Source organism: Hemitrygon akajei, chromosome 21 (genome assembly GCF_048418815.1).
Source record: "Hemitrygon akajei chromosome 21, sHemAka1.3, whole genome shotgun sequence".
NCBI classification, from domain to species: domain Eukaryota; kingdom Metazoa; phylum Chordata; class Chondrichthyes; order Myliobatiformes; family Dasyatidae; genus Hemitrygon; species Hemitrygon akajei.
Genome location: NC_133144.1, coordinates 13,998,138 through 14,257,580, shown reverse-complemented (window position 1 = coordinate 14,257,580; position 259,443 = coordinate 13,998,138). Strand labels below are relative to the sequence as shown.

General features: G+C 44.2%; 1 protein-coding gene across 1 annotated transcript; it reads right to left on the bottom strand.

Annotated features, from left to right (window-relative positions):
* Positions 1-19,953: 19,953 nt before the first annotated feature.
* roraa (RAR-related orphan receptor A, paralog a) lies at positions 19,954-150,567 on the bottom strand. The gene is made up of 10 exons (XM_073024839.1): positions 150,416-150,567; positions 64,803-64,888; positions 47,303-47,444; positions 40,060-40,446; positions 33,012-33,133; positions 32,799-32,931; positions 32,132-32,239; positions 30,468-30,578; positions 28,504-28,616; positions 19,954-25,352 (listed from the first exon to the last, which is right to left on the bottom strand). The coding sequence occupies exons 1-10, from the start codon at positions 150,444-150,446 to the stop codon at positions 25,188-25,190; spliced, it is 1,398 nt and encodes a 465-aa protein (XP_072880940.1). The 5' UTR covers positions 150,447-150,567; the 3' UTR covers positions 19,954-25,187.
* Between the last annotated feature and the right edge of the window lie 108,876 nt (positions 150,568-259,443).

Sequence of the window (259,443 nt, the reverse complement as noted above, 5' to 3'; positions counted from 1 at the left end):
GCAAGTGTTGGTAAATGGCATTAGTAATAGATGGATACACAATGGCTAGCAGAACATACAGTAGAGGGCCAAAGGACCTGTTTCTGTGCTCCATCGGTCTGTTTGTAAAATGCGTAATGTTGGATTTACTGGTGGGTGTGTCCTTGGGACTTCCTGTTATGCCATGGTGCTGATGGAAATCAGCACAAGGGCATCGGGGTGGAATATGGATGGAGGACAAAAAGTTGCATATTTCCCACCTTCTGTGTGACTATCCCAGCACAAACTTACTGAATGAAGATGGCCTGGCTGCAGCCAAGTCTAAGAGATCCTGTGAAGGACTGGAGTGATGGAAATGCTGCAGGAAAACTCTCTTACGGCTAGGGCACATTCACTGGCAGAACATGCAGTTGTGTAGTTTGTTATATTTTGTAGCCCCAAAACATAAAAACTAATTGAAAGGAGCCGGGAAATGCGAGTCAGCTTCATTTTTAAGCGAGGCGTGTTGACATATGCTACTTACATATTTTACACATAACCTGCAATGCAGTATTTAAACAACAAATAAAGCTTAATCAAACAATATACGACAATATTATTAAAATATTAAATACACATATTTCAATAATATTATGGATTTTACCTCAGTATCACTTCCCTTCACTCACCCAGTATCTATTGACTCCCTTCACATCTTGAGTCATAGTGTTGAGGCCTTCTGTTGGTTGGGGTCGACCATGGATGTTGCATCCCAGCTGTCTGTGATACACAGACCATGGCAGAGAGCAAGCTGTTGCCCATGCTCTCCCTTTCCATGCAGCTGATGAATCTAAAGGAACAGTTTGGTACCAGCAGTGTTGCCACTCAGCATTGAACTTAACATAGGATTACCTCAGAGACTCCAGCTCCAGATTTTTCTTCAGGGTTTACTCCCAAGGTCTTCCCCATGGGTGAGTATAACCACAAAGCAACAGAGGTTAGAGATCAGAATTTTCCTTCTAGACGAGCTACCAACCACAACTGATGAGCCCCATCTGCCTGAAGCAATACCTATTAAATGCTCCCAATGGTGTGCACCTCAAATAGCCTCTGACAACCAAGTCCAGCTCCTGGCCTTCACGTGTGGCTTAGCTACTAAGCCCGGTGGAACCATTTCTACTGACAGGAGAAGGTGGGTTCCTGGCATCTTAAAACCAGTCACTTCAGGCAGATGGGGCTCATCAACTGTGGTTGACAGCTCATCTAAGAGAAGGAAGACTCTGATCTCAAACCTCCGCTGCCTTAGAGCTATACCCACTCATGGGGAAGGCTTCAGGAGCAAACCCTGAGGGAAAAATCCATCCAGAGCTGGAGTCCCTAAGGCAGTCCTACATTGAGTACAATGCTGACTAGCAACTCCTGCGATGCTTCTGGTACCGAATGGATCAGTCTCTGCCGTTCCTTTGAGTTTATCAGATGTGAGGAGAGGAGGAGCTTGCTACATGGCCAACAGCTTGCTCTCCATATTGCACTGCCCAGGCTTGTGTATCTAGACCGTAGGATGCAATATCCATGGTCAACTCTGACTGACATGAGGCCTCAGATAAGGTCGCTCCTCATTCTCCTATGCTCCATGGGATAAAGTTCTAGCTTGCCCAAACTTTTTTGATAACTCAGGCCCTCGAATCCAGGCAACATGCTCACACAAACTCTATCAAATGGAATAGCCAACAAACCAGCCAGGGGAAATCTCAGCTCCACAACCCCTTAATAAATTTTCAATAAGATCACCTTCCATTCTTCTAAACTCAGGAGAGTAAAGGCCCAGGCTGTTTCGACTCTCTTCATTGAACAATCCCTTATCCCCAAAACAATCCAGTCAATCCTGTACCACAATACATCCTGCCTCAGTAGTGTCCTACCTGTGCACAAAATCCAAACTGTGAATCTAACTGTAATTAGAACAAGTTATCTTTTTTATATTCAAATCCTGTTGCAATAAATGCTGAAACAGATTTGCTTTCCTACTGCCCCTTAATGTTAACGTTTCATATACAAGGACATCTCGGTCCCTCTGAAAGCCAACATCTTTCAATCCCTCACTATTTAAAAAATAATACTCTGGCATTCTACTTTCTCAATCAAAGTATATCCCCTCACATTTTCCACTTTATGTTCCACCTGGCCTATTTTAAACTTGATATATATCAATACCATCCCAAAGACTCTGCCTCCTCTCACAGGCCACACTGCCACCTAACTTGACTAACGTTCTTTCTCTCAGTTCTGATGAAGGGTCTTCACCCTGAAATATTGTTGTCTTTTTCAACATATGCATTGATTGAAGCATAAAAGATGGTGAAGAGTCTTGATTGCTAGATGCAGAGAGGATGATACTTCTAACAGAAGAATCTAGAATAGGAGGCAGTTGTGGATGGTAGTGTGAAGATAGAGGGAAAGCGAAATTCTGTTTTTTCTCTAAGAAGGTCAAAGAGTCTGTGGAACTCTTTTCCCCAAAGGGCAGTTGAAGCAGAGTCTGACTACTTGCAACACAATGGTAGATAAATTAATGATGAACAAGTGGGTGAAAGGTTATTGAGTATGATCTACCAGCCAATTCTAGTTTGCTGAAGCAAAATGACTAATGTTGTGAATAAAAGATCCCACAATACTTCACCTTTAGGAGGTGATGAACCTGATCACACAGAGAGGGAATGCCATGACCTTACTAGATGAAGGAGCAGGTTTAGGGGGCTCCAATAATATACTCCATAGATCTCTAATGTCTTGATTTATACTCTGTATACAGCATTACTTTCTGGAGGTCCACCCCTGCAGCCTCCTCCACTATTCATCATGATCATGACTGATCTTCCACCTCAGCACAATTGTCCTGCCTCATTTCCTGTTCTCACAACTCGTCTGTTCCTTAGTTGAAAAACTCACAAAGAAAACTCAGTTTGAACGGAGCTGAGTTCCTTCCCTTCCAATGTGTTCCATCAGCACTACCTCTCCTTGAAAAGCAACATATTCTGAGAGCACACACAAAATGCTGGAGGAGCTCAGCAAGTCAGAGAGCGTCTATGGAGGGGATTAAATATATTCTTTCATCAAGACTGGAAAGAGAGGAGGGGTGCAGCCAGAATAAGAAGGTGGAGGGAGGGGAGTTGGCAGGTGATAGGGAGGAGGGGGATAAAGTGAGAAACTGGAAGGTGGTCAGTGGAAGAGGTGAACTGAAGGAGGAGAAATTCGATAAGAGAGGAAAGTGGACCCTGGGAGAAAGGGAAGGAGAAGGGGCACCAGAGGGAGTAATAGGCAAGTGAGGAGAAGAGACAGGGCAAAAGGGGAGCCAGAATGAAGAATGGAAAGAGAACAAAGGGGGAGGGAGTAGAAACTAACAGAAATTGGAAAAATCAATGTTTATGCTATCAGGTTGGAGGCCATCCAGATGGAATATTACGTGTTGCCACTCCAACCTGAGAGTGGCCTCATCGTGGCAGTGAGGAGGGTATGGGCTGACATGGGAACGGGGAGTGGAATTAAAATGGTTGGCCACTGGGAGATTCTGCCTGTGTGGATGGAGCGAAGGGGCTCGGCAAAGCAATCCCCCAGTCTACCCCGGATTTCACTGAGGCCTCACCCGGAGCAGTAGACAACCCCGAAGGAGTCGCAGGTTGCCTCAACTGGAAGAACTGTTTGGGTGAGGGAGGAGGTGAATGGGCAGGTGTAGCACTTACTCTGATTGCAGGGATAAGTGCCGGGAGGGAGATTAGAGGGAGTGATCCCTCTGGAAAGCTGGGGTGTGGGGGAGGTAAAGATATGTTTAGTAGTAGGATCCTATTGGTGATGGCTTAGATTATGGAGAATCATGTGCTGGATGCAGAGGCAAGGACAAGAGAAACTCTATCCATGTTATGGCAGGGAAGGATGGAGTGAGGATAGATGTTCAGGAAATGGAGGAGGTATGAGTGAGTATCAATGGTAGGTGAAGGGAAACCCCATTCTTTGAAGGAGGACAACATCTCAGATGTTCTGGAATGGAAAGCCTCATCCCAGGAACAGATGCAGCAGAGACGGAGGATCTGAAAAATGGGAATGGCATTTTACAAGTGACAGAGTGGGGAGAAATATAGTCAAGATAGGTGTGAGAGTAAGTAGGTTTATAAAAGATATCAGTATGCAGATGGAGACAGCGAGGATCTTTATTTCACAAACAGTTACTTTGCATCCACGTCCTAGAATTGGTAGTTGGAACATATTCATTTATTTCTACTTGTTCCATGGAGTAGCAATTGTTAGCAATATTAGGTGCATTCAGACAAGAAACCTTCAGTGTGTGTTTGCATCACTTTTTCCTTATCTGAATTTCTGGAAATATAATCTCATATCTCTTTAGAGTCATAGAGGACTACAGCACAGAAACAGGCCCTTCAGCCCATCTAACTCTGGCCGAATCATTTAAACTGCCTCGTCCCATCGACCTGCACCCAGACCACAGCCCTTCCATCCATATGCACCTATCCAAACTTCTCGTAAACGGTGAAATTGAAATCAGAATCATCCACCACTTGTGCTGGCAGCTTCCACAACCTCACCACCCTCTGAGTGAAGAAGTTTCCCCTCATGTGCCCTTGAAATATTTCACCTTTCATCCATGACCTGTAGTTGGAGACTCACTCAACCTCAATGGATTTACCCTATTTATAACCCTTGCGATTTTGTGTAACTCCATCAAACCTCCCTTCGATCTTCTACGTTCTTATACTGTAGATATATATATATATGTAGATTGATTGTATGTTCATAAAATGATGCTCGGCATAGCTCTAGCACCTTATTCAATATACACACCTCCCTCTCCATGAAAAAAGTTACTTTTCATACCTCTTTCAAATTTTTCCCCTCTCACCCTAAACATGAGCCCCTAGTTCTGGACTCCTCTACCCTGTAGAAAAAACTGCTACTATTCACCTTGTATATATGCTCCTCATGATTTTATAAACTTTTATAAGGTTGACCCTCATTCTCCTATGTTCCAAAGTATATCTGGTTAACTCTCCCTATAACTCAGGTCTCTAGTCCTGGCAATATCTTCATAAATATTCTTTGCACTCTTTCTACATTAACACGTCTTTCCTATAACAGAGTGACTAAAACTGTATACAGTACTCTGAGTCCAGACTCACTAATGACTTATACAACTGCAAAATAATATCCTGACTCCTGTACTCAGTGGCTTGATGAATGATATCACGCTGAACACTTTTTTCACTACCCTGTCTGCCTGTGATAGTGCTTTCAGTGAACTATGCCCTAGTACTCCTAGATCCCCTTGTTCTACTACACTCCCTAAATGCCTTAACATTAATAGTATGTCTTTCTCTGACTTTTTAAAATGCATCAGCTCACATTTATCTGTATTGAAATTCATTTTCCACTCCTCAGCCCACTTCCTTAACTGATCAAGATCCCTGTAATCTACAATAACATTCTTCACTATCAATGACTTCTTTTAATTTCATGTCATCTGCAAACTTGCTGATCAAGCCTTGTGCATTCGCATCAAAATCATCTATAAATATCTAGGGTCCCAATACCACTCCTGCAGCACACCACTAATTACCAACATCCATTCCACGAATCAACCTTTAATATCTACCCTGTTCCTTCTATCTCCAAGCCAATTTTGAATCCACTTAACTACCTCTTTATGGATTCCATGGAACCTAACCTTCCAGACCAGTTGACCATGCGGGACTTTTTTGAAGGCTTTGCTAAAGTCCAAGTAGTCAATATCCACTGCCCTACCTTCATCTGTCTGTTTGGTTATCTCTTCAAACTCTAAAATGTTTGTCAAGCATAACTTTCCACACACAAAACTATGCTGACTCCTTCTAATTAGACTCTGTCTAACCAAATGCTGGTAGATCCGGTCCCTCAGTATTCTTCAGTAACTTCCCCACCATAAGGCTGACTGCTACCTTTCTTAAACAATAGAACAACATTAGGCACCTTCCATTCTTCAGGAATTTCACCAGTGGCTAACGATCACGCAGGTCTATCTACAAGGGCATTCACAATTTCTCCTCTTGCCTCCCACAAAGTCTAAGGATGTGCTCACAATGGATTCTGCAGATGCTGGGAACCTAGAGCAACATACATAAAATGCTGGATGAACTCAGTAAGTCAGGAATCATCTATGGAGGGGAATAAACTATTGCCGTTTTGGGCCAAAACCAGTGAGTCTTGATGAAGGGTCTCGGACCAGAACATCAACTGCTTATTCCCCTGACTTGCTGAATTCCTGATGCAATTTCTGTGTGTTGCCGAGGATGTACTCCTCTCACTCTCCATCGCTCCAAGGAGAGCCAAGTTCATTCAACCTATTCTAATAAGGTATGCCCTCCAATCCAGGCAACATCCTTGTAAACACAAAGTGCACTGCAGATGGTGGTGTCAAAGCAACACGTAAAACACGCTGGAGGAATTCAGCAGGTCGGGCAGCATCCGTGGAAATGAAGAAGGGTCTCGGCCCAAAACGTTGATTGTTCGTTTCCACAGATGCTGCCCGACCTGCTGAGTTCCTCCAGTGTGTTGTACGTGTTGCAACATCCTTGTAATCTCCTCTGCATTCTCTCTATACTATCCACACCCTTCCTGTAGTGAGGTGACCAGAACTGAACACAGTACTCCAAGTGGGGTCTAACCAAGGTTCATACGCCTTCTTAACAACACTGTCAACCTGTGCAGCAGCTTTGAATGTCCGAAAGACATGGACCTCAAGATCTCTCAGATCCTCCACACTGCCGAGCGTTTTACCATTAGTATTATATTCTGTCTTCAAATTTGACCTACCAAAATGAATCACTTCACACTTATCAGGGTTGAAGTTCATCTGCCACTTCTCAGCCCAGTTCTGCATCCTATTGATGTCCCGCTGTAACCTCTGACAACCTTCCAGATTATCCACAACATCCCCAACCCTTATGTCATTGGCAAACGTTGTAACCTACCCTTCTACTTCCTCATCCAGCTCATTTATAAAAATCAAAAAGAGGAGGGGTCACAGAACAGATCCCTGTGGAACACCACTTCTCACCGACCTCCATACAGAGTATGAAGCAGCTACAACCACCCTTTGCCTTCTGTGGGCAAGCCAATTCTGAATCCATAAAACAAGGTCTCCTTGGATCCCATGCCTCCTTACTTTCTGAAGGAGCCTTGCATGGGTTTTCTATAGAAAACAAACCCAACTGACACCACCTCTCCTCATATTTGAGACATTTCTCCCTCTTGAATCTCCTTGGCACCCTCTCCTGAATCATCGTCCTTTTGATACACAATATTCTAGCTATGACCTAATTAATTATAAAGTTGTACAAAGATCTCCCTATACTTATATTTTGTGGTCCAGCTAATGAAGTAAAACATCCCAAATTCCCCTTTTACTATCCTATCCATCTGTGCTGTCACCATAAATTACCTTTGGGCTTGTACACAAAGATGCCGCTGTTCTTCAGTACTCCCCTGCTATATGTTATACCCTTATTAAGACTTCCCAAAATGCACATCACACTTTTCGGGATTAAATTCTGCTCTAACTCTGCCCAATTTAACAGCTGATCATTATCATTCTGTAACATGAAACTGCCCTCTTCACTGTCAATACCACCACAAATTTAAGTACACATCTGCAAATTTATTAATCATATCTTCAACATGATAGCTAAATCATGAAAGTACATAATAAATAGTGTGTGTCTTGCGCCAATCCCTGCGGTAACATTGAAGGTCACAAAAAACCCCACCTCCTATAACAAACAAGTGAAAATCTGCAACACAAAATACTCTGCAGATGTTCGGGTCAAAGCAACATGTACAACACACTGAGGAACTCAGCAGGTCGGGCAGCATCCGTGGAAATGAACAGTCAACGTTTCGGGCCGAGACCCTTTGTCAGGACTAAAGAGGGAGGGGGCAGGGGCCCTATAAAGAAGGTGGGGGGAGGGTGAGAAGGAGAAGGCTGGTAGGTGCCAGGTGAAAAACCAGTAAGGGGAAAGATCAAAGGGTGGGGAAGGAGAAACAGGGAGGGGATAGGTAGAAAAGGTGAAGAAGGAATGTTAGGTGAAAGCACTGTGGGTAGTAGGAGGAGGCAGAACCATATGGCAGCTGGAGGAGGAGGCAGAGTGAAACTGGGATGGGGGAAGGGAGGGGGAGGGAATTACCGGAAGTTGGAGAATTCAATGTTCATGCCAAGGGGCTGGAGACTACTGTTAGGGTTAATGTTAGGGTTAATTCGAGACTGCCATTACAGGTCAGGAGTGGCTCACGTAATATTAGGAGACCGGAATGCGAGGGAGGGGGGGAAGCGAAACTGGGGATTCCGCTACACCGAAACTACTAGTGTCACGCGATTCAGTAAACAAAAGAAACAGGTAACTCGTGAGTGTATGGCATCGGGCCAATAAGATGGACACAAGTGCCCGATATTACCTAATATGTAGCGGGGGGTTGTGCTGGGGGGAAAAGGGATATAAATAAGAGCAGATTGTAAGGGGAAGTCAGAACGCGCCTTCTCCAGCGACTTCGTGGATTCGCTGTGCCAGTTACGAATTCTGCAATAAACCCAAGTTTTGTAATATTCCGGTGTTGGTTGTCTCTCTTCCTAAACGAACACAGGGCAGAATTTCAAGCCCAACACTACCCAGACGGTATATGAGGTGATGCTCCTCTAATCTGAGTTTGGCCTCAACATGGCAGTAGAGGAGGCCATGTATGGACATACCTGAATGGCAATGTGAAGCAGAGTTGAAGCGGGTGGCAAATGGGAGATCCTGTCTGTTGTGTTTTAGCATGTGGCAGGTGTACCTCAATTACACCTCTTCCCACCCTGCCACATGCAAAAATGCTATTCCCTATTCCCAGTTCCTGCGTCTTCAATGCATCTGCTCCCAGGATGAGGCTTTCTGTTCCAGGACATTTCAAATGCCCTCTGTCTTTAAGGATCATGGTTTCCTTTCTGTCGTCATCAATGATGCTCTCACCAGCATCTCCTCCATTTCCCACTCTTCAGCCCTCACCCCATCCTCCCGTCACCACAACAGGGACAGAGTTGCCCTTGTCCTCACCTACCACCCCACCAGCCTCCGGATCCAGCACATTATCCTCCACAACTTCCGCCACCTTCAACAGGACCCCACCACTAAGCACATCTTTCCCTCTCTACCCCTCTCCGCTTTCCACAGGGATCATTCCCTCCGTGATTCCCTGGTCCACATGTCCCTCCCCATGGATCTCCCACCTGGCACTTATCCATGCAAGTGTAAGTGCTACACCTGTCCCTACACCTCCTCTCTTTCCACCATTCAGGGCCCCAAACAGTCCTTCCAGGTGAGGCAACACTTCACTTGTGAGTCTGTTGGGGTCATCTATTGCATTCGGTGCTCCCAGTGCAGCCTCCTCTACATTGGCAAGATCCGACGCAGATTGGGGGACCGCTTTGTCGAGAACCTCTGCTCCATCCGCCACAACAGAATCTCCCGTTTGCCACCCACTTCAACTCTGCTTCACATTCCCATTTGGGTATATCCATACATGGCCTCCTCTACTGCCATGATGAGGCCAAACTCAGGTTGGAGCAACACCTCATATACCGTCTGGGTTGTCTCCAGCCCCTTGGCATGAACATTGAATTCTCCAACTTCCGGTAATTCCCTCCCTCTCCCTTCCCCCATCCCACTTTCACTCTGCCTCCTCCTCCAACTGCCTATCACCTCCCTCATGGTTCCACCTCCTCCTACTACCCATAGTGCTTTCCCCTTACGTTCCTTCTTCACCTTTCCTGCCTATCCCCTTCCTCACCCCTTGCTCTTTCCCCTTACTGGTTTTTCACCTGGCACCTACAAGCCTTCTCCTTCTCACCCTCCCCCCACCTTCTTTATAGGGCCCCAGCCCCCTCCCTCTTCAGTCCTGACAAAGGGTCTCAGCCCGAAACGTTGACTGTTCATTTCCATGGATGCTGCCCGACCTGCTGAGTTCCTCCAGCGTGTTGGTCGTGTTGAAGAGAAGATCTGCAGATGCTGGAAATCCAAGCAACACACACAAAATACTGGAGGAGCTGAAACGCCGACTATACTTTTTTCCAAGGAAGCTGCCTGGCCTGCCGAGTTCCTCCAGCATGTTGTGTGTGTTGCTCCCATCTCCTACAAGCAAGCCAATTTTAGATCCAATTTGCCAACTTTTTGATTCGTCCTTTTGAATCAATCTTTGATTTTGCTCTTACTATGCTTATAAAATGTTTTGGGATAATCCTTAATCTTACCTGCCAGTGGTTCTTCTTTGCTTCCCAGTTTCTTCTTTAAGTCCTTCAGACCCCATCCTCTCTATGTACCTCGATTTACAGTGCAGTTACCGCTCAGTGTTCTTGTCAAAGCTTCCCTTTATTTCATTATTAAATGCTCAATATCTCTTGACATCCAGAGTTTCCTGTTCTTGCCCTCTTTTTCACTTCACTCTTATGGGAACATGTTGTCCTTGAAGTGTCACCATTTAACTTTTAAATGCCTCCCATTTCTGGAATGTCAATTTACCTGCAAATAGCTGCTCCCAGTCTACATTAGCCAGGTCCTGCCTAATGATACTGAGATTATCATTCCGACATATCAAACTGTGAACTATCCTTCTATTTTCTGGAACTACTTTGAAATTTACCAATCTACTGTGACTCTCCCCAAAGTGCTCATCCACCTTCACATCATCCACTTGGCCATTTCAGTCACAAGAGAAACTTCAGATGCTGGAAATCCAAAGCAACACACACAGAATGCTGGAGGAGCTCAGCGGGCCAGGCAGCATCTACTGAAAAGAGTAACCAGTCGACATCTCATGCCGAGGTCCCTCATCAGGACTGGAAAGGAAGGGGTGGTCAGAGTAAGAAGGTGGAGGGAGGGATGGAAGAAGTATAAGGTGGCAGGTGATAGGTGAAACCGGGAGAGGGAGATGGGGTGAAGTTAAGAGTTGGGAAGTTGACTGGTGAAAGAGATAATGGGCTGGAGAAGAAGGAATCTAATAAGAGAGAACAGAAGACCATAGAAGAGAGGAAAGGGGGAGGAGCACCCAAGGGAGGTGATAAGTAGGAAAGGAAATAAGTTGAGAGAGGGTAACGAATGTGGAATGGTGAAGGGTGGGGAGGCATTACTGGAAGTTCAAGAAGTCGCTGTTCATGCTATCATGTTGGAGGCTTCCTACACAGACTAGAAGATGTTGCCCCTCCAAACTAAGTGCGGCCTCATTGTGGCAGCAGAAGAGGCCGTGGACTGACATGTCGATGGGAACGGGAAGTAGAATTGAAATGGGTGGCCACCGGGAGGTCTTTCTTTTGCTCTTCAGCTGCCAGTCTTTTGGGGTCATCTACTGTATCTGGTGTTCACAGTGTGGCCTCCTGTATATTGGTGTGACACGACATAGATTGGGAGACCACTTCGCCGAGCACCTTTGCTCCCTCTGCCATAAAAAGTGTGATCTCCCAGTGGCCACCCATATCAATTCTACTTCCCTTTCCTATTCCAACATGTCAGGCTCCCTCTACTGCCACGATGAAGCCACACTTGGGTTGGAGAGGCAACAACTTATATTCTCACTGGGTAGCCTCCAACCTGTTGGTATGAATAGCGATTTCTCGAACTTCCGGTATTAGCCACCCATCCACCCCCCCCCCCCCCCAAACTCACCTTAACCAATTCACATTCCTGTTTCCCTCTCTCACCTTATCTTCTTACCTACCCATCACCTTCCTCCGGTGTTCTTCCTCTTTCCTCTGTCACACGACAGTGAGAATAGGAATAGGATGAGGTGGAGGATAAATGCATGGCTGAGGGATTGGAGCAGGGGGCAGGGATTCGGATTTCTGGATCATTGGGACCTCTTTTGGGGCAGGTGTGACCTGTACAAAAAGGACGGTTTGCACTTGAATCCCAGGGGTTCCAATATCCTGGTGGGGAGGTTTGCTAAGGCCACTGGGGAGAGTTTAAAATAGAATTGTTGGGGGGTGGGAACCGAACTGAAGAGACTGGGGAAGAGGGGGTTAGCTCACAAATAGAGAAAGCTTGGAGACAGTGTGAGAGGGAGGTTAGGCAGGTGATAGAGAAGGGATGTGCTCAGACCGAAGGCCTGAGATGTGTCTATTTTAACACAAGGATTGTTGTGAACAAAGCAGATGAGCTTAGAGCGTGGATCAGTACTTGGAGATATGATGTGGTGGCCATTACAGAGACTTGGATGGCACAAGGACAGGAATGGTTACTTCAAGTGCTGGGTTTTAGATGTTTCAGAAAGGACAGGGAGGGAGGCAAAAGAGGTGGGTGTGTGGCACTGTTGATCAGAGATAGTGTCACAGCTGCAGAAAAGGTGGACACCATGGAGGGATTGTCTACGGAGTCTCTATGGGTGGAGGTTAGGAAAAGGAAGGGCTCAATAACTCTACTGGGTGTTTGTTATAGGCCGCCCAATAGTAACAGGGATATCGAGGAGCAGATAGGGAAACACATCCTGGAAAGGTGTAGTAATAACAGAGTTGTCGTGATGGGAGATTTTAATTTCCCAAATATCGATTGGCAGCTCCCTAGAGCAAGGGGTTTAGATGGGGTGGAGTTTGTTAGGTGTATTCAGGAAGGCTTCTTGACACAGTATGTAGATAAGCCTACAAGAGGAGAGGCTGTACTTGATCTGGTAGTAAGAAATGAACTTGGTCAGGTGTCAGATCTCTCAGTGGGAGAGCATTTTGGAGATAGTGATCATAATTCTATCTCCTTTACGATAGCATTGGAGAGAGATAGGAACAGACAAGTTAGAAAAGCATTTAATTAGAGTAAGGAGACATGAGGCTATCAGGCAGGAAATTGGAGGCTTAAATTGGAAACAAATGTTCTCAGGGAAAAGTACGGAAGAAATGTGGCAAACATTCAGGGAATATTTGTGTAGAGCTCTGTATAGGTACGTTCCAATGAGACAGGGAAGTTATGGTAGGGTACAGGAAACGTGGTGTACACAGGCAGTAATAAATCTAGTCAAGAAGAAAAGAAAAACTTACAAAACGTTCAGAGAGCTAGGTAATGTTAGAGATCTAGAAGATTATAAGGCTACTAGGAAGGAGCTTAAGAAGGAAATTAGGAGAGCCAGAAGGGGCCATGAGAAGGCCTTGGCGGGCAGAATTAAGGAAAACCCCAAGGCATTCTACAAGTATGTGAAGAGCAAGAGGATAAGACGTGAAAGAATAGGACCTATCAAATTTGACAGAGGGAAAGTGTGTATGGAGCCAGAGGAAATAGCAGAGGTACTTAATGAATACTTTACTTCAGTATTCACTATGGAAAAGGATCTTAGTGATTGTAGTGATGACTTGCAGCAAACTGAAAAGCTTGAGCATGTAGATGTTAAGAAAGAGGACGTGCTGGAGGTTTTGGAAAGCATCAAGTTGGATAAGTCACCAGGACCGAATGAGATGTATCCCAGACTGCTGTGGGAGGCGAGGGAGGAGACTGCTGAGCCTCTGGTGATGCATCATCAATGGGGATGGGAGAGGTTCCTGAGGATTGGAGATGTTGTTCCTATATTCAAGAAAGGGAGTAGAGATAGCCCAGGAAATTATAGACCAGTGAGTCCTACCTCAGTGGTTGGTAAGTTGATGGAGAAGATCCTGAAAGGCAGGATTTATGAACATTTGGAGAGGTATAATATGATTAGGAATAATCAGCATGGCTTTGTCAATGGCAGGTCGTGCCTTAGGAGCCTGTTTGAATTTTTGGAGGATGTGACTAAACACATTGATGAAGGAAGAGCAGTAGATGTAGTGTATATGGATTTCAGCAAGGCATTTGATAAGGTACACCATGCAAGGCTTATTGAGAAAGTAAAGAGGCATGGGATCCAAAGGGACATTGCTTTGTGGATCCAGAACTGGTTTGCCCACAGAAGGCAAAGAGTGATTGTAGATGGGTCACATTCTGCATGAAGGTCAGTCACCAGTGGAGTGTCTCAAGGATCTGTTCTGGGACCCTTACTCTTCGTGATTTTTATAAATGACCTGGATCAGGAAGTGGAGGGATGGGTTAGTAAGTTTGCTGATGACACAAAGGTTGGAGGTGTTGTGGATCATGTGGAGGGCTGTCAGAGGTTACAACGGGACATTGATTGGATGCAAAACTGGGCTGAGAAGTGGCAGATGGAGTTCAACCCAGATAAGTGTGAAGTGGTTCATTTTGGTAGGTCAAATATGATGGCAGAATATAGTATTAATGGTAAGACTCTTGGCAGTGTGGAGGATCAGAGGGATCTAGGAGTCCGAGTCCATAGGACGCTCAAAGCAGCTGCGCAGGTTGACTCTGTGGTTAAGAAAGCATACGATGCATTGTGAATTTCGCAGCCAAGAGGTAATGTTGCAGCTATATAGGACCCAAGTCAGACCCCACTTGGAGTACTGTGCTCAGTTCTGGTCACTTCACTACAGGAAGGATATGAAAGCCATAGAAAGGGCGCAGAGGAGATTTACAAGGATGTTGCCTGGATTGTGGAGCATGCCTTATGAGAATAAGTTGAGCGAACTCGGCCTTTTCTCCTTGGAGCGAAGAAGGATGAGAGGTGACCTGATAGAGGTGCAAAAGATGATGAGAGGCATTGATCATGTGGATAGTCAGAGGCTTTTTCCCAGGGCTGAAATGGTTGCCACAAGAAGACACAGGTTTAAGGTGCTAGGGAGTAAGTACAGAGGAGATGTCAGGGTTAAGTTTTTCACTCAAGAGAGTGGTGAGTGTGTGGAATGGGCTGCAGGCAACAGTGGTGGAGGTGAATACGAAAGGGTCTTTTAAGAGGCTTTTAGAAAGGTAGAGGGCTATAGGTAAGCCTAGTAATTTCTAAGGTAGAGACGTGTTTGGCACAACTTTGTGGGCTGAAGGGCCTGTATTGTGCTGTAGGTTTTCTATGTTTACTCTTTCTTCTATCGTCTTCTGTTTCTCCTATCAGATTCTCCCTTCTCCAGCACTCTATCTTTTCCACTAATCAACTTCCCAGCTCTTTATTTCATCCCCTCCCCCTCTCCCTGTGTCACCTATCACCTGCCACTTTGTACTTCTCCCTCCCCTCCCCCCACCTTCTTACTTCTCCCCTTCTTTTCTGGACCTGATGAAGGGTCTCAGCCCAAAACGTTGACTGTTTACTGTTTTCCATAGATATTGCCTATCCTGCTGAGTTCCTCCAGCACCTTGTGTGTGTGGCTATTTCAGACCCTAGGATTCAGTTTAGCACAGCCCCTTTCCTGGTAGATCTACACTCTATCACAAAGATCTCTCCTAAATGAACTTTAAAAGTTCTACCCAATGCAGTCTGCATGACTGTTTTACAGAACACCTCATTTATCTTCCGCTCTGCCCTTCTACCTTTGGTCTCCTGGACTATTAACAAAGCCCAATGTAAAGCTGGGCAACAGCTTCTCATGTTCTGTTCAAGTACAATATGGACCACTAGATTTAATGTTGAATACAATTTCAATAGCCAGCCTTTCCTATTTGTGTCAAATTGGGTACATTCTGATGTAAAACCCATAAGGTTACTGATTTTTCCTATCTCCAACAGATACTGCCTGCCCTGTTGAGAATTTCCAACATCCTCTTTTTATTAACACAAGAGATTCTGCAGATGCTGGAAATCCAGAGCAACATACACACAATGCTGGAGGAACTCAGCAAGTCAGGCAGCATCTCTGGAAATTAATAAACAGTAGATGTTTCAGGCCAAGACCCTGTCCTAGTGAAGGGTCTCAGCATAAAATGTCTACTGTTTATTAACTTCCATAGATGCTGCCTGATTGCTAAGTTCCTCCAGCATTTTGCGAGTGTTCCTCTTTTTTTTTGTAATTTTTTTTAATTGAAGTTCATTATCAAACTAACATTTCCATAAGATGTATTTCAGACATTGTACATATATATCACAAATCTCCACAAAGTATTTATCTGAGGTATACACTTATAAAAAAAGTGGAAAGAAAAAACAAGCAAAGGGAAAGAACTATGTACAAGTAGGGAGTGATCTTTTTTTTACAACAGATTCATTGATTTGTGAGAATAAAATCAGGCCTATGAGGCATTATGTAGTTAGACCATTTTTACCAGTATGAATCAAATTGTTAAAGCTTATGATTAACAGATGCTGTTATCTTCTCCATTTTGTAAATGTCCATTGTAATTTCCATCCATGTATTTAAAGTTGGGCTCTCTGTGATAACCATTTCCTAGTAAAAGTCTTTTTACCAGCCACCAACAGCATATTCATTAAATATTTATCTCTTTTCAACCATTCTTGAGGTATATATCCAAAATATATGGTCTGACATGTATTTTCATGTGTTTCTTGGATATAAAGAAGTGATGAGGTTATTCAAGTATTTCAGACAATAAATGAATTGAAGTAGAGATAACCTGTTGACTGGAGTGGGAGTACAGAACACCAGGTTGAACTGAACAATTAGAAACAGCACGTTCCTTTCTCCAGCACTGGCAGAAGTATGTCACAGAACAATTAGCTGAATGAAAACTGGCACTCCTTAACCTGGTGAGGGGCAGATCTAGAGTGTGAGAGAGATAATGTGAAACCGGAAAGCAAAATGGAAGGATGAACACAAGCAGGGAAGAGAGAGGAAGAGGACAAGTTAGATGACGGGAAAAAGGTGAGGAAAGAGTGAAACTGGAGAGGAAGGAGGAGGTAGGGAGGGCGGGAGAGTATGGGTAAGGCAAGATATGTGGAGGAGTAATGTAAGGTGCATGTGAAATGTGGACTGGGTTAAACAGAAGTGGCAAGATGGACTAAGTGATGAGGAAAATGGTGAGGGGAGAGGAGAAAGAGGTCGAGGAGAAGGGAGGAAGAGATTAAGGGAGAAGTGGATGAGAAATGGGCAATAGAGACAGAAAGAGGGTGAGGTAGTGTGGAAGTGAGATGGATAGCAGATGTGTTGGATCAGAGGGGTGATGCAGGAGGCTCATTGGTTAAGAGTAAGAGTGGGCTTTCAGAACGAAGTCCACTCCCCACTTCCATCTAGACCTAGTAAGATGGCAACATGTTGTGGGCCACTTACAAACTTCTAAATGCATCTCTTCTGAATTACTCTCACTGCGATCTGCAACCTATAATACCCCTATAATACGTACTTTTGAACCATCTTAATGAACTATTTCATGATCTTCTGAAGGACTCAGTGGACTTAACTCTCAAACATGCACCTTTAAGCGGACAAAGGTACATGCCATGGCTGGAAGAGGAGGAGGAGAGGACTCCAAGTCAGGTTGTAACACCAAGATATGAAAGTTCCTCTACTAGGCATCTTGTTCACAAAATAGAACCAGATTGAGGACCTAACGGCAAGATTACTGTATTGGAGGGAAATAAGGAATTGCTGTGTTCTGTGTTTCACACAGATATGGCTCACTTTGGATGTGCCAGTAAGACCTGAAGGCTTCTCAATACACAGGACGGACCAGACTGCTGATGCAGAGAAGACAAAAGATGGGGGTCTGTGTTTCATGATAAACTCCTTGTGGTGCCCGGATGCCACAGTCTTTTCACACTCTAATTCCCTTGACCTGGCACAGCTAACGATTGAGTGCTGCCTTTGTACTTACCAATAGAGTTCTCCTTCATGATCCATACCACAGTGTACGTACTGCCAAAAACTGGCATTAATCAAGCACTCCGGATATTTAATGCTGCCATCACCAAACAAGAAACAACCCACCCCAACACATTTCAAATCATAGACTGGGACTTCAATCAGACTTATTTGAAGAAATCTCTGCCCAATTATCACCTACATATAATCTGCAGCCCCAGGAGTCCCAACACACTCAACCACTGTTACACTATTATTAGGATTGCCTACCATTCCATGCCCAGAACATACTTCAGGAAACCTGATCACTTGGCTGTCCCTCTCCTTCCTGCATACAAGCAGAGGCTAAAGTACAAGGCTCTGGAGATGAGGGCAACAAAAAGGTAATCCTGGGATGCAGAGGAGCAGCCGTGGGATTGTCAAGTCGGTGGACTGGACCATGTTCGAGAACTCATCAGAGGATCTCAGTTAATACTCCATGGTTGTCACAAATTTCAATAAAAAACTGTTGTAGAAGAGTCTGTCCCCACAAAATCATTCAGTCTTCCCCAACCAGAATCCCTGGATGACGCATGATATCCACAATCTGTTGAGGTCACATCAGTGGCATTCAGGTCTGGTGACCAAGTAAGATTCAAGAGGTCCAGGTACAACCTTCAGAGAGCCATCTCATGTGCAAAGTGACAATTCCAGATGAAACTTGAATAACTGAAGAATGCTCAACAGTTGTGGCAGGGCTTGAGTGCTATTACCTCTTACAAAGTGAAACCCAACGACATAGGCGACAACAAGGCTTTGCTCCCAGATGAGCTCAATGCCTTCTATGTTCACCTTGACCATCAAAACATGGAGGAACCTTCACTAATTTCCACAGCTCTGATAACCCTGTGATTTCAGATTCTGCGGCTGAAGTGACAGCATCCTTTCAGAGGGTGAACCTGGGAAGCATCGGCCCAGATAGAGTACTTGGCCAAACACTGGAGACATGTGCTGATCAACTGGCTGGAGTGTTCAGCAGTCTGAGATACCCACCTGCTCAAGCAGGTTTCAATTATATTGGTGCCTAAGAAGAACAAGGTAACCTATTATCCAGTTGCACTTACACTTCGTTGGCTTTTCACTCAACTCGGAAAATCTGGACAGCAGAGACGCTAACATCATGATGCTCAGCATTCAATACTATCATTTCCTCAATATCCCGTGGTGCCAGTGGATCCTTGACTTCATCACTTGCAGACCTAATCAGTTCAGAGTGACAATATCTCCTCCACAAACTCCATCGACACGGGTGCACCACAAGGCTGTGTGCTTAACCCCCTGCTCTACTAGCTATATACTGATGACTCTGAGAATAAGCTCAGCGCCAATGCCATACTTAAATTTGCTGAAGACACCACTCCCATGGGCCAAAATTTGGTGATGAATCGGTATATAGGAGGGAGATTGAAAATCTGGCAGAGTGGTGCCACAACAGCAACAACCACCTCTTATTCAATGCCATCAAGATCAAAGAGCTGATTATTGACTTCATGAGGAGGAAACTGGAGGACCATGAGCCAGTCCTCACCAGGGATCAGAGGTGGAGAGGATCAGCAACTTTAGATTTTTCAGTGTTATGATTTCAGAGGATCTGTCCTAAGTACAGCAGTGCCTCTACTTCCTTAGACATCTAAAACTTTCACAAATATCTGAGTGGTGGATAGTATATTGACTTTTTGCATCATGGCCGGGTATGGAAACACCAATGCCCTTGAATGGAAAACCCTGTGGCTACAGCCGAGTTCATCACAGGTAAAGCTCTCCTCACCATCAAGCACATTTATGTGGAGTGCTGTCGCAGGAAAGCAGCATCCACTATCAAGGACTCCCCTACCATTCACAACATGCTCACTTCTCACTGCTGCCATCAGGAAGGAAGTACAGGATCCCCTGGACTCATACCATCAGATTTAGGAACAGTTATTACCCCCTGAACCTTCAGGCTCTTGAACCAGAGGAGATGACTTCATTCACCCATCACCCAACTGTTCCCATAACCTGTGAACTCACTTTCATCTCATGTTCTCGATATTTATTGTTTATACATTTATTATTTTGTTATTATTATTTCTCTTTTGCGTTTGCAGAGTTTGTTGTCTTTTGCAAATTGAGAGTTTGTCCCTCCTGTTTTCAACTATTCTATGGTGTTTCTTCGATTACATGCCCACAAGAAAATGAAGTCTGGGGTTGTCTATGGTGACGTACGTGTACTTTGACAATAAATTTACCTTGAAGTTTGATTCATAACAGTTTATCAATGAGGAAAGAAAGATAACACCAGGCAGAGCCAATAATAAGCAATAATTTTATTGTGAGGGTAACTGCACATGAACACATCTGAAATTGATGTGCCAACTGCAGTTTTCATACGGTATTATTAAAGGTAACTGTTTCTAAGTACAATATAACAACATTCATATTAGAATGAAAATCTGAATTTTTAAAAGACAACATTAAATCTCTCTTTTTACAGTTTTATTTACAAACAGATCAAAATACTTGTTTTATTTAGGAATCAGTGAAGGAACAAGACTATCTCGGATTGATAGACCATAGGCAAAGAGATTCAAAAAAGATGCATCTAAAGGAAGTAACACAGTCCTTTATCAAGAGGAATAAATTATCCCAGTCTTTGTATGTATCCCAAGTTTTGCCTTTTAATACGTGTATCTGTGGCTGACCTACTTAGTGAAATTAAGGTGACTGCACGGTGGTATTATTCAGGAACAATGATATTTCTTCTCAAAAGCAACTCATCTAGCACCACACAGCAGGAAACACAAAACAGTACACCTTAGTTTGTAACTATGGCTAAAATAGCATATACATAAAGATATTATACAGTTATAATGCTTTATTTAATAAACAGTTAAATATTTGCTCCGAGCAGCTTGATAATACCATTTTCTTCCTTACCTATATAGAAACAAATAATTTTAAAAAGGATAACTGTATACATGGTGAATCAACATTAAATATTATAAGATAAAAGAGAGGGTAGGGATTCTAAATGGGCCATTGCAAATTCTTCTGTACCAAACAGTCAGTAATTTACAGCGATGAAGGTAATACATAGCAGGCAGCATTTACAAGCCCAGGTCTAAGATTTACTATGCACAGATATTTATTTTTTTAATCTTTTATTGCTTGACATGATTTTATAGCTAGAGTTTTAGCTTTTATTGTTTGAACTTTGGAGACAAAAAATTGCTAAGATTTTATAAAAATGGATAAAATTCTATTTGAAACTTTCCCACCTGACATTAACAGTAAAAGCCTTGTCTGGGCTTGCCCCATTAACACTTTCTTTAGATTGGGGAAGTATAATATAGCTGCAAAGGTCAACATTGGCCCAACCCACAACACAAAACACCCCCCTTCAATGAGGACGAACACACACAAGGGACACAGTCCGCTTTAATCTGATACATTAATGTCCAAACACCAGGCCATTGTTTGGATGAGATTAATGCACACAGCAACTCAAACAAATATCTCGGTAAAAACTTCTTAAGAAAATTTTTTTCACCATATAAAATATCTTTTATTGCTTGTGATTGTAAAATTGTTTGCACATTAAAAACTGCTTTCAAATGTTCTAAAAATCCATACTCCCCTGTCAATGTAAAGGAGCCTGAACTAAATTGTGCAAATGAACTCTGAGAACACTTCCATGGATACTGCGCAGTGCAGAGAGCATGTGTTAGTGAGCAGGCAACACCAAGGAGGAATAAATCAATAGTGGTGAGGTACCTGCTGAGTGGGGTGCAAATACTGAGCAAAGTGGAAGATAGAGTCAGAAAGATGAAGCAGGGAAACTGGCCCTTCAGCCCATCAAGCCGCTGCTTACCAACAACTGAAGTGCAGGTGGCCATGTCTAAGTAGTTTCAATACATAATCATAGATGTAAGGTAGTAGAAAAATTTCACTTAAAACAGATGAGGTTTTATTCATAGTGAATAAGGAAAAGCTGTGCCCCATTGAATTATGCCAACAGTGTCTTACATTTGGCACCCACAGAACCGGCTGGTGACTCTCACAAGGGCTGCCAACCCCAAAATAGTATCTCACTTGAGCTACATTGGTAATGGACGTTGATGACCTTCTGAGCAATACTGGTGCTGATTGTGTACACGTTGAAATGAATTGTTTCACTAGCCAGGCACTGTTCCCGGGTCTGGGAAGCACGCAATATAACTCTGCATGGCACCAAGGTAAAAGAAACCAACTAAGATCTCTCGTAGTTTTTGGAAAGCTGTCTTTCTAAGAGAAACTGCTGATGGCGCAGAGGCCTCATCTGTACAGGTCTCACAGGGGAGAGCGGGGAACTGGAAGTTTAGTTTCTAAGTTTGTTGATCGTTGTGGACCAGCTCTGAGCAAAGTTTCAGCTCTATCACTAATCCACCCTTTTCCTTTGTTGGTCCAGACCACCCGTGATGGTCTTCCAGCATCTTGATTTTGTTGTACCTTGTTACCGAAGTGTTGACCCTTGATGGGGAGGAGCGGGCACAGTGGCAGAGAATCAGAACAGGGTGAGTGGAGGGTATTGTCTTTTACTCAAAGGTAAAAGCATCAAATGCTAGGAACAATCAACAGGTGAGGAAGCATCTGTGGAAGGTGAAACAGATCTTTTCAGAAGCAGGCTTTTGCATCAGTTCCAATGTGTCAACCGTTTCTCTACAGACACCGCCAAATCTGCTGAGTATTTTCAGCATTTTATCCTTTTATTTCAGAATTACAGCATCGACAGTTTTTCATTTATTTGAAGACCCTGCCTTATGGTGACAATAAAGATTGCATGTTCTTGAGGGAGCCAGTTGATCTTGTGCAGATGAAAACAGGCTACTGCAGGATCTGCTTGACAGTATTTACCCAGAGTTCTGAGGAGTTATACACTGTCCTTTGGCAGCCAGAACACTGATCTGGAGCAGGAACACATCTGGGGGAGAATGCAGGAATTAATTACCTTAAACACTACTGGAGTTGACAAATCATTGGGATTATCCCGAGGATTCCAAGAAATGAAGACTAATCACCTGGGACAATGAAAAAATAAACATTGAGGGAGCAAAAAGAACAGCTGTGTTTTTTCATATTTATTTTGAACTCTTGTTTATTAATTACTGAAATATTGTAGCTTGGACAAGAATCTGCTTGACAGTCATTCATTAGGATAATGCGACCAGAAAGAAAGTGAGGGGGAGCTGTGGATGGGTCACCCAACTATGAGAAAGGGTATCAAATACTTGTGGCAGTGGAGTCCTGTGTGAATGAGTAGATAGGAATTTGGTGTTTGCGATGGGCTCAGCAGAGTCCTGGAACGGATGCTCCTGAACACCACCACAGCAAAAAATCCTGGTGAGGGTGATCAGTGGATGGGCTGCTGGGGTGACTGCAGCCTACCCCTACTGCCTTGTCACCTCGAGAGGAAACAGAGTGTGGCAATGCCCTAGTACACAGTAGGCAGGGAAGGTGCCAAGGGTGGAGCTGATGCTTCAGCTGAAGGCTAATGGCTATTCTAAAGGGCTTTACTTTACTAGTGTATTCTCTAGGATCAAGTTGTCCTTTTCGTCAGACTAGATCAAGGGCTTTGTTCCCTGTCCCAGTTGGGGAATGTCCCTCTGACAGTGATTCTGCTTTCCCCCAGCAGGCTGAACGGGAGCAAGGTGCGGGCCGTATAAACTCTCAGAACATGCAATAGGACAGTTGGCAGCCGCTTAGGTAGAAACATTTGGGAAAACAGATCTGCCTGCTGAACAGTGTGATGATAAAGTTAGGCATCTATCAGTATTCCATAGAAGAGTCCACAAAAAAAAGCAGTCCCACAATAGAAACAAAGCCTAAACCATCTTTGTACAATGGCTGAGGTTTTGAAAGACATTGATTTGTAACTAAATAGTAACTGTATGTAATTTATTGTAAAGTCAGTTTGCAACCTCTTTGAGCCTGTATGTCCTTGCTGTTTTGCTGTTAACAGAAGTACCTGACCATTTTTCATACCCTCATTATAACCAAACAGGCTCCCTGAGCTAAAGTTTCAAATCCTCCATCTGACCACGAGGAATTTCTTCCTAAAAGTCTTCAGATGCAGTCAGAATCCTGGATTGTTTTCACAGTAACAGCAAATGCCAGCCAAATGATAACCCACCACACTCAAACAAACACTGGCCTAAACTGCAAGATTCAGATCACCCCCGGAGCCAGACAAACTCCGGGACTGCCTCACACACAGACACACAGATAACAGCCCTTAGCACAATAAGAGACTGCAGAAACACACGGTTTACTTCCCTGAGGGGTTAAATGTGCACCAGTGAGTGCTCTTTTACATATTGCACTACAGAGCAATGAGACGTGCAAAAAGCAACAGTGAAGCAGGCTCGCCACAAACATATGCACTGCCACATGCACACACTCACACACACCCACACATATACATACATTCCTTCACCCATATACCCACATTCAAACACAAACATAACCCATTACACCCATTTGCACACACTCACACCCCATGTACACCTAACATCTAAACCTCACAGCCACTCTCCCCACCAAAATCCAGACATGTGCTTTAGACATTTCTACATATTCACACATTTTTGGAATGTCGTTTCACAAGGAAACCTCCATTTTAAGGATATTTGCCAGAAAAACATAAACAGTGTGGCACATCAGATGAAATATCTCACTAGACAGAATCAGACATGGTCTCAGAAGAAAATAATACCAAGCTTTTAGAAAATAATATTTCTTTCTATTATTGTCTTGCCTTACAAAAAAGCATCTTACACAAATCACTTCTCTTTTATTGCCGGAATATTTAAGTGCTTCCTAATAGTCATACAAGGGTTATAAAAATAGAACTCTTTCTTAAGTGGTCCAGACAAGGCTTTGTATTTTATAAATCATTTGATCCCACCACCTTTCACCGTACTATTCTGGATCTGTTGCACATTATTCAGCCACACAGACAATGGAAACTGGAGTGCGATTGTAAACCAGACAAATCGTGTGGGCATTCCTATAACACAGAAATATCAATTTAAACAGCAGCATCTGAAACTCGCACCCCCTCCTGTACACTCAACAATTAAACTTGTATTTCTTGTGCATGTCCTTTAACAGATTTAATAAATACCAACATATCATGTACAAACTGGGAAAAGGTGCTTAAAATATAGATTTATATATCATCTCACAGCACATCAAAGTTAAAATGATATACTGATATTAAATGTTATAGTCACTGTATTTACTCAATATACCCTGTAAAAGATTTGCTCTAAAGAAGCTTCTCAGCATTATAATGTCACTGTACGCTGTGCTCTACACAAACTAAATGCATGAGAAAAACAGGTTCAACTCTCACTAGGAAACTAATGTTAATACCCCCGCCCCAAGCCTCTAAAGTCACCCAGGACCTTGCCGCCTCTTTGATCTCCTGGGCCGTGCACACGGCTGATGCACTGAGCAACAGAATCTCATTATGTGACCCGCGGCAGGACTTCCAAGTTGCGATGTCGACTGGTGCCAGTGATTATCCATCTGTTGGCATTATTTGCTCAAACTCAGAGCTGAACAGCTCCTTGTACAGTGGAGGGAAATGCACACGCACAATGTCTGGGTGTATTGCTTTAAATGAGGAGAGCTTCTCAGTGTGTCGATTGCACAGTGCTCGTAACATGGTCACTTTAGATAGGAGCTGGAAAGAGAAGGAGAAATAATTAGAGAACATTTCCTTTGTCACTCTGAATGGAAAGCCAGCAGAGGAGAAGTAATAGCAGGATGAACAGTTAAAGTCATGGCAATCATAACCACGGATGCCATAAATCTGCAATAAAGTAGGAAAATATTCAAGTGGTCAGGCAGCAACTGTGGAGAGAAACAGTTAACATTTCAGGCTGCAGATTCGGAACATTGACAATTTCTCTTTTCACATTTGGTGACTGTCCTGCCGGGGTTTCTGGGCAATTTCTATTTTTATTTAACGTCAAGGCTTCAGATAATCCTCAGAAGTTCAACAATGTGGACAGAGAAATGTAACATCAACCAAAGCTGAAGGGAGGGTGCTGGTGTTCAGTGGTAGAGCCCAGGCACAAGGCAGAGGAGAGCAGACACCGAAGCTGAAGAGAGCTCTTCAGCACAATCATACCACCACACACAAAGTGAAGACACATACACTGAAATGAATTGTTGCTGGAGAGATTGAAGAAACCCTTAAACGTCACATCACTGTGAAACAACAAGTGTGGACCGATGGCTTGTGCCAAGGTGATGAAAGGACAGACGATCGTACCACATTGGTGTAACAGGCACCTGTTGAGGACATGTCAAGAGAAACAGAAATGGCAGAGTTTCAAAGCAGCAGGAAATGAACTGGCTGTTAATACAGAAGCTCCCTGGTTACAGACGAATGACTTACAGAAATCCAGTTTTACTAAATCTGTTATACATTTTTCAAGTCTTTTTGAAGTAGGAGTAAAAATGTTAAAATATTTCATGCTATTAATAACTGGATACAATATATTTTCCATTAATCTAATTATGGGTAAAGCTAAGGTGATTATTTTATGAAACATTCATGTTACCAGGAAGGAGGTTTTTGCAGCCTAGCAGTGCATTAAGGTGGATAAATCTCCAGGCTCTTACTGAGTGCATCCTCAGACATCAAGGGAGGCTAGAAGAAAAACTGTGCAGGCTCTTATTTGCTTCATGATTGCCTCTGGAGAAGACGGGGGTGGGGGTGGCTAATGTTGTTCTGTTATTTAAAAATGTAGCAAAGAAAGTCAGGGAACAACAATCTGGTCATCAGCCTGACATCAGTGGAGAAAAGTTACTGGAAGAAATTGTGAGGAACAGGACCTACCAGCATTCCAATAAACAGAGCCTGATTTGGAGGGGTCAGCGCGGATTTGTGCATGGGAAGTCATGCTTGACAAATAATTTAGAGTTCTTTTGAAGAGATAACCAGCAAGGCCCTGCATGCTGGGCTGGGCTGGAAGGTGAGGTCCCATGGAATCCAGGAAGAGGTAGTTAGGTGGATTCGAGTTTGTCTCAGGGTAAGGAACCAAAGATTGGTGACTGAAAGTTGTTTCTCAGAATGGAGACCTAAGCTGATGCTGTGGTGCAGGGTTTATTTTTATAAATGATTTGGATGCACAAGATTTGATCAGTAGGCTTGCAGATGACAAAAAGTTAGAAGAGGTTGTTGATAAATGTTACTGTAGATTACAGGGGATCATTAAGAGTTAGAGAAGAGGGCCAAGGAATGGCAAATGGATTCCAGTGCTGTTAAGTGTGAGGTGAAGCTGTTTGGAAAGTCAAATCAGTGTAAGACTCCTACAATGAATGCTAGAGACCAGGCATGTAATGGAACAGAGGGGCTTAGTAGCACAAGTACATAGCTTGTTGAAAGCGGCATCATGGGTAGTGAGGGTGGTAAAGGAATGCATTTAACATGCTGGCCTTCCATCAGTCAAGACAAAGAATACAGGAGTTAGGACATTGTGTTGAAGTTATATAAGAAGTTGGTAAGGCCACACTTGGGAATATTGTGTAGTTTGGGGCACGCTGTTATAGGAAAGATGTGGTTACACTGGACAAAGTAATTTTTTTTTACAAGAACTAGAGAGCCTGACTTATAAAGAGGGGTTGGTCAGGCTGGGCGTCTTTACTCCTTGGAACATAAGAGAACCTTAGAGAAGTGTTTAAAATTACAAGAGGCTTAGATAAGGTGGATGTAGCAGTCTTTTCCCAGGGTAGGTGAGTCCAAAACTAATCTGCACAAGTTTAAAGTGAGAACGGGACAATTTAAAAGGGACCTGAGGGGGCAACTTTTTCACATAGAGGGTTGAGAGTATATGGAACAAGCTGCTAGAAGAAAAGGTTGAGGCAAATACAACTGCATCATTTAAGAAACATTTGCATAGAGAAAAAGAGCAGCTATAGTGGGATACGGGCTGAACACCGGGACTCGGTGAGCACCATGGTTAGCTTGGACTCATTCGGCCGTAGGGCCTGTATCCATGTCATTTTGCTCTGTGATTATTCCTGTATGGAAGTGTTACAGCATGTTTATGTATAATAATACACTGTAGGTCACTATAAAATGGACATTTCTGACTTAAAGGGAAATCAGCTCATGGCTGTTCACAGGAATGGAGCCCACAGGTAACCTGGGGAGCATCCATCCACCAGAATTAAAAGCGATCCTCACGTAGCTGAGCGGCAGACAGAGGCACTGTATCTCTACCTAGCCAATGAGATGGCACTGAGTAACAAACAGTGGGAACAGCAGCAAATGGGAGAGGTGGAATATTGGATCCTTTGGATGCTGTCAGGGTGCCTATGCTGGAGCCACAGCCCGTGACACCATGATGGTGCTATGGTGATCGGGGGACGATGGCTGTGCATCCCGTTAAACACACAATTTGTATTAATCTCTGCTCTTGATATTTCTGGATGTGAATTATTTAACTGTAACTCAGAGGGCTAAGGTGGGAGAGGTCAGAGTGCAAATCCCAGACCTCCTCTCCTGGGTATTGTAGCATGGAGGCTAATGTACCAGAAACTAAAGTTCAGATCGCTGAAGAAGAGACTGTGACAGCTGGTGATTTAAATCCATGATGTTAAATTGTTCTGGAATTTCAAGTAAACCAGAATCTGGAGAGCTAACCACTGAGTTCTCTCATTCCCTCAGGCCAGGAGCTCTCTGCCCTAACCTGGGCATACACACAAAATGAGGTTGACTCTTGGGGGGGGGGGGGGTGGGGGGAACAGAAAGAGGAGTGACAATAAATTCCTAAATTGTCCATGATGCCCACAACCCATAAGCGGACTGAGAAGCAGGGTACCTTGGTCAGAATGCCGTCCTCTCGGTGATGTTTCTGTAGAAGGTGCTGAAGGGCCAGCTGGATCCTCTGCTGCAACTTCTCAACTTTAATCTTCTCCTGAAGCCATAGACGATCTAGGGATTCCAGATGGCAGCACAGTTAACCTGGCAGTAAGTAGCTCAGGCTCTTCTGATTACGTTCACAGCATTAACCCAGACGCGAACGGGACCAAAGACTGTTCACCCACTCTGTGCACTACCCTCCTCTGCCCACCTGACACCAATGTACACACACCTATACCAGTGCCCTTACACACACCCTATGCCCCCATACACACACACACACTATAATCGTCTGATCAATGCTGCAGAACTGAAACAGAATGAAGGTGTACAAGACAGTGGGAACAAGAGTAGAGTGGGGATGTTACTGGAAGCCTACAGCAGACTGAGTATCTGTTACCATGCTTGCAGAAGTCCAGTCAATGAAGTTAATCAGCAGTTATGAAAATCAGAATGGTGATCACCTACTGTGCAGATCATTAGAGAAATACCTTTGGTTCCTGAACACCAGTACGTGGTCCAGTTCAAATCTTACATCCTGCAAACAGGGTAACCCAAATAGTGGAGCAAGTGGCAAATCCACATAGTGGTTTAACTGGCACCACAGCTGGTTCTCCAGGGAACATGCTCACACCATGGAACTTTCGACACACTGAGATCACACTGTGGAACTCGAAGCCCTCAATTGGCGAGGGACAATGCCAGTGCAGTTGTAACGGTTCCCATCTCTATTACTGAATCTCTTCAGAGCCTTGACTTGCTCTATCCAGTGAGACATACAACTCCCCATTTTCTGTGTGTCAGTCCAGCCATGGACACCTAGACACGCATTTTTCATTACTGACCAAGAGGTGAACCAATGGGGACCTATTTCTGGTGGGTGTTTCAGTTGTGAATACATACTTACAGAGTCAAGTCTATCATCCATAATGAAGTATCTATCTAACCTAATTCCACTTGGTCTGTAATCTTCCAATCCTTGGTGGTTTAACTATTCACCTTGATAGCTGAGTATTGCCAGGATGCCTGCTCCACTATGTACTCAAAGAAAAGGTTCTTCCTCGGATCCCATCTTACCACTTACCCGAGGCTTATGCTCTTTGCCAAGTCATTGGGCACATTTAAAGCAAAGGTTGATGGGCACTTGATTAGAAAGGACATTAAATGTAATGGGGAGAAGACAGGAGAATGGGGTTGAGAAGGAAAATAAATCAGCCATGATCAAATGATAAGAGCAGATTTGATGGGCCAAATAGCCTAATTCTGCTCCTATGACTTGGTCTTTCTAGATTATGAAATCTCTGCAACTGTATCCCAGCTAATTTTGTACCCCACCATCAGTCACCCCCACTGCAGGGAAAACAGACCCAGTCTCTCTGGCCTCGGCTCTTAACTGAAACATTCCATCCTAAGCAATTTCCTGGGGAACCTCTTTTGCACCCTCTCCAGTACAATCAAATTCTTGTTATGGTGTGCTGATCAGAGCTGCACACAGTACTCTAGCTGTGGCCTAACCAATGTTTTTTATGAAGTTGTACTGTGACTCAGTGACCTCACATTCTATGCCTCTGTTCCTGATGAGCACTCTGGAGGTGGGGAATCTCACTGGCCAAAGTGAATCGCCCTTCCTGCAGCAATGAAGTACACGTTCTCATCTATGGTTTCAAACACCGGCTGATCCAGGCTCTCTTAATTCTCTGACTGGCCCATCTATTTACCTTATACTGGGATAATAAATCAGCCACGATGGGATGGTAGAACAGACTTGACAGGCCAAAGGGCCTAATGCAGCTCCTATATTTAATGCTTCAGAAACACGGTTTATGAAGAGGGTGCAAGGGTAGCTAAAGTGCAAAAGGGAAACAGTGTGGGATAGTTACACTGTCACTAAAGCTGACCGTCCTTTCCTATTGAGCTACTCACCAGCTGAGATCAACACGTAAGCAGAAAACAAGGCGATCTCATCCTCCACCAAGTGCAGCGCACACAGACTTTTGCCAGTTTCAAAGACAGAGTTGATCAAGTCATCACAACCTGTAGGAGAGGGGATGAATAGAGAATGAGGCTGAACCCAGCAAGTGACCTTTTGTTCACAGTCGGCCCATGGGGCGCTGCCTTGCCAAACTGGTGTGACCGCTGGGACTCCAAAATAATCCAGATAAATCTCTCAGAATATAATTCATCAATCAATGCAAAACTGACCAATGGGAGGGGAGTGTACATGAAACTATGAATGCTTCTCTTGCACATTACACCAACGATGAGGCCAACAATGCTGTTACTGCGTTATTCAGCTGATGGATTCAGACCATTCAAAGATTCTCTGCAGTTTGCAAATCTCCACACATTGTACAAACATTTCCACCGTTTATACACTGCCCTGTTCTGGTTAAAAAAATTGTTGCATCTGCAAATTAATTCCCTTTTAAAATCTAAGCTTTGTTTCATCCCACAGAGTTTGCTGGTTGCTGGCCACACATCCCACTCCCTAGCTGCTCATTCATTCTATCTGCTCTCCTGCAAGATTGCACTCAAGCAGAGAGACATGGAAGTTTACACTATTCTGTGGCAAGTAGTGTGGAAGTTACTGGGGACATGGAATCAGTGACCTGTGGCAAACACTGAACCAGACAGAACTATAACCAGCTGCAGAGAGGACACAAGTCTTCCTGGCTTGTGGAACGTTGTTCCTGCCTTGGCTGGACATGGATCCTTCAGGAAGCCCTATACTTGTGCCTCCTAACTGCTTCCCATTTTTCCTTTGATACTGGTGGTGATGTGATGGTGTTGAAAAGACAGTGAGGGTGAGTGAGTCAGGGATGGGAGGAGAGATGGAGATGGTAGGAAGAGTGTTGGGTGAGAGGAGGGCTGTTAGTGGGCCTGAGAAGCACTGGCCCACTATCATCTCCATCAATGGCACATGTTGGCTGCACTGTGCACCATCTACAAATGTATTGCAGTTTCTCACCCAGCCACCCTCACAGCACCTCTCAAAAACAGAACCAAGGAGAACATCGGTAAAGGGTGCAGTGGGATCCCAGCATCTGTAGCTTCACCTCCAAATTGACCATGCTGACTTGGAAATATATCTACAGTTCTTCATTGCCCTTCAGTATAAACCTGGGAACTCCCTCCCTGGAAGCACATCACCAGAAGAGTTCAAGGTATGGGTTCAGTCTCAATCTCTCAGGAAATAACCTCTGCTGGGCTTCAACATCCACATCCTGAAACTAAATCAGTACATGCATCCATAGATGCAAGGTGCTGGAGAAGATTGGCAGGGAGAGGAAGGAATAGATGAAAGTGGGGTTGGAGATGAGGAGAGGTGATGGAAGCTGGAGGAGATGCAAGTAGAGAGATGGGCAAAGAAGAGTGGAGAGGGTGGAGGAGAGGTAAAAAAATGGAAGGAAGACGGAGCGGGAGAGGAGAGGGTGAAGGGTAATGGAGGTGGTGACAGAAGATTCTGAGGGGCTTGAAGGAATGGAGGGGTCTGGGGGATCATAGGGTCAGATAGTCAGGGGAGTAGAGGGCAGAATGGTGGTGGGGGGGGAACAAGCAGACAAACAATGTGCACTGTCTTTCTTTACCCAGCGACTTGAAGACATCAGGTCCAGCAAATTTCCCATCAAAATACACGGTGTTGTTCTGGGAGTCAAACGCTCGACACATTCGGACAAACACAACTTCTAAAGAACCTGAGGATATGGAGAGAAGGCCAAAAATGTAGCACTGACCTCAGCAACACACAGTCACACCTACGCAGGGGAGCTGCTCTCTGAGGAGAGTGGGTGGGGAGTGAGAGCGGGGGGGGGGGAGGGCGGGGGTCACGGAGAGACCGGTGGTCGGAGAGAGCAGGTGGTGGAGGAGGACAAAGTGGGGGTAGCAGAGCGGGGCGACAACCCATAGACTAGTGTACACTCAGCTACTAGTCTGCCTATTCTTTATTCCATGTTCTACATAACCTGATTGTTCTGAATTTAGCCATACTCCCCCTCTAGGCCACTTTATTCCATATTCTCAATGTATGAATTCTTCTGATTTACTAGATTAATTTGTGTTCGATATCATCTTTGGCTGTACTGCTACCCAAATGAATGCACCTGGAAATCCTTTCACTTTCTTAAAGTCCTTACTCTCATTCCCTATTCTAACTGCCATCCCCTTCTCTTCTCCCTCCCACCTACTATTCTTCCCTTCCTCCCTCAAAGAAAGCATGCCAGGTGTGAAAAGCTGGTTTTGGCAATGACAAGATACCTGCTTTCAGAAGTACGATCTGGTCATTTTGACACAGCTCCATGAATCCATCAATGCGCTTGGCAAACTCCACCACATACTGAATTGCTTCTGTGATTTTGATTGCACACAGCTGCCACATCACCTCCCTGGGCTGGGACAGAGGATCAGAATGTTATTATGTATGTGTGAGGATGCAAAGTTTGTTCCAGAGTCAGTCGCAGCTCATCTTACCTTGTTCAAATAAATTTCCAGCTCCTCCTGCATGTACGTTTTCCACATTAGTTGCTGCAGCTCCTCCTGGAGGTATTGGCAGGTCTCAATGTGCGATTTGGCAATGTTCTGTGCAAGGTGTTCTAGAAAGGGAAAAGGGAGCTACTGAAGGAGGAGTGGACAATCAGGCCAAAGGTCACAGAACTAAATGATCAACGATGCCAATCTAATAACTGACTTGGTAGGTTAATGTTTCTCTCTCCACAGCCGCTGCCTGACCTACTGAGCAATGCCTTAAAACAATGACATGGGACAGAGGAGAGTGGAACTGAGAACTCAGTCCCACTCAAGTACAGAGCGTCATCTAACCAAGGGGGCACAGTGGCACAATGAGTAGAGCCACTGCCTCATAGTGCCAGAGAGCCAGGTTCAATCCTGACCCTGGACACTGTCTGTGTGGAGTTGGCATGTTCCGTGACCCTAGGATACTCCAGTTTACCCCCTACACCTCAATGTGCAGGTAGGTCACTGTAAGGTGAGTGGTAAAGTCTGGGGAGAGCTGAACGGGATGTGGGGAGAATAAAAAATATAATTAATTCAGGATTAGCGTGAGTGACAGTCAGGGGGCAGTTGGTAAAAGCTGAAGTTTCTGTTTCTGTGCAGAGTTACCCATGACTCCACAATCCCTTGTTGGTGTTGATGGTCTCCACACTGAGCTAGGGAGTGCACCAGAGCGTAGAATGAAATCCTCTAGCCTACATCCCACTGCTGGTCCCTACAGCCCTATTCTCCCAGAAGCCATGCCTGAGGCCCTGACTATATTCATGTACTGATAGCCATGGCAAAGCTAAACCAGATCCATTAGTATGTGTCGATAATTAATCTGTAGCAGAGCTCATGGCCAAAGACTTTACTGGACGGGCACTCCATAGTTCCCTAGATATTCTGGGATGGACAAGGCCCAACCTTAGGAGGTCAGGAAGAGGGATGCCCAGTGCTCAGTGACCTGATCAGAGCCTCAGTGGGTACGGTGGGTCCTATATTTGAGCTATCCTGCTAGAACAAATCATCTACTTACAGTGCTGCAGTGGAACCCACTCCTACCTTCTGATCCTCCCAACTCTGTTCCCAACCAGACACTAGTCTCCAACCCAGTGCTGCAGGTTCCAACCTTCCAATACCACAGCCCCTACCATCTCCTCAACCTAGTCATCTTCCCAAGGTGTAACAGTGTCACCCACTGACCTCTGCTGATTCTAGACACCCACCCACACCCACCCGGTCTAACCCTAGGACAACTGGGTACATCCCAAGCAACACACACACCAGCATCTGCAGATTTCCTCTTGTTTGTGATTAGGTACGTGCCAATGAGATTACTTCTCATTCTTCTGAACTCAGTCAGCACAGGCCTGGTTTGCTTTATCTCCCTTCTACGCTACCATCCCAGGAATCGAGAACAACAACCGAACTGGTGGAGAAACTTGACAGGCCAAGCAGCATCATGTGCCTATTTAATACTTCCATCATATTTACCACCACAGTCTCCAACCTCCACCCACCCACCCCCCCCCCCCCCAATGCATTCCAGGCACCCACCATCCTCTGTAAAACCTGTCTTACACATCTCCTTTGAACTTTTTCTTGTCACTTGTCACACAAATTAACAATTTGCCCGATATGACTCCAAAATTGGAAGTCTGGTGGAACTGTAAGGGTAAAAAGACCTTGATGAGAGTTATATAAAGGCCGCCAAACATTAGCCAGGATTGGGCGCCAAATTACAACAGGAGATTAAAAAAGCATCTCAGAAGGGCAATGTTACGAAAGTCATGGGGGATTTCAGTATGCAGGTCGACTGGGCAAATCAGGTTGGCACTGGATCCCGAGAGAGGGAACTTGAAGAATGCCTACAAGATGGCTTTTTAGAACAGCTCATGGTTGACTCCTCTCAGGGAAAGGAAATTCTGGATGGGTGTTGTGTAATGAACTGGGTTTGATTAGGAAACTTAAGGTAAAAAAAAACCTTAAGAGACAGTGAACATAATATAATAGAATTCACCCTGGAGTTTGAGAGGGAGAAGATGAAGTCAGATGTATCAGTAGCATAGTGGAGTAAAGGGAATTACAGAGGCATGAGTGAGGAGCTGGTCAAAGCTGATTGGAAGAGGACACTAGTAGGAATGTCAGCAGGACAGCAATGGCTGAAGAGTCTGGGAGCAATTCAGAAGGCATAGGATAGCTACGTACCAGAGATAAAAAGGTATTCTAAAGGGAGGCTGAGGCAAACATGGCTGACAAGGGAAGTCAAAGAGAGCATAAAAGGAAAAGAGGGGGCATATAATATTGCAAAAATTAGTGCGAAGTTTGAGGATTGGGAAGCATTCAAAAACCAACAGAAGACAACTAAAAAAGCCACAAGGATAAAAAATGAAATATGAAGGTAAGCTAGCCAACAACATAAAAGAAGATAGCAGAAGTATTTTCAGATATACATACAGTAAAAGAGAAGAGAGAGTGGATATTGGAACACTGGAAAATGATGATGGAGAGGCAGTAACAAGGGACAAAGAACTGACGGAAGAACGTAATGAGTATTTTGCACGAGTCTTCACTGTGAAAGGTATTAGCAGCATGCAAGAAGTGTGAGGATGTCAGCAGACAAAGTGAGCGTAGTTGCTATTACTAAGAAAAAGGTGCTTGGGAAGCTGAAAGTTCTGGAGGTAGATACGTTACCTGAACCAGATGGACTACACCTGAAAGAGGTGTCTGAAAAGAATGTGGAGGCATTAGTAATGATCTTTCAAGATTCTAGTATAGTTCCAAGGACTGAGAAATTGCATATGTCACTCCACTCTTTAAGAAGGGATGGAGGCAGAAGAAAAGCAATTGTAAGCCAGTTAGTCTGAAGGCTAACTGGTTGCAAAGATGTTGTAGACGGTTTTTAAGGATGATGTTTCAGGGTACTTGGAGGCACAAGTCCCTCCAGGTAGGCGAAAGTCAGCATGGTTTTCTCATTGGGAAATCTTGCCTGTCAAACCTGTTGGAATTATTTGAAGAAATAATGGGCAGGAAAGAGAAAGGAGAGTCGGGGGATGTTGTTTACTTGTATTTTCAGCAGGTCTTTGATAAGGTGCCATGTAAGAAGCTGTTTAACACGATAAGAGCCCATGATATTACAGGAAAGATACTAGCACTGGCTGACTGGCAGATGGCAACAGGTGGGAATAAACAGGGCTTCTGGGGACTTATGGTATTCCACAAGGGCCGGTGATGGGACCCTTCTTTTCACGTTATATGTCAATGATCTGGATGATGGAATTGATGGCTTTGTGACCAACTTTGCAGATGACACAAAGATAGGTGGAGGGGCAGGTAGTGTTGAGGGAGCAGGGTGGCTGCAGAAGGACTTAGACAGATTGGAAAAATGGTCAAGGAAGTGGCACACGGAATACAATACAGGGAAATGTATGGCCATGCATTTTGGTACAAAGCAAAAAGGCATAGATTATTTTCTAAGGAGGGAGAAAATTCAAAAATCAGAGGTGCAAAAGGACTTGGCAGTCTATGTGCAGGATTCCCTAAAAGTTAGCTTGCAGATTAAGTCAGTGATGAGGAAGGCAAATGCAGTGTTAGCATTCATTTCCAGAGGACTAGGATGTGATGCTGATGCTCTACAAGATATTAGTCAGATCGCAGTTGAAGTATTGTGAGCAGTTTTGGTCCTCTTATTTAAGAAAAGATGGAGAGTATCCAGATGCAGATCACAAGAATGATTCTGGGAATGAAAGGGTTACCATATGAGGAGGATTTGATGGCTCTGGCCTTGTACTCACTGGAGTTTAGAATAAGGGGGATCTCAATGAAACCTATCGAATATTGAAAGACTTGGGTAGAGCAGATGTGGAAAGGATGTTTCCTCTGATGGGTGAGTCTAGCAGCCGAGGGCAGAGTCTCAGAACGGATGTCCGTTTCGAACAGAGATGACGAGGAATTTCTTTAGCCAGAGGGTAGTGAATCTGCCACCAATGGCTGTGGAGGCCAAGCCCTTGAGTCATTGAATATATTTAAATCTGAGGTTTATAGCTTCTTGATTAGTCAGGGCATCAAAGGTTACAGGGAGAAGGCATGAGAATGGAGTTGAGGGGGATAATAAATCAGCCATGACAGAACGGCAGAGCAGACTCGATGTGCTAAAATCACCTAATTCTGCTCCAATGTCTTATGGTCTGACTGGGAAAGTGGGCAAAGGAATGGCAGATGGAATTACCCAGAGAACTGGAGTTTTGCATTTCGAGAGGCCAGGACAGACAGTGAGTGGCTGGGCCTTGGGGAGTGTTGTAGAACAGAGACCAAAAGGTATAAATTGATAGCCCCTTGAAAGTGGTGGCACAGGTGTAGGCAGGGTGGTAAACAGACTTTGGATATCTTTGTGTTTGAGCAGCTGGTCTCAGAAACCGTGGGTGGTAGAGACAAGTCTGTGATTGTGGCATTGCCTGTAGTGATCTTGGATCATTCCTGTGAAGAATGTGTCACTGCTAAGGCCAACAGGTCGAGCTTGTCTGGACAATGCTGTACAGCTCAATAGTAAGGTCAGTATAATTGTCAGCCACGCGTAGGGAAGATGAGGATAAATTCTTCAGCTAGAGATTGAGGAATCTTTGGTGTCTCTACTCAGAAGTCTGCAGAGGGTCAGTCATTGTGTTCACACCAGGAACTGAAAGGATTTTGAATCGTCAGGGAATCAATAGGTCAGGGGTTACTGCAGATAAGTGGCACTGAGGTAAAAAATCAGCCATGATAACACAGAATGGTGGAGCAGGCTAGAAGAGCCTCGTTTTAGGTCTCTCTCTGACCTATTGTATTATGTTCAAGGCCAAGAGAGGTTTCTGGTCTCTCATGAGTAAAGTGGGCAACACACAGTGAAATGGAGACAAGACCCTGTTTCTAACAATCCCATGGGGTGCTTAAACATAGCTGATCATCCAGACAAGCTCGACCGTTGTCCTTAGCAGTTAAGCACATTCTTTACAGGAAGAAACTAAGATCAGAGCAGGCAATGCCACCATCACAGACTTGTCTCTACCACCCACGGCTTCTGAGACCAGCTGCTCAAACGCAAGGAATTGATGGCGTTATGGCCAAGTTTGAAGACGCTACAAAGATAGGCGCAGGAGTAGGCAGTGCTGAAGAAGCCGGGAGTCTGCAGAAGGACTTGGATAGATTAGAATAATGGGTAAAGAAGTGACATATGGAATACAGTGTAGGGAAGCGTCTGGTTACACATTTTGTAGAAGGAATAGAGGAGTAGACTATTTTATAAACTGGGAGCAAATCCAGAACTCAGAGCTGCAAAGGGATTTGGGAGTCCCAGTGCAGTATTCCCTAACGGTTAACTTGCAGGTTGAGTCAGTAGTAAGGAAGGCAAGTGCAACGTTAGCATTAATTTCAAGAAGACCAGAGTATAAAGGCAAGGGTGTACTGCTGAGGCTTTATAAGGCACTAGCGAGGCCTCACTTGGGAGTATAATCAGTAGTTCTGGGGCTCTGGCATTGGAGTGGATCCACAGGAAGTTCATGAGAATGATCCCAGAATGAAAGGTTAACATATGAGGAGCGTTTGATGGCTCTGAGCCTGTTCTCACTGGAGTTTAGAAGAATGAGGGGGATCTCACTGAAACCTATCGAATACTGAAAGGCCAAAATAGAGTGGATGTGGAGAAGATGTTTTCAATAGTGGCAGAATCTAGGACCAGAGGACACAGAATACAACGAAGCCCCTTTAGAACAGAGATGAAGAGGAATTTCTGGATGATAATGTGGTTAACTGGACCAGCAAATTTGTGGATGACTTCAGGATTAGGGGTGTAGTGGACACTGAGAAGATTATCAGAGCTTGCAGTGGGATCTGGACCAGCTGGAAAAATAGATTGAAAAATGGCAGATGGAATTTAATGCAGACAAGTGCGAAGTTTAGCACTTTGGTAGGACCAACAAGGGCATGTCTTATAGTGAATGCTAGGGCACTGAGAAGTGTGATAGAACAAAGGGATCTGAGAATACAGGTCCATAATTCATTGAAAGTGGCATCACAGGTAGATAGGGTCATAAAGAAAGCTTTTGGCACCTTGGCCTTCATAAATTAATGTACTGAGTACAGGAGATGGGACGTTATGGTGAAGTTGTGTGCAGTTTTGGTGACCTATCTACAGGAAAGGTGTAAACAAGGTTGAAAGAGTATGGAAAAAATTTACAAAGATTTGCTGGGTCTGGAAGACCTGAGCTAGAAGAAAAGATTAAATAGGTTCTGACTGTATTTTTTAGAATGCAGAAGACCGAGGGGTGATTTTATGGGGTATACAAAATTATGAGGAGCATAAATAGGGTAAATGCAAGTAGGATTTTTCCCATTAAGGTTGGGTAGGAATACAACCAGAAGTCATGGTTTCAGGGTGAAAGGTGACAAGTTTAATGGGAACATGAGGTAAAAATCCTTCACTCGGAGGGTCACGAGAGTGTGGAGTGAGCATAACACAAGTGGTGCATGTGAGCTAGATTCCAACATTTAAGAGAAGTTTTGATAAGTGCATGGATAGTAGGGATATGAAGGACTGTGGTCCCGTGCAGGTCAATGGGAGTAGACAGTTTGAATGGTTTTGGCATGGACTAGATGAGCCAAAAGACCTGTTTCTGTGCTGTACTTCAATATGATTCTAGCTAGAGGGTGGTGAATCTGTGAAATTCATCGACACAGATGGCTGTGGAGGCCAAGTCATTGGGTATGTTTAAAACAAGTTCTTGATTAGTAAGGGTGTCAAAGGCTATAGGGAGAAGGAAGATGAACAGGGTTGAGATGGAAAATAAATCAGCCATGATTGAATTGTGGAGCAGATTCGATGGGCTGAATAGCCTAATCCTGCTCCTGTGTCCTATGGAACTGGGCAGTTCAGGATCCCACATGCATGCGCTCCCCTGTAAAATTACTACCCACTGAATTAATGCACCATTCTCCAGATTTCCTATCAAAGTTCTTGCAGGCATTCGCTATGCCCTCTGGGTGTCAACCTTACCTAGCTCTGCCATTGAGGCAGTTGGAGACGTCTCACCATCTGTGAAGGAGCAGTAGGGAAAGAAGTCCGGGGCTGTTGCATATTCACAAATGGGCTCCTGTTTAATGCCGTTAATGTCTAAACCGGACTGGTCAGGAGACGGCTGGATGTCCAGGTAAAGGTTGTTCATCGCCGAGTCTGCCTTGCCCAATTCCGCTGCCTGCCCATCCATGTACAGGTTGCTGAGGTCGTTGTTCAGTTCTGCCAGGCTGCTATAAGGTGGGGTTAGGGGCTCAGCTTCACCAGGGGGCTGGGGGTGGTCCCTCTGTTGTTGCTGCAGGCGATGCTTCTGTACCTCAGCGTACAGACTATCCCTCTGCTTCTTGGACATCCGACCAAACTTGACAGCTGCAAGAAGGAACGCATACCTCGGTGTCAGTCACGGCGGATAGCGCGCGCCTCGGTGTCAGACGTGGCGGAGAATACGCCCCTAGGTATTAGACGCGGCAGGGAGTGCGCACACCTCGGTGTCAGACGTGGTGGAGAATACGCCCCTTGGTATTAGACGCGGCGGGGAGTGCGCACACCTCGGTGTCAGACGTGGTGGAGAATACGCCCCTTGGTATTAGACGCGGCAGGGAGTGCGCACACCTCGGTGTCAGACGTGGTGGAGAATACGCCCCTTGGTATTAGACGCGGCGGGGAGTGCGCACACCTCGGTGTCAAACCCGGTGGGGAGCGCGCGCCTCGGTGTCAGACGTGGCGGAGAATACGCCCCTTGGTATTAGACGCGGCGGGGAGCGCGCGCCTCGGTGTCAGACGCGGCGGGGAGCGCGCGCCTCGGTGTCAGACGCGGCGGGGAGTGCGCACCTCGGTGTCAGATGCGGCGGGGAGCGCGCACCTTGGTGTCAGACGCGGCGGGGAGCGCGCGCCTCGGTGTCAGACGCGGCGGGGAACATACAGCTCTCTATCAGACGTGGCAGGGAGCATACAGCTCTGTATCAGACATGCTCTCTGCTGTATTGCAAAGTCTATGAAAATCAAAAAGACTGCAGATGCTAGAAATCTGAAATGAAAACTGAAACTGCTGGAAACATTCAGCAGGTTAGGCAGCCTCTGTGGAGAGAGGAGCAGAGGTAATGCTTTGGATTTGAAAAATTAACTTGTTTTTTTCTTCCCACTGACCTGCATCTTCAGGCTTTATTACAATGCCTCTGCTTTAGGGCAATCTTTCAAAAGCCCAGGCTTTCCACAAAGTCCCTTTCCAGCACTTTTTCAGCTATAAATACATTCTCATTTGACATTTTACTCTGAGAGTTTTAAAGTTCTTCTGTTAAATAACAGATGGAGAGAACTTTGTTTAAGTTTTGCATGAATTCAAACTCTCCCATCTTGGCATTTTAATTCTAAACAAAATTAACATAATCTATAAAAAGGACTTGGGGAAAACCCACAATTCTGCACCTCATTCTGGGATATTTAAACACATATGTCCTGTGTAAAGCATAGAATCAGAATCAGAATCAGGATTATCACCACCGGCATGTGATGTGAAATTTGCCAACTTAGCAGCAGCAGTTCAATGCAATTCATAATCTAGCTGAGAAAAAAATAAAAATAATAATAATAAATAAACAAGTAAATCAATTACGTATATTGAAAAAATAACTAATGACCACACGTCACTAACGTGCAAAAACGTCAAAGACGTCACACGTCAAAAAATGTGCAGAAATAGAAATAGTGTTTATTAAAAAAAGTGAGGTGGTGTCCAAAGATTCAATGTCCATTTAAGAATCAGATGACAGAGGGGAAGAAGAAGCTGTTCCAGAATCACTGAGTGTGTGCCTTCAGGCTTCTATACCTCCTACCTGATGGTAACAGTGAGAAAAGGGCATGCCCTGGGCGCTGGAGGTCCTTGATAATGGACACTGACTTTCTGAGACACCGCTCCCTAAAGATGTCCTGGGTGCTTTGTAGGCTAGTACCCAAGATGGAGCTGACTAGATTTACAACCTTCTGCAGCTTCTTTCGGTCCTGTGCAGTAGCCCACCACCCCCCCCCCCCCCCATGCCAGACAGTGATGCAGTCTGTCAGAATGCTCTCCATGGTACATCTATAGAAGTTTTTGAGTGTATTTGTTGACATGTCAAATCTCTTCAAACTCCTAATGAAGTATAGCCGCTGTCTTGCCTTCTTTATAAGTATATCGATAAGCTGGGACCAGGTTAGGTCCTTGGAGATCTGGACATCCAGGAACCTGAAACTGCTCACTCTCTCCACTTCTGATCCCCAATAAGGAATGGACTGTTGCACCGTAAAAAATACTATTTTTAGCTGCAATGTTAACAGAGGTCCTGTGTTCTACTCAGTTAGATGGGAAAAGTTCAGCAGTGGACTTGGCCAATCGGCCCAGGGGATGTGTTCTTGCTGTCAGAGGTCATTAGTCTGTGGATGCTTGCAGTTGCTTTCTCCAGTTAGATCGTTGGGATCTCTTTTGGAGCACAGGTGATCTACCAAAAGGGGTGGGTCACATTTGAACTGCAGGGTGACCAACATCCTGTTAGGGAAACTTACTTTTGCCACCAGGTGGAATTTAAACTAGAATGACAGGAGGTAGGACTCGAGAGAGCAAAGTCAGTGAGAAGACTGAGGAGAAAAGGCAGCAACTCCCAGCAGTTTGGATCGTTGAGAAGCGCCCAGTCAGCATTAGGGATTAATTGGCAGGAATAAACTAAGTAAGGTGGGGCAAGCGGACTGGACATTGTTGGAGTGGACAGAGATAAGAGTGGAGATTTGGAGGCTTTAGCTCTTTGAGGTTTCAGCAAAGAGAGGCTTCAGACTTAGAAGGCAAAAAAACCCAGCTGTAAGTAGAGCTCCCCCCCCACCACCCCCACAGTTTATAGTTCTTCTTACAGTTGCTCAGCTAGAACAGTCGCGATGTCAGGCAGGATAATGGAATACTCCTCTTGTGGGATACAGGGAGGCAGGGAGACCTCCAGTATCCCTGGCAATTACACATGTGAGAAGTGCATCCAGCTGTAGCTTCTAACAATCCGCGTTAAGGAGTTTTAGCTGGAACTGGATGAACTCTGGATCATTTGGGAGGCTGAGGAGGTGACAGATGGCACATATAGAGGGGTAGTTACACCCAAGGTGGAGGACACAGGAAACTGGTGACAGTCAGGAAGGGGTTAAGGAGCCAGTGCAGAGTACCCCTATGGCTATCCCCCTCAACAACAGGTATAACACTTTGGATACTGTTGGGGGGGGTGGGTGGGGGGGGGGGGGTTCAGTGGTATAACCAGCAGAGGAAAGTCCCAGTGTCAGGTTGCTGCAACTGAGTACATCTCAGTGACTCAGAAGGGAAGGGGAGAGAAGGGGCATGCTGTGGTGATAGGGGTTTCATTAGTTAGGAGAACAGAAAGGAGGTTCTGTGAACGAGAACTAGATTCCTGGATCATATGTTGCTACCAGGTGCCAGGGTCCAGGACAGCTCAGATTGAGTCCTCAGTATTCTTAAGCGGGATGGTGAACAGCCAGAGGTCATGGTCCACAGAAGTACCAATGACATAGGCAGGAAGAGTGACCAGGTTTTGCAGAGTGAGTTCAGGGAGTTAGGTGCTAAGTTAAAGGACCTCCAGTGTTGTGATCTCAGGACTGCTACCCATGCTGCATGCTAGCATAGGAAGAATATAGAGTTTAACACGTGGCTAAGGAACTCATAAGATTTTTGGATCATTGTGCTCTCTTCCAGGGAATGTGGGACCAGTACAGAAGCGATGGTTTGTACCTGAACTGGACGGGGACTAAAACCCTAGTGGGAAGGTTTGGTAGTGCTGCCCGGGAGGAGCGGGGGGGTTAGAGTTGCAGGGGGATGGGAACCAGAGTGCCAGAACAGACCGTGGATAGGTTGAATAGACTGATATTGTTATGACCTCAGACAAAGTCGGAAATCAAAAGATTGAGCATGGTACGACTCATGTCCTGAGCTGCGCATATTTCAATGGAAGAAGTATCGTAGGAAAGGCAGATGAGCTCAGGGCTTAGATCAACATTTGGAATTATGACATTGAAGCCATTAATGAGACTTGGTTGCAGGAGGGCAGGACTGGCAGCTCAATATTCCGGGGTCCTGTTGTTTTAGATGTGACAGAGTTGGCGGGATTAAAGAGGGAGGGTTGGCATTACAGGTCAGGGAAAATGTCATAGCAGTCTCAGTCAGGACAGGCTGGAAAACTTGTCCAGTGAGGCTTTCTGGGTGGAACTGAAAAATAAGAAAAGTATGACCATGTTAACGAGGCTATATTACAAACCACGCAATGGTCTTAAGAGATTTAGAGGAACAAATTTGCAAAGAGACCGCAGACTGTTGCAAGAAACTTAAGGTTTATAGTAGTTGGCTTTAACTTTCCACTTACTGACTGGGAGTCTCATACTGTAAAAGGACTAGATGGGTTGGAGTTTGTCAAATGTGTTCAGGAAAGTTTCTTTAACCAGTACGTAGAAGTCTCAATGACAGAGTGTGCGATACTTGATCTCCTGTTAGGGAAACACTTTGCACCCAGTGATCACAATGTCATTAGTTTCAAAGTAAATATGCAAAAAGATAGGTCTAATCCACAGACTGAGATTCCAAATTAGAGAAAGGCCAATATTGATGGCATCAGAAAGGATCTGGTGAATGTGAATTGGGACAGGCTGTTTTCTGGCAAGAGTACATGTTAAGTGGGAGGCCTTCAAAAGTGAAGTATTAAGAGTAGAAAGCTTGTATGTGCCTGTCAGAATAAAAGGTAAAGATAACAGGTGTAGGGGTATGGAGGTCGATGGGTGTAGACAGTTGAAATGATTCAGCATGGACTAGATGGGCTGAAGGCCACGTTTCTGTGCTATGATTCTAAAAGGGTCATGCAGCGACCAAAGATTGTAAGCCTAGCAATCAGGATAGCCATGTTTACAGTAAAGGGGTAGAAAGGGCCACTGGTTTAAATTGCATCCATTTTAATGCAAATAGTTTAACAGGTAAAGCAGGCAAACAGTGGGGATAGATTTTCTCTAGATAGCAAGATACTGTGACCGTAACAAAGCGATGGTAAGGACAAGGGAAGAACTGATGGCTCAATATTCTGGAATACTGATGCTTTAGGCATGACAAGGAAACAGGTAGGAGTGGAGACTGTGTTGCCTTTCTGATAATGGTGGACATACATCAGTGCTTAAGACAGGTTATTCTCGAGGGATCTCCTACCGAGGGTAGGACTCAGAAATAAAAAAGGATGGTCACCTTGGTAGGAATATATCACAGAGACCCCTCCACCCCCACTCCCCCAGTAGTCATCCAGAATTTGAGAGGCAGATGTGTTGAGAAATTAGACACAGTTGTGACAATGATGGGGTAGTATTGGTGGGAGATTTCAATTTTCTCAGTATTGGCTGCACCACCCGGAATGCAAGCAGCCTGGATGGTGTGGAATTTGTCCATACCAGTTACTTTACTCTATAGATAGAGGCAAGTGGATTTCCCAGTAAGATATTGGGAGAGGCTGACCACACCGGATCTTCATTCCTTGGAGTGCAGGAGAATGAGAGGTGGCTTCGTGGAAGTTTATAAAATCATGAGGGGGTATGAATAATGTAATATTTCCCCAGGGTTAGGGAGTCCAAAACTCCCCATCTATGTATTTGTTTAAGAATTCACCTAAGTTTGAGGACAAAATGAGGGACATCTTTTCTCTCAAAGGATGCCGGAACATTGGGTCAGTCGCTCACTGCCCAGGCAACCCTAGTTCAATCCTGACCACCAACGATGCCTGTGCGGAATTTACACATTCTTCGTGGCCCTGTAGGTTTCCACAGGGTGAACCGATTTCCTCCCACATTCCAAAGCAATGGCAAAAAGGAGAATTGAGGTGGAGCTGATGACCACGTGTGAAAGAGAAGAAGTGGCAGCAGTGCAGGGAAAGGTGAAGAAGGGGAGTGGGATTGGTGGGATCATCCCTCTGATCCAGCATGGATCCAATGACACAGGCCTGCTCCATCTGCAGGAGAATACACTGAGGGAATGTAACAGAGGTTCAGCACATTAATTCCTGGGATGGATGATGTGTACTCTGAGAGAGATTGAGCATCTGCTTTTTATTCTCCAGTTTAGAAGAGTGACATGTAATTTCATTGAAACATACAACATTCCCAAGAGGATGGGCAGGATAAATCTTTCAACATAAAACTATAGCTTCTCCTGCTCTACAATCCTCTCTAGATTTTGTAACATCTGCTATTTCACATAGCAATAGATTGAACTAATTCTCCAATTTCCACACTGCTTCCGTGAGAGGAATTTCTCTGTGGGGCTATCAGTTTAGTGAGGGCATAAAACAACCTTTGAAGTGGATTGTCAACTACAATCTTCACAAACAGCTTGTCAAGCACATTCCCAACAGCAAACACATTAACCAGATCACTGAGAGTAGTCCCTGACTTGTAAATCAGCGTTAAGTTAATTTACTCCGCAGACTACATCAACTTACTGATTATTCCAAAACGCTTTTCATGAAAGTAATTAAAGATGCTAAAACATGGTGATATTTTTACAATGCTGAATTGCCTGGAATGTTGCTGTACAGAGCTCTGCTCAGATACAGTGCTTTTAGGAAGTAAGCTCTAAACTCCTTTCATAAACCTCAGCCACCAGGAACTTGTGTTCAAGGTTACAACGTCCTCTTTATCCATGACAATGCCCAAGCCTCATCCTCCCATCTCTCATATTACTGAACCCACAGGCTTTGAGAGAAGCTTTACTAGACATAGAAAGAGATGAGTTGCTTTGTTTATTAAAAACATAAAAAATTGCTGGAGGAATTCAATGTGTCAGACAGCATCTAGGAGAGGAATAAACAGTCAGTGTTTTAGTCTGAGACCAGTCATCAGGACCGAAGGGTCTCAGAACTGAAACATTAACTATTTGCTCCTCTCCATAGATACAGTCTGAATCACTGAGTTCCTCAGCACTTTGTGTGTGTTGTTCTGAATTTCCAGTATCTGCAGAATCTCTTGTTTTTCTTTTTAAATAGTGTTTCGATTCTTTTTAAGAAAACAGGGCAGGACAGCGTGAGTGAAGCACAGAATCTGGGGCTCCACTTTCACTTGGGCATTGCTCACTGACTTAATCTTGCCTCTCACCATCAAACGTGGTGCCCCAAGGGAGTGTGATCCATGAGGGATTAGGATGCAAAGGGCTTTTACATCACTGGGATTTAGAGCTTACCGTCACGAGACATTCCCACCGTCAGACACTTCTGTAATCGACAGTGCTGGCACCGATTCCGGCTCGTTCGGTCAATCAGACAGTTCTTCTGCCGCGGGCACGAGTAGGTGGCATTACTCTGTTGGCTTCTCCGGAAGAACCCCTTTGTTTAAAGCAAACAAGAGACCATTATTAGATGGGTCACACATGGACCAACAATAGTGACCCACCAGCAACCAAGGCTCAAAGTGGTATTTGGTGGGAGCACAGAACAGCAAGAGAGGAGGTAGGGGAAGGCTGTTCTGTATTCACTGTAGATCAACTCATGTTCTCCATTAGTTCTGGACTCATCCAGGAAAGCTGTTCCATATCTCCCCCAACCTGAGTAACAAGGATATTCAGGTTTCAATAGATTTACTTTCAACTCAATTCTACAAGTTCTTTGGGCATTAGATTTCCTTGAGCACTCCGACCTGCTTCCTTTTCATCCGGTGACACTATTCTGACCTCTTGAAGTCACCTAATTGATGTCTTGGCCCCCCAAGTTTTTAATGCCTACCCACTGAACACATCGCTCCAATGCCTGATGTAGGATCTCAGAACTGAAATGATAACCGTTTCTCTTCCGATGCTGTCTGACCTGCTGATTGTTCCCATCAGTTTCAGATTCATGGCGCCCACAGTATTTTTATCATCAGTAATCCTATTCAATTTGAATTCTATTCGATTTTCTTCGTTTCAATCTAAATCTATTTGTCATGTGCACTGCCTGTAGTGGTTCAAGACATTATTTGAACTGCTGTAATTCTCAGACACACACAGAATTAATGACTGTTGTAACCAGCGACACATTTTAAGAGGAACTGTGTTACAATACCCGAGATCCTGAAATAAACATTATTTTAATATGTCATTGATTGTGCTTTATATTTAAACATATATTTGGAAAGAAGTGGATTGTTTGATTCAATTTAACAGAAATTGCAGGTAAACTTGGGAATATCTGTTCATTGACTTGTTACTGTTTTTCTTATGCCTCCATTCAAATATTTTAAAGTAGCAAAATGAAAATTTAAATAATTAACAATTTTCAAAAGTTTGTGTTACATCCTTAGTATTTGAATTTTTGGTGGTAAGCTCTGATGTCATACTTAAAAGTTGTAAATATAAATTTTGATGCTATTCGATAACGAGGACACAGGCTTAAGGTGCTGGGGAGTAGGTACAGAGGAGATGTCGGGGTAAGTTTTTTTACGCAGAGAGTGGTGAGGCTGCCAGCAACAGTGGTGGAAGCCGATAGGATAGTGTCTTTTAAGAGACTTTTAGATAGGTACATGGAGTTTAGTAAAATAGAGTGCTATGGGTAAGCCTAGTAATTTTTAAGGTAGGGACATGTTCGGCACAACTTTGTGGGCTGAAGGGCCTGCATTGTGCTGTAGGTTTTCTATGTTTCTATGTTTAATCCCCTGAGACCAGGGGTTCCCAACCCTCTTTATGCTGTGGACCAATACCATTAAACAAGGGGTCCGTGGAGCTCAGCTGGGGAACCCCTGTTCTGAGAACTGCTTCTCTGGCCTGCTGACCCCATCACTCATTCAACCTGACCCACGTTGCCTCCTCAGTGAGCCTTCATCTTTTTCCACGCTGATCTCCCCACTAGTTCACTCAGCCCCGACCTTCACTCTGACTCACTGACCCCACAGCCTGGATCCTGCAACTCCTCTGACATCTTATCTTGTTCACAGTCCTCCTATGATTTCAAGGCAATGACCTCTGAATCAAAGTCAAGGTTGAGTATACTGGCACGTGCTTGACGACACCCTAACGCACAATGAAAATTATACTTGGAACAACATCACAGGCACACAGCTCTGACCCACAGTCTATCACACTGATCCATATATCTGCCCTGCTGACCTACTGATCCCAACACACTGAACCCCACCTTGAACACAATGACCCTCTGATCCCAATTCCTCCACTCTCACTTCTAATCAGATCTTACTTCACAATGACTGCTAAATGGAGACTCAAGACATTCTGCAGATGTTGGAAATCTTGAGCAATGTACACAAAATGCTGGAGGAACTCAGCAAGTCAGGCAGCATCTATGGAGGGAAATGGACAGTCAATGTTTCAGGGTGGACCCTGATGGAGAGTCTCAGCCCGAAATGACTGACTTGCTTAGTTCCTTCAGCATTTCAAAAGCACAAAAGATTCTGTAGATGCTGGAAATCCAGAGTGCCACATACACGACATGCCGGAAGAACTCAGCAGGTCAGGCAGCATCTATGGAGAGGAATAAACTGTCGGCACTTCAGGCCGAGGGCCTTCTTCCAGCATTTTGTGGGCGTTGCCCATCAGTCATGTTGACCACATTGCTCTGATGCCTGACAACTACACAGTGAGAGACCTCATCACCCTAAGCACCTACCTCTCACTCTGTTTTTTTCCCACAGTGCTATCCTCGCTCTTGAAGAACTTAATTGAAATATCGAATCATACAATATGGAAAGGGGGCATCAGATCACAGAGTTCCCAGAGAACAGATTTAGACTCATCCTACTTTATTCTCTCCTGGACTCTGCCACTCACCTACATATTGGGGGTGGTTTATAGTGGCTGACTAACCCACCAGCCTGTGCGTCTTTGACACGTGGGAGGAAACTGGAGCAGCTGGGGAAATGTATGCTATCACAAGGACAGGATGCGAACTGCACATAGACAGCACCAGCAGTCAGGATTGAACCTGGATCGCTGGAGCTGTGAGCAGCTGCACCACTTTCTCCAGCTGATCCTGTGAGAAGACTACCTGCCCACTCATACGTGGAGGGCTGGGCTGCACCAGATCAGACTCCATCGCTCCCTGTCTGAAAAATGAAGGGTTAAAAGTTGACATTGTTCGGTAGACTAATGATATTAGCTTAACGAATTGACACTAACAGCTAATTATCATGGGGTCCTGCCACAACAGACCCATATGTTTTAATCAGTGAGACACTTGCTGTTTAATTAGGAGAACACAGCTGACAGCTGCCAAGACACATCCAGAGCTCGTGTGTTTGCAGAGAAGAGCGGGGAGATGTGAACCATGGATTAACCCTCCCCATCATTATGATCATCCTGCTGTAAATGAGGGGCATGGATAGGGCCGATAATACAGAACATTTCTCCACTGCAGATGGCATAGCTTTAGAGACAAGGGTAAGATGTTTCGATGGAATCTCAGGAACAATGTTTTCCACTCCAGAGTAGTTGGAATCTAAACTGCACTGTCTAAACTTTGAAATATCCAGATGTGCACTTGAATCACCAAGCCATTGAAAACTACAGACCAAGTGCTGGTAAAAGAGATTCATAAATACAGTCATAAAATCACAGAAAAGTATAGCACAGAAACAGGTCCTTCAGCCCATCTAGTCCATGCCAAACCATCTAAACTGCCTAGTTCCATTGATCTGCATCCAGACCATAGCCCTCTATGCCCCTACTACCCATGTACATATTCAAACTTTTCTTAAATGTTGAAATCCAGCTTGCATGCACCATTTGAAATGGCAGCTCATTCCACATTCTCACAACTCTGAGTGAAGAAGCTCCCTCTCATATACCCCTTAAACCTTTCACCCTTAACCCATGACCTCTGTATTCCCACCTAATCTCTGTGGAAAAAGCCTACTTACATTTACTTTATCTATACCTCTCATAATTTTATATACTCCTGTCAAATCTCCCCTCAATCTTCTACATTCCAAGGAATAAAGTCCTAACCTACCGTAAATTCCGGTGTATAAGCCGAGAATTTGGCCCTAAATTTTGGTCCTAAAATTAGGGGGTCGGCTTATACACAGGATGCCAACTTTGGAAAAACGAATACACGGAAGACAGATTGTATTTATCCATTCGTTCCACTGTCGTCGCATGAATTCTTTGAATGGTTTGTTTAAACTCGCATTTTCGCTGACGTCACGGTGTTTTTCGGCCCATTTCAATGCTTGAACTTGAATCATTTCTCTGGTAACAATGTATCCAGCCAATTACTGGTGATTCACCCGCTCTAAAACTTTTTCTTCCAGTTCTGGCCACTGGCGTGTTTTCCCGCAGTTTGCACATTTCGCCTTTGGCATTTTCCTCAGCATGTCCTCTGCCTTTCTCCACTCTCTCACTTGTTTCTCGTTTACACTAAACTTCTTAGCAGCTGCAGAATTATTCGTTCCTTTAGCAAAATCAACAACCTTCAGCTTGAAGCCAGCATCATATTGCATTTGTTTTAATCTTTTGTACATGGCGGTCGCAAACTCAATATTGAGTAGACGTACTGATCCCGCCACCCCATGTTATGTTTTATCGAGATTACGATGGGCGCTAAATGGTTTTACGGGGGTTACAATTCTGAGGGTTCTTTACCATTGGAGACCTAATCCAAAATTTCCCTCCCTGATTTATTTATTAAGAATTCGCTTATAATGCTCTACAATGTGTAGGCCTGTTTTCTTAGCAGGTACTGGTTCTCAAAATTTCCCGGTTCCGAATCCGGCGAAGCTGAGTACCGACCGGCATGTGAGATCTTGTGATCTTTTCTGGTTAAATCAAAAACCTCTCCAAAACAGTCGGCTTATACAAAGGTAACATGAAAAAGTCACTTTTTTAACCTTGAAAATGGGGGGTTGTCTTATACTCCGGGTCGGCTTATACTCCAGAATATAAGGTATTTAATATTTCCTTGTAACTCAGGTCCTCTAGACCCGACAACATTCTTGAAAATTTTCTTTGTACTCTTTCAATCTTATTTAGATCTTTCCTATAGGTAGGTGACCAAAACTGCATACAATACTCCAACACAAAATGCTGGAGGAACTCAGCAAGCCAGGCAGCATAATGGAAAAGAGTACAGTCGTCGTTTTGGGTGGAGACTTTTCATTAGGATTCAGTCTCGGCCTGAAACATCAACTGTACTCTTTTCCATAGATGCTGTCTGATCTGCTGAGTTCCTCCAGAATTCTGTATGTTGCTTGGATTTCCAGCAGCTGCAGATTTTCTCTTGTTCACATTACTCAAAATTAGGCCTCACCAATGTCCTGTACAACTTCAACATAACATCCCATCTCTTGTACTCAATACTTTGATTTATGAAGGCCAATGTGCCAAAAGCTTTCTTTATGACCCTGTGCCTCCACTTTCAATGCATTATGGAACTGTATTCCCAGATCCCTTTGTTTTACCACAATCTTCAGTGCCCTAACATTCATTGTGTAAGACCTACCCGTGTTGGTCTGACTGAAGTTTAACATCTCACACTTGTCTGCATTAAATTTAATCTGCCATTTTTCAAACCATTTTTCTGGCTGGTCCAGATCCTGCTGCAAGCTCTGATAATCTTCCTCACTATCCACTACACCCCCAAACTTGGTGTCATCCACACATTTGCTGATCCAGCTAACCACATTATCATCCAGATCATTGATATAGATGACAAACAACAAAGGACCCAGCACCAATCCCTGTGGCACTCTACTCGTCACAGGCCTCCGGTCAGAGGAAACCATGCACTACCACCCTCTGGCTTCTCCCTCAAACTCAATGTCTAATCCAATTTACTATCTCATCTTGAAAGCCAAGCGACTGAAGCTTCCTGACCAACCTCTCATGCAGGACCTTGTAAATGAGTACTTAAAGGTCAGCAGGGGCACTATGAGCTGAAGAGCCTGTGGTCTCCTTTTAAGACCATAAGATATAGGAGCAGAATTAGGCTATTTGGCCCTTCAAGTCAGCTCCGTCATTTCATCATGGCTGATCTATTATTACTCTCAGCCCCAGTCTCCTGCCATCTCCTCATACCCATTCATGCCCTGAACAATCAAGAATCTATCAACCTCTGCCTTAAATATACATAAAGACCTGGCCTCCACAGCTGCCTGCGGCAATGAATTCCACAGATTCACCACCCTTTGGCTAAAGAAATTCCTCCTCAGCTCTGTTCTAAAAAGACACCCTCTATTCTGAAGCTGTGTCCTCTGGTCTTAGACTCTCCCACCATGGGAAACATCCTCTCCACATCCATTCTATCAAGATTTTTCACCATTCGATAGGTTTCAATTAGGTCACCCCTCATTTTTCTGAATTCTAGTGAATACAGACCAGAGTCATCAAACACTCTTCATATGACAAGTCACTCAATCCTGGAATCATTTTCGTGAACCACCTTTGAACGCTCTCCAGTTTCAACAGATCCTTTCTCAGATAAAGGGCCCAAACTTGCTCATAATACTCCACGTGTGGCCTCACCACTGCTTTATGAAGTCTCAACTTTATATCCTTCCTTTTATCTTCTAGTTCTCTTGAAACGTTTAGGGGTCTGTTTATAACTCCCATCAGTGTCTTATGGTCGTATGTCCCTCCCCATCATCTCTGCTAACTTCCTAACTTGTTCCATCGTATCTCATTTTTAATGGAGGGACTCAGATCTGAAATGTTAACAGTTTTTCTTTCCCCTGTTGCTGCCCAAGATGTTTTTCCCCAGCATTTTCCAATTTCACATCAGATCTACAGCAACTACAGGTCTCATCAACGGTCTGGCTGTGTGTGGGGTGGAGTAGTTCCTGCACCCTTCTGGCCCTACCTCCATGAGGATAGGCAAGTTGTCACCAATGAATTTCCAGTGTGGCCAAACTGAGCGTGGTTGGTGCAGGGTTACCAGGTACTGCAAGAGACAGGCTTGACTTTGAGGGGGTGGGGGTCTAACAGAGGCCGTGTCAGGGGTGTCTAACACACACACCTACAGCTGTTTCCATCTCCAAACTCTACCTACAGGGACCCTTGCTCAATCTGCTGCCCTCAATGTGTCTGGAGATGGTGGTGGTTATAGGGGGGGGGGGGGGGTGCAGTGTCTGGGTACAAGTATAACAGGTCATCCCTTGACAAGCACAATTTGCCAAAATGCTCTCCAGACAAGTGATCCACACCTTTAGTGCATCCAGACAAAACCTCAAACTTTGGAATTGACATGCTAATTACACATATTGAATTATTGGTTTACCAGCACCGAGCTGTGATGTTGGTTAATGTTGTGACTCAGCATTTATTGGATTGTAGTGGTAGTTTTGGAGTTGGTACAGGGAGTTATGGGTCAGGTTAGGGCTTAGGGTCACGGATGACGGGCATTTAGAGGTCAGTGGCTGTAAATGAAGAGTCTGAGCAAGAATGCTCCATAGTCCAGAACAGAGTGCTCTTTGTCAAATGTCAGCAATCCCCAAGGTCAAGTCAATAGGTGCTGAGGAAACCAGCGATCTCCAGATTGAGTGGCATGTCCCAGATACAGGCAGGAGTCACGAGGGACAATGAATTCCTTGGTTGCTGTGGTTGGAAATTTGTGCGAATTTGGAAGTCGATGCCTGAAGGAGGTTAAACCATGAACGCCGAATCCTGGGGTTGGTGTGCAGATTGGGGGGGGGGGGGGGGAGGGTGAAAAACCAAAGGTCAAAGATCAGATCGTGGCAGGTTTGGAGATAAAGGCCCAAAGGGTCTGGGTCAATGGGGGTCACACTTCTATACAAGTCTGGAAGTCAAGGCTTAAAGGTCAGACCCATGAACAGTGAATCTTAGGGTTGGAACCCGGACGGATGGCAGAGCCAAAGGTCAAAGACCAGATCGTGGCAAGTTTGGAGATAGGGGTCTGAAGGAGTCACAATGATCTGGGTCACCAGGGTCACAGCTCTGTGCGAGTCCAAAAGTCGAGGCTTGAATGTCAAACCCATGAATGGAGAGTCCTGGGGCGAAGTCCAAAGTCAGCAGTCCAACGCCTGTGAGTCTGAGACTCTGGGGTTGAGGAGCAGAGGCCAGAGGGCTGCCTCTCCTAGGGTTGGAGGCCTGTCTGTGTGTGAAAGTGGGTGGGTGTGTGGGGAGGATGGGAAAGGGCTTGTTTTACTGTTGTTGTTGCTGCTTGAGTTGTTCTGCTAAACATTGTGGGCATGCTATATTGGTGCCAGAATGTGTGGCAACACCAGTACATCCTTGGGTATGTTTATCATTAACACATTTCACTGGACATTTCAATGATAAATAAATCTGAATACTCTGAATCTGATGCTGTGCAGCCCACATTAAAATCACAGTCTACAACTGAATTCTGGGCCCACACCTCTCATCTCTCCTTTCCCTCCCATAACCAGACCCAAACACAAAACAGCAACAGTGAGACATTCAGTCTGTCAGTATTCAGTGATATCTTCTACATCGGTACCACATTCTTGCTCCATTCCCATTTCAGCTTTGAATTCACTCAGTGATTGGACTCCCACAACCTTCAGGGTAGAAAATTCTAAAGCTGAACCATCCACTGGCAGAAGCATCTCTTCTCACATCAGTCTTAAATGGCCAATCCCTTCTCCTCAGACTGTGACCATGGTTCAAGACCCCTTAGCCAAGAAAAAGAGCCTCACTGTACCTACCCTGGCAAGCAGTCCAAGAAACTTAAAAATAAGAGATTCTGCAGAAGCTGGAAATCTAGAGCAACAAACACAAAATGTTGGAGGAACTCAGCAAGTCAGACTGCATCTATGCAGGGAATAAACAGTTGTCGTTGTGGTCTGAGTTCATCAGGATGTAAGGATCGTGTACATTTGTATCTACAAATCTGTAAGAATTGCACATTTTATATTCAGTGGCCTCTTATTAAGTACCTCCAGTACCTAATAAAGAGGTCATTGAGTGTAAGTTTGTCGTCTTCTGCTGATGTAACCCAACCACTTCAAGGTTTCACATGCTGTGCCCTTTTGAACACCAATGTTGTAATGCATGGTTACTTCAGTTACTATCGCTTTCCTGTCAGCTTCAACAAGTCTGGCCATTCTTCTCTGACATCTTTCATTGATAAGATGTTTTCTCCCACAGAGCTGCTGCTCACTGGACTTTTTTTTTTGTATCTTTCTCTGTGAACTCTAGTGACCCTAATGCATGAAAATCCCAGGAGATCAGCTCTTTCTGAGATCCAGATGCCCCCCCCCCACAAAGGTAGAGCATTCCTATGTAACTTAAGTCGAAATGGCGCAAAGCGAAGAACCATTAATTTATATGGGAAATTTTTCATAAAAGCGAAAATCCTCTTTGTAATGCAAAAACAGGTTACCAATGTAGGTCTTTTGTAAGAGCGAAGTGGCATAAAGCAAACATTCGTAAAGCAGGGGACACCTGTACCAACAATCATTCTACGGTCAAAGTCACTAAGATCACATTTCTTCCCCATTCTGATGTTTGGTGCAAACAACAATTGAACCTCTTTTGCAATGTCTGCATGCTTTCATGCACCGAGTTGCTACACATGATTTGCTGATTAGATATTTGCTTTAATGAGATGTACAGGTGTACATCTCCGTGGCTACGGAGTGTGGTAATGTATCCCAACCATTTACCCAAAGAAGAACAGAGCAAAGATATTAGCTTAGATGTAGCTTACGGAGGTCAAGGCTGCAAGAAGGTCACAGGGAGAGGCAGAGATTCAGGAATAAGTTCACAAACTCTACATCATGTATTTGATGTTGTCTTTCTCTTTAATTGAATCTATCTTGTTATAAAAACACTTAAGTTCAACCTTATATTAACAAATTCCTCAGAGTTTCTGCTTCAGATCTCAAACCCAACTTCCAGGTTTAATCTGCTCTTGTGGAAGTTATCAAATCAGACTTGTTCTAAAAGACCAGACCTTTGGGGAATTCTGCAAAGGACTGCCAGATCCCTTTGCAGCTCTGATTTTCGAATTTTGCAGACTTTTTGCTTCCTCAGCACTCTCCACCTATCTTTGAAACATCTGCAAACTTGGCCACAAAACCAACAATTTTGTTCATCCAAATATTGACAAATAACGTGAAAAGCAGTGGTTGCAACGCTAACCCCTGCAGAACACCACTAGTCCCTGGCAACCAAGCAGAAAAGGCTCCCTTTATCCCCACTCTGACCTCTCCAGTCATTCAATCTTCTATCCATGCAAGAATCTGTCCTGTAATATTTCACCTAGGTCATCATGCATCTTCAAGTACCCTAAAACCTCACCCTTAATACTGGGCTCCAGCATCTTCCAAACCAGTGAAGCCAAGCTAACTGGCCTATAATTTTCTTTCTTCTTCCCCCCTCCCTTCTTGAAAAGTAGAGTGACATTTGCAATTTTCCAGTCCTCCAGAACCATTCCAGAGTCTAGTGACTCTTGAAAGATCCTTACTAATGTCTCAACAATCCCTTCAGTTACCTCTTTCAGAACCCTGGGGTGTAGTCTATCTGATCCAGGTGACTTGTCTACCTTCAGACCCTGTAGCTTCCAGAGTACCTTCCCCTTAGTAATCGCAACTACACTCACTTCTGCCTCCTGACATTCTTGAATTTCTAGCATATTGCTGGTGTCTTCTACAGTAAAGACTGACGTAAAATACTTATTAAGTTAATTCACCATTTCTCTGTCCCACATTACTACCTCTCCAGCATCATTTTCTGGTGATCCAATACTTAGAGATGCAGAAATTTACCAGGATGCACATGTCATAAGGTTAGATTCAGCGAGCTAGGCTTTTCTCTTTGGAGCAAAGTAGGATCAGAGGGAACAATAGAGGTCTACAAGATGATAAAAGGCATAGATTCAGTGGACAGTCAGAGACTTTTCCCAGGGCAGAAATGGCTAATACAAGGGGGCATAATTTTAAAGTAACCGGGCAAATGTATGGGGGGATGTAAGAAGTAATTTTTTTTATCCAGAGAGTGGTGGGTGTGTGGAATACCCTACCAGGGGTGGTGGTAGAGGCAGATACATTAGGGAGATTTAAAAAACTCTTAGATAGGCACATGGATGATAGAAAAATTCTAAGATTCAAGAACTTTATTATCATTCTAACCGTACATCAGCTCTGCAGGGCAGAATGAGATAGCGTTTCCCAGGAGCAGTGCAATCATAACATAACAAATGCAACACTAAATAATAAACATAACCATAAATAGTAAAACACAACAGCCACATGTCAGTTAAAAACAAGTTATAAGTGTCCAGTGCAAGTTAAAAGTGTCCAAAGCAGAGTCAGGTAGAGCAGCTATTTAGCAGTCTGACTGCCTGTGGGAGGAAGCTGTTTAGTAGCCTTGTGGTTTTAGTTTTGATGCTCCTGTAACGTTTACCTGATGGCAGAAGAACAAACAGTTCATGGAGAGGGTGTGAGGGGTCTTTAATGATGTACTCTGTTTTCTGGAGGCATCGATTCTGAAAGAGGTCTTGGACAGAAGGTAGGGAGACCCCAATAATCTTCTCTGCTCCCCTAACCACCCTCTGCAAGGCATTTGTCGGCAGCACTGCAGCTGGAGTACCAGGTTGTGATGCAAAAGGTCAGCACATTCTCAACCAAGCCTCTGTAGAATGTAGTTAAGATGTTAGTGGGGAGTGATGCTTGTTTAAGCTTCCTCAGAAAGTGCAATCTCTGCTGGGCCCGTTTCACAATCCCAGTGGTGTTCCTGGACCAGGTGAGATTGTCCGAGATCTGCACCCCAAGGAACTTGATGTTTTCCACTCTCTCCACTGTGGAGCCGCTGATGCTGAGGGGTGTGTGCTCAGGCTGAGACCGTCCGAAATTGACGACTATCTCCTTGGTTTTGGTGACATTAAGCATCAAGTTGTTGTCACTGCACCAGCTCTCTAGGTGTTTGACCTCCTCCCTGTACATTGTTTCATGGTTTTTGCTGATGAGCCCCGCCACTGTGCTATCATCAGCAAATTTAATGATCAGGTTCTCCTTGAATCTGGCTGCACAGTCATGTGTTAGCAGTGTAAACAGCAATGGGCTGAGCACACAGCCTTGTGGGAGGGTAGGATTAGATTGATTTTAAAGCAGGTTAAAAGGTCAGCACTACATCCTGGGTCAAAGGGCCTGTACTGTACTGTGCTGTAATGTTCTATATTAGCTGTGTCAGGCCCTTCAGCCAAACTGTTCCATGCTGACCAATGATTCTTATTTAAAATACTGTGGATTCTGGTTAATCGGAGCACACTGGGACCAGTACATTTTGGCCCAGTTAAGCAGCTGTCTCAATTAGCTGAAATTTCACTGAAATAGCTAGAAAGGTATAAAAAGTACAAACTCCCATTTAACTGAGTTACAAATTATGTATTTAAGTGACATACAGAACAAATCGGAACACTAACAATGCTACTACACTACTATAAAACTGTGTATTAGTTATCAGAGGAATTCATCCAATGTATACTGCCATGAGTCCAGGGAGGGGCCACATCTCTGGTGAAGGGGCTTATCATGTCTATTCTGGGGCAGCTCACTCACCTTTGCCCTCCCCCCACAACCACTCAGCTTTCATCTGCTCACTTGTGACTCCAAGTAGCTGCTTGTATGCGACAAAGGCCACACCCTGAAACACCACATCGACAGGCAAGCTAAACCTGGGTAAGGGTAGCTGGTGTGCCTCATACCCTAGTGAAATAAGGACGAGTGCAGTCAGCTCCAGCGGACTGGGTGGACGAGATTGACAGTGAGATGCAATGGCCGAGAAGGCAGTACTTCAGCCCTTCAAGGAGAGTGTAGGTGTGCTAAGGCACAGAAGCAGTCATGGTAATCCACTGTAACCAAGGAAGACCCGCTTGTGATGACTACTTGTACCAGTGGATCTGGATTTCAGAGGTCAAGAGAGTGGAACTGTAACGGTGCAATGGCTTTGCCACTTTAAAAACTCTCTCCTGCAATGGTTTCACCGTCATTGTCAGATACAACAGACAACCAACTCGCTGCCGTGTTCTCTTGATTGACTGTAATTGAACAAGTTAGCGCAGATACCTAGTACAGACAATGGATTGCCTTCATACAATGCATTTGACGACTGCATCCTCCAATTCTTCATTTTCATTGTAACATTCAAGATGATTATCGATACCTTCAATTTCTATGCAGTTCCTAACTGTTGAAGTAGTGAAATCATTTCATATTCACTCCCAGCTGTTTCTGGCATCTCCAAGCATGAATGATTGAAACTGCAGTGAGGAAAATGATTTTAAATGCTCTTTCTGCTTATTTCTCACCAACTATCAGTGACAAAAGTCACTGTCTTTTGGACGCAGATGCATATAAATAATGCTATTTAAAAGCTGTTCATTCTGGGCACAGTGTAGTGTTTAATGGCCACGCAAGTTCACATAATTGATGCAAGTTAGAAACTGTATGGCAACAGTGTCCTGTCCCAATTAAGCAGCATAGTTTCCTAAATAAACAAAAAGAATCCCAGCTATTTTCTTGATTAATATTTTTTCTTTAAGAGTTGTTCTAAATAAGCGGCTGTCCCAAGTAACAGATGGACCAATTAACTTTTAGGAGTTGTTCCAAATGATGGACCAATTAACCAACAGATAGACCAATTAATCCATAATCCTCTAAATCGTTCCTATCCATATACCTGTCCATTTATCTGTCCTGTTCAATTTCCTTCTCTGTTACATTCCTGCAATCTACTCTCTCGCACAAGCTCAACTTCCCTCTGATTATTTTGTGTTATTAGCCAACATCATAGAAGAATGTGGGGTGATCTCACTGAAACTTATCAAATGTTGAAAGGCCTCGATAGAGTAGATGTGGAGAAGATATTCCCTGTGGTGGGGTGAGTCTAAGAACAGAGGACATAGCCTCAGAATAGAGGACCATACTCTGATAATGGAGATGAGGAAGAATTTCTTGAGCTAGAGAGTGATGAATCTGTGGCATTTGTTGCCACAGGCAACTGTGGAAGCCAAGTCATTGGGAATATTTAAGGAAGAGGTTTAAAGGTTCATTTATTACCAAAGAATGCATCCATGTACAACTCTGAAATTTGTCTTCTCCAGACAGCCACAGAACAAAGAAAGAACATGAAAGGCATTCAGAGAGAAACATCACACCCACCCCCTGCCACACAAAAAAGAACGGCATCCTGATCATCAACCATACCTCCCCCCCCCACACAAAACGTTACAGGAACATCAACCCCCAAAAAATAACCCAACCCCGCAGAAAAAAAACTAACAGTACACAACAGACCCACAAACACCCTCCCCTCAGAACAAAACAGAAAAGGAACGTGCGATAAAGCACACAGAATATGAAAACCACAAGTCTGATAAAGTTCACAGTCCATAAACTCAATAGTCCAATCCATGAACGCTGAACCAAGATACCATCCTACAATAGCACTGACACTTATCTAAAGAGAGAGACACCACACGAGGCACAGAGCCCTACATGCCTGTCATAGCAAGCCACAGAGCGATAGACCGCTCACAGATTCCTTCTCAGGCAGTGATCAAAAGGAAGGCAGTTAACACCGAACTCTCACTTGCGTTTCATTTTTCCCTCAATGTCTCAGTCTTCCTTGATGCTATAATCAGCAATTAATGGATGCTTTAACTGGTGAAATGAAGATCGGCTCGTGCCCCGTTTCGAAGTTTCTTCAAACTGAGGCCATTCGAGTGCACACTTGCTTTCTGGAATCTTCTCAGAGACAGCAAAGCGCTAGATCACTCAAACAATCTCCAAACTGAAACTTGCAGGCTCTAACAGTCCCAGAAACACTTTTGAGGCAGAAAAACAAATATAAAAGAAATAAAAAAGACATTTTCTTGAGCTTTCTGGAAGATGTCGACTGAGGAAGCATATGCTGGCCCCATCTTGACTGGAACTCGACCAGAAGGTTGACGGATTCTTAATTCATCAGGGCATGAAGGGATACAGGGAGATGGCAGGAGATTAGGGATGAAAGGGAAAATGGATAAGCCATGATAAAATGACAGAGCAGACCCGATGGGCCAAACAGCCTAATTCCACTCCTATATCTTATGGTCTTACTAATGGACAGTTTTCAATAGCCATTGATCTTCCCAGCTGAGATGACCTTCCAACTTTCTGTTAGACTCTTCTACTAAGCAGCACTGGGTGGACAAAGGTTTTCGGAACCAAAGCTACTGGAACCTCGCCGGAATTTCCCATCATTTACCCTTCTTCCGCAGGAAGCCGAAGGAACAGTGTAGGCATGGCAGTGAGCACAGGGTGTGACGTACCTCAAAATCAGAAGCAGGTTTATTGGCCCTGACAGACAGTATGTTGTGAAATTTTAATGGCAGTAGTACAGTGCAATACATAGAAGAAGCTATTCCTAAAAAAGTTGAGTATCTGCCCTCAGGCTCCTGTATTTGCTTCCTGATAGTATCAATGAAAAGAGGGCATGTCCTGGATGATGAGAGTTTGTAATGATGGATGCCACCTTCTTGAGGCACTGCATTTTGAAGATATCCTGGATGGTGGTGAGGCTAGTGCCCATGATGGAGCTGGCTGTGTCTACAACTCTCCACAGCTTGTCTCGTTCCTGTGCATTGAAGCCTCCATACCAGACGGTGGAGCAATCAGTCAGAACATTCTCCAACAGTAAATCAGTAGAAATTTTCCAGTCTTTGGTGAGATACCAAATCTCCTCAAACTCCTTATGAAGTAGAGCCATTAGCATGCCATAGAAACATAGAAAACCTACAGCACAATACAGGCCCTTTGGCCCACAAAGTTGTGCCGAACATGTCCTTACCTTCAAAATTACTAGGCTTACCTATAGCCCTCTATTTTACTAAGCTCCATGTACCTATCCAAAAGTCTCTTAAAAGACCCTATCGTATCCGCCTCCACCACCATTGCCAGCAGCCCATTCCATGCACTCACCACTCTGAGTAAAAAACTTACCTCTGACATCTCCTCTGTACCTACTCCCCAGCACCTTAAACTGTGTCCTCTTGTGGCAACCATTTCAGCCTTGGGAAAAAGCCTCTGACTATCCACACGATCAATGCCTCTCAGGTCACCTCTCATCAATATGAGATGCCTCTTCATGATTACATCAATACTGTATATTGGGACCAGGACAGATCCTCAGAGATGTTGACACACACAAACATGAAGGTGCTCACCCTTTCCACTACTGACCCCTCAATGAGGATTGGTGTGTTTTCTTCCAATTTCCCCGTTTTAAAGTCCACAATCAGTTCCTTGGTCTTAATGACGTTAGGTGCAATGTTGTTGTTGCGACCTATCTCACTCCTGTGCAACTCCTCGTCACCATCTGATATTCTACCGACAATCATTGTGTCAGTAGTGAATTTATAAATGGTGTTTGAGCCACACAGTCATGAGTGTAGTGAGAGCAGAGCAATGAACTTCTGTGGTTTACACAGATGTAAAGGTACGCAGAATATAGAACAATAAGCACTTGCCCTTTGGCCCATAATGGTGAACTTGTTAATCTGAACAAAGATTGAAAAGGTACTTAAAGTGAGGTGAGACCTTAAAAAGTACAGGTTGAACCCACAGATGAGCTTCCATGAAAACCACTGCTTGCCTGTGAACTATCCATAGGGAGTCGTTTCAAACTACTCAAGTATTTTAATGTCAATCTCAAATTTGCATCCTCTTCACCAGCAAGCAAAACCACTCGCAGGATTCTTCTTCAGAGACACAAGAGATTCCACAGATGCTGGAAATCTTGAGCAACTGACACAAAATGTTGGAAGAATTCGGCAGGTCAGGCAGCATCTATAGAGGGGAATGGTCTTGATGCAAAATGTTGACTGTTTATTCCCTTCTACGGACGCAGCCTGACCTGCTGAGCTCCTCCAGCGTTGTGTGTGTTGCCCAGGATTCATCCCAGCAGACCACTTCACAGTTAGAAACTACAACCTCTCACCCCATTTGGGAACCTCTAAGCTCTCAGCATGTACTAGTGACCTGCTGTGTGTTTCTCGGTGTTTCCTCTCATCCACTCTAGAGACGGGATCCCTGGCCGACTCAATCCCTATTTGCAGCGTCCTAGGAACCAGCTTTTCCTGATAAGTACATCCTTCTCTAGGTAAGCAGGACAAAAGTGGGAGAGAGAGGAGAATCCACAGGGATGTGCCTACGGAATATAAACATAGGAGGAACACGTGAACGGTTGAGGGGGGATGTATCAGCAGGTGGGAGGGAAGGGGTCGCATGTCAATGGATGATCTGTGGGGTGTGCATTTGAAGGAGGTGGGCTTATGTAGGGAGATGTGGTATCTGAATCTGAAGCAGGGGAATCCAGGAGGAAAGGGGTGGGGCAGATGTCCATCTGAAAGTGACGTGTCCATGCCATGAGCGACATACCCCTAGAGGGATGATCATGGGTGGGTGAGTGGAGTCCATCAGGAACACTTCCAGGTGATGTGACCATGGGCTGCTGGTGTATCTAAGGTGGGTGGTGAGACTATGGACTTTTTGCCATGTGACACTGCCCACAATGAGTACCCAATGGCTCCCACACGACAACCAGAGCTTCGTCAACTGTCAGACGCTATACGAGTTTTACATCAGCATTTATCCATCCAGCAGTCAGTCCCACCACAGTCACCCTAAACCTTCAGCTTATCAACATCCCTCCCAAAAGGCAGGCAGCTGTGGGTCACAGAGACCTCTCCTACACACCTCACTCAGTAGGTGACCCCACACCCCTCCATGAGACCTACCTTGCAACCTTCGCAAGTGATTACACCGTAGTGGATTCCTGATGATTTATCGCCACAGATCTTGCAGGGGATGATTTCAATTTGAGCTGAAAATAAGAAAGAAACATGATCAATCAATTTTTCTGTGAAACATTCCTAGAACAATAGTATTCATAGAACATAGAAATCTACAGCACATTACAGGCCCTTTGGCCCACAATGTTGTGCCAACCATGTAACCTACTCTAGAAACTGCCTAGAATTTCCCTAGCGCATAGCCCTCAACTTTTCTAAGCTCCATGTACCTATCTTAAGAGGCTCTTAGAAGGCCCTAACCATTCACAAATAGCTCAAAATCTCAGCATATTAAAACCTTACCAAAAGTCTTCAATGTCTAGATGCCTTTCGTGAGTACCAAGGTCCCCAGCACCAGTTCCTCTATTGACCTGATTCTTACCTGCTTTAGGCTGAGTTTAACAAGATCTGTTCTTGTCAGTTAGCTCCTAGAGAAGGGACTGGAGTTTGAATGCAAAGGATCCTCTCGATGAACAGCTTTCCACCAAAAACAAGATCTTGTCTTCTCTTTCCACAATCTCTGATTGACTGGCTGAGCTCTTTCAGTGTTGCTGATCCCAGACCTGCAGTTTTATTTGTTTCTCACATTTCCAAAAGGGGTGCACTAATCCTGCAAATCTGAGTCTGCAGATACAATCCAGAGCCTCGTAGATGAAGGAAGCCTGCCCATGTTTTATTAAACCAGTGTGCCGTTCTGTGAGCAAGTATATAAGTAATACAGCTATATTGTGCAGCCGGACCTTACCGGAGAAAAGGCAGCATGGATATTTCACCCAGCACTGGAGGCAGGATGAGCTGCGGAGGTAACTGAGACCTGGCTGTGGGAGCAAAATGCCAGACGTCAGGCTGTGGAGCTTCTTCCAGACTTAGGGACAGAAACTATCTAAGCTGGTCACAAAAAGTCCAGTGACTTCCAGATACTTCCAACTGCTGCTCAGCTAACTCATCCGACTGCAAGGAGTCCAGGCATATCCACAGGAGACACTGCTGAGAGAGACGTCAGTGACACCAGCAGCACCACCAGAATTGCTGACTGAGGCGCGAAAGGGGCACCGGGTAGACGGGGCACTGGATGCAGGCAGTAAAGGGGACAGTAGATGTTAAAACTTGGGTTTCAGTAATGAGGGCGAGTGGTGACCACATAAAACTTCCCCCACCTTGTTCTTCTTGGTAGAGGAGGCTGTGGATTAAGGACATGGAAGTTGGGGCAGTCTCTGCTCCTCCAGCAGCAGATGGGTGATCAGGGACGTTTGCAGTGTCCGCGGTGGGAAGTGTGTCCAGCTATAGCTCCAGTCAGACTGACTAGACAAGTTGGAGCCCATAGCTCTCGGATAGTGGCAACACAGGAATGATCAGCTAGAGAAGATAATGTATGGCACATTTGCCGTCATACCTCAGGGCACAGATTACAAAAGGTGGGATATTGTAGGGCATAAAACAATACAGCACAGCATAGCCATTTAGTCCACAATGTTATGACAACCTTTGAATCTAACCCTTCCCTCCCAGATAACCCTCCATCTTTCTTTAATTCAGGTACCCAAGAGTCTCTTATATCTCCCTAATGTTTCCACCTCTGCCATCATCCATGGCAGCGCGATCCACACACGTTCCACTCTGTCTATACTATCTTCCGATCACCTTAAAATCAAACCTTCACCATAAGGTTATAACACATAGGAGCAGAATTAGGCCACTTAGCAGATCAATCTGCTCTGCTATTCCATCATAATTGATTCATTATTCCTCTGCCTTCTTCCTGTAACCTTTGATATCCTTACTAAACAAGAATGTATCAACCTCTGCTTTAAATACACTCAATGATTTGGCCTCCACAGCCATCTGCAGCGATGAATTCCATGGATTCACCACCCTCTGGCTAAAGAAATTCCTCCTCATCTCTTTTCTAAATAGATGTCTCTCTATTCTGAGGTTGTTCCCTCTGGTCCTCGACTCCCCCACTCTAGGAAACATCCTCTCCACAGCCTCTCTATCTAGGCCTTTCAATATTCGAAAGGTTTCCAATGAGAACCTCCATCTCATTCTTCTAAACTCCAGTGAGTACAGGACCAGAGCCATCAAACACTCTTCATACATTAGCAAAAAAAAACATAGAAACATTAACACTTTTATTCCAAAATCATTCTCATAAACCTCCTCTGGACCCTCTCCAATGCCAACACATCTTTACTTAGATAGGGGCCCAAAACAGGAATCTTCTACCAAGTTAGTTTAAACCCCCCACCCCACCAACAGTTCTAACAAACCTGCCTGCAAGGATATTGGCCCCCCTCAGGTTCAGGTGTAATCTGTCCTTTTTGTACATGTCATACCTCCCCAGAAGAGATCTCATGTTCCAGGAATCTGAAACCCTGCCCCCTGCATCACTTCCTCAGCCACTCATTCATCTATACCTTCACTCTACTCCTGCCTGAGCATGTGAAGTAATCCAGAGATTACAGCTTGGAAGTCCTTCTCTCTATACTCTTCCCTACTCACTACATAGGACCTCTTCCCCTTTCTCCCTGGTAATAATGCACACCAAGACCTCTGGTGTCTTCTGCAGCCACTCTGAGACATCCTGGACCCTAGCTCCTGAAAGGCAACACACCATTCTGCCTTCTCTTTTGTGGCCACAAAATCCGCTGTCTGTCCCCCAAGTTTCCTATCACTATTGCTCTAACTGACTTCACACTCCCCTGCTGAGCCTCAGAGTCAGCCACATCGCCACTGGCCTGGCTGCTGCTGCTGTGCCCTGTTAAGTCATCCCTCTCCTAGCAACATCCAAAGGGATATATTTGCTTCTGAAGGGAATGACGCAGGGGAACCCTGCACTAACTGCTTACTCCTCCTAGTGGTCACCCATCTACTATCTGAAGCCTGCAGTCTGGGTGTGAGCACTTCAGCAAAAATCTCATCTATGAGATTTTCAGCTTCCCAGATGGTCCTGAGTGCATCCAGATGTAGCTCTTTGACCTTGCCAGTCAGGAGCTGAAGTTGGGTGCATATCCTACAGATATAGTCATCAGGGAGACTGCTGGGTATCCTGAAATCCCACATCACAGGAGGAGCATTCCACTGCCCAAAGTACCAACCTGTCTACACTTCTTGTACCTCTAACTTAAGTTCTAGCCCCTGCCTGTTCTTGCTGAAGCCTGACCACTCCAACATTATCCACTCCCAGAAGGGCCATTCCGCTAACACCCCACTTCTTTTTATAGGCCCCTGCCAAGTGCCTAAAAGATTCTGATAAATGCAGCCCACCGAAAACTTCTGGAGGTCCAAGCTTTTTTTAAATTTTGTGCAGCCTCACTAACTGACAACCTCTTGTGATGATTGTAGCCTGCTGAAAACTTCCAAAAGTCCCCGAGCTCTTTTTAAACCTCGCACAGCTTTGCCAACTAACGATCTCTCATGATGATTGCAACTTGTCGAAAATTTCCCAAAGGCCCCGAGCTCTTTTTAAACCTCACAAAACCTCAGCACTGATGACCTCTTGTGATGATTGCAACTTGCCAAAAAGTTCCCAAAGCTTCAAGCTCTTTTTAAGCCTCACACTACCTCACCAACTGATGACCTTTCGCAATGATTGCGACCCACTGAAAAGTTCTGAAAGGCCCCATGCTCTCTTTAAACTTCGCACAACCTCAGCAACTGACGACCTCTCATGATGATCACATATTAGTCACTGGGGAAAACACACTGACTGTCCACTCTATCTATGCCTCATCATCTTATACTCTTATTCGCTCCAAAGAGAGAAGCCTATCTCACTCAACCTACCCTCATAAGACATGCACTCTAATCCGGGCAGCAACCTGGTAAATCTTCTCTGCACCCTCTCTAAAGCTTTCACGTCCTTCTTATAACAAGGCCACCAGAACGGACACAATGTCGTAATAAGTAAGCAATATATCAATACAAGTGCTTTTCTTTTCTGTTTGCTGCTAAATGAGGGTTTTACCTAATTATTATAGCTGGATTAAGTACTGTGATGATCTATAGTAACACATAATGAGATGTAACAAGGAGACTAGCAGGAGAGTTGTGTTACAGAATTTCATGGCAGGCAAGATGGGAAGGTATAACACATCACTCCAAATGTGGTCTAACCAGTTTCATAGAACTGCAATATTACCTGTGGCTCTTGAACTCAATCCCCCCCCAATTAATGAAAAGCAGCATATCATACACATTCTTAATCACCCTATCAATGTGTACAGCAACTGAGGGATTTATGGACATGGTGCCCCAAGGTTCCTCTATTCTTCCATGCTGATAAGAATCCTACCATTAACCTTTTATTCTGCCTTCAAATTCAACCTTCCAATGAACATAATTTCACACTTCTCTGGATTGAATTCCATCTGCCACTCTCTGGCCAAATTTGCATCCTTTCAAAGTCCCGTGTATTCTACGACAACATTCTACACCACTCACAATTCCACCAATCTGTCAAATGGTGCAAGCTGGATCATCTGCAGCTCCACGTTAGTAAGACAAAGGAGATGTTGATGGACTTTAGGAAGACTAAGCCTACATTGCTTCCTGTTACTATTGATGGTGGGGACATGGATGTGGTGAGGACCTACACATACCTGGGGGCGCACCTGGATGACAGACTTGAGAGGAGCACCAACACAGATGCTATGTACAAGGGCCAGAGTCACCTCTACTTCCTGATGAGACTGAGGTCCTTCGGAGTATGAAGGCCTCTCTTCACATGTTCTACCAGTCTGTTGTCACCAGTGCAATCTTCTATGTGGTGGTGTGATGGGGCAATGGCATCAACACGGGTGATGCCAACAGGCTCAATAAACTGATTAGAAAGGCTGGCTCTGTTATAGGAGTCAAACTGGACACACTGGAGACTGTGATACAACAAAGGACCCTATGGAAAATCCTGGCAAATCTGGATCATCTTTCTCACCCTCTGCATGTCACCTTGACTGAACGGAGGAACACTTTTGGTAACAGATTAAGACAACTGCGCTGCTCCAAAGAGCACCATATGAGGTCATTCTTACCCTCGGCCATTAATAGGCTCTATAATGAGTCAACCTATAGGGAAGTGATGGAAGCCAGGGAAGTGATGACGCCTTCCTGTTAGACTGTTTATGGTAACTTTCTTTTAATTCTTTCTGCTCCTCTTCTAATATTTACATCTGTGCACTTGTAATGCTACTGTGACACTGTAATTTCCTTTGGGATCAATGATATATCTACCTAACCTTTGCATCATCTGAAAAATTTATTAACCAGCCCTTCCATTTCGTCATCTCACATTTATCAAGGTCCCTTTCACTGGTGAACACTGACGTGAATATTCATTAAGGACCTTCCCTACCTCTTCTGACTCCAGGCACCTTCTTCTTTTATCTCTGATCAGTCCTACCCTTACTCTAGTCAACCTCCTGTTCTTCATGTACGCGTAGAATGCCTTGCGGCTTTCCTTAATCCTACTCACCACGGACTTCTCATACCCTTCTCTAGATCTCCTAAGTACCTTCGTATTTAAAACTTACTTGTTATTATTATTTAGGTTTTTTTTATTTGCACAATTTGTTGCTGTGTGCACATTTGTTGTTTGTCATTTTTGCTTGTGTGCAGTTTTTCATTGATTCTATTGTGTTTCTTTCTATTTACCTCGAATGCCTGCAAGAATATTAATTTTAGGGTAGTATATAACAATCTTCATGTACAGTGAAAATAAATTTACTTTGAACTTTGGACACCTCAAACTCCTAAGCTCTTGAAACTCCTTTTTATTGGGTGTCTCTGGAAATACAGCTCATTAGCCTCTCGCTAACAGCCAGTGGACTCTGTGGTGAGAAACCCATCTTTCTCAGGCTCTATGTGTCCAGGCTCTATGCTCCACACCTGTGAGGCTGGCATGTCTTGCCCACCCAAACACAGGTTTGTGTGAATGCTGTGTGATTTACTGCCCCCGGCAATCTTCTGTTGGCAAGAAATAACAGAACGTACACACTATACAATTATAAAGAAAGTAGATTTATGAACGTTAATTTAACCAAAGAAAAAAGGGCCCATTATAATCAAACGGTCAGATGTGCACATAAGTTGGAGTTCATCTTGAAGTTGTCTGTAACTCGCGCACTAGACCCTCAGTCTGCGTGAAAACACACACCCCCTTCTGAATGTCATTTGAAATCCACCTCGAACAAATGTGCTCTCCCACAGGAGTATTGGTTCTTCCTCCTTGAAGCCATTCATCTGCACAAAGCACCTTGTGCAACAGGGACGGCATCCTCGGTCGTCTTCCCTCCTGTCTTCTCCCAGCTCTCAACAAAAAGACCTTGACCCAAACCAGTGTCCCTCTCTGCCCAATGCTCTCTAGAACCTTCTCCCAATTCCACCATCCTGATTGGCTGACACCACATCCCTAAGCTGAACAACAAAGCTCCTTATCTCAACTCAAACCTAATCAGGATGAAAGCAGAACAGACTGCTCTTACAGAACCACTAAAATGAAATACCTACAGCATCAGTTAAAATCTGAACCAGGGTGTTACACTCTACTAAGCAGGGACAATATCATAGCTGCACTCAGAGGGGACATAATCGAGGGCTCATTCACTGAGCTTATACGGGGTAGGGCTCAAAAACGGGAAGGGTGCAATTACTCTGATGGGATTGTACTACAATAGCCACTGGGAGACTGAGGAACAGACATACAGGCAGACTAAGGAAAGGTGTACAACCACTGGGGTTGTTGTCATGGGGACTTCAACTTCCTTAATACAAATTGGGACTTTGAGTGCAAGAGTTTTAGAATTTGTTAGGTGCGGATTTAAGAAACGCAGGTTTCTTAAATCAACATGTAGATAAATAGCCCAACAAGGCTGTACTGGACCTAGTGTTGAGTAATGAACCCGATCAGGTGGCCAACCTTTCAGTGGGTGAGCGGTTAGGGAACACTGACCACAACTCCTTAATTTTTAAGATAGCTGTAGATAAGGATAAGTATGGACCATGTGGGAGAGTATTTAATTGGAGTAGGGCAAAATACAAACGGATTAGGCAAGAACTAGGGAGAGTTAATTAGGAGCAGCTGTTTATGGACAAGTCCACATCTGACACATGGAAGTTGTTTAAAGACCAACTGCACAAGTAGATAACAGGTGTGTTCCAGTCAGAATGAAGCACAAGAATGGCAAAGTAAGAAAGAGAACCTTAGATGTCCAGAGAGGTAATAAATTTAATCAAGAAGAAAAAGGAAAAGTATGCAAAGCTTAGGAAGCTAGAATCAAACAAAGCCTTTGAAGATTGCAAGGAAGCCAAAAAGGAACTCAAGGGAATTAGGAAGGCTAGGAGGGGCCATGAAAAGTACTTGGCAAGTAGAATTATCTTAATTCCCTTCCTAATTCCCCTGAGTTCCTTTTTGGCTTCTTTGTAATCCTCAAAGGTTCTGTTTGATTCTAGAGCAGGGGTCTGTGGACGCCAGGTTGGGAAACCCCGATCCAAAGCAAGTGGATAACTAGGGGGAGGACAAGACGACTCAAGGATAATGGGGGGAACATTTAGTTGGATGTGGAAGATGTAAGCGAGGTCCTTAATGAGTACTTTACATCAGTGTATATAGCAAGGAGAAGGATGTGGAGAATAGGGAGACCAGTGCAAAGTATATTACTATGCTAGGACACTTCAAAGTAAAGGAGTTGTGTGTTGGGTCTCCTACACAGAGTTCACGTCTGCTTAGTCTGGTGCAGAGTGTATCCTAACTGCTGGAGATCTGTGGAGGATCAGACCAACTCAAGCACACCAGGTTTGCACACTTGCTTACACAGTCTCAGCTCATGAGAGGGGTTCCTTTCAGAGGCCCACACATCCAGCCCACAGGTCAGTAGCTGTACAGTTCCTCTGTGGCCACTCAGCACCAGGACCGGTGGTGGTGGAATCTCCTTCCAACCATATCTTCCTGCCCTTAAAATACAGCTATTCCTGAACATCCAAGACCTGCCCATTTGTTCTGAAAGAGGATCATTGTCTGTCCCTGTCCACAGGCGCTACTGGCATGCTGTGATACCAGAATTTTCTATTTTTATTTCATGACCTCCAAGGTCCTTGAGCTCTCAACAATTGCTACAACAGAACCAACCCACGTACTTAATAAGCTCCATCATGATCCACCATCCAAACTAAAATCATATATTAACTAGGTGCCGAAACCATTCCAGCAGTATCTCACACCAAACAACATGAGGAACAGAGCCAGGAAGGTGGCCATTCAGTCTCTCGAGCCTTCCATTCAATAAATGGACAACAGATCTGATCCTCAACAATATAGTCAGTCACTCAGTTTGTCGAGAGGGAACACAGGAATCATTCGGGGCAAAATATTCCACCTCCATCATCTTCTACAGTGGCAAACACTCAGTCTCAGAAATAGGTGGAGCCTCTCCAAGATCAGCTGGCAGGGCAAAAATTCCCTGAAGAACCACTGTGTATGGAGGACCTACTCCATCCCTTCTCTCCTATACTTCCCCCTCTCCCTCAACATCTAACTTTTCCCCTCCTCCCTTTCCAAAAACTTCTGCTGTCATCCATCCCATTGCCTTCTCAAATATTCCTTGTCTACTTCCAGCACTTAAGGACCAGAGATTCCCAGGAACCAGGAGTCTCTAAGAAGATCCTTGAATCATTTCTTCTGTCCACCTGGGAATCTCCAGCCGTGATGGAGCCTGTCTTTCTCCAGGAATTTGGTTTCAGAAATGTGAATGAGGTAGCTGCTGGTGGAGGTAATTAGGGTCTCAGTGGTGGGCCTGTCAGCCTAGGAGAGGACTCTGAACCCAATTCAGCTTCATTCCAGAATGAGGTTTGCTGGAGTTGAGGTATCCTAATGAGAACAGCCGAGAACGATGCCTTCCTCTATCGCAGTCCTACTAGAGCTGGCTCTTGTGGACCCAGTCGTTAAAACTACATCTCACATGCCACCAGCAAGATAACATAAGATGGAGACAAATTTATGGAAGCAATCAAACTTGAGAAGGCTGCTCTGTAGTCCCAGAGTGAAAGGTTTTAGTGAAATCTTAAAAGGACATGCTTAGTTTCACTGCTCATCCATGCATTTCTCCTGGAGTGCTCACGCCCTCTTTCTCTCTCATACACATGCAGACACGCTCAAAATGTACATTTACACTCAGAAAATAAGGAATGAGTGCCAGGGATGAGCAGTAATAAGCAACTGAAACAACTATTTTACTTCTGGGGACACTCCCAGTTATGCTTGCACACCATCTCTCTGTACTGAATTTCTTGCAGTTACATGAGCTGGTAAGAGGTGGCAGTGTGGTTCTGAATGAGGAAGAAATATGATCAAGTGACTTTCACTGTGGTATGATTGCTGGTGCCAGATGGTGTGATTTGAGTATTTCAGAAGCTGCTAATTTTGTGGGGGTTTCACACACAATAGTCTCCAGAGTTTCCAGAGAATGTAACAAAAAACAAAACAAAAATGCAATGAGCAGCAGTTCTGTGGGCAAAAATGCCTTGTTAATGAGAGAGGTCAGCGAATGGCCAGACTGGTTCAAACTGACAGGAAGGTGACAGTAACTCAAATAACCATGTGTTACAACAGTGGTGTGCAGAAGATCATCTTTGAAAGCACAACACATTGAACCTTGAAGTGGATGGGGCTATTGAGACAGAAGACCATGAACATGCACTCAGTGGGCACTTTATTAGGTACAGGAATGTAGGTTAGCACTTTATTCCTTGGAGTGCAGGAAAATGAGGAGATCTGATAGAGGTATACAAAATTATCAGGGGTATAGATAGGACCTTTTCCCTGAAGTTAGATAAGATTAGGTCAAGAGTTCACTGATTTAGGGTGAAAGGAGAAATATTTAAGGGGAACTTCAGGGAACTTCTTCATTCAAGAGTGTGGTGTGAGTGAGCAATAAGCAGAAGTGGTAGATGGCAAATTCAATTAAAACAAAATGAAATCAAAACCTCAGAAAGAGTGACATAGGATCTGAAGATGTAGAACGCTTGTGGGTAGAGTTAAGAAATGCAAGGGTAAAAAGACCCTGATGGGAGTTATACACAGTCATCTGAACAATAGCCAGAATGTGCGGTACAAATTACAATGGGAAATAGAAAAGGCATGCATTTAGTCATGGGGATTTCAATATGCAGGTAGATTGGTAAAGTCAGGTTGGTGCCCAATCCCAAGAGAAGATATTTGTAGAACATTCACCAGTGGTTAGAATGGCTTTTTAGAACTTGTGATTGAGGCCAGTATTGAAAAGGCAATTCTGGATTTTGTGTTGTGTAATGAACCAGATTTGATTAGGGACCTCAAGGTAAAGGGAGCTAAAGGAAAAGGAGAGCTTAGAAAAAATTAGAAGTGTTGTTTTTGATCCTTCAGTTAAATTTGAAGAAACTTGGAGACCATTTATTCAACATTTTCATATGAGTTAAATTGTCTTTTCCTAAACTTCACTTTTATTATCCTTAATTATTTGGATGGAGGTTTGGAGTTATTGGCACTACTGTATATATCTGACATTATGCAATGGCCCATGTTGGTTAGTGTTTCTTTTTCTCTTTTTTTGGGTTTTTTTTTTTCTTTTTATTTCTTTTGTTCATAAATACTATGAGTTTGGGAGGTTATATATATTGATTATTATATATTTGAATGTCTACTTAAACTATTAACTATGTACTCTCAAACTCTTTGTATTCATGTTTCATTTATGTTTGCTTAAAAATTAATAAAAAGATTTAAAAAGAAAGAAAGAAAGGAAAAGGAACTTGTAGGAGGGGCAGCGATAATACTTTGATAGAATTCACTCTGCAATTTGAGAAAAAGAAGCTAAATTCAGACATCAGTATTACAGTGGATTAAGGGGAACTTCAGAGGTATACAGTAGGTGACAATAGGATTTCACTCCCAGATAAACTCAATGCCTTTTATGCCATTGATCATCAAAACATGGAGACACATTCACAAACTCCCATACCCCCGATGACCCTGTGATTTCAGTCTCCATGAGCATCCTTCAGAAGGGTGAACCCATTGAAAGCATGTAGTACAGGCAGGGTACCTGACCGAGTACTAAAGATCTCTGCTGATGAATTGGCTGGAGTGTTGATTGATATCTTTAACCTCTTGCTTCAACAGTCTGAGGTACCCACCTGCTTCAAGTAGTCTTCAATTATACTAGTGTCTAAAAAGAATGTGCTAAGTTCAGTAGCACTTATATCCACTGTGACAAAGTGCTTTGAGAGATTGGTGATGAAACATATCAACTCCTTGCTGAGGAGCAACTTGGATCCACTCCAATTTGCCTGCTGGTGCAACAGGTCAACAGCAGATGCTATTTCATCGGCTCTTCACACAACAAAGGAACATCTGGATGGTGAAGATGCTCATCATCGACTACAGCTCAGCATTCAGTACCATTAACCCCTCAAAACTAACCAATAAGCTTCAAGACCTTGGCCACAGTACCTCCCTGTGCAGCTGGATCCTTGATTTATTCACTTGCAAACCCCAGTTAGTTTTGATTGGTTACAACATCTCCTCAACAATCACCATCAGCACAGTTGCACCACAGGGCTGTGTGCTTAGCCCCCTGCTCTACTCACTTTGTACTTATGACCGTGAGGCTAAGCACGGTTCAAATTGCCATATTTAAGTTGATGATAGCATCACTAACGTTGGCCAAATCAAAAGTGGCGACGAATTCAGTATATAGGAAGGAGATTGAAAATCTAGCTGAGTGCTGCCACAACAACAACCTCTCACTCACTGTCATCAAAAAGTTCCTTTACTGAGTGGTGTTACAACAACAACAACATCTCACTCAATATCAGCAAGTCCAAGGAGCTGATTATTGACTACAGGAGGAAAATAGAAGTCCAGGTGCAGTCCTCATCAAGGAATGAGAGGTGGAGAGGGTCAACAACTTTAAATTCACTGGTGTAATCATTCCAGATGATCTGTCCTGGGTTCAGCACACAAGTGCCATTACATTTCCTAAAGAAGCAGCACCTTTACTTCCTTAGCAGTTTGCGAAGATTCAGTATTACATCTAAAACTTTGACAATCGTCTATAGATGCATGGTTGACAGTATACTGACTGGTTGCATCACAGCCTGGTATAGAAACGCCAATGCCCTTGAATGGAAAAGCCTACAAAAGTTGTGGATACAGCCTAGTCCATTACAGGTAAAGCCCTCCCCACGACTGAGCACAGCTACAAGGAGTGCTGTGATAGGAAAGCAGTATCTATCAACAAGGACCATCACCACACAGGCCATGCTCTCTTCTTGCTGCTGCCATCAGGAAGGAGGTAAAAGAGCCTCAGGACTCACATCACCAGGTTCAAGAACAGTTATTACCCCAATCATCGGGCTCTTGGATCAGAGGGGATAACTTTACTCAACTTCATTCACCCCAGCAATGAACTGTTCCCTCAAATTATGCTCTCAATTTCAAAGACTCTTCATCTCACGTTTTCAATACTTGCTGCTTCATTTAAATGGTTTCATTCATTATTTTTTTTCTTTTTGTATTTCCTCAGTCTATTGTCTTTTCCACATTGGAACACCCACAAGAAAGTGAATCTCAGGGTTGTATATGGTGACATATATGTACTTTCATAATAAATTTACTTTGAACTTTCAATTGGAGAGGAACTGGCAAAATGTTGATCGGAAGGGGACACTAGCAGGGATGATGGCAGAACAGCAATAGCTGGAGTTTCTGGGAGCATTTCAGAAGATGCAATTCAGAAGACGCATCTCAAAGAGAAAGATTTTGAAAGGGAGGACGAGGCAACCGTGGCTGACAAGGGTAGTCAAAGACAGCACAAAAGGAAAAGAGAGGGAATACAATAGAGCAAAAATTAGTGGGAAGGTAGAGGATTGGGAAGCTTTAAAAACCAAAAAAGGCAATTAAAAGGCAATAAGGGGAGAAAAAATGAAACATGAAGGTAAGATGGCCAACAATATAAAAGAAAATACCAAAAGTATTTTCAGATCTATAGAATAAAAGAGAAATGCAAGTGGATATTCTACTTCTGGAAATTGACACGAGAGGAAATAATGGGGGGGGGGGGTGTCAAAGAAATGGTAGACAAACTCACTAAGTCTTTTGCATGTCTTTTCTATGTAAGACACTAGCAGTATGCCAGAAATCTGACAGTGTCGGGGGGTGGGGGGGGGGTGCAGATGCAAGCTTAGTTGCCATTGCCAAGGTGAAGTTGCATGGGAAGCTGAAAAGTCTGAAGGAAGATAAGTCACCTGGACGAGATGGACTACTCCCATGGGGATCTGAAAGAGGTGGCTAAAGAGACTGTGGAGGCATTAGTAATAATATTTCAAGAATCAATGGATTTTGGAAAGGTTCTGAAGGACTGAAATATTGCAAGTGTCAATTGACTCTTTAAGAAAGATGGGAGGCAAAAGACAGGATATTATAGGTCAGTTATCCTGACTATAGTTGTTGGTAAGTTGTTAGAGTCCATTATTTAGGATGGTTTCAGGGTACTTGGAACCACATGATAAAATAGGCCAATATCAGCATGGTTTCTTTTACGGGAAATCTTAACTGACAAATCTGTTGGAAGTCTTTGAGGAAATAACAGGCAGAATAGACAAAGGAGAGTCAGTAGATATTGTTTACTTGGAGACTGCTAAAATGGTTAAGAGGCCATAGTACTACAGGAAAGATACTAGCATGGATAGGAAGCAAAGAGGGGGAATAAAGGGGGCCTTTCTGCCAGTGACTAATGGTGTCCCACAGGGGTCAGTGTTCAGTCCATTTTCACATTATATGTCAATGACTAGGATGATGGAAATTGATGGCTTGGTGACCAGATTTTTGGATAGGAAGATAGGTGGAGCTGCAAGTAGTGTTGAAGAAGCAGGGATCCTGAAGAAGGATTTAGACAGATTAGGAGAATGGGCAAAGAAGTAGTATCTAGAATGCAGTGTAGGGAAATGTACGGTCACACACTTTGGTAGAAGGAATAAAGGCGTCGACTATTTTATAAATGGAGAGCAAATTCAGAATTCAGATACAAAGGGACTTGGGAGTCCTTTGCAGGAATTCCTAAAGTTTAACTTGCAGGTTGAGTCAGGTGGTAAGGAAGGCAAATTTTATGTTAGCATTTCAAGAGGACTAAAATAGCAAGGATGCGATGCTGAGGCTTAAGGCACTGGTCAGACCACACTTGAAGTATTGTGAGCAGGTTTGGGCCCCTTATCTAAGAAAGGATGTGCTGGCATTGGAGAGGGTCCAGAAGAGGTTCACAAGAATTATCCCGAGAATGAAAGGGTTAACATATGAGGAATGTTTGATGGCTCCTGGCCTGTACTCACAGGAGTTTACAAAAATGAGGGAAAAATCTCACTGAAACCTATCGAATACTGAAAAGCATAGAATGAGTGGACGTGAAGAGGATGTTTCCTATAGCAGGGGAGTTTAGGACCAGAGGGGACAGCCTTAGAATACAATAACTCTTTAGAACAGAGATATGGAGGAATTTCTTTAGGTGAATCTGTGAAATTCATTGTCACAGACAGCTGTCAAGGCCAATCACTGGATATATTTAAAGCGGAGATCGATAGGTTCTTGATTAGTCAGCGTAAAGGTTATGGAGAGAAGGCAGGAGATTGGGGTTGAGAGGGATAATAAATCAGCCATGATGGAGCAGACTCAATGAGCCAAATGGCCTAACTCTGCTCCTATGTCTTATAGTAACATTTAAGAGAAGTCTTAATAGGTACTGGATGGGAGGTGTTGGAGGGATTTAATCTGGATGCAGGTAAATTGGACGAGAAAGAAGATCAGTCAATGTGAAGGGCCTGGCCTCCATGCTGTAGTGCTCTTTGGCTATATTGTGGCTGATCTTTGACCTTACTGCCCAGTCCCTCAATTCCTCTAATATTCAGGAACCTCTGTCCTGACACCCTTATTCCATAGTGTCAAGACTCCACACCAGCCTCTTCTGGGAGACAGTGCCAACTGCTTCTGAAAATGCTTTCTTCCACTACATTACACACATCAGCCCTCTCTGTTAACTTGTCAAAACATTGAAATCAAGTTAGTTTGACATGATGTGCCTTGAACAAAACTGAGCTATCTTCCCATTTTGAATTCCTAAGTGGGTGTGAATTGCTGAAAAAGATCCCCATCACTGATGTCAGACTGACTGGTTGCAATATGGAGAAGGGACTCACACTTTTCCCCAAACAGGGCACTTCCCATTTCCCTTGCCTCCGCCAGTTCTCCTGTATCTTGGGAGGAGTGGAATATAATGGAGAGTCCCATAGCAACCCTACCACATCACCCCTCCCCACGACTCAGACTAGGGTGGGACATGTCTGATTAGACCATCCTACCAGTACCATATCAATCTCTGATTAGACTATCCTACCAGTACCATATCAATCTCTGATTAGACCATCCTACCAGTACCACATCAGTCTCTGATTAGACCATCCTACCAGTACCACATCAGTCTCTGATTAGACTATCCCACCAGTACCATATCAATCTCTGATTAGACCATCCTACCAGTACCACATCAGTCTCTGATTAGACCATCCTACCAGTACCATATCAATCTCTGATTAGACCATCCAACCAGTACCATATCAATCTCTGATTAGACCATCCAACCAGTACCACATCAGTCTCTGATTAGACCATCCTACCAGTACCACATCAGTCTCTGATTAGACCATCCTACCAGTACCATATCAATCTCTGATTAGACTATCCTACCAGTACCACATCAGTCTCTGATTAGACCATCCTACCAGTACCACATCAGTCTCTGATTAGACTATCCCACCAGTACCATATCAATTTCTGATTAGACCATCCTACCAGTACCATATCAATCTCCAAGTAGACCATCCTACCAGTACCATATCAATCTCTGATTAGACCATTCTACCAGTACCACACTAACGCTCACTCCAGAAGGCTGAGGAAATTCAGCATGTCCCAGATGACCCTTGTTGCTAGATGCTTTCTGAGGGGCATCTACCTAGACACATCATGGCTTGGTACAGCAACCGCTCTGCGTAACATTGAAAGAAACTTCACAGAAAGCTGCGAACGCAACTCAGGATATTACAGAAATCAGGCTCCCCCCCATGGACTCTGTTGACACTTTACACTGCCTCAGTAATGCAGCTAATGTATTCAAAACCCCATCCCTCCCAGTCATTCTTACCTCTCCTCTCCCAGATGAGAAGAGCTCAAAAGCCTATGAGCTCATACCACCAGACTCAAGGACAGCTCCTATCCTACTGTTATCAAGCACCCTTTATTAATTCTTAATAAGAATTAAGACAAACTGCACTCTCTCTGTAACTGTAATACCATATTGTGCAATCCAGCTTTTATTTTACCACCTTGATGTACTTGTGCACAAATCAAGGGCTCGTGAAACAAAAACATAGTACACATTACAAGGCCTACTCTTCCATCCTCATCTGCTGAGGGTACAACCAGCATCATGTGACCCCATCCCGAACCATCCGTGTCATATTTAAATACTGTGGATTCTAGTTAACAGTGATCATCCTTTCCCAGACTGTCCCTTTGCCCTTCACGCCGAGCATCTGCTGGAGGTACCCAAGGCTGAAGCAAGCAGCTGCTAGCACTCCGGGACACCACACGCTGCCAGCAACAGGGAGGGCAGTCTCGGAGAATGATACCAATGTCAGTGAGCCCACTCCTTCTTGCTGGTGTACACAGCACGTACCCTCCATCAACAGATGTGGGTGATCATCACAGCCCGGAGATCTCTTTCATCCCAAGAATCAAGCCTCTCCACTCATCACCCACATTTACCGCCTGCCTCTGAAACCAGGTAACATTGGTAAACAGAGAGGCCTTGGAGTTCAAGACCAGAGTTCCATGAAAGTGACAACACAGGTGGTGAAGAAATTCCTTTCGAAGGTCAGGGCGCAGACTATAAAAACTGGATGTTCCATTGTGACTTTAAAACACTGGTTAGACCACAGTGACAGTTCCAGTTAATGAAAGATGGGAAGGATGTGGTTATGATGACGGGAGTGCAGAGGAGATACACCAGAATCTCTTGGGGGGGGGTGAGGTTGGCAGCAAGTGGGGGATGGGATCGAGGGAGGCAGCGTGGTAGAAGGAAGAGGGGTGGGGGAGAGGTGTGGGAGGAGATGGCGGAGGGGAGGGAAGAAGGTGGGAGAAGAGAGGGGGAGGGAAGAAGGTGGGAGAAGAGAGAGGGAGAGAGGGGTGGTTGAAAGGGGTTTGGAGCTGGGGGTGGACTGCCAGCAAAAGGGTTTGCAGCAAGGTGTGGTGGAGGAAGGGGTGGGGTGGGTTAGAGGGGGTAGGTAGAGGGGTAGTGGTGGAGGGGGTGTGTGGAGAGGAAGAGGGAGGAGAGAGGAGAGAGGTGGGGTGAGGAGTGGGAGTAGGGGGACCTGGGGTGTGGGTGGGGTTCAATCCCTGACTGGATGCTGCTTCAGAAAAATGGCATCTTTTGCCATCAGTTTCTGTAGATTTATGCTAAAGCTACTGGTTGACAGTTTTTTTGCAAAAAGTAAGTTGACTCAGCTTAGCGAGAGGATTCAAATTGTGCTGAATTCCCTGCCTCCTAGATACTGTCCCATCATACCAACCGGGCATTCCAGCAAAAGTCAATCAGTTTTCTGAAACCGGATGATGGCATTTCGGACTCTCTTTCTGTTTTGTGAACCAGATGGCAGCAGCTGATCATCATCGGATCAGGTTAATCCAGCCTCGCTCACTGGGATGACGGCATATTGTACACGCCATCATAATCCTCTCAGATCAATCCGCAGACACCACACACAGCACACAGTTACTGCAAAACTCACTCAACCACAAAATGACACTGCGAAAGCCATTCAGCCCATCATGTTTAACCTGGTTCTTTGAAAAAGCTGTTGCTTTCTTTTTTTTACAAATGACAATTCCTTTCCAAAACTTAATCAATTCCCCTTTCAAATTCTTTATTGAATTATGTGGAATTCGTTGAAACACACAAAACGCTGAAGGAACTCAGCAAGTCATGCAGCTTCTATGAGAAGTCTCGGGCCCAAAACACCAAATTTATTTCCTTGTATAAGATGCTGCCTGACTTGCTGAGCTCTCCAATCACAAACAAGAGAACATTTGCAGATACTGGAAATCCAAGCAACACACACAAACTGCTGGCCTGAAACGTCGACTGTACTCTTTTCCATAGATGCTGCCTGGCCTGCTGAGTCCCTCCAGCATGTTGTGTGCATTATTCAAGATTTCCAGCATCCGTTGATTCTCTTGTGTTTATGGTGTGCCCTGAATTGGGTGTCTGTTTCAGCTCACACAAATGTTTAGAGAATCAACGTCAGTCGCTTTCCCTCCTTGTCTGACATCAGCGTCTTTCTCAGTTTCTTACAATAGTGGTCCCAAAGTCAGAGTCCTTCAGTTAAAGTGAAATTAGCTCCTCTTGTTCCCATAAATTATGGACCCTCTTATTTATCTTAAACTAATTCTTGTTCTTCTGGTACCTCCGATCAGTGGTCCCCAACACTCCCTCCAATCAGCAGCCTCAGTGGCCCTGGTCAGCCTTCCTCTGACTGTCAGTGGGTCTCTGCCCCTTTCCTGACAGCAGACCTGCTCCTGTCATTGCCATTTGAGTTCACTGTTACTTATGAGTCACCTCTCACCTTATTTTTTGTTCTGAAGTCATCAATGGCAAGTTTCTGTTCGGAAACATTCCCCCTCACCCAAACCCCCCCCCGCCAACTGCTACGCTCCATCACACTGAACCGGAGATTTGCGCTCACATTGTCAGCGCCAGTCGACAGTCTCCTGGCTTTCTGGATCGGCGGTCAGCACCTCACGATGCTCCGCTGGTTCTGTGCACTCAACGGACAATCCCGTCACAGCTCAGCAACAGTCGTTTCCTTTTGCCACCTCTACCAAGGATCTCAGAAAAGTGATTTCTTGTGACACGTTTGATCTCTGTTCTGTAGAGAGATGGGGGGGGGGGTGCGGCTGTAGTGAGAGAGACTGCAAAAAGTACAGGGAGAGGGAACAAAGAGACAGAGAGGGGCCAGCAAAGAAGACAAGTGATTGGACCCTGAGACTTAGCAGTGGGAGTCCAGCAGGTGCTTTCATCTGGCTGAGCTTGTTTAGCTTGTAAAACATTGACCATACTGCAAAGAAAAAGGCCCTTCAGCTCACAGTGTCTGCACTGGCCATGATCCCAAACTCAATCTTTTCTGCCTTGCATGATCCACGTCTCTCCATTCTAAGTTCTAAAATCCTCTTAACTCCACTCATCAATGTCGTTATATGCCACTTCATATGACATTGGCGATAATCTGATTTTAATCTGAGAAGCTCTAATCAGTTCTTTAAAACTTTTGCCTGTCCATCCCTTAGCGAGTCTACCTCTGTGACTCGGAAGGGAAAGGTGGAGAAGAGACACACTGTGGCAATAAGAGATTCATTACGGACAGGAGGATCTGTGGGTGAGAAAGAGACTCCTGGAAGGTATGTCGTCTCCCAGGTGCCAGGGCCCAGGACATGTCGGATCAAGACTCAGCATTCTTAAGTGGGAGATGAACAGCCAGAGGGCGTGGTCCACGTAGGTACCAATGATATGGGTAGGACAAGTGACGAGGGTCTGCATAGGGAGTTTGTGCCAAGTTAGAAGACAGGATTTCAGGATTGCTATCTGTGAGGCCAGAACTCGGAAGATTATGCAGCTTAATACATGGCTAAGGAATTGGGGTAGGAGGACATTAGAATTTTAGTTCATTGGGCTCTCTGCCAGGGAAGGTGGGACCTGTAACGAAGGACAGTTTGCACATGAACTGGAGGGAGACTAATATCTTAGCAGGAAGGTTTGTCAGTGCTGCATGGTGGGGTTTGCAGGGCGATAGGGACCAGAGTGCCAAAACAGTTAGTGATGAGGCTGTGGAGGCAGATGTTGGTAAGACCTCAGATAAAGTCAGGAATCAGAAGGTTGAGCCTGGTGTGACTAGTGTCCTGAGTTGCGTATACTTCAATGCAAGAAGTGTAGGAAAGACAGATGACCTCAGGGCATGGATCAATACCTGGAATTATGACATTGTAGCCTGTAGTGAGAAGGGGTAGGACTGGCAGCTCAGTAATCTAGGATTCCATTGTTTTAGACATAACAGAGCAGGAGGGATGGCTTTAGCAGTCAGGGAATATGACATGTCAGTGCTCCGTCAGGAAAGACTGGAGACCAGGCCAGTCTGGAAAAAAATCCACTAAGCAACTACCATCAACAGTTCACTTACAATACCAGAGGAAACAGCACAATGGACCATTGCTACACCACCATCAGGAATGCCTACCGTGCTATTCCACGCCCTCACTTCAGGAAGTCTGATTACCTGGCTGTACTCCTACTCCCTGAGTATAGGCAGAGACTGAAGACTGCAGCACCAGCAGTGAGGACTGAGAAGGTATGGACAAGGGAAGCACAGGAGTGCCTACAGGACTGCTTTGAATCGGTGGACTGGACTGTATTTAGGGATACATCTTCGAACCTGGATGAGTATGCTGCAGTTGTTACCGACTTCATTAAAACCTGTGTGGATGAGTGTGTGCCCACAAAGACTTACTGTACATTCCCAAACCAAAAGCCATGAATGAACCAGGAGGTATGTCGTCTGCTGAAGGCTAGATTTGTGGCATTCAAGTCTGGCAACCCAATCCTGTACCAGAAAACCAGGTATGATTTGCGGAGGGCTATTTCAAGGGCGAAGAGACAATTTTGAACGAGGTTGGAGGTGACATCAGATGCATGGCAACTCTGGCAGGGTCTGCAAGACATTACTTCCTACAAAGCGAAACCCAGTAACATGAATGGCAGCAATGCTTCACTACCAGATAAACTCAACACTTTCTATGCATGGTTCGAAAGGGAGAACACAACTACAGCTGCTGCACCCGATGACCCTGTGATCTCCATCTCAGAGAACGATGTTAGAGTGAACCATCGCGAGATGGAAGGTCCCGATGGAGTACCTGGTAAAGCTGTGAAAACCTGTGCCAACCAACTAGCGGCAGTATTCAAGGACGTTTTCAACCTCTCACTTCTATAGGTTGAAGTCCCCACTTGCTTCAAAAAGGCATCAATTATACCAGTGCCAAAGAAGAATAATGTGGGCTGCCTTAATGACTGTCTCCTGGTAGCACTCACATTGACCGTGATAAAATGTTTTGAGAGGTTGGTCATGACTAGACGGAACTCCTGCCTCAGCAAGGACCAGGACCCATTGCAGTTTGCCTATTGCCACAACAGGTCAACAGCAGATGCAATCTCAATGGCTCTCCACATGGCTTTAGACCACTTGGACAACACAAGCACCTTCGTCAGGATGATGTTCATCGACTATAGCTCAGCATTTGATACTATTATTTCCACAATCCTGATTGAGAAGTTGCAGAACCTGGGCCTCTGTACCTCCATCTGCAAGTGGATCCTCGACTTCCTAACCAGAAGACCACAATCTGTGTGGATTGGTGATAACATATCCTCCTCGCTGATGACAAACACTGGCGCACCTCAGGCAGTGTGTGCTTAGCCCACTGTTCTACTCTCTATATATACATGACTGAGTGGCTAGGCATAGCTCAAATACCATCTATAATTTTGCTGCTGATACAACCATTTTTGGCATAATCTCAGGTGGTAATGAGAGGGCGTACAGGAGTGAGATATGCCAACTAGTGAAGTAGTGTCGCAGCAACAACCTGGCACTCAAGGTCAGTAAGACGGAAGAGCTGATTGTGAACTTCAGTAAGGGTAAGACAAAGGAACACATACCAATCCTCATAGAGGGATCAGAAGTGGAGAGAATGAACAGCTTCAAGTTCCTGGGTGTCAAGATCTCTGAGGACCTAACCTGGTCCCAACAAAGAAGGCAAGACAGGGGCTATACTTTATTAGGAGTTATAGAGGACATTATATATTAGGAGGACAGGGGCTATACTTTTTGAGGAGTTTGAAGAGATTTGGCATGTTAAGAAATACACTCAAAAACTTCTATAGTTGTACCGTGGAGAGCATTCTGATAGGCTACATCGCTGACTGGTATGGGGGTGGGGGCGCAAAAGAAGCTGCAGAGGGTTGTAAATCTATTCAGCTCCACCTTGGGTACGAGCCTACAAAGTACCTAGGACATCCTCAGGGAGCGGTGTCTCAGAAAGGGAACGTCCATTATTAAGGACTTTCAGCACCCAGGGTATGCCCTTTTCTCACTGTTACCATCAGGTGGAAGGTACAGAAGCCTGAAGACACACATTCAGCGTTTCAGAAACAGCCTCTGCTATCCGATTCCTAAATGAATCTTTGGACACTGCCTCATTTTGTAAAGAAAATATATAGTATTTCTGTTTTTACATTTTTTCATCTATCAAATATACATAATTGATTTACTTGCTTATTTAATATTTTTTTCTCTCTGCTGGATTATGTATTGCATTGAACTGCTGCTGCTAAGTTAACAAATTTCACGTCACATGCCGGTGATTATAAACCTGATTCTGATTCTGAGAACTTGACTAATGAGGCGTTATGAGTAGAACTGAGAAATAATAAGTTATGACCTTGCTAATGCTATATTACAAACAGCCATGCTCTAAAACAGCATGATTTAGAGGAACACATTTGTACAGAGATCACAGACTGTTTCAAGAAACATAAGGTTGTGGCAGTAGGTGATTTTAACTTTCCACGTATTGACTGGGACTCCCATACTGTAAAAGAACTAGATGGGATGGAGTTTGTCAAATGTGATCAGAAAAATTTCCTTCAACAGTACATAGAAGTCCCAATGAGAGTGTGTGTGATGCTGGACCTTCTATTAGGGAATGAGACAGGGCAGGTGACAGAAGTTTGTGTGGGTGAACACTTTGCATCCAGTGACTCAATGCCATTAATTTCAAAGTAAATATGCAAAAATATGGTAAGTTTTGATGGTATCAGAAATAATCTGGTAAGTATCGATTTGGACAGGCTGTTTTCTGGCAAAGGTGTATTTGGAAAGCGGGAGGCCTTAAAAAATGAAATTTTTAAGAGTACAAAGCCTGTATGCGCCTGTCAGAATAAAAAGGTAAAGGTAACAAGTGTAGGGAACCTTGGAAAGAAATCAGGAAGGCTAAAAGAAGGCATGAGGTTGCTCTAGCAGACAAGGTGAAAGAGAATCCCAAGGGATTCTACAGATATGTTAAGAACAAAAGGATTGCAAGGGACGAAATTGGTCCTCTGGAGGATCAGAATGGTAATCTATGTGCGGAACCAAAAGAGATGGGGGAGAACTTAAATGCATTCTTTACATCTGCATTCACTCGGGAGACAGATAGAGAGTCTACAGAAGTGAGGTAAAGCGGCCTCAACTTCATGGACCCGGTACACGTTACAGAGGAGGTGGTGTTTGGGGACCATTGGGGGACCATTTTCCCAGGTCCCCCAACTCCATCCTATTTGCTCCAATCATGCCTTTCCACACAGATGCCTCTGAAATATCTTCCTTCATCCTAAACCATAACCTTATCACCTTCATTTTCAACAAAATCCTTGACCAAATCTCATCTATTTTCCATGCCCCTGCTCGGAACCTCTCTCCCCCAGACAGAACAAGAATAAGAGTGTCCCTGGTCCTCACCTTCCACCCCACCAATCTCCATATTCAGGAGATCATTCTTCCCAATTTCTGCCACCTTCAATGAGATTCCACCACCAGTCACATCTTCCCTTCTCCTCCCCTTGGACTACTTCTTGGAATGCTGAGCTGCCACACAACTATGTCACAATGGCTCCAACAATATCATATTCTCACGTAGCGATCAGTGATCTAAGTTCATCTGCCTTACCACTCAGGTTCCTTGAATAGATACAACTTCCCTTCCAATCTTCCCATGTGCCCTCTTGTGCTGATGCCCGCCTGCCCTACAACTGACCCAGTTTTCCTTCTATATCTGACTGAACTTCACAAGCTAAACATCTCTGTCCATCCCTCTGTTTAAATAAAGGCTATTGGACCAGTTCTGGCTCAGATCCCATCTGTTCTGCTTGTATAGGTCTCACCTACCTCAGAAACATTCCCAATTATCCTGAAATCTAAAGCCCTCCTTCCTGCACCATCCCTTTAGCTACACAATCATCTGACCTGTCTTCCTGTTCCTGCACTTAAGAACACGTGGCACTAGAAGTTACCTGGAAGTCTAAACTTTAGGGGCCTTGATTCTTCAGCTGTTACCTTGCTCCCTAAATTCCTGTTGCAAGACCCCCTCCCTTTCTCTACCTATAACATTTGACACCAACATGTACCACAACCACTGGTTATTCACCCTCCCCTTTCAGAATGTCCTGCAGTCACTCTGAGACATTATAGCTCCTGGTACCAAGAAGGCAACATACCATCCAGCAGAATCATTCGCAGCCAGAGAAATGCCTGACTGCTCCCCTCACTATCGAGTCCCCTCAGGTCCCAGCATAACCAAGCCTTTTCCCTCGCCTTCTATGCAGCAAAACCAACTGTGGTGCTACAAGCTCGGTTGTTGCAGCTGCCTGCTGAGAGGCCTTCCCCAGTCAACGGTATATCCAATATATTCAGTACTGGATCTGTGCACTTTTTTGCAAAGGAAACCGTATAATTGCTCAGTCTGCGGTCTACACCAAATAAACACTTCCAAGATATATAGTTTGTGGAAAATTAAATCTCCGGCTTTAGACAGTTTGCAAGTGTTAACAGTTTAGCTACTGTAGTGACCCAGTATCACATTGCCTTTAGCTGGAAAGTAATGTCCTTTCAAATGAAAGGTCACAGATCCGAAATACAGATGGTCTCCCTCTTCATGCGTGCTGCGTGACCTGCTGTGCAATTCCAAAAATTCAGTGACCCAACGAAGCATCATACAGGCCATCACTGGATACAATTGACCAGCTTTCGAACGAGCTCCCAGAATGCTCCCAAATTTAAAAGACCAATACAAGAATGCACGCTCATTCTTACAAATGGTAGGTTTCCTCTCTCCCTCTTTTCTCTATTGAACAGCCCAATCTCCATCAGAACAGGTGCACCTCAGGGATGTGTGCTTAGCCCCCTGCTCTACTTGCTTTACACCTGTGACTGTGGTTAAGCACATCTCCAATACCATATACAAGTTTGCTGATGACACTACTGTTGTGGGCTGCACAAAGGTGATGATGAATCAACATTCAAGAGGGAGACTGAAAATTTGCTTGAGTAGTGCCATAACCACAACCTCTCACTAAATGTCAGCAAGACCAAGGAACTGATTGTAGACTTCAGGAGAGGGAAACTAGAGGTCCATGAATGAGCCAGTTCTCATTAGAAGATCAGAAGTGGAGAGGGTCAGTAACTTTAAATTCCTGTGTGTCACTATCTCCGAGGACCTGTCCTGGACCCATCATATGAATGTAATTGCAAAGAAAGCACTGCAGCACTTCTATTTCCTAAGAAATCTGTGGAGATTCGGCACGTCATCGAAAACCTTGAGGATGTTACCGTGATTAAACACTACACCACCAGGGCAAACCAGAAACCATGGCTGACTGCAGAGGTTCGTGCACTGCTTAGAGACTGGGATACCACCTTCAGATGAAGGAACAGGATGACTAAGGTCAGCAAGAGCCGCGCTCTCCCAAACCATCAGGAACCCAAAGTGAGAGTACTCTCCACAGATACATTTGTGACACCAGGGACACACGGCACACGTGGCAAGGTATACAAACCATAACCGATTACAATTCCACCCTGCGCATCAATGACAGTGACGCCTCCCTTCCTGATAGGCTGAATGCTTTCAAAGCATGATCTGACGCATTGAATGATGTGACTGAGGAAAGCCACTTCTCTTCCTGAGGAACAGGCACCCTACCTGGCCGCAGCTGAGGCAAGGACGACCCTAATGAGGGTGAACCCTCGCAAAGCTGCAGGGCCGGACAATGTACCTGGTCAGGTGCTGGGGGACTACGTGGCCCAGCTAACAAAGGTCTTAACAGACATTTTTAATATCTGCTGAAATAGTTCACGGTCCTTACAGGCTTCAAAGCAGCCACCACCATTCCGCTGCCCAAGAGATCAACGGTAAATGGCCTAAATGATTACCGTCCAGTGGCACTGACTTCAACGATCATGAACTGCTTTGAGTGGCTGGTAATGGATTGTATAAAATCTGTCCTTCCAGCTACATTGGATTCTTTCCAGTTCGCCTACCACTCAAACTGGCCCTCTGATGATGCCATAGCCTCAGCCCTCAACTCCACCTTGTCCCACCTAGAAACATCCCCGTGGTCCAGGACATTGCTCATTGATTTCAGCTCAGTGTTTAGCATAGTCATCCCTCACAGGCTGGTGGGTAAACTGTCCTCATTGGAACTCAACACCCATTTCTGAAACTGGATCTTGGATTTCTTGAAGGTAAGACCCCAGTCAGTTCGAGTTTCCAGTTCACAAACTCCATCATGCTGAGGGCTGGAGCCACTCCAGGGTTGTGAGCTCGGTCCGCCGCTGTTCACGCTGCTGACTCACGATTCGGCTCAAACTGCATCATCAGGTTCGCTGATGATACAACAATGGTTGACCTCATCAGCAACAATGACGAGTCAGCTGGCGGAGAGGAGGTAGAGGGGTTTGTCGAATGGTGTGAGGAACTGAGTCGCAACTTGGACAAGACGGGATGACTGTGGACTTCAGGAGGGCACAGGTCAAGCACTCTCCATTGTACTTCAAGGAGTCTGCAGTGGGGAGTGAAGCACACCAAGTTCCTCGGTGTGCATACAATGAATAACTTAACCTAATCCCCAACACCTCCTCACCAGTCAAGGCACAGCAGTGCCTATACTTTCTGAAGAGATTGAGACACGCAAGGCTCCCTATCCCCATTCTAACAATTTTCTACAGGAGCACCATCGAAGGTGTCCTGTCTGCCTGCATTGTGGTACAGAAGCTGTAAGGCATCGGACCCTACAGAGGATAGTAAGAATTGCCGAGAGGATCATCGAGGTCTCCATCCTCCACCCCCCCCCCCCATCATCTGTGACATTTATCAGCAGCATGGCAGATGAATGGACCAAAGCATTGTTGAGGATCCCTGCCACCCACCCCACAATCTCTCTGACCCACTACTGTCAGGAAGGAGGTACAAAAGCATCAGGACTAGGACTGCCAGACTGGGTAACAGCTTTTTCCCTCAATGCACCACTGTGAACTCATCACTAGGATAGTGAGCTGTTTACTGTTCACCTGCGCTGTGCTTCACTACAGTCTTCTTGAATTATATTTTATTAACTTATTTATAGCATAAGATTTTGGTTTATGTGCTGTGTGCGATAGATGTTGAGTGGACGCACTGTGGTCTGGAGGAACGTGGCTTCATTTGGTTGTAGATATGTAGATAGTTGACATTAAACTTGAACTTAACTTTGGGTTTCTTATTCATGTTATGGGGTTTCTTGTTTTGTTGATGTCTGTGAAGAGTAAGAATTTCAAGTTGTGTACTGTATATATTCTCTGATATTAAATTGAACTATTTGAACAGCTGTTAAACTCAGCTCTTACATTTAGGAAGGCTGGGCTACAATTTTGCTCTTTCAGGGTCAAAGCATCCTCTGCTGCAAGCAACCACATGTTGCTGTAGCAGAGAATAAATACACTACAATACATGACCAACACCTTCAGTCAAGTGCAGGAAATCAGTGGCTGAAAACGTGATCTGTGACTAACACAAATCCACTGTCAAACTGTGTCACACAGCCGTGAAAAGGAAGATAGTGCACAGATTGAAGAAAGTGCATTTGTCCTGTGCAGAAATGGTTGAATATTCTTTTTGTTGTGACAATGCAACTCTACACTCTAATGTCTGAAGTTACACACCACCAGGTTCAGGAACAACTACCTTCCTTCAACCATTTGGTTTTTGAACCACTTGCACAATCCTAAACACTACCTCAGTATAGCAACATTCCTGCATAACCTATGTATAACTTGTGCTAATTGATGTTTTCCTTCTGAATGCCATGTACCTGATGTCGAGTGTCTGTGATGCTGCTGCAGGTGAGTTTTTACGTTACACCTGTGCACATATGTACTTGTGGAGATGACAATAAAGTTGGCATTCCTTAACGTACCACCTACTCTGCATTCCAGAATGCTGGAGTGAGCTTTATTTAGCTGCAGTGCGATAAGATATTGCCTGATCTCTTGAGAGCGTTTAAGGTAACATTCATCAGTAAACAGTGCCAACGGTACAGTCACTCTGTATTTTTAACTGGCCAGATACACTCCTGATGTAAGGCATATGGAATGCATGAGGCTGTTTTAATCTGTGAATTTGTTCATTCTCAGTGTGAATCTACAGCACCGTTTCGTCCTGGTAAGCACTGCTCTTTTTCTCTTATTCAGAATGTGAATCAGGTTTAATATCACCAGCATATATTACGACATTCGTTAACTTTGTGGCAATGGTACAATGCAACACATGATAATAGAGAGAAAAAGAAAACTGTGAAATAAATAAATACATAAATACATACACGCACATGCTTATATTTAAATAGTTAAATTACAAGGAAGTTAAGAAGTTAGTCACCAACAGGCGGTCTGTGACTCCAGGCCAGTCGCAGGCATTTGGCACAGATCCCAGATTGCTTGAAAGCAAAATTCCACAATGTGACCAGCATGCTTGTATGATCTTGCTGCAAGATATCCAACTGGTAAACATGGCCATGGTCAGCTCCAGTAATCACTCAAAATACCATGAGAGCTCCAACTCATTCAAAGAATGAACTCTCGAGTGTTAGTATTCACACAGGCAGACAAGCCAGACAGCTCACAAAGCCTTCCTATCTTCCCAACATCAGTGCTGCTGTAACACACTGCACCTTTTCCTGAGAAACAGTTCCACAGGCTTTGCAACTTTCACACCTTATAACTCCCTTCACAAGTTTGTTTTAACATGCATGAACAGAGCAGCCAACAGACACTGGCAAGTTAAAAAAAGCAAAATAACTTGCAGATACTAGAAATCTGAAATCAAAGTAGAAAATGCCAAAAATGCTCAGCCGATCAAGCAGCGTTTCCCCTAGAAGGTGAGCATTTCCCGCAATCTTATTCCAGAAGCTGCAGGGACAGGAATGGAGGTTTACGGAGCAACCGTGTCTGGAGGATGCACTGAGCAGAGGGAGCTCAGCTTCTGCTCTCTAACTCATCGTTATCCTCAAAACAAAGCCACAGTTTGCTCATCAGTGCTTTATGGACAGCAGATAATGTGTAAGTCCTGTAGCACAGTTTGTAGAACTCCACCTCACTGCTCCAGAGGTTCAATCCTGGCCTTGGGAACTATGGCATAGAAGCTCCACGAGACGTGGCACTATGGGAGCCATGTCTTGTGGAGCTATAGAGCTACAGATGGGAGCAGTGAGCTCAAAGAGCCTGGCAGGGGTCAGCAGGGATAGCCCGGGCAGGACTGAGGGTGCCCACACTGTGGAGCCATGTTGTAATAAAATGCCTCCCTTGCACAAGTCGTCTAAGACTTATCAATGTGATTGTTGCTGTTGTGGAGTGCCGTCGAGTCATTGTCGACTCACGGCGACCCTATAGATACTGTAGTTGTCCATAGGGTTTTTGTGGCAAGATTCAGAAGTATCTGGCCATTCTTCTGCACAGAAACTGCTTTTGCCCATGTTGGGACACAGCCGGATTCGAACTCAGGACCATCTGCCTTGAAGTCCCATGCTAATGCCACTACACCAACACTGGCTGGACCAAATGTGATTAATTCAAGGTGATTAGTTTACACAAAAAGAGCCACTGTCTGTCATGTGGACATACTGGGGCACAGACTCTCACTAGCACACATACACACAACAATCCCATCCACCACCCTCTTGGTCTTTCAATTAGAAGCGGGATGCTCACTGAAGATTGCATACTGTTCTGTTCCATGCACAATGCCTGAGACAATGAAGCACCCATGCCTTCATGCCACAAAACCAATACAACAGCTGCACAGTGTCAAATAACAATCGGACCCCAAAAGTGCCAGGCAACGGTCTGAGAATTGAATGACCTGATCTGGACCTCCAATGCCATTATCAAGTCTACCTCCATTAATTGACAGAAACTCAGCAAGACCACTAAATAACATGGCTACAAGAACAGGCCAGAGACCAGCTGACTCAACTCCTAATACCCCAAGCTTTTCCGTTATCTACAAGGACATGATTGGCACTAGATGAATGCAGAGCTTGATGCAATCTTCAGAAAGTGGGTCAGCTTGTATGGCAGCCCCTCAAAGTGAATTTATTATCAATGTACATATACATCCCTGAGATTCATTTTCTTGCAGGAGTACTTGATAAATCCATAACAGAATAATAACCACAAGTCAATGGAAAACCAACATCAACATGGGCATTTAACCAGTATGCAAAAGGTACAAGCTGTACAAATACAAAAAAAGAATTAATAATAATAATAATAAATAAGCAATAAATATTGAGAACATGAGATGAAGAGTCCTTGAAAGTAGGTTGTGGGAACATTTCAATGATGGGGCAAGTTAAGTTGAGTGAAATTATTCCCTCTGGTTCAAGAGCCTGAGGGGTGATATCTGTTCCTGAACCTGATGGTGTGAGTCCTGAGGCTCCTGCACCTTCTTCCTGATGGCAGCTGTGAAAAGAGAGCTGTTTTCCTGCAACAACGTTTCATGTAGATGTACTCAACGATGGGGAGGATTTCGCCCGTGATGAACTGGGCCGTATCCACTACTTTTTGTAGGATTTTCCATTCAAGGCCATTGATACTTCCATACCAGACTATGATGCAGCCAGTCAATATACTCTCCATTACACATCGATAGAGGTTTGTCAAAGTTTTAGATGTCATGCCAATTCTTCGTAAACTGCCAAGGAAGCAGAGATGCTGCTGTGCTTTCTTCGTAAGTGGCAACACAGGTAGGTAGTGTGGTGTAGAAGTTATACGGCATGCTTGCCTTCGTAGGTATGGCACAGACTATAAGTGGTCAATATAGTGCCACTTAAAGTGCTATGTGCATTTCTGGTCACCACACGATAGGAAGGGTGTGACTGTGCTGGAGAGAGCGCAGAGGAGATTCACCAGGATGTTGCTTGGACTGGAGGACCTTAGTCATGGGAAGACAGTGGACAGGCAGGGCTCGATTTCCTTGGAGCAAAGGAGGCTGAGGGTGACCTGATGGAGCTTTATAACATTGAAAGGCATAGGGTTTATGGTGAAAATCTTTTTCCTCCCGAGGTAAGGGTATCATGAGAGTACAGGTTTAAATGTGTGAGGAAGGAGTTTTAAAAAGGGATTTGCACAGGGTGGTTGATAACTGGAATGCTCTGCCAGAGGAGGAAGTGGAATCAGGAACAAGCACTACGTTTAAGTCAGACTTAGAACAAGCACTTAAATAGTAGGAGAGGGATCCAGTGCAGGCAACTAGGAACAGTGAGGACAGGTAAAGTCATTGGCTCGTATGTATGTGGTTGCCAGGGTTTCTTAGGAGATTAATAGGGATGGGCAATAAACACTGCCCCCACCCTCGCCTGTGATCCCTAGTGCCTATAAATAAAAACGTTAAAAATCTCACAGCTGTGCACAAATTGGCCGCATGCCTTGCCATCCCCATGTGCTAGACTAGATGTAAGGCACCTTAGAACATCTTGAGGTATATCAGGATTTCAAACAAACAGAAAATTCTCCAGGAACTGAGACAGCTGAGTGACAGACAATGCATTCATCACAGACAAGTGACAGGTCTGTGCTGCTTTCAGGCAGCTAAATCCATAATGTTTGCGGTTTTGATGGAGAGTGAGATCTGGTTCTGGATACAGAGAAGCAACCTGACTAGTGTCTGTTGGTTTTGTTCCAGACTTCCAGCAATGATGTGCCTTGGCTCCATCACTCAGTGCTGGTCTCAGGAACCTGGCTGGAAATCCCACAACATGCAGATTGTGTAAACACACAGCAGTTAGCCACAGCACTTAGCCTGGCCCAAGCAGTCAGTTCAGTCATTATCATAGCCCACAGAGCCTTCAAACTTACACACGGACATTTACACTGCATGCTGAATAAATGCAAGAAGATTCGCTGCTCCTGCCACTGAGATTCTCCAGACAAGGGCCAGGAAAAGCCAAGGAAGTAATGGCCAACAAGAAGCTGATGTACCAAACATCTGTGGAGCAGAAACGGTAATTTGCTACAGTCATTTCATGTGCATAAGATTATATGCTTAACTTTTCTGAAAACACTCAGTAACACTTCCTGCAATCTGTACCGATTTGCTGGTGAGTTTTAACGTGTACACCACGTCCTAAAATTTGTGAATTTATAAGTTCATGGCTGTTGTGAGTTCACCCAACCTGGCAGGAACTGTATTGTCATTTAATGCACAGAGTGAGTGGATGAAACCACCCTACTGCAAAGTTTTCCCTGACATTTGCACACTAATTGGGATGGCACTCAACCAGACGCATCAGAAAGTCTCCTGTATGACCACAAGTGAAGACTGCGCTCTCTGCACATTGCAAACCTTTCAAACAAACATCACTCAGCTTCCTGTCAAAGCCTCAGCCACATTGCTGACTGAAGGGAAAACTTCTTCAGCTATTTGACAGAGGAACTGGTGGAGCTATCAATCATTTCACTCACACAAGCCCAATGACAGGGCCTGGGACATCATTATCTCAGTGAGCGCATATCAAGTAAGGAAAGACAGATCAAGCCTGGCATTCAGTGAATTTACAGCACGTTGGGATATGCACATTGCTGCAATAGCAGTGCTCGTTGCCAATGCTTAATGTCCTTGAGAAGGAGAGGGTCAGCTCCCTTCCTGGACCACGACAATTCTCACAGTGCTTCAGGGCAGGGAGTTCCAGGATGAACGAATAGTGATGCGTTACCAAGGATGGTGAACGGAGAGTGGGGCAGGGACGGTGGTTGATGAACAGCTGTTAAAACAAGAGAACTGAGTAAGGGCGAGATTGTGAGGGGGTGGGCTTGCGAGGGGTAGAGAATAAGGGAGTGGGAGGGGGAATGAAAGGGTCAGAAGGTGAGAGGGAGGGACTAGAAGAGCAAGTAGGAAGGGGAAACTGGAAGAAATAGAGAAGAGAGGCTAGAGGAAATGGAAGGGAAGTGAGAAGCAGGGAGGGAGGAATTAAAAAAGGGTGAGACAAAGCTGAGGGGAATCAGTTTTGGGGAAGGGGCAAGTTATGGTAGGGAGAGAAATGGGGCAGATAAGGAGAAAGACAAAGGAAAGAAGGACTGACTCAAATGATGGTGGTGACTAAGTTCAAAGCACTTAGTCTCTAACAAATGACTGGGCTTGGGCCCCACCCCATCCACACTTTTCTCCTCCTTTCTCTGACATAGCATTCATACACTGTTCTCTACAAACTCCCTCTCCCCTTCTCAGAAACAGTCATAAAACACAAACAGGCCCTCCAGCCCACTATATCCATACTGACCATCATGTACCCGTGCACAGTAATCCCATTTACCAGTACTTGGACAGTATCCTTCAATGCCAAAAGCTAACATAGATACTTAAAAGTTTTTAATGGTTTTGTTTCTGTACTGTTCAAAAGTATTGGCATCCTGCTATTGTTTTATATTGCAACAAAGATCAGAATTTACTCGTTTTTAAAAGCTGCTTGATTAATCATAATGAAACTTTCCAATGGTTTGATAGTCTCGGTGTAACATTCAATGCGATAACCTTGTTCCTTTATGTTCCAGTGTTACTGATGGACCAATCCATCCAAAAGTAACAATGGACCGCAGAGAAACACCAAACAACCTTACAGTAACACCTCAGGAACAAAGTGCTAGTGTCAGTGTGTCACACAGGGCAGGGCACACAAAATGCTGGAGGAACTCAGCAGATCAGGCAGCATCTATGGAAATGAATAAACAGTCACATTTCGGACCAAGACACTTCTTCAGGACTGGGAAGGGGGTGGGGGGAAGACCTTCTCAGTGTGTTAGATGGCATTGAGAACATGGTGAATGTCATGGTGAGAAAATGCAAGTTATGTTGTTTGCAGAAACCAGGTCTCCAATTATCACTTATTAACTGTGGAAAGCTGAAGACATCCCTTTGAAGAGGTGGTTCAGAAGCTGCAGTACCTCAGTTTACAGGCATCTGAGGTTGTGGCAAGCTATAAACATGACATGTAGAAAGAGAAGCTGGGGTCCCGGTGACTGGTTGTGTCCTTGCTCCAAACAGCCTATCAATCACTGCAATTTCAGAGAGTTTTAGATTACATATAGAGAGACCTTTACAGTCACCAGCCATCATACCATCACTCTTAAGTTCTCTTCTTCCCTCCTGATCTTCGCAAGCGAAGAACCAGTCATCATCATCATATAGAGGCAGATCTGTGTGTGGTTTGTGGAGGAAAGAATTCAGCTACAGTCTTACGTTTGACCGCAAGATGAGATTGAGATTTGCATGGAGATGGCAGCCACGAGTGCCAGAGATTCCATCCTGTGCAAGCCACCAATGTAGTGGGAACCAATAGGACACGGACACAGACACACACACACACACACACAGTGCAAAAGGAGGACAAATTGAGCAAATAGTTAAAAAAGTAAACAAATAATATGTTGGCATAGTCCCGAAAGCAAAGTCAATTCAGTGCTGAGATGAGTGAAGCCGGTCCAGGCGCCCAATGGCTGCAAGGAAATAACTGCTCTCGAATCTGACGGTGTAGGACCAAGACTCTGGCATCTTCTGCCCAACTGTAGTAGTGAGAAGAGAAGGAAACGTGTCAAATGCAGACAGACAGAACGGCCTCAGGCGGGAGCTCTTGGCTGGCACTGAGAAGAGCACCTGTTCATTTTCCACTTTGTTTTAATCTTGCTCATCGCTTAACCAGCGCGGAGTAATGGAGCTGAGCACAGGTACGTTTTCCAATCTCAGGCCTCAATGCAGTATTGGTGCCCGGTGACTCGCCGTCCCGCCAACAGCTGTATCTGCACTCGAGAGTTAAGTTTGCTATATCCTTCAGGTGGTCCAAGTATTGATTAGCCTCCTAGCCCTCTGCCCCATGTGGGGAATGACAAGTATATTAGCCAGCTCTATCACTTACTTCGAGGAGGAAAGCAGGCTAAAGCTTTAGTCCAATGATGTTTTAAGTTCTTTGTTCATTCATCGCTGGTGATATCAACATGTACTGCCCATGCCCAATTGCCACTGAGTTAGGTAGTATCTAAGACATACAGCAGACAGGCTTCATTATTCAGGGTGCAGAAAACAATATGAGGGCTGAGTGCAATTCTATGAAATGTTGGTTAGGCCACACCTGGAGCGTTGTGTACAGCTCTGGAGATGATGCAGAGGGGTTCCATAAGACCATATGACACAGGAGCATAATTACACCGTCCGGCCCATCACGTCTGCCCCACCACTCCATCATGGCTAATTTATTATCCCTCTCAACCCCATCCCCCTGCCTTCTCATAACCTTTGATGCTCTGACTAATCAAAAACCTGTCAAACTCCGTTCAATGACTTGGCTTCCACAGCCTCCTGTAGCAGCGTATTCCATGGATTCACTACCCTCTAGCTAAATACATTCCTCCTCGTCTCTGTTCTAAATGGACACATTTTCTAGTCTGTGGCTATGTCCTCTGGTCCTAGACTTCCGCAATACAGGAAACATCCTCCCTACATCCACTTTATCCAGACCTTTCAGCATTCAGTAGGTTTCAATTAGATATCCCCTCATTCTTCTAAACTCCAGTGAGTACAGGTCCAGAGCCATCAAACGCTCTTGATAAGTTAACATTTTCATTCTCAGAATCAGTCTTTTGAACCTCCCCTGGACACTTGCCAATGCCAGCACATTTTTAGATAAGAGGCCCAGAACTGCTTATACTACCTCAAGTGTGGTCTGACCAATACCTTATAAAGCTACAGCATTCCATCCTCGCCTTATATTCTAGTCCACTTGAAATGAATGCCAACATTGCATTTGTCTTCCTTACCACCAACTCAACCTGCAAGTTAAGCTTTAGGGAATCCTGCAGAAGGACTCCCAAGTCCCTTTGCACCTCTGATTTCAGAAATTTTTCCCTGTTGAGAAAATAGTCTATGCCTTTATTCCTTCTACCAAAGTACACAACCAAACATATCCCTACACTATATTCCATCTGCCACTTCTTTGCCCATTATTCCAATCTGTCCAAGTCCTTGTGCAAACTTCCTGCTTCTTCAACACTACCTGCCCCTCCACTTATCTTCATATCATCTGTAAAACTGGCCATTAATTCCATCATCCAAATATAACATGAAATGCAGTCCCAACCCCGACCCCTGTGGAACACCAGTCACCAGTAACCTTTTTCTCACTTTTTGCCTCCTTCCAGTCAGCCAATCTTCTATCCATGCTAGTATCTTTTCTGCAATACTATATGGGCTCTTTATCTTGTTAAGCAGTTTTGTGTGTGGCACCTTATGAAAATCCAAGTAAACAACATCCACTGACTCTCCTTTATCTATCCTACCTGTTACTTCCTCAAATAATTCCAACAGGTTTGTCAAGCTAGACTTCCCCTTAAGGAAACCATGCTGACTTTGGCCTATTTTATCATGTGCTTCCAAGTGCCTGGAAACCTCATCATTAATAATGGACTCTGACATCTTCCCAACTACTGGAGTCAGGCTAATTTCCTTTGTTCGATCTCCTTCCCTTCTTGACGAGTAGAGCGATATTTTGCAATTTTTCTGTCTTCTAGAACTGAGCCAGAAACTATTGATTCTTGAAAGATTATTACTAATGCCTCCATAATCCTGTGCTGCGTACAACAGTCCTTCTAACGGCATCTTCTGGATAGATCACAAAGCCATATACTTCACTCCTTTTATGTATTTTGCATTTGTTTTTCATCTTGGATGTGATTCTGGAAATGGAGTCTGTGATTTGCTGTTTGGAAGTCGTCTGGGTGTTCCAGCGCTCTGCAGTCTCTGAAGGATTCCAGGAGGCAGAGGCAGTGTGTGCAAACTTCACAGCGGGTGGGCTGTGGGACGGAGCACGAACCAACGTTCAACTCGATTTTGCCGATTAAAGCTTTCATTGTTCGCCACTTTAAGCAACGAGGGAGATTGAAACACTGAGCCGAAAGTGGTAGTTTAGAGATCGTTTAGGTGCTTCAGTGCTCTGCAGTCTCCGAGAGGATCTGGGAGACAGGAGAAATGTGCATGAAACCTCATGGTGAGTAGGCAGCGGGACAGGACGCAAGCCAATATTTGACTCCATTTCACCGATTAAAGCAACAAGGGAGATTGAAACAATGAAGTGAATGCAGAAGGTGAGCACCGGCTACCTGTTTTTCGATCGCTCTGCTACCAGAGAGGACAGAGCCTGCTACTGTGCCCGGAGATTGGTACCCAGGTTTTCTGCATATTGGATGTGAACTTGGACTATAGACATTTTTTTCCAGTCTTCTGGTTTTTAGATTGTGTTTTTCACCCGATCTTTCTTGTTTTGTTTTTTGCGGGGCAGGGGGATTTGGGGGTCAATATGCCTGTTCCATTTTGCTTGCTTTTTTTGTGCGGCGAGGAGGGAATTAGGGGTCGATACACCTGGTCCATTTTTGGTTTTCTTGTGAAAGGTTTGGGGGTTGATGATCAAGCTGCCTTTCTTTCCTTCTTGGTTTCATGGCGCCTAGAGAATAAGAATTTCAGAGTTGCATACTTTGATAATAAATGAACCTTTGAAATAATCTCTTCGGCTACCTCTTTCGGAACCCTGGGGTGTAGTCCATCTGGTCCAGGTGACTTATCTGCCTTCAGACCTTACAGCCTCCCAACCACCTTCTCCCTAGTAAGGAAGGAACAACACTCACTTCTGCCCCCCGACTTTGTGGCATACTGCCAGCGTCTTCCGTAGTGAAGGCTGATGGCCAGGAAGGTGCCTGGGATGAAACATTTCAGTTCTGAACAGACTGGATGGGTTTGGTTTATACTCACTAAAGCATAGAAGGCTGGGCGGACATCTTTCTCTAAAAGTAGGCAGCACAGATAGGTTAGATGGAACATTTAATATCAAAGGGCATAGACTTGTGAGAGGAGTGAGAGGGTCAGAGGTGATCCATGGTAAACAGCTTCACCTAGCAGATGGCATTAAACTGAAACACACTGCCTGAGGTGGTGCTGGAAGCATGTATTTTCACATTTTAAAAGTATTTGGACAAGCACTTGAATCACCAAGGCAGAGATTCAAAGTTATAGACCAAGGGCTAATGAACTGAAATAGTACAGATTACACTTGACGGTTAGTTTTTGTGCTTTATACCATATGTGGGGGGGGGGGGATGGGTGGTGGTTAGAGGTCATACATCCGTCTTGGGACTGATGCCAAGCATTGAGTGCTGTGATAGTCACAGACTAGAGTCACCAATAATTGTAGCAGATTATACGGACTATCAGCCTCTATTGGGCAAAGATGGTCTGGAAAAACAGAACTTGATTGAAAGAATCTTATTAGTGTTTGTAGAGAGATGAAAATACCATTTTCCACAAGTGAAACAAAGGTGTTGTGAATGAATGGCACTAACACAGACCAACCAATCTAATCCGGGGTAGCTGAGTGAATGAATGGCACTAACACAGACCAACCAATCTAATCCGGGGGAGCTGAGTGAATGAATGGCACTAACACAGACCAACCAATCTAATCCGGGGGAGCTGAGTGAATGAATGGCACTAACACAGACCAACCAATCTAATCAGGGTGAGCTGAGTGAATGAATGGCACTAACACAGACCAACCAATCTAATCCGGGTGAGCTGAGTGAATGAATGGCACTAACACAGACCAACCAATCTAATCCGGGGGAGCTGAGTGAATGAATGGCACTAACACAGACCAACCAATCTAATCTGGGGGAGCTGAGTGAATGAATGGCACTAACACAGACCAACCAATCTAATCCGGGTGAGCTGAGTGAATGAATGGCACTAACACAGACCAACCAATCTAATCAGGGTGAGCTGAGTGAATGAATGGCACTAACACAGACCAACCAATCTAATCCGGGTGAGCTGAGTGAATGAATGGCACTAACACAGACCAACCAATCTAATCTGGGTGAGCTGAGTGAATGAATGGCACTAACACAGACCAACCAATCTAATCCGGGGGAGCTGAGTGAATGAATGGCACTAACACAGACCAACCAATCTAATCCGGGGGAGCTGAGTGAATGAATGGCACTAACACAGACCAACCAATCTAATCTGGGGGAGCTAGTGAATGAATGGCACTAACACAGACCAACCAATCTAATCTGGGGGAGCTGAGTGAATGAATGGCACTAACACTGACCAACCAATCTAATCCGGGTGAGCTGAGTGAATGAAGAGCTCAAGAAACAGAAGAACTGAGTTTTGGACAGGATCACTGACACTTATTGATAAAACTAAAAAAAGTAGTTATAGTTAAGGTGGATAAAACAGTACACTGAGAACTAACTTTAATTCACACAGTTGATGAACAATACCCTTCTCCCCAGGCCCCATATACACACATGGCAGGATCAAGTCGTTTCCTAAGCTTTGGTGCACCTCTGCTGTACATTAGGAGCTCCATCCACATCATGAAAGCACCTGCCCACATCTGGGCACAAATTACTATTAAGGTCCCTCAGTCCACCATGGATAAAACTCTGCAAGACACTGACAGCTGTCTGTACAACCAAAAAAAATGGAAATAATGGAACAGCTTCATCATACTGTGAAGCTAAAGTGGTGCATTTGCAGAGCAGGAACCAATGCGTCCATGCTAAAGCACTGAAACCTACTATAATCAAACTATAATGTTACTGTGAATGGGAAATGCCAGAGAACAAAGCAGGGCTTCATTCCTTTCAGAGTTCAAAGCTCAAAGTAAATTTATTAGCATGTTATTATATACTAGTTTGAGATTCATTTTCTTACAGGCATTTACAGGAGGAAAGAAAAATACAAGTGATTAAAATGAGAATTTATGAAAAACCATGAAAGCAGACAAAACATAAACATTCACAAAGTCAATTTCTTATCAAAGTACATAGATGTCAGCATATACAACTCAGATTCATTTTCTTACTGTCATACTCAATAAATCCATAATAGAATAAGCAATATAGAACTAATGAAAGATCACACCAATTTAGACATTAAACCAGTGTGCAAAGGACAACAAACTGTGCAGATACAAATAAAAGGAAATAGTAATAATAAATAAGCAATAAATATTGTGAGCTTGAGACAAAGAGTCCTTGAAAGTGAGTCCACAGGTTGTGGGATCCTTTCAATGATGGAGCAAGTGAAGTTGAATAACGTTATCCCCTTTGCTTTACGAGCCTCGTGGTTGAGGGGTAATGACTGTTTCTGAACCTGGTGGTCTAAGGCTCCTGTACCTTCCCAATGGAGCAGCGAGAAGAGAGCATGTCCTGGATGGTGGGGGTCCCTGATGATGGATGCTGCTTTCCAACGACAACGCTCCGTGTAGATGGTGGGGAGGTCTTTACCTGTGATGGACTGGGGCGTATCACTACATTTTGTAGGATTTTCTGTTCAAGGACATTGGTGTTTTCAATCTAGGCTATATACTCTCAACCACACCTCTATAACAGTTTGTCAAAGTTTTTGAATGCCATGGCAAATACTCACAAACTCCTAAGGAGGTAGAGGCACTGCTGTGCTTTCTTTGTAATTACACTTACATGCTGGGCCCAGGGCATATCCTTCAAAACAATAACATAAGGAATTTGAAGTTGCTAATCCTCCCCACCTCTGATGGTCTGATGAGGACTGGCTCATGGACCTCTGGTTTTCCCCTTCCTGAATTCAATAAGCAATACATTTTTAAAAAAACTGCTAACATGAGTTGCAATGAGCAACACACACAGAGTTCTGGAGGAACTCAAACAAGGAAGCATCTATGGACAGGAATAAATAGTTGAGACCTTCATCATTTATTCCCCCCAACAAAGATGCTGCCTGACTGGCAGACCACAGTACGTGCACTTGGAATGCTGTGTGTCAGACAGAGTGGTCAGCAGCACTGGGGCTCCACAGGGGACTGTCCTGTCTCCCTTTCTCTTCACCATCTACACCTCGGACTTCAGCTACAACACAGAGAAGTTTCCATCTTCATAAGTTTTCTGATGACTCTGCCATAGTTGGATGCATCAGCAAGGGAGATGAGGCTGAGTACAGGGCGACGGTGGGAAACTTTGTCACGTAGTGCGAGCAGAATCATCTGCAGCTTAATGTGAAAAAGACTAAGGAGCTGGTGGTGGACCTGAGGAGGGCTAAGGCACCAGTGACCCCTGTTTCCATCCAAGGGGTCAGTGTGGACATGGTGGAGGATTACAAATACCTGGGGATACGAATAGATAATAAACTGGACTGGTCAAAGAACACTGACGCTGTCTACAAGAAGGGTCAGAGCCGTCTCTATTTCCTGAGGAGACTGAGGTGTTTTAACATCTGCCAGACGATGCTGAGGATGCTCTACGAGGCTGTGGTGGCCAGAGCTATCATGTTTGCTGTTGTGTGCTGGGGCAGCAGGCTGAGGGTAGCAGACACCAACAGAATCAACAAACTTATTCGTAAGGCCAGTGATGTTGTGGGGGTGGAAATGGACTCTCTGACGGTGGTGTCTGAAAAGAGGATGCTGTCCAAGTTGCATGCCATCTTGGACAATGACTCCCATAATGTACTGGTTAGGCACAGGAGTACATTCAGCCAAAGGCTCATTCCACCGAGATGTAACACTGAGCGTCACAGGAAGTCATTCCTACCTGTGGCCATCAAACTTTTCAACTCCTCCCTCGGAGTGACAGACACCCTGTGCCAATAGGCTGGTTCTGGACTTATTTCCACTTGGCATGATTAACTTATTATTTAATTATTTATGGTTTTTATATTGCTATACTTCTTCACTATTCTTGGTTGGTGCAGCTGTAACAAAACCCAATTTCCCTCGGGATCAATAAAGTATGTCTGTCTGTCTGTCTGTCTGTCTGTAATTGCTGAGTCAGGCAGCATCTGCAGAGTCTCATGTTTGAGTTACAATGAGTTGCCATTCATGGCTAGTCCTGTTTCTAACATTTAGCACCATTATTTAAGAGCAACGATCTGATAGCTACTACAGACACTTGGTTCCTTGCTGACAAGTACCAGGTGCTCAACACTCCAGGTTAGACAATGTTCTAAATGAGGCCAAAAGGGAAAGAAGGCAAGGTAACATTGCAAAACAAAGGAGGATTCAGAAGAATGCTAAATCAGTATACAAATGCCAAGGATAGTGATGTAGAATCAGTTCGGACTAAATCACGAATCAGGAGGTAAGATTCCATGGATAGTGGTAGTCTATAGATCCCCAAAGTGTGACTTTTCCATTGGAGCTAGTATAAATGGGGAAATATCTAGGGTATGACTGATTGTCATGGAAATTTTAATCAACATGTTGATGGGATGAACCAAGCTGGCAAGTGTATCATAGAAGAATCTGTGCAGTGTATCAGTCATTGCTTCCAAGAACAGTATGTTATGGAGCCTACCCAGGAAAAGATCTGATATTTGGTCATAAGTATTGAGAATTGGTAACAGATTTGTGGTTAAAGATTCCCTAAGAGGCAGAGGCCACATTATGAAAGAATTCTAGATGCAGGCTATGACGTGAAGGTGGAGTTGCCCAAGGCAGGCTGGGAAAATAGATGAGTAGATGTTCAGTAGATGACCAATGGACGATATTCAAACAGTTGGTTCACAACACACTGTAGAAATTTAATGCAACTAGAAAGAAGGATTTCATGAGAAGAGGCTCAAGCTGTGTTAACCCTCATGGTCAAGAATAAGATTAAAATGAAAAGTTGGCAATACAAGATAGCAACAAACAATGTACTGGAATTGGTGTTTAATTCCTCCCACCTACAGATGCTGCACAATCCAGAGTTCTTCCAGCAAATTGCTTATCATTCCAGATTCCAGCATCTTTAGTCTCTTGTAACTCCACACAAAGTAGCAAGAACTGGTGATGGGCCAGAGGAGTGGTAAGTTTGTAGGATCTTGCAGCAAAGGACTAAACCATAGGGGAGAAAATTGATTTTTGAGAGTAAACATTTGCGTAATGTCGAGGCTGCCATGGATAGATAAATAAGGAGTTAGCCAAGGTGAGTGGGTCATCTAGAGACTGAGCTGGTTAATTAATAGCAAGAAACAAAAAGAGTTATGTTAAATCAAATTGTTGCATCAGTCGTCTCCATGGAGGACACTGAAAATATCCCTAAGACAACAGTTGGGCTAATTCCAAAGAACTGATTAGAACCTGCAAAATTTATTTAAAAAAACTCGTAAAAATCTTGAAAATTTTCTTGGCAACTAGAGAGCAACTTCAGTCAGTGATGAGAATGGTGCAAGGTTTCACCAGGACATCGCGGTCATGAAGAAATGGTATCAGGGCAACTGGAATCCATCAACGCTGGCTGATTATTGCTGGACACTTAAGCAAGAAGCCTCAGACACCGAGTACAAATGAAAAACATCAACAGAACGTTTTTAGTTTAGTTGAACTATTGCAAAGCATCAACACCATTGTGCAATTAAACATATATTCCATAAAAGTTAATTTCTTATTCTTCCAAATTCCTAAGTGATACAAGTATTCTGAAATTATTTTTGAGTTCAGTTTCAAGAGGTCTATCATAAACAGAAAAAGAAATTCTGAGGAAGTAACACTTCCGAAAAAAAATTGTTGTCCAGTGTAATTGGAGTCAAAACATGGAAACAGTCTGTGTTCAAATCGCAAGGCTGGTGCATAAATTAAAGGCCCAAGATATCAGAGGAAGTGTGCTAGAGCGAGTTGAAATCTGGCTGCCAAATAGAAAATAAAGAGTTGGAATCAATAAGCCTCTTACAGGATTTAACTAGATAAGTGCCCTAGGGATCAGTTCTTGGCTGTCAACTGTTCACATAAATGATCTGCAAATAGGAAAGGAAAGTAAGGTTTCCAAATCAGCCAACGACACAAAGGAGTGTGGAAGAGCATGTGGTGATGATATTGTCATTTTGCAAAGGGTAATAGATAGACTGAGTGAGCAGGCACATGTGGGGAAGTGTGAGGCCACGCACTTTGGTAACGGAAATCAAAAGGTGGAATATAATGCAAATTGAAAGAGACTGCTAATGCTTGAAATGCACGGGCACCTCGGTAGCACAGCTCGGGGGACTGAAGTTCAGAGTTCAATTCCAATGTCATCTGCAAGGGGCTTGTTTGCATGCTTCTACCTGCGCATGTGGAGGTTTCCTCCAGATTCCCCAGTTTCCTTCCACATTCTAAAGACACAGTCGTAAGTAGATTAATTGATCATCGTAACCTGTCCCGTGGCTAGGCTAGTGTGAAGTAGGTGGGTTGCTGGGCCACATAGCTCGCTAGGTCAGATGGATCTGTTCCGCACTGTATTTTTAAAATAAATAAATAAAACAGAACAGGAACAGGCCCTTCAGCCCACCAATAATGTGCCAAACTAAACTAATGAAGCTTACTTCCTTCTGCCTACAGCTCCATTGTATCTGCCTCCGCCATCATTCTGGCAAAGCATTCCAGGCACCTACGACTGAGTAAAAAAAACTTCATTCACACATTCCTTTGCACTTTCCCCATCTCCCCTAAATGCGTGCTCCCTAGTATTAAACATTCTGTTGCAGGGAAAAAGATATTGTGAAGCTTTTCTGAAACCTCTCCACAACCTTCATACCTTCCTAAAATGTGGCATGCAGAGTTGTATGCAATACTCCAGACATGGCCTAAAGTCACAACTTAACTCCCTGATACTTGATCTCAATCACTCAATTAATTAAGGCAATGTGTCATATGTCTTCTTTACTTTATTGACCACTTTCAGGCAGTTATTGATTTGGACACCGAAGATCCATCTATGTATCAGTGCTGTTAACAGTCCTGCCATTAATTCTATACTTTCCAACCATACATCCATCTGCCCTACATCCTGCTGTATCCTTTGGCCATCTTCTCCATTACCCATAATACCACCAAGCATTGTGTCACTTGCAAATCTACCAATCCGCCTCTCCTCCTTTTCACCCATGCGATTTATGTACTTCACAAACCACAGAGGTTCCAGTACTGATCTCTTTGGAACACTACCAGTAATGGACCAGTCAGAATAAGACCCATTGAACCAGTACCCACTGTCTTCTATGGGTAAGCTAATTTTGAACCAAACTATCTGGTCAGTGTGTACTCCATGCTTCTTAGCCTCCTGGATGAGCCTCCATGAACGAGTATGCGGGCAGTGGGCAAAATATCCCCCTAGTGTTTGTGGATCTCGTACTGGAGATGCAGTATCACTTCACCCTGCCACTTTGTTTTTGGCCCATGTTGTCATCACCTTGGTCCCCGACTTGTCTTTATTGTGATCTTCCTCCTCGTTAACCTCCATTCTGAAGCTTAAGTTAAAATGGTGGAGCTATTGCTTGTGGATAGTGTTTTGGGGCTGAGGGTTTTTTATAGGGACTGAGTGCTGTGATCTGGGGGTTGTGCAGTAGCTAACTGAGGGGTGTTGTGGGGAGGGACAGGCCGGGGGGGGGGGGGTAGAGTTAGGTACTGGGGATTGAGGATTCATGGCGAAGGGAGGTGGGGTGGGGTGGCAAATGGCATTGCGGGGGGGGGGGGGGGGGGAGTTTATGTGGGACCTTGCGGTGGGAGGAGGACTGAAATAGGAGCCGGACTGCTGGTGATGTTGGGTGAATTTAGCCCCTTGATGGGGTGAGAGCTTAGGTTTATGGGGGTGTATGGGAGGGTTGGAAATGTTAGGTTCAGGGGTAGGGCAAAGGACTGTTACGTAAGCCCTTTTGTGGGGTGAGGTTTAGGTTGGTTGGGGTACCGTCTGGCTTAGTTGGGGTGCGCGGTCCGTTGGAAGTTAGGTCAAGGGTAGGGTTGGGGATGTTTGTGGGGTGTTTTGGTACTGGTGATGTGGGGTGAACTTGGCTCCCTGGTGAGGAGAGGGCTCGGGTTCATGGGGAAGTGTAGGAGGGTTAGAGGCGTATGGCTGGGGTACGGCTGGGAGGTGAGGCTGGGGTACGGCTGGGAGGTGAGGCTGGGGTATGGCTGGGGTACGGCTGGGGTACGGCTGGGGTATAGCTGGGAGGTGAGGCTGAATGGCCCTGTCGACTGAAGCTCAAAGAGACCTAGGTTTTCTGGTACTTTCACAAAAAGTTAGCAGGGATGTCTAACAAGTAATTAAGGAGGCAAAAGGCAGGTTGGCCCTTATTGTAAAAATTTCAAAGGAAATTCTCAAAGTACATATATGTCACTATATACAACCCTGAGATTCACTTTCTTGTGGGCATATTCAAAAAGTCCATAATAGAATAATAAGCATAATAGAATCAATGAAAGATCGCACCCAACAAGGCAGACAAACAACCGATATGCAAAAAAAAACTATGCAAATACAAAAGAGATAAAAATACGAGTAAATAAATAAACAATAAATATTGAGAGCATGAGATGAAGAGTCCTTGAATGTAAGTCCATAGGTCGTGGAAACAGTTCTGTGATGGGTTGAGTAAAGGCGAATGAAGTTTTCCTCTTTCGTTCAAGAGTTTGATAGTTGAGGGGTAATAACTGTTCCTAAACCTGGTGGTGGTGAGTCATGAAACTCCTGATCCTTCTTCCTGATGGCAGCAGCAAGAAGGGAGCATAACCTGGCTGGTGGGGGTCCCTGATGATGGATGTTGCTTCCCTGCGACAATGCTCAATGTAGATGCACTCTAAGATGGGGAGGGCTTTACCCAAGATGGACTGGACAGTATCCACTACTTTTTGGAGGACTTTCCATTCAAGGGCATTGGTATTTCCATATCAGGCTGTGATACAGCCAGTCAATATACTCTACACCACACATCTACAGAAGTCTGTCAAAGTTTTGGATGTTATGCCAAATCTTCAAACTCCTAAGGCAGTAGAGGTGCTGCCGTGCTTGGAGTTGGAGTTAGCCATGCTGCTCTGAGAGAGCTGCCTGGCTTCCATTGACTTTTAAGAGTCTGGGACACAGTTATCTCCAGTCTAAGTGTTCCTCTGCCAGTGGAATGTGAGTATGTCTGGTTCTCATCCTGTCCAAGGGATCTTGTGAGAGTGGAGTGATTCCAGCTGTGCTAACCCTTACTCCGCCAGAAATGCTCACCGAACACAAGCCCCAAAACCTCTCTCGGGAGCTGGCCCCAAAAGCTTGAGCCGTATTTCAGAGATACTCAATGTGCCACTTCATAATGTACATTGGCAGCTCTTGCTCCAGGCTGCTCCTGCACACGATACACTTCCTTGCCCTCAACTTTGTTTGGACATAGTGCGGCATTCTGTTTTGCCATCCGGTAATCAGACAGGACCCTAATGGAAGTCTCTTTGTGTAGGAATCCTTTCCCTTAATATTGGGGACCTGAGGTGGGGAGCTTTACAAAGCACCGCACCATGTAACAGATTTCTCAAGTTAGTTTACAAACTCCCCACCTCCTGCTATTTCTGTGGCCGGGAAGAGTTGCTGTTTTATGTATAAATGGAGTGCTGGAGGCTGCAGTCTCTAATTGGGTATCTGAAGGGGCTAATCCTCAAGTTCGGGCTGCACTTAAGCCTCACCCTCTTGATCTTCGGTCACATGATGTGGAGGGATGGGTCAGCCAGGCAATCTCCTGGTCAGTTTGTCCCTGGGTCTACCAAAGCCAACTACCTGCTCCTCTTCCCGGGTTACGTCCGTGCCAGATAAAGAGCATACAGTATCCACAGGTACACTGGGGGGCTTCCACAGGTGCTCGAGTATGTTCTGAATAGAGACAGTTATGCGGTAATTTAAAGACTTTGAATGTAAATTATAGAATATTGAGGTATTGTAATAATGTGATGCTGTAATCATTGCTAAATCTTTTTTTAAAAAGGGATAAAAGGGGTTTGATGAATAAAGAGGTTTTGTTATAGTTCTACAGGAACACACCTGGAGTCCTGTGCTTGGTTTTGGTACCCCTATCTAAAAATGTTGAGGCAATACAAGGAGATTCATCAGGCTAGGCCCTTGAATGAGATCATCCTATCATGAGAGGCTAGACAGTTTGGGTCTGTATTTCTTGAAATGAGGGGTAACCCCATTCAAATGTCTAACATCCTAAGGAGACGTGATAGGATGGACGCCAGGATGTTTTCACCATTTGGGATATCACAAACAAGGGGCCATAGTTACAAGATTACAGAATGGTAATTTAAATCCACGATGTTTAGAAATCCCTTCATTCAGAGCGTAGTGAATCACTGGAATTTGCTGTCCCCTGAGGGAAATGGAGGGAGGCCACATCTTTGGACATATTTAAAGTGGACATAGATAATATTTCAAATAAGGAAATGAGGGCTGTGGGGAACTGGCACAGAAGATTTGAGGCCAGCAGACATCAGCCATGATTTCACTGAATAGTGGGGCTGGTTTGAGCGGTTGACTCCCGCTCATGCTCTTTGCATAGATGCTGCTTGAACATGTTCCCAGCATGCTCTGCTTTTATTGCAGATTTCCAGCATCTGCAGCTATATTTTGTTTTGACTTGTTGCTAGAACAAGAAGTTACAAGCATTCAGCTTCTGCCTCAGGACCAAGTATAGCTGCTGAGGTGAACTGATTAAGGAAGCCGAAAACATAGCAATATAACGTTTCAAAAAGGGAAAGGAATTAATCTGTAAATAAGTATAGTGTGAACACCAGAAATTTCACAGTAGTTGGCTTGTTGTTAGGCAAGAGGAAACAACCCACCCTTGTTTGAGACTTTTGAACCTTATAGATATTATTGTGGTTTAGAGATGATCAGATCACTGATATTCTACAAAGAGCACAACAAAGCATGTTAGAGAATAATATGAGGTAGGAGGATGGAAGACAGCAACACACAAAATGTTGGACTTGTGGGTCAAGCAGATCTGTGGAGGGGAAATGGACAGTTAAGATTCCGGTTGGGTCTTTTAACAGGAATGAAAAGAAAGGGGATGAGCCAGTGCAGAAAAGGGGTGGAGCAAGAGCTGGCACGTGATCAGAGGATCCAGGTGAGAAAGGAGAGTGGGAATGATGCAAGGTGAGGTGGTGGGTAGAAGTGGCAAAGAGCTGAAGAAGATTGAATCTGATAGGAAAGGACAAATAAATAAAGGGGAGGTGGGGGAACTGGAGGAGAGAATGTGTGAGTAATGAGCAGATTGAGAGGGTGGGGAGAGAAAAGAGATGATGTGATGGAAACTGGTGGGATTAGGTGCGAAAAAAAAGGAAGGGATAGAGAGGACAGGTTACTGTAAGCAGGATAAATGAATGTTCATTGCAACAGACTGGAAACTATCTAGACTATAGAAAGTATCAAGACTCTCCAGGTCCTAGAGAGAGCATGAGGAGCAGATCCTCTAAACTTCATCCAGCATCAACCTGGCCGTAGAGGCAGCCGCAGACAGACATGGGGAAGGGGAAATGGAACTTATGAGCTGGAAGTGGAATAAAAATCCTTTCTATTGTGGTGGATGGAGAAAATGTGATCAAAGCAATTCCCCCAATTTGTATCAAGTCTCACCAACGTAAAGGCAGCTGTACTGGGAGCACCAGATAGAATAAATAACGCAGACACTTTCACATACAATACGAAGAACTGCCTCACCCGGAGGTACTGTTTAGGGCCCTGAAGTGTGAGAGGGAGGAGGTGTACAGGCAGCTGTAATATTTTGTGTGATTGTACAGATAAGTACAAGAGGGGGGGGGGGGATCTGTGGGGAAGGATGAGAGGACAGAGAGAGTGGAGAGGGAAAGAGAGAAGATGGGCCTGGTCATGGGATCCCATTCTTGGTGACAGAAATGGCAGAGAATGATACTTGATGTGCAGGCTCATGATGTTGTTGCTGAGGACAAGGAGAACTCTATCTCTATCTACCGTATGTCTGGGGCGGGGGTTAGAGAAATGGGGAAGGAAGATATATCAGAAAGATAATTTTTGATGAAGGATTATCATCCCTCCATAGATGCTATCTGACCTGTTGACCCACATTTTCTGTTTTTATTTCAGATTTCTAGTACCTACAGTATTTTTTTAAAAATTTCAATAGTTTTCAAATATGGGCTGTCTGAAGAACAGGAAGTGTGGTAGACTCAAGCTGGAGGTAGTCGTCCAAGGCCGGGAGTGACAATCCAGAGACGCGAGTTCAAATCTCACCACGGCAGCCATGAAATATCAACTCAGTTTGAAAATACTTTTGTTCTGAGCAACAGAAGCCAGAAACCAAAGGATCCTTGTGAAAACTCACCTGACTCAAAAACGTCCCTTTAGGGAGGAAGTACGCTGCCTTTACAGTGTTTACAGCCCTCAGAGTCAACTACATAAACCTACAGACCACAGAAATGTGGTCAAATCAGAAATGCCCCCAAAGGGCCTGGCAAAACACTCCAGCAGCTAGGAGAGATGGGAAATGTGTTGTCAGAAACACATCAACACCCTCAAAAATCAGTATACAACAAAAAGAATATGTACACAAGTTTCTGATAAGTGTAAAGATAGCAAGGTGATTACAGTCAGGGATTTCAACATCTGCTCAAATTGTCACAGGGGCAAGGCTACTGAAGGAACGGGATTCTTGATGCGCCTTGTTGGTCAACATTTATGGAAGGAGCCAAGGCGTGGAAAGGACGACAACGGGAATGGAGCTTGGGGAATAGTGACAATAATGCTCTTCAGTGCAGGTTAATTATGCAAAAGGACAAAAGTGAACCAGGGGTGGAAGTTGGACACTGGCACAGTGTCCGATGCTACTCAGCTGAAGTAAGGTTTTAACAAAAATGGACTGAAGGTGAATCAACAGTCGAACAGTGATTAATGGAGGGGATGGATGGATTCAGGACAGGTACACAACCATTCAGAGGAGGGGGAGCCCCCCAATTCCAAACCATTAAAACCATCTATGGATTAAGCACAAAAGACCAATGACAGGGAAGTAACAAAGAACATTAGTGTTGCTAAATTGATAATCAATGTCCATCTCCAACAAGAAGGAGCCTAAGAACTAGCTCACTTTTTAAAAAAATATACAGTATTTCTGTTTTCTGCATGTTTTAAATCTATTCAATCTACATATACTGTAATTGATTTACTTATTTTATTTATTATTTTTTTCTCTTCTGTATTATGCATTGCATTGAACTGCTGCTGCTAAGTTAACAAATTTCATGCCACATGCCGTTGATATTAAACCCGATTCTGATTCTGAGGTAGACTAACTGGGCACTGTAAATTGCTCCTAGTCCGGTGGTAGAACCTGAAGGGAGTTGATGGGAATATGGGGACAACAGATCGAATTAATGTAAAGCAGAGTCTGACACCATCTTGGTGGGCAATGGTCTCTTTCCCTGCTGCATAACTCTATCTGCCTCCTCTGCCTTCACTACTCGAGGAGATCCCATGAATTTCCATGGGTGAAGAAATCTAAACATGATCTCCATTTTGCACTGCATACCCCATGTCTTACGACTGAAACCCCTGGTTCTGACCTCCCACCATCAGGAACATCATCCCTGTGCATAGTTTCTCCAGTCCTGTTAGAATTTGATGTGTTTCTGATATTCCCTTTCCATCTTGCATTGCAATTAGAAACTCCAGGAACATTAGCCCAATGAACCCAATCTCTGCTCTAAGGTTAGGCCTGCCATCGTAGGATTCAGTCCAGCAAACATTGGAGATACATACTCAAATAAAGGGATTGAAACATGGTCTCGCCAAGGTTCTGGGCATCTGCTGCAAGACATCCTTGCTTCCACATTCAAAGAATTTTGCAATGAGGGCAATGCCATGGCATTTCTACGAGGCAGAAGCCCAGAGCCTGATGGAATACAGTCATTTTGCCCAGATGAATGCAAATCTCACAAGAAGATCAATACTATCCAGTGCAATACAGTCTGCTCTATGAACACCCACCAACCACCATGAACATTCCTTCCCTCCAGGACTTGTGCAGTGACTTTAGTCAAGACCATCAACAAAACACCCACCCTGACAACACGTCCCACCAACCACCAAGGGCAGCAGGCACACAGAACACCACCAGTTTCCCTGCCAGTCACACACACCGTTTGGAATCTCCCATATTACAATAATTGTGCAACATCATAAGCATTGCAAAATTGTTACAGAATTGATTTTAAATTGACAGTATTATTTTGCAATACTGTAAGCTTAAAATCAATTCTGTAACAATTTAATCCGCCACCATGATTAACACATTGCTCGAAATAGTTTTACTTCTCCAAGAGAGAGGAATGTTTGCAGTATTAAACAGTAGATATTTCTGTAATTTACAACTACATAAAAACCAGTTAGGCCACAGTGGGATTAAGGTGTGCAGTTCTGGTCACCCCAAGATAGAGGGTGCTGGAGAGGAGATTCATCAGTTTGTTGTCTGAGATGGAGCATTTCGTTATGAGGAGAGAATGGATAGACTGGGTTTGCTTTCTTTGGAGGGGAGGAGGCTGAGGTACAGTCCTGCGCAGAACTCTTGGGTGCATAAATATAACTAGGGAGCCCAAGACTTTTGCACAGTACGGCATCTGTCAACATGGGAATAGAGAGCAAAGGATGTTAGGAATGGCGAGGGTGGAACGTTGTGGGAAGAGTGTGGGACAGGTGGCAGAGAAGGACTGCCAGGGGCAGGGGGTGGCACAGGTGCAGACACACCCAGCCTGAGACACCAGGCAAGGTTATTTTATTTCAAACAAGTGCGTTAATGATCATTTCAGAATGTCCCTCTGGTGCATCCCGCTCCCTCTCCTTTCTATTCCCCTTTTCCCAACAATAATTTCCCCTCCATATCAAAATCAGATTTATTGTCACTCACATGTCATGAAATTTGTTTCTTTTGTGCAGCAGTACAGTGCAATATATAAAAATTACGGCAGTTCTGTGCAAAATTCATAGGCTCACTAAGTATATATATGTACCTAAGATTTATGCATAGTACTGCATACAGAATTATAAGGGTCATAAATCAAAAATGATTTTACCCTTAGCAGAGGTTTATAACCAGATTGTGCAGATCTAAGGCCAAGAATGAGAGGTTTAAGAGGGGACAAGGAAAGTTTTTGTTCAGCTAGAGGAGAATGGTAGAGATAAAAGTGGTGCCCCCCCCCCCAAGCATTTCTCTGACACCTGAGATGGGCAGTGGAAGCAAGGACATCACCAATCTAGCCACTGAGATCCAAGATCTCAATTTCCCCACTTACTGGCTGGATCAACCAGCTAGCAACTTAACTGCAGGCCTTCTCAGGGCACACAACAGAACAGGACCTTCCAGAGCAAGTGGTAGAGACAGGTACAATGATAACATTCAGACAGATACAAGGACAGAAAGGATTTAGGGGGATATGTAACAAATGCAGGCAAATGGGACTAGCTCAGGTTGGCAACTTGGTCAGCAAGCTGGGCCTCTGATCAAGAATCACAGGAAACCTCCATAATTTTCTGCACAGATTAAAGTCAGATCAATAAAGCACAGGTACAGGTCCTCTAGCTCAACCTGCCAACACATCCCAATTTCCTGCATTGGCCATACACTTCTAAGCCCCATGCCTCCATCTACCTATCCAAGTACTTCTTAAAGATACCATTGTACCTGCCTCAACCACTTCCTCGGGCAACTCATTCTATATACTCACCATCCTTTGCATGAAAAAATTTGACCCTCAGTTCCCTTTTAAATCTTTCCTCTCTTATCCTCAACCTATGCCCACTAGTTTTGGACTGCCCTACCCTGAGAAAAAGATCATCCACCTTAACTGTTCCTTTCATAATTTTAAATATTTTTATAAGGTCGCCCCTCATCCTACTAGGTTACAAGGATTGAAGACCCAGCCTGGCCAACCTCTCCCTAAAACCCAGGCCCTCTAGTCCTGGAAAAATCCTCGTAAATCTTCTCTGCACCCTTTCTGCACGATTACTGAGGGCCTGTGCGACTGAGCTGGGGGAACCACTACAGCGCATCTTCAACATGAGCCTGGAGCAGAGAAGAGTACCCAGACAGTGGAAAACATCCTGTATTGTCCCGGTACCGAAGAAACCACAACCAAAGGAGTTGAATGACTTCAGACCTGTTGCCTTGACGTCGCACGTGATGAAGACCATGGAGCGGCTGATAATACAGAATCTGAGGCCACAAACCAGGCACGCCCAGGATCCTCTTCAGTTTGCGTATAAGGAAAAGGTGGGAGTGGAGGATGCTATCATGTATTTGCTGCACAAATCACTCTCTCATCTAGATGGGGCCAGTTGTGCTGTGAGGATTACATTCCTTGACTTCTCTAGTGCCTTTAACACCATCCAGCCCAAGATCTTAAGGCACAAATTAACGGAGATGGGAGTAGACTCTCACATGGTGGATTGGATAGTGGACTACTTGACAGATAGACCTCAGTATGTGCGGTTGGGAGACTGTAGGTCTGACACGGTGGTCAGCAGCACAGGAGCGCCGCAGGGAACCGTACTCTCTCCGGTCCTGTTCACCCTGTACACATCAGACTTCCAATATAACTCGGAGTCCTGCCATGTGCAGAAGTTCGCTGATGACACAGCCATAGTGGGGTGTGTCAGGAATGGACAAGAGGAGGAGTATAGGAAACTGATACAGGACTTTGTGATATGGTGCAACTCAAACTACCTGCGTCTCAATATCACCAAGACTAAGGAGATGGTGATGGACTTTAGGAGATCTAGGCCTCATATGGAGCCAGTGATCATTAATGGAGAATGTGTGGAGCAGGTTAAGACCTACAAGTATCTGGGAGTACAGTTAGACGAGAAGCTAGACTGGACTGCCAACACAGATGCCTTGTGCAGGAAGGCACAGAGTCGACTGTACTTCCTTAGAAGGTTGGCGTCATTCAATGTCTGTAGTGAGATGCTGAAGATGTTCTATAGGTCAGTTGTGGAGAGCGCCCTCTTCTTTGTGGTGGCGTGTTGGGGAGGAAGCATTAAGAAGAGGGACGCCTCATGTCTTAATAAGCTGGTAAGGAAGGTGGGCTCTGTCGTGGGCAAAGTACTGGAGAGTTTAACATCGGTAGCTGAGCGAAGGGCGCTGAGTAGGCTACGGTCAATTATGGAAAACTCTGAACATCCTCTACATAGCACCATCCAGAGACAGAGAAGCAGTTTCAGCGACAGATTACTATCGATGCAATGCTCCTCAGACAGGATGAAGAGGTCAATACTCCCCAATGCCATTAGGCTTTACAATTCAACCACCAGGACTTAAGAACTTTTTAAAAGCTATTATTAATGCTTTTTGAGATAGTGATTTAGATGCATATCATATTTTTTACTGAGTTAAGTATTGTATGTTATTAGTTTTGCTACAACAAGTGTATGGGACATTGGAAAAAAAGTTGAATTTCCCCATGGGGATGAATAAAGTATCTATCTATCTATCTTACAAAAGGGTGACCAACACCGCACACAGTACACCAAGCACGGCCTCACCAATGGCTTATACAAAATTCAAGGTTCAAGATTCTTTATTGCCGTTCTTCAGCATACAAGTGCAAAGGAGATTGCTACTCTGCATCTGAAGTAGCATAAAAAAACATAATATGCATTTAAAAAATGCAATTAAAACAAACTATAAATGCAATCCTATAAAACACAATGATAAAGTAACAAAGGACCTCTTGCCAAGAGGTAGCAGCAGGATATTGAAACCACACTGGAACAGTGACTGGTGTCAGCACGTCTATGATGTGTAGTGTAACTGTAAAGTGGCAGTGCATGGGGAAAGATGAGTGAAAAGTGAGCTCCCCCATCATGCAGTGAAAGGGGAATTCACCAGTGTTGAAACAACAAGACAGAAAGATCGGAGGCCAGGACCCTCAGCACACCTTCCCCCTACTCCCACACCTATCAAGGGCTGCCCAGACCAACATCTAGGTCAAAGGACAGAAATAGGGAAAACCAGCACACAAGAGACGGCAGAGAGCTCCCAGCAAACACTGTTAAACCAATGCCAATAACAGAATGCTTTTTTTATTGCTCTATGTGTCAAACATTTTCGATAAAGACTGAGCAATTATTTTGTTGGAAAATTTAGTCATTTTACCTTTCAATCTAGGTGCTAAATAAACAGCAGATATAGTTAGCGTGAGTTGGTAGACAAACACGTGGACCACAGTGCATAGATGCGCTCATCTGTGGTCAGGAGTAAAACATTCAGCCTCAGCTCCTGGTTGCCCAGGAACACCTGACAGCTTCAGAGAACTGAAGTACGACAAGCCGACCAAATGTGCATTACGGTTACACCAGACAGCACCTACACTTCACAGTCTCTGTGCACAGGGGAAAGCAAGAGGACAGAGACAGCGACAACCAGATACCACAGTCCAGAGCAGTCCCTTACGGTCAGCATCTGGACAAAGTAAGAAACCGCCGTAGTGCTTCGGCCGTAACTGACGACACAGACCACTGCCAGCAAGCACTGGGAAACGCAGGCAAGACGTCAACTGCAGCTCCAAATTCCTCCACCCATCAGGGGCTGAAATTAAACTTGGGGCTGCCAGGCCAGAGAGAAAAATGCCTTCCCCGCAGAATCAACTGGTACATTGGCTGACCTTTGCCCAGCTACAGTGAAAACATGCCATTCATACAGATCATTTCAACACAGTAGTGCACTGAGGTAGCACAAGGGAAAAACAAAACCAGAATGCAGAATAATGCGTAACAGCTACAGAGAAAGTGTAGCGTAGGTAGACAATGAGGTGTGAGGCCACTTTGAGATAAGGTGTGAAGTCAAGAGTCCACCTTATCATACTAGGGAACAATGTTACAACCACAGCATAGAAGCTGTCCTTGAACCTGGTGTGATGAAGTGGACCGGACAAAGTACACGTTGTAGCGATGTACTACATACAGAGCTAGAGACGACACGCAGTCGGTAAGCCGTTTCGAGACTAGTTTATTCAAACTTTGCGGCACTGGCATTTAATCCCTAGCGCCCACCCTCTCCGGGCCGAAATGACATCAGAGGTGCATTACCAAAGTCTCTCCCCGCGCGCTGGCTATTTGTGAGCCAGTTCGCCTGCGCAGAAAGTGGGTCGCCACAACGTCACTGTATAAAACCCCGAGATCTATTTTCTTGCAGGCATACTCAGTAAATTCAAGAAACACGATAGAATCAATGAAAGACCGCACCCAGCAGGACAGACAAACGACCAACGCGCAAAAGACAACAAACTGCGCAAATATAAAAAGAGAGATAATAATAAACAAATAAGCAATAAATATCAAGAACATAAGATAAAAAGTCCTTAAAAATGAGTAAATCGATTGTGGGAATAGTTCATTGATGGGGCAGGTGAAGATAAATGAAGTTATTTCCCACTGGTTCAGGAGCCTGATGGTTGAGGGGTAGTCAATCGTTCCTGAAGCTGGTGGTGTGAGTCCTGAGGTTCCTGTACTTTCTTCTTAATGGCAGCAGTTGAGAAGAAAGCATGGCCTGGGTGATGGAGGTCCCCAAGGATGGATGGTACTTTCATAAGACAGTGCCCCAAGCAGATGTGTTGAATGGAGGGGAGAGCTTCACCCCTGATGGACTGGGCCGTATCCACTACTTATAGTAGGATTTTCTGTTCAAGGGTATTAGTGTTTGCATACCAGGCTGTGATGTAGCCAGTCAATATACCCTCCACTACCTATCTATGGAAGCTTGTCAAAGTTTTGTATGAGATGTGAAATCTTCACAAACTCCTAAGGAAGTAACGATGCTGCCATGATTTCTTCATAATTGTACTTAAAGGTTCAAAGGATCATGTTATTACTAAAGTATTCACATACAACTCTGGTATTCCTCTTCACTAGGCAGCCATGAAATACAGAAAGACCATGGGTGTTGTTGAAAGAAAAGAGAGCAACTCTCCCCCCATCTCCCCCCTCCCACCCGCCACCACCACCCGGCATGGTAAAGGAAAAAGAAACAAAGCTCACAGATCCCAAAACCCAGGAGAGATCCCCTGAAATGATAACACAGAGGAATTTAAAATCGCTGACCCTCTCCACCTTTGATTCCCCCAATGGAGACTGGCTCATGGACCTCCGATTTCCTCCTCCTAAAGTCAACTATCAGTTCCGTGGTCTCGCTGACATTGAGTGAGAGGTTGTTATCGTGGTACCACTCAGCCAGATTTTCAGTCTCCCTCCTATATGCTGATTCATCACATCTTCTGATCGAGCCTACAACAATGAATGTGGCATTGGAGCTGTGCTCAGCCTTACAGTCATTAAGTGTAAAGTGAGTAGAGCAGGGGCTGAGCACACAGCCCTGTGGTGCAACTGCGCTGAGGCAGATCATGGAGAAGTTGTTGCAATCTGAACTGACTGGAGTCTGCAAGTGAGGAAATCCAGGATCCAGCTGCACAAGGACAGACACCTAGAGTCCCAGATGGAATTAAAAGCAGTCACAGATGTTAATATCCTCATCTCTCCCAAATCAAAAAGCTTTTCTTATCTATTCCAGTACAAACATGGCTCCAGTAATTAAACAGCAACAAGGAGGAAGGAGTATGAAGTTAAATGGCAGGATTTTGTGTGTCTGTACCACCAGAAGTGGTGATGCAGGCATTGGAGAACCCTGTGGTCCTGACTAAAGTTTCACCTGCTGATCAAGTTAAACTTATAGGACTTCACCGAAATGGCAGAAAAAAGCAAACAGATGAAATGACAGCTCAGTGTTGGGTCAGAGATGTAGGTCACTCCTCCTTTCCCAGGACTCAGCTGCCTCCAGGAGATTCAACCCAGGCTGAACACCGACCACGCAGCCCAAAACCGCTGGCCAGTCACAGGAAGGGGTATTCCGGTGAGCCAAAGCATTCTGCTGCCCACTGGTTCTGAACCCGCGGCCAGCACATGGAGTGCCGCACGGAACGGGGCTCCACACCCTTCATGGCTTGTGGCCCTTGTACTGCAGGCAGACCAAAGACAGATTTTATACAGAATCCCAGTTCCACAATGACTCTGATGGCAAATGTCAAACAAAAAGACACAGTGGAAACTGTGTGTGCTGCTGGCCCTCCCAGCCATCAATGCAGGTTAGAGCAGCCTTCTCTGTACCACACGTCCCCCCCACCTCAGTAAAGCCTCCATCACTCCTTCACCCACTTCCATCCCTTAACCATTACCACTTACAAACAGGCTCACTATTGCTGAGGTAACTGGGGCCAAAGCTGCACAGACATGGTGAACTGTGGAGGGCTGTGAGATCACGCCGGGTCACGTGCAACACTTGCTGTTGTCACATGTTCTTGGACCCACAGCCTACCCACCGTAGCTGATAGTGACCATCTCCCCCACCCCACGACCCCCGCTGCCTCCTCCCAGGGCTCTCGTGGCTGGCAGTGGGCACTGCCATCCTGCACGCTGCCTTCTGGGGGGTGGTGAGGGAGGGGCTGTGGTGGTCCCATTGACACACTGCTTGTGACCTCAAGGGAGGAAGCCCCATCTCCATGAAGACACAGGGCAGGCCACGCAAACCAATCTCATTGCCTTTTATTGACTACAGCTCAGCATTCAACTCTACCATCCCCTCAAAAGTCATCAGCAAGCAGCAAGACCTGGTCCTCAGTACCTCCCTGTGCAACTGATCCTCAACTTGTTGCCAGTCTGAACCAACTTACAGCCCCCAGTTAATTTAGCTTGGCAACAACATCTCCTCCACAGAATTGCAAGGACTCTTTACATCTCATTTTCTCCGTATTTTTTTTATTCACAGTTTGAATTCTTCGTTCATTGGTTGTTTGTCAGATTTTTTTCCGTTTATGTATAGTTTTTTGTAAAATTCAGTTGCTTATTTTTACTGTAAATGCTTTGAAAAAAATGGATCTCAACATACAACACATGTACTTAGATGATAAATAAATTTACTTTGAGCTTTGAGAGATGTGTCCACAGGGCTCATAGTCACCAGCAACCCCAACCTCCGACATCTGGACACTTCCAGCTCAGACAGACTGGAACAGAAGGGATGTTACACTGTGCTATGGCTCTGGCAGTCAGTCTCCAGTCACTTGCACAGGAGCGTAACCACCTCCCAGAGCACAGACACAAGACGGGAGAAATTTAAAAGAGACCTGAGAGGTAACTTTACAGAGAGGCTAGTAAGCTGCCACATGAAGTAGTTGAGGTGAGCGCAATAGTATCACCTAAGAGGTACATGGAGGGGAGGGGCTTGGAGGGTTTTGGGCCAGAGGTGGGCAACTGAGACTAGCAGGGAGGATGTCGTGGTCAGCATGGACAAAGTGGGCTGAAGGGCCTGCTTCTGTGCTGTATGACTATATAACTGTATGAATCAAATAAAGTCCTGGGGGAGTCACCAGCTACCAGAGACTCAACAGGACCAGTCACCAACACCAGAGTTGCAGAGCAGGTCAGTGGCTGGGTGTCCTGCAGTAACTGGCTCACCTCCCAAGGCCTTTGCACAAAGCATCTACAAAACACTTTGTGGGTGAGCGTAGCTCCAACACTCTGAACAAGCTCCAGACCATCCAGGTGAAAGCAAGCCATGCTTTAAAAACAGCCCCAATACCCCCTCCATTCACTACGGCTGCAGTCTGTACCCCCAACAAGACACACATTGACTCAGCCAGGCTTCCTCAGCATCCCTCCCAAATCTGCAACTTCCATCAGCGAGGAGGAGGAGGGTGGCTGGCACAGGGAAGAACCATCACCTGCAGGATTTCCTCCAAGTCACACACTCCGTCTTGAAAAACACATCACCAATCAGTCCTTCACCATCACTGGATCTGAACTCCACCCCCCAACAGCACTGTACGGGCACCTTCATCTTGAAGGGTTGCAGAAGCTCAAGGTGTCTCCTCGCCCCACCTTCAGGGTTAATTAGAGAGAATCCATTCATGCTGATCTTGTCAGTGACGTCCAGATCCCATAAATGAATATTTAAAGGAAAGTGGCGCTGCTCTGCAGAACCCAGATTTCTCTGAGAATTCATTTTATAAGCGAGGAACGGATAAGAACACTGTATAGTGCAGGATAGGCTATTTGGCCCACAATCTCTGCAATGCCAAATTAAAGTAAATCCATTCTGTCTGTACACGGACCCATAATAATATCATAATAATAATTCTCCTACACTCTCCCACCTCCCCTCAGTGATCCATTTCCCTCCATTCTCTGCATACTCATTTGAGTATCTAATAGCCTCTTGCACACCACCACCATATATGCTTCCACCACCAATACCAGCCCTTTCCAAGCACCCAACACTCTGTAAAAGAAACACTCCACACATCTCCAATAAACCTTGTCCCCCTCATTTAAATGCATGTCCTTTAGTATAATATTTCTACCCTGAAGAAAAAAAAGATAGTGACTACCCACCCTATCTGTCCTTACATAATTTTATAAACTTCTATCTAGTCTCCCTGTGAGTCTCCACCATTCCAGAGAAAACAACCCAAGTTTGTCCAGACTCTTAGAGCTAAATCCAAGGAGCACTGCTGTAAATATCTTCCGCAGACTTTCCAAAGTCTTCACACCCTTCCTGTAATGGGATGAACAAAACTGTACAAGATACTCCAAGCTTTATACAGCTACATGGCTTCCTCACCCTTGTACTCAATAACCCCAACCAATGTCGGCAAGCATGACATACACTTTCTTTACCATCTATTGACCTAGCTTGCCACTTTCAGGGAGTTATAGACTGGATCTCTCTATACATCAGTGCTGTATCCTGCCAGTAACGGTACTTCCCACAGTCAACACCACAACTAAGGAGTTGGAGTTTATCCCTTGGTGGTCTGCACAGCCTATTGTACTTCCACTCCAGACCCCACCCCACATAACCCTCTCCCCCCCACCTTTAACACGATCAGCTGTGAAAGGGTGCCAGTGGGCTTCCCGAGGGGTAGCAGCAGTCCGTACACCGCTCAACCAACCATCAGCGTGACTCAGACTAGGCTGGAGACTGCTGCCACCTCCTTCCATTAGCAGCGGACAGCCTCTCCTGAACTCCTGCTGAGGTGGCAACTAAAGGGTAGCTTGGCCAGCCAGGCAGCAGGGGAGTGTAGAGGGGAGGGAATCTCGCTTGGGTTCTCTGCACTGCTGGCAGCGTGCCTATGGGCCGATTCACATCCAAAGGAAGTCTGGAGATCAGAGACCAGCAGTGTGCTGACCATTCACATGGGGTAGTCCTCAGGACACTTGTGGCACAGCAAAGGGTGAAACAAGCTGTAGGTGGGCATCCCCAGCTCCAGGCATTTACTGTTAACGAGCAATGATCCAGAACATTCTCAAGTCCAGGGCTAAGCGTCGGGCGATCCTTACAAGCACTGCAAACGCGTGGAGAGCCAAGAGAGGGAATCAGTTCGTCAGCTGAGAAAACCACCAGAGTTGCCATAGCTTCCATCTCCACTGAGGTCCCTGGTGAGTGACAATCCACCTCCCACTGCCCTTCACCTTATCGACACAGGTCCCTTACCTCTCTGAAGGGGAATGCAAGGCTTTCAGAATCAGTATCAGGTTTGTTAGCACTGACCTAGGTTGTGAAATCTGTTTTCACACGACACGTCAGTGATAAGACACCTAAATCAGAATCTGATTTCCAGAGCCTTGTATTCTCCTTTAGCCGAGGAAAGGGAGTGCAGAGGGTTTGGACCAAACCCTGCAACTTCCAGCACGTTTACTACAAATACAGGTTCAATTTCAACATTTAAGAGAAATTTGGATAGGTACAGTACATGGATGGGAAAGGTAAGGAGGACTATGTTCCAGATGCAGGTCAACGGGACTGGGCAGATTAACAGTTCAGCATGGACTAGATGGGCCGAAGAGCCTGTTTCGGTGCTGTAGTGCTCCATGACTCTATGAACAATAAGGGCTCCATTCAGCCTTTCCAATCCATGGACACCTGCAGGCACTGCCTCTGTACTGACACTGAAGTGAAGAGTTAGAAAGATTTACTTTAATGGCAAAGTCAATCATAATGGAAAACCAGTCACCACTCATTGATGTTGATCAGTGACACTGCTGGGTTCTCTAACCCTCCCCAGTACAGCTGACTCCTGGCAAGGCGATCACACAGCTTCCAGTGGTTCAGCTGCTGCAGCCACTGCCTCACTGCTCCTGGCAACCCCGGCCTGATGCCGACCACTGCTGATGTTTGTGTGGAGTTTGCACCTTTTTTCTGCGAGTGTGTGGCTTCCCACGGGTGCTCTGGTTTCCCCACATGTACCAAAGTTGCCCGGTGGGTGGATAACAGATGGTTTCAAATCCCAGCCCCAGTGTAGGTGAGGGAGAACAGGTTATAGGGAAATAAGGGCATCAACAGCATTGCTCTGTAGATCAGGTTAAACTTGATGGGCTGAATGGCCTTTATATAATAACAAAATGTGAAATATGAGAACTTGACTCCTCCAACAGCTGGAGCGTCCTGGAGACTGCCCTAGATCAAAGCCACCAGCAATAGCTGCACGTAGCTTTAGCGTCATTGTTACATTCAGTGTGGTGAGATTGCAGCACTGATCCACCCTAATTACAGGAGAAGTACCCAAGGGTTGTGGAGCACAAACATAGTGCATTTTAAAAAGGAAAAGATGGACAAGTAATTACAGACTGGTTAGTTTATCTTGAATGGAAGATAAATTCTAAGAGACAAAATAAGCCTCCATTTAGGAGGGCACAGATTAACCAGGGACAGTCAGCATGGATTTGTTAAGGGAAAGTTGTGACTAATCTGAATGAATATCTTGGGAAGGTAGCAATAAAGGTGAATGAGGACAATGAACACGATGCAGACTATACGGTCAATGTAGTCTATTCAGATAAAATACAACATGGCTCAGGTAAAGGCATCTGGGATCAGAGGGAGAGCAGCAAACTGGCTCAGCAGCAAGAAGTGAGGATGGGTAATGGACATTTCCTTTCTGTTGCATCTTTTCATAACTTAACAGCTCTAAAGTATTTTGCTGGTGACAAAAATTAGGGTCAACAGTGAGACAGGATGCATAACTGCTCCTCCCTTCTTATCATCCTCAACAGTGCCTCCCAGGGCTATGTACTGAGCTAACAGCAGTACACGCTGCCCATGCACGGCTGCACGGCCAAACACCCGAGCAATCACATCGTCAAATTCGCCAATGACACGGCAGTGGTGTGACTCAATGTGACGGTAACATCATGTAGGATCCCACCCACCCAGCTCATGGACTGTTTGTCCCACTCCCATCAGGGAGCAGGTTATGTAGCATCCACGCCAGGACAACCAGACTCAAAAACAGTTACTGGTACTTACCCCAAGCAGCAAAACTGATACACACCTCCACCCACTAACTCCACTACGACTTGATTATCTCCTGTCAGTCACCAGACTAGCATCACTTTATGGACATACTATCAATCTGTGTATTTAAACTACCTTATGTATTTATATTTATTGTGCAATTTTTTAATTATTATTACTGCACTCTTTATCGTTTGTGTCTGTGTGGGAATGAATGATGGAGAAGGCCCAACAAGAGTATAACGAGTGTAGTTAGGTGCTTAAGAAAGAAATCAGGAAAGCAAAGAGCAGTAACAGAATATCACTGGCAGACAGGATTAAGATAAATCCTATGTATTTTCTAAGTACAACAAAGACAAAAAGAATACCCAGGCAAAATGCAGAACCCACTGGAGACAGCAGGGGCTGACTGTGCGTGGAGCCTGAAGGTACAGGTGAAGTCCAAAATGAACACTTTTCATCAGTATTCACAAGAAAATGGATTGGGGTTGGAGAACTCAGCAAAGGAGAAAGTCTAGTGAAGGTCTCCATAAAGAGGAGATATTTAATTCCTTAATGGGCTTAAAGGTAGATAATCCCCTGGACAGGATGGGATTTATCCCAGGCTGCTATAGTAAGAAATGGAATAGACTGCTGGTGCTTTGGCTGAGATTTTTTCAATCTTCCCTGTCACATGAGGCATTAGATGACTCAAGGACAGCAAATGTGCCCCCTTTCCCCCCCCCCAGGGAAGGCAGCAGGGGAAAGACCTGTTAAGTTTCACTTCAATGGTAGGGAAGATTCCAAGGAAGAGATTTAATGATTTCTTTTTAGAAAGCCAAGGGACTAATCAGAGACAGTCAACATAGCCTTGTCAATAGCAGGTCCTATCTGATCAATTTGATTGAATTATTTGAAGAGGCAAGAAAGTATATTGATAAAAGCAGGGCAGTGATTGACGTGGCTTTTATTAAGGCCTTTAACAAGGTCCCATGTGGAAAACTGTTTCAAAATGTCAGGACCCATGGGAAATGGGGAGAATTGGGAAATTGGATCCAAAGTTGGCTTAGTGATAGGAGACAGAGGATAACGGTAGAGGGTTGTTTTAGTGATCGTACCCTTGCTGTTCATATCCAAGAATGATTTGGATGTGAATGTGGGAGGCATAATCAGTATGTTTTGAGGTGACACAAATATCAGTGGAGTTGTTGACAGTGTGGAGGGTAGTCGAGACTACTGAGAGATATTGATGTGCTGGTGAAATGGCTGATAAATACTGATAGATGTATGGTGATGCATTTTGGAAATACTAATCAGGCTGGGAAATGTAAGGTCCTAGAGAGTAATGAGAAACAGAGGGACCTTGGAGAATATCCAAAGATTTTTGAAGATGGCAACATGGGTAGGTAACATGGATAAAAGGCACTGGGATACTGTACTTCATTAATCGCTGTATCAAGTATAAAAGCAGGAAGGATATGCTCCAGCTTTATAAACTCTTAGTCAGACTTCAGCTGGAAAACTGCGAGCAGTTCTGGTCACCACACTGTAGGAAGGATGTGATCGTGCTGGAGAGAGTACAGAGCGGATTTACCAGGATTCTGTCCTGGATGATATACAGGAGACTGGAGAAATTGGGTCTGTGCTGATCCAAGGTGATTGATTGAAGTATACAAGATCATGATCAGTGTAGGTAGGGTAGACTGCAATTAACATTTCCCAATGTCAAAGGCAAATAAAGATAGAAGGCACAGGTTTAGATTTTTCACCCAGAGATTTAGGAGAGATCTGAAGGGGAACGCTCATCACCCAGAGAGATCTGAAGGGGAACGTTCTTCACCCAGAGAGATCTGAAGGGAAATGCTCTTCACCCAGAGAGATCTGAATGGGAAATGCTCATCACCCTGCGAGATCTGAAGGGAAATGCTCTTCACCCAGAGAGATCTGAATGGGAAATGTTCATCACCCAGAGAAATCTGAAGGGAAATGCTCATCACCCAGAGAGATCTGAAGGGAAATGCTCATCACCCAGAGAGATCTGAAGGGAAATGCTCATCACCCAGAGAGATCTGAAGGGAAATGCTCTTCACCCAGAGAGATCTGAAGGGAAATGCTCATCACCCAGAGAGATCTGAAGGGAAATGCTCTTCACCCAGAGAGATCTGAATGGGAAATGCTCATCACCCAGAGAGATCTGAAGGGAAATGCTCATCACCCAGAGAGATCTGAAGGGAAATGCTCTTCACCCAGAGAGATCTGAATGGGAAATGCTCATCACCCTGCGAGATCTGAAGGGAAATGCTCTTCACCCAGAGAGATCTGAATGGGAAATGTTCATCACCCAGAGAGATCTGAAGGGAAATGCTCTTCACCCAGAGAGATCTGATGGGAAATGCTCATCACCCTGCGAGATCTGAAGGGAAATGCTCTTCACCCAGAGAGATCTGAATGGGAAATGCTCATCACCCAGAGAGATCTGAAGGGAAATGCTCATCACCCAGAGAGATCTGAAGGGAAATGCTCATCACCCAGAGAGATCTGAAGGGAAATGCTCATCACCCAGAGAGATCTGAAGGGAAATGCTCTTCATCCAGAGAGATCTGAAGGGAAATGCTCTTCACCCAGAGAGATCTGAAGGGAAATGCTCTTCACCCAGAGAGATCTGAAGGGAAATGCTCTTCACCCAGAGAGATCTGAATGGGAAATGCTCATCACCCAGAGAGATCTGAAGGAAAATGCTCATCACCCAGAGAGATCTGAAGGGAAATGCTCATCACCCAGAGAGATCTGAAGGGAAATGCTCTTCACCCAGAGAGATCTGAATGGGAAATGCTCATCACCCAGAGAGATCTGAAGGGAAATGCTCATCACCCAGAGAGATCTGAAGGGAAATGCTCTTCACCCAGAGAGATCTGAATGGGAAATGCTCATCACCCAGAGAGATCTGAAGGGAAATGCTCATCACCCAGAGAGATCTGAAGGGAAATGCTCATCACCCAGAGAGATCTGAAGGGAAATGCTCATCACCCAGAGAGATCTGAAGGGAAATGCTCATCACCCAGAGAGATCTGAAGGGAAATGCTCATCACCCAGAGAGATCTGAAGGGAAATGCTCTTCATCCAGAGAGATCTGAAGGGAAATGCTCTTCACCCAGAGAGATCTGAAGGGAAATGCTCTTCACCCAGAGAGATCTGAAGGGAAATGCTCTTCACCCAGAGAGATCTGAATGGGAAATGCTCATCACCCAGAGAGATCTGAAGGGAAATGCTCATCACCCAGAGAGATCTGAAGGGAAATGCTCTTCACCCAGAGAGATCTGAATGGGAAATGCTCATCACCCAGAGAGATCTGAAGGGAAATGCTCATCACCCAGAGAGATCTGAAGGGAAATGCTCTTCACCCAGAGAGATCTGAATGGGAAATGCTCTTCACCCAGAGAGATCTGAAGGGAAATGCTCATCACCCGGAGAGATCTGAAGGGAAATGCTCTTCACCCAGAGAGATCTGAATGGGAAATGCTCTTCACCCAGCGAGTGGCGAGTACCTGGATGGAATGCCAGAGAGAGTGATTGAAGCTGAGCTGTGGAAAGCATTTAAGAAGTGTCTAAGTGAGCACTTGAATCGCTTAGGAAGAAGGGCAGGGGACCAAATATTGGGAGGTGGATTGGCCATGGCTGGGTTGAATGGCCTGCCTCCATGTTGAATGATTCTGTGGCTCAGTCTATAATAGGTGAGACGTTGCTGTGAAATCCAGTCTTGTTGACACAGCGATCCAACAGGAGCACGTGCTTCTGAGGAATATCTGTGGCAGATTGCTTACCACAAGAGCAGCATGCTCTGGGGAAAATCAGCATGGGAAGAGCCTGGTCTTCAGAGATGTCAACTGTGGAGGAGAGCTGACTGATGCCATGAACGTTGCTGCAGTCTGAAGATATTTATGTACAGTTCTAACTAGGATTGCCTGTCACATTGAGACTTCTTCACAAACTGTTAAACAACAGGAGTGCCTGGTCCCAGGGCATGCAAGCTCTGTACAGCAAAGCCTAGCTGTAAATCTACCCTGGTACATTTAGTCTTGTTGAACCCATTCCCACCACAATGTCTGCAAGGGGGAGATAACCACCCATGGAGTGTAACTGCCATAGGGAACTAAAGCACTCCTGCAGGTGAGGAGGTTGCAGAGGGGAAGGAAATTTGAGATCAGCCAAATTTGTAAAAGTTTATTAATTAGTAATTTGTAAATATACAACTGATGTGTAATTATTATACATAAATAGTTAATTAAATACACGCTGCAACAAAAGTAAAGATGTTTCATTAATATGAATTTTGCCCATTTTAAGGAATAGGCACTACTACACTGAATGTGTGAACTGAAGCAAGTGGCATCACTCCTGATACATTGTTGTGCCAGCCACTGCTGTGAGCCGATGGTTGCCTCCCATCAAGGAAAGGATGTTCGAGTCCATTCCTGTTTCCTGCCTTCCTGAGCGACAGTATAGTAACACCTGTTGCTGCAGAGCCCAGAGTTCTGTACCGTCTCCATCAGTCACCCCTCCACTCTGTCCTCTCCTCACATCAAGCCAGGTTTGGGTTTAACTTTAGGTACCCCTTCTCTATTTCTTGTGCCAAATCCAGTGTTTCCACAACTGAACATTTCCCTCTTGTGAAGATGAGCTCACATTCTTCGTTTGGAGTCTTTGTGGTTTCTCTCAGATTGCCTCTACTCTTTCCTTTGCTCGTGAGGTATTTATAAAATATATATTTGCAATGATAGATATATATATAATCTCTGATTTTCCTGTCTGGTTTCATCTATCCACTCTCTGCATTGCTCCAATCTTTTGTCTCAGTGCCTGATTAAAGTTTTCTGCATGATATTTACCCTGTGTGGGGAGAGTGGGGGCTAAATCTGTGAGTACCTGGCTCAAGAAGGACTTCTCGATCTTTTTTAAAGATTCTACTTCATCTGTGTTTTTCACACAAGAAGGATCCCAGCTAATATTTGGTAAATTGAAACCCTATTGCGCGTACACATCTGTTACTCTTCCAAAGAGCCAGAGTCCTACAGCTTGGACACAGGCCCTTCAGCCCGATTTGCCCAGGCTGACCAAGATACTCATGTACACCAAGACTTGCCCTTGGCCCATATTCCTCTAAACCTATCCTTTCCATGTAATTACTCAAATATATTTTAAACATTGTAACTATACCCACCTCAAACACTTTCCTTGGCTTGATCTATATACCTACTGCTCTGGATATGAAAAATAAATCTCAGGGTTGTATACTTTGAACTAAGTTTGGTGCCACTTAAAGTGAAATGGTTGAAGACTCCCAGATCCTTTTATCAGGGTTCCAACCTAGGGTCCACAGACTCCTCAGTTCATGGTAGGGGTCCATGGCATAAAAAGGTCAGGAATCCTTGGCTTAAACCTGTGCCTCACTACTATGCCTCTTTCCACAAAGCCAATGTCGTATCCAATGTCTAACTTACACTGGATCTCATGTTACCTAACCTTCTGAACAAGCCTACCACGTGGGACTTGTCAAAGGCCTCGACAAGTTCTATGTAGACAATAGCCACTGCCTTCTCTCATCAATCTTTGGTTACCTCCTTAACATAATCAAATTTGAGACAATTTTGCAAGCACAAAGCCATGCTGACTATCCAGAATCAGTCCCTGCCTTGTCAAATGCGAATAAATCTTATCTTGCATAATCTATTCCAGTAACTTTCCCAACATTGATGTTAGATTCACCAGTGTGTAGTTCCCTGGCTCATTACTGCAGCCCTTCTTAAATAAATCCACAACATTAGCCATCCTTCAATCTTCTGGTACCTCATCTGCTACTAATTGCAATACAAAAATTTCTGCCAAGGCCCTCCAATTTACTCCTTTGCTTCCCACAATACCCTAGAATACGTCTGGCCAGGCTTTGGAGATTTATCCAATTTTATTCACTTCAGAACTGCCAACACCTCCTCCTTGCTAATATTAATATGCTTCAGGATATTACTGTCCTCTTCCCTGTACTCAATCTCAGGGTAGTATATGGTGACCTATACAGTGCCTATAAAAAGTATTCATCCCCCCTGGAAGTTTTTGTGTTTTATTGTTTTACAACATTGAATCACAGTGGATTTAATTTGGCTTTTTTGACACTGGTCAACAGAAAAAGACTCTTTTGTGTCAAAGTGAAAACAGATCTCTACAAAATAATCTTAATTAATTAAAATCATAAAACACAAAATCATCGATTGCATAAGTATTCACCCCCTTTAATATGACATCAAATCATTACTGATACAGCCAAATGGTTTTAGAATTCACATAATAGGTTAAATGGAGATCTGTTTTTGGAGACCTGTGTGCAGTCAAGGTGTTTCAACTGACTGTAGTAAAAAAAAACCTGTATCTGGGAAGTCCAACTGCTAGTTAGCCAGTACCCTAGTAAAACTACACCACGAAGACAAAAGAACAATCCAAGCAACTCCGCGAAAAGCTTATTGAAAAGCACAAGTCTGGAGATGAATACAAGAAAATTTCCAAGTCACTGAATATCGCTTGGAATAGTTACGTCAATTTAGAAATGGAAAGAATATGGCTCAGCTGTACACCTGCCAAGAGCAGACCGCCCTCGAAAACGGAGTGACCATGCAAGAAGGGGGCTAGTGAGGGAGACCATCAAGAGACCTATGAAGACTCTGGAGAAGCTACAAGCTTCAGTGCCTGGGATGGGAGAGTCTGCGCATACAACAACTGTTACCTGGGTCCTTCACCAGTTGCAGCTTTATGGGAGAGTGGCAAAGAGAAAGCCACTGTTGAAACAAATTCACATGAAATCTTGGCTGGAGTTTGCCAGAAGGCATGTGGGAGACTGAATTCAACTGGAAGAAGGTTCTATGGTCTGATAAAACCAAAATTGAGCCTTTTGGCCATCAGACTAAACACTATGTTTAGCATAAGCCATATACTGCACATCATCAAAAACGCACAATCCCTACCGAGATTGCTGGGGGCACAGCATGGCTGCATCATGCTGTGGAGATGCTTCACTGCTGCAGATCCTGGAAGGCTTGTGAAGGTAGAGGGCAAAATAAATGCAGCAAAATACAGGGAAATCCTGGAGGAAAACCTGATGCAGTCTGCAAGAGAACTGCGACTTGGGAGAATATGTGTTTTCCAGCAAGGCAATGACCCCAAGCACAAAGCCAAAGCTACACAGGAATGTCTTAAAAACAGCAAAGTTCATGTCCTAGAGCAGCCAAGTCAGAGCCCAGACCTCAATCCAATTGAGAATTTGTGGCTGGACTTGAAAAGGGCTGTTCACTCATGATCCCCATGCAATCTGATAGAGTTTGAACAGTTTTGTAAAGAAGAATGGGGAAAAATTGCAGTGTACAGACATGCAAAACTGATAGAGACCTACCAAACAGATTCATCGTAATTGCTGCCAAAGGTGCAGCTACTAAATACTGACTTGGAAGGGGTGAATATTCCCCTTCAATTATTTTGTATTTTATATTGTAATTAATTTAGATCACTTTCTAGAGATCTGTTTTCAATTTGACACAAATGAGTCTTTTTTTGCTGATCAGTGTCAAAAAAAGCCAAATTAAGTCAACTGTGATTCAATGTTGTATAACAATAAAACATGAAAACTTCCAGTGGGGGGGGGGAGGGATGAATACTTTTTATAGGCACTGTATGTACTTTAATAATAAATTTACTTCTAACTTTGATATCTGTTCCTTCATTGCCTGCAGACTCTTAGGAGGCCTGTAGTACACCTCAAAATTATCACCCCTTTTTGTTCTGAAGTTATAACCATATGAACTCATTTAAAGAACCTTGCAAGATATTCTCCTTCCTTACTACAGTGATGGACTCCTTAATCAATAGTACAATGCCCTTTCCTCTTCTACATCCATCGTCTAGCATACCTGGAGATTCTGTACCCTGGAATATTGAATCGCCAGTCCTGTCAAACCACAGAACAACACTACAGCTTCCCACTGGAACAGTAATGATCAGCAGCCTGTACACATTGCAAACCAGCCTGGGGTGATTTACATCTGTACCACTCACCATCCTCTGGCTATCCCACCTTAAACAACAGTGGTGGTGGTTACCCCTCCAATGTAGTGAGTGCCTCACGGACTGGAGGGAGCTTGGACACAGTCACAGAGCCAAGAACTGCCTGCTAAATTCATGATCACCACCCCACATTACACAACGGACAAAGAATCATCTCTGATGGTTATCTGGCCCCTCAAACTGTAAGCCTCTCGGAGCCCTCTCATTAATCAATTTACATATCAACTGACCAGACGGTGCACAATTTTCACCACAGTTCATAGCCTGACTACATGGTGACAGAGTTGTACAGTACGAAAAACAGGCCCTTCGGCCCAACTCGTCAATGCCAACCAAGTTGTCTAACCGAGCTAGTCCCATTTGCCTGCATTTGGCCCATATCATTCTAGCCTTACCTGTCTGCATTCCCGTCCAAATGTCTTTCAATGTTGAAACTGTACCCACTGCTTCCACTTCCTCTGGGAGCTTGTTCCGGATACTGACCACCCTCTTTGTGCCTAACCATTTATCCTCTACAAGTTACTAGCAATGTGTAACTTGGGGGGGAAACCTTAGTTAAAATGGCTTTTCAATGCCTAGTCATACAGAATTAGAATCAGAATGCTGGTGATATTAAACCTGATATGTCGTGAGATTTGTTGTCTTTGTGGCAGCAGTACAATGCAATACATAATGGAGAAGAAAACTGAATTATAGTAAGTATACATCAAATAGAAAAATTAAATAAATAGTGCAAAAATAGAAATTTTAAAAAGGTAGTGTTCATGGGTTCCATGCCCGTTCACAAACTGGATGGCAGATGTAAAGAAGCTGTTCCTGGATCATTGGGTGCATGCCTTCAGGCTTCTGTACCTCCTTCCTGATGGTAGCAATGAGAACCAGGCATGACCTGGGTGATGGGAGATGTGCACCACCTTCTCGAGGCATCACTCCTTAAAGATGTCCTGGTTGCTACTGAGGCTAGTGGCCATGATGGAGTTGACTGAGTTTACAACCCTCTGCAGCTTATTTCAATCCTGTGCAGTAATTCTCCCATACCAGTCATGCAGCCAGTTAGGATGCTTTACATGGTACATCGGTGGAAATTTGTGAGTGTCTTTGGTGACATACTGTACCAAATCTCCTCAAATTCCTAATGAAATATAGCTGCTCTCATGCGTTCTTTGTAGCTGCATCAATATGTTGGGTCCAGGATAGATCCTCAGAGGTACTGACACCCAGGAACTTGAAATTGCTCACTCTTTCACTTTTGATCCCTCTATGAAGACTGGTGTCTTACCCTCATCTTACCCTTTCTGAAGTCCACAGTCAGTTCTTTGGTCTTATTGGCATTGAGTGCAAGGTTGTTGCTACGACACCACTCAACTAGCTGATTAATCTCTGTAAGGTTTCACTGCTAATGTAATGGTTTCTCTGTAGCAGCAGTGTTTGGGTTATGACCAGAGATAATGGGGCTTTGGAATGTGCGCCATCCAATGAGAGGCGTGCTGTTTCTTTCTTGTGTGTCTGAGAGGAGGTATTCGCGGTCTTTTGTCAGTGAGAGATGAACAGAGGAGCGGTAGACCGCAGGGCGGAGTGGACGGAGTGAGGTTTCAGGAGTTGACAGCGCTCAGAGGAAATCGATGGAGAATTCAAGAACAGAAAACTGTAAGCTCCAACGTGCACATTAGACTGTTGCACTAAAATGGGCCCTTTTCCTTTTTGTTTTCTGAAATAACCCTGTAGCCAAATTAAGAATTATAAAGCTCAATTGTTTAATTGCATATGGTGTACAGTCTGATCTTTGGTGGTACGGAGTTGTAACAGGGGGATACATTACGCAGCATCCACACAAACAAGATTTCATCAGTTTGGCGGGGGCGGCAACTATCTTCTCCTAGACTAATGCAGCCCACCAAACCTGGGGGTTACACTGATAAATCGCGTTCCTGTACGCACTCTCATCACCATCTGAAATTCTGTTAACAATAATTGTAATGTCAGTTATTGGTAGAATATAGGTAGAATAGAAATAGGCCTTTTGAACCAGCTGATCATGCCAAACACAGCATCTTCCCTGCTATTCCCAGTTATTCATGTTTGGCCCATAACCCTGCAAAGTCATCTCCGTCATGCACCTATCCAGATGCCTCATAAAATGCTGCAATTGTACCCGCTTTGATCAATTTCCTGTGGCAGAAAATACTCACTACCTTCTGTGCAATCTCACAGGTCTCTTTTAAATCTATTCCTTCTTGTATTGAATTTTACTCTATATATTTTATGTAGAGATACAATGCAGAATAGGATTTTCCAATCCTTAGAACCACATTGCCCCAGCAACCCACAACAACCCCAATTTAACCCTAACCTAATGATGGGACATTTTATAATGATCAATTGACCTACCCGGCACGTCCTTGGACTGTGGGAAGAAACCAGAGCACCTGGGGGAAATCCACACATTCCACTGAGGACAGAGGACAATGGAATTGAACTCTGGACTCTGACTCTTCAAGCTGTAATAGCGTTGCACTAACTGCTACCCTACCATGGCACCCATCTATGTGTCCTCTAGCTCTGAACTCCAAAACCCTGGAGAAAAGACTTTGACTGTCCACTATATCCAGACTCCTTCTGGCATCTCCTCTCCTCCTTTATGCTCCAGGGAATAATGATCAAAGATCTCCGACACTGCTTGGAGTTTGTGGTGTTGATCAACTAGTACTTTGTGCCTCCCTGGCCCTTCTGCTAGCAGGAACCTTTCTGCTTTTGTACAAGGGTAATAACTAGAAGAAGCCCTTCCACACTTTCACATAAAGCTGTAGTCCTCTGTTCCGTGTTCTTCCCCAGCACCTCAACGGCATTATTTGCTCTCAGGATTATCTCCCCTGTGCACTGAGCGAACTGCTGTGATCTCTGGTCAACTCACCTACCTCTCCCTCCACCACCTAACACCGTAGACTCTCTACACAGAGAGTCCCACTCTGTCACTACTGCAAAGGAAGGGGGAATAGTCTTAGTCTTCCCCCTTCCTTTCCAGACCTGAGGAAGAGTCTTGGACCAAAATATCAACTGCTTATTCATTTCCATAGAAGAACATAAGAAATCTGGCTCATCGAGCCTAATTTAGCATTCAATAAAATCATGGCTGATCTGACCATGGACTCATCTTCACCTATCTGCCTTTTCCCTATAACATTTAATTCCCCTACTATGCAAAAATCTATTCAACCTTGTCTTAAATCCTGAGGTAGCCTCCACTGTTTCATTGGGCAGAGAATTCCACAGATTCACCACTCTTTGGGAAAAGCAGTTCCTCATCATCTCCATCCTGAATTTACTCCTCCGAATCTTGAGGCCATGTTCCTTAGTTCTAGTCTCCCCTACCAATGGAAACAACCTTTCTGCCTCTATCTCATCTATTCCTTGCATGATTTTATACGCTTCTATAAGATCTCCTCTCACCCTTCTAAATTCCAGCAAGTAAAGTCCCAGGCAACTCAATCCCTCTTAGTCTAACCCCTTTATCTCTGTAATCAACTTGGTGAACCTCCTCTGTACCGCCTTCCTCAAGTAGAGACCAGAACTGCACACAGTACTCCAGATGTGACCTCACCAGTACCCTGTACAGTTGGATCATAACCTCCCTGTACTTAAATTCAATTCCTCTAGCAATGAAAGCCATTTGCCTTCTTGATAGCCTGCTGCACCTGCAAACCACCCTTTTGTGATTCATGCACATGCACTTCTAAGTCCTTCTGCAAAGCAGCATGCTGCAATCTTTTACAATTTAAATAATAATCTGATTTTCCACCTTTTCTTCCAAAGTAGATGACCTTGCATTTATCAACACTGTACTCCATCTGCCAGACCCTTGCCCACTCACTTAACCTATCTATATCTCTCAGCAGACTCTCCATATCCTCTGCAAATTTGCTTTTCCACTCAATTTAGTGTCATCAGCAAACTTAGATAAACCACACTCAGTCCCATCTTCCAGATCGTTATTGTACATTGTGAACAGCTGCAGGCTCAGCACTGACCTCTGTGGCATACCACTCGCCACTGATTGACAACCCGTGTATCCCAACTCTCTGCTTTCTCTTGGATAACCAATACCTGTGCTCATACATCACTCCCAACTCTATGCATCCTTATCTTATGGATAAGTCTTTTATGTGGCATCTTATTGAATGCTTTCTAGAAATCTAGAAATAAAGTCTATCTGCTCCCCTCTATCCACTGTGCTCATTATATCCTCAAATAACTCCAGTAAGTTTGTCAAACAGGACCTGCCTTTGCTGAATCCATGCCGCATCTGCCTGCTGCATCCATTTCTTTCCAGATACCTCGCTATTTCACCTTTAATGATAGCTTCAAGCATCTTTCCAACTACAGATGTTAAACTAACTGACCTATAGTTACCAGCATTCTGCCTACATCCTTGTTTGAACAGTGGCGTGACATTTGCTGCCTCTCAATCCTCCGGGATCTGCCCAGAGTCCAGAGAGTTTTGGTAAATTATTACCAAAGCCTTTACTATAACTTCAGCTATTTCTTTCAATACCCTGGGATGCATTCCATCAGGACCAGAGGACTTGCCAACCTTTAGGCCCACAAGTTTGCTCAGCACTAAGTCTTTAGTGTATTGTATCGAGGTCCTCAGCTCCCTTTGCATCCATAACATCTCTCTTTGGCATGTTACTTGTGTCCTCCATCGTGAAGACTGACACAAAATAGTCATTCAAAGCCTCTGCCATTTCCTCATTACCCAATATCAATTCCCCAATGCTGCCTGAGCTACTGAGTTCCTCCAGAGTTTTTATGTGTGTTGCTCTATCATCTTTATTACTGTCTTGCCAAGACCCAAAGTCACAGCCAATGTAACCTCGCAGACTGGTCTGTTCTGATACTCGGTAAGCCAAGTAATAAAGATGCAGATCATCTTTTACTGAAGGGAAATAATATTACAGTGACTGATGAAACAAGGTACTGCTATTTGTGGTAAATGATTAATTAATGGATGAGATTATGGAGTCTACAGATGAAATAAAAATTCCTGGAACAATCCCTCCCAGCTCTCCTGCTGGAATCGTTTCTGCAAATACAGCCATATCTATTGCCATAACATTCTCCAGGATTTCTGTCACAGTGCCAAGTACAATTGGAACAATTGATGAGGAAAAACTTCTTCACACAGAGAGTGGTGAATCTGTGGAATTCTCTGCCACAGGAAACAGTTGAGGCCAGTTCATTGGCTATATTTAAGAGGAAGTTAGATATGGCCCTTGTGGCTAAAGGGATCGAGGGTATGGAGAGAAAGCAGGTACAGGGTTCTGAGTTGGATGATCAGCCATGATCATTCTGAATGGCGGTGCAGGCTCGAAGGGCCGAATGGCCTACTCCTGCACCTATTTTCTATGTTTCTATGTTTCAATTTCTATCCAAATTACTGCCGCCCCCACATCTGTTATCAGAGGTACGATTGTAGCCTCAGATCTTGCTCTAATCCTGCACAGGTCACTGCCATCCTCAGCTGTAATAGCTGCCACTATAATGGTGATGCTCTGCCCATTGATGCAGTTACAACTATGGTAATGGAAACATTTCTCATCATGGATACTGCCAAATCTTACTTAAGTTCTTCCATAATTCCCTCCAAGATTCATCCACAATTATAAATTGTGATTTGTTAAAAACTGCAGCCTAGTCTGTGGCACAGTAATGGCACCAGTTCAACAATAACAACTCCCATTTACTGATTGGTCTTTCACCTGAAAACACAGCCATTCCTCTCCTCTCAATACCAACCGTCCCCCAACTCTAGGACTTACACTGTTCTCCGATTTTATTTCATATTTCCACCACCTGCAAAGTATCTCTGATGAAAAATTTTGTCCAAGGTGTCTCAACAAGGTCTTAGCAAAATGAAACTGGGAGGAAGACAGGGCAGATATTCTAAACATACTCTGGAACAGAGAGATAGAGAGATTAAGAAAGAGAATTACAGACCTTGGGACCTTTGCCACCTTGCTCAAAGCTCACCTTTACTGCCAAATTACTCCAGCTGTTCTTGTGATAAATACTGCATGAGAAGTGCCACAACTAGCACAAAGTGTCTACTGTCAGAGTTAGTAGCACAATCATACCAAGGAATACAGAGACAGTGCAGGATACTCATATCAACGACATAGGTAGGAAAAGGGAGGGGGTCCTGAAGATCGAATATAGGAAGTTAGGAACTAAACTGAAAAGTAGAACCTCCAGGGTAGTAATCTCTAGATTGCTGCCTGTGCCATGTGCCACTGAGGGCAAGAATAGGATAATTTGGCAGATGACTGCAAAGCTCAGAAATTGGTGCAGGCGGGCAGGGTTTTAGATTCACTCCAGTGGTTGGTAAGTTGATGGAGAAGATCCTGAGAGGAAGGATTTATGAACATTTGGAGAGGCATAATATGATTAGGAATAGTCAGCATGGCTTTATCAAAGGCAGGTTGTGCCTTACGAGCCTAACTGAATTTTTGAGGATGTGATTAAACACACTGATGAAGGTAGAGCAGTAAATGTAGTGAAAATGGATTTCAGCAAGGTATTTGATAAGGTACCCTATGCAAGGCTTATTGAGAAAGTAAGGAGGCATAGGGTCCAAGGGAACCTTGTTTTGTGGATCCAGAACTGGCTTGCCCACAGAAGGCAATGAGTGGTTGTAGACAGATCATATTCTGCATGAAGGTCGGTCACCAGTGGTGTGCCTCAGGGATCTGTTCTGGGACCCCTTCTCTTTGTGATTTTTATAAATGACCTGGATGAGGAAGTGGAGGGATGTGTTAGTAAATTTGCTGATGACACAAAGATTGGAGGTGTTGTGGACAGTTTGGAGGGCTGTCAGAGGTTACAGCGGGACATCGAAAGGATGCAAAACTGGGCTGAGAAGGGCCTGTATTGTGCCATAGGTTTTCTGTGTTTCTATTTCTGGATAACTGGGATCTCTTCTGGGGATGGTATGACCTGAACACAAAGGACAAGTTAAACCCAAAACCAAGGGGAACCAATATCCTTGCAGGTAGGTTTGCTACTTATATGAGAGAGGGTTTAAACTAATTTGGCAAGGGGATGGGAAGCAAAGTGATAGGATTGAGGATGGGGCAGTTGGTGTACAAGTAGGTGCGGTGTGTAATGAGGCTGTGAGGAACAGGCAGATGATAGGCAAAAGTGCAGTGAGTGAGATGAGTTGCAATATAACAAGGGGCCAATATCAGAAAGGGTGATGAATACAGGACTGAAAGTGTTATATTTGAGTGCATGCAATATATGGAATAAGGAAGATGATCTTGTGGTGCAGTTACAGATTGACAGGTATGATACTGTGGGATTCTCTGAGTCTTGGCTGAAAGAAGATCACAGTTGGGAGCCTAACATCAAAGGAACAGGGAGGTAGGTAGAGGGGGTGGGGTGGCTCTAAAAGGTAAAAAATAATGAAATCAATTCCTTGGAAAGGGGTGACATAGGGAGAATATGGATAATGTTTGTGGGTAGAGTTAAGAAACAGATGGGAGTTATACAAGTCTCCAAATGGAAGCCAGGATGTGGGATGCAAATAACAATGGGAGATAGAAAAGGAATGTTAAAAGCCAATGTTGCAATAATCCTGTGGGATTTCAACATGCAGGTGGATTGGGAAAATCCAGTTGGCACTAGATCCCAAGTGGGAATTTGTAGAATGCCTATGAGATGGGTTTTTAGAGCTGCTTGTGGTTGAGCCCATTAGGGGAACATCAATTCTGGATTGGGCATTATGTAATGATACAGATTTGATTAGGAAGCTTAAGGTAAAGGAACCCTTAGGAGACAGTGATCATAGTATGATAGAATTCACCCTGCAGTTTGAGAAGGAAGAGATAAAATTGAATGCATCGATATTACAGTGGAGTAAAGGAAATTACAGAGGCATGTGAGAGGAGCTGGCCAAAGTTGACTGGTAGGGACCAAAAGCAGAGATGATGACAGAACAGCAATGGCTGGTGTTTTTAGGGAAAATTTGGAATGCACAGACAGATACATCCCAGGGAGGATTCTAAAGGTAAGATGAGGCAACCATGGATGACAGGGGAACTTACAGATAGCATAAAAGCAAAAAGAAGGGCATATAATATAGCAACAATTAGTGGGAAGGTAGAGGATTGGGAAGTTTTTAAAAACAAATAGGTGGCAAATAAAAAAGCCATAAAGAGAGAAAAAAAACAAAATATGAAGGTAAGCTAGCCAATAATATAAAAGGAGATACAAAAAGCTTTTTCAGATATACAAAGAGTTAAAGAGAGATGAGAGTGGATATCAGACTGCTGGAAAATGACACTGAAGAGGTTGTAATGGGGGACTAAGAAATGGCAGAGGATCGCAAGTACTTTGTGTCAGTCTTCACTGTGGAAGACCAGCAGAATGCCAGAAATGCAAGAGTAGTGGGGGCAGAAGTGACTGTTGTTGTTATTACTAAGGAAAGGTGCTTTGGAAGCAAAAAAAGCATGAAGGTAGAAGTCACCTGGACCATATGGACTACATCCCAGGGTTCTGAAAGAGATGGCTGAAGAGATTATGGAGGAATTAGTAATGATCTTTCAACAATCACCAGATTCTGGAATGGTTCCTGAGGAATGGAAAAATTGCAAATAGGCCAAAAACAGCATGCTTTTCTAAAGGGGAATTCGTTCCTGTCAAATCTTTTGGAATTCTTTGAGGAAATAATAGGCAGGATAGACAAAGGAGAGTCAGTGGATGTTGTTTATTTGGATTTTCTAGAAGGTCTTTTACAAGGGTCCTTAACAAGATAAGTGTCCATGGTACTACAGGAAGGATACTAGCAGGGGACAGTACTGGGACTGCTTACTTTCATGTTTTATGTCAATGATTTAAATAAAGGAATTAAATAAAGGCCAAGTTTGAGGATGATATGAAGATAGGTTGTGGGGCAAGTGGTGCTGAGGACACAGGTGCCTGCAAGAGGACTTAGACTGGGGAAATGAGCAAAGAAATGGCAAATGGAATATAACGTAGAGTCAGCACAATGATCAAAGGCATGCACTAATGAGGAGAAAATTTTAAAAATCAGAGGTGCAGAGGAACTTGGGAGTTCTCATGCAGATTTCTCTAAAGGTTAGCTTGCAGGTTGAGTCAGTGGTAAGGAAGGCAAATGCATTGGTGGCATTCATTTCGACAAGAATACTAAAGAAAGGATGTAATGCTGAAACTTTATAAGGCATTGGTCAGACTGCATGGAGTACTAAGAGCAGTTTTGGGCCTTTATCTAAGAAAAGATGTGCTGGCTTTGGAGAGGGTACAGAGGAAGTTCATGAGAATGATCCCAGGAATGAAAGGGTTAACATATGAGACACATTTGGAAAGCTCTGGGCCTGTATTCACTGGAGTTTAGAAGAATGAGGGGGAATCTTGTTGCAACCTATCGAGTATTGAAAGATCTGGATAGAGTTGGTGTGGGGAGGATGTTTACTGTAGTGGGGGAGTCTAAGACCAGAGTGCACTGCCTCTGAATTCAGCAACGTCAATTTAGAACAGAGATGAGGAAAAATTTCTTTAGCCCGAGCGGTAGTGAATCTGTAGAGTTCATTACCTCAGGTAGCTGTGCAGGCCAAGTAACTAGTATATTTGAGACAGAAGATGATAGGTTCCTGATTAGTAAAGGCATTGGTTATAGGGAGAAGGCAGGAGATTGGGGTTGAAAGGAATTCTAAATAAATGGTGGCGCAGACTCGATGGGCTGTATGGCCTGATTCTGCTCCTATGATTTATGGTCTTAAAATGGCACTGAGTTAGATCAACTCCATCCTGGTGAAGGGTAAACAGGTTGTAAGGACTGGATGCCTTTAGATCTTGTAACTGGTGGATTATTGGTATTGATTTTGCCACAAATCCTACTGAGATTAATGCCATGCCAGCTGCTTTAGTTCTTGCTTGCATTTACCTATTGCTACAATTATTACCACGGATAGTTGTAACTTCACGAATCTTGCTATAATCACGGCCGACATTATGATGCACACCTGATTAACAGAAGCTCCAAGCTCCTTTCAGCTCACAGAATAATCAACATTGATTTGACTCTTGGCACACAGATTTTTTTAAAAAGTAATTTGTTTGTCATTGAAATTACTCTTAATCTTCTGTGATTACTGTGCAAGAGGTGGAGACCTTTGATGGGATTTACTACGGACTGACAGAGTATGCACTTGATTCACACTGCACTGATCCCAGGTGCCAATCTCTACGTGCAAAATAGGCTCAATATAAATTTAGGAAATTTGAATTAGATTGAATTTCATTTAGATTTAATAGTAATATAATTTAGATTTAACTCTGGCAAGGTTTTGAAATTGAGGATTATGTAATGAACACTGCGAAGGGCTTCAGTAGATCAGGCAAATCAGCCTCACTCTCTCTCTGGGTCCCTAACTCTACCATCACAATGCATCATAACACACCCTAACTATCCCTTCGCAACACATCACACTCTAACTCTCTAAATCCATTAGACTGGGTGTAAACAGAACTTCAAAGGAAAATGATTAGATGTGAAAATCTCTCTGAAACATCCTGACGTGAACAATATGGAATTTTTGTCCTCACTGAGTGAAAGTAGTTATTTTCCAAGATTTAACTTTCTTCTTGACTTCTTTTTTCCACTAAGCTTCTGAAATGAAGTTCTTAAATTTGAGAAGTTAAAGAGTACTTGCACTTTGATTTGTGATGTATTTGCAGGAATTCGTGTTCAAAACCCAAAAGAAGCACTGAAAGGTCTCCTGGGCAACGTCAGCACACAAATTACATTGCTCAAATTCATCATCGTGATAATCATTGTTTCATGCACAAAGCACACAAATATTTTATTAAAGCCAGGTGTAGTACAGGAATAGCCTTACAACCACTGAGCTGACCTGCCAAATTCCAACAGTAATGACAGACATTAGGATAGACGAAGTATGCCCTGCCTTCAGAGCAAGTCTCCTCTGGATTTAGAGACAAAAAATGTAAATAATAGACCCTTTTTCTCAAATTAAGATATTCTCAAACGATTTCTACATGCACATTCGAGAATTGTCACACTCAAAAGCAGACCATGAAGCTGAAGATATATTACTTGTTTACAACATCATCTGAAGAAAGAACCAAGCACTCGTCCCACAGTCCCACCCCACTGATATTTGCCTCCTGGATCAAGCTGAGGCATCTAGTGTGGAAGCTGTCCCAACCTGCTGCTGGATGGCCTGAGGCAAGCGGCCAGGTGGCAAGCTGACAAGGAGGCTGCAGGAAACTGGACTGTGCCAAAGCAGGTCAGAGGAAGGAGTTCTCCTTTGCCTGAGGTAGAGAAAACTTGGTTGAAGGTTTGACATAACTGCCTGATGCTAGGGAATGATCATCCATGTCCACTGGAAGACCCCACCACAGAAGGGAGGGGGGAGGAAGGAGAGGAAGAAAGGGGAGGGGACAGAGGCTGGAGCAAGAGTGCAACAATGGAACAAGAGGTGTGAATGAGAGGTGGGTGGTGGGAAAAGAGGGGAATGCTGAAGGGTAGAGGACAGAGTGTTGGAAAGACGGGATGGAGACAAGGTGGGAAGAACAGAGCAGGATGGGATAGAGAAAGGATGACAGGAGGTGGCATGGGGAAATTTTTATTTTAATTAGTTACTTCGCAAACCCTGAGCAGACTCTTCCAATTTATAACAACCAATTGACCTGCCTGGTACTACTTGGCATTGTGGGAGGACACCTGAGCACCCAATGAAAACCGATGCATTCCACAGGGAGACTCATTACCGAACATGGCTGGAATAGAACTCTGGGTTCCAGAAAGCCACAAGCTGTAATACACTTGTACTAACCGTTATGTTATCATGGCACCCACAGAAACAACTTCTGCTGAAAATGTTTTGCCATGAACAACACAGGTGAATAATCTTACTGCACACAATTAAGACGGGGAGCTTCCTGTGCTTGGGCCCTGGACCGTGTCAGTGAACCCCATCCTGAACAGTCAAAACCAGAGGTGCTGAGGCAGGTGTTAGAAGGGCAGGCCAAAGGCTGTGTTCAACGAATGAAGCTTCAGGGAGGAGACAGACTCACTGTAGAGGACAAAAAGAATGCCACTGGGGCTAAAGCAATGGCAACACTGAGAGCTCCTGGGCTGAAGAAGAATACAGAGCAAGGCAGAGAGGTGAGGGAAGTTGAAGGATGAGGATGAGAACTTTGAATGTAAGCTGCTGGGAAGAGATCAGGGTGATGTATGTCCACAGGACAGAAATGGGGATATTGAAGCACATTCTGTGGCCTGTGGTAGATGAAGAGTGGTAGGCATTCAGACCACCGCAAGGGCATCCAGAAAGCAGAGGACATTTGCTCTGGAGGTGACCCAGACAAGGGTGTTGAGCGAATACAATTCTATATACCTAACAGTTCAAAGGCAAAGCCACTCTTCAGTGAGAAACTCTCCAGACCCAGAACCTTAACCCTTGAAATCACAGACTTGGCCCCACACCTTTTGGTGCTATTCCCTCCTCTGACAGCAGTCTCTCCACCAGATTCCACACAGGTCCCAGCAACCCACCTCAGTCAACGACCCTTCTGACCCTTAACATTTGTCAACTAAGACAATGGACTGACCATTAAAAAAAACCCCTGCCGTTCAGCACCCACACATCCTGTACAGACCAGAGTTTCAAGAGTACAGGTGTGCCCGACCTCCCCCCACTTGGACTGGCTGAATCTGCCCTCAGACCATTTTCTGCCCCGTTAGGTGACCGATACATTGCGTGTTGGCACCTTATATAAGCCGGTCGCGGGACGCTGGCTCCGTGTGGGTGTGCCTCCACTCTGGCCGGTGCAATGCTGTCTGTCTGCGGCCAGGGTGAGCAGGTAGCTAGATGCTGCAGGATCCGCGACCAGTGTCATCCCACAATAGCTCCAGCAGCGGCGGACCGCCTGCACCTTGCCCCACGGCCGGAGCCCGGCTGCCTTCTGATGCAGCAGCACAGGAGCCCGGGCTGCAGACGCAGCTCCCGCTCCCTCCCTCTGCCCGCCCCAGAGGTACCTTTCATCGCTGAGCACAAGAAATGCATCATCTGCTCCGGGGCGAGGGGCTTAGCTTATCCCCGCGCCTCCTGTCGCCGTTCCCGCAGCTGCAGCCCCGCCGACGGCGCGGCCAGCTTAGCAGCACGTGACCCGGCCGCCGTCTGCCGCCGCCCCGCGCCTGATTGGCAGCTCGCGGGCTGCCCGGGCGCCGCCGCCGCCGCCGCTCGCCGCTCGCCGCAGTCCCTCCTGCCCCCGCCGCCGCCGCCGCCCGCCGCCGCTCGCCGCAGTCCCTCCTGCCCCCGCCGCCACCGCCGCCGCTCGCCGCACGCCGGGGCTCCGCCAGTCTCGCCCGAGACCCATCCGGATCAGTTGATCGATCAGCCTGAGGTACGATGGCAGCGCTCTCCCGGTGACAGCGAAGTCTCCTTGCTCAGCTTAATGTGCATCGCCGAGCAACATCTCCGATTAATTCTTCCAGCGGCGCTATCCTTAAGGTGAATTGAAATGAGAGCCCCCACCCACGCCGCCGCTAACAGCCAGAACAGGCCGACTGGAGGAGTGAGGTGAAAGGCTTGTTTCATTTAATGCCCCTCATGTCCGCACTGGACTTGGGATAACCCGCAGCGTGCACTCTGCGGTCTGCTCACGTTTGCACAGAACACAACACATTGTTCCAGTCTCACTCACAGAACTGTCAAACACTGGACAGCCACAGCTGGAGCAATGTGCCCCGTTCCAGGCGGCATACCCGAGGGAAGCTATGGAGGGGTTGCAAACGGGATTTACCAGTCTGATTTCAGGGATGGGAACTTGCAGGAATGTGGACAGACTGCAGATGCTGGAATCCAGAGCAAAAAAACACAAACTGCAGGTCAGGTAGTACCTTTGATGGAGAAGGACAGTCAGTGTTTGCATCTTCATCTGGATTGGTACAGAGTCAATATAAAGACTCTTAATACTGGTTACTACCAATCTATTTTTAAATTTACATTATTTAAATAAAATTTATAATGAGAATACTCGGTTTCCACTGAAAATGTTAACCGTATCTGCCTCCACAGATGCTCCCTGGCCCACTGAGTTCCTCCAGCTGTTTGTTTCTTTTAATAGGGTTGATCTTAGAACACCAGAGAATGTGAGGATATCTGATGGAAGAGTTTAAATTCACTAACGTGAGGGAGCAAGTTCTTCCACACCAAGTGTCCAGGGAGGGTGCACGAGATAGAATTGTGTTTAAAAGAGAGCTGGGTAAATATCTGAAGGGCTGGCATTTGCAGAACTTTGGGGAGAGGTTGGGGGGTGGGGGTGGTGGTGTGATAATTGCAGCAATGTAGGGGTTAAGGTAATGGATTAAGATAAGATTAGTTTACAGATAGTGTGAATCAACCTGATCAAGAAAGGTGTTTGAAGAGCTTGGCTTCCCTTTGCACAACAGGCGGCTGGAGCTATTTGGCATATCGAGACAAGTTAAGGATGCACAACAAAGATTCTAAGATTACGCTTACTAATTGTCAGTTACTTTACTAATTCTGAAATATTATTGGCCTTTAACATGGAAATTCTATTTGAACTTTGTGGTGTGATTGGTGTCTGATCATAAGGAGTTTGAACATCCACAAGATTACCAATTGGTCAATCTCTGTATTCACTGGTCAGTCTGGTGACAAGAGCCATGCTGTTCTCGATACACGAGGTTAACCCCCAATCCCCACTGCGGCACTGCATCACTCACACTTGGCTCCACTAACTTCCTGTGCCAATATAAAGAGAGAATGCTGGAAATACTCAGCAGGTCAAGCAGTATCCATGGACAGAGTAAAAGAGTCAATGCTTCCTGTTGAAGGCAACTGAGGAAGGTGTTGCAGCATTTTTGATTTCTGTTCTAGTTTAGACAGAAGCAGGTTTTTACAGTGATGCTTCTGATGTTAGATCATAAGACATAGGAGCAGAATTAGGCCATTTGGCCCATCAAGTCTGTTCCACCATTCCGTCATGGTTGATTTATTTTCCCTCTCAACCCCATTCTCCTGCCTTCTCCCCATAACTTTGACACCCTGACTAATCCACTTTAAATACACTCAATGATGTCCTCCAAAGCCATCCATGACAATGAATTACCCAGATTCACCACTCTCTGGCTAAAGAAATTCCTCCTCATCTCTGTTCTAAATGAGTGCCCCTCTATTCTGAGGCTGTGCCATCTGGTTTGATACTGATTTTAGGAAAACTCTCTCTACAATCCACTCTATCTAGGCCTTTCAGTATTTGATTGGTTTCAAAGAGATCGCCCCTCAATCTTATAAACTTGAGTGAGTACCAGCCCAGAGCCTTCAAACACTCCTCAAACATTAACACTTTCATTCCCAGAATCATTCATGTGAACCTCCTCTGGACCTTCTCCAATGCCAGCACATATTTTCTTAGCTACGGGGCCCAAATCTGCTTACAAAACTCCATGTGTGGTCTGACCAATATCTTACATACCTTCAGCATTACATCTTTGCTTTTGTGTTCTATTCCTGTCAAAATGAATGCTAGCATTACATTTGCCTTCCTCAACACCAACTCAACCTGCAAGTTAACATTTAGGAAATCCTACACCAGGACTTATAGCTCCCAGACTGGTTCTCATAGCTCATTGTTTTTAATTGCAATGTTGTTCATGAGAGCACCAGTTGGTTTTCTGCTCAAGAAAGAACTGAAGGATGACCCTCAAGCTATCCTCATGAAGGATGAAGATTCATACGCCCATGGTCAAAATGAGCTGGTTAAAATCTAGAAACCCTGAACTATCAGAGTGGTGAAGGGCATCAGAGGTCATGGATGAAAGTGGGATAGGACTGATCAAGGGAGGAACAATTGAGAAGAATGGCACAAAGAAATATGTCCTCTGAGGCCCTCTGGTTAAGGCCAACTCTACAATAGGAAAAACTTCTCTACATCTACTCTATATAAAGACTCTTGACCAAAGAAGCAGGTAAACAGGGAGGGGTAACAGAAAAACATTCCATATTCATGCCAGGCTTAGAATTGATTGAGCTGGGCATATACGGGGATGAAGCTGAGAAGTTCACTGAGCATGGTGGGCTGAAGAGTCTGTTCCAGTGCTGGACTGTTCCATGTTCTGTGTAAGTTCGCTGTGAATCACTTCCACTCACCACACAGTTTGACATGTTAGACCTCAATAAACTTCCTCTGGGCAGGAATGTAACTTTCTATGTCCCTGTAAACTTCCAGACCCAACCTATGTACAATGTCCTCTGAGTGAGCACAGAGAACAGTCAAATGTCGCTGGCTCCAGCATCATTCACAGTGGGCACAATTACATCTCACTATCCAGCAAGGATCGTTCGAACCGGGCAGAGTATCAACTCACCAAGTTCAAAGTGCCCTAAGGCAATAATGCTAACAAAAACCTGTTGGGAGCACTCAGCAGTTCCAGCATCATCTCTGGAGGGTGGGGTGGAATTGTTAGTGTTTTGGGTTAAAACCCTGCACCTGGACTACTGTTCATAAACCATGTTCCCACTTTATTCACAGCTGATCACCAGTAAACATCGCTGCTCCATAATCATTTGACACAATTAACATATACTGGCAGGTGGCAGGTTGGAGAGACATCTCGACCAAAGGAGGTGTAAGGCACTCCTTCCCTCCACTAGCCTGCAGGTCACCTTTGCACTAGGTGTAGTGCTTGCTTAGCCCCCTCAATCAGGGTCAAGTAAAGAAAGCCATGGGAGCAGGTGGTGGATGGTCATAAGAGCAGCTAGTGCATGTCACAAGTCCTGGTTCTGTGACTACTGGCACCAGACAGACAAATCTCTGAAGAGTATTGATAATGGCTGAAGTCACCCATCTTGTAAAGACACTGCCCAGAGGAAGGCAATGGCAAACCACTTCTGTGGAAGAATTTGCCAAGAACAACCATGGTCACAGAACTCTGATTGCCCACGTCATATGACACGGCACAGAATGATGATGATGATGATGGACATTCACTGAGCAAGAATAACGTTTATTGTGCACATGTGCCATCCATGGCAGACAGGATTCGCACTCTGTGCTTCCAGATCATTCAGGCAACGCGCAATTAAAGTCATGCAGTTCACACTCACGATGCTACTGCATAATTTACATAAAGATGATTAGCATTCAGTGTACAGGTGTGTAATTCACAATGGGAACAATTCGTATCACTGTGCTCCCAAATTATTCACATTGGGCATAATTAATAATCTATGCTCTGGATCATTCATAATGCTTTTGATTAATATTCACGGCACTCCAGGAAGCATTCACACAATGCACGACTAATATTGTGCTCTGGAAAGAAGCATGCCAGGTACAATTAACACATCCTGCTTGCTAATCAGAAACATCTGGCACTGCGATTATTTCCTGTAGTCTGGGATCATTTAAACATACTCACAGGCCCCTAGACTCAGTACTTGATACTGACTGAGCTCCTGGTTCAATCTATGGCGTGAAATAAATATCTTGGGCTGAGACCCTTCATCATGAATTGGCTGTTGGCTATTTGTTCCTCTCCATAGAAGCTGCCTGGCTTACTGGGTTCCTCCAGCTTTTGTGTGTGTGTTGCTCAAGATTTCCAGCATCTGCAGAACCTCTTGTTCAATCTCTCTGGGACACACTGAGTTACATCCTGTGTTCCAGAATCAGTCAGACTCAGTACAATTAGCAGTTAGTACAATTCTGGGTACAGTCAGCACTCACTGCTCCGAGATTAGTGTACCACTCATGTCCTGCCGCCAGGATTAATGACATCTGACACAGCAAGCTGTAATTCTACCTCACAATTAACACTTGGGTAAGATTAACATCCTGGGCTCTGTGATCAATCGCTCTAGGTGAGGAGCAGTCTACTGAGAGAAGTTTGCTGTGGCCACATCTGGCACTGAGGTCAATGTCAGTTGCTCCAGTATTACTCTTCTTCTGGTGCACAGGCCAGACTGGAAAAGACCATAAAGCATAGGACCAGAATCAGGCCATTCAGCCCATTGATCTTGCTCTGCTGTTTAGGCATGGCTGATTTCTTATTCCCCTGCCTTCTCCCCATAACTTTTGACATACTTACTAATCAAAGAACCTATCAGCCTCAGCTTTAAATATACTGTATCCAATGATTTGGCTTCCACAGCTGGCTGTGGCAATAAATTCTACATTTTCACCACCCTCTGGCTAAAGAAAATCCTCTTCACCTCTGTTCTAAAGAAACATCCCTGTATTCTGAGGCTGTGCCCTCTGGTCTATACTCCCCCAATATAGGAAACTTCCTCTCCACATCCATTCTTTCCAGGTCTTTCAATATTCAAAAGGTTTCAATGAGATCCCCCCTCTAACCTCCAATGAGTACAGACCAAAATCCATCAAATGTTACTTTCATCCCAGGATCATTCTCATGAAATTCCTCTGGACCCTCTTCAATGCCAGCACATTTTTTAGATAAGGGGCCTAAAGCTGCTCACAGTATTCCAAAAGCAGTCTGATCGATGCCTTATAAAGCCTCAACATTACAACTGTGCTTTTGTATTACAACTGTGCTTTTGTCCTCTTGAAGTAAATGCTGACATTACATTTTCTTTACCGACTCAGCCTTCAAGTTAACCTTTAGGGGATCTAGCAGGTCTGAGGTTCATAAGCAAATCAATTAGTGTTTGATGATAATCAAAATCAGAATCAGATTCAAGTTTATTATCACTAACATACATTGTGGAATTTGTTGTTTTGTGATAGCAGTACAATGCAATACATCTAAAATTTTATAAGTAATGATAAGAACATATAAAAATATTAGTGCAAAAATACAACAAAATAGTGAAGAAGCATTCATGGATTCATGGACTGTAGATAGCGGAGTGAAAGAAACTGTTCCTAAAACATTGAATGTGTATCTTCAGATTCCTGTGCCTCATTCCTGATGATAATGATGAGAAGAGAGCATACTTACGAACTTCAGACCTGCAAGATTCCCTAAAGGTTAACTTGAAGTAAAGAAAATGCAATGTTAGCATTTATTTCGAGAGGACTAGAATACAAAAGCTAAGTTATAATGTTGGTAGTGAGGGTCCTTCATGAAGGATGCTGCCTTCAAGAGGCATCACATTTTGAAGAGATCCTTGCTGGTAGTGAGGCTAGAACCTGTGATGGGGCTGGCTGAGTTTACAACCCTTTTCTGATCCTGTGCACTGAAGCCTCCTTACCAGACAGTGATGCAACTAGTTGGAATGCTGTCCACGGTATACCTGTAGAAATTTGCTAGAGTCTTTGGTAATGGTAACATACCAAATCTTCTCAAACTCCAAATGTAGTTTGGTCACTGGTGTGCCTTCTTTGTGGCTACATCAATATGTAGCCCAGGATAGACTTTCTGAGATGTTGACACTCAAGAGCTTGAAGATGATCACTCTTTCCATTGCTGACTGCTCAATGAGGAATGCTGTATGTTCTCGAATTTCTCCTTCCTGAAGTCCACCATCAATTCCTTGGTTTTATTAACGTTGAGTGCAAGGTTGTTATTTTGTGACACTGATCTATCTCACTCCTGTACACCTCCTCATAACCACCTGAGAAATTGCCATGACATTTATGCCATCAACGTATTTATAGATGGCTTCTGAGCTCTGCCTCACCCAATAGTTTTTTGCCCATCACTTGAAATACTAGTTATTATTTAATGCAGCTCAGAATTCTGTAGTTGCTGTGGGTTTCTGCACTGTAGTCCACTTGTATGAGTTACGGATTTATCTAGCACTGAAGAAAGCCCTTTGGTCCAACTCTTCTACGCCTTCTTAAGCTCATCCCAATCACATGCATTTGGCCCAATATTCCTCAAACTTTATCAATGTACCTGTCAGCATGTCTTTTGAACTTTGTTATTGTCCTCACTTCCTCTGACAGCTCATTCGTCTGTCCACTATTCCCTGTGTGAAAAATCTCAGATCTCTTTTAGATCTTTCCCTTCTCAGCTTCAACTAATTTTAGAGTCCCCTACCCTGCGAAAACGACTGTGACCATGCACCTTGTCTATGCCCCTCATGATTTTATGTACTTCCATCAACTCAGCCCTCAAATTTCTTCATTCTAGACTAAACAGTACTGGTCTATCCAGTTAATTCAAGTCATCCAATTTTGACAACAAACTTGTGAATCTTTTCTGTACCCTCTCTCGCTTAATGGCATCCTTCCATTGGTATGGTAACCAAAGTTCAAAGTCCACAGTACCTTTATTATCAAAGTACATATATGTCACCATTTACAACCCTGAGATTCATTTTCTTGTGGGCATATTCAATAAATTCAATAACCCTGTAAGGAGTTGGTATGTTCTCCCCTTGACTGTGTGGGTTTCCTCCAGGTGCTCAGGTTTCCTCCCTGGTAGGTTAATTGGTCATTGTAAATTGTCCCGTGATTAGGCTAGGGTTCAGTTGGGGGTTGCTGGGCAGTGCAACTCGAAGGGCCAGAAGTGCCTATTCTGTGCTGTATCTCAATAAATAAATCAAAGAAAGACCACACCAACAGGGTGGAGATTAGTGTGCAAAAGGCAACAAACTGTGCAAATACAAAGAAAGAAATAATAAATTCAACAAATTCAAGCTGAAAAAAAAACAGAAAGTGCCAAGAGAAACCAGAAACAATCTAACACTTTACAGGATCTTGTAGCGGTTTAACTCAATCTGATTTCTTACACAGGCACAATCAAGTAGCAAACATCATTCACCAACATTTTGCTTTAAAATGCAAACTCTGAAAAGACACTATACCCAATTAAAATACAAGCCTGATCCAGTTTTAGAGTCAGAGTCCTACAAATTAAATCATGACTGATCCGTTATGCAGATAGGACACTTCATAATAACTGCCAGGATACAATAATACAGGATTAAACAAGCAAGCCAACTTACTTAATAGATACAGCCATTCCAAACAAACATTAAAAAAATTAAAAAAAGAAACACCAGAAATATGCTGAATTATAAAGAAGAAATTGAAAGACTATGGAATATGAACAGAATATACATTGTCCCAATAGTAATATCTACAACTGGTATTGTCCCAAAGGCACTACACTAAATTAAACAATTACACTACATTAAACAATTAGCATTTAATAGCAATGTTTATGTAAACACCAGAAAGCCATAATACTAAACACCACTAGAATAGTCCAAAAGTTCCTAGCAATTGACGAATGAGCATGCTTGGCTGTGGCCGTACCTTGTGTTTTACCAGCTTGAGCTGAGAAAACAAATAAACAAACAAACAAATAAGCAGGAACTGTGCACAATGATTCCATCTCACCAGTGACTTGGACAGGCGGAACATGACATCCAGTGCTGGAATCCTGTGCCCTAACCAATGAAGGCCTTCTTTACAACCCTGTCTACTGGTGTTGCCACTTTCAGGGAACTATTTCCTTATACTCCAGGATCTCTCTGCTCTACAACATTCCCCAGGGCCCTATTATTTCTCTTCCAGTCATGCTCTGGTTAAATTTCCCAAAATCCATCATTGCAGACTTGTCTGAGTTAAACTCCTTCTGCTGTTCCCTTGCTCACTTTCTCAGTTGATCTAGATCCCATGGTAACCTTAGGCAACCTGCTTCAATGCCAACCAAATACTAATTTTTGTGTCATCCACAATGCTACTAACCATACCACCTACATTCTCATCCAGATTGTTTATACAGATGTCAAATAACAGAGGACCCAGCAACCACCCCTGCAACATCCCATTGGCACAGTGAAAAACCAGTTGAGAAACACCTCTCCACTACCATCCTCTGACTCCTATCACAAAGCCAATATTATATTCATTTGGCTAGTTCACATTAGATCTGTCCTTCTGGACCAGATTATCATGTGTAACCTTGCATTTCTGAACTCCATGTAAACAATGTCTCTCACCCTGCCCTGTTAATCCTCTTGGTCACCTCTCTGAAAAGCTCAGTCACTATCTCCCATGCACAAAGCCACACTGACTATCCCTAATCAGCCTTTGCCTTTCCAAATGCAGATAGATCCTGTTTCTGAAACTCCTCTCTGGTAACTGATGCAATTTCCTGGGTTGTAGCCCTAAAAAGGACCATAACTGTGACACTTCCTTTAGTCTTGGGGCATCCAACACTGCTTGAATTTTCTCAGCATACTTGTGTAATGCACGTGCAGCAATGGTGTGACCACAGTAAGTGATGCTTGGTTTAAAGAATTCACACTTGTATTGGGCTCTGAGTCCATAATCTTCTAATCTTTTTACCACTGTCTTTAGATTTTGGAGATGCTCCTAGTCATCTCTACTGGAACAATAACGTCATCTAGGTAACCCTGATTACCTGGGCAGCTTTGCAGCATCTGGTCCATAGTTTTCAGCCAAGTGCAGGTGCAGATGCTACTCCAAAAACAAGCCAATTATAGTGATAAAGCCCTTTGTGAGTGTTTGTGGTGAGAAACACTTTGGACTCTTTCCATCTCCATCTGCAGGTAGACCTCAGCTAAGTCCACTTTGCTGAAGTGTTTCCCTCTAGAAGGGATGAAAAGATATCCTCTATTCTGGGCAGAGGGTATTGATCTACTTTCAGTACTGGGTTGATAATGACCTTAAAATCACCACAGATCCTGACAGACCCATTCTTCTTGGTTACTGAGACCACTGGCATTATCCATGGGCTCCACTCAACCTTGAAAAGAATTCCTTCAGCCTCCATATGACGTAGCTCACTAATTCCTCTATCACGGATGTACAAGCAACTGGATGGGCTTTGATAAACTTGGGTATGGCATTTTCATTTAACACTATTTTACCCCTGTATCCAATGCCCTCATTGAACGCTGCTGTGGTATCATCCAGTACTTTTCTTAATTCGCTTTCAGTTGACTCTATTGCAAGGGATGCAGCATGAAAATGGTGGATGGCTGTCCGATCAAGTAGTAGTTGGCTCAAGCAATCATGTCCCCGCAGTGCTGGTCCTCCTGTTTTTACCACATACAAACCTAATGTGGCCTGTTGGTTGTTGTATTTCACTGTCAAGGATGTCATTCCCACAGGAATATCATTTCTCCAGAATAAGTTCATAGCTTGATAACTGTAGGCTGCAGTTTACTATTTTTGAAATACCATTCAAACTTATTTATGGAATGACTGAAACAGTCGAGCCAGTCTCCAATTCCATTTTAATTAATTTGGCATTCACTTCAGGTGTAAGCCATATTGCTTGTCTCTTTAAAAAGCAAACATGAGGAAATCTGCAGATGCTGGAAATTCAAGCAACACACACAAAGTGCTGGTGGAACGCAGCAGGCCAGGCAGCATCTACAGGAAGAAGCAATGTCGACTGGGTCCTGATGAAGGGTCTCGGCCCGAAACATTGACATTGCTTTTTCCTATAGATGCTGCCTGGCCTGCTGCGTTCCACCAGCATTTTGTGTGTGTGTTTTCTGCAAGTTTCACCTTTAAACCTTTAGTCTGGTGTATCTGAGTCCCTGCCAGAATGGTTTCACAATTTGCTTGGGCAGGCCAGCTCACTTGCATTTCTGACTGCAACTCGGTTGTGGCTCTGCCTGCTGTTTCCATTGATACAGCTATTTCAAATGCTCTTTTAAATGTAAGTTGTGCTTCAGTTAGATGTTTTTGAATGCTTTCTTATAAGGTTCGACAAACTAAATGATCTCTTAGTGCCTCATTAATCCCATTACTGAACTGACAGTGTTCAGATCATCTCTTCAGTTCAGCCACATACACCGAAACGGACTGCCTTCCTTTTAATTCCACTTATGAAACCTAAAGTGTTCTGCAAACAACAATGGTTTTGGTTCTGCATTGCTTTCATGATACATCAATGCTCATTTCAATTGGTTTTGTTGGAGCACCCAAACCTCTAAGCAAACTATATGCCTTTAAATTGAATGCATTCAGCATTAAACTAATCAAATGCAAGAGAACAGAGCCGGGAGTAACGGATCTTAGTTTTGTTTTTACATTAAGTGAGGCACACATGTATGATGTGGTAACGTCATGACATATGCAATACACCTATTTTTTACATATGACCTATAAAAACATTTAAACAAATAAGAATGCTTAATCTAACAATAGATTTACAAATACTACTGAAACATTAAAAACACAATGCTATCTATACTAGGAAGCTGCTGACATGACAAAAGAAGCCGTGAACACCTCCAGAGATGGAGGACCTTCATTGTTGCACTGAACACTAGCTGCATAGCGGACAAAAGAAACAGATCTATATTAGAAAATTGTAGATATTGCACACTGATATTGTAATCACTAAACCACCACATGAACTGAAAAACACAGTGAACACTAACACAAAATGAAATGAAACAATGTATCAAAAAACCTGAACATACTGGACAATATATACACTAAAACTATGTATTCTCTGAAATACCCTTCACTCTAAAGTACTGCAATGAAACAGCACACACATATACTGAAACACTGTAAAACATAAAAACCACCTGGACATGGACACACTGAAATAGTACATGTGACAAAACATACAGTATACTGAAGGATATTTAGTGTCTTGTCAGAAAATAAGGAGGTATATGTCATTTATGGACAGCTGATGCCTTGAAAAATGTAGTACACAGATAGAGAACAATTAATAAAGAAATTAACGTGGCAGATTGAGCCGGGGGTTGGTAGCAGGAGACATGAGACATCCTCAGCAGAAAAGATAGAGAAAAATCCTAAAATATTCCTTAAGTATATCGGCCAAGGCATTGACTACAAGAGTTGGGACATAATGTGACTCCTCTACCTGAAGTCGGTGACATTGCTCTTGAGTATTCTGGGCAGTTTTGGTTACAACACTCTAAAAGGGCAACATATGCAAAATGCTGGAGAACTCAGCAGGTCAGCCAGCATCATGGAAATGAATAAACAGTCAGTTTTTCAGCCTGAGACCCTGCTTCAGGACTGGAAAGGAATGGGGAAGACGCCAGAATAAAAGTTGTGGGGGGGAGGGGGTGGGGAAGGAGCACTAGCTAGAAGGAGATAGGTGAAGCCAGGTGGGTGGGAAAGGTAAAGGGCTGGAGAAGAGGAAGTCTGATAAGGAAGGATAGTGGACTATGGGAGAAAAGGGAGAAGGAGGGGCTCCAGGTGATGGTGATAGACAGATGAGAAGAAGAGGTAAGAGGCCAGAGTGGGGAATAGAAGAAGCGGGAAGGGTGAAGAAAAAATCACCTGAAGGACAATTCAGTGTTCATGGTATCAGGTTGGAGGCTATCCAGATAGAATGTGAGGTGTTGTTCCTCCATCCTGACAGTGTCTTCATCGTGGCAGAGGAGGAGCCCATGCATTGGCACATCAGAACGGGGATGGGGATAGGAAGTAGAATGTTTGGCCACTAGGAAATTTCGCTTTTGCTGATGGAGCGGAGGTGCTCGACAAAGTGGTTCCCCAGTTCACGGTGGATCTCACCAGTGTAGCGGAGGTTGCATTGGGAGCACAGGATACAACAGATGATCCCTACAGAATTACAGGTGAAGTATCATCTCACCTGGAAGTACTGTCTGGGGCTTTGAATGTAAGTAAAGGAGGAGGTGAACAGACAGGTTTAGCCTTTCTGTCGCTTGCTGGGGTATTTGCCAGGAGGGAGATTAATGGGGAGGGATGAATGGACAAGAGAATCACAGATGGAGCGAATCCTGCAGGAATTGGAGTGTGTGTGGGGTGGGGAGGGGTAAAGATGTATTGGTGGTAGTTTCCCATTAGAGATGAAGGAAGTTGTGGAGAATGATGTGTTGGATATGGAGGCTCATGGGTTGAGAGGTGAGGAAAAGTGGGAAGATATGATAAGTATGGATGTTCAGGAAATGGAGGAGATGCAAGGTGAGAGCAGTGTTGGGTCTGTTCATAACTACATATCAATTAAATAAAAGCATGCACACGGGAGATTGCTTTAACTGGTGTACAGGTATTCACATTGCAGCGAGAGAGAGAGAGAGAGAGAGAGAGAGAGAAATGCACGTGCATAGACAACAGCGCAGGCGCAGACACCAGATCAAGATCTAGTGCTGGGTGGGAGGGGGCCATTGCTCTCTAAGAAATAGATCCAAACATTACACTTCCTTCCCCTTTAGGTCAATGCAACATAAAACTGTAAATATACAAAACATTTGATTTCCCTTTCATAAACACATATACCAAATAAATATGCTTTCAGAGTAATAGTCCATAACTAACTTCACGGTTCTAAAGTTTCAATCTTTTGTGAGGCACTCTGTTTCTTTCAAGATAGAGCCTCTGGATCCATGGAGTGGCATCAGGCTTGGGAGGTGTTTTGTCAACACATAACATTCTTGTCGAGCCTCTGGACCTGTGGAGTGGCATCAGGTTTGGTAGGTGTCTTGTTTAAGAGGACATTCTCGGTTTCCAGTGTCATCAGTGAGTGTCATCACTCACTAAGTCCGGTGAGTGTAATGTGTCCATCTTGTTAGATACAATTGATTCCGTGTGTTCTTTGGCTGAGCATCCAGTATCTGGTCCACATGACATCTCTGTGTCCGTATCTCCAATATCCACTGTGTATATCAGTGTCCAGTTCTTGTAGCTATCCCACTGGGTGTCCACTCATCTTCTCAGTGATCATTTCCTGTCCAATCTTGAAGCTTCTTGCTGCTTCACTTGGCAACTGGCTGAGCTGTTTATTCTGTGCTTCCTTCCATAGATCTAGTTTCAGGAGGACTATGCGAGATCGCAGATTCCTGCTCATGAACTGCATTACAGGTACTTGATTTGTTGTTGCATGAATAGAGTTCTGATACACAAAAAGAAGCTGTCCACCTTGTGCTGTGGAGAAATGTCCTCTGTGTCCATTGCTTTAATGATCTTCTGGAAGGTTTGAATAAACCTTTCAGCTAACCCATTCATTGCTGGGTGGTGAGGAGTTGACTTTAAATGTCTGATGCCATTTTTCTTCATGAAAATTGATACTCTTCTGACATGTCTGTTGTCACTCATGATTTGTTCTGTTCAACCATTTCTGGCAAAGATAGTCCTAAGGGCGGAGATAGCCTTTGTTGAGGTGTTTGACTTCATTGGTATAATCTCCGGCCACTTTGAATGAACATCCATAGCTATCAGAAACGAGTCAATGAATGGCCCAGAAAAGTCAATATATACTCTTTGCCATGCTGATGACGGCCACTCCCATGGGTGTAACGATGTCTGTGGGGGTGCAATTTGAACTTTGTGGCATTCTGAACAGCTTCTGGCAGTTTTCAATCTGTTTATCTATTCCCAGTCACCACGCGTAGCTCTGGGTGAGATTCTTCATCTTGTCTATACACAGGCGTGCTTTATGCAGATTCATAAACACTGGTGCGCAGGTTAGATGGAACCACAACGTGAGATCCACATATCAGGGTTCTTTGACATACCGACAATGGGTCTCATCTTGCTGAGAACTCTGGAAACATGGGGTTACAATGAGCTGGCCAACCTTGCATGGTGACTTCATAGACTTTTGACAATATCGAGTCATTCCTTGTTTTCCTTTGTATTTTGGAATTTCTTACATAGAAAACATAGAAAACGTACAGTACAATACAGGCCCTTCGGCCCACAAAGTTGTACCGAACACGTCCCTACCTTAGAAATGACTAGGCTTACCTATAGCCCTCTATTTTTCTAAGCTCTATGTACCTATCCAAAAATCTCTTAAAAGACCCTATCGTATCCGCCTCCACCACCGTTGCTGGCAGCCCATTCCACACAATCACCACTCTCTGAGTAAAAAACTTACTCCTGACATCTCCTCTGTACCAACTCCCCAGCACCTTAAACCTGTGTCCTCTTGTGGCAACTAGTTCAGCCCTGGGAAAAAGCCTCTGACTATCCACACGATCAATGCCTCTCATCATCTTATACACCTCTATCAGGTCACCTCTCATCCTCTTTCGCTCCAAGGAGAAAAGGCCGAGTTCACTCAACCTATTCTCATAAGGCATGTTCCCCAATCCAGGCAATATCCTTGTAAATCTCCTCTGCACCCTTTCTCTGGTTTCCACGTCCTTCCTCTAGTGAGGCGAGCAGAACTGAGCACAGTACTCCAAGTGGGGCCTGACCAAGGTCCTATATAGCTGCAACATTACCTCTTGCCTCCTAAGTTCAATTCAACAATTAATAAAGGCCAATACACCATGCTCCTTCTTAACCACAGAGTCAACCTGTGCAGCTGCTTTGAGCGTCCTATGGACTCGGACCCCAAGATCCCTCTGATCCTCCACACTGCCAAGAGTCTTACCATTAATACTATATTCTGCCATCATATTTGACCTACCAAAATGAACCTCTTCACACTTATCTGGGTTGATCTCCATCTGCCACTTCTCAGCCCAGTTTTTGTTATCAACAAATTGTCCACCAATGCGGTGTGGAACACTTCTGCTGGGTCACAGTATGAAGACTTTTTTTCTTCAGTTGCCAATCATGGAAGACATGACAAGCCATCGGCATAGCTGTGTTGTTTGGTACCCTTGAACTCTATGTCATAAGAGTGGGCTCCAAGGAATTGTGCCCAACGTTATAAGTGGATAGCAGTCATCACTGATTGAAAATGGACACAAGGGGCTGGTGATCTGTCACCAGTGTAAACTTTTGTCCATAGAGGTGGTTGTGAAACTTCTTTATTCCCCATACTAGACTAATGGCCTCTCAGTCGATCTGTGCGTAGTTGTGTTCTGCACCCATCAGTGATCTTGAAGCACACACAATTGGGCATTCAGATCCATCCTACAGAATGTGTGACAAAACGGTTCCAATGCCATAAGGGGATGCATCACATGCCAGTCTGATGGTCGGGGATGGATCATAATGGGCAGTTCATTAGATGTTACTAGTTTCTTTGTTTCCTTGAATGCTTTTTCTCATCTTTCTGACCATTCCCACTTTGCTCCTGTCTGTAACAGTGCATACAATGGATGCAACACTCTAGTAATGTTTGGGGGAAAGCAGTGGTAATAGTTTACAAGGCCCAATGAGGACCTGAGTTGTGACACATTTTCCAGTTTGGGTGCCTGTAGCACTGCTTCAGTTTTCTCTTGTGACCTATGTAAGCCATGCTTGTCAGTGACATGTCCACAATATGAGATTTCATTCTCAAAAAACTCACATTTCTCTCTCTCTGCGCAGACCATACTCACTCAGCCTGGTAAGCACTTTACCAAGTTTCTGCAGGTGCTCTTCATCATTCTTGCAGCACAATAATGTCATCAAGGTAACACTGTGTTCCTGGGATATCTTGGAGCACTTGATCCATTGGTCTTTGCTGAATTGATGGAGCCGATGTGATGCCAAAGGAGAGGTGATTATATTGGGATAGTACCTTGTGAGTGTTGATTGTGAGGAACTTCCTGCTTGATTCCTCAATCTCATTTGCAGATAGACTTGTGACATGTCAATCTTTGAAACCCTCACTCCACCTGCCAAAGATACGAGAGTGTCTTCTGTTTGTAGCAGGGGATACTGCACAGTATGCAACTCCAAGTTAATGTACACCTTGAAATCCCCACATATGCGAATGGCTCTGGCCTTCCCTTTCTTGATCACCGAGACAATGGGCATGGCTCAATCCCTCCACTCAACCATGGAGAGAATTCCAGATGCCTCCAAGCTCTGCAGTTCAACATCCACTTTAGGACATAGTGCGTAAAGCACTGGGCATGTTTTATGGAATCTTGGTGTTGCTGCTTCATCCATTTCAATTCTGACGTTCATGCCTTTGAGTTTACCAATACCCTTCTCAAACACCTTCTCATCAGCATTAAACAGCTGTGACAATCTCTGGTTAGTGCTACTGTTTGGACTGCTGATCCCACACTGAGAGCTTTGTTTAAGTGTCAGTCTGGTTGGATTTTTCTCAACCATTCACATCCAAAAAGTGCTGGCTCTCCACTTTTCAACTCATAAAGCTCTAACTGTTGCAGTTGGCTCCATACGTTACATTTACTTTCAGTTTGTCTGTGCAAACAGTCATTTATATCATGGGAGGTTTTGCCACATCAATAACATTTTTGGCTTTTTGCACCATTCAGGGACATTTTTTGCATTTCACATTCTAAACTCCTTTTCTGTAGTTCTGCCGCATCCTTTGCTGCAGTCTCTAATGATATTGCAATGTTCAATGCCCATTCTAAGGTTAGGTCTCTTTTGAGTGTTTTGACTGTGGATGCTACATGGAAGCCTGTCCCTTAAAGCATCAGAAAATACACCTCTAAATTCTGGGAATTAAGTACTGGGAAAGTTTGTGCAGTTCTGTGAATGCTTTCATCTTGTGACTGGTTTCTTTAGTACAATCTAAATCGCCCAGCTATTGTCAGCAGTTTAGGGCTCAAGTAATTTAGTAAAATTGTAACAACTTTATCGAACATCTTGCTTGCTGGCATTTCAGGGGCTAATAGGTTTGCGTAAAAGACTTTACATTCTTGCACCCTTTAATCTAAGAAGTGTAGGGGCTTTCTTTAGGTCCTCCACGTTGTTCATGTTACAAAACACGTCAACCCTCTTGATATACGACTCCCAGCCTTCAATCGTGCTATCAAATTCATCAACTTTCCCTACTGAAGCCATCGCTGTTATTTTCACTTTAAATTCAGTGCATTTTTCACTGTTACTCACGGGTCCTTCAGCTTTCTAGAGCTGTTTCATTCTTGCTGTTTCATCCCTTAACTGTAGGTGAAGTTCGTGATGTTCTCCGACATTCAGGTTCATACTCGTCGCCAATTTCTGTGCACAACTACATATCAATTAAGTAAAAACACACACACGGGAGATAGCTTTAACTGGTGTATTCACATTGCAGTGAGAGAAAGAGAGAGAGAGAGAGAGAGAACAATGTGCATGCATAGACAACAGTGCATGTGCAGGTAACAGATCAATATTTCGTGCCAAGGTAGTGGGGTGGGGGGGTGTCATTGTTCAAAAAGAAGTAGATCCATACATAATAGCAGCATCAATGGTAAAAGAAGGGAAGCCCCATTCTTTGAAGAAGGACATTTCTGATGTCCTGGAAAGGAAAGACTCATCCTGGGAACAGATGTGGTGGAGACGACAGAACTGAGGAGAAGGGAATAGCATTTTTACTGGAGACAGGATGGGAAAAGGTATAGTCAAGATAGCCTTGGGATTCAGTAGGTTTATAAAAGATATAAAAGATGGAGACAGAAAGATCAAAAAAGAGGAGGGAGGTGTTTGAAACAGACCAAGTGAATTTAAGGGCAGGGTGGAAGTTGGAGGCAAAGTTGGTGAAATTGACGACTTCAGCATTAGAGCACAAAGCAGCACCAATGTAGTTGTCAATGGAGCACAGGAAGAATTTGGGAGCACTACTAGAGAAGGCTTGAGACATGGACTCTTCTACATGGCCATTGAAAAGGCAGGCTCAGCTGGGGCCCATGCGGGTACACATGGCCACCTCTTAGGTTTGGAGAAAGTGTGAAGAACCAAAAGATAAATTGTTGAGGGTGACGAAGGAGGGTAGTGGTGGGTGGGAACTGGCTGGGTTTTCATTGAGAAAAAAGCAGGGGCTTTAAGGCCTTCTTAAAGCCCTCTTCTTAGATATGGCACAGTTAATTCCCATGGTAGGGGAGTCTAGGATAAGAGGGTACGACTTTAACAGTAAAGGACATCCTTTTAGAACTGAGATGCGGAGAAATTACTTTAGTCAGAGGGTGGTAAATCTGTGGAATTTGTTGCCATGAGCGACTGTGGAGGCCAAGTTACTGGGTGTATTTAAGGCAGAGATAGATAGGTTCTTGATTAGCCAAGGCATCAAAGGGTATAAGGAGAAGGTAGGGAAGTGGGGATGACTGGAAGAATTAGATCAGCCCCCATGACTGAATGCGGACAGACTCAATGGGCCGAATGGCCTACTCCTGCTCCTGTATCTTATGGTCTTATGGACACATTCATGGTGAAGATGTGCTGGTCAGGTCAGGAATTAAAAGTTGTGATGGAAATCGAGAGTGTGAGAAATGTTGTAGGTGTAGGTGGGAAGGGACTGAACCAAGGAGGATAGAATGGAGTTGAGGTGAGTGGACACAAGATCAGTGGGGCCAGAGCAGGCAGAGACAGTGGGCCTACCTGCACCATCAGGTTTGAGGATTTTGGGTAGGAGGTAGAAATGAGCAGTGTGGGGTAAGGAAACTTTGAAACTCTGAGTTAGTAGAATATTCTGTGTTAACACTCTAAGAATGATAAAATTAATCTGTGTTACCCACTAGGGACCCATTTGCACTATCTTACATGAATAATCTAATGTTATGCTTTCCACATTCCTTGTGCAAAAGTGTTTACATTGAGACACACTGCAACAAATGGTACTGCTGCTTCATAGATCCACAGTTCCATCCTGCCCATAGGGCCTGTCTGTGTGGAGTTTGCACATTCTCCCTGTGACCCATTGGGTTTCCTTCGAAGCTTTAGTTCCCCCCCCCCCCCCAACATTCCAAGGATGAATTGGTTGGAAATCACTGTTAGAGCAGGTGGGTGTTGGGAGAGACAGGAGGAGTTGATGAGCTTGGAAGAGAGAATCAGTTACAGAGAAATAACTTTTGGTACTGATGGGATTGCGCTGGGGGCTAGCACAGTCTTGATGGGCTAAATGATGTTCTGTATTTTGAGACATTACAGAATATGAAACCACACACACACTCTCTCTCTCTCTCTCTCTCTCTCTCTCTCTCTCTCTCTCCCCCACCCTCTTTCCCTCTTTGTCCTTCCATAGAGATTGATCTGACTTTCTTCCACTCTGGCTCTATGGGATTGGGACAGCACTGACATTTGCAGAGTGTTTTCCCCAAGGTTTTCCCATCTCAGTCTTTGACATCCTGCCTTTTATTCCCAAACTGGTCTGAGATTTCCTAGAGGAAGTATCTTCCTTGTACAGAGCCTGTCAAGCCTTAAAATAATCCTGTAGATTTTTATTAAATGTGCTTCTGTTCTTCTGAATTCTAAAGAATAGTGTTCTAGTCTGCTCAATCTCTCTACATTCAGCAAGTCCACCATCTCCAGATCCATTCTGCTGAATCTTCACCTCACTCCCTCTGTGTGATCTCATCAGACTCCATACCCATTGTAATAAGACATCATGTAATAAAACACTCATATGTAAATGCTGAAAATCTGAAATAAAAACTGAAATTCCTGGAAACTATCAGCACATCAGCTAGAATTTATATTAAAAAAACTATACTTATTTAGGCTCAGTGTTAACTGTTTATCTTTCCACAGTTACTGCCTGACCTGCAGAGTATTTCCAGCATTTTCTGCCTTTTACTCATAATTAAGGCTAACAGATCACTGGCTGTCCCCTATGCCTGCTTCACCTGCATGTTAGTCTTTAGTACAAGCATACCCGGGTCCTTCCAAGCACTATCTCTCCCCGTACAACATAGATGATGTTGTGCTGAACTAATTAAATGCCTAACTAAATTAATCCCTTCTGCCTGCACAGTGTTCTATCCCTTCATTCTCTGCATATTTATGCGCCTGTCTAAGGGTCTCTGAAACACCTCTATCACATTTACCTCCACCACCATCACCCCCTGGCAGCACTGTCCAGGCACCCACCACTCTCTGTAAAAATCTTGCCCCATGGATTTCCTTTGAACTTATTCCCCTCCCCTTAGATGCATGCACTCTAGCATTAGACATTACAACCCCAGGGGAACAGGGTCCAATCATCTAACTACCTTCACCTTTCATAATCTTATAAGTATCTATTAGGCCTCCTCTCAGCCTCTCTTGCTCCAGATGACACAACTCAAGTTTGTTCGGCCAACCCTTATAGCTTGCCTCATATAGCATCCTGGTAAACCTCTTTTGAATCCTGGCCAAGCCTCCACATCCTTCCTCTAATGGAGCGATGACAACTGGATGCAATACCCCAGATGCAGCCCAAGTAGAGCTTTTTAAATCTGTAATGCTTGAACTCATTACCTCAACTAATAAAGTAGGATATTGACACTCTTTACCATCCTATCAATCTGTGTCGCCTCTTTCAGGAAGCTATGGTCTTGGGCCTCAAGATCCCACTGTACAACAGGCCTGTTCAGGATATTGCTATTAACAGCGTGCTGTCCCTATATATTTGATCTCCCAAAGTGCAAAACCTCCCATTTGGCCAGATTAAGCTCTACCTGCTATTTCTTCACCCATATCTGCAATTGATCTATCCTCACTGTAACCTTTGGAAATCTGCCACGCTATCCAGAACACCACCAATCTTTGTATCATCTACCAACCAACCCATCCACATTTTCATTCAGCTTACACACACACACACACACACACACACACACACACACACACACACACACACACACACACACACACACACACACACACACACACACACACACACACACACACACACACACACACACACACACACACACACACACATTCCTGTGGAATACCGTTAGCCACAGACCTTCAGCCAGAATAAGTCCTATCCACCTCCATGCTTGATCATCTATGGCAAGCCAATTCTGTTTTCAAATAGCCAAGCCACCTTGGATCCCATACATCTTAATCTTCTGGATGAGCTACTCTGTCAAATGCCTTACTAAAATCCATGTAGACAACGTCTACAAGTCTACCTTCATCAATCACTGTCATTACCTCCTTCAAAAAACTCAATCAAGATAGTAAGATACAACCTGCCTTGCACAAAGCCATGCTGGCTCTCCCTAATTAGGCAATGGTTTTCCAAACATCAGTAAAATTTTCCTGTCTCTAAGAATCTTCTGCACTGACTTACCTATCACTAAAGTAAGATTTACCAGCTTATAGTTTCTAGGATTATCCTTATTTCCTTTCCTGAATAACAGAACATTAGCTACTCGCCATTTTTCTAGGACTTGTGATTTTGCACCTTACTGTCCACCTGCACTGTACTTTCTCTGTACTGTAACACTGCATTCTACACTCTGTTGTTGTTTTACCCTGTACTGTTGTTATAAGTTGATCTGTATGGATGATTTGCAAGACAAGTTTTTCACTGTCAGTACTTGTGACAATATTAAACCAATTTACCATTTACTTCACATGTAGCTAGAGAGAACAGAAAGATCTTGGTGAAGGCTCCAGCAATGCTATCTCTCGTCTCTCGGAGTGACCTTGGGTATATGCCATCAGGCCCCGGGACTTCTCCATCTTAATTTTCTTTAAGAGTTCCAACCTCTTTTTTTCTGTCTCAAAATGCCCTCACATATTAGCATGTTCCACACTGATCTCACTATTCTTCTATACCCTACTCCTTGATAAATAGTGATGCAAGATACTAATTTAGGACTTTACTCCCATCCTTCACTTGCAAGCACATGTCCCCTCCTTTATTCTGGAGTGCCTATATTCTCCCTCATTATCCACTTGCTCTTGACAAATGTATAAAACGTCTTGGGATTCTCCTTAATCTTAATTGCCAGTGACTTTTCATGTCCCCTTCCTGGCTTTACTAATTCCCATTCTTTTCTAGCCTCTTTACAATCCCCAAGGAGTCAATTAGATTTTTTGCTTCCTAAACTGTGTGTACGCTTTCTTACTCTTCCTGACCAAATTTACAACTTCTCTTGCCAATCAGGGTTCCCTTACCTTTCAGTCTTCATCCTTCCTTCTGACTGGAATATACCTGCACAGTACTCTGTACAGCCCAAAAACAGCTGTCCCAATTAACTCTCCTTATCATCTTGTAATTTGTTTTGCTCTCCCACAATGTCCATGCTTATCCTTTATCTACAGCCAGCTTAAAAACAAAGGAGTGGTGGGCACTGTTCCCTAAATGTTCACCCACTGAAGGGTTAGTCATCCAGACAAGCTCATTACCCAAGATCATGTTCAATATGTTCACTTCCAGACTATCAACATACTGATTTAAGCCTGGTAAGCACTTTACCAAGGTTCTGGAGGTGCTCTTCATCATTCTTGCCACACAATTATGTCAGCAAAGTAACACGCGTTTCTGAGATAACTTGGAGAACTTGGTCCATTGCTCTTTGCCGAATTGATGGAGCTGATGTAAACGAAAGGAGAGATGATTATATTGGTACAGTCCCCTGTGCATGTTGATTGTGAGGAACTTCCTGCTTGACTCCTCATTCTCCACTTGCAGACTGGCTTGTGACAAGTCAATCTTTGAAACCCTTACCCCACCCCGCCAAAGATGCAAAAATGTCTTCTATTCATGGCAGAGGATATTGCACAGTACATAGCACAGGGCTGATGTTCACTTTGAAATCCCCACATATGTGAACGGCTCTGGCCTTCCCTTTCTTGATCACCGGGACAATGGGCATGGCCCAATTGCTCTACTCAACTTTGGAGAGAATTCCAGATGCCTCCAAGCTCTGCATTTCATCATCCACTTTACAACATTGTGCGTACAGCACTGGATGTGCTTTATGGAATCTTGGTGTTGCTGCTTCATTCATTCCAATTCTGACCTTCCTGCCTTTGAGTTTACCAATCCCCTTCTCAAATACCTTCCCATTAGCATTAAGCAGCTGTGACAGTCTCTAGTTACTACTATCATTTGGGCTGCCATTGCCTGTTAATGCACACTGAAAGCTTTGATTGAATACTAGTCCTGATGGATTTTTCTCAAACATTCACATCCGAAAAGTGCTGGTCCGTCACTTTCAACACATAAAACACTAATGGTTGTGTTTGGCCTCCATATGTCACATTTACTTTCAGTTTGCTTTTGGGAGACTCTTTTTCACCTGTGTAGATCTTTAGCATCACTGAGGTCTTCTCTAATAGTATCTTAGAAAACAGTCTGTTGTAGTCAGCCTCTGGAATTATGGACAAAGCTGACCCTGTATCCAGTTCCATTTTCAGTTTTACACTGAACACATCTACTGTGATCTGCTTCAGTAATCCTTTGTGTTTCTAGGCATGACAGTTCACCTTTGTCAGACTCTATGTGGTCTGATTCTGTTTTACATTCGGTCTCCTTATGCATTTGCTTAGTTTTGTGTTTGAGACTTTCTGTGCTTTTTGTCTGCCTTGCACACTCTCTCTATGTGACCTTGAATGCGACACTTCATGCAGACATTTTCTTTGAACCAACCGTCATTTTTATCATGGGAGGATTTGCCATATCAGTAACATCTTTGGCTTTTTGCACCATTCAGGGACATTTTGTGTATTTCACATTCTAACCCTCTCTTCTGTAGGTCTGCTTTATCTTGTGCGGCAGTCTCTAATGATATTACAATGGTCAATGCCCATTTTAAGGTTAGCTCTCTTTCAGATAATAGCCTCTTTTGAGTGCTTTGACTATGCATGCCACATACAAACCTGTCCCTTAATACATCAGAAAATCCATCTCTAAAGTCAGAGTACTGGGAAAGTTAGTGCAGTTCTGCAATGTATTCAGAAATGCTTTCATCTTTTGACCTTATTTTTTGTAAAATCTAAATTTCTCACTTATTCCCAGTAGTTTAGGGCTCAAATGATGTTGTAAAGTTGTGGCAATTTCATCGAACGTCTTGCTTGCTGACTTTTCAGGGGTTTACAAGCTTGCATAAGAGACTGTGTCCTTGCACCCATTAAGTTAAGAAGTGTAGGGGCTTTCTGTTGCTCCTCCACGTTGTTCGCGTTATGATATGGTTCAACCCTCTTGATATACAACTCCCAGCCTTTATTAGTGCTATCAAATTCTTCAACTTTCCCAACTGAAACCATCAGTCAGTTTAAATTCAGCATGTCTTTCACTGTTACTCATGCATCCTTCTGTGTTCTTGTGCTGTTTAGTCCTATAACTGTTGGCGCAGTTCATGATATTTTCTGATGTTCAGATTTGTGCTAGTCACCAGTTTGTTGTGTCTGTGCACAACCACATATGTATTAAATAAAAGCATGCACGCAAGAGATGGCTTTAATTGGTGTATTCACATTGCAGTGTGAGAGAGAGAGAGAGAGAGAGAGAGAGAGAGAGAGAGTGAGCAATGCCATGCATAGAGAACAGCGCAGACGCAGACAACAGATCAATATGTAGTGCTAAGGGGAGGGGTGTCATTGCTCTAAAAGAAATAGATGCATACATTACAATACAGGATTCAGTAGTTAGGGTGACAGACAGGCATTTCTGAGGCTGCGAGTGAGACTCCATATTCTTCTCTGCCCTGCTCTTGTTAGACGCATATCAATTTTAACTCACTTGCTCGATCATTGGACAAAGTAACAGAGAGGTTCTAAGAGCAATTGCTTTTGAAATGGTACTGGTTACATCATGGCCTGGTACTGATTCCAATGGACAGGAACACTAGAAGCTCAGAGAGTAATGGACAAAGCCCTCCACCCCACGAATAGTATCTACAGGAGGTGCTGCCTCAAGAAGGTAGCATCCATCATCAGGGATTTGGCTCTGCAGTCTTCTTGCTGCCACTGTAAGACAGGAATGCAGAGGCCCGAAGTCCCACCCCACCAGCTACAGGATCAGCTACCTCCCTACAACCATCAGCTACAGGATCAGCTACCGCCTAACAACCATCAGCTACAGGATCAGCTACCTCCTAACAACCATCAGCTACAGGATCAGCTACTTCCCCACCCCACCAGGTTGATGTTCTGCACAACCGTAACTTCACCTCAGCAATGGAACATTATGGACCACCTCTTGCACTCCCATTGATTTCCGAAGATGTGTCTCCGATTGTAGCATGTTTGTGCACTGTCTCATTTTTTCTCTTGTTTTTTCTCTCACTCTTTATTGTATAATTTACGTATAAAAATTTACTTTCTGTGTGCAGCCTTTTCTCATGTGCCTGTGATGCTGCAGTGTGGAGACTGCATATTGCTCTTGTGTATCCAGATTTTGGAATTGGTATTGGTTTATTGTGTCATATGTGCAAAGACATGGTTTATTTTTTTACACACTGTTCATACAGATCAAATCATTACACAGTGTATTGGGGAAGAACATGGTAAAACAATAACAATGCAGAATAAAGAACCATTGAACCATAGAACACGACACTACAGTACAGTACAGGCCCTCCAGCCCTCCATGTTGTGCTGACCCATATAATCTCTAAAAAAAAGTACTAAACCCACACTACCCCATAACCCTCCATTTTTCTTTCATCCATGTGCCTGTCCAAGAGGCTCTTAAATACCCCTGTTTTAGCCTCCACCACCATCCCTGGCAAGTAATTCCAGGTGCTCACAACCCTCTGTGTAAAAAACTTACCCCTGATGTCTCCCCTAAACTTCCCTTGCTTAATTTTGTACATATGCCCTCTGGTGTTTGCTGTTGGTGTTCTGGGAAACAGGTACTGACTATCCACTCTATCTATGCCTCTCATAATCTTGTAGACCTCTATTAAGTCCCCTCTCATTCTTCTACGCTCCAAAGAGAAAAGTCCCAGCTCTGCTAACCTTGCTTCATATGACTTGTTCTCCAATCCAGGCAACATTCTGATAAATCTCCTCTGCACCCTCTCCATAGCTTCCACATCCTTCCTATAATGAGGTGACTAGAACTGAACACAATACTCTAAGTAAAAGCTACAGAGAAAGCGCAGTGCAGGAAAACAATAAAGTGCAGGATCATAACAAGGTAAGATTGTGAGGTCAAGAGTCCATCTTATTGTACAAGGGGTCCATTCACGAGGGATAGCAGCTGTCCTTGAGCCTGGTGGGATGCGCTTTCAGGCTTTTGTGTCTTCTGTCTGATGGAAGAGAGGATGTCTGGGGTGGTGGGCTCTTTGATTATGCTGTCTGCTGTACTGAGGCAGCGAGAAGTGTAGACAGAGTACATAGAAGGGTGATTGGATTCCGTGATGTGCTGAGCTGTGTCCACAACTCTTTGCAGTTTCCTCCAGATGACAGAAAACTTGGGGTGTGGTGAATCAGGGAGGATTTATAAAGGAGAACCTAGTGGAATGAGAAGGTGGCAGATCAAGTTCAATGCCGAGAAGTACATTTCAGAGAGAAGAATGAGAAAAGACAATATAAACCAAATGGCATGGTTCTAAAAGAGCTGTGAGAACTGAGAGATCTGGGGGTGCATGTGGACAGATGAAAGTGGTGAGCAAGTGGAGAGGGTGTTTAAAAAAAACATTTGGGATCATGGGGATTATAACTAGAGGCACTGATTAAAGATGCCAGCAAGACATGATGAACCTTTTCAAACACTGGTTCAGCTAGAGTGCTGACTCCAGTTCCATATGCCTCAGTTTAGCTTTGGAGGAGTTAAGAAGTGACTCAGCAAAATGGTTCCAGGGATGAGGGCTTTTAGCTCTGTAGGTAGACTGGAGAAGTTAAGGTTGTTCTCCTTGGAACTGAGGAGGTCGTAGGAGATCTTATGGGGGGACTTTGTTGCGCAGAGCAACGGAGGAGAACCCAAGTGCTGGATACAGGCACGGAGATTGAGTTGGGTTGCTTGCGCAGATGTGGATGTTGAACAGCAACAGGTGGAATCTTGATGCGGAGCTCTGATATGGAGTCTTGACACAGAGATGGGGTTTTCATGGGATATCTTGAAATTGGAGCTGAATTTAGAACTAACAGTTCTAAGCAGTCAGGAAACAAAGTTATCACACAGGAGTAGACCAACAAACAGGCAGCCAGTGGTTGTGACACCAGGGTTCTTATACTGCAGTTCTTGATGGAGACCAGATGTGCTGTCATCAAGCGAATTAGCAGTAAATGGGAAATTAACGATTGGAATCAAGGCATAATCAAAGGAGATTAAGGGCAAAATAGGGGATTAACAATCGGGACCATGACAGACTTAAAGTAGTGAAGCATGTGGAAATAGAAGCGAAAATGTTGCCATTTGCAAAATAGTGAAAAACCAGGACACAGAGAACAAAAATGCTGACTAATGAAGCAAAAGTGACATCAAGAAAAACTTTGTCCACAGTGAGTGGTAGTGGGACTGTACCGACGGGGGATTAATGGAGGAATGTTCCATTGCAATGTTCAAAGTGCAGCTGGGTAATTATCTGACAAGAAAGGTTTGGCAGGACAGTGAGGCAAGGGTGGGAATGTGATGAGTTGGATTACACCCACACAGAGCCAGTATGCTTAATGGGCCAAATGGCCTCCTTCAGAGTGTTCTCACTATTTAAGCAAGGTGATGGAGAATAAAATAGGGAATTATAGACGGGTTATCCGGGCATCAATGGTGGGGAAAAGGCTGGAGTATATTATGACAGCTGTGATAGCAGAGCACTTGTCACAACAGACTCTTGAGGCCTTCAGTAAAAATAAGGCCACATTCTTGCCTCCATTCTGGCCATACCACTGACCCCTTACCTGGTACTCATCCTCCCCGAGGTCAGCTCTTTTCCCTCATCCATTCTGAGATGGTGGCTATGGAAGAATACATCAAGGAGGCAATGGCTTTGGTGTTTATCTATCTGTCAATCTCTCCAGCGGGGGTGACTTCCTTTTTGTTAGCAAGAAGGATGGCAAGCTTTGTTCCTGCTTTGATTATCAGCCCCTAAACAACATCATAGTGAAGAACCTCTACCCTCTTCTGTTGCTTGCCTCTGTGTTCGAACATCTCCAGGGAGCAAACATATTTTCCATGATAGATCAGTGCAATGCTTATAACCTGGTTTGTATCCGAGAAGGGGATGAGTGGAAGACAGCCTTCAGCACTTTCACTGGGCAATATGAGTACACTGGGCAATATGAGTACCTTGTGATGACCTTTGTTCTGGCCAGTGCCCCTGCTGTGCCCAAGAACATGTAGAATCAGTTTGTTTTCATGTATTTGGACAACTCCTGCTCTCAACAGGAACATGTCCAGCAAGTCTGGAGAGTTCTCAGATGGCACCTGAGAATAACCTTTACACCAAGCCTGAGAAGTGTGAGTTCCATAAAGAGCAGCTGTCGTTTTTGGGCTATGTCCCACACTGTTCAAATGGGCCCATTTAAAGTATAAAGTTCAAAGTTCAGGCAGTCACAGAGTGGCACAAACCATCTATGGTCAAATAGAGATAGTGCTTCATGGGTTTTGCAAACTTTTATCATCACTTTATCAGAAACTTCAGTGCTATTGTGCACACATTAATGCACTCACTAAGATGAGCTCTGCAGGATTCCTTTGGACGAGTGAAGCAGACCAAACATTCTCCGAACTAAAGTTATACTCCACCACTGCCCCAGTGCTGCAACACCCAGACCCATCCTGGCCACTAATTGTCAAGGTGGATGGTTGGCATTGGAGCTCTACTCTCCCAGTGCTCTTCTGTGTATAGGTGCTTCACACCTGTGCCTTTCTTTCTAACTGAGTGTAGCTACCATGTCAGGAACTGAGAACTTCTGGCTGTCAAGGAGGTCCTAGAAACATGATGACACTAGCCAGAGGGTGCAGAGCACCCCCTTTAGATTAGACAGATCGCTAGAACTTCTCCTTCATTTGGGACTCTAATGGACTCAACTCCCATCAATCCCATAGAGATATCTTCTTCACCCAGTTTAATTTCACCCTCACCTACTGTCCTGGCAGCAAGAACACTGAGGCTGATGCTCTCTCCCAGCAGTTTGGCATGTCTAAAGACAATGTCGATCCAGAGCCCAATCCTCCTCTCTTGTGCATTTGGGGAATAGAGGCAGAGTTGAGGGCTGTCTAACAGTCGGATCCAGGCCTGGGTAGTGGAGATTCAAACCAGCTGTTTATCCCTGCCATGGTGCACCCCACAGTGCTGGAATGGGGTCACTCCTCCTGTCTGGCTGGCCATTCAGGAATTCAATGAATCCTGGAATTTATCAAGAGATGCTCCTGGTGACTATCTATGTTCCAGGACTCACACAACTTTGTCTCTGCCTGCCCTATTTGTGCCCAGGACAAGGTATCATGCCAGTGTCATATACAGTACTGTTATTTCTGCTGCCTGTACTTCACCACCCACCTCTTAGTGGATTTCCTCACTGGTCTGCACCTGTCTAATAGAAACAATACCATTCTGGTAGTTGTGGATCGACTTTCCAAGGCTGCCCACCTCATTGCTCTCCCTAAGCTCCCGTCTCTTATGAGACTGTCACCTTCAAGATTTAGCACACGTTCAGACTACATGGCTTCGCTCAGAATAGTGTCTGATTGAGGACCATGGTTTACATTCCTTTTTTAGAAGGCCTTCTGTGTCTTGTGGGAGCCATAGCCAGCCTCTCATCTGGTTTGCACTCCCCAATTTAAAGGGCAGACAGAAAGTGAATCAGGAGCTGAACATTTGGTCCAACACTACAAGTGCTTGTGGAGACGGACCAGGGCTTCTCCGCTGTGGGCACAGAAACAACATGCCCTGATTGATTGGCTCCACTGACAGGTGAGGCCTCTCAAACTATGGGAGAAAGTCTGGCTGGCATCAAAGGATCTTCCCTTGAAAGTTGAGAAGCACAAGTTGGCCCCATGTTATGTGAGACCATTCATAGTAGAGAAGGCTATCAACAAGTTAGATTGAGCCTACTATCATCAATGAAGATGAAGATTCACACAGTGTTCCATGTTTCCCAGCTGAAGCTGCCGACTACTGCCAAGCTGCTGTAACAGTGTTAGCTTTAGATCAACAGTTCTAGTTAATGGCCCTGTTGGTCAAGCATTCATTGTTTTTCTTCTATTTCTGTACAGTTCGCATTGAAGTCAGAGAACTGTTTATCCGCTTCCATATCTTTCTCTCCGCACTTGGGCCATAACCGCACATTCTGCCAGCTCTTGGAGAAAGTAGCAGGGTTGGCAAAGTCAACACGAATCACGATGAATACATCATCTGGAGTTTTTGGAGGATGCGGCTAGCTAACGGATGAAGACCATTCAGTGGATATGGTGTATCTGGGAGGCTTTTGTTAACATCCCAAGTAAGAGATTAGCACACAAATTTAAAGCACAGGGAACCGGCTTTAATGACCACCATCCAATGGTGTTTACATTAACTGCAATTAATTGCTTTGAGACGTTGTTTATGTCATGAACTAACACGTGTCTCAGAGATTACCTAGATTAGATCCAATCTGACTACTGCCATGAAAGGTGTTTATACAGGCAGATTTAATTGCTCTGAGTCTTCACTCTGCTCCGGACCATTTGCACTAAAATAACTCTTAGGCTGCTGTTCATCAACTATGGCTTGGCATTCAACACAAATCACCCCATCCAAACTCATCACAAAACTTTACAACCTGGGCCTCTGTACCTCCTTCTGCAATTGGATGCTTGATTTTCTCATCAGAAAACCTCAATCTAAGGACTGGAACAACATCTCCTCGCACACCATCAGCACAGGTGCACGTCAAGGCTGTGTGCTTAGCTCCCCCTGCTCTACTCCATACACATACAACTGTTTGTGTGAACATACACCTGCACAGCTCTAATGCCATCTTCAAATTCGTCGATGACACCACTGTTTCTGGACAAATCCCAGATGGTGAGGAATCAGCTTTCTGGAGCAAGACTGGACGCTTGGTTGAGTGTATCCACAATAATAATCTCTTGCTCAATGTCAGCAAAACTAAAGAGCTGGAACAGGAGAATAGAATAGAAAAGAATACAAATAAAAGATTTTTTTTCTCAATGTGGCAAGCTGTGACTGAGGAAAACCAGTGCTGGGACTCCACCAGTTCACAATGTATGTTAGTGACTCAGATGAGGGAATTAAATGTTAAATCTCCATGTTTACAGATGGAAAGAAGATGGAGGATGGACTGTGCGGTTGGAGGACAGCTCCAGACTGAGGAAGTGGGAGATGTAGAATAATGTGGATAAGAGTGAGAGCAACAAAAAGGAAGGTTCAAGTTCGTTCAAGTTTAATTGTGATTCAACCGCAGATGAATACCCATGAATACAGCCAAACGAAACACGTTAGACCATGAGACCTTAAGATATAGGAGCTGAATTAGGCTATTTGGCCCATCAAGTCTGCTCTGCCACGTCATCAGTTTTCCTCTTAGCCCCAAACTCTTGCCTTCTCCCCATATCCCTTCATGCCCCAACTAATCAAGAATCTATCAACCTCTGCCTTAAATATACTTAAATACTTGGCCTCCACAGCTGCCTGTGGCAACAAATTCCACAGATTCACCACTCTCTGACTAAAGAAATTCCTCCTCATTTCTATTCTAAAAGGACGCCCCTCTATTCTAAGTCCTCTGGTCTAAGATTCTCCCACCATAGGAAACATCCTCTCTACATCCACTCTATATCCAGTCTATCAAGGCCTTTGACCATTTGTTACTCTGGGGCTAATGTGTAAACACAGTACCACAGTACCAATAACTGGATTGTGACAGGTGGGAAAGAGGAGATCTGGGTATATATGTACACGAGTCACTGAAGGTGAGCATGCAGGTACAACAGGTGATTAGCATGGTTCATGATGTGTTGGCCTTCACAGAGAGCTGTTTCAAGTACAGGAGTAAGGGTGTCTGCCATTGTTCAGGGCCTTGGTGAGAACACACCTTGAGCAGGGTATGACGTTTGGGTCCTGTCATTTGAGGAAGGATATACTTACCATGGAGCGAGTTCAATACAGAGTCACCAGACTGGTACAGGGAAGGCAGGCTTGCTGCATGAGAAATTGTGTTGATTCGATGAATATTCACTAAAGTTTTGAAACATGCAGAATTCTTTCAGGACTGCACAGGCTGGATGAAGGAAGGATGTTTATATGTTCCATATGACCAGGGAGTTCAGGACCAGGGGTCACAGATCAAAGATCAGTAGTCAGCTGTTTGAGACTGAGAAGGGAAGAACCTTCTCCAAAGGAGTGATGAAGCTATGGAATTCTCTCCCACAAGGAGCAGTTGAAACCAAATCATTAAATGTTTGCAAGAAGTTAGATATTGTTCCTGGGGCTGCAGGGATCAAGGGACATGGGAAGAATGCTGTAGCATTGGATTGATTCTGGATTAACAGAGAAAATCTGGATGAACTCAGAGGGTTATGCAGTATCTATAGAGTGAAATTTGATGATTCAGATTGAGACCATTAGACCATAAGACATAGGAGCAGAATTAGGTAATTTGGCCCATTGAGTCTGCTCCACTGTTCCATCTTGGCTGATTTATTATCCCTCTCAACCCTGTTCCTCTGCTTTCTCTCCCTAACCTTTGTCACCCTGACAAATCAAGAACCAGCAACCTTTGCTTTAAATATACTCAATGATTTGGCCTCTACAGCTGTCTGTGGCAATGAATTCCACAGATTTACCATCCACTGGCTAAAGAAAGTCCTACTTATCTCTATCCTAAAGTACCATCCTTCTAGTCTGAGGCTATGCTGTTTAGTTCTACACTCGCCCACTAGAGGAAACGTTCTCTCCACATCCGCAGTATCCAGGCCTTTCAAAATTCGATAGGGTTTCAATGACATCGCCCCCCCCCCCCCATTCTTCTAAACTCCAGTGAGTACAGCCTCTGCCCTACAAACATTCCTCATACATTTCCCTTTCATTCCCAAAATCATTCTCATGAACTTCCTCTGCGCCCTCTCCGTACCAGCACACTGTTTCTTAGATAAGGGGTCCAAAACTGCCCAAACATTTTATGCTTGTATTCCTTCTACCAAGTGGCATGGCAATTCACTTCCTGACACTGTATTCCATCTGCCAGTCCTGTGCCCATTCTCCCAAATTGTCTAAGTCCAACTGCAGACTCTCTGATTCCTCAATATTTCCTGTCCCTCCACTTATCTTTGTATTATCTACATACTTGGCCACAAATTACATCATTCAAATTGTTGACATATAATGTGGAAAGAATTGGTCCCGATACCAATTACCGCAGTATCTTTCCTGCAAAAATATGGACTCTTGTCTTGTTAAGTAGCCTCACTGATGCCACCTTATCAAAGGCCTTCTGAAACTACAAGTAGACGACATCCACTGACTCTCCTTTGTCCATCCTGCCTGTTATTTCCTCGAACAATTCCAACAGGTTTGTCAGACAAGATTTCCCCTTAAGGAAATCATGCTGACTTTGGTCTATATTGTCATGTAACTCCAAGTACCCTGAAACGTCATCCTTTATAATGCACTCCAACATCTTCGCAACCACTGAAGTCAGGCTAACAGACATGTCATTTCTTTTGTTCTGCCTCCTATTCTTCTTAAGAAATGGAGTGACATTTGTAATTTTCCAATCCTCCAGAACCATTCCAGAATCTAGTGATTCTTGGAAACTCATTATCAATGCCTCCACAATCTCTTCAATTACCTCTTTCAGAAACCTGCAGTGTAGTCCATCTGGTCCAGGTGATTTATTTATCATCAAATTTCTGGTACGCTGCTAGCTCCAGAAATTTTTGTACATTCTATGCCCTTTCTTTTGGTTTTATGCTGTCTTTGATTTCCCTTGTCAGCCACAGTTGCCTCATTCTCCCTTTAAAATACTTCTTCATCTTTTGGATGTATAGTATCTATCCTGCACCTTCCGAATTTCCTCCCAAAACTCTAGCCGTTGCTGTTCTGTCGTCATCCCTGATAGTCTCAATTTCCCATTAACTTTGGCCAGTGCCTCTCTCATGGCTCTGTAATTCCCTTTACTCCATTGTAATCGTGACACATCTGATTTCTGTTTCTCCTTTGCAAACTGTAGGGTGAATTCTTTCATATTATGATCACTATCTCCGAAGGTTTCCCTTACCCCAATCTCCCTAATCAATAACATCTGATCCAGAATTTCTATTCCCCTAGTGGGCTCTACAAGCTGCTCTAAAAACCCATCTCATAGTCATCCTATGACTTCCCTCTTTTATGGTCCAACAGTAACTTGATTTTCCCGATCTACCTGCATAGTTAATTACCCATGACTATCATAACATTTCTCTTATTTCATACCTTTTTTATTTCCCATTGTAATTTATATCCCACATCCTGACTACTGTTCAGAGGCCAGTATATATCTTCTATCAGGGTGCTTAACTCTTGCAGTTTCTTAACTCTACCCACAAGGATTTTACATAAGACCATAAGATATAGGAGCAGAATTAGGTCATTTGGCCCATCAGGTCTGCTCCATTATTTCATCATGGCTGATACAATTTTCCCCTCAGCTCTAATCTCCTGCCTTCTCCCTATATCTCTTCATGGACTGAGCAATCAAGAGTCTATCAACCTCTGCCTTAACTATACATACAGACTTGGCCTCCACAGCGGCCTGTGGCACAGAATTCCACAGATTCACCACTCTCTGGCTAAAGAAATTCCACCTCATCTCTGTTCTAAAAGGACGTCCCTCTATTCTGAAGCTATGTCCTCTGGTCTTAGACTCTCCCACCATAGGAAACATCCTCTCTACATCCTTTCACTATTCAATAGGTTTCAATTAGGTCACCCCTCATTCTTCTGAATTCTAGTGAACACAGGGCCAGAGCCATCAAACACTCTTCATATGACAAGCCACTCAATCCTGGAACCACTCGTGAACCACTCTCCAGTTTCAACAGATCTTTTCTAAGATAAGGGGCCCAGAAAACTCACAATACTCCAAGTGAGGCCTCACCAGGGCTTTTTTTTTAGTCTCAACATTACATCCTTGCTTTTATATTCTAGTCCTCTTGAATTGAATGCTAACATTGGATTTCCCTTCCTCACCACAGAAGAAGGAGAAGAAGAAAGCCCTTAACCTCATCGGGATGCCGTTGTGACGGTGTTATTTTTATGAGGCCGAGCTGCTAGCACAACGCTCACGAATGGAAAGCATGCAAGGGAGTCAGCTGGATTCGAACTCAGGAGGCTTCACTCCGAAGTCCGGTGCTGATGCCACTATGCCACCAGCCAGTTCCTCACCACAGACTCAACCTGCAAATTATCTTTAAGGGAATTGTGCATAAGACTCCCAAGTCCCTTTTCTCCTCAGTTTTTTTTGTATTTTCTCTCCATTTAGAAAATAGTCAACCTTTTCATTTCTTCTACCAAAGTGCATGACCATACACTTCCAAACACTGTATTCCATCTGCCATTTCTTTCCCATTCTCCTCATCTGTCTAGGTCCTTCTGTAGCCTCTCTACTTCCTCAAAACTACCTGGCCCTCCACCTACCTTCATATCATCTGCAAACTTTGCAACAAAGCCATCAATTCCATCATCCAAATCATTGACGCATAACATAAGAAGTATCAGTCCCAACAGAGACACTTTTGGAGCTCCACTAGTCACTGGCAGCCAACAGAAAAGGGTCCCTTTATTCCCAGTCTTTACCTCCTGCCAATCAGCCACTGATTTATCCATGCTAGAAGCTTTCCTGTGATACTATGGGTTAGTAGCTTCTCAAACAGGCTCATGTGTGGCATGTTGTCAAATGCCTTCCGAAAATCACAGAATATATCATCAAATGATTCTCCTTTGTCTATCCTGCATGTTATTTCTTCAGAGAATTCCAACAGATTTAGACCATAATAAGACCATAAGACATAGGAGCAGAATTAGGCTATTTGGCGCATCGAGTCTGCTCCGCCATTCAATCATGGCTTATCCCTTTTTTCTCCTCCTCAACTCCATTTCCCGACCTTAGCCCCATAACCTTTGATGCCATGTCCAATCAAGAACCTATCAATCTCTGCCTTAAGTACACTGAAAGACCTGGCCTCCACTGCTGCACATGGCAACAAATTCACCACCCTCTGGCTAAAGAAATTTCTCCGCATCTCTGTTTTAAATGGATGCCCCTCTATTCTGAGGCTGTGGCTTCTTGTCCTAGACTCTCCCACCATGGGAAACATCCTTTCCACATTTACTCTGTCTAGTCCTTTCAACATTCAAAAGGCTTCGATGAGATCCCCCCTCATCCTTCTAAATTCCAGTGAATACAGACCCAGAGCCATCAAACATTCGTCTTATGATATCCCTTTCATTCCTGAATCATCCTTGTGAACCTCCTCTGTATCCTCTCCAATGCCAGCACATCTCTTCTATGATGAGGAGCCTAAAACTGTACACAATACTAAAGGTGGGGCCTCACCAGTGCCTTATAAAGCCGCAGCATCACATCCCTGCTCTTGTATTCTAGACCTCTTGAAAGGAATGCTAACATTGCATTTGCCTTCCTCACCACAGACTCAACCTGCAAGTTAACCTATAGGGTGTTCTGCACAAGGTCTCCCAAGTCCCTTTGCATCTCAGATTTTTGGATTTTCTCCGTTTAGAAAATAGTCCGCACATTTATTTTTACTACCAAAATGCATGTCCATGCATTTTCCAACATTATATTTCATTTTCCATTTTCTTGCCCATTGTCCTAATCTGTCTAAGTCCTTCTGCATCCCACCTTTTCCTCAACACTACCTGCCCCTCCACCAATCTTTGTATCATTTGCAAACTTGGTAACAAAGCAATCTATTTCATGATCCAAGTCATTTATATACAGCATAAAAAGAAGTGGTCCCAACACTGACACCACTAGTCATTGGCAGCCAACTAGACAAGGATCCTTTTATTCCCACTCGCTGCCTTCTTCCAATTAGACAATGCTCTAACCCTTCCAACAGGTTCATCAGGTAGGACTTTCCCTTAAGGAAATCATGCTGACTTTGTACTATCTTGTCCTATGTCACCAAGTACTCCATCACCTCATCCTTAACAATGGACTAGAGTTCTTCCCAACCACTGAGGTCAGGCTAACTGATCTATAATTCCTTTCTGCTGCCTTCCTCTTTTCTTAAAGAGTGGAGTGACATTTGCAATTTTCCAGTCCTCTTGCACCATGCCAGAGTCCAATGATTTCTGAAATATCATTGGTAAAGCTACCACTTTCAGAACCCTAGGGTGCAGTTCATCTGGTCCGGGTGATTTATGTACTTTTAGGTCTTTCAGCTTTTTGAGTACCTTCTACCTTGTAATAGTAACTGCACTCACTTCTCTTCCTTCACACACTACATCTGGCACACTGCTAGTGTCTTCCACAGTGAAGACTGATGCAAAATACTCATTTAGTTCATCTGCCATCTCCTTGTCCCCTGTTATTATTTCTCTTGCCGCATTTTCTAGTGTTCCTATCTCCACTCTCATCTCTCTTTTATTTTTACATACTTGAAAAAGTTTTTACTATCCACTTTGATATTATTTTCTAGCTTTCTTTCATATTTCATCTCTTCCCTTCTAATGATTCTTTTGGTTACTCTCTGTAGGTTTTTAAAAACTTCCCAATCCTCTACTAATTCCCACTAATTTTTGCTTTGTTGTATGCCCTCTCTTTTGTTTTTACATTTGCTTTGACTTCCCTTGTCAGCTACGGTTGTACTATTTTGCCATTTGAGTATTTCTTCAGTTTTGGAATACACATCCTGCACCTTACTCATTTTTCCCAGAAGCTCACGCCATTGCTGTTCTGCTGACATCTCTGCCAGCAGCTCCTTCCAATTTACTTTGGCCAACTTCTCTCTCATACCACTGTAATTTCCCTTACTCCACCGAAATACTGCCATGTCAGGCTTAACTTTCTCCTTATTAAATTTCAAGTTGAACACAATCACATTGTGATCACTGGTTCCTAAGGGTTCTTTAACCTTAAGAACAAAGAACAATGCAGCGCAGTTCAGGCCATTCAGCCCACAATGTTGTGCTGACCCTTAAACCCTGCCCCCCATATAACCCTCCACGTTAAATTCCTCCATATACTTGTCTAGCAGTCTCTTAAATTTCACTAGTGTATCTGCCTCCACCACAGACTCAGGCAGTGCATTCCACGCACCAACCACTCTCTGAGTAAAAAACCTTCCTCTAATATCCCCCTTGAACATCCCACCCCTTACCTTAAAGCCATGTCCTCTTGTATTGAGCAGTGGTGCCCTGGTGAAGAGTCACTGGCTGTCCATTCTATCTATTCCTCTTAATATCTTGTATACCTTTATCATGTCTCCTCTCATCCTCCTTCTCTCCAGAGAGTTCCTAATTGTCTCTGGTTCATTATATAACACCCAATCCAGTATAGCTGATCCCCTAGCAGGCTCAATGACAAACTGATCTAAAAAGCCGTCTCTTAGCCATTCAACAAACTCACTCTCTTGAGATTCATTATCAATCTGATTTTCCCAATTGACCTGTATGTTAAAATCTCCCATGTCTATCATAACATTGCCCTTTTGACACACCTTTTCTATTTCCTGTTGTAATTTGTGGTCCACTTCCCAGCCACTATTGGGAGGCCTGTATATAACTGCCATCAGGGTCCTTTTACCCTTGACTCAACCCAGAAGGAATCAGCATCTTCTGATCCTCTGTCACATCTTTCTACTGATTTGAAGCCATTCTTTACTAGAAGAGCCACGCCTCCCCCTCTGCCTACCTTCCTATCCGTCCGATACAAGGTGTAACCTTGCAGTGGCCCTATCAACGGTGGGAGCAGAGCACTGCAAAGAGGTTCCTCACAGGTTGATGACTCTTATTTAAAAAGAGAGTTTCACGGGCATTTGGCCATTGCAGACGCCCTATCAGCAGCAGAAGCAGAGCACTGTAAACTAAATAAAAGTACAGGAGGGACAAGCGGGGTGGCCATTGTTGGGAGTAGGCCAGTGGTGAGAGTAGAAGCATCAGGCTTTGGATTAAAGGAGGTTTCGGCTCGGAGGAAGTGTTGGCTCTGGGTAAGCTTCTGTTAAGGTTTTCTCTTTGTTTTTCCCTTACTGTACCTGGTATATGTATTCTGCATGCGGTATGTTGGATGCCTGGGAAACCCAGTGACTCCCAGGGAACTACATATGCATGAAGTGCATCCGGCTGCAGCTCCTTGAAGACCGTGTTAGGGATCTGGAGCAGCAGCTGGATGACCTTCAGCTTGTACAGCAGAGTGATAATTGATCAGAGTTACAGGGAAGTAGTCACCCAGAAGCTGCAGGAGACGAGTAGCTGGGTGACCATCAGGAGGAATGGAAATGTAAATAGGCAGTTTGAGCAGAGCACACCTGTGGCCATTCCCCTCAAAAATAAGTATACCACTTTGGATACTTTTGTGGGGGGTGACCTCCCTGGAGAATGCCACGGCAGCCAGGTTTCAGGCACTGAGCATGGGTCCGTGGTGCAGAAGGGAAAGAGAAAGAAGATGGGAGTGGTAGTGATAGGGGACTCAATAGTGAGGGGAACAGACAGGAGATTCTGTGGATGCGAACGGGACACCCAGGTGGTATGTTGCCTCCCAGGTGTCAGGGTCAGGGACATCTCAGATCGCGTCCACAACATTTTGGAGTAGGAGGGGAGCAGCCAGGTGTCTTGGTACGTACTGGTACCAATGACATAGGAAGGAAAAGCAAAGAGGTCTTGAAAAGAGATTTTAAAGAGCTAGGTAGAAAGCTGAGAAGCAGGACCTCCAGAGTAGTAATTTCTGGATTGCTGCCTGTGCCACGCGCCAGTGAGGGTAGAAACAGGCTGATTTAGCAAATTAATGAGTGGTTGAGAAGCTGGTTTAGGGGGCAGGGCTTCAGATTCTTGGACCATTGGGATCTCTTTTGGGGGAGGTATGACCTGTTCAAAATTGATGGGTTGCATCTGGACCCAAGGGGGACTAATATTCTGGTGTGTATGTTTGTTAGAGTTGTCGGGGATGCTTTAAACTAATTTGGCAGGGGGGTGGGAAGTGGAGAGATGGGACTCAGTTGGTAAAAAAGTAATGACAGCATGTGGACAGACTGTTAGAAATGGCAGGCAGGTGATGGGACATAGTCACAGCCAAAAGAATAAGTATCAGTACATTAGGGATGCAAAATCAAAAAGAGTAGCAAATATGGTACTCAAGGTATTATATCTCAATGCGTGGAGTACAAGAAATAAGGTGGATGATCTTGTTGCACTATTACAGATTGCCAGGTATGATGTTGTGGCCATCACTGAATCATGGATGAAGGATGGTTGTAGTTCAGAGCTGAATGTCCAAGGTTACACGTTGTAATGATTTGTCAGGCAAGATTTTCCCTTGAGGCAACCATGCTGTCTACAGCCTGTTTCATCATGTGCCTCCAAGTACCCTGAGACCTCATCTTTAATAATCAAATCCAACATCTTCCTAACCACTGAGGTCAGACTAACTGGCCTATACTTTCCTTTGTTCTGCTTCCTCCCTTCCTGAAGAGTGAAGTGACATTTGCAATCTTCCATTCTTCTGGAATCATTCCAGAATCTAGTGATTCTTAAAAGATCATTACTAATGCCTCCAAGATCTTTTCAGCCACCTCTTTCAGCACCCTGGTGTTTACACCATCTAGTCCAGGTGACTTACTAGCTTCAGACCTTTCAGTTTCCCAAGAACTTTCACTCTAGTAACGGTAACTTCATACATTTCATGACCCCTGACACCTGGAACTCCAGCCAGGGTCTTCCACGGTGAAGACTGATGAAAATACTTATTCAGTTTGTCCATCATTTTCTTGTCCCCATTACTAACTCATTTTTTCCCAGCAGTCCGATATCCACTCTCACCTCTCTTTTACACTTTATGTATCTGAAGAAAATTTTGGTATTCTCTTTAATATTATTGGCATGCTTACTTTCGTATTCCATCTTTACCTTTTTAATGACTTTTTATTTACCTTTTGTTGTTTTTAAAAGCTTCCCAATCCTCTAACTTCCCGCTAATTTTTGCTCTATCAGCTGCCCTCTCTTTGGCTTTTATGTTGACTTCAATTTCTCTTGTTAGCTACAATTGTGCCATCTTTCTTTTAGAATATTTCTTTCTGTTTGGGATGTAACTATCCTGTGCCTTCCGAATTGCTTCCAGAAATTCCAGTCATTGCTGCTCTGCTGTATTCCCTACCAGTGTTCTTTTCCAATCAATTCTGGCCAACTCCTCTGTCATGACTCTAATAATTCCCTTCACACCACTGTAATACTGATACATCTGACTTTAGCTTCTCCTTTCCAAAGATTTGATTTCATTTTTTTACCAACAGAACCACCCTACCCCCTCTACCTACCTGCCTGTCCTTTGATAGGATGTGTATCGTTGGACGTTAACTCCCAACTGTGATCTTCTTTCAGCAACAATTCAGTGACCCTTCATCTTTGTGTGTTGCTTCAGATTCCAGCATCAGCTGTTTCTTGAGGTTGTTAGGGATTAGTGCAGAGGGACAGATTTAGTCTCTCAATACTCGACTACGTTAGGATATTTAACTTCACTGTACAGAAACTACATCATGGGGATCTCAGCTCTCTGGCTGGTCCTTGCCACTATCCCTTTAAACCTCCCCTTATAGATTTTAAATTCAGGTGTATAAATCCTCCCAGTGAACATCTGCCTGCTGTACCAGGGGTTTGTGGCCAAACTCGGAGCCATGAGGGGCTTGCTCCCATTGCCATTCTAAGCTGTGGAACATTCAGAATGGTGGTCTGTGTCAGACATTATCTGCCCATTAATAGCAACAAGTCCAGGGCTCTTGAAATCAACCCACCCTCTTCGGTGGAGAATCGTCAGGTTACACCAGATGCTGGATGAAAAAATTCCTTCTTGTCTCTCTCGTGAACAGCCGACTCTCACTCTGAGCCTGGTATCCCTGTCCGCAAGCCCACAAATGGCACAACGCAACTACACAAATGCTTGCCAAGGTGCACACAATAAACGTTGGTGCAGGTATCCCACATAGCACCAATTCTGTATAAAGCACCATGTATGGTTCATTGTGAGGACAAAATGCCAGCTGTCTTCTTACTTACTGCAAGAAGCTGTAGAAAGTTATGTCTTTGCTTGCAGTTCTCAGAACAAGGGCCTTGTGGAAACATTAGATTCAACTTGTCTGGATTACTTGTTGCTGTTTGGCTGCTGAGTGAGTCCATCTATATTTGGAATTGGTTTACATCTAACCAAGATTTTCAAATCTAACCGAGATTTTCAAAATTTGTGGGGATCGTTTTTGAATTATTTTGAAAACCTTTGATGTCCTGTTAAAGTACAGATGCTGGTTAATAGCATATTTCACTATCTGATAAGGCTTTTTTTCCTTTTTTACTTTACCAAACAGCTTCAGCTTTGGTAGTGGGTTTAGATTTTTTTTATATATAAAAAATTATTCATATCTCAACATACAAATTAATCTAATCTACATGAATATAGGGTAAGGAGTTTGTTAATGTGATTCAAATATAATATATTTGGTATTATTATATATTTCTTTTGTTTTAAAATATTTTCTTGAACTCTGTATTCTTCTATGTAGAAATTAATAATAAAAATCTTGTAAAAAAAGGAATTGGTTTACTATTGTCACATGCACTGAGATACGGTCAAAAGCATGTTAGCGTATTGTTCATACAGATCAAATCATTAGGCAGCGCATTGATGCAGAACAAAGCAAGCAACGACAATGCAGAATAAAGTGTAACAGCTACAGAGAAAGTGCAGGGCAGGGAGACAGTAAGGGATAGTGCACGTTCACCTATGTACCTCAACAGTGCTGAGGTTGAAAGCTTCAAGTTCCTAGGAGTGAACATCTCCAATAACCTGTCCTGGTCCAACCACATGGACACCAAAGCCAAGAAAGCTCATCAATGCCTCTCATTCCTCACAGGGCTGTAGAAATTTGACATGTCCTCATCGACCCTTAACAATGATCCATAGAAAGCATCCCATCTGGATACATAACAGCTTGGTAAGGCAACTGCGCTGCACGTGACCACAAGAAACTGCAGAGTTCAGCACACCATGGAAACTGGCCTCCCCTCTATGACTTTATGTATACTTCTCAGTAAAGCAGTACAGTGACAGGCTCAGAGCTGCCTCAGTAACAGTCAGCATACAGCAAATCAAAGACCCACCCATCCTGGACCTTCACTCTTTTCCCCTCTTCATCATGGAAAAGATACAAAAGCCTGAAAGCATGTACCACCGGGCATAAGGGCAGCTTCTACCCGACTGCTGTAAGACTACTGAATGTTTCCTAGTACGATGAGATGGATCCTTGACCTCACAGTCTACCTTGTTATGATTTTGCACCTTACTGTCTACCTGTAAGGCAGCTTCTCTGATGTTGTAACACTTTATTCTACAGTCAATGCCCAGTTCTTCTGTTTTTCTGACAGTGAGGGAAATGTTAGTCTCATGACACCATGTTACGAAGCTCTCTATGTCCTTCTCGTATAAATAACAACTGAGGGTGGTAATTATAAATGTAGCTTGGCGTGCCCACTTATTGTGATATCCATACAACCCCTGACACCTCCAAGTGTGCCTGGCCCTTCATTGTCTGAAAGCACAGTCATGGTCCACTCTCCTGTAGTTGTGAAGAGTTGGGTGCTGCTGGTTGAAGGAAATGGTTTAATGTGATGAATGATCTTTCCTTGGTTAACACTTTAACCCTCATGATCTGATGAGGTTTTCTAAGCAACAGAGAACTACAGATTTTGCACAAACCATCGTCACATTTGCTAGTGAGTAGACAGGAGCTGTGCAATATTTTACGGGGATCAGTGGGCATGTTTCTATGGTTTTCTGCATTTCATGGCTATCTGGAGAAGACAAATCTCAGAGTTGTATTCTGCATACATACTTTGAAAATAAAATTAACCTTTGAACCTTTGAAAATTTCATGCTGCTGGTGGGAAACTGTATCAGTCTCTGTCATTCAGATGCATGGAGAGGGTGAGCCTGCCACATGGGAAACAAGTTTGCTCTCCATATCATACTGCCCTGGCTTGCATTCTGGATTATGTATCATGTAGACAACTGGGATGCATCATCCATGATCAACCCTGACCAACAGAGTGCCCAGCATTCACCTGGGTCAGACAGTTTGTTTCTGCACCATTCTGCTCTCTAATTCTAGAATGGGTGACAAAACAGTCCATGTAGTTGGCAGCCCACCCACTACCGTGAACATTGACTCCCTTACCACTGGTGCACCATGGCTGAAATGTGTACCACCTACAAAATGTCCCAAGCTCGTAGGCTCTACCACCAAAAAGGACGAGGGCAGCAGGCTCATGGGAACACCACCATGCAACTTTGGAAACACTTCACCATCACTGGGTCCAAATCCTGGGAGCTCTTCTGCCAGAAGGAATATAGTGTTCTCACTTTGTGCCACCCCACACCCAACTTCTTGTGGGCAAATTAAGGATGGGCAATAAATACTGGCATTGCAACAGAAGTCCAAAGTAAATTTATTATTAAAATCCACATATGTCACTATTTGCAACCCTGAGATTCATTTTTGTGGGCATACTCAATAAATCTATAATAGAATAATAACCATAATAGAATCAATGAAAGTCCACACCAACCTGTGCGTTCAACTAGTGTGGAATAGATAACAAACTGTGCAAATACAAAAAGAAAGAAATAATGAAACAAATAAATGAATAAACAATAAATATTAAGAACATGAGATGATGAGTCCTTGAAAGTGAATCCATAGTTTGTGGGAACATTTCAATGATGGGGTAAGTGAGTGAAGTTATGACCTTTGGTTCAAGACCATGATGGTTGAAGGCCAAAAACTATTCCTGAACCTGGTGCTGCAAGTCCTGAGGCTCTTGTACTTTCTTCCTGATGGCAGCAGCGAAAAGCGAGGATGACCTGGGTGGTGAAGGTCCCTGATGATGGTGGCTGCTTTTCTGCAGCAATGCTTCATGAAGATTGATCAGTGGTGGGGTGGGCTTTACCTGAGATGGACTGGGCCGTATCCACTACTTTTTGTAGGATTTTCCATTCAAGGGCATTGGTACTTCCAGCCAATCAACACATTCTCCACCATATATCTATAAAGGTTTGTAAAAGTGTTAGATGTTCAGATCTTGAAAAATTAATTTAAAAAAATTGTTGATGATGCTACAATATGTGAGCCTGTGGACAATGCACACCCTGCCCCAGATAGATCTTGTGTTTTGGGAAATCGGATGCCTAGTTTAATCCCAGTCTCAGCCATGCCTGTGTAGAGATTGCATGTATGTAAGCATGTATATCATGGGTCAAACCAAGTTACTCTTCTTCATGCTTAACTTATGAAGAGCATTTGTTGTCTCTGAGCATGTACTTGATGGAGTTCAGAGGATGAGGGAGGATTTCGATGATACCTACTGGATATTTGAAAGGCCTGGACAGGGAGGAAGTTTTCATTCATAGTGTAGTCTAAGATCTGAGGGCACACTCTCAGAATAAAGGGACCCCTTTAGAACTGAGATGTGGAGAAATTTCTTCGGCCAGAGAGTGGTGAATCTGTGGAATTCGTTGCCACAAAGGGCTGTGGAGGCCAAGTCGCTGGGTGTACTTAAGACAGAAGTTCATAAGTTTGTTTGATAAGGGGGTTAAGAGTTACAGAGACACGATGGGAAAATGGGGTTAAAAAGAAAATCAGGCATGACTGAACAGCAAAGCAAGTCAAATGGATTAATTCTGCTCCTGTATCTTATGACAACTCAATTTGGACTTCAACTGTACTTGGTCAGCACTACTGACTTCCTGCTCCACCAGGGGTTTAACACCGAGGGTCAGTAATGAGCATCCTCACACCAAGCCAAGCTGGCACACATTCATCCCAATGGCGTCACAATCCCTGTGGAACAAAGGACACTGCGAGGAAGGCTTCAAGTTCATCACATTTACTATTTTTTACTGTTTTTAATTATTCATTTGCATTTTAATTTTTGTTTTAAATTCTTTACATAATTTTTGCTTTTATATATATCTATTGGAGACCTAGAAGGAATATGGCTTTGGAATGCAACTGAGCAGGAGGTACCCTATCACTTGCATAAAGGACTTCTTGTCCGACTCACAAATGGAATATCGTGGTTGTATTCTCCTCACCTGCTGGGTGACAATGGGATTTCACTAATGTGTAGTAATATGCCTGTAGAAAGCCAAATTTGAAGAACCTCAGGCAGGTGAAAAGAGCAGGAACTGTACAGTTTAAGATGCAAAGACAGGCAGCATCTGACTGAGGATTTCAAAATGCAGGCAGTATTTCATCTCCAGGTTAATTAATCATGACAGAGAGGTTCAGAGATCACAATTTCTGTATGGCTCTGTGACTATGATAATTTTAAGTTCAATAAGGCCAGATTTAGATTAGATGTCACCAGAGAGTGGTGGATGGCTGCAAAGTTCCATTTTGTACATTGAAGAAAAATGAGGGAATGAGACCAGTGAGTTAGACCAGTAAGCCTGATGTTGTTGGGAGGTTATGAAAGTCTGTAATTAAAGATGGAGAGACTGAGCACCTTGTAAACATTCAGCTGATAAAAGGGAGCCAGACATGTAAGAATAGGTCATTTCCTAATGGTGCAGATTGAAGTTTTTAGACAGAGGACTTGAACCTTTCTCTCTTGCCTCTTCATACAGGCTAGTTCCCCTTTGCACTCAGAACTGACGTCTGTCACTTTGCCTCAACAGATGCTGTCTGATCTATTGGGATGGTCAAAGGAGTTTGGAGCCAGAGATTTGGACTCTTTTGGGTTACTCAAATCATAGGGAAGCTTAGGCAATCCTCACCCCCAGTATGAGTTAGATTTCTTTGTCAGAAATCTGGGTGATGCTTTAGTGGAATGGGGAGTGTAGATAGTGTGATATGCAATATTTCACAGCTCATTAAGAAAAAGAGAGAAAGTGAACAGGACAGAAGGGATTCATGTGATCCATTTGTTCATAGCACAACCTTGAAATTTTATCAATTGCAACCTCTGAACCACCAGTCAGGGTTTAAAACCATAGCCATTCCTTTGAAATGGATTTGAAATGGATCTTGGTTAACTAAGATCCATCTTTTGTCTTTATCATCTCCCCATCTTTATCCCCCTAAAAGTACTGAACCTAAATGCTCATTTTAATCTTGCTGTGACTGTAATGAATAATCAAGGGATATGGTGTATATAGGATACAGAAACTCCACGTTTTCATGGTAGTGTAACGATTAGCACAACGCTCTTCCAGCTCTGTGCTCTGGAGAATTTCAGCACCGTCTGTAAGGAGTTTGTATGTTCTCTCTGTGACCGTGTCAGTCTCCTCCGGGCACTCTGGTTTCCTCCCACGGGCCAACGGTTAGTATGTTAATTGGTCATTGTAAATGGTCTTGTGATTACCCTAGTGTTAAGTAGGTGGGTTGCTGTGGAGTGCAGCTCGTTGGGCCACACGGTCCACACTGCATCTGAATGAATCAAACAAGAAGTGAAGCTTCTTTAGAGCTGATTATCCTGGGTGATATTCATCTTGTGAAAACTGAGAAAAACAAGTATTAATCAGGAGTGTGGTCAGTGATGCATCCCTGGTTCTTGGAAAGGCAGTGTCCTTATGTATAGATAACATCAGCTTTTGCAGAATTGAATCTCTTGCATCAGCTCTCAGTGTAAGCTGTTAGAAAACAACATGGCATTTGGCACCTTTTCCTACGTTTTACTTCGGTAAAGTGCTACATGTCAGTGATACACAAACCTGAGTAGCTCATGGAGGGGAAGCCTCTGACAGTTCATGCAGAGAAGGAAAACACTTCTGTTGAAACCATAAGGAGAAACACTGAGAAGTGAATGCAGCAACTCAGTGTGGATATTTAGATTTGTAAATGTTGGAAAATGGCAGGACCTGTTGAGAGAGTGGCGGGTGGGGATGGGACAACACTGATGGGATCCAGGCTTTGTAACTGGAGGCTGAGATACAAAAGGTGTGCTCAACTTGTGCAGAACTCTGGCTGATTTGCATATAATTCTGGTCACAACACTTTGGCATTTACTGGGACAGTCCCGTGGATGAGGGATTTCAGCTCCAGTTTCGGACTGCTGAAGTGAAGGTTGCTCTCCTTGAAGTAGAAGAGGCGGAGAGGAGGCCTGAGAGGAGAGCACAAGATCCTCATGGGGTCAGACAGGGTAAGTTGAGTGAGGCTGTTCCCATCCGCAGAGGGTTTAAAGGCAAGATTTCAGGGAAGGGCACTTAAAACCAGAATCTCTACAACTAGTGCATGTCAACACCAGGACTTGGACACTAATTCAACACTGGGTGGCAAGGTAGCATAGTGGTTAGCACCAGGCTTTACAGTACGGGTGACCCGGGTTCAATTCACACTGCTGCTAGTAAGGAGTTTGTACATTGTCCCTGTGACCGCGTGAGTTTCCTCCGGATCCTTCAGTTTTCTTCCACAGTCCAAAGATGAACTGGCTAGTAGGTTAGATGGTCATTGCAAATTGTCCCATGATTAGGCTTGGAATAAGTTGGGGGGATTGCTGGGCGGTGTGGCTCTTTGTTGGCCTACTCCGCACTGTGTCTCAATCAATCAATCAATAAAATACAAGCTCCAGTTACAACCTGATGTTGGTCAGATTTTACAAGTTTGATATTAATTTCCTGAATATGAAATTAATCATATCGAACGATAATCAGTGATAACACACTGCAACCTGTTTGTAGGTTTCAGTGTTGCAGGCACCTGGTGTTGCCCTGGTGGCCTTTGAACAACCCACCCCAAGGCTCTGCCCTGTCCCAGGTGTGCCGTGTGCTATACACTCCTCTTCTGAAGGCACCATGGCTCAACAAGCATGGTCGTCAGATTGACAGCCTCAACATCTCACGAAGCTTTGAAAAAGTCTGTTGAACAACTCCAGCAACAGCCCAAGAGCACCGGCTCCTACAGATGTAAAACGTAACTGAATGATGGTATAGGAGGATCTGTCCTGATGGAGGGTCTCGGTCCGAAAAGTCGTCAGTTCATCCCCTTCCATAGATGCTGCCTGACTTGCTGTGTGTGTGGCCCAGGACCTGACCATTATCCTCCATGTTGTACGTGCTCTGTAAACCATCCGAGGGTGCACAGGGATGATTGCAGGCAGCACATCTCCATCATGCAGTAAGTTGGCAGCCCACTTCCCTCCGTGTCTTCAACTACCCACCTATGACCTGAACCTGGAGACGCAAGAAACTACTGGAATCTGCAGTCTGATGGCACGAACAGTGAATTTCTCAGCAACTCAGGCATCATCTATGGAGGGGAATAAACAGTGAATTCTCCAACATCTGGTAACCTGCTCCCCCTGTATCCCTTTCCTCTGTCCTCCTGATCTACTCAGTTCTTCCTACACTCAATCTAGCTCCATCACCCAGTTTCTCCTGCCCATCACCCACACACTCTTCCTACCATTCCCTCTCCCCCACTGTTCCCATCTGCCTTCCTCATCTCCTTCCATTTATTCCATGCTCCACCTTGCTCTCCTAGCAGTTACCATTGCCTTCAGCCCTTGTCAATTCCACCTATCACCTCCCAGCCTTCATCGTCATTCCAACTCTCTTCCTCCCTCATCCTGCCTTCACTTGGATTCTCCTATCACCAGCCAGCTCATGCTCCACCCGCTCCCCTCACCTCTTCGTAATGGCTATCACCCCCTTATCCTAGTCCAGATGAAGGATCTCAACCCAAAACAATGACCTCTGCCGCATCTGCTCTCAGGATGAGGCCTTTCATTCTAGGATGAAGGAGATGTCTTCCTTTTTTAAAGAAAGGGGCTTCCCTTCATCCACTATCAACTCTGCTCTCCATCGCGTTTCCCGCATTTCACGCACCTCTGCCCTCACCCCATCCACCAGGGATAGGGTCCCCCTAGTCCTCACCTATCACCCTATCAGCCTACAGATCCAACGTATAATCCTCCGTAACTTCTGCCACCTCCTACGTGATCCCACCACCAACCACATCTTCCCCTCCCCCCTGACTCTCAGCTTTCCGCAGGGATCGCTCCCTACGCGACTCCCTTGTCCATTCATCCCCCCCATCCCTCCCCACCGACCTCCCTCCAGGCACTCATCCCTGCAAACAGAAGAAGTGCTACACCTGCCCCCACACTTTTTCCCTCACCACCATCCCAGGCCCCAGACAGTCCTTTCAGGTGAGGCGCCACTTCACCTGCGAGTCAACTGGGGTGATATACTGTATCCGGTGCTCCCGATGTGGCCATTTATACATTGGGGAGACCCGCCACAGACTGGGAGACCGTTTCGCTGAACACCGGCGCTCAGTCCTCCAGCAGTGGTGGGATCTCCCTGTGGCCACACACTTCAATTCCACAGACCACTCCCACTCCGACATGTCTGTCCATGGCCTCCTCTACCGTCAAGATGAGGCCACACGCAGGTCGATGGAGCAATACCTTATCTCCTGCCTAGGTAGCCTCCTTCCTGCCGGCATGAACATCCAACTCACTGACCTCCGTTGATACCCCTGCCCCCACCCTTACCCCCATTCCTATCTATTATTTTAGTCTGGTTCTCTTTCTCTCTCTTTTCACCCCTCACTATAATCTCTCCCCAAGCCCTACCTTTCTTTCTCTTTTATTTCCCATAATTCTCCACCTTCCCCCAGCCCATTTCCCTCCAGCCTATCACTTCCCAGCTCTCTACTTTATCCCTCCCCCCACTTCTTATCCCCCCTCGACCATCCCATGTTACTTCACTCCTGCTGAAGGGTTTTGGCCCGAAACGTCATTATTACCTCCTCCCATAGATGCCGTCTGGCCTGTTGAGTTCTGAGATTTCAACCTGATTAGGAGACATAGAGCAGGTGAAGTTGAAAACCAGTTGTCCCCTTTGTACAAGTGGAACAAATATGTTCTCCAGCAAGCAGGTTTGAGCACAGCTGGACTCCATTCTCTCTCTTATCCTGATCACTAATCTTGCAGACAGTAGCGATGCAGTGCTAATTACTCCTGCTTGGACTTGCAGGCTTACATCTGACTACTTCCACTGGCCCTTTTGATAACTCTTCACATGAAACCTGAGCTAGCGGAAAGCAGGAGCAGCGAAGTTACAATTGTCCAGTTACTGGACCTCCTGAAAGCACCATGGATGTAATTTGAATGTTCTATACTGTGTAAGTGACCAAAGGAGCTGTCCAAAGCAGCATGGGCTTGTATGCCCTAGTGACCCCCGAAGCCCTCCCTCAAATATTCCTGTGGAGTTTTCCCTGAGGTACATAACATCCAGGCTCAGCAAAAGGAAGGTTTATATATTTTTTCATATCTCCTTGTGGATAAGGGTCAAATGGAAGGCTCATCTGAGTTCCACAGTAAACTGGAGGCTTTCAGTGTCATAATTACCATCCTCAAGGTGAACTGACCATTGCAATAGCCCAATCACACTCCCTCCACAAATCTGCATAGCTCAGCCTACACCTTCGTGGGGTAGGCAGGACTCCCTGTCAGGGTGCTTAAAGGGGCTGTCAAGTGCACTCCTACCAGTGTCTGGAGTGGCTGGGGAACTGTGCCAGGGGGTGAGGTCCATGAGAGAAGCCATGAGAGGAAGTTCATTGTTAACACCTTGAATCTCCAGTTCTGCACAGAGTGTCAAACCCTCCCCACAAACAGCAGACCATCGCACAGAGAGTGCCAGGAATTTAGAGCAAGGCTCCAGTCAGAAACCCCTCACCTGTTCAGAGATATAATCTTCTTCACGCTCAGCATCTACATTCTACAGCATTTTTGCCAAATGGTTGCCAGAAATTGTAGAACAAAATTATAGAATCATCTGAATAGATGGAGTACTTAGTGTTGGTGATGGCTTATTGTCGATCACATATCACACGGTGTCGTGGTGTTAGCCATCGTACTGAATGCAGTAGGAAGCACTTTACACACAATGCAATGAAATATACTCCTTTGCCATCTGCCTACAGAGCGCACATCTGTCACCATTCAGTAACCCAGGAGCTAAAGCAGTCTCAATATATAAGCACATACAAATGTTGTACATTGCACCTTTACCCTTTTACCAATGAACACATCAAATTTCTCTTCCATGTGTTCGTGTTAAAATGAGACCACAAGACAGAGGAGCAGAATTAGGCCATTTGGCTCATCGAGTCTTCTCCACCATTCCATCATGCAAAATGCAAGCTTATTGAGCTCACACAACCAACAGCACCGTGGGTATTTAATCAATCACGTCAGGATTCCCAGCTAGCATCTGGCAGTACCAACCTTTGATAAATGGACAACCTTCTAAACTCAACAACGCCCATACCTGTGGCCAGTGGGATGGTGATGTATGTTACCCGTGGTGTGGTGTCGCCGGTCTGTGCTGGTCTCCCGGCCCCTCCTGCCTCACCCAGCAAACACAAACGTCCATCCCTCACCCTCCACTACATCAGCTGTGCAGGTAGAAGCTGGAACCAAACGCAATGAAAATATTCACTCTTACTTACATGTGTGTGTCTTCTTCGTGATGGAAATGCCTGAAAAAGAAAGAAAGTGACAAATCAATACGTAGCTAACAACATCTGTATGGTGACTATTCCTAGCTGGACAGTCTGCTCTCCAGTGCATCCAGTGCAGTGACCTCTGAACTGTAGTGCATGCAAAGGAACACTGAACTGCAGTGCATGCAGGTAGAGGCTGCGACACTCCAGTGCATGCAGAAGGTGCTACGGCACCAGAACAGCTATTTCTGAAGCATTTAAATTTGACCGTTTTGGCTTTCTTGCGCATTATTTTGAAATGAAGTAGGGCGCGCTCCGGTGTCCAAGCTAATGCTTAACCTTCAATAGATACTGTGCAAAACCACTGGGGGCTGACAATGTGCCAACGGGCTGTTGTGTCTCTCACATCAGGGCCCCTAAAGCACTCCAGTTTGCAAAGTGCCTCCAGCCATCCTGAGTCTGTGAAAGGTGAATACAAGCCTACCGTCTTAAAATCCATTTTGCACAAAGAAGTCTTCAGGCTGTGCAGATGAAGAAAGGCCCGACCTGGACCACAGTCCCTGCGTGCAACCCCCGTCACTTCGCAGGTATTGAGACGCTTGACCCCTGAATTTTCAGAGGGACTTTGTTTTCTTAACTGCTTCTCCCCAACTCAGAATCCCATCAAATCGCATCAACAGCAGAGTAACAAATATGATTTATCTGCATTGAAATCTCACTGGCAGGAAAAACAGTTCTTAGTCACCCACAGAAGAAGCAGGTTTTACACACTGTACCCTTGAGGATCTCTGCAAAGACCAATACTCAGTTTGCATGCTTTATTGTCACTCTGACCCCTACCTGCTCAAATACAGCCTCACTATGCCTGAATTGCTTTGGCCAGGGAAGGTCGGAGGTCATGAGCACTCTTAGCTTTCTGGCTTTAGGGCTCTAGCAGATGTGTTGATCTTTGGCACGTCACTAACCCCATTTTCTTCCCCACAGAAGTAGGCAGGGTAGGCTCCAGCATTTATCGGTATACTTGTCCCTATAAAGAACCCTCCCCACCACCCCCCCCCCACTTATAGCCTCATCGCTGGAACCCTTCCTTAAGACCTCACACCCCTCTGACCTTCACCTTGGCACAGATCCTCTAATGGGACAGACACATTCTTTTATTGCCATCCCTCTGGAGACCCTCCGCTTCTTGCTTTCCCTCGTCTGTCCTTTCCCTGCACTACCCCCATGAACTCTACATTCCCGACTGCCGGGACCAAGCTAAGAATTCCCTTCTGAAACGTCTCTCCTGCTCCATCACCCCCCTCACCTTTCCAGTTACTCCTTCAAACGTTTCCTTCAGATTACATTTTTCGTCCTTTATATGGCCGGTCACTGTGTTTGTTTAATCAGGCTAGACACACAGAGTGGTGAACATGTGGACATCACCTGGGGCCACTGAAATGAGTACATGGAAACGTTAACACAAGAGATTCTGCAGCGGCTGGAAATCTAGAGAAGCACCCAACGTTTTTATGGAGGAACTTAACAGGTCAGGCAGTATCGGTGGAAGTGAATAAATGCTTCTGGCCGAGACCCTTCTTTCATGGAAATATTTAAGGAAGGGCAGGATAAGCACATCACCACAGATATGGTGGGCCGAAGGGCCTGTTCTTATGGTTTTCCACCCACCTGGCTTCACCTATCACCTTTTTATTTTCCCCCCTTTCCAGTCCTGAAGAAAGGTCTCAGTTTGAAATGTGACTGTTTGTTTACTCCCACAGACGCTGCCTGGCCTGTTGAGTTCCTCCAGCATTTTGTGTGTGTTGCTTGCATTTCCAGCGTCTGCAGAATTTCTCAAGTTTCTGTTCCTGTGGTGTACTCTTCTGTGTCCTATATTCTATTTAAGAAAGGACTTGCTGAGAGTTTTATCAGGGAAAGTCGGGAGAAGGCTTGGGTGGGCCTGATTTGTTGATGCTGAAATCATGGTGTGCAAGCTACCTCCAGCACAGCCCTCGCTGATTTGATTTGACGCAAATGATGCATTTCACTGCATGTTTCGATGTACATATGAAAAGTAAATCTCTTTAAATGACAGCATGGAACAGTGAGGCTGAATGGTCAAGGACAACACCAACACTTGTCCTGGGCAATACAAGTCCCTGCTCCAACACCTTGGGATGGTTTACAGTGTTAAAGGCATTCTATAAATGTGATTTATGAATTTATAAATTTATTTGTTTATTTACATTCTGTAAATGTGATTATTGCTGAACCCCAGGGAATGAGAAAGCTCCGATTACAAATCCAATTCATCCTGGTTGACAAGGAGTGTGAGGCTGGGTCACATTTCAGGGGGAGGAAGTCGGTGTGAGTGATTGCAAAGAGTGTAGCTTGATCAGAATGTGAACATTGCGAATGGTGCTGTTGTAAGATTCAGCGCATGACCGTCTGTGCCCCCCCCTCCTCACTTCCCACTGCCAATAGTGAGCCCAATGTAAACAGGAGGAACAACATCCTAATCTTCCATCTGGGCACTTGGCAACCTTCTGCAATGAACACTGAATTTTCCAACTTCAGGTAAACTGTTCTCCTGTCATTTCTTATGATGTCCTTATCTTACACTATTTCTTTAAAAAACCTCGCTGTCAGTATTGCTCGTTATCATCAGATCTGCCACCTATCTCATAGGGACCTTTATCTGACAACCCACTCCTCACCTAAGCTCTTGATTTGAAAACTCTTCCTCCAGTTTGGAGGAAGGGTTCCTGATCTGAAACGTTGGCTAATTTCTGTCTCCACAGATCCCATTTGACTGGCTGAGGTCTTCTAACTCCTCTGTTTTTGTTTCTGATTTAGTAAATTTGTGACTACTGAGTAAAAACTCAGCTCTAGTGCATTTTGCAGCTTTAATCAATAGTAAATAATCCACCTACTTATCTGTGAGCATTTCATTTGTTATCAGTTACCTGAACAGATGATAGTTACTGACAGTGCCTGTCATCAGATAGACTTCAGTCCTGTGTTTGGGTGCGGTGAGTGCTGCTCACTGAAGTAAACAGGTTGTGGGACACACAAAATGCATTTCAAACAAACTGTGAATGTCAGGATATTGGTCAGGGAGGTTTTCTGCGTGGCGAGGAAGGAGGTGTTGCTGGGTGCCTCCAATATATGTGGTGGTTCGTGTCAGTTTCAGGAAGGAAGTACTTAAATATTGTCTCGTGGTGAACACCAGTGCTTCTTTTTGTTATAGCTTATAAGGGGATGAGCTTTTCAGTAAAAAAGAGCAAACCACATCTGAAATAAGTGAGTGTATAAAGTGAGTGTCGATAAAGATGGCAAACAGGCATTGTAAGATGTGACAATGGGCATCAAGGAGACTTACGGTAAACGTTTAGTCAGTGTTCATCTGCAGGTTGATTCATCCAGGCAGGGAAGAGTTAACCTGAACAGTAGGTTCAGCAGGCTGTTAGATTTATAGATTCATAGAGTTATACAGCATGCGAACAGGCCCTTCAGCCCATCTCATCCATGCTGGCTAAGATGCCTCTCGACACCAATCCCACTTGCTTATATTTAGCACATATCTCTGTAAAGCTTTCCTATCCTTGTACCTGCCCAGGTATCCTTTAGACATCATCACAGTACCCACCTGTACACTTCATATGTGTGGAAAACTTGGCCTCAGACCCACTTTAAATCTTTGCTTGTCACCTTGGGGCTATCAGTCTACTTTTAGACATTCCTACACTGGCTATTTAGTGTACTGTGGCTATCTACCCTATTTATGCCCCTGATCATTTTTTAAACAAAGCCTTGGAAAGCCAGAGTTAGAGTTGGACAGCCGACAACAGATCGATTCGTGCCGACAGTGTTGTGACATGTTCCAGGAATAGCAGAAGGAGAAACGCCCAGCTTATGGAATGGAATCACACAGAACAATGTCTCATTCTGGTGGGGAGAGAGAAAGACCAGATGAAAGGTCATTTCACAGGGTTACCTTCCTGAGTCACAGCACAATCAAAGTCATGACGATAAGCTCGGTCCCAAGTGGAGAGAGCAAGGCTCGGCACAGAGCTCACGGGGGAGAGCGCAGCACAATGGAAAAAAGTCAGTTCCACTTTCAGAACCTGCTGCAGACCCAGTTTTGATCCTGACCTTGAGATCTGCTCTTCCAGAAACCTCCAGCAGAGGGACCTTCCAGTTCTGCCACCCTGCTCTGTTCCCACGTGCTTCCTTCCAGTGCTCCAGTCTCCCTCACATCCCAAAGGCAAACAGCTGGGTTAATTAGCACTGTAAATTATCCCTTGGTGTAGATTAATGGTAAACACTAAATCAAAAACAAATTACTGGGCATATGTGAACAGATTAAGTTTCTGAAATACTCTGGGATTATAAAGTTCTGGTTAGGTTGCACCTGCAGTATTCAGATCCTGTCAATGCCCTATAGAAGGATGTTGTGAATCTGGAAAGGGTGCCGGAGAGGTTAACCAGGATATTGCTTTGGTTAGAAGCGTTGTTTTCTCTGGTGCTGAGTGGAGACCTGACAGAAATTTATAAAATTATGGGAGACGTAGACAGTTGGCATCTTTTCCGCGGGATTGAAATGTCTAGTACTCGAGGGCAGATGTTGCTGAGAACAACCAATCATATTTGTAGTACAGACATGACAGAGACAGAGGCATAGTCATAATCAAAGATTTCATCCAGGTGTGTCTGAAGAAAGCCCTGCCCAATTACCATCAGCATATAACCTGTAGTGCCAGAGGTCCCAACACACTAGACCACTGTTATGCTAAGATAAGGAATGCCTACCATTCCATGCCCAGACTGCATTCCGGAAAGTTGGATCACTTGGATCAATTGGATCTGTCTGCTACCTGTACCCAGGCAGAGGCTAAAGAGCAAAGTTCCAGAGATTAGGATAACAAAGAGGTGGTTGCTGAAGGCAAAGGAGTGGCTATGCGATTGCTTCGAGTCAGTGGACTGGGCTGAGTTCAAGGACTCAAACCATGGTTGTAACAGACTTTATTAAAACAGCTGTAGATGAGTGCATCCTCACAAACTCATTCAGAGTCTTCTCCAGCCAGAAGCCCTGGATGAGCCATGAGATATGCAGTCTGCTGAGGCCAGATCAGAGGTATTGTCTGGTGACAAAAGAAAGTTACAAGAGATCCAGATACAATTTCTGGAAAGCCATCTCAGGGGCAAAGTGGTAATTCCAGAATAAACTTGAATCAACAAAGGATGTGACAGGGCATGAATACTATCACCTCTTAGAAAGTTAAATCAAGCGACACAGGCAACAGCAGAGCTCAGCGTTTTATATGCTTGTTTGACAATCAAAACACGGAGGAACCATCACAAACTCCTACATACCCCAATGATCCAATGATTTCAGTCTCTGAGGTTGACGTGTGAGCAGCCTTTAGGAGGGTGAAACCACGAAAAGCATTCGGCCCAGACGGGGTACCTGGCCAAGTACTAAGACCACAAGACCGTAAGACGTAGGAGCGGAATTGGGCTATTCAGCCCTTCGAGTCCGCTCCACCATTCCATCATGGCTAATCCCGGATCCTATTCAACCCGATACACCTGCCCTCTCACCAAATCCCCTGATGCCCTGACCATCAAGAATCTATCAACTTCTACTTTCAATATACCCACGGACTGCAGTATATGGCAGTGTATTCCACAGATTCACCACTCTTTGGCTAAAAAAATTCTCCTTACCTCTGTTCTAAAAGGTCACCCCTCAATTTTGAGGCTGTGCCCTCTAGTTCTGGATACACCCACAATCATAGGAACCATCCTCTCCACATCCACCCTATCTAGTCCTTTCAACATTTGGTAGGTTTCAATGAGATCTCCACGCATTCTTCTAAATTCCAGTGAGTCCAGGCCCAAAGCTGCCAAACACTCCTCATATGTTAACCCCTTCATTCCCGTACTAAAGAACTGTGCTGATCAGCTGGCTGGTGTGTTTACTGAGGTTTTTAACCTCTCGCTTTGGCAGTGTGTGGTACCCACCTGCTTTAAGCAGGCTTCAATTATACCGGTGCCCTGGTACGGCATGGTGACCTACCTCAATGACTATCACCCAGTGGCACTTACACCCACAGTGATGAAGTGCTTTGAGAGGTTGTGATGAAACACATCAACTCCTGTCTGAGAAGCGACTTGGATCAGCTCCAATTTGCCTACCGGAGCACAGTAGGTGCCATCTCATTGGCTCAGCCCTGAAACATCTGGACAGCAAAGAGGCATAAATCAGGAAGCTTTTTATCAATGACAGCTCAGCATTGAATGCCATCATCTTCTCAAAACTAATCAATAAGCTCCAAGACATGGGCCTCAATACCTCCTTATGCAATTGGATCCTCAATTTCATCACTTGCAGATTCCAGTCAGTTCAGATTGGCAACAACATCTTCTCCACGATCTCCAACAGCACAGGTACACCACAGGGCTATGTGCTTAGCCCCCTGCTCTACTCACTTTATGACTATGACTGTATGACTAAGCACAGCTCCAATGCCATACTCAAGTGTGCTGACAACTCCCCTGCCACAAACTGAATCAAAAGTGGTGACGAATCAATCTATTGGAGGGAGTTGAAAATCTTGCTGAGACGTGTCACAACAGCAATCTGTCATTCAATGTCAGCAAGCCCGAGGAGCTGATTATTGACTTCAGGAGGAGGAAACCAGAGGTCCATGAGCCAGTAATCATCAGAGGATCAGAGGCGGAAAGGGTCAGTAACTTTAAATTCCTCAGTGTTATTATTTTGGAGGATCTGTCCTGGGCCCAACACTTAAGTGCAATTATGAAGAAAGCATGGCAACAACTCTACTTCCGTAGGAGATTGTGGAAATTTGGCATGACATCTAAAACTTCAACAAATTTCTAGAGATGTGTTGTGAAGAGTATATTGACTTGTTGCATCACAGCCTGCATGGAAACATTAATGCCCTTGAACGGAAAATGTTACAAAAAGCAATGGGTACAGTCCAGTCCATCATGGGTAAAGTCCTCCCTACCACTGAGCACATCTACAGTGCCTATAAAAGGTATTCACCCCCCAGGAAGTTTTCGCATTTTATTGTTTTATAACATTGAATCACAGTGATTTATTTTGGTTCTTTTGATTACTGATCAACAGGAAAAGACTCTTTCATGTCAAAGTGAAAACAGATCTCTACAAAAGTGATCTAAATTAATTACAAATATAAAACACAAGATAATTGATTGCATTGATATTCACTCCCTTTAATAAGGCACATCAATTCATCACTGGTGCAGCCAATTGGTTTTAGAAGTCACATTATTAGTTAAATGGAGATCATTTGTGTGCAGTCAAGGTCTTTCAATTGATTGTAGTAAAAATACACCCGTATCTGGAAGGTCCAACTGCTGGTGAGTCAGTATCCTGGCAAAAACTACACCATGAAGACAAAAGAACACTCCAAGCAACTCCACGAAAAGGTTATTGAAAAGCACAAGTCAGGAGATGGGATACAAAAACATAAAGCCAAAGCTACACAGGAATGGCTTAAAAACAACAAAGTTAATGTCCTGGAATGGCCAAGTCAGAGTCCAGACCTCAATCAAATTGAGAATTTGTGGCTGGACTTGAAAAGGGCTGTTCCTTCATAATCCCCATGCAATCTGACAGAGCTTGAGCAGTTTTGTAATGAAGGATGGGGGGACAATTGCAGTGCCAAGATATGCAAAGCTGATAGAGATGTATCCACATAGACTCAAGGCTGTAATTGCTGCCAAAGGTGCATCTACTAAATACTAACTTGAAGGGATGAATACTTATGTAATCAATTACTTTGTGTTTTATATTTGTAATTAATTTGGATCACTTTTTAGAGGTCTGGTTTCATTTTGACATGAAAGTGACTTTTTCTGTTGAGCAGTGTCAAAAAAAGCCAGATTAAATCCACTGTGATTCAATGTTGTAAAACAAAACATGAAAGCTTCCAAGGAAGGGATGAATACTTTTTATAGGCACTGTAACTGAAGCATTGTCGCAGGAAAGTGGTTTCCATCTTCAGTGATTTCCAACACCCAGGGCAAGCACTCTTCTCTCTACTGACATCAGGAAGCAGGTACAGGAGCCTCCAGACTCACACCACCAGGTTCAGGAACAGTTACTATGTCTTAATCACCAGGCTCTTGACTAAGGGGAAAGGTTCACTCAAATTTGCTTGTCCCATCATTGAAATGTTCCCACAACCAATAGATTCAATTTAAAGGACTCTTCATCTTATGTTTTCAACATTTATTGTTTATTTATTTATTATTATTTCTTTCTTCTTGTACTTGCACAGTTTGTTGTCTTTTGCGTTTTGGTTGGACACCCAAGTTGGACAGTTTTTCACTGATTCTGTTGTGGTTATTATTCTATAGGTTTATTGAGTATGCCCACAGGAAAATGAATCTCAGCTTTGTGTATGGTGACATATACTGTATGTACTTTGATAATAAATTTACTTTGAGCTTTGAACATGTTCTACTCATATGCGGCAACTGGGATGGGAGAAGATGAGCTTGAGGGCTTAGCAGGGCAGATGTACAGTTGATGTTTCCACTGCCCAGTGTGTCTTAGATTCTCAAAATTACAGGATGGCATCTTTGGACAGAGATGGAGAAATCTCTTCACTATGAGGGTAGTGAGTCTCTGGAATTCTCCATACAGGAGGTCTGTGGAGGCTCAGTGGACCAGAAGAATTTACCACAGAAATCAATAACCTTTTAGATATGAAGGGATTTGAGAGATATGGAGTTAATGCAATAAAGAGTTGTTGAGTTGAAAGACCAGCTCTGATCTCATTGGATGGCAGAGGAAGCACAAGGGGCTGAACTCGTGTTACACATGAGCGAGGGATCATGAATTATGGTGGGACACATAAACTTCAGACTGTTAAGTTATTCTGAACATCCAGAGATGTCCCCTATCCTCAGAGTGTGGTGCTCCTGCTCTCCGCCAGGGCTTGACCTTTTGCTATGACCTCTATTTCCAATGGAGTGAAGGATACAAGGATGCATCAGCCTAGGACAATGAGTGGACCTGCGGTGTATTCACCCAACCATCCCATCACGGGACATCCGCTGAAGCTGTATGGATAGCATTTATTCCCTAAAATCCTTCTTCAGTGCTAGTCTGATACCTGTCAGGCAAAATGGACTCCCACAGAATGAAGGGGGTTGACCATGAGAAATTCGTGGTGGTCCACTGAGTGAGTAGAAGATCTTGTGGTCCATAGAGAGGCCTGTGTTTGATGGAGAACTCCAGGAGTGGAGTCCGTCACCACCTCAGATTGGAAAGCTGGTGAACCTCCTCACCTCAGGGTAAAGTAAGTTTTTCCCTTGGAGAACTGATGAACTTCCTGTTGTTGCAGTGAGCAGCATACTGGAGAGATATGGTCCCATTATAATTGCCTGAGCAGGCCCAAGGCCAGGAGGTAGAGAGTGACGTTGACCTAATTGACAGAGAAGTCTAAGTGCAGGAGTTTGGCTGAAGGTTTGCTGCGTGATGTCACATGTGCTCTGCGTTTGGAACAGTTGTTGGATCGAGATGGTATGTCGAAATCCTATTTGATCTGTCAGATTGACATGAACTCAGTGGCCATTTTATTAGGTACATCTGCCAATTAGTGCAAATGTCCAATCATCCAATCGTGGGACATGGTTAAGGGGGTCAGTTTCTGTTCAGGATAGGAAAAGAAATGTGATCTAAGTGACTTTGACCATGGTTGGTGCCAGATGGTTTGTGCTTTGAGGATCTGCTGATCTTCTGGGATTTTCATTTTTTTAAATTTATTGAGATACAATGCAGAACAGGCCATTCCAGCTCTTCGAGCTGCACTGCCCAGCAAACCTCCAAATTAATCCTAGTCTAATCTTTGGACAATTACAATGAACAATTAACCTACCAACCGGTACATCTTGGGACTGTGGGAGGAAACTGGAGCACCCGGAGGAAACCCACATGGTTACAGGGAAAATATACAAACTCCTTACAGACAGCAGCGGGAATTGAAGCTGGGTCACTGGTACTGTAAAGCATTGTGCTAACCTCTACACTACCATGCTGCCCCATACACAAAAGTCTCTAGAGTTTACTGAGAATTGTATGAAAAACAAAAAGCATCCAGTGAGTGGTGGTTCCGTGAGCAAAAACACCTTGTTAAAGAGAGATGTCAGAGGAAAATGGCCAGAATGGTTCCAGCTGACAGGAAGGTGACAGTAACTTAAATAACCACCTGTTACAACAGTGGTGTGCAGAAGAGCATCTCTGAACGCACAACGTATCGAACCTTGAAGTGGACAGGCTACAGCAGCAGCAGACAGTGAATGCAAACTCAGTAGCCACTTCATCATGTACAAGAGGGTGTAAAATCCCATCACATCATCTGAAGAACCTCCCATTTCTGACTAGTATTCATTAATCAACAAATATCAGATCAGATTAATGTAGAACAGTACAACACAGGAATAGACCTTCAGATCATGGTGATCTGAGCAACTAATGAAGCCACTGATGCCTAATTAAACTAACTCCTCCTGCTTGCACATGGTGCATAACCCTCCATTCTTTGCTCATTCATTTGCCTGTCACAGAGCCTCTTGGATATCTCCATCAACACTGCTGGCAGTGCATTCCAGACACCTACGAGTCTCTGTGTAAAAGCTTACAGTGTGCATGTACTTTGAACTTTCTCCCAGTCAATCTTAAATGCACACCTTTTAGTACTAGACATTTTGATCCTGGGAAAAAGGTATGGGCTGCCTACCCTATCAATGCTCTCATGATTTTATAAACTTCATTCAGGTCTCCCCTCGGACATTGCCACTTCGGAGAAGCCAACCCAAGCTTGTCCAGCCTCTTCTGATGGCACTCACTCTAATCCTGGTAAACCTTATCTGCACCCTTTCCAAAGGCTCCACATTCTTCTTGCAACAGGGCAACCAGAACTAAATGCAGCACACGAGATGTGGCCTAACCAGAGTTTTATAAGGCTGTAACATAACTTCCTGACTCTTGAACTACATGTCTTGACTAATTAAAACAGGCATGACTTTACCTCCCTGTCAAATTGTGCTGGCACTTTTAGGAAGCTTTGGAATTGGACTTTAAGATTCTTCTGTAAATAAGTACTGTTATCTAAGACCATCAGGCATAAGAGTAGTATTAGGACATTTGACCCATTTAGTCTGCTCTGCCATTCATGAAAGTGAAACAAAACTGCATTGTCTAGATGGAGGCCTGCCTTTCTCAACAGATTGTGCTACCATCATGGCAAGCGCTCACATACACCAGAGCAATGCAGATTTAAAGGCAAAACTTGCAGGTAATGTAACAAAATAGAACACATACAAAGAGCATGTCAGGTAGACAAAAATAAATGGACTGTACAGGGAAGAGAAAAAGATAAAAAGTCAAGTTGTACTTTCAAAAAGAGCACTAATCAGCATGTAGTTGATGAAAAATCTGATAGTCATGAGAGTTACACAGGACTGTGTAGTCTTGATGTGAAAACTGACAGTAGACCATAAGCACTCATAAAGGGCTTTGGAGTAGCATCTGCACTTGCACTCTGGTGGAAAGCTATGGACCAGGTGCTGCAAGGCCGCCCAGTTACTCAGTGCTACCTAGATGATATCATTGTTACCGGTAATGATGACGAGCAACATTTCCAAAATCTCAAGACTGTATTAAAAAGATTAGAAGATAATGGGCTCAGAGTACAAAACAACAAGTGTGAATTATTTAAACCTAGCGTCACTTACTGTGGTCACACAATTGACACAAAAGCATTATCCAAGTAGGAGCCGTGGTGGATGGCCCAAGGGCAAAGGGCATGTCACAGCTGTGGTCTTTTTTTAGGATTGTCAATTACTGTAACAGGTTCCTGCCAAACCTGGCTACTGTGCCCCGCCCTGTGAACTCATTACTACACTTTGGGAAGAAATGGCCATGGACAAAGCAGTGTGAGGTGGCTTTCCAAAAGGCAAAGGAAATAGTGAAGTCAGACACCGTACTCACACATTATCATCCATATTGTCAAGTGAGGCCTGTCTGTGATGCCTAGCCTTGAGGTATAGGTGTAGTCATGTCACGTTACGATATGTTATGGGGAAGGGAATTCTCCATAGCCTCTGCATCACCTTCCCTTACTGTCGCAGAGAAAGATTATGCACAGATTGAGAGAGGCCGTGAGGTGTGGTTTTGGGTGTAAAATGTTTCAACCAGTACTTATATGGTAGAGTGTTTACTCATTACTGATCATTAACCAACTAGAGTCCATTTTCAATCCACAAAAAGCTGTTCCACTAACAGCAGCGACACAACTGCAGCGATGGCCTCTGTTTCTTGGAGGACCCAATTGCAAGATTGAATTCTAGAGGACAACTAATCATGGAAATGCTGATGGATTGAACCGTTTACCCTTGCAAAAGGAAATAACTGAAAAATTACAAAAGAGAACACTTCCCTTGATATATTCTTCCTGATGCAAACTAAAAGTTACTCTGTTATGGCAGAAATGATCCAAAGGAAAACTCGAAAAGACCCCACACTGTCTCAGGTCCACATGGTAACCTGAAATGACTGGAAGGTACAGCAGAAATTCCAGTTGCCCTGTCTTTACCAGTGCTGGGATGACCTTACCCTTAACAGGGGTTGCCTTATGTAGGGATTGAAAGTTGCTGTACCATCCAAGCTGAGAGCTAAAGTGTTGGAGGAGCTACATGTTGGTCATCTAGGCATCGTCAAAATGAAAGCGTTGGCTCGAAGTTTTGTCTGGTGGCCTGGGATAAATCAGCCGACTGAGCAGCTTGCCATGTATGTTAACACACCCAGAGATGCAAAGAGCAGCGCCTACATTCTTGGGAATGGTCTGCATTGCCCTAGCAGAGGGTCTATGTGGATTTTGCCAGATCATTCATGGGCACAAATTTCTTGGTAATGGTGGATGCAGCTACAAAATGGCCAGAAGTGTTCCCAATAGCCTCCGTTACAGCCTCGCACACTGTTGATGTGTTGAGAAGCCTCAGGTATACCAGAACATTTGGTCAGTGACAAATTTACCACAGTTTGTGTTGGAACAGATCCAATCATTCCTGAAAATGAATGGAATAAGGCATATCACATCTGCACCGTACCACCCAGCTACAAATGGCTTGGCGGAAAGGTTTGCCCCGAGTCTAAGGATCGCACTGTGAGCAATGTCAGCAGAACACACTACACTGACACTGAATCAGAGGCTCACCATCTTCCTCCTTGCATATCCCAATGCAGCACACTTCACAGTCAACCACAATGCTGTTCCTGGGTCGTCCCTTGTTTGGGTCTCCTCAAACCTATTCTCAGAATGAGTATGCAGGACACACTGCTGAGACAAACTGAGAGCTTCTCAGACAAGGAGGTTCAATGTTTCACTCCGGGACAGGCAGTCCTGGTGAAGGAGTACAGAGGTGATCAAAGGTGGGTACCTGGAAGATTAAGGACAGAACCGGACCACTCTCCTACACAATGAAGATTGCATCTGGTGTCATCTGGAGATGACACATCAATTGGTTGGGGAGAGCAGAGTCAATTTTTAGAGAACTTTTGGAGTTGTCAGAGCCACTTCCTGAAGTCCCAGGGTTAACTTCTACAACCACCACAGAGGAGGAGGTGCCGGAACCTGAGATTGTTTCACAGCCACGTGTCTCACCTGTCAAGCAGAGTGATCCCAATTGTCAGGTAAGATGTTACTCCTCAAGAGTAAGAAAGAACAACAACAACAACTAAATCTTCTGGCCTGAATGGGACAATTTAAAATTTACAATGCTCTGGGTGTCCATATAGTAGTTGTATTATATGGTATACGATTATATATATATATATATATATATATATATATATGTGTATACACAGTTAATATTTCAGTAATTTTGTAAATATATAGTTTGATTAAGCATCCTTTGTTGTTTACATAATGCATTGTGGATTATCTGTAAAAGACTGTAAATGGCATATGTAATCACAGCACCACATCATACGTGTGTGCCTCGCTTAAAGTAAAATTGAAGTTGGAGTTGCTTTCCCAGCACCTTTTTCCTTTGAATTAGTTTTATGCTTTGGAGTTACAAAATATAACACCTCTGAGTTTTGAATTTTCTCCCTGTTTAGAAAATAGTCCACACCCTTTTTCCCTCTACGAAAGTGCATGACCGTACACTTCACTCCGCTATATTCCATCTGCCACTTCTTTGTCCATTCTCCCAATCTGTCTAAGTCCTTCTGCAGACTCCCTACATCCTCAGCACTACCTACCGCTCCACCTATCTTTGTATCATCTGCAAACTTGGCCACAAAGTCATCAATTCCGTCATCCAAATCATTGACATATAATGTGAAAAGAAGCGATCCCAATACCGAACCCTGCAGAACACTTCTAGTCACCGGCAGCCAACCAGAATAGGCCACATTTATTCTCACTCCTTGTCTCCTGCCAGTCAGTCAATTTTTTATCCCTGTTAATATCTTTCCTGCAATAACATGGGCTCTTGTCTTGTTAAACAGCCTCATGTAAAGCACTTTGTCAAAAGCCTTCTGATAATCAAAGTAAGCAACATCCACTGACTCTCCTTTGTGTATCCTACCTGTTATTTCCTCAAAGAATTCCAACTGATTTGTCAGGCAAGATTTCCCCTTAAGGAAACCATGCTGCTGACTTTAGTCTTTTTTTTATCATGCACCTGAAATCTCATCCTTAATAATGGACTCCAACATTTTCCCAATCACTGAAAACAGGGTAATTGGCCTATAATTTCTTTTCTTCTGCCACCTCTCTTCTTAAAGAGTTGAGTGACATTTGCAGTTTTCCAGTTCTCTAGAACCATTCCAGAATCTCATGAAAGATCATTACCAGTGCTTCTACAATCTCTTCAGCCACCTCTTTCAGAACCCTGGGGCGTAGTCCATCTGATCCAAGTGACTTACCTACCTTCAAACCTTGCAGATTCTCAAGCACCTTCTCCTTAGTGATAGCAACTACACTCACTTCTGCCTCCTGACATTTTTGAATTTCTGGCATACTGAAATAGCGATGACTGATACAAAATAATTGTTAAATTCCTCTGCCATTTCTTTGTCCCCTATTACTACCTTTCCAGCTGCCTGATATCCACTCTCACCTCTGTTTCACTCTTAATATATCTGAAAAAACTTTTGGTATCCTCTTTTATATTATCAGCTAGCTTATCTTCATATTTCATCTCTTCTCTATGGCTTTTCTATTTGCCTTCTGATGGTTTTTAGTTGCTTCCAAATTTTCTAATTCCTTCTAAATTTTGCTATATTGTATGCCCTCTCATTTGCTTTTATGCTGTCTTTGACTTTCCTTGTCAGGCTTGGTTGTGTAATCCTCCCTTTAGAATACTTCTTCATCTTTGGGATATATTACTGCATACTGCACCTTCTGAATTGCTGCAAGAAACTCCAGCCATTATTATACTGCCATCATCCCTGCTAGCCTCCCCTTCCAATCAACTTTGGCCTGCTCCTCTCTCATGCCTCTGTCATTTCCATTACTCCACTATGATACTGATACATCTGACTTTATCTTCGCACTCTCAAACTGAAGTGTGAATTCTGTCATATTATGTTCATTTCCTGCTAAGGGTTCTTTTACCTTAAGCTCTCAAATCAAATATGGTTCACTACACAACACTCAGTCCAGAATTGCCTTTGCCCCAGTGAGCTCAACCACAAACTGCTCTAAAAATCTATCGACACACACAAAATACTGAAGGAACTCGGCAGGCCAGGCTGGAAAAAAGTACAGCCAGCGTTTCGGGCTAAAACCCTTCGGCAAAAATCTATCGATTGGTATTCTACAAATTTTTTTCTCTTGGGATCCATTACCAACCTGATTTTCCAATTGACCTGCATATTAAAATCCCCCATGACCATTGTAACATTGCCCTTCTGACATGCCTTTTCTATCTCCTAATTTATATCCCACATCCTGGCTACTGCTTAGGGACCTGAGCATAGCTTTCATTAGTATATCTTTACCCTTGCAGTTTCTTAACTCCACCCACAGGGATTCTACATCTTCTGATCTAATCTCATCTCTTTCTAAGAATTTGATTTCATATTTTACCAGCGGAGCCCCATCCCCTCTACCTATTTGCCTGTTCTTTCAATACTAGGTGCATCCTTAGATGTTAAACTCCCAACTGTGATCTTCTTTTAGCCATAATTCACAAATACCCACAACGTCATATTTGCCAATCTCTAACTGCACTACAAGGTTATCTACCTTATTCCATATACTGTGTGCATTCCAGCGTAACACCTTCAGTCCTGTATTCATCATTCTTTTTGATTTTGCCCCCATGTTACACTTCAACTCATCCCACTGACTGCAATTTTGCCCCATCATCTGCTTGTCCTTCCTCACGATTTCACTGCACACTGCATCAACCTACACACCGATTGCCCCATCATCAGTCCTATCACTCCAGTTCCCACCCCCCTGCCAAATCAGTTTAAGCTCTCCCCAACAGCTCTAACAAAGCTGCCCCAAGGGTATTGGACTCCTTGGGTTTAGGTGTCACCTGTCCTTTATCGTCTGGTCATTATTTTGGTGCTCTCTTTAGGAGCTTGCTCGGTATTCTCCCTAACTGTGAAATTGTTTCATTAGGTTTGGAACATCCCGAGGTTGTGGAACTCATATGGGGAACATGACAGAAACACAGGTAAATGATGTTAAGTTTGGACTCACATCTAAAGCTGTGGAGTGTTGATTAAAAATGTCCCTCCAGCATATCCACACTTCAGTGAGAACGGACACCTATGTTGTTTTTAAAGTAGGACATTGCAGTCTTCATCCCAAAGCTCCCTTTTATCTGACAAGTTTAACCTTCTGAGAAACTTTACAATGAGTTGAGGCTGTTGACATCAATTCTTCAGGTCACAGATGTTCCCTGTGGTTTTGAAAGTAATTTCAGGTTTTTTTTTCACCTTGACAAGTCATCCCAACTAAGGTGAATATAAAAACTCACCCATGAACAAACTTAGAATTTGAATCATAAACAATGCCTCATGTCTCACAGCGATTAACTCGGCCTAGTTTCAGTGTGCTCCTGATCTCTGTTTTCCCAGTGGATTTCAAACCACAAACTCGTCCCAGAAGCACGGGAAATTCAGCCTGAGATGGTGAAGTATTGAAACACCTGTGGCAGAAGGAGCAAGGAGATCACTTTAAGTAGCCAGAACAAAAGAAATGGATGAGTAATGTTCAATCTAACGACTTGAATGCGAGACATCGGTTAACTGCTGGAGCAGGTGTGGCGAGTAAGTTTAGACGATGCCCAAATGTTCATCATCCCATGGTAACAAACTGTGTGCATGAACTGAACTTACAGCCACACACGGCCTGACTTTCATTGTTTGAAGGCAATGCTGAATTATTTCTTCCCAGGGTTTAGGGAATGTCATTGGGTTTTCCAACTCCTGTTCAGCGTTCCATAGAAACGTGTTATCAAAGTCCAATGCAAGCATCTGGCTGGTACGGATGGGGGTATCTTCCCGGAGGGAGGGCTGAAAAGGAAGTCGGCATTACTCCAGGGGAGTATCATTCCTGTCCTGAGTCTGGTGCCTCTAAGAATTGTCCAAAGTAAAAGCAAGAAAAGGATCTCTTCATTTCTGTTAAGTCAATTGATCTGAAACACCAGGGAAGTGGAAAGATGGACAAAGCACTGGAGCAATAAGGTACCATTCCTTGACATTTACATTGGTTCTGCTGTAGACCTGTTGCTGAGGATCACAGCTTGCACACCACTGCGAAGCAATGTGAAAGGCCATTTCCTGCAGGCCACTAACTCAAGAAGGGTGCTTCACATTCCCTCTTGACTGATCCAGTCAAAGGCTTTAATGAGGCTGGGAAAATGAGGTCATTAATGCTGCTCGTTGCATTGTCTCACGGTTGTCATGTGGTCAATTTAATGCCCACCGTGCCTCAGGACTGATGGAATGGACACTTTGAGGAGCAGCGGTTGTCCGGGGAGGAGGCTGTTGAGGACAGGAACACCAATGTGTTCCCGGACAGCAACTCTAGTGATTACTGCAGTTGAGCTCCCCTCCTTCCTCAAGTTCCCAGGAGATTTGGAATTGTGACTAACATTTCTCACCACCAGGTTTTAGAACTTTGCCCGGGACAACTGTCTCCTCTGAATATAATGTTTAGCATGTTGTATACAGTACTTATAATTTCTAATCGATCAGGAGTGACAGCAAGTCTGGATTGATTCGGTCTCTGTCGGAAGAGTCAAAGGTCTTCGTGTCACGGTTGAGTGATATGTACAGAGGCTGAGGAAAACACAGTGTGCAATCGCCTTGAGATAACTTCAGACCTGACAAGGTATCACAGTTTATTATTTGCTAAAGTCTTCCACAGGACAGTAACGTTTCTTTTAGGCTTTTTACGGAGTATAGATTGTGTGATCAAGATATTTTAACATAGAGACTGGGAAAGGCAGCTGTTAATGGGACTCAGAACAACACACACCAGGAGAGGACAGGGTATGTAAAAAAGGGGGGGGGGGGGAAAATTGACAGTTCCTTCATCTTTGCCTGTGAACATTGTCATTTTTTGATTGCACTGATAATCTGTTCTCTCCCTGACACATTGGGATGATCAAAGATCCTGGGATCAGGCAGTAGAAAATGAAGGACTGATCACTCGATCTGGGACTGAGTTGCGAAAGAGTCAGATGAGTGAGGGAAGGAAGGTCTCACCCAGCTCGTATGAGAGTGTGTGCAGGCTCAGGATATTACTACTGAAGCTAAGTCTGAAAGCTGTGAGTTACTTGTTTCAAAAGGGGTCAGGCATCTGGGATCAGCTTGTTTACATGTTTACAGCTTTCTAGTCTCACTACCACGTTACTGGCATTGACGTTATTGCAAGTATATTTTGCCATCTCATCAGTCTCCCCGCTTTCTCAGAGCTGAGCCAGTGGGATGTCCACACAGCAGCTCTCAGTTCATGGGGATTCCCAAAACAAACCACAGGTCAGATCACAGACCTCTGTAATCCCACCAGTCCACCTGGACACAGGGCCACTTTATTAGATACACCTGCTCACTAATACAAATATCTAATCAGCCAAACACGTGGCAGCACCCCAATGCATAAAAGCATGCAGATGTGGTTAAGAGGTTCAGTTGTTGTTTAGACCAAACATCAGAATGGGGAGGAAATATGATCTATGTGGTTAGAGTATCTTAGAAACTTCTGATATCCTGGGATTTTCACACACAACAGTCTCTAGAATTTATAGAAAATGGTGTGTAAACAAAAATATTCTGTGAGCAGCATTTGTGTGGGTGGAAGTGGCTTGTAAATGACAGAGGTCAGGGAACAATGGCCTGACTGATTTGAGCTGACAGGGGGGCAACAGTAACTCACCACCTGTTACAACAGTGGTGTGCAGAAGAGCATCTCTGGATGCTCAACATGTCAAACCTTGAAGTGGATGGGCTACAGCAGCAGAAGACCATGCCAGCTTTGACCCCTGTGGCCACCTTATTAGGTACACTCCTGCACATGATAAAGTGGCCACTGAGTGTATATCCCAACTCTATACCCCCAACCCTGCTCTCTTTCATTTCCTTGCCGTCAGTAGATATATCTATGAGGTTACTTGGTGTGGAATTCATACCTTAAAACTTCTTTTCTTTTTAAAAACTCTCCTTAAAATCTGCAAGATGGACTAGGTCTCTGACAAATGAAATGTGCCACACTTGCCCCTACATCTGCCCTCTCACTACCATTCAGGCCTCAAACAGTCCTTCCAGGTGAGGCAAAACTTCACCTGTGAGGCTGCTGGGGTCATATACTGATTTCGGTGCCCCAGCTGTGGCCTCCTGTACATCGATCAGACCCGGCGTAGATTGGGAAACGCTTTGCTGAGCACCTATGCTCCATCCACCAGTAAAAGCGGGATCTCCCAATGGCCGCCCATTTTAATTCCACTTTCCATTCCCATTCCAACATGTCAATCCATGGCCTCCTCCACTATCACGATGAGGCCACACTCAGGTCGGAGAAGCAACACCTGAAAATCCGTCTGGGTAGCCTCCAACCTGATGGCATGAATATTGATTTCTCAAACTTCTGGGAATGCCCCCGCCCACTTCACCATTCCCCATCCCCTTTTCCCTCTGTCACCTTATCTCTTTGCCTGCCCATCACCTCCCTCTTGAGCTCCTCCCCCTTTTCTATCTTCCATGGCCCTCTGTCCTCTCCTATCAGACTCCCCCTTCTATCTCTTTCACCAATCAACTTCCCAGCTCTATTCTTCACCCCTCCCCCACCCCCAGTTTCACCTATCACCTTGTGTTTCTCCCTCCCCTACCCCACCTTCAAGCTCTAACTTCTCATCTTCTTTTCTCCAGTGCTGCTGAAGGGTCTCTGCCTGAAACGTCGACTGTACTCTTCTCCACAGATGCTGCCTGGCCTGCTGAGTTCCTCCAGCATTTTGTGTGTGTTGCTTGGAGTGTTTTTTTTTACACAGCCCTGTTTTGTTTTTGTTTTGACATTCTTCAGCAATGTCTTTTAATATTTTGTTGTGCTAAAGGTTCTTTATAAATGCAGGATGTTATTGATATTGTTGGATGTCACTTTCTACAGATGGGCAACAATGTGGAGGTCAGTAAATGAGAGGAATTAGAAGTTAAAGGGGGGATATCTCACTCCAGCCTCTCTTGCAGCTCATTTTACAGCCCAAGAAAAACCAACAGGATCACACAGATGAATTTTGAGATCTTCAAGTTTCTAGGTGTGAATATCATCGAAGGCCTGTCCTGGTCCAATCATGTTGATGTCAAGGCAAAGAAACTCACCAACACCTCTTCTTCCTCAGGTGGCTAAGGAAACTCGGCATGTGCCCATCAACTCTTACCAATTTTTATTGATGTAGCATGGAAAGTATACTTTCTAGATGTCTACCAGCTTGGCTCGGTGACTGCTCTCCACATGATGGCAGAAAAACCGCAGAGAGTTATGGACAGAACTCAGCACCTCACAGGAACTAGCGTAACCTCTCTGGACTCTGTCTAAAGTTACTGCTTCAGTAAAGCACTCAAGACCTCACCCACTCTGGACATTCTCTCTTCTCCTCTCTCCCGTCAGGCAGAAGATACAAAAGCCTGAATGCACGTCCCACCATCCTCAAGGACAGCTTCTATCTTCCAGTGATCAGGCCCTCAAGCAGAGCTCACGTACAATAAAATGGATCCTTGGCCTCACAATACCTCGTCATGATCTTGCCCTTTGTTGTTTAACCTGCACTGCACTTTCTCTGTAGCTGTGACACTTTATTCTCTACTGTTGCTGTTTTAGGTCAATGTACCATGTAAAGATTAGATCTGTACAAACAGTATGCAAAACAAAGCTTTTCACTGGATCTTGGTACATATATTTATTTATTGAAATACAGTGTGGAATAGACCTTTTCAACCCTCAATTTAACCCTAGCTCAATCATGGGCAATTTACAATGACCTGTGCCAACTGGTGTGTCTTTGGACTGTGGGAGGAAACCAGAGCACCCACGCAGTCATGGGGAGAACGTACATGTGACAACAATAAACCAAAAGCCATTAACTAGTCATCAGTTTGGTCAAGGATGCCCCCTGTCTGCCTGGTACTTGTGGGTCTTCCAGTGCAACAAGGGGTCCATAGGGGAATGCTGATGGCTAGTACTTTTCAGGATGCAGGAGTACATGCTAAAGGACGGTCTGATGCTTGATGCATCAACACAAAGGCTCTGTGGGGAAGGACCACAGCCTAGCTCCAGTTGTCCAGTGTTCACTGGACACTGTGGGCTGGAGTTCTGTGTTGTGGTCGCCCGGTGTTTCCAACAATTACATTCATTCTTGTGCAGCTCACTTACTGTGGCTCTGGAGTCCAAGTGTGGAATGGCAAACTCATTGGCAGTGAGGGCAGGGGAAGTGTCCTGGGTCAGCTGGAGGAGTTGCTGCTGCTGCAGCTTTCTGTCACTCTTGGGCAGCCAACAGGCCCACATGATGCCTCTCCTCAAAGTTGTTGTGTGTGCAAGTCTTACCAAGGCACACGTTCCAGTCCGGCCTTGTGTGCACTATTCCAGCTGCTTTGGAGTAAGTCCAGTTTATGCTGTGTTGGCCTTCACACAGTCTTGGTTCCTCTTGCCCAGAGATAGCTCACCATACAGTAGCTGTTTGGGGATTCTGGAGTCCTCTAGGTATATGACATGTCCCTGTCTACCGGAGCTGGGCTTTTGGACTTGATGCTCGTGGTCTCCACCCTGTTGAGATCTTTCAGGTTTGTGACTCAGTCCTGCCAGCGGATGCCTAGGATCAACCTCAGGCTACAAACGTGGAAGTGCTCTAGCTGTCTGAGATATCTGTAAGCAGTCGGTGTTTCACAGGCATAAAGGAGACTGCTAACAATTGACAGCATCATACATCCTGAGCTTTGTGGATAGTCAATGCTGTGCTCATTCTGCATGCGTGAACGCAACTGGCCAACATTCTGGCTGGCTTTGCAAATCCTGGCATTGCTTTCTTTGTCCAGGGAGACATCACTATAGATGACGCCAAGGCACCAGAACTCATCCATCATATTCAATATTGTTCTCCTGATGGTGATGGAGCGAGGGGCAACAGCAGATCCAGGAAAAGAGTGAAACAGGACTTCTGACTTTACCAGGCTGATGGTGAGGCCAAAGAGACAACAGGCTTCTGCAAAGGTGTTGACAATGAGTTGGAGATCAGACTCTGTGAGGGCCATTAGGGCACAGGCATCAGCATAGAGCACTTCAAGGTCAAGCTGGACATCCTAACTTCAACAGTACTATCGACGTCACTTCTTTGTTGATCATTTTGAACACTTTGGTTAGATTAATGAAATCGGCATCTAAGTTCAAATTTTGTTGTATCCATTTTTCCTGAACCTAGTGAACTAAGAAGGCTATGTTGATAGTGTGCTAACCTGAGCAAAAACCTCTCCGTATCTCAGGGAAGTTCTCTTCTGATATGGTGCTGATCAGTCGGCTGAGAATTTTACAGTTCAAAAATTCACAGGGAGATACCTCAGTAGTTACCACAGTCAGTTTTGCTTTGCTTGTTTTTGAAGCGTGGGACCACCGAGGCATCCTTGAAGTCTTTAGGCATACATTCTATTTCCAAAATGCTTATAAGAATGCCTTGGAAGGTTTTGATTGCAACTGGACCTGAACCTGGCAACTTGAAGATCTTGGTGGGGATTCCATCCTTCCCCAGGGGATTTTACAGAGCTTGTCTGAGCAATGGTTTTCTTGACTTCATCCAATGCACGAGGAAGTTCAAGGGTGTCAACAGAAGGTTTCTGCTGGATTTGATCAAGCGCAGCCTGGTCTACAGCAGAGGGCTACGGAATAGGCTGCGGAAGGGTTCCCTCTGCATTGTATCAATGCTTTTATTCTCCAGCAAGCTTATGCCATCTGATGACAGGACATGGTGCTTGGTGTATGCGGTCTGGAGATTGACTAAATAGCGTTGAAGAACAGTTTGAAGTTCTTAGTGTTGGTGTAGCATTGGACCTCTTCTGCCTTCTTCTCCCACCACTCATCCTGCATTCTACACAGGGCAGCCAGCGCCTGGCTCAGGAGGCGTTTGAAGTGATCACATTTTAACTTGGAGGATATGCCTTTCTGCTTTGTGATAAAGACATTTTGCTTCTTTATTTTATTATTTATTGTGCAAAATGTGGAACAGGCCCTTCTGGCCCTTTGGGCCATGACGCCCAACAAACCCCAATTTAACTGTAGCCTAATCACTGAACCATTTACAATGACCAACAACTGGTATGACCTTGGACTGAGGGAGGAAATTGGAGCACACGGAGGAAACCCACACGTTCACTGGGTGAACGTACAAACATTTTAGAGACGGCAGTGGGTATCCAGCCAGGATCTTGGCGATGCTCTCTTCATTTTCATCGAACCCATTTTGGTGATGCTTCTTTTTCGACCCAAGAACCAATTCCGTCAGCGCAGTTTTAAACAAGCCCCACTTTTGTATTGTGCTTCCAGTGAGGGGTCGGTGGGACATCAGTTTGTCATCGAGGCTGGCTGCGAATTGCTGATTATTTTCCGTTTGCTTCAGCTTCCCAAAGTTAATAAGCTGTCTAATGACTTTTACCTTTGATACAATTGGACAACATGTAGTGAGAGGATGGGTCTGACCGGTTGATGATCAATTCTCATAGCATGAGAGTCATTGACATTGCAGCACTGAGTGAGACCAGACTCACAGGAGAAGGATCCATTTCTGAGCCACAAGGTGGCTATTTTTTTTTTTCTGGAAGGGCAAAGCAAAGAATGAGACTGAACCCACAGAAATGGTCTTGCTATTAAGAACGTACTACTTTGTTGACTACTAGACCTTCTGACCTGAATTAACGAATGGCTCAAACCCTCAAGCCACAGTTATCAGTGCTTATGCACCCACTATTAGCTCCAGTGATGAAGCCAAAGAAAATTACTACAGTTTTCTTGACAGCGTCGTGAAAGCCTCCTGATGGGTGACTTTAATGCCAGAGTTGGAAATGATTTCAGACTGCAACAGGGTATAGGACATCATGTTATTGGAAAGATGAACACCAAAGCACTGTTATTGCTAAACTTTTGTGTCACAAATGGCCTGTCCACCACTCTTTCACCTCAGACGGTTGAAAGGTTTGGCATGAGTCCCTAAATCCTAAAGACTTTCTACAGGAGCACAATTGAGAGCATCCTGACTGGCTACATCACTGCCTGGTATGGGAACTGTACTTCTCTCAATTGCAGGACTCTGCAGAGAGTGGTGCGGACAGCCCAGAGCATCTGTGGATGTGAACTTCCCATGATTCAGGACACTTACAAAGACAGGTGCGTAAAAAGGTCACTGGGGACCTGAGTCACCCCAATCACAAACTGTTCGAGCTGCTACCATCCAGGAAATGGTACCACAGCATAAAAGCCAGGACCAACAGGCTCCGAGACAGCTTCTTCCACTAGGCCATCAAACAGCTAAATTCACACTGATACAATTGTATTTCTAAGCTGTATTGACCGTTCTGTTGTACATCTTACTGTACATACTATTTATTACAAAGTACTATAATTGCACATTGCACATTCAGATGGAGATCTCTACTCCCCATGTATGTGAAGGATGTAAGAAATAAAGGCAATTCAATTCAAATAAAATATATTGAACTGATGACACTAATGTAAAGAAAGACATGCCCTTATTGTATTCTGTTTCTTGTATATATTTTTATCAATAAAGTTTATTTTTGAAATTAAAATGATTCCTGATGCACCACTTATCGGGACTGACGGAAGATCTTTGAGCTGAAACATTGTGTTTCTCTTTCCACAGGTACTGTCTTTCCACTTTCCACTTTCCAGTGGTACTTTCCACTGAGTATCTCCAGCACTCCTTAATGTTGTTTCATTTCAGCATCTGCAGTCTCTTTTGCTTTAAGCACTTGTCCTGGCAAACACAATTCAAGAGAAGCACCCTATCGACTGGTGCATGAACTGAAGCAAACACATTCTGTTGTACGGCTTCACGTTTCCCTCCTCCATCGACCTCGTGGAAAAGAAAAATACTCTGCGTCTGATCTGATGACCTGACCTCCTAAACCACAAGCAGCAAATAGCATCATAAAGCCCTGTCGTGAGGTGAATATAATTCCATTTCAGCCCATCCTTTATGCGCTGTGGTGAAAATGGTTTGCTATTTCTGCCAGAAGACAGCATGATGCAATGGACAAGCACTAACCTAGTAAATAACCACAGATATCTTTCCTTTAGCACCGGAGTAATCACTTCTGAAGTGCTCTCTAAAGGGTGAGTCATTTGATAATACATCTCTGCATTTGAGAAACCAGTCAAAATCTTTGATAACAGAACAAACTTTTTCAAAGGCCTATGGTTGCAATGTTAATCTTTAGGAAGGTAAGGGGAAAGGAGTTCTTGTCCCAGGACAGGATTTTCTTGCACCTCAGGTACCCATAATGAGTGTGGAGCAAGTCAACAGCGATGATCCTCTCCTGTGCTTCTCACCGGAGACCCTACCACAAGGAGGCACTGGGCACTTTCTTTGCCATTTCACACACAAACTGCTTAACTTTCACAGCCCAACATGTGACTATATGTTTTCACCGTGTACTGCAGAAAATATTGGAGCCACTTTATGCTGAAGGTTCCAGCAACAGCAGAGTTTTCTTTCTCCTTACTAACGATGCAGCCAATGTTGGCAGGGGTCGGATTAAATGTCCTCTACTAACTACTCCCAGAAATGTGGTGGTGACTTCCCTTAATCATCAGCTAGGTCCTTGTTGGTGAAGGGAATCCCCTAGAGGGCCTGGAGTTGCAAGATTTTCATCCAACATCAATGAAGTAAAGATCAGCACTTCTAGCTTAGGAAGAAGGGGATGATGTGCTGGCAGTGGGATGTCTTTAACCTTCCTGGGATAGAGGGCTTAGATATGCGAGGTGCTGTTGAAAAAGCATCTCGGTCCAAAGCTTTGAATATTATTCCTCTCCACAGATGCTTCCTGACCTGCTGAGTTCCTTTAGCATTATGTGAGTATTACACTGTGTCTTGGAAAGGTACTGCAGCCACAGGTGCCAGGAGAAAAGGCACCAATCGTTTAAGATGGTGGACACTTTGCTGCTTGGTACTGGATGGAGTTAGGTGACTGCAGTCACTGAACTTCTCAAACAAGACCTCCTTCCCATATTTATTGCCTTAATCCCTATTAACAATATTACCCTTGTCCTTGACTGCTTTCCCTTGTATGGCCTTCACATCTGCTCTCCTCAGTCTGAGGCTCACAGACCCGAGCACATCTGAAAGCTGCTCATCAGCTCTTATGAATGAACCACATAAGGATGCAAACCCATTTTCCCAAACGATCCAGTATGCCAAGGTAATTCGGGAAATGTACGACAAGCTTTTTTCCCCACTAGAGACTGTTTTTATTTCCTTGCGTCTGTCTCTTTCTCACTTCAAGCAGCTCATTGATGGTTTCGTCACCAAAACTGACACCTTCTAGTCTGCTGCCTCTGATACTTCCTGACACCCCCCCTCCCCCCCCCCATTTGACTCCTGAGTCACACTTTCAATGCAAACCTGTGGCCAGTTTCAAGCCTGCCTTTCCCCAGTTTCCCTCCTATCTCCCCCCATGGTCTGCTGCAAGGCAGCTGGAGATGGGAATTGGAGCAACAAATGATTTGTGGGAGGAACACAATGGGATGAGCAGCATCTGTGAAAGTGAAAGGAACTGTCAATGTTTTGGTTCAAAAACCTGCATGAAGATTACTTTTGCCTTGAGACTGATCTGCTCCCTCAGCTATTTGATTATCGGAGTATGGAACATCTAAAAGCATCTCCTAGACCTTATGGCTGGTGATAATGGTTCATACTTTTTATCAGATCTGTAGGAATCACCCTCTCTCCAAAGAGGCCACCCTGATCCAAGTCACTAATGGCATAAGCTTGTGTTGGAGTATTTTCTTGACACGCTGTCACCCCTCAAAGTCTGACCGCCTTGACCCCTCCAGTGTCTCTTCACCATTGTGGTAGGAGCACACCTACATGTTTCTATATTTGTTGGGGTTGAGCAGCAAATGAAAGTGTGAATTGCGAGTTCATGAACTTGTAAGTAGCTTTGTTATTTCCAAATGGTCAAATGAAAAATGCCCTAATACTCTCTCTCCTTCCGAGACTGATTTTCTCTCCCAGTCACTGTTTTGCTCAGACTCAGAGTTGTACTTCAAAGCCTGTATCTGTGCCTTCACCCTGTCTCACCTCCTCTGCTGCTGAAACCTTCCTAGATATAACTTGTTATATCTAGCTTTGACCAATATCTGCCTCACCTACTTGGTTCTCTGTAAACTTCAAGTTATCAGCTGTCCAAAGTGTATCACAATTCTGCTCCATTGTGAGCACCTTTACTTTTGCATTAAGTTTTATTTCAAAATGTAAATGTAATCACCCTGTCATGAAAGATAGAGGAGGCTTGACCCAAAAGCAGAGCAGCTGAAGCAATTTAGCAGTAAATGATACTTCACTAATAAACTGCTAAACAACAAGCCACGAGGAGCCACAAAACAAGAGAGAACAGATATTTAACACGACAAGACGACAAGATAACTGAGAGCTTGGAGCATCTGGTTGAGGCTGGTTGGTTTGATAGGGGAGCAAAGGTCTGTGGATGAGAGCTGGGTTTAAATAGGTTGCAGGTGATGTGTTGGAAACAAGTGACAGGTGACTGCTGTTAGCTGGGTGGAGACTGGGAAGTGCCTGCCTATGCAGGTCTGATGGGACCCCTTACTATGGCTGACATCCAATAGCCCAGGATGATCCAGATAGGTCTAGTGGAACTCCTCAATGAGCGATAGATCCAAGGTGAGACTGGATGGTACCTAAGGCTTCTTTTCTGAGTCGTACCCTTCCCAATCAACCAGGTCCTACACACCCCATCCACCTGATGTGAATCCATCAACCGGTGAATCATGTACACTGGACTATCTACTCCATCCTTGGTTCCAGAGGTACAGGTTCAAGTGGGTTGAGTGGTTCCATGGACAATGGGCTTGAGGCAGGACATGTGGAAGTGATCCTTAGGGCTAGTGGCAGCTGGAGATGGGAAGTCACTGGGTTGACGCAATGGGAATAATGAACCAGGTCGAGTGCTTGTGGGAGCTGGTGAACAGGGGCAGACCTCAGGTGGACAGTCAGACCTGGGGGCCACAGGCCAGAGGAGCCTGGCTGGATACTGATGGTGGTTAGCCTGGTGGCAGCTATGATGGTCTTCAAGCATTCTGACAGCGGTGAACCTCTGGTAGAAGGGACCACTACTATTGGCTTCTCCATGTGAAACAAAGGGGTTGGTAGTGATGAAGCACTTCAAAGGTTGTCATACTGTACCAGTGGCAGAGGAGATGTTTTGATTTTGGGATAGCTCGGCCCAGAGGAGACACTTCTTCCATGTGGCAAAGCATCACAGAACCTTCTCCAGTTGCTGATTGACTCTTTCTGATTGCGGATGATGCCCAGAGGATAAACTCAGAGCTGTGGAGGAGGGAATCAGAAGGCCGTCCAGAAGCAGGAGATGAACTGTGGGTCCCAGTCTGACACAATATCTTGAGGGAAACCATGGCAATGAACTATATGTTCAAGAGGCAGGTCCACTGTATCAGCAGCTAACAGAAATTTGGTGAGGGCAATGAAGTGAGCCACCTTGGAGAATACAGTTGACCAGTTGTGATCACAAAGGTGGCAAACCCATGATGAAATCTATGGCAATGTGGGACCATAGGAACCTGGAGTCTGGTAGGGGCCATGGTATCTCAGATTGCCACTGGTTGGAGGAATAGGATTGGGCACACTGTGGGCAGGCAGCAATGAACTGATGTACATCTGCAGTCATGGTGGGTCACCAGAACCTAGAGTCCATTGTACAATTAGATGGCCAGAGGGGGTGAAGAGTGTACCCACTGTATTGCCTCAGAATGCATGGCCCTGGCACGTACATGCAGTTGTCAGGTGTGTTGGCTAGAGCAGGCTTGTGCTGTAAGGCTTGGCAGATCTGGATCTCCAGGTCCCAGATGATCAGAGTGAAGATCTGTGAGGATAGAATGATGGGCTGAAGGTTGATCTCCATTTCAGCTGGGTCGAACTGTCATGACAGGGTGTCTGCCCTAGTGGTTTCAGAGCCAGTTCAGTAGGAGATGAAGAAGTTGAATTACTCAAAGAAGAGGGCCCAGCAAGCCTGACGTGGGTTGAGTTGGTGGGTCTGTTGTATGGATATGAGGGTCTGGTGGTCAGCCCAGATCAGGAAGAGCTCTGAGTTTCTCATCAGCCAATGTCTCCATTCCTCCAAAGATAGCGAGTATCTCCCTGACTCCTGCTCCATAATGGCGCTGTGTAGAGTTGAACTTGTATGAGAAGAAAGCACAATGATGTGTCTTCCCAGCCCATCGTTGCTGGGAGATGATGGCCACAACAGATGCGCCTACCTCTACCACAAAAGGCCCAGAGGAAGATTGGGAGCACTGGGGAAGCGACTCTTGAGCTCTGTGAAAGAGTGGTCTGCGGCAGTAGACCAAGTTATATATGAAGTAGGTGATTTGTTGAGAGGAGTGGTGATTTGGCTGGAATTTCAGATGAAACAGCAGTAAAAGTTGCAGAAGCCCAAAGAAGCACTGTGGCTGTTTGAGGGAGCATACTTGTGGCCATTCAGTGATAGTGTGTGATTTCTCTGGGTCCATGGTTATGCCTTGGGGTGAAAGGACGTAACCCAGGAAGGAAATGACTGTGCTGTGGAACTGACATTTCTTCAACCTGCTGTACAGTTGTTTTTTGAGGAGACACTGAAGGATTGAATGGATGTGGCAGACATGGTATTCAGGGTCCTTGGAGAAGATGAGTATGTCATTAAGGTAGACAAACTTATTCCTGTGTAGCATGTCCCAGAGGATCTCAATGATGAAGGCTTGGATAATGGCTGGACTGGTGACAGTCTGAAAGGTATCACCATGTATTCGTGGTGACCAGTGGGTGCTATGAATGCCGTCTTCCACTCACCCCTGGTGGATGTGGCTCAAGTTGTACGCACTTCGTGGATCGAGTTTGTTGAAGATCTGAGCTCTATAGAGTGTTTTGATTGTGCTATTCACCAAAGGGACATGGTAGCAGTTCTTAATGGCATTTTATTTAATACACAGTAGTCGATGCGGGGACAAAGACCCCCTTCTTTCTTTTTGACAAAGAAAAATTTGCGGTAGCTGGGGACTGGTATGGTTGAATGAAACCATGCTGTAGCACTTTGGCAAGGTAGTCATTCATGGCTTGGATTTCAGGAGGGGAGAGGAAGAACGTAGAATATTGAAGAGAGTGGTGCTCGGGAGGAGGGTGATTGTGCAGTCATGTGGTCTACAAGGTGGTGGGGTGCTGGTTGCCCTTTTACTGAATGCGATGGTCAAGTTGAGGTATTCCTGTTGGAGTTCGGTAAATCCTCTGTCTCCACGGATTTACGGGTGAAGTCAGCTGAGGCTGCAGTCAGGTAGTCTGGCAGGTGGATCCCCAACCCAGCAGTGAACCTGTTGACCAGGCAAAGTGAGGGACATGCGTAGAGAGACAGGGGTAACCCAAGATGAGAGGAGTGCTGGGTGAGTTGATAATGATGAATTTGATTGACTTGCGGTACTCTCCAATGTTCATGTGCATAGGTCATGTGCATCCCTGACCTCAAGGGATGTCCGTCAGTGACGGGGTGCAGAAGGGGTGAGAGCTAGGTTTGGTAGGTAGTCCAAGCTGCACATGCAGAGTCTGGTTCAGAAAGCTGCCTGCTGTGCTGGAATCCACTGGAGTCTCCTGTGCATTGGGCCATTGGAGTGTGGAAGAGCACACAGAGAGTTTGGCTCTAGTACTGAAATGTGAGGTCAGGGGGAGCTTAAAAGATAGAAGGACTCTTGTCTCTACCTGGTGGTGCTGTTTACCCAGATGTAGTGGGCATTTGATACGTGGGTGATCAGCTGCTCTGCAGTAAGTGCGCTAGTTGTTTCTCCACTGACGCTCATGGCCTTTGGGTATTAAGGGAGCTCTCTCTACCTGCATGGATTCTGGAGGCATTGATGATGAGCGTCCTGCAGCCTGAAATGGTTCTGGAAATTGAACTGGGGTTCTGGCTGATGACCTGGAAGGTCATTCCATAAGATGCTTGTCATTTTGGAGGGCCAGAGTGATGAAGATGTTGAGGTTGGTTGGCATCTCCTAGGTAGACAACTTGTCTTTCAAGTGCTTCGAGAGGCCATAGGATTGAGATGGCTGGAGCTCAAAGCATAACACACACTGAGATAGGAAATTGTGGCATTGGATTGAGGATCTGTCAAAGCATTTGGGCACTGGAATCCAGGGCTCCAAGGGAGAAGGTTGTTTGGTTATGGGGTTGCTGTATTGAGCTGGTTGAGAGTGGCAAGCAGATGGTCAATCGTTTCCTGCTGCTTTTGGGATTGTGTGCTCCTATTGATGGATGACTTCCATTCGGTGAGCATTCTCTGCTGGGTCATCAATGGTTCAGCCATCCTGTCATGAAATGTAGAGGAGGCTTGACCCAAAAGCAGAGCAGTGGTGAAGGTTTAGCAGCAAATGAAATTTTGCTATAAACTACAAAATAACAAGCCATGAGGAGCCACGAAACAAGAGAGAACAGATATTTAACACGACAAGACAACGAGGTAACTGAAGGCTAGGAGCATCTGGTTGAAGCTGAGTGGTTTGAAGGGTGAACAAAGGACTGTGGAAGAAAGCTGGGTTTAAATAGGCTGCAGTTGATGACTTGGAAATGAGTGGCAGGTGACTCTTGTTAGGTCTGAAATGCCTAGCTTGTTAGGTCTGAAATGCCTAGCATGTTAGTCTGCATCTGTGGAGAGTGAAACAGTTAACATTCACTCTTCTCCTATTGACTCATATCAAATGATAATTTTGTTTCTCTCTCCATAGATGCTGCCTGACCTGCTGAATCTTTCCAATATTTCTTCAGGTTTCTTGCCTCGAAATGATGTGACTTTGGTATTGGTGTAGTATCTTACCTGAATCACACAGCTCACTGTCTCTCAGTGTGTCAGCTTCATTTTTGGGCAGCAAGTTCATATTTCATTGTCACCAAAGCATATCTCTCAACATACAGTCAGTGGCCACTTTCTTAGGTACAGGAGGTACCTAATAAAGTGACTATTGAGTGTATTTCTGTATGTTTATAGTCTTCTGCTGCTGTAGACTATCTGTAATTTTTTGTAGCTTCAAAACATTAAACTAATTGAAAGGAAAGACAACAGAGACAGGAATGCGAGCCTAACTCGATTCCTTACTTTAAGCAAGACACACACTTATTCCGTGGTAGCATCATGACACTTGAAATTTTTTTTCTCTTTTTTATACTATATATTATGGAATATCTAAACTTACCTTGTTCATATATATACTATATGGTTTATGTTTTGGGAAACTTACTTATGCTGTATTCATTGTTTATGTATTTCTTTATGTATAATGGGAGTCTATATATTTGTAATCCCTTACCATTATTTGAATTGTATCTCATTCATAATATTCTAAATATTAATAAAAAGATTGAAAGAGAGAGAGACACTTGAAATTCACATACTTTTACACAGAACTCAATGAATTAATTAAATGAACAAAAATGCTTAATCAAATATATTTACAATATTACTGAAATGTTAAATTCACAACACCATCCTCTCCAATGTGTTGTGTATTCAGAGTTTCTCTTCTGCACATGACTGTTGTAATGTGTGGTTATTTGAGTTACTGTTGCCTTCCTGTCAGCTTGAACCAGTCTGGCCATTCTCCTCTGACCTTTACAATTAACAAAGTGTTTTCACCCACAGAACTGCCGCTTACCGGATGTTTGTTTTTTTGTTTTTAGCAACATTCTCTGTCAACTCTAGAGACTGTTGTGCGCAAATATCCCAGGAGAAGAGCAGTTCCTGACTTACTCAAATCACCCCAATCGGCACCAACAATCATTCCACAGTCGAAGTCACCCAGAACATATTTCCTACCCATTCTGATGTTTGGTCTGAACAGCAACCGAACCTCTTGACCACGTCTGCATGCTATAAGGCATTGAGTTGCTGCCACATGATTGGCTGATTAGATATTTAAATTAACAAGCTGGTGCATAGTTGTACCTAATAAAGTCGCCTCTGAGTGTATTTAGAAGTTTCAGCGCGTAAACATTGCCACTACCTCCACAGATTGAAAACCCAAGGATTCCCACCCTTTTTAAATGGCATGGTCTCCTTCCATTAATGGAGGGGTCCATGGACCTCAGGTTGGGAACCCATAAGATACAGGAGCAGAAGTAGGCCATTCAGCACATCGAGTCTGCTCTGCCATTCAATCATGGACTGATCCAATTCTTCCAGTCATCCCCACTCCCTTGCCTTCTCCCCATACCTCTTGATGCCCTGGCTAATCAAGAACCTACCTATCTCTGGCTTGGCCTCCACAGCCACTGGTGGCAATAAATTCCACAGATTTACCACCCTCTGACTCTGTTCTAAATGGACGTCCTTCAATCCTGAAGTCATGCCCTCTCGTCCTAGAATCCACTACCATGGGAAATAACTTTGTCATATCTAATCTGTTCAGGCCTTTTAACATTTGGAATCTTTCTATGAGATCCCCCCTCATTCTCCTGAACTCCAGGGAATACATCCCAAGAGCTGCCAGACGTTCCTCATATGGTAACCCTTTCATTCCTGGAATCATTCTCGTGAATCTTCTCTGACCCCTTTCCAATGCCAGTATATCCTTTCTAAAATAAGGAGCCCAAAACTGCATACGATACTCCAAGTGTGGTCTCACGAGTGCCTTATAGAGCCTCAACCTCACACCCCTGCTCTTATATTCCATACCTCTAGAAATGAATGCCAACATTGCATTCGCCTTCTTCACCACTGACTCAACCTGGAGGTTAACCTTTACGGTATCCTGCAAAAGAACTCCCAAGTCCCAATGTATCTCTGCATTTTGAATTCTCTCCCCATCTAAATAATAGTCTGCCCATTTATTTCTTCCATCAAAGTGCATGACCATACACTTTCCAACACTGTATTTCATTTGCCACTTCTTTGCTCATTCCCCTGAACTATCTAAGCCTCTCTGCAGGCTCTGTGTTTCCTCAACACTACCCGCTCCTCCACCTATCTTTGTATCATCGGCAAATTTAGCCAAAAATCCGTTAATACTGTAGTCCAAATCTTTGACATACATCGTAAAAAGCAGTGGTCCCAACACTGACCCTGTGGATCTCCACTGGTAACCGGCTGCCAGCCAGAATAGGATCCCTTTATTCCCACTCTGTTTTCTGCCAATCAGCCAATACTCCACCCATGCTAGTAACTCCCCTGTAATTCCATGGGCTCTTATCTTGCTAAGCAGCCTCGTGTGCAGCACCTTTTCAAAGGCCTTCTGAAAACCCAAGTAAACCATGTCTACTGCATCTCCTTTGTCTACCCTGCTTGTAATTTCCTCTAAAGGATTAGTACCTCCAAACTAATCATTATCACAATTGTTCCCTATGGATTTACATCTCCATTCCTGACGGAAAACACACACGCACTTACAAATGCTAAATGTCTACTCTTAATAATTAACATCCTTCTTCCCACAGGCATAACATGTTCTTTCAATAATTAATGTTTTAGTCTCAACAGCTTCATGCCCAACACGACTATTTCCATGACCAATGATTAATACATTTGCCTACAATGAAATTTCACATTGATTCTCAATAATTAACAGCTGCCATTTGGATTAACTCCTCAATGTTCAATAATTTAAACCCCTACTGGATTAACTTTTCCTCTACTGTTATGTCTTCCCTGATATGGTCTAGCTTGAGAAAATGGGGAAAACACTTGAGCGAAAGCAGAATATTTACAACAACTAATATTTTCATTCTGAATTAACTCCTCCATATTCATTAATTAAGACCTCCACTCTAATAGCACAACTCCTGATGCTTTTCGTCACCACTTTCAGTACTTTAATTTGATCATCATTCACCCTTCAGTGGTTAGTCACTCTTAACAATAATTAATATTTTCTATTTAATAAATAACTTCACCAAACTGAACAACTAAAGTTAACTATTCTAATCACAATAATCCGTGCTCAAAAATATATAAGCAAATCTGAATTTAAAAATCTCCGTAATAGTTAACCCCAGGACACTCAATAATCAACAACTTTCTCCCTCTCTCGATAATTAAACCCTCCAAACTCAGTAAATTAACATCTCCAATCTGAATAATTAGAAAGCTCCACTCTCAAGAATTAATACACTGCTCCCAGTCAGTGATTAATTTCTCTCTTTCCGATACTCATATTCACAACTCTCCCTAATAAAATCAATCCTTTCAATAATTATTACTTTCACTCAATAAATATTCTTCAGCCTCAATACCTAATTTCTTTATTCAGAATTTTTCCCTCTTCCACTCCAAATAGACAGCTTCACTTGATGTGCGGATGGCTTTGTACCGTAGTTGTTGTGGTCGGCTTTTCCGTCATGGAAATCAACTAGAAACTGCCGATACTGAATATCTGAAACAAAAACAGGGAATGCTGGAAATACTCAGCAGATCAGGTAAAATCTGCAGAAACAGAGAATATTTCTGATCAATGAGGTACTAATGCATGTCTTTTGCCTGGAGCATTATGGTAGGACAAAACAGTGCCGAGTTGACCACTGCTTCCATATTGGAAGGGATGATTTCTAAATAGTGTTAAACTGGTGTAGGACTCTTTCCTGTACAGATTTTCTGACAGCAGTCCAAAGCATCAAGCAGTCTTTATGCATACAATGTTCAGCCTTGCGTACTTCATCCAAATCCTCTATAGCAAGACCAAGCCTTTGGCAATCTGCACCTACAGGACATCCGTACGGTTCCTGTGACCATGATGCCTTTTCGTGTCAGCAATGGAACCGGTGGGTGTGATGGTGACAAATACCAATGGTTTATCTTCATCATTACTTTACTGTCTGTGCAGATTTCATTTGGGGAATCCACAAGAACAGGGTCACGACAGTGAGTCTGTGATGAGATGAACAAACAGCAACCATCTGCAATTGCATGTCTGAAATGAGTGTGGGAAGAAGAGATTTGGATCTGGAGGTATTGTCCAGAAGTTTCTCCGGAAGTCAAGGATGGGGCACAGAACTTGTGCTTACAGCCATCTTCTTAGAAGTTCATAGCATCAATAACAGTAAAGCACAGCAGCAGGTAATTAACTCTAAGTAAGAAGGAAAGAAAAGAAGAAACAACTTGCCTTGAGGTCAGTCTTTATACTGAAAAGTAGTTCAAGTTGGATATGTAAGGAAATTCTCTGATAAGAACAGCCTCTGGGACACACGAACAGCTTTGATTTACTTTGTCGTGACATCCCAGACTAATGGATAAAGAAACTACAAAAAATACAAAACTAGCTACTGTATGTTACATATGTCAGAAAATCTACAGAACGTTTACAGTTTATTATACAAACATACTGTATATGTAAGCATTAAGAAAGTTAAACTTTATGACAAATTGGATCTGAAAAATTCAACAGGCGGAAGAGACATATGAGGAAATTTGATGTTTCCAGATGCAGTCCCAAGCAATGATTTTCTCTATAATGATCCACACCAACTCCTCCATGCAGGTCATAGCAATTAAGTCTGCTTGTTCATCAAGAAGCTACCTCCACTCTGATTGGGAGTGGGCTACCATGTGTTACAATAGGGAGCAAAGCACTTGAGAGAGTGCAGAAGAGATCCACCAAGAGGTTAACTGAGATGGAATGTCTCAGTTTTGAACAGTAACCAGTTCATTTAGGTCTGTTATCTTTGGAGCAGAGAAGGTTGAAGACCAAATGGTTAGATGTTTACAAGTTAAGAGCATTAGAAATGAGGATCTGAGGAAGAATGTTTCAAACCAGAGGGTGGTTGGAATCCGGAATGCATGGACTGAGAGGGTGGTGGCACCAGAGGGTGGTTGGAATCTGGAATGCACGGACTGAGAGGGTGGTGGAACCAGAGGCTCTCACAGCTTTTAATCTGTTTCCAGAAGAGCACTTGAACTTGTATCACCAAGGCTTAGAAAGCTACAGAGCAAGTAAATGGAATGAAGCAGACAGTTCTTAATTTATTGAAAGGTCAGGCAGGTAGGCAAAAGAGGTGGGGTTGACCTGTTGGTGAAAAACTAAATCAAATTCTTAGAACGAGGTGACATAGGATTGGAAGATATAGAATCCTTGTGGGGAGAGTTAAGGAACAGCAAGGGTAAAAAGATCCCTGGAGTGATTTATATACAGGCCTCTGAACAGGAGCCAGGATGCAAGGTACAAATTAAAGATAGAAAATGCATGTAAAAAGAGCACTGTTACTTGGTGGATTTCAGTATACAGATTGATTTGGGAAAATCAGGTTGGTGCTGGCTCCCAAGAGTTGGTGGTAAAAAAGACAAATGCAATGCAGCATTCATTCCAAGAGTATTAGAATATAAAAGCAAGGATGTAATGTTGAGGCTTTATAAAGCACTGGTGAGGCCTCACTTGGAGTATTGTGAGCAGCTTTGGGCTCCTTGTCTATGAAAAGATGTGTTAGCTTGAATGGGTTAATGTAGTAGATGTGGTTGATGGCTTTGGGCCTCTTCTCAATGGCGTTTAGAAGAATGAGGGAGGTCTAATTGAATATTGAAAGGCCTGGACAGCGTGGATGTGGAGCAGGTATTTCATATAGTGGGTGAGTCTAGGACCATAAGGTACAGCCTCAGAATAGAGGGATGCCCACTTAACACAGAGGTAAGGAGGAATTTCTTTAGCCAGAGAGTAGTGAATCTTTGGAATTCATTGCCACTGACTTCTGTGGAGGCCTAGTCATTGGGTATATTTAAAGCAGAGGTTGATAGTATCTTGATTAGTCAGGGCATTAGTGGCTACGGGAAGAAGGCAAGAGAATGGGGTTGGGAGGAATCATAAATCATCCATGATGGAATGGTGGAGCAGACTCGATGGGCTGAATGGCCCAATTCTGCACGTGTGTCTTATGGTTTTCATGGGCACATTGGGCTGATAGGCCTGCTTCTGCAGTGCTTGACTGACTCTAAATCACTCTCTGTTATGTGGGGTTTTCACTTTAAACCATTAATTGTATTTAAGAACATACTGTAAGAACATAAGAAATAGGAGCAGGAGTAGGCCATCTGGCCCATCGAGCCTGCCCTGCCATTCTATCAGATCATGGCTGATCTGTCTGTAAACTCAGCTCCATCTGCCTGCCTTTTTCCCATAACCCTTAATTCCCCTACTATGTAAAAACCTATCTAACTGTATTTTAAATATATTTAGTGAAGCCTCAACTGCTTCCATGGGCAGAGAATTCCACAGATTCCATTCTCTGAGAAAAACAGTTTTTCCTCATCGCCGTCCTAAATCTTCCCCCCGAATCTTGAGGCAATGTCCCCTAGTTCTAGTCTCACCTACCAATGGAAACAACTTTCTTACTTCTATCTTATCTATCCCTTACAAAATGTTGTATGTTTTGAAAAGATCCCCTCTCATTCTTCTGAATTCCAGAGAGTATAGTCCCAGGCGACTCAATCTCTCCTTATAGATTAACCCCTTCATCACTGGAGTCAACCCGGTGAACCTCCTCCGCACTGCCTCCAAAGCCAGTATATCCTTCCTCAAGTATGGAGACCGGAACTGAACACAATATTTGAATTTAAAATTATAATATCATCAATGGTAACATATCAGGTTCACTACAATGGTTCATTCACATGACTTCAAGTCCACTTACATGATTAATTCATACACGGGGTGATTGATATGTTTGTGGCCTGAGGCAGAAGGAGTCAATTTTAGAAAACCTAGTATGTTTATTTTTCAATATAGTCCCCTCCTACATTTACACACACAGTCCAGCGGTCATGGAGCATACGGATCTTGGACCTCCAGAAATTGACCACAGATGGGTAATTGATAAGTTCGTGGCCTAAGGTAGAAGGAGATGAGTTATACAGCTCTCGTTGCATGCACATGCAGTTCAACTCTGAGTGATTATGCAGAAAGTTTGAAGATAATAACTCATCTCCTTCTACCTTAGGCGACAATCTAAGGTTAATTTTGGATTTGAGGTATTGTAACCAGCTGGATAATGGGAGTGTGGCGAATTGAACTGCCCAAGGCTAGCTCTGGTGCATTAGTTAAAGCAGCCACCAATTGTGTGACTTCTTGAACTCTGATGCCCACATACAATGGCTATGTTAGGGAGATTTCCCTATGCTATGAATAAAAGACATCTTTCCTTTAGCCTCCTTCAAGACCAACCTTTTCCAAAGATATTCCTCTCTCTATGGTTTACCATCTCTGATTTACCTTCGGCACTACCTGCTCCATCCACAATACAACTCCTCGTTGAGAGGTGCAGAGATTAATTTTATCCAGTAGAAGATTTGGGAATCCTATTGATGCAAACAACCCCAGATGACTGGGGCACCTAGTTGCATGCTACATAAGCAGAAAGCCTGCCAGTTCACTTTCCAAAACATGGGCTATTCCTTCTCCCTACACAGATGCTGCTCGACTCCCTGATTCCCCCAGTAGCTTGTGTTTTGGTACGAATCATGGGCATGTACACAGTGCACATCCCCATCCAGCCCATTCAGAGCAGATTCTACCTTTGAAATAGACACCTCTGCTCTTCATTATTTGAATTTGAATTGAATTGACTTTATTTCTTACATCCTTCACACATGAGGAGTAAAAATCTTTACGTTATGTCTCCATCTAAATGTACAATCATAGTAATTTATAATAAATAGAACAGTCAGTGTAATATAGAGTACACTCAAATCAGCGTGAGTTCATCAGTCTGATGACCTGGTGGAAGAAGCTGTCCCGGAGCCTGGTGATCCTGGCTTTTATGCTGCGGTACCACTTCCCGGATGGTAGCAGCTGTGGTTGGGATGGCTTGGGTTCTCAATGATCCTACACACCCGTCCTTGTAAATGTCCTGAATCATTTGCATATTAATAGTAAAATTAGGGAATTTTAGTAGACACTTAGTCCACTTTCAATAATTCACTTCCTTTCTCAAAAAGTCCTCCAATTATATTTAATTCCATATCTCCCAAAGTTCAAGATTTGAATTAAATTTACAAGATAAAATCATCAACATTCACTATTGTCAGTCATTAACCACGCCTCACAATTCAATATCTGATAGTATCACAGTTAATGGTCAACTCTTCATAACTGGCATCTCCACATTGAATAGTTAGCATCTCCTCTTCACCCAGTAATTAATCCATCTCTCCCAATAAATAGCTTGTTCTTTCTATAATTAACAGCATCATTCACAATAGACAATTCCCCTGATGCCACAAACATTATTAGTTTCAATATTTAGCACCTCAATAGTTAATTCCATTACTCAGCAAATTACATTTCCATTGAATAAGTGACATCCTCATTCTCACTAATTAACATCCTTCAAATTCAATTGTTTTGTTTCAGTGTCAGGCTTATAGAACCATTAACTGGGGTATAGTTCCTGCCACATTGTTGTACCCAGATACTACAATCCAGCTGAGCCTTTAATGAAGGATGTTCTTTTTACTGGTTTACATAAATTTATTTAATTATTCAACAGCAACACTGATAAACATACAGAAAACTGTCAATTATTAGCATTTCTTTCAATAATTAATACTGAATTCAGTATTTAATTTTACCACTTTCACCAATTAATATCTATACTTGTAATAATTAACACCATTATTTTCAAAAGCTATATATCTAAATCTGAATAAACAACATTTTCACTTTTAATTAGCTTCTCCAATCACAATAAATCCAAAGCTTTAATCTGCAAATCTTAATAATTAACACTGGCACTTTGAAAATTAAATCAGCAACAAATGAATTAATATCTTGCACTCCCTGTAATTAACATCACTCTCAATAATCCTCCACCCACCAATCATAAACAGTGTGGCTCTCAGTTTAGCCCCTCTTCTCTCACTGATAAATGCCTCATTATTAAACGTTAACATTTGCTAGTTTTCATGAATAGGATCATCCACCCCAATAATACACAGCACCACTCTCAGATCATGTTAATCAGCTCCTACAGTCGTTCTACAGTCTGATGACAGTTTCAGTAATTTGTTCCTCCACTCTCAATGATCAGTATTTTGACACTGACAATACTTTACTCAATAATTAATACAACTCAGAAATTAAGACCATAAGGCAAAGGAGCAGAATTAGGTTATTCAGCCCATGGAGTATCCTATGCCATTATAGCACTGCAGATTTACTATCTCTCTCAACCCCATTCTCCTTCCTCTCACTGTCCTCTGACTAAAGAGATTCTTCCTCATCCTTGTTCTAAAGGAACGTCCACCTGTTCTGAGGCTGTGGCCTCTGATCCTAGACTCACCCACTATAGAAAACATCCTCTCCACATCCACTCTATCAAGGCTTTTCAATATTTGATAAGTTTCTATGAGATCTCTCCTTATCCTTCTAAACTCCAGTGAGTATAGGCCCAGAGCCATCAAATGTTCCTCATATGTTAACACTTCCATTCCTTGAATCATTCTCATGAACCTCTGGACACGCTCCAATCCTTCCATAGAGAGGCACCCAAAGCTTCTCACAATACTCCAAGTGCAGTCTGACCAACACCTTATAAAGCCCAGCATTACATCCTTCTAGTCCTCTCAAAATGAATGCTAACGTTGTATTCACTTTTCTTACCACTGACTCGACCGGCAAGTTAACCTTTAGGGAATCCTGCACAAGGACTCCTTTCTGCATTTTCTCTGTTTAGAAAATAATCTACACCTTCATTCCTTCAACCAAAGTGCATGACCATGCACTTCCCTACACTATTTTCCATCTGCTACTTCTTTGCCCATTCTCCTAATCTGTCTAAATCCTTCTGCAAACTCCCTGCTTCCTCAACACTACCCTGTCCCTCCACCTATCTTTGTATTGTCCACTAACTTATTATCCACAAAACTATCAATTCCATCATCCAAATCATTGACATTTGACTCTAATCCCAATAACTAACAATTATAACACATTTGGTAATGTTCCTTCTCCCATTAATTGACAATACCATTCTCAATAACACTTCAGTTCTCAAAATTTAACTGTTGTACTGCCAATAATTTCATTTCCACTCAATAATTTAACATCTGTGTTTTGAATAATTAAATCCACAATTAATTTTCTCAACAACTAACATCCTCAATAATTGGAGTTAATCCATACAATTACTTCATTTCTCAACAAATACCATCACTGCTCTCAACAATTAGACTCAATCCCTACAATTAAGTCAAAGTCTCAATAATTAACACCAACACGTTCAATAATTAACCTCTCCAATAATTAACATCCTTTTCAATAATTAATTCCCTCACTCACAGTACTTGACACCACCACACACATTAACTCCTCTGCTCTCAATAATTATCATTTTCAAAACTGATAATTAAATCTACAACACTTAATAATTATATCCATCACTCAGATAAATCATATACACCTCTTACAACAGGAAATTCCATCACTTTCAGTAATTAGCATCTTTCGTTAATAATTAACATCACTATTAAAATGGCTGAGAACTCCATACAAACCCATTAAGCACTTGAAGGTAAATACCCCCTCCCTCTCCTCAAATATGTATTTTCAGTACCTCTCACTAGATTCTGAGGCACTATTTGCTGTGGTTAATGAGCAATATCCCAACTATAATTTGAAGGAAAGCTACTAGATATTCACAACATGGGGGAGAAACAAAATTAACTTCACAGGCTGATGATCGCCTCCGGTTCAGATGAAATGCCATCATCCTAGAACATAGTTCATCTCTCCACAGAAGCTGATTTACCCAATTTCCCTCGGGATCAATAAAGTATGTCTGTCTGTCTGACTGATCGGCCTGATGGACACACACAAAACTCTGGTGGAACTCTGCAAGTCGGACAACATCTATGGAGAGGAATGACCAGTCAATGTTACGAACTGAAATTCTTCATCGGGACTGAAAAAGTAGGGGGAAGAAGTCAAAATAAGGTGGTGGGGGGTGGGGGATGAATACAAGCTGGCAGGTGATAGTTAAGACCAGGTGAGGGGCAAGGTGGGTGGGCAGGATGAAGTGAGAAAGTGGGATGTGATAAGTGCAAAAAGGTAAAGGTTGAAGAAGTAATGTAATAGGGAGGACAGTGGACAATGGAAGAAAGGGAAGGGGGGGAACTATGCAGAGGTGATGGGCAGGTGAAGAGAGGTTTACCAGAATTGGGAATAGAAAAAGAGAGAGGGAGGGAGGGGGGAGAAGGTACTGGAAGTTAGAGAAATTGATGTTAATGCCATCAGGTTGAAGGCTACCCTGCATTTCCTGCTTTTATTTCATATTTTTATTATCTACAGTACAGGCAGATAATAGTTACTAAAGAGTTCTGTTCCTCAGAACCATCTGTAAACTAAGATTTCCATAAGTCAAGGTGAACTATTTCAATGAAGGAGATTAACATGGATATTTATTTATTGTCTTCCCCTGGACAGTCACAATGGTGCAGAATCAGGACGTCCAACATCCAATGGCTAGTTTTGATGGCCTGAAAGTATTAATCGATGTTACATTGTTTGATAAAGTGCTTTACAAGTATCGAAAGAAGAAATTGCCTTGTCAGTTTCCAAAGCAAATCTCTCAAGAGCACTCCTGTGGTTAAGTAGCAGCCTGCATTCTTATCTATTTGATTGTTGTCGAAGTTTATATGTAAATACAGTATTTTATTTTTGAATCTGGTCATGTTTTGAATTAACTAGCTGCCCTCTTAACCTATGAAAATGTTTGTATTTCTGAAACTTTGATCATGAATTTTTAAAAAACTTATGGGATGATTTGTGTAACATCAGTTTTCCAGAACCCAGGGAGCTGTCCTTGAAGTACGGTAGTGCAGACTTCCATATTCACTCTGAGCAGGCAAATGGGAGACTCTGACAGGACATTCATGGAGTAATACAATGCAGAAATAGACCCTTCAGCCCATCCCATACATGCTGACCCCAACACCTGCATTTAGTCCATATTCCTCTAAACCATTCCTACCCTTGCTTCTGTACAAGTGCCTTTCTAACTATATGCCTCTTCCACTTCTTCCAAAAGCTCATTCCATGTATCCACTAGCTTAGAGTAATACAGTTATTGAGGTCCACCTGTGTGAAAAACTTACCCCTCAGGTCCCCTTTTAGTTTTTTTTCCCTCTTAGCTTAAACCTACACCCTCTCGTTATAGACTCCCCTACCCTGGGGATTGACTGTAACTATCTACTCTGTCTATGTCTCTCATAATTTATAGACCTCTATAAGTTCACCCCTCAGCCTCCTTCAATTCAGGGAAAACAATCCCAACCAATCCAGTCTTCCCTTATAACTCAAGTACTCCAGATCTGGGAGCATCCTTGTAAAACTTTTCTACACCCTTTCTAACTATCACATCCATGGTATAGCAAAGTGATGAGATATGCACAGAATACTCCAAATGCAGTCTCACCATTGTCTTGTACAAGTGTAACATGACATTCCGACTCCTGCACGCAAAACCTTGGCTGATGAAAGCAAACTTATCAGGCACATCAATGTTACTGAAGAACTCAAAGACATTTATTTTTGGTGGTCCCCATGAGACACATGGACATAGTCTACATGAAGAACATATGAATTAGGAACAGAAGTAGGCCATCTGGGCCATTGAACCATCTAAACAGATCCTCAGTGATCTGACTGTAAAACTCAACATTGCAATCCTGTCTAATCATAATCATCTTTCTCCTTCATGTTTATCAAGAATCTTACTCTGTCTTAAAGATATTCAAAGAATTGGCAATCACTATTCTTTGAGGGAGAGAATTACAAGACTCATGACAGTCAGAGAGAAAATGCTGCCTTCTGGACTTGATCGCATTCTCCAGCTTTAGGTAGCTGGCTTTCCCTGCCTGTATCAGAAGTAGCTATTTCTGCTCTAGGTTGTCCATCAGTGAGATTGGCACATTTTCTCTTACCACTATTGCAGCCTGACGACTTGCACTTGTTCCACAGCTCTACGAATAGAAGCACAATACAAAGCCCCCCATCTTGAAGAAAATTTTTGCATTCCTTTCCTTCTCAGACTCCAGTCCAACCCCCCCCCCCAATAGTCCACATCAAGCACTCTGCTTTCTATGATCTGACCCCACCACACTTCATCTTTCTCTTCTCACCACCCTCTGTACCCCCGTGAGCCCTCTCTCCCATTACTAAATCCTGATCTCATACTTTAGCCTGGCTCCAGGCCCAGCTGAGTCTTCTTCATGCCCCCAACCTTCTCCACACTGATGAAGAGAGGGCCCTCCTTTGTACCTCTGTGCTTGCAACTCAGCAGATTGCATGATGTTGAGTCTTCTTCCAACACCTCCTTGCCTCTCTTTCTGGCAAGGTGACCCATGCACACATCACAAACGTCTCTTCCTCGTGGACAGCTCCTTCTGGCCTTTCAGTCTCTCTCCACCTATTCCTTTTCCTGTGTCGATGCATGATCAACCTTCTTAACTTCTTCACTCCCCTCACCCCCTCCAAATGTGTAACTCTCCTCTCACTTCAGACTGATCTCAGGCATGTCACCAAACTCACAGAAAAGGATGGTATTGTTGTCTGGTGAACTGACATCTACATTGCAGAGGCCACACAACACATTCTCACACCACTCACTGGACCACGTTGCCACCAACTCCATGTCACTGTCCTCCAGACCATCACAGATCACATCAGAAGACCTGCTCTCCATAGTTTCCAGTCTGATGGTGCCCCAAACCACACTCTCCATTTCTATCCCCTACCATGATCCATGTACAGCCCTTGTAGGTCCATTGTTTCTGCCTGCCCATTCCCCACCAAACTTATCTCCTCAAACTCACTCTCTCTCATCTTCCCTTCCCATTTACACCTGGACACTTCTCATGCCCTGCACGATTTTGACAGCTTCCGATTCCCTGATCCCAATCACCTCGCCCTTACAACAGGTGTCCACTCCCCACGCATCTCCGCCTGTCATCACGAATGTCTTAGGACCCTCCATTTCTTTCTGGAACAAAGATCTAACTGGTTCCCTCCACCAACACTCTCATCCAGCTTGGAGCCTTTGTTCTTGCCCTCATCAGCTTCTCTTCTGATTCCTCCTCATTCTATAACTCAGTCAACAGTGTAGCCACAGGCACCTGCATGGGCCCCAGTACACCTGTTTGTAGAAGGCTATGAGGAACAGTCCTTGTTCCAAACCTCACCTGGCACCTCTCCCAAAATTTTTCCCCACCACATTGACAACTGCATTGGTGCCACTTCTTGAGTTTGCATGAATTCATCATTCACCATTATATTAGCATTGCCCTGAATTCCATTGGACTATTCCCAACACTTATTCCTTCTCTGGATCTCTCCATCTCCACCTCAGGAAACAGACAGTCCACCAATGTATACCACAACCTCACTGAGTGCCAGCATTTCCTTGACTACACCTCAATCCACTTTGCTTCCTGTAAGGATGTTATCCTCTTCTCTCATTTTTTCTGTCTCCAATTTTTCATCTTCAATTTGTAAGATGAGGCCTTCCATTCCAGAACCTTTGAAACGTCCACCTTTTTTGAGGAAACAGCTTGTCCCTTCCTCGCTATAGTTTATAAAACCCTCACCCGCATTTCTTCCATTTCCCTCATATCTGCCTTTATCCGTTCTCCCCAGGCATAACAGAGATAGGGTTTCTTTTGTCCTACCCTTTCAACTTACTAGCCTTCTCACCAGCAGATCATCCTCCAATGAAGTCCCACCACCAGTCTCAACTTCTCCTTTACACAGCTGGTCCAGATCCCACTGCAAGATCCGACAGCCTTCCTTTGCTGCCCGGTACGTCCACAAATTTGGTGCCATTGGCAGAGTTGCTGATCTGGTTTACCACATTATCATCCATATCATTGATATAAATAACAAACAACAATGGACCCAGCACTGATCCCTGTGGTTTATCAGATGTCACAGGCCTCCTATCAGAGAGGCAACCATCTACTACCACTTCCTGGCTTCTCCTGCAAGTCCAAGTCCAATTTACTCCCTCATCCTGAATGCCAAGCGACTGAATCTTCTTGACCAACTTCCCATGTGGAACCTTGTCAAAGGCCTTGCTAAAGTTCATGTAGACAACATCCACTGCATCCATTTCATCAATTTTCCTGGTAACTTCCTCTAAAAATTCCCTCAGATTTGTTAGACACAACCTACCACACACAAAGCCATTTTAATTGTCCCTAAATCAGTCCCTGTCTATCCAAATGCTTGTATATCCTGGTCTCTTAGAATACCTTCCAATAACTTTCCCACTACTGATGTCAGGTTCACTGGCCTATAATTTCCTGGTTTCATCTTAGAACATTTCTTAATCGGCGGAACAACATCAGCTATCCTCCAGTCTTTTGGTACCTCACCTGTCACTAAGGAGAATTTAAAAATCTCTGCTAGGACTAGCAATTCCTGCACTTGCCTCGCTCAAGGTTCAAGGAAACACATTGCCAGGCTCTAAGGAATTATCCACATTAATTTGCCTCAAGACAGTAAATGCCTCCGCCTCTGTAATCTGTGTAGGATCCATGTTGCGTTGCTCACATCTTGACTGTGTGTCCCTCTCCCAAGTAAACATAAATGCAAAAAATCCATTTAAGATCTCCTCCATCTCTTTCGGTTCCATGCATAGATTACCATTCTGATCTTCCTGAGGACCTATTTTGTCCCTTGCAGTCTTTTTGCTCTTTATCAGCTTGATAACATCACTAAATAATTATTGGTACCAGAGGAAATAACACACTAGACCACTGTTACATAAGATCAAGAATGACTACTGTGATACGTCACACCCACACTTCGGAAAGTCTGATCACCTAACTGTACTTCTACTCCCTGAGTATAGGCAGAGACTGAAGACTGCAGCACCAGCAGTGAGGACCAAGAAGGTATGGACAAGGGAAGCACAGGAGTGTTAACTTTGAATCAGTGGATTGGACTGTGTTCAGAGAATCATCTTCAAGTCTGGATGAGCACGCCACAGTTGTCACTGACTTCATTAAAACCTGTGTGGATGAGCGTGTGTCTATGAAAACTTATTGTACATTCCCAAACCAAAAGCTCTGGCTGAACCTGGGTGTTTGTAGTCTGTTGAGGGCTGGATCTGTGGCATTTAAGTCTGGCGATCCAGGTCTGTATGAGAAAACCAGATATACCTTGCAGAGGGCTATTTCAAAAGCCAAGAAACAATTCCGGAAGAGGTTAGAGGTGACATCGGATGCTCGTCAACTTTGGCAGGGTTTGCAGGCCATTACTTCGTACAAAGTGAAGCCCAACATCATGAATGGCAGTGATGCTTCACTCCCAGATGGGCTCCATGTCTTTTTTGTTTGCTTTGAAAGGGAGAATAAAACCACAGCTATGAGGATCCCTGCAGCATCTAATGACCCTGTGATCTCTGTCTCAGAGGCTGATGTCAGGTTGTCTTTCAGGAGGGTGAACCCTCGAAAGGCAGCAAGGCCCGATGGAGTACCTGGTAAAGCTCTGAAAACCTGTGCCAACCAGCTGGCATGGGTATGCAAAGCCATTTTCAATCTCTCATTGCTACAGTCGGAAGTTCCCACCTGCCTCAAAAGGGCAACAATTATACCAGTGCCCAAGGAGAGCAGCGTGAACTGCCTCAATAACTATCATCTAGAAACACTCACAGCTACTGTTGTTTGTGGCTAGAATCAACTCCTGCTTCTGCAAGGACCGGGACCCACTGCAATTTGCCTTTCGCCGCAATGGGTCTATAGCAGATGTGATCTCAATGGCTCTCCACACAGCCTTGGATCACCTGGACAATGCAAATACCTATGTCAGGACGCTGTTTACTGACCGCCTGCAGTTTGCATACTGTCCCAACCGCTCAACAGACGACGCCAGGCCCTAACCCACCTGGACAAAAAAGGCATGTAGGTTCAGATGCTGTTCATAGACTTTAGTTCAGCATTCAACACAATCATCCCTCAGAAACTGATTGGAAGGCTGAGCCTCTGAACACCTCCCTCTGCAACTGGATCCTAGACTTCCTGACTGGAAGATCTCAATCAGTCCGGATCGGGAGCAGCATCTCCAACACCATCACACTGAGCGCTGGAGCCCCCCAGGGCTGCGTGCTCAGTCCACTGCTGTTCACTCTGCTGACCCATGACTGTGCTGCAACACACAGCTCGAACCATATCATCAAGTTCGCTGATGACACGACTGTGGTGGGTCTCATCAGCAAGAACGACAAGTCAGCTTACAGAGAGGAGGTGCAGCGGCTAACGGACTGGTGCAGAGCCAACAACCTGTCTCTTAATGTGAACAAAACAAAAGAGAAGGTTGCTGACTTCAGGAGGGCACGGAGTGACCTCTCCCCGCTGAACATCAACGGCTCCTCGGTGGAGATCGTTAACAGCACCAAATTTCTTGGTGCTCACCTGATGGACAATCTCACCTGGTCCCTCAACACCAGCTCCATAGCAAAGAAAGCCCAGCAGCGTCTCTACTTTCTGCGAAGACTGAGGAAAGTCTATCTCCCACCCCCCCATCCTCATCATATTCTACAGGGGTTGTATTGAGAGCATCCGGAGCAGCTGCATCACTGCCTGGTTCAGAAATTGCACCATCCCGGATCGCAAGACCCTGCAGCGGATAGTGAGGTCAGCTGAGAAGATCATCAGGGTCTCTCTTCCCACCATCACGGACATTTACACTACACGCTGCATCTGCAAAGCAAACAGCATTATGAAGGACCCCACACACCCTCATACAAACTGTTATTTCACACTACTTATTTTAACCTATTTAATTGACATATATACTTAGTGTAACTCAGTTTTTCTCTATATTAATTTATCATGTATTTCATTATACTGCTGCTGTACAGTTAACAAATTTCACAACATATGCCGATGATATTGAATCTAATTCTGATTCTGATTAATACATCTGTAGAAGCCCTGAGGATTCTCCTTCACCTTGTCTTCAGCCTTCTTTTAGCCCTCGTGATTTTCTTCTTAAGTGTTCTCTGGCATTTCTTATACTCCTCAAATGCATCTTTTGTTCCTTTCTGCCTACACCTGCTATGTACCACCTTCTTCTTAACCAGGGCCTCAATATCGCTTGAAAACCAAGATTTCCTAAGCCTGTTGTTATACTTGTCTTTTATTCTGACAGAAACATACAAACTCTGTACTCTCAAAATTTCACTTTTGAAGGCCTCCCACTTACCAAGTACACCTTTGCCAGAAAACAACCTGTCCCAGTCCACACTTGCCAGATCTTTTCTGGTACCATCAAAACTGGCCCTTCTCCAAATTAGAATCTCAACCTTAGGACCAGACCTATCCTTTTCCATAACAATGTTGAAATTAATGGCATTATGATCACCGGGTGCAAAGTGTTCTCCTACATAGGGCTATAAGCTAGGGAAATTCAAAACAGTCTCTAGAGTAGGTTACATGGTCAGCACAACATTGTGGGCTGAAGGGCCTGTAATGTGCTGTAAATTTCTATGTTCTATAAACTTCAGTTACCTGCTCTGTCTAATTCCTGAATAGGAGAACAACACAGACAAAATGCTGGTGGAAAACAGCAGGCCAGGCAGCATCCATAGGGAGAAACACTGTCGACATTTTGGGTCAGTCCTGACGAAGGGTCTCGGCCCGAAACGTCGACGGTGCTTCTCCCTATAGATGCTGCTTGGCCTGCTGTGTTCCACCAGCATTTTGTGTGTGTTGTTTGAATTTCCAGCATCTGCAGATTTCCTCGTGTTTCCTGAATAGGAGATCTAGTTTTCACACCCCTCTACTTGGGACCCCTGTATGGATTAAGGAAACTGTCCTGAACACATTTGACAAACTCTTTCCCATCCAGCCCTTTTACAGTAAGGGAGGCCCAGTCAATACGTAGAAAGTTAAAATTACCTTCTATCACAACTTTCTTGCTTGCAGTGCAATAGTCTGCAATCTCTCTACAAATTAGCACCTCTAAATCTGCTGACTATTGGATGGTCTACAATATAATCCTATTATCATGGTCATCCCTTTCTTACATTTCAGTTCCACCCATACAGCCTCAGTAGATGAGCTCTCCAGTCTGTCCTGTCTGAGCACTACCATGATATTTTCCCTGACTGGTAATGCTAACCCTCCCCCTTTAATACTCTCCAACCTATTACGTCAAAAACAACGGAACCCTGGAACATTGAGCTGCCAGTCCTGTCCCTCCTGCAACCAGTGCATTAATGGTCTCAATGTCATAATTCCATGTGCTGATCTATGCTCTAAGCTCATCTGCCTTCCCTACAATACCTCTTGCATTGAAATAGATACAACTCAGAACATTATTCCCACCATCCTCAACCTTCTGATTCTCGACCTTGCATGTAGGCTCAACAACATCTTTATCAACAACCACTCCACTATCTGCTCTGGCGCATTGATTCCCATCCCTCTGCAACTCTTGTTTAAATCCTCTCCCCCACCCCACCTACCTGCTAGGATATTAGTTTCCCTCCAGTTCAGGTAGAAGCTGTCCCTTCTGTACAGGTCCCACCTTCTCTGGAAGACAGCCAATGGTCCAAAAAAACCTGAAGCCCTCCCTCCTACACCATCTTCTCAGCCATGTGTTAAAATGTATCATCTTCCAATTTCCTGCCTCAGTAGCACTTGGCATGGGTAGCAAACTCTGAGATGTTAAACTAACTGGCCCAGACAAACTTGTGAAGGATATCAAATTTCATCCAAATAGGTACAGAGACAAGCAATTTGACCTTGACCTACACCTTGACATAATTTACACCATTTTATAACATTTAGAATGAGCCTATGCTTCATACAGTTTGAGATTCATTGTAAGGAGCTGGGTGTAGTTCCGTTCAGAATAACAGGAGGTTCAAGCCCAGAAGCTTTCACATGTCTCAGTTCATTCATTTCCCACACAAAGCAAAAAGTTGCTTGAGGAGCTCAGCCGGCTATGCAGTATCTGCAGGGGGAAAGGAATTGTTGACATTTTGGCTCAAGACCCGACCCGATTCAGGTTGTTGACCCAAAATGACGAAAATTGCTTTCTCTCCACAGGGGCTGCTCAACTGATTTTCCTCCAGCAGTTTTTTTTTGAGCACAGAACATTACTGCACAGAACCAGAATCAGGTTTATCATCACCAGCATGTGTCATGAAATTTGTCAACTTAGCAGCAGCGGTTCAATACAATACATAATAATATAGAAAGAAAAGATGCACAAGTAAATCAATTATATATATGTGTATTAAATAGTTAGATTAACAGGAACAAGCCGTTCAACCCACCATGTCTGCAAAGAGCACCAAGCTGAGTCTTTTTTAGCTAGATTCCAGCATCTGCAGTTTCTGTCAGGAATTGTAGAGGAGTCTTGGCCCAAGCTCATAGCGGAGGAGTCAGTCTAGTGGTAAGCCCATATCACAGGGGCAGATCTTGGGTGGTCAGCCAGGCACAGTCCCCAGGCCGGAGAAGTCTGGCTGGGTGCCACCAGCGGTTGGCCTGGCGGCTGTAGGGATGATTGGCAGTTTGGATGTTCTCTACTCAGTGCCCACTTCCACGCGTATGGGCAGCAGTGAACCAGGGCACTTCCGGACGAGACCTTCATCGTTGGCTCCTCCATGTGATTGGTAGCCATGACATCCCTGTGGCAGAAGAGACGTGTACGTTGTGGGACAGTTCAGCCCAGGGCAGAAACTTCTCCACTTGCTGATTGGTTCCCTCTGACTGTCCGTTGGTCTGCAGATGATAGCCAGAGGACAAACTCACTGAGATGCAGAGGAGGGAACAGAAGTCTTGCCAGAAGCGGGAGATGAATTGTGAACCCTTGTCCAACACAATGTCCAGAGTGCTTTTAAGATGGCGCCGGTAACTGGCGACCCTGCGCATGCTCTTCCGAGCAAACTGCCTTCTACACTATCCTATACCTGAGAAACCTTTCTAAACCTCCAATTTGCTACATCTAGCAAGATCAACAACACCCTGGCGAAGTTACTGACCCAGCTGGAGATCATCGACGCGCCAGACTTGCTTCAACTCCAGACCGTACCTGGACCCGATCGTCAAGGCCTGGTCCGAGGTCCGCCATGTTCCCGGAGACCTGTGGCCTGCTACCATGTCGGAGTGCCTAGAGACATGGCCCATTCCGACCAGCACCTCTCCAAAGCAAACGAGCACACAGAAGTGATGTCAGAGACCTCAAGATACCCCAGACACTTCCCCGGAGCAACCACCGTAGAGCCTCGATGGTGGCTGTCCACAACTGCCGTAAGTGAGGCCTCCGCTGCCAACCTTGGAAATCGAGCCTGGGGCTCGGCTGGAGCGGAGGCCTCCGCAACCATGACACAGTTCACGGACTTGTTTCAGCCGGCAGACCAGCCCTCCAGGATTAAGTGTCGGCTTCGGGGCCTGACCCGATTAACAGCCCGGGCCCCCGACAGTTGGAAGTGGCACTCGGCCCGACCTGGAGCGCCCGACGATGCGACCCACCGATCGATCCCCGCAGGACGCGTCCACCAACCTCAAAGAGCTGCCAACAGCACACTGCATCGATGGAAATCTGGAAAGATGCACAAATTACTGAGGAAGCATGGGAAGAGAGCTGGGCTGCTGGTTAGATTGAAGTGGAGGGGCTGTAGGATCCCTCTGCCCACCATTTTCTTTTGTACTTCAGGGAGCGTGAAGCGCAGAAACAAATATCACTGTGATGATTGTACGCTCTAGTACCTATTGTTTGGTGACAATAAAGTATTTGTATTTGTACCTGTGGAGCTCAATCCACATGTTGGAGAACCAGTGCCTGATGGAATTTGTTGAGGGCAAATGAAAAGGACTGTCTTGGAGAATCAGTCCATCATTGTCATGATCACCGTGGCCTCATCGGAAAGTGGAAAATCTGTGATCAAATCCATGACGATGTGGGACCGCAGGGTCAGGGGAATGGAAGGAGCTGCAGGAGTCCAGAAGTCTTCTGGTTAGAGAAATTGGACTAGGCACGTTCAGGGCAGGCAGCGACAAACTGACTTACATCTGTGATCATGGTGGGCCACCAGAACTGGCATCGCAAGGAATCCAGATTCTTTGGGGCTCCTGGATAGCTGGAGAGGGCTGTGGAGTGCGCCCACTGGAATCCTCTGAGCACTCGGCTGAAAGAACATATTTGTGGGTATCAGATTCGTTGGTCGGAGCAGGACCAGGAAAACCTGGTTCTCTGGACCCCAGATGACTGGTGTGAGGATCTTGATTGAATGTTTGGGGCTATCTTTCCAATGGACATTCACAAGACATCCTGTGGCAGCGTCCATCCCAAATACTGACTTGGGTACCCCTCACTCTTCCCTCTCTTCCTCCCCCAGTGCCAGGTTTGCTTATTCTGGAGTAATTACACTCCATTATCACACCTTGATGAGGGGCTGTGACAGACAATGTGCTGTTCCTCCCGTCCCCCACCCCTAGCTCTGAGGAAAGGGCACTGACCCAAAATATTCTCTTTCCACAGTTACTGCCTCACCTGCTGAGTTCTTCCAGCTTTTCTAATTGTGCTCGTAGTTAACGTCGCTACTGTGTGAACACTAATGAATCCAGCATTTTGCCGATACAGTATTTCACCAGCAACCTCTCCACTAGATTCATATTTTTCTTATTGGAGGTGATGGAACCAGCTGATCAATATTCAGCATGAACAAAATTAAAATAGGCAGCTAAATGCTCCAGGAATTTTTTAAAAATGCAATAGGAGGAGACTATCAACCAGCAGATGGGATAAATGGGCGCACTGACTACAAGAACTGGGATAGAAGCAATGACATACTGATCTTTGTCCTGGGAACTATAAATATAAGACTGCTGATAATCAAGGTGTAATCATTCATTTTTTGGAAAAAAACTGTTTTAAATTTGTAAAGTCGATGCTGATTAGATTGGTTGTGCTTTAGTGACAGACAAGGGGTTTTGGAGCACAGATAACCACATTCATTCCTTGCACAGAGTAAATTCATACTGCTTGCTGTTTTAGTGCACACTCAGCTCTCAGACCTGCTGATTAACTGCATGCATCAGCAGGAAGCCCATCATGATTTAAAGGCAGCTTCGGAAGTAGATTGTTCTGTGATTGATATGCAGACAAACCTGAACTATGGTATTTCGAGAAATGGATAGAAATTTGTGAAAGGACTT

Bases quoted from the DNA above. Each gene is read 5' to 3' on its own strand.
- roraa (XM_073024839.1), bottom strand. From the start codon at position 150,446: ATGATGCATTTCTTGTGCTCAGCGATGAAAG. The intron at 32,932-33,011 runs GTAAGATGAGCT...CCTCTGTCCCAG, and splicing joins TGGAAATTTATTTGAACAAG to CCCAGGGAGGTGATGTGGCA. The intron at 28,617-30,467 runs GTGAGTAGCTCA...TGGAATCCCTAG, and splicing joins TTACGTGTTGATCTCAGCTG to ATCGTCTATGGCTTCAGGAG.